At 45.6% G+C, this 246,993-nt stretch overlaps 9 protein-coding genes and 2 pseudogenes across 18 annotated transcripts; 6 read left to right on the top strand and 5 right to left on the bottom strand.

Annotated features, from left to right (window-relative positions):
* The first annotated feature begins 9,946 nt into the window (after positions 1-9,946).
* LOC121450999 (C2 calcium-dependent domain-containing protein 4D) lies at positions 9,947-12,259 on the top strand. Its single transcript, XM_041656431.1, has 3 exons — positions 9,947-10,020; positions 10,266-10,419; positions 10,835-12,259. The coding sequence occupies exon 3, from the start codon at positions 11,231-11,233 to the stop codon at positions 12,254-12,256; it is 1,026 nt and encodes a 341-aa protein (XP_041512365.1). The 5' UTR covers positions 9,947-10,020; positions 10,266-10,419; positions 10,835-11,230; the 3' UTR covers positions 12,257-12,259.
* An 8,626-nt stretch (positions 12,260-20,885) lies between these two features.
* Positions 20,886-46,719, top strand: LOC121450657 (nuclear receptor ROR-gamma). The gene is made up of 11 exons (XM_041655822.1): positions 20,886-20,975; positions 22,862-22,891; positions 35,362-35,447; positions 35,698-35,839; positions 36,971-37,477; positions 37,690-37,811; positions 38,673-38,805; positions 39,016-39,123; positions 39,275-39,385; positions 40,061-40,170; positions 45,273-46,719. Exons 1-11 carry the CDS (start codon positions 20,936-20,938, stop codon positions 45,423-45,425), a joined length of 1,542 nt encoding a protein of 513 aa, XP_041511756.1. The 5' UTR covers positions 20,886-20,935; the 3' UTR covers positions 45,426-46,719.
* An 893-nt stretch (positions 46,720-47,612) lies between these two features.
* On the top strand, positions 47,613-51,893 carry LOC121450395 (leucine-rich repeat and immunoglobulin-like domain containing-NOGO receptor-interacting protein 4). The gene is made up of 2 exons (XM_041655234.1): positions 47,613-47,677; positions 50,102-51,893. Exons 1-2 carry the CDS (start codon positions 47,613-47,615, stop codon positions 51,891-51,893), a joined length of 1,857 nt encoding a protein of 618 aa, XP_041511168.1.
* Positions 51,894-59,889: 7,996 nt separating this feature from the next.
* Positions 59,890-71,053, top strand: LOC121450880 (tudor and KH domain-containing protein-like). Of its 2 annotated transcripts, none has more exons than XM_041656236.1 (14): positions 59,890-59,956; positions 64,073-64,261; positions 64,944-65,050; positions 65,907-66,096; positions 66,886-67,025; positions 67,110-67,431; positions 67,773-67,927; positions 68,054-68,226; positions 68,381-68,445; positions 68,726-68,877; positions 69,000-69,101; positions 69,968-70,043; positions 70,358-70,451; positions 70,602-71,053. In XM_041656236.1, the coding sequence occupies exons 2-13, from the start codon at positions 64,138-64,140 to the stop codon at positions 70,408-70,410; spliced, it is 1,659 nt and encodes a 552-aa protein (XP_041512170.1). In that variant the 5' UTR covers positions 59,890-59,956; positions 64,073-64,137; the 3' UTR covers positions 70,411-70,451; positions 70,602-71,053. The 2 variants fall into 2 exon arrangements, with proteins under 2 accessions (XP_041512170.1, XP_041512171.1); XM_041656237.1 differs by having other exon boundaries at positions 59,894-59,956; positions 64,112-64,261.
* A 1,438-nt stretch (positions 71,054-72,491) lies between these two features.
* LOC121450373 (ornithine decarboxylase antizyme 3-like) lies at positions 72,492-81,665 on the bottom strand. The gene is given in 8 exon segments (XM_041655187.1): positions 72,492-72,622; positions 73,355-73,440; positions 73,830-74,005; positions 74,461-74,538; positions 74,540-74,600; positions 74,877-75,048; positions 79,292-79,368; positions 81,622-81,665. Coding segments are annotated over 8 exon segments (825 nt in total).
* Positions 81,631-86,034, top strand: LOC121450978 (39S ribosomal protein L9, mitochondrial). Its single transcript, XM_041656408.1, has 7 exons — positions 81,631-81,807; positions 81,942-82,098; positions 82,536-82,660; positions 82,809-82,859; positions 84,586-84,687; positions 85,370-85,453; positions 85,573-86,034. Exons 1-7 carry the CDS (start codon positions 81,664-81,666, stop codon positions 85,705-85,707), a joined length of 798 nt encoding a protein of 265 aa, XP_041512342.1. The 5' UTR covers positions 81,631-81,663; the 3' UTR covers positions 85,708-86,034.
* A 10,630-nt stretch (positions 86,035-96,664) lies between these two features.
* On the bottom strand, positions 96,665-105,093 carry LOC121451090 (RIIa domain-containing protein 1-like). Its single transcript, XM_041656593.1, has 5 exons — positions 105,007-105,093; positions 104,382-104,458; positions 98,886-98,932; positions 97,791-97,917; positions 96,665-97,125 (listed from the first exon to the last, which is right to left on the bottom strand). The coding sequence occupies exons 1-4, from the start codon at positions 105,091-105,093 to the stop codon at positions 97,847-97,849; spliced, it is 282 nt and encodes a 93-aa protein (XP_041512527.1). The 3' UTR covers positions 96,665-97,125; positions 97,791-97,846.
* Positions 105,094-111,404: 6,311 nt separating this feature from the next.
* LOC121450268 (CUGBP Elav-like family member 3) lies at positions 111,405-125,114 on the top strand. 8 transcript variants are annotated; one of them, XM_041655079.1, is made up of 14 exons: positions 111,405-111,476; positions 111,647-112,346; positions 113,418-113,500; positions 118,139-118,187; positions 118,595-118,723; positions 118,838-118,917; positions 119,784-119,927; positions 120,036-120,177; positions 120,385-120,534; positions 121,072-121,137; positions 121,444-121,590; positions 121,841-121,984; positions 122,647-122,783; positions 124,313-125,112. In XM_041655079.1, exons 2-13 carry the CDS (start codon positions 112,202-112,204, stop codon positions 122,772-122,774), a joined length of 1,407 nt encoding a protein of 468 aa, XP_041511013.1. In that variant the 5' UTR covers positions 111,405-111,476; positions 111,647-112,201; the 3' UTR covers positions 122,775-122,783; positions 124,313-125,112. The 8 variants fall into 8 exon arrangements, with proteins under 8 accessions (XP_041511013.1, XP_041511020.1, XP_041511017.1 ...); XM_041655086.1 differs by having other exon boundaries at positions 111,428-111,476; positions 112,241-112,346; XM_041655080.1 differs by lacking the exon at positions 111,405-111,476 and having other exon boundaries at positions 111,497-112,346; positions 121,447-121,590; positions 124,313-125,113.
* Positions 125,115-130,844: 5,730 nt separating this feature from the next.
* LOC121450518 (sorting nexin-27) lies at positions 130,845-235,127 on the bottom strand. 2 transcript variants are annotated; one of them, XM_041655478.1, is made up of 12 exons: positions 234,682-235,127; positions 207,361-207,592; positions 176,905-177,097; positions 174,147-174,211; positions 169,612-169,716; positions 152,351-152,429; positions 151,188-151,351; positions 145,413-145,502; positions 136,667-136,816; positions 135,978-136,106; positions 135,296-135,355; positions 130,845-134,435 (listed from the first exon to the last, which is right to left on the bottom strand). In XM_041655478.1, exons 1-12 carry the CDS (start codon positions 234,984-234,986, stop codon positions 134,388-134,390), a joined length of 1,620 nt encoding a protein of 539 aa, XP_041511412.1. In that variant the 5' UTR covers positions 234,987-235,127; the 3' UTR covers positions 130,845-134,387. The 2 variants fall into 2 exon arrangements, with proteins under 2 accessions (XP_041511412.1, XP_041511413.1); XM_041655479.1 differs by having other exon boundaries at positions 130,845-135,191.
* Positions 167,494-167,610, bottom strand: LOC121451168 (annotated as a pseudogene).
* Positions 193,247-194,235, bottom strand: LOC121450519 (annotated as a pseudogene).
* Positions 235,128-246,993: the final 11,866 nt, after the last annotated feature.

Genomic DNA, 246,993 nt, shown 5'->3' on the forward strand with positions numbered 1-246,993 from the left:
TTAGGAGGCAAACCTCTTCTATCAGTAGTCAATAGTCAGTCCTTGAAAACACAGATGTACACTGTAGTTTAAAGACTCTGATTTGTCTTCTGATGAAGTGTTTTTACATATTATATAACAGCAAAAGTTATCCTCCATAACAATAGGCTTCTTGTTTAGATTAACAAGAATACAAAGCTCTTGAAATAATTTGTAACAAAGTTATTAGTTTATGTAACTATTTCCAAGTACTATGGGAACCTAGCTTGGATTGTGATTTGAGTATTATAAAAGAGCACTGGTTTTGCAATAAAGGATGCAGTTGTATCTCCTACTCTGCATCCCCTGTGTCCTGATTTCTGTGGCACTACCCAGGGTCATCCATAACCGAGGAGGTTGGGGAAGGGTCCCCAACCACCCACCAATATATTATGAACTTGCCTTGATTTATGAATCTCTGTCCCATTAAACTATAAAAGTTCTTTGATATTGATTCCATGTGGCTTTGGAGCCTGTCCTGGAACTAGCTCTGTAGACCAGGCTGGTCTCGAACTCACAGAGATCCGCCTGCCTCTGCCTCCCGAGTGCTGGGATTAAAGGCGTGCGCCACCATCGCCCGGCTTGATTCCACATTGGAACATGGAATTTTGTGGGAGAGGGCTGCAAACTAAATCTGTGTTCCTAGACATAGTTACTCAACATGGCTCCAGAATAAACAATCTTTTATTCCCTTTAAGATGAGAGGTGTGTGTTTTACATCAACAACTCAAATCCTTACACCAGAGATCCAACTCGGGTCATCAGCCCTGGCAGCAGGCACTTTTATCCACTGAACTATCTTGCTAACCCATTTGTTCAGAGGGCTCAATGCCTTTCTTTCATGAGTTTATTCTTGTGAAAGTGGGTTGTTATAGCTCCCACTTGGGAAGGCTATTCCCAAGCCCTTCACAGAGGCCAGCTCCAAGCTCTGGGATTTTCCAGTCTCCAAAAACTTGAGCCAAAACAAATTATTCTCTGAATCAGCAAGTCTCCAGAACTTTGCTATGGCAGTGGAACTGGACAGAGACATTTTCAAGAACAGCAGGAGTGCCAAGTGCCTTTGCCTGTTGTGCCAGCTCACTGAATGTTTTCTGGTGGAGGTGCTTCAATAGGGGCACCAAGAAGGATTACTGAGGGGAAGGGATTTATTAGGAAGGTGGTCAACACCATGGATAGACAGAAGCGACAGCATGGCAGGGTCTCTGAAGAGAGGACTCAGAGCCCCCCTGGCAGGAGAGTGTTTCCATACCTTCTGTGGATGGGTACACACAAGAGCCTCCAGCCAGGCTCCCTGATTCCAGGCAGTTGGCAGGGAAGTGAATGACCAATATCCCCTTTCGTGTTAACTCACTTTGGGTTGAGGGATCATGGCACTCAGAAGTCTGTTAGCTAAGGGTTCACAGTGATTCAGTGTATTAGTCAAGGTTCTTGAGAGTCACAGAACTTATGAAACATATAGACACATGTGCATGTGTGTGTATATGTATGTATGTATGTATGTATGTATGCATAGGTTTTCTCCCTCCCCCCACATAGTAGGTTTCTCCACTAACACAGCAAGTCAAATTGAAAAAGTATAACAACAGGTTTATTTGAGTAAAGTAACTTCCAGACAGGTTCTCCAGTCCCAGAGAAGCTGTATCCACAAACAAAAGCAGAACTTTATAGGATGTGGGTGTAGACAAGCTGTGATGATGTGTCCACCACAGGCTGGGTTTGTGCCCAAGTATGACCAAAGGCTGAATGTTTTAGGTGGGGACTTGGGCAGTTGGCAACTTCAGAGGAGGAAGCTGCCTACCCTAGCCATCAAGAATGCAGAACGGGGCTTTTTGGTGCCCTCCCTTTAAAAGATTCTCCGAATGGGCGGGGTTTGGAAAGAGAGACAGGAATGGAGCTTTCTGGATCATACAGGAGTGAGCTGGAGGTTCCAACCAAATAAATAAATATATGTGTGTGTGTGTTTTATATATTTTATATATATATTTCGCCTCCATATGTATGTGTGTGTGTATCAAGAAAAGCTAAACACACACTAACATCGATAACAGAAGAATAGAAAGAAGGTTCTTAATTAAGAGCACTTGCTGCTCTTCCAAAAGACCCAAGTTTGAGTCCCAGCACCCACATCAAGCAGCTCTCAATAGCCTATAACTTTAGCTCCAGGGTATCAGATGTCCTCTCTTGACCTCCGTGAGTATTCTTGCCCCACTCCAAGACACACAATAAAAAATAAATCCTGGGCTGGAGAGATGGTTCAGCGGTTAAGAGCACTGGCTGTTCTTCCAGAGGTCCTGAGTTCAATTCCCAGCAACCACATGGTGGCTCACAACCATCTATGATGGAATCTGGTGCCCTCTTCTGGTGTGCAGGCATACATGGAGGCAGAATTCTGTATACATAATAAATAAATAAATATTTAAATAAATAAACAAATTCTTAAAACATATGTATATGGCTCAATTTGGATTACTTAACTTGCATGCAGAAGGCCGTAGGTTCCATCCCCACCACTGCATGAACTGGGTGTGAGAGTGCACTCTGGAATCCCAGCACTTGGGAGGTGAAGGCGGGAGGACCGAGAGTTCAAGATCATCTTCTACAAGGAGATTTCAAAATAATTCGAGGGCAGCCTGTCTCAAAACAACACATTCTCTCTTGATTCTCCTTTCCCCCTCCTGGCCATGCCCCATTTCCCTTTAGCCAACTCTCTTCAACAGAATTGCCTTTGCTTTCTTCTACCTTTTTCAAAAAGATTTGGTTTATTTTAATTGTGTGTGTGTGTGTGTGTGTGTGTGTGTGTGTGTGTGTGTGTGTAGTGGGAGGCTGTTTGTTGGTTCCCGGGCACCCTGCTATCTTAGACCCAAAATAATCACACAGAAACTGTATTAGTTAAATCACTGCTTGGCCCATTAGCTCAAGCTTCTTAATTTAACCCATTTCTAGTAATCTGCATATTGCCATGTGGCTGTGGCTTACCAGCTAAAGTTCCCAGAGTCTGTCTCCAGTGGGCTACATGGCTTCTCTCTGACTCTGCCTTCTTCCTCCCACCATTGCGTTTAGTTTTCCCCACCTAGCTTTGTTCCCTGCACAGGCCCAAGACAGTTTATTAACCAATGTAATCACAGCATACAGAGGGAAATCCCACATCATATGTCCATCTGTGTGTGTGTGTGTGTGTGTGTGTGTGTGTGTGTGTGTGTGTGTCCTGAAGGCTTGTACCCTGTAATTGGAAGTAGAACTCTATGCTGTTGGTTGTTTTTTTATTCTTTGTTCTTACTCTTTGGGTGGCCACCATCCAGCACCCAAATAAATCACACACAGAATCTTATTCTTTCTTATAAATGCCTGGCCTTAGCTTGGCTTGTTTCTTTCTGTTGGGGACCAAGAAGCCCCCTGATCCAAAGTACTGATCACTCTTCCCCATTCCCTCTGCAAAAATAGATTACTGCAGAACAGCCTATTGCACAATCAGCAATAGGTCTTGGGACAGAATTGACCACAGACCTTTTGATGAGACATTACACATATAGTTGTTGTCTTTTGACACGTCCCGTGGTCCAGAGACATTACTGATAGCACAAATTTAGCTGGAAGCGTCTTGTGGTTAGGGTATTTTATGAAAAATTACTACTTCCCCTTTGGCCTCGAGCATCCTAGTTTTCCTTCCCCTCCAACCTTACCCCTCCCTGCCAAAACTGCTCTATAAGAATAAATCACTGCTTGCAATAAACGGAACCTTGACGCATTTCAGATTGACTCTGTCATTCTTTGCTCGCGCTTGGTTCTCTTTCTCTTTCCCTCCCTTCCTACCCAGGTGATCCTGAACTCGAGGCCCACGAATAACCTGGCCTGCAGGACGGGTCATCTTTCCAGCTTTTCTTAAATTATCCTGACTACCATTTGCCTCTGGGTTTTTTTCCTCTTCTGTTATTCACGTCTGTGTATCCTACTTTCACTCTCACTCATGGCTGGCTGGGTGCCTGGGAAGCTGACCCCTGACACCCCTCTCGTTCTCTTCTTCCCCTTCTCCTCTCTGCCTGCCAGTCCCACCTATTTCCTTCTCCTGTCTCGCTATTGGTCATTCAGTTCTTTAGTAGATCATCGGGTGTTTCAGACAGGCACAGTAACACAGTTTCAGAGTTAAACAAATGCAACATAAACAAAAGTAACACATCTTAAAATAATATTTTACAACACTCTACTCTAAGAAATAAAGATTTTGCTGTTGGCATAAGAATCCTGAAGATTGGGGCTGGAAAGATGGCTCAGTGGTTAAGAGCACTGGCTGCTCTTCCAGAGGACCCGGGTTCAATTCCCAGCACCCACATGGCAGCTCACAACTGTCTGAAGATCCAGTTCCAGGGGATCTGACACTTCACACCAATGCACATAAAATAAAAAAAAGTTTAAAAAAAAAAGAATCCTGAAGATTAAACTTAAGATAATTGTTACACCTAGTCCAATGTGCTCCATGAGGAAGAGACAACACTTATGGGTTCCAAAGATTTTAATAATTCACCACATAAGCGGATCACTGAATGATTGATCAGAGCTGCAGGACTAGGACTTGGGAGCCTTTTTCCTCCTAACAGCCCTGAGCAGGGGCAGAAGCAGGGCTTATAAGCACAAAAATCACACACATTTTTGCCAAGTTTTTTACAGTTACAATTTTCACCAGTTAGGATTTATGTATGCAGAGATTGCTTGTTCACTTCCTGACCACCCAGACCCAAATAATCACACAGAAATTGCATTAATTACAACACTGCTTGGCCAATAACTTAAAGCATATTCCTGGCTAACTCTTATATCTTAAATTAACCCATTTCTATTAATCTGTGTATCGCCACAAGGCTGTGGCTTACTGGGTAAAGTTCCAGTGTCTGTTTCCTTCAGCAGTTACATGTTGTCTCCCTGACTCCACCTACTCTCTCTCTACATCTCTGTTTGGATTTTTCTCCTGGCTTTATTCTGTTAAGCCATTGGCCAAAAGCAATTTCTTTATAAACCAATGGCAATAAAACAGTCACAGCATACAGAGGGCATTCCCACATCAGATTTAGAGATTAGGGACTTCCTTGAATGTTCCATCATTGTCAACCAGTATACAATGCAAGCTTTTTAGTCCAACCAATCAGATTCATTTGTTCCTTCTGGTGTTGGGAACAGCCAAAATGATTCTAGAAAACTAAAGATGCATAACTACTATCTCTATGGTTTAGGGAGGAGGTTGGTCAGCCATTGGAGGTTCTCAGCTCTCCTAGGGCTTAGGAACCTGAACTTTATTTCACCCTTCTCTCTTCAATAATAACTGACCAGACAGACCAGAGCCTAAGATTACTACTCTTTGTTGAATGTGGGTGCTCTCCCACAGAGGCTAGAGGCATCAGACCCTGGAAATGAGTTATAGGCCATTGTGAGTTGCCTAATATGGGTGCTAGGAATCAAACTTCAGAAGAACAGTACATACTGTCACCCACAGGTCATCTCTCCAGTCCTTCATCCCTCTTGCTTGAGTCCACTCTGCTGAGGCATTTGCCCACTACTCTACCAAGACTACTCTTGGCATAGCCATCAACACTTCTGTTTGCTAATAATCCTCAGCTTCATCTCACCTCAGCATACTATAGCACAGCACACTCCTCCCCCACTAGGATCCAATGTGGGGGCACCCACAGTTCTTGGGTCCTTATGGTTGACATTTCACCAAGTCTCATGACTTTAGATTCCATCTTCATTTCTCCTGGTGCCTCTGAGGTAATCTGTGCCTCGTTTCTGGGCACAAGATTCATATATCCAAAAGTCAACTCCATATCCCCACTTAAATGTCTAACATTAAAGGGTCCAAACTTAATAGATACAAAACCAAGAACCTGATATTTCTCCTCTTAATAAAATGGTAACTCCATTATTTCAGATGCTCAGGCCAAAAATCTCTGGATGGGAATGAGTGCATCTGGAACTCCTCTTCAGAATACATCAGAAACAGATTACCACAGCCGTGGTTCATGCACCAGTCATCTCACGTGACATTATTGCAGTGGTGTCCCTTCTCTCTCTACAACCCTTATCCCCTTATTCCATCCTCAACAGACACCAGGTCCCTTTAACACAGGAGACGGAGACACGCCTCCTCACTGCTTAACCAATGCATTTGTCACCAATGCATTTGCCTGCCCTCCCCCAAGAAAGTATAAACTACATCTGGCCAAGGAAACTGGTGTTCTTGTTGCTCTTTTCTCAGAGTCTTGAACAGAGCAGATACTCAATAACTATGGATAAATGAAGCCCCCAAGATCAAGTTCCCACATATCCTACTCTATTTCATACTTATTTTACAAGTCAAAACTCAGGGCAGGAGAAATGGCTCAACAGTTTAGAGCACTCGCTGTTCTTGCAGAAGACCCTGGTTTGGTTTCCAGTACCCATATGGCAGCTCACAGCTACCTATAACTCTGGTTCCAGATGGTTCAATGCCCTCTTCTGGCCTCCTCTGGCATTGCAACTACTTTGTACATAAACATACATGAAGACAAAACATCTATTCACATAAAAATAAATCCTTTTTAACGTCCTCATCACTCTATATAAAGTTGGGTTTTGTGTGTGTGTGTGTGTGTGTGTGTGTGTGTGTGTGTGTGTGTAGCAGGAGGCAGCCTAACTAATGCCCATGTATAATCCTCACAACTCTGAGAGTCAGGGACATTCCTAACCTACGAAATGAGAGAAGTCATGAAGTTGACATCCCAAAGCCAGCACCCTCAGCCTGTCTGATTGTTGCCCAGACTGTGACAGCCCAACCCTCCCTAATAAACAGTAGTTTAGTTATGCTAGGCCTTAGCCAAAGTTGGTTGTCCCAACATTGCAAATGAGGCTTTGGGTGACTGCCCAGGTTGTCTCTGCCATTTCTTACACATTTTGGAAGTTGCTTGATTGCACTTCCTGTTTACTAAAGTAATATTATTTCCCTTCTCAGATCTTTGATGGGGTTGGGGACTAGATAGTCATAGTTACTTTCCTCTCATGACTTAGCCAAGCCATTTCTAATATCAGACTTAGACCCCTTAGGATAGGATAATTATTGAAACATTTAGCATATGTTTCTTGCTTGATGTTGTTCATGCTGGTTGTAATTCCAATTTTTATACTTGATATTTGTTCTTATTGTATATCATTTGTATTAGGCTTAGAACTCTCTTATTTAGACAAAAGGGGGAGGTGTTGTGGGAATTTCTTCAGTCAATAGCCTTTAAGATACTGACCCACTTTGGGTGTGGTCTCATATACCATATATGCAGACAAAAGTCATGCACAGGCCCCTCGGTAGCTGGATTCAGTTCTGGTTCCTCCTGCACACAGAGGACTGTGGATTGCTACCAGTTCTGGGAGTTTACCCCTAATAAAGAAACCTTTATTATACTCCATTCTGGGCTAGTGTGGAAATATTTCCTATTGCAACAAGGTCAGAGGTTACCAGGAGAACAAAAGAAACATGTGATCCTCAAGTATCATCAGATGACAAAATAATCACTGCTTTCCTGGTTTATTCCATGACCCTGCATTTCAGTTTGTCTTGGGGCAGCGCTTGCTGCAGCCTTGTTCTTTGTCTTTCTCTTAGCTCCCTGCTCTGTGTACTCAGAACGGCAACTGGTACAATTTAGATTTTCAGTGAACAGATGGACAATCTGTTTCAAGTATAATTCTGTTTTATAGCGTCCATTTACACCTTAAAATCCTGAGTGAAGACCTGGAGGGAATGATTCATCAGTTAAGGGCACTTGCTGTTCTTCTAGAGGGTCCAGGTTGGATACCCAGCACCCAAGTGGTGACTCACAGTTGTCTGTAACTCCAACTGCAGGAGATTTGATGCCCTCTTCTGGCTTCTGAGGACATCAGGCATACACATCATGCACAAATATACATGCAGACTAAATGTCCATACATATCAAATATTTTACATCCTAACATGGGGGCATGTAGCCGCCTCGGCGGGTCATTCAGTCTAGGGTTGTAACCCGCCTGGCAGGTCAGTAATTCCAGGGTCCCGGAGAGGCGCTATATCTGGAAGATATGGGCGGGAGACAGGAAGGAGGCCAAACAGATTTGTCAAAGCCTCCGTTTATTAGAGTCATGGTTACAGCTTATATAGGATGAGGAATTTGGGGGGCAGGGGCATGGGCAGGAAGGAATCTTGCAGTGGTGGTTCCAGCCGGTTGCAAGGTCCTTGGCCAGGAGGTTACGATAGGTCAGGTCACGATTCCTCGGTCAGGAAGTCGCAAGTTGACACTCCTAGTTCTCTAGATAGTTGGAGTGTGGGGCGGGTTCCACTAACAGATAGCTCTCTATTAACAGATAATTGGGTGTGGGGTAGGCTCTGCCAATAAAACAATTCTCAATACAATTGGGAAGTGGGGTTCTCTGCAAATTCCTTAGGACAATAGTTCCTGTAATGATTTTTAGGGGGAGATGGCTCCTGACAGGGGCAGACATTAAAAAATAACCACATAATGGTTTACACTTCTAGTCCTGCTTTGGGGTCCTGGATCAGGCAGATTAGCCTGGGCTATGCAGGAAATTCCAGGTCACTCACTCTGACCTACAAGAAAGAATAAATATATAAGTAGGGAAAAAAAACTAACTGTTAGAAATTTTCCTAACATGAACTCTCTGCCAATGCAAAAATCCGAATCAAGCCAAATCACAACAAGCCAAATTAAAAATATCCAGGTTTAATGGGATCCCTGCACTCTCCGGTGGCGCCAAGGGTAACCACAGGGAGGGGAGGGGAGGAAAGAGACCATGCAGGAACTTTCTGAGAAAACGGTTTAAATAGACTGAGGAGTGGTCAAGATTTTGGCAGGCTGTCTTCACACTCCTTCAGGGAGGAGTCAAGGCTATGCGGGCACAGGGACGGGGCCTACAAAGATGGAGGCCAGAGGCTGGGACTTGGGACTTACACTAACTAATGTCATAAAAGATGAAGTGCTGTGAAATAGGAAAGGAGGCATCTCTATTTAAGAAGAAAAGTTGTGGGGCTCATTGCCTGCTCTTCTAAAGGTCCTGAGTTTAATTCCCAGCAACCACATGGTGGCGCTCAGCCATCTGTAATGAGGTCTTGCGCCTCTTCTGGCCTGAAGACATACATGCAGATAGAATACTGAGACTACTGTATACATAATAAATAAATAATTTTTTTAGAAAAGAAGAAGAAGAAGAAGAAGAAGAAGAAGAAGAAGAAGAAGAAGAAGAAAGTTGTCGGTAAGGGAAAGTAAAGTGGGAACTAGCCCAGCTAAGGAAGAAGTGAGCTTCTGTCTTTGAGGGAATGAGGTGGGAGGTATGCCTGTACAACTGATAATCTCATCTTCCCAGTGGCCACCTGTGCTTCCTAGAGTCTGCCAAAGATGGAGGACATAAGTCTGCTGGTCCTCACTGTTGGAACCAGCTGTCCTCCGTGTCTTTACATCCAGAAATCCTGAGTCTAGCAGGATTTCTGCTGAGGGTGTGTGGATATAAATCGGAGAACTGGTCACTGAAGCCACAATGCTAAAGAGTTACTGGCTGGCTTCAGAGCCCATAGTTAGGGGCCACGACAGGATCCCAGCAAAGGGGGTTTTACAGAGGACAAGCTGTGTGTGAAGATGGCTAATGGCTTTGCATGAGAGGGCTGGGACAACAGCTAGCCACTGGCCACTGATGGCAGTGTCCCTCTTCCCTGCCATCCTCCCAACCTTGGCAGCACAGGCTCAGGTCTAGCAGGCCAGGTCTGCGGCTGGAAAGCTGGCTCTGACTAGAGGAAGGAGTTAAGAAAGTCCGGTTGAAGACCAGAGAGACAGACCTATGTTTATCCAGGAAAAGAAGACAGACGTAAGTAGGCAGCACAGGCCCCTGCCAGCTCCTCCCGGAACAACTTGGGCGGGAGCAAGCTAGAGAGAAAGTGGATCCCCTAAGGCTCTGCACAGTAGGGCCGGAAGCCAGAAGCTGGTATCCAGCCGCTGCCCACAGGTAAGGTCCACACTCGGGGCACACGACCGAGCCGGACATGGACTCAGAGTCCCTGGCAAACTACTGGTGCTTTCATAGCTTCTGGTGACTTGATGCAGGGGTGCACTGAGCCCGCCGCAAAGAAGTCTTCCTGGGCACGCACTGGGGGTGGCGGAGAATCAATGGTGCCTTTGTGCTCTGAGGTTCCTAAGGAGAAAGAGTGGACAGTGGGAGGGACCACTCAACTGCCCAACTCCGCCTTACAGCCTCGGGATGCAGCAGAACTGAGAAGCTGGGAGTAAACAGGAAGGGAGAGGGGTTCCGTGATTGACCGAAAGATGTGACTCTCCCTGGACTAGCCCTGGCCCTGCGTGTCTACGGATCAGCAACCAGACGTGCTCCCAGCTGCTAGGTACAGAAGTGAGTCTCTTTCAGAAGCAACTTGAGTAGGTGAAGGGTGGTTTGGGGGAGGAGACAAAAGTCAGATGGGGCTCGAGCTCAAGGATAGGTTAATCCAGAGAAGCAGGGAAGGAGCCTTGAGGAGCCATGACCAGATCGTGGGTGTAGGACTAGGGAGTCAGCCTATCGAGGGCCGCGGTGACCTTATGGAGCTAGAGTACACATGAGCAGGATGGATATCTGGGTCCGTGACTGTGACTACAAATCTTTGGGCGATATGGGTGTTAATGCCCCATAACTCCGAAGTGGGTAGAGTATACAAGGCCTCCATCTGAAACTCATTTTAAAAATTTGTGAAGATGTATTTATTTTTTTGTGTATGAGTGTTTTGCCTGCATGTACGTATGCGCACTACGTGTGTGCTTGATGCCTGCAGAGGTCAGAAGAGGATATTGGATCCCTTGATACTGCAGCTATGGATGACTGCGAATCACCATGTGGGTGCTGGGAACCAAAGCCAGATCCTCTCTGCAAGAGCAGCAAGTGCTCCTAACCACTGAACCATCTCCAGACCTTCCATCTGAAAATCTTCCTGATTTCTCCAGTGTCTAGACTTCACCCTTTCTTTTACCTTCTAAATACCCGCCTTGTGGTCCATGAGTTTGGGGACAAAGCCACGGTGGCAGACCGACCTCCAAGTGTTGGCTCTCAGCAGCATCACCGACCTTCGCACCCTTCTCTTCTCTCAGCGTGTCCTCTGTCCAGGGCTCCCAACCGGGAGGCTAGACTGGGGCCTTCTCCGCCTTGGTGCTTCATTATCCCCACCCACTGCATGTGGCTCTTGGAGAAAGCCGGCTATAGGGTGAGGACCGCAGAGACCGGGTCAAGGCAGGCGCACTCCAGCCTGGTCCCCAAGCGCCAGGCTGCAGGCTCGCCCTCGCGCTGCAACCCCAACGTCCTCACCCCTGACCGCATCCCGCCGTTCTTCATTCCGCCTCGGCTCCGGGACCCCGGCGGCGGCGAGGCCAGGGTGGACCGCAACCCGAGCGGCCGGAACCTCCCGGTCGTCTGCTCGCTGCCGCACCTGGCTGGCCGCGAGGGCTGGGCCTTCCTGCCCGAGAGCCCACACACGCGCCGCCGCGAGTCCCTCTTCCACGTGCCGCGCGGCCTGACTACAGGCCTGGCCCCGGCGCAGTCGCGGCTGCACGGCTCGGCCCCGGACCTCCGCCTCTGCCGGGCCCCGGACAGCGACACGGCCTCGTCTCCCGACTCGTCTCCCTGCGGCTCCCCGTGCGCGCCTAGGCCGCACTCCCTGTCCCCCGACGAGGCGGGCTCGGCCGACACCAGTCCGTTCTCGCCGCGCCGCGCGCCGCCGCTCTTCCACCTGGACTTCCTCTGCTGCCAGCTGCGGCCGACCAAGGACAGCGTCCTGCGCCTGGGGCCCCGCGGCGGGCAGCTGCGCCTGTCCACCGAGTACCAGGCAGGGCCCGGGCGGCTGCGGCTGCGCCTGGTGAGCGCCGAGGGGCTGCCTCGGCCGCGGGCCCGGCCCGGGAGCGGTGGTGGCGGCTGCTGCGTGGTGTTGCGGCTGCAGCCACGCGTTAGGCCGCGAGCTCAGAGGAGCCGTGTGGTCCAGGGCAGCTCCAACCCCATCTTCAATGAAGACTTCTTCTTCGAAGGGCTGGGCCCGCCAGATCTGGCCTCCCGCAGTCTGAGAGCCAAGGTGCTGGATAGGGGTGCGGGGTTGCGCAGGGATGTGCTGCTGGGGGAGTGTGAGACGCCCCTCATCGCCCTGCTGCCCCCCCTGGCTGGGGGTCTAGGCCCAGGGTCCTCCCTGGCACCTGGGCATCTCAGCCTGTAGACGGACACCACAGCTTCCTTGGGAGGTCTCCGCTGTGTCTGCAGCCCTTATTCTTGCTGCCATCTGCCCAACGTGGATTTATTTTTGTAATAAAGCATCAGTTTGTCTCTAGCTTCATGCTCCCTAGTGGCCACCAAAAACCCTAGGCTTTGCAGCAAATCTATTCCTTCCTTTAGGCCCAGTCCATTCCTCTGAGAAGGAATAGACCTTAAACAGTGGTTCAAGAGACCCACAATACACAGCCGTCAGAAACCCTGGAAGTGCTTGCTAAACACGCAGGACCTAGTATCTATCCCCGAGACATGCTACTTCAAGAGGGCTAGACGGAGTAGGCCCTGAGGTCCTGCCTTAGTTTTATTTCCATTGCTGGATTTACAATTCCAGGTGATAAACCATCACTGTGGAGAAATCAAGGCCAGGACTTGAAGCAGCTAGCCACATCCAAAGTCAGGAACAGAAAGAGAGCCAGCTGGAGAGGTTCAGTGGTTAAGAGCGCTGACTGTGAGACTGGTTCCAACGCCCTCTTCTGGCCTCTCAAGGCCAGACATGCACACACACATGAATAAACACACATACATATACATATAAAAAATAAAGCAGAGAATGATGGTTCACGCCTTTAATCGCAGCATTTGGAAGGCAGGGGCAGTTGGATCTCTGTAAGTTTGAAGCCAGCCTCATCTACAAAGCAAATTTCAAGCCAGCTAGGGCTACACAGTTGGATGCACAAGAAAAAGAGTACACACACATTCATATACGTGTGTGTGTGTGTGTGTGTGTGTGTGTGTGTGTGTGTGTGTTTATATAGGCTTTGGGGGATGCCAACCAGCTCCCAGATAAAGACATGGAGACCCACGAATGCTTGGCCCTGGCCCAGGCTTGTTTCCAGCTTGTTTTTTTTTTAACTTAAATTATCCCATTTCTATTAATCTGTGTGCTATCCCGAGGCTCACTGAGCTCATATACACTATCTGTCCAGTTTTTCTGTTTCCTCCGTTTCTGGCTGGCTTCCCTACCCCCATCCATCCTCTGCCTAGCTATTGGCTGTTCAGCGGTTTTGGTTTTGTTTGTTTGTTTGTTTTTCTGTAGCTTTGGAGCCTGTTCTGAAACTAGCTCATGTAGACCAGGCTGGCCTCAAACTCACAGAGATCCACCTGCCTCTGCCTCCCGAGGCCGGCTGACTGTTCAGCTTTTTTTAGACCCATCAGATACCTTAAGCAGGAAAGACGAAACAGAAACACATCTTTACATAGTTAAACAAATGCAGCATAAACAAATGTAACACATCTTTACATATTAAACAAATATCTTATTTCACAACATGGGTAGGTTGTCCACCCATGTTGTAATCAAGATAATCTTGATTACAATTATCTTGTAATCAAGATAATCCCCCACTGACCTACCCACAGGCCAGCATGAAGGAGACAGTTCTCTTCCCAGGAGATTCTAAACTGTCAAGCTGACAATTGAAACTAACTGTGGCAGGTTCCTAGAGTTCAACAAAATCCTGCACCCTCCGAGAGCCCCTGAGTCACCGAGTCACCCCAGCAAGAGCTCGAGGAACAAAACCAGAGTGCAAAGTCCCCCTCGCTTGATAAAAGTTCCTTGGGTCTGCACAAAGGAAGCTGGTCCTTCTACCCCTTAGACCAATGTGTATCCTAAATAACAAATGAAATCTGTGACCCCTAAGAGTGAGTCAGGGGAGCACAGACTAACACACAGTGCCCCTTAAACCTGCCTGCCTCCCTCTGGCCCGTCCCATCCACACTGTACACCTGCACTGCCTGCCTCCCTCTGGCCCGTCCCATCCACACTGTACACCTGCACTGCCTGCCTCCCTCTGGCCCGTCCCATCCACACTGTACACCTGCACTGCCTGCCTCCCTCTGGCCCGTCCCATCCACACTGTACACCTGCACTGCCTGCCTCCCTCTGGCCCGTCCCATCCACACTGTACACCTGCACTGCCTGCCTCCCTCTGGCCCGTCCCATCCACACTGTACACCTGCACTGCCTGCCTCCCTCTGGTCCGTCCCATCCACACTGTACACCTGCACTGCCTGCCTCCCTCTGGCCCGTCCCATCCACACTGTACACCTGTGCTGCAGGAGCTGGAGGAAGGGAAGGAGCCGAGAGCCAGAGTAAATCAGCTGGGCATAGTGGCAAACCCTTTTAATCCCAGCGCAGAGACAGGACAGTCGGGGCTACAGAGGAACCCTGTGTGGAGAGGAGGGACCTACAGAGTAGCACCTGGGTACCCAGCAGTACTTGGGGTAGTGGGGAATGGGATCTAGGAAGAGGGTGCTATCAGGGAGTGTGATCAGGGATGCCAGAAAGGGCTGCTCCAGCCAGGAGAAGAGGAGGGTGAAAGACAGTGGAATAAAAGTGGATGGAGGTGGGCGGTCCTTGGGCTTCCCACAGGGCAAGGAACCCTGATTGCTCTTCGAGCAGATGAGGGAGGGGGACTTGATCGGGGGAGGGGGAAGGAAATGGGAAGCGGTTGCGGGGAGGAGGCAGAAATCCTTAATAAATAAATAAATTTAAAAAAAAGTTTAAAAAAAAAAGTGGGTCAGGCCGCGTTTACCTCCTACCTGAAGCCCTTTGACGTCAGCAGTGACCTTCTCTCTCCCTCTCCATGGGAACTGGTTCCTCCTGGCTCAAGCAAGACTTGGAGGAGAGAGTGGGGGTGGGGTGGGAAGGAAGATAGATAACAGACCCTACAACGAACCAGCTTCTTCCTCCCCCCACCCCTGCCCCAGGGCCTTTTCTCACATTCCACGGTGCCAGTTGTGCCCCCCAACCCCCTCACCCCCCACTCCCGTACAGAGGCTAAACCTGCTGTTACCAACAAAAGTCTCAGCAGCAGCTGCACACAACACACACACACACACACACACACACACACACACACGGAGGGAGAGGGGGAAAGAGAGAGAGAGCGCACCCTTCCTTCCTAAGTCCCCAGCTCCTTCTCCCTCCACTGATTAGGTTCCCACCACCAATCCCTTGCTTGTGGTGTCCACCAGGTGGTGGCATTGACCAAACAATTCTCCCTGCTGACAGCAACCTGAACCCCCATAGGAGGAATTGTTCAACGGCTTCAAACACTTGTTCCTCCTGGCAACTGCCATAAAGTGAGCGTATGGTTGTGATTCAATGTGACCTTGGGCCTTAGTCAGATAATAAAGAATAAAACTAGTTGGCATGACTCAAGGTACTTGTCACCAAGCCTGAGTTTAATCCTAGAGACCCACGCGGTAGAAGGAGCGAGTCAACTCACATGCATGTAAGCAGATATAATTTTTAAACTGTGTACTGAAAGGCTGAAAGGTGGCTTTTCAACCGGTTCTCATCCTGGCCCTTTGGACGCACACCTATGAACTCTAGGAAGTTTTGTCTCTACTGGGCTGAACCGTACCTCTCCTAACAACCCTTAGTGAGCAGCCAGATCTGAAAGTCTCTGGAAAGATGTGTAGAGGTCAGATCACTTTCATTCATCCATTCCTCCGACAATGCTAGGGAGGGTCTAGGGGGTGCTAGGCACCGGAGACAGCCATGATCAAAACAAACACAGGAATGGACAAGAGTAAAGAATGAGTTGGTGGTGGGACACGGAGAGAAGTCAAGTAAGAGAAAGAGAGGCACGATTCCAGGACTGGAAGGGACAGCGAGGGACTGAAACTCTCCTTTTTTAGCTGCAGTACTTTGTACCAGGTCCTGTACTTTACCCATTGGTCTTATCTCCTCACCACTGGGTAAGGGAGGCATTATTATTCCTGGGTCACAAAGGCAGAAAGGAGATCAGCGAGGTTAAATAAACTTGCCTTTGGCTGTAAGGAAGATACCTGACAGCAACTGAACAAACATCCCCTGCCACAGCCCAGCCCAAGGGTTTGGGGAGTCTATGAGGTACAAAGTCCCCCAGAAGAAGTTCTAGCGCATTTCTTCATGGCTCATGATAGGAACATCCAGTCCCAACCACAGATGTATACCCTGGGGGCAAATGAACCCTAAGAACCTACCCAGTATTCAAGCAGCTCAGGCTCTGGAGTCCTTCATCAACACAGGCCAGTCAGTACCCATGGTACCCACCCATCCACCCTTTGGCTGAAGGCTGTGAACAGAACTCAGGGTTTGTGGCTGTTATCCAGTAGACCACATTGTTAAAATCTTCCTTGTCCCCAAAATCAGAGATTCCAATTTTGTTCTTTGTAATTGTTTTTAGGCAAGCTCCAATGTAACCCAGGCTAGCCTAAAGCTCCCTAGCAACCTAGGATGACAGTGAACTCCTGATCTTCCTGCCTCATCTCCCAAGAATTGGGAATACAGGTGAGCACTACCCTGACAGGTTATGAGGTGCTGGGGTTAAATCTAGGGCTCCATCTCCAGCCCCGGTTTCTGATTTTCAACCCTCCCTGTCTCCAAGCCCAACTCAGTGTGAACTGAGAAATGAGAGCTCAAGGTAGGGTCACCATATAGAGCTCCAGGCTCTCAGACTAGGGTCAACCCTTCCCACTCCTCCTCCACTAGTACTTTGGGAAGGTGAGGGACTGAGAGGCAGAAACCACAGATGTTCCAAAGATCTTGCATTGTCTTTTTTTGTTTGTTTGTTTGGTTTGGTTTGGGGTTTTTTTTGGGGGGGGGGTTGTTTGTTTGGTTGGTTTTCTTATGACCAAGACACCATCCTCTCTCCAAGTCGTTCTGGGGGGTAGAAGTCTCCCCAGGCATGAAGCCCCTAAGACTCAAAGAAAGGTGGTTCCTAAGCCCAGCATCAGGCTCCAGAGGGAGATGGCCCTCTCTGGGCCAAGCCAGGCTGAGAATGGCATCAGGCTGCCCAAACCCCACAGGTTTCCTCTCTACCTACTGCCTCAGGTCCTCCCTGGAAGGACAGGCCTGTGCTGAGCTTTAAGTGGTTTCTGCGGTTTAAGGGGTGGGGAGGAAGGGAAAGAAGAGTTGGTGGCTGCTCCCCATTTCCAGGCCACCACCACCCCCAGGTTGTTTGCCCCCTGCTTGAGATTCCTGGGCCTGATAAGGGCACTGGGCACGTGGGGGTAGGAGGATTCTCTGATCTCTATCAGCCTCCTTGCATAAGAATGTATTTGAGGAGGAAATAACTGCTGCCCCGCTTAGAAAACATGGATTCCTACAGAAGGGGGGGGGGGGGCGGCCATGGACATCTCAAAGAGGCTAATCCCAGAACCAACTCTGCTCGCTTCACCAGCTGAGTAAGGCCAGGCAGGTCACACCGGATAACAGTACATTCACTCCCCTATGGCTGCCGTGGGAGGAACAAATGGTTGAAGCTGTTGGGGCAGTTGCCCCTGTGGTCTCCATCTCCTAGTGGTTGTGAGCAGCATGGAGAATTATCTGGTCATGGTGTCAGTCTCGGTAGGAGAAGGAACGTAAGCATTACACACACACACACACACACACACACACACACTGGAGGTAGTGACCAAAAACTGGGCGTGGTGGCTCATGCCTGTAATCCCAGCACTCATAAAGCTGAGGGAATGCCTCTTCATGAATGTTCAAGGCCATCTCGAACTACAGAGGGAGACCCTGTCTCAACAACAACAAAGCAATGAATGCCAAGGAAGCATATGGCTCTCCAGACCTAGAGCCAGGACCCATCTTCCCAACCCACAGTGGCTTCCTGAGCCCCCACACAGGAGCATGAAGTGGTACCGTGGTAGAAGCAGCCATTCTGGCCGTGTCTGCCACTACCAGGCTGTGTGCCATCTGCAAGCATTCCTAGGGCCCTCCACCCTGTGCCTCTGACTTGAGGGAGGGGTCTTTTGGAAGGCCTTGACCCAGAATCCCCAAGAGGAATCAAAAGAGAAAAGGGTGTGGCCAGTGATGCAGGCCAGCAACCCCAACACACCCGATGCCAAGACAGGGTAATGAGTTGGAGGCTAGCCTAGAAGAGCACACTTAAAAAAAAGTGAAGGGGCTGATGAACCCAGGCAGTACCCTAGCCAGCCCAGGGTCCTATAGCTGCTGTCACTACACAGGTACAAAGGTCCCTTTAAGTTCCCGCTCTTTCTCGCTACTCTTCTGAAGAGGTAGTCTGGTCCTTGCCTCTTCTTCCTCTTTGTCCCTGTACTTCTCTTTCCCTCTTCCCTCTCTTTTGCCCTTCTCTCAATAAATTCTCACTTAAACTCTGCCTGCATGGCATATTTGTCTCACGCCGGCGGTGAGGCCTTTGGCTCTCTCCCACCACGTGGCCCCATTGCCCATCGGCCCATCAAGGTCTCTCTTGCACCATTTTACAGCAGCTGGAGAGATCACTCAGCAGTTAAGAGCACTGGCTGCTCTTCTAGAAGGACCCAGGTTCGATTCCCAGCATCCACATCACAACCAACTACGACATGGTTCCAGGGCATCTGACATCTTCTGTCCCCTGGAGTGTACCAGACAATCATGCAGGCAAAATACTCATGCACACAAAAAAAATTAAAATTAACTAAAAATAAGAAACAAGAACAAAAAGCAGGGGAGATGGGAGGGGTAAGGAGCGGGAAACTGAGGAGTAGACAGGGAAGGGCGATCCTGTGAGAGCACAGAGAAGAACAGGAGGGGAGAATTCTGGGGTAAGGGTGGGCAAGCAAGGTCCCCATCCCCTGAACACCCAGCCTTTCCTGCTGCCTCTTTCTGGCTCTGGTCATAGGTGGGGTCCTAGGTGGGGTCCCACCACCAGATCTTTGCCTCTTACCTAAGTTCTCCAGACTGACTTGATGTTCTGAGCAGAGAAGTATCCATGGGCCCATGTTTATCAAAGGCCGTGGAGTCTGGGGCGATGATCTAGTCAGTGAAGTATTGCCACAAGAGCATGAAACCTAAGTTCAATCCCCCAGAACCCACATAACAAAACAGGGGTACAGTGATAGGTAGGCACTCAACAATGGGGTGGTGCAGACAGCTCCGAAGGGCTCATCAGCCAGCTAGTCTAGCCAAAATGGTGAGCTCCAGGCTCCATGAGAGACCCTGTCTCAAAAAGAAAAAAAAGGTAGAGAGTAACTGAGGAAGACACGAGATGCCCAGATGTCAGCCTCTTGCCTCCACAGGCGTGCACACTCACACATGTACACAAACCCACGTATGTGCACACCCACGTGAACATGTACACATTCATGGAAATAGGCAGTGCCTCAAAGGCCCTCAAAAGTCATTTCATTCCCCAAGCCTTTATCCATCTCCCTAGGAGTCAGAAAAGCTCTTTATCCTAATCTTTGCTCCCGAGGCTTAGGACACCCAGCTCCAGCTCCGCAGAGACCTAGGTGCTGATGGTAGCAGACGCTCCCGGACAGGCAGGAGTGAAGAACAGGCTGCTGGGAGAGAGGGGCGGCTGCCTGCCCTTTCCACGCCAGGTGCCACGTGCACCAGGTGGAGGGAGCGGGCCAGTCACGAGGCCCTGGCGTGGCTGACTCCTGCCCCGCTGTTTACCAGCTGGAGAGAGCGGGAGGAGGGGCTGGGAGCCTCCTGATTGCAGCCTGGCCCCTCGCCAGTGGCTGTTGGGTAAGCAGAAAAGTCAGGCCCAGCTAATCAAACCCTGGGTGGAGGCCACGCCGAACTGTGGCATCCAATAGCCACAGAAGCCTCGACTCAGGCCCTCCTCAGACGTGAGCAGTCATAGTCCGGGAAGGGGGTGGGGGTGAGGGGTTCCCCTCCTCCCAGTTTGTCAGCTGGCTGCTATTCCTATCTTATGCTCTCCCTCCTCTCTCTTCCCGGGACTCTCCACTTTGCTCCTCCTCCCACACACACTCCCCCGCCCTCCACCCCTCCAGGAGTACGACAAGCACCTAGAAGCCAGGGAAATCAGAGGAGGGCAGCATGGGGTTAGAGACAAAGTAGGCACGTGCTCCAGGAATCCAACACGGAGAAAAGTACACCTGACCTAGCGTGGAGATTACAGTCCATCCCCCGCCGCCCCCCATACACATACACACATCATCACACACACACATCCACCGCACCACCACCACACACACACATACACATCACACACACATCCATCCCACCCCCACCACACACACATCCACCCAACACACACATCCACCCCACCCCCACAACACACACATACACACATCACACACACATTCACTCCACCCCCACAACACACACATACACACATTCTACACACACACATCCACCCCCACAGACACACACATGCTGCCCGTTCTCTTCACTCTTCCCCTTCTTGCTGTTCTGTTATCTGTTCTAGTCTGGTCAAAAGTCACGAAGACCTGGGTTCAAATCTCAGCTCAATCACGAATTGCCCTTGTGAAGTCCCTGGCAAGTCTTCTCTATTCTGAGCAACAATGGATTCATGATTCTGAATAATCACACTTTCCTGCAGAGGCTGTCATACGCATTTGTGAAAACCACAATCCCGATTTACCTACAAGGCCTGGCAAAAGACTCAGCACACAGTAGGGAATAAATAAATGCTAATTCCCTTTCACCTAGCCATTTCTCCTCAAGACGCCAGACCCTGGTGCACTGCTCTCTCCCTGAGTCCCCTCCTAGTGCCAGGACACTCTGCCAGCCACTCCTTTCCCCTGCCTGCTGACGGGCCAGGTGCTCCCTCCCTCTTCCCTCCTCCCTCCCCTGGGCCCTGCTCCCTGCCCTCCTGGGCAGCCAGGGCAGCAAGGACGGCACCAAGGGAGCTACCCCATGGACAGGGCCCCACAGAGACACCACCGAACATCTCGGGGTAAGAGACCCCAAAGTCCTGCGGGCAGGTGGAAGGGACCACCAGGAGGCTCAGAGCAGAGGAGGGATGGGAAGAGACTGGGAAGGAATTGGGGAAGAGAGTCGCATTGGCAGAGGAGAGCAGAAAGGTGGGATAGGACAAATCTTCATAGCAAAGGAAACAGGAAGAAGGGTTCAGGTTCCGGCAGGAGGAGACTTGGGAAGACAGAGAAGGCAAGAAGGAAGAGCCAGGTTGGAGTGGGGTCAGGAGGGAGGAGCTGTGTTAGGGAGGCTAGATTCAGAGGAAAGATGGGAATGAGGCTGGCTCCCAGGTATGAGCAGGCCCCTCCCTGTCACAGGACCCTGAGCAGTACTGACTCAGGGGGCAGCCGGCTCCAGTGAAGTACCCTGTCTGCTATAAGGGGGGGGGGGGGGGCAGAGGGCAGGGCAGGTGCGGAGGGGAGGGGGTGAGGTACGATTTCCAGCTGCTTCAGCCCGGCAGCCCCACACTTTCCTCCCAACCTGTTCGGGAGTTTTATCTCTGCAGAGTGTGAGGCACCTGTGGAGCACCGGAGGGAGGAACCCCACCATGCTTGTCAGCTGGCAGTCTAGGGAGAGTGAGTGACAGCTTCCAGCTTCCAGGGCCACCTAGAGAAGGTCCCTGTGGCCAACACAGGGAGTGCCCCATGCCTCCCTCCCCCTCCCCCATACAAGACTGTCCAGAAATGCAAAGCCTGAGGCTTGACAGGGGTGCAGACCTTCCCCTCCCCCACCCCAGGGAGCCAGGCCACTGGGCCCCATTGACCACTGGGGCAACAAAAAGTAGGAAGCCTGGCTGCAGGGGGCACCTCTTGGCAGAGAGACAGTCTTGGTCCACAGAAGGCAAAAAGTAACAGAACTGAGTCAAAGGTTAGGGACATTACAGGCAGGGCTAATGGGCTTTCTGGGACAAAAGACTGGCCGTGGGCACTGTGTGGATATAGGAATGGGATGGAGGTCTGGCAATATTTTTTAAAAAGCCTCTTTGCCAATGACTCCCTCTCTAGGTGTTTCCCAAATAATGGCTGCATGCATGAATGAACCTGTAACTCTGCAGTAGCCAAGGCTACCCCCCCCCCATCAGCTGTTCCCTGATTGTAGAAACAGCATTTCTACAAACCTCTATGAACCACCCTGGGTCTCCTACTGCCTGATTTCCACCCAGACCTGGATGCAAAGAAGAACAGCCAGGAAAGGGGCTCTTTCCTCTGCTGGCTTGTAGACCAGTGAAGCCCAGAGGTGGCCAGAGAGAGCCTGTTACTCTTCAACCACCCAGTCCCACACCTCTGCAACTCCTTCATGTTGTCTAGCACAGCCAAGCAACCAAAAGATTGCATTCCCACAGGCATTTAAGTCTGGGTGCAGAATATTTGTGTACTTCAACTGTGCCAGATGCTAGAGGTTTCTGGGTGTCCCCCAAATAGCAAGCTGATCAAGACAGATAGTGGCTCTGCTTCAAGACGGCCTTACAATGAAGAAGGGCCCATGGCACACCTAGGGCAGCTGGCTCTTACGTCAAGTGCCAGGAAACAACGCACGTTGCTGACTGAATAAACCCCAAGGCAGAAGAGGGCATGGCGGCTGCTCCAGAGGAAGAGAGACCCAGCTAGATGAAGGGGTGGGAGGAAGGCAGAGTGGCATGGGGAAGTCCTGGAGGCTGAGAGGAGCTGGGCACTTTCAGGACCTGGAAAAGAGCCAGCGTGGCCAAAGGGCAAAGACATGGCATTGCTAAGGGGGCCCAGCTTCTCCTCAAAGGCCAGGCAGTACTAGGGGAAAAAATGGGGCAGGGTGGGAACAAGAAACTGGGGAAGCCCGTGGCTCACTGCCTTGTCAACTGTTGACTGACCCTTCCTTTTCTTCTCTTTACAGAACTTCTGGCTGCAAAGAAGACTCATACTTGTGAGTAAGGGCTTGAGCCAAGAAGGTGGTACTGGGCATGGTGAAACAGTTCAGAGGGCGTGAGTGAGAGAAAGGCCCAGGTCTAAACAGAAGTGAAAGAGGCAGGCGAGACTACAAGACCCAAGAGACAAGGGCCGAAGGAAAAGACCTATGGGCCAAGATAGCAAGGAACAAAAAAAGAAGCCCAAAGAGTGTCAAGTAACAAGCAATGTAAAGAAAAGGGGAACCGTGAAAGAGGAGGGCAGTGTGCTGGACAGAGGCGCAGGTCGCTGGGCCAGGGCAGGGAGGAGGTTTAAGGTCGCCCCAGCCTCGGAACTTAGCAGCCACAATGGGAGGCCTAGGAGCGTGCCCAAGGCTTTGTGGTGGCAGAGCCAGGTTTGGTGTGTTCATCTCTGTGGTTAACACATTCTGAGGTGTGAGCAAGCCTGGATCGAGACTCTGCAGAACGAGAGAGCAGGCTGCCTGGCCTCTGTAAGAGAGAATGGTCAGGGGCACTGTTTCTTGGGTGTCCTGAAATCCTGAGACTGAAGTCTATGAGCAGGAGCCTGTCCAGAAGGACACCCCAATGGATACTGGCGAGTAAGCATCTTCTCTAGGGCCATTTCAGCACCCCAAGTCCAGCCACAGAGAGACAGGCTATTCCAACACCAAGGGCAGCCACTCCTCCAAATCCTGCCCAGCAACCTGGGAGCATTCTAGAAAAGACTTACACAAGTGTGGTCATTACACAAGTGTGATCGTTACAGAAGTGTGGTGTCCTCATCAGAGGAGGGACCCTCCACACCTCCAGAACATGCTCTTTGTTTGTCCCCCAGTTCCTCTCACTGCCAAAGCCATCTGCAGCCTTGTGTTCCAGCATCCCTCCTCCCTGACCTAGGATGCTCCATTTTCCTGGGGGGTCGGGGCTGCTTGGCTCAGCATAATCCTGATCAGCTTCCTGAGCCACTCACTAGCCACAGGGCCCCACGGAAACGCTGAGCAGCGCCCTGGGAGGAAAGTGAGTGAGAATGACTAAGGCTAGCTGGGGGAGGGGATCGGGGACCACACGGGGGTGGGGGGCTTTTGGAGCAGTGGGAACTAGGAAAAGCCAAGCCAAGCCTCCAGCCCTGCCTTCTGTCTTTGAGTCCCCACTATGAATGTCCGCATGAGGATCCAGGCTGTCCATCCTCACCAACCCAAAGCGCAGCTCCTAAGCCAGCAGAGAGAGGCTTGTATTAATTGAAGAGCTGGGGGTCCCAGCAAGATTGAAGCTCTCTCAAGGGGGTTGGTCCAGATGTTGAGATCTACTCCCCGACCCCAGGTCAAGAAAATAAAAATGATTCCCCCAATGAAATAACCTCAAAAAAAAAGGGTCTAGGATGAGAAACTTAGGGGGCACACACAGACCAAGAGGGAGTCTAGCAACTAAGGGGTCAGAAGAAGAACCTTCAAGGCTGAGGTACCCCACAGAGCAGACTGGAAAATGAAGGGACCCATCAGTAACAAACCTCACACCAACAAAACCTACAGAGAAACTCAAGTGCCAGAGCCAGGCCAGCCTGAGACATACTCAAAAGCAAACTTGAACCAGAAACACCCCCATGTTCCTCAGTGGATCTGAAGTCACTCTGCCTGACCACTCTACCACTCTCGACCTGCGTGGCCTTGAGTGGGTTATTTAACCTCTCTGTGTCCCCCCCCTCACTTGCCTTTGAAATGGTAGCCGTCACACAAAGTATGTTTGGGGATTACATAATCCACCCAGAACTGAGTCAATTCCCCCCACTCTGAGTTAAGCATATTGTTAAGAGGATGAAGATGGTGGCACTCTCTGTGTTCCAGTCTAGCAGTCTTGCTCCTAAAGGTCCTTTCTGAAGGGCCAACCCATCATACAGTCTTGGGTATTTGCCTAATGGTACTGCCACTGTCATATCCTCAGCCCGTCATGTGGAGGTGGCGGGTGGGTGTGCTGAGGGTCAGTAGTCTCCTGATTACACCGCACTGGGCATGGCTGTTGACAGTCCACAGGGTCTCAGTGCCACGTGACACTACCCAAGACAGATATTCTGTGACTTACCTCTGGGACATCCCTACCCCTGGTGTCACCTGGTGAAGAGGGCCTGGGGTACTCAGGAAGAGGGGATTTCGAGCCTGGCCTCAGCCCATGAGCTCCACGAAGCTCCCCAGCTAGAACTGCCCTGGCGAGTGGAAACAGCTTTTACCACCACTGTGGCTGTGGTTTTGGAATTTTCCAACGCCCCCTGTGATTGGCCGCCCCGCCCCTCACACCCTGTCCCAGACCCAGATTGGCCACGTGGCGTGCCTGTCATCATACACAGTGCACCTCTGGGGGCTGGGGGGCTGTCACTTGGCCACCTGTGTGGTTCAGAGCTTAAACACCCCCTGCCCAGAAACACTGCGGAGAGCTTTGTTGAGATCTGCGGGCTGAGGCACCTCTGAGAGGGCTTTACCCCGCCTCCACTGCCAGCTGTGTCTGTTCTGGTCTACTCTACTGAGGAGGACAGGGAGCCAAGACCGGAGAGCCTAGGCTCAGTCATGAGAAGTAAGTGAATGGGGCCACCTGGCCACGGGGAAGCCTGGGTCCTACTGAATAGGAGGGTTGTCTTGGAAACTGCCTCCTTGGCAGGGTGTGTCCCAGTCAAGGTCAGGATGTGCTGAGGGGTGGTTGGAGTCCCCAGGGAGTTTCTCTCCCTAGGCAGCTTCCTTGGCAGCAGTGGTAAATGAGTTGTTGAGGAGTTCCTGCCATAACTTCTGGGAAGACTGAGCATGCCCAGAGTGTCTGGGGCCCCTTGATTCACAAGAGAGACCAAGACCAAAGGAGGGAGTGCATCACCCAAGAGCTCAGTGTCGGAGCCTGGGAGCTGGTGGAGGTTGGTCGTCATTGAGACTCAACTTAATTCCTAGCTCTTCCTGGTGAAGAGTTTCTTTTTGTGCCTCCAAACACAGGCGCTGCTGTGCCCTGAAGCGGGAGTCACAGTAAACTGAGGTCAGCAGGCAGTGGGGAGTCAGAAATTATCATCAGGCCTCAGAAACGCCAATCTGCCTGACTGCCCACACACACACACACACACACACACACACACACACACACACACTGGACATGAAGGCTAAGTACAATTCAGCCAGGGAGTGTGTGCTCTGTGTGTGCTTGCGTGTGTTTGTATGCACTTGCATGTGCCTCCAGCTACAGTAGAGATGGAAGCAGAAAGCTCCTGGTCTCTCTCCCATCCCTGTTTGGAACCATGGGTTGACAGCTGCTGGGCAGATGTCTGGGGCCCATTTGTCTTACAGCCAAGCAGTCTGGGCAGTGAGACCACCCTCCACGTTCACGTAAGGGAAGCCAGAAGACCTCTCAGAGTCCAGGGTAAATGAGGAAAAGGGAAGCCAGTGGCCTTGAGGCCATAACCTGAGGACTCAGGCAGCCCCAACTTCAGCCTGGGGTCTTTCCACAAGCCACAGAAAGGAGGCCATTCTGGGTCCTGGAAAGACCCAGGGACTGAAAGTCTAGTGAGCAGGTTCCAGCACCAGGTCACCTGAGGCAAGCCACTGGGCTCCGGTCTCCAGCCACAAAACCAACTTCACAGTGAAGCCGAACGTAGAGAGTCTCCCAGTTCTAAGAGCTCAGGACCAAAGAGACCCCTTGTCCCCAAAAGAGGCACCCTAAGGGTAAAAGAGAATCTATCCGCCCCCCATGGTATACAAGGAAAACAGATCGAGTTGATATCACTACTTGCATGCGCAGGGTGGGATTACAGTTGGGGGCTGGAGCCTTGGTGAGACAGGAGGACTTGGAGAGTCCTAACAACAGGAGTAGAAGCTGCAGATTTCATTCTGGCTTCTTCCCCTCAACTGCAAAAGCTGGCAGACCGGACCTCAAAGAGATAGCCCCAACATGTCAGATCGGCCCTGGGATGTCATGTTTCTGCATACTTCATGCCCAAGCTGGGGACAGAAGTCCCCAACAGTGGCTGAGAGAGACACTTGGGCAACTCTGCATTACACACACACACGGACACACACACAGAGACACACACACGCATGTATAATCACACAAATATACCTAAGCTTTCTGACCCTATGGGAGTGCCAATTACCACCAGCTTGGGAAAGTCAGAGAAGACAGGCCTTGGGACCATCACACACCAAAGAGTAAGGTCAGAGAAACGAGGAGCAGAAGGAACCCAGGAAATGAGTGATGGATTAAAGATCAGGTTGGCTGATATCCAGGTGGAGGAATATCAGGATTGCCATAGAGTAAGATGTCCAGAGACCACTGGGCACAGGTTATAAGGTACAAACACGAGGGAGGTGGAAAAGAAACTGGAGGATGTCTCATAACCAAACAATCCACTGCCACCACCACCAGCCAGGGGTGAGTAGCCCAGCTCCTTACTGTTAGGAGCTGGTCACTGTGGAGTGAGTAATCAGGAGGTCTAAGCGGGAGGTCACATGTCTGTCACCTTGCTTGAATCCAGTCATGATAATGCAGAGCTGTGGGTCATAAAGAGCTCCAAGTCCCCAACGCACGTGCGTGCGTGCGTGCGTGCGTGTGTGTGTGTGTGTGTGTGGTGTGAATAACAGGTGCCACAGAGTGCGTGTGGTGGGCATAGGACAACGTTTGGTAGTTGATTCCTTCCCCTAAAGTTCTGGGGATCGAACTCACGTCGTCAGACTTTTGTGGCTAATGCTTTTACCCACTGAGCCATCTCATGGCTCTGTTTGGTTTTATGTGTTTGTGTGCTTGTTTGTGACCAAGTCTCATAGCTCAGGTTGGTCTTGGGATCAACACCATATAGCTGAGGATGACCGTGAACTTCTGACCTGCCTACCTCTGTTTTCCAAGTGCTAGGATTATAGGAGTATACTGTGAGCCTTGTTCCATCTGACCTTGCTCCTTCCTCAAACCGCTCCTGCACCCTTCTCCTTTCGTTTCTTCTCATTCCTAGCCCAAATCCCACCTGCCTCAGGCTCAAGACTGGAAAGAACTCCCATCTGCCCCATCACAATGAAAATGTGTATCAACTGTTGTCCCTACCTGGGGCTCACTCACTCCTCCCCTTTCTGTGCTGCTGACTCAAAGCAACAGGGCCAGGGACTTTCCCCCAGCTGAGTGCTCTCTAAGGAAGACAGCCTGGGGTCTCACTCCTGTCCCCATGAATATTTCCTGAGGTCTAATTTCCACTCCTGCTAGTGTGACAACAAGGCCTCTTCCCTGAGACTTCAAGGCTCAAAGAACGGAGATAGGAGATTTCTATTTGGGGGCAGAACAATAATAAAGAGGGGTGTGGGTGCCCCAGCCAAGTGCTTCTGGGTCTGCTGCCTCCCAGAGGCAGCAGAGGTGCCCAGGGGAAGAGCTACTGCCCAGGAGACAGGGGGAGATGCTGAGTATGGTTCCCAGTCCTCAGAGCTTCCCCCTGGTGATTCATCCCCTCCCCCATTCGCGGCTTGTTTTCTTTGAGTTCTTTTATTTCCCCTCCTTTCTCCTGTCCCAGACTGTGGGGGTGGCGGGGGCAGCAAGAAGGGGTTTCGAGTGGCTGGCTAGCTTTCATGGCTTTGCAAAAACCCGTCTCTCCCTCGCCCACCTGAGTCTTAGCGTCACTAGTTTTTCAGTTCTGGGATCAGGTATGTCAGTAAAAAATTCTCATGAGGGCTTGCCCGGGCTGGGGGTATGCCCACCAGGTAGATCAGTGGTTCCTGGCCTTGTGGTGGCAACCACCACCTTGGTTTCCAGCAGAAACTAGAGGAACTGAGAGCTAAGAAAGGAGGGAGGCTGATGACAGGCTGCGGTACACAGGGGACCGCTGGCTGGAGCTGTGGTCTCAGTGGAGAAAGAGAAGAGGCCTAAGCGAAGAGAAGCATTCCTCTTTCTCACCCAGCCATTCATTCATTTCTGCAAAGAAAGGTCCAACAAGAAATAACCTGATTCATACCCTAAATGAGCTGTGGACTTCCAGAGGCACTGGGCCATGAGCTCTGTCCGGCTGCACAAGCTCTCTGACTTTGGCTCTAAAGAAGCAGATAAAGGGTACAGGAGCCAGTCAAGACCACTGATAAAAGTTGGGCCCAGGGAATGGTCTCATCCATCCATCCATCCATCCATCAATCTATCCATCCATCCTCTATCTATCATCTATCTATCTATCTATCTATCTATCATCTATCTATCTACCTCTCTATTTTTATACTAGTCATGAGTCCTTGCTCCTCACCTAACCCATCATCACCCTCATTTCACACTTGTTCACCTTGCAGCCGGTGACCTTGGTCCATCCCCCTCTCCTGGTATACTTGGGCATCTCATCCTCCAAGCGGATACAGCTTAATGATTGAGGACTGTCTCCAGTTACCAAGACCCAACTGTAAACTCCTTGATTGCCCTTTGCCTGTATAGGCTTGGTCTAGTCACTCCTATTCCTTGTTTTTTTTTTTTTTTTTTTTTTTTTTTTTGGTTTTCCGAGACAGGGTTTCTCTGTGGCTTTGGTTCCTGTCCTGGAACTAGCTCTGTAGACCAGGCTGGTCTCGAACTCACAGAGATCTGCCTGCCTCTGCCTCCCGAGTGCTGGGATTAAAGGCGTGCACCACCATCGCCCGGCTATTCCTTGGTTTTTTGAGCTGTAGTTGGGGACACTATTAGTAGACCCTGCTTTACAGAATTGTTGTGACCACTAAAAGTATACATAAAGAATCCCAAGGACGGTGTGGTGGTTCAGCCACTAGAGAATCTTGCCGTGAGATCTTGGCAGCTGGAGTTAAGTCTCTAGAAGCCACGCGAAGGTGAAAGGAAAGAACCAACACCACAGAGCTGTCCTCTGACGGCCAGGTGTAAGTTGTAGCATGTGTGCCCACATGCATAGATAGCGTGCACGCATGCAGTGTAGTAATCCATGAAGACGTTTCGAAAAGAAAGTGAGTGTGATGGTTCGCATCTATAGCCCAGTACTCAGGAGGGTGGAAGGGGAACCCTGCATCCCAGGCCAGCCTGAGCACACAGTGAAACCCCGCCTAGATGGGAGAGGGAAGCAGTGAGGCTGCTCAAGGGATAAAGGGTCGTGCTGCCAAGTCTGATAACCTGAGTTCAGCCCCCAGGCTCCACATGGCAGAAGGAAAGCACCAACCCCTATAAGCTGTCCTCTGATCTCCACACATTCATTGTGGCGTGTGGCCCATGTACATGCACAACCGATAAATAAATGTAATAATCATTTTAAAAGGGAGACTGGAGAGATGGCTCAGAGTGTAAGAGCACAGGCTGCTCTTCCAGAGGTCCTGAGTTCAATCCCCATCACCCACATGGTGGCTCACAACCATCTGTAATTTAATCTGATTCCCTCTTCTGGTATGCAGACCAAACACTGTACAAATGATAAATAAATAATTTTTAAAAATAACTAAATAATTAAAAAAAAACAAGTCTGGGAAAATAGACCAGTTCATAAAGTGCTTGTTTTACATGCATGAGACCTTGGGTACTGTCCCCAGCACCGCACACACACACACACACAAGCACACACAAGCCTGGCATACACTAAGAATTCCGATAGTGCTTACGTCTTTCGTTATTATTCCTCCTTACTCAGTATCAATTGGACAACAGGAAGAGAAGAACAGAAAAGAGAACCATAGCATGCCTCTGCCTGAACCATTCCTTCCCTGCAACTGGGGCTTCTGGAGTGAGAACCCCCTGGGTTGCAGCCCCTCTCTGTTCCTACCACTTCCTCTCTGTGGCTAGGCACCTGGTCAGGACCCAGGGCCCAGCTCTGGATAAAGTCAGAAAGCACTATCAGTGAATCTTGCAGCTGTGAGCAGGGTGAGATTAGAGGAGGTGGGAGGCAGAGGTCCTTGCCTCTGCCTTGTTTCTCCTTATAAGAGGTTCTAAGATGCTCCCTGGGGGGGGGGGGTGCTCCCTGGGGGTGCTCCCAGGGCTGAAGCAGTCTAAAGGAGAGTCACCTTTGCTTTCCAGGGCTGCATCATAATTATAGTTCTCACATTACCTTAGTAGGGCAGACACAGGGGAAAACCTGGTGAATTGGCCTGTATAAAGAATGGGCTTGGGAAAATCATCAAACTGACCTTGACCCCTTGGGAAGAACAGCCTCCAGGGGAACCAAAATCTTGCTGTTTCAAGTATAGTATGAAGGCAAAGAAGCAACCACCCAGCAGCTTGTTAAAGTACAGACTCTCCTGAGCCCCGCCTCAGGCTGCTTGAACAAAGACGCACTTTTGTTTCGTGTATGGGCTATAGCACTCAGAACATCACGAATACGAGGCTAGTTCACTACAGAGTTCCGTCTGCAGCCCAGTCCCACATTTCAACAGGACCTCTAGGTTGCTCGGTCATCACTAGCCTGCACCAGCCATTTTCGCTTTTGTGAGAATGGAGCTCAGAGGGTTTTGTTGTCATTTTTGAAACAGGGTCCCAAACTAAACCCCAGGCTGGCCTAAAAGGCATGGTAACCCTCCTGCCCCAGCCTCTCTGACAGCAGAGGTTTCCCAACTTGAAGGTTTTCATTTGATAACCTTCAGGAGGAGGGTGCAATGAGAAGCAGCCGGTAAGACACAGAAAGCCTAAGAAAACAGCTAAGCGGTGTTTGGTTGCGGTGGGAGCCATGGTGCAGGAGCTGGCCTGCAGGTTCCTGACCTTTGATTGGCTCCAGTTCCTGGCACCACTGGGCCCTGAGATGGTAAGTTCCTGGCAGACTAGACTCCCAGGCAACAGTTTGAGTAATCTTGTGATTACTCAGCTCCCCCTCCCCAAACTGGGTTCCCATGGCTTGCTGTTCAGAGACTGGCTCACCCTGTGAGTCTTAAAGGGTTAGTTGTTAGTTGTGGAAGGTGTTTCTCAGCTCCTCCCACCAGCTCCCTACCAGCCCTTCCCCTCCTTCCTTCCCCAGATCACACACACACACACACACACACACACACACACACACCCCACGCACGCACACACAATGCTGGTACTTTTTTTGATAGTTAAGTGTTTAGGGTAGATGGTACTGAAAGGAGGGGAGGTATAGGGGAAGGAGTACCAGAGACAGACCAGAAGCCTGGTCGTGTGGAGGGTTTGGCACAGGGCTAGGACACAACAGGGGTTTCCCTCTCTTTCTGTTGTCTCCCCACTGCTATAACTATTTCCCCAGTCTTGAACCTCTCAGTCCTTCTAGCTCTTTTGGCTAGAGGGTCTCACACAGAGAGCTCTGACTCTATGTGCTTGTCTCATTGTGGACCACTGCCTTGAGGAAGACAGAAGAGGGGATGGGCTAGTAGCTGGGGTCCAGGACTCCCACAGCTCCCAAATCTCCCTTAACCATCCAAATCTCTGAAGACAGGCAGGGTCTTAGTCACACTGTGGTAAGTAAGGTTCCTGGGCTAGGACCAACAGTGGGTCAGGTGTGGGACAGGGAGGTGTGACTGGGGTCATCCATGTGGTCAGTGCACACACGCACACGGATGTGGCTCTTGGAGAAGGGAAGAGGTAGGGAGGACTGTGGTTGCCTGCTGGGCCAGGGCCTGAGTTCCCACTGTGGCTTGGCCTAATCTCCCTACCACTTGCTTTTCTAGGTGACCTATGTTGGTTTCCCCCCCGCTCTGGTCTTAGGGCCACTAAAGAAAGACATACCACAGTACATAGAGGAGAAGGTGTTAGGCGGGAGCAAAGCCTGTGGGCCAGAGTGCTTCGGCCAGCCTGCCATGCCCATGGACTTGCTTTATATCAGACAGCAATAACCAGCAACCGTTCTGCCCCTCCATGGTGTCCCCTAGAACTGTACGACCTACATGACAGGCAATGTTACTTTCGCCCTCACTTGCTGCCAAGGGAACCGAGTCTGAGAGTGCTATTAGTGACTGGAAGTGTGTGCCCCCACACTTTCCACCCCTCTTCCAGGCACCCAGGTTCCCTCCTGCTCTCTCTTTCCCCCCAAGCATTAAAACCAGCTTGTAACTTACAGGAAACAATCTGAAAAGTGTGCTTTGCTGTCTGGTGGCCGCAGCTTACTGTGCAGTTGGCGGGTGGCAAGTGTGTCTAGGGGTGGGACAAAGAACTGAGTCAGACACTCATGTGGCCCTTTCAGCTGCTTAATCTGACCCAGCTCTCAGCTGGTTTGAGAAGATCATGGTTTAAGGATGATGGAATAATTTGGTAGGTGGTCGGCACATCACGGTCTACCTCCTTCTCTCGCATCAGCAGGCCTATGTGTGGTTTTGTTTTTTGAAACGAGTCTTGCATAGTCCAGGCTACCCTGGAACTCACTGTCTATCCAAGGATAATTTAGAGCTCCTTATCCTCTGGGCCTCCATCTCTTAAGTGCTGGGATTACAGGGATGTGCAACCCCACCCGATTAGCAGGCTCACACGTGATCAGGCACCTGGCCCAGGCTATGAGTTCACATAGGGGTGTTTTGTTCCCTGTAAGGTCCTCCCTCTGTCCATAGAGTGGGGGATGTGTCACAGATGAGAAGGGGCTTTACTGTAGACCATTTTTCTGGCCTGCTCCAGCTCTAGCCTCTCCATTTGGGGAAAACCAGAGATCACCAACTCACCCACCCACTGAGTTCTTAGCTTCTGGAAATATCTGGAATGGCTGGGGCTCCAAGCTTCACCCAATTGCTGTCCCTTCTCTCCCCATCCCCCCCAAAAGTTGCAGATTGAATGTGGGCTTCATGTATGTTGCTATACCACAGAGTTAAGTCCCCAGCCTTTCTAGCTCTTTGGTTTGGTTTGGTCTGTTTTTGTTTGTTTGTTTGTTTTTCCAGACAGGGTTTCTCTGTGTAACAGCCCTGGAAGTCCTGGAACTCCCTTTGTAGACCAGGCTGGCCTTGAACTCACAAAGATCCCCTTGCCTCTGCCTCCCTAGTGCTGGTATTAAAGGTGTATGCCCCCACACTGGAAGACAGCCTCTTGATGTCCTTTAAAATGCTGCAGAAAACTGTAGACACTGGCAGTGACAGGACAAAGGAAATCTGCCTGGGAGGAGCAGCCACGCAGAGGGTGACCAACAGAGCTTAGAATGACTTGGGTGGGAGGGAAAACTTGGCTTTTTGGTTTGGTTTGGGTTTTGGGTTTTGTTTGTTTTTGGTTTCTCAAAACAGGGCCTCTCTCTCTCTCTCTCTCTCTCTCTCTCTCTCTCTCTCTCTCCTGATTTTTCAAAACAGTGTTTCTCTGTGTAGTCTTGGCTGTCCTGGAACTAGCTCTGTAGACCAGGTTGGCCTCAAACTCAAAAGATCTGTTTCCTCTGCCTCCCAAATGCCAGCATGCACCACCATCACCTGGGAAAAAACTTGGGTTTTAGTGTCCAGTAAGCAACATCTGCCTAACAAATGTGCACATGTGCACTGGTACAGAGTGTTTGGATCTACAGGTCACGTACACTTTCCTTTCCTTTCTTTTCTTTTCTTTTTTCTTTCTTTCTTTTTTTCTTGAGATAAGGTCTCACTATGTAGCCAAGGCTAGCCTGGATCTTGATATGTAGACCAGGCTGGCCTTGAACTCACAAAGATCCCCCTGCCTCTGCCTCCCTAGTGCTGGAATCTAAGGCATTTGCCATCACGACCAACAAGCCACATATGCTTTTCATCTGTGTACACACACAAGTGTGCCTTCAAACATGTCAACACATGTGAACAGTTCAGGAGGGTGGGATTGTAGACATGCCACTCAAGCAAACTAGCTGTGTGAGCCTGAGCAAACTAGTTGTTCATCTGTGAAGGAAACGGGTGGATGAGGTGCTTTTAATCTCAGCCAGTTTTAACAGTCATGGTCTGTGCTCACACAGATGGACACAGATGCATTCCTTCATCCTCTTACATGCTTGTATACCAAATACTACATCATGTTGGTTCTGGGGCCAACAGCCTGGAAACCTTATTTGGGCTCTTGGACAATCAGTAAAGCTGGGTTGAGCTTCTCCAGGCTCCATCCCTGCTTCTTCCTAGTCTCTCTGTACCCCCACTGCATTGGTCCCCCTCAGTTCCTGTTCCTGTGTGGCCTTCCCTCTCCCAAGAGTGACTGACATCTCTGTCTAGTGCCCAGTGACTGGTGTACCTCATCTTTCTGCTATGCCCCATCCTCTGTTCATGGGAGTGAAACCTCAGAAGAGGGAGTGGGCACAAAGGCAGCCCCTTGGGCGGGAAGCAGGTGTTACAAAGCTGTAAGGACTCCTCTGGCTCTTTACAGGATGGGGGTGGGGGACACTGGGGATATTCAACTTGAAGGGATAAGCAGGTGGCCTCTTTGCAGCTGCTTACCGCCTCAGTAAAAGCTGATACAACTCCCAGATGCTTTGTGAACAAAACCCAGCCTCCTCAGACCCTTTGCTTTTAGCACTTCGCTTCCCCTTCTCTAATGCAAGAGGGCATGGTGGGGCTCCCTGGAGAAATGGGGAAGCACCAGACACCTGCGTCAGTACCCCAGGCTCATGGTAGTGGAATCCAGAAAAATATCCCGGGCTAACATCTCTCTCCCTCTCTCCCAGCACAAATTGAAGTAATACCTTGCAAGATCTGTGGGGATAAGTCATCTGGGATCCACTACGGGGTCATCACCTGTGAGGGGTGCAAGGTGAGTCGCAGGCAGCGGTCTGCAGATGCACACTTGGTGAGGGTCCTGAACGTGAGGAAGCAGGAGGATCTTGTCTTGGTGTGAGAAAGTGACCACAGCGTCAATCACAACTCTACAGTCGGGGTTGTGGGACCTTTGGTGGGTTTCTAGATGTGGAAAGTCCTGAGGCTGAGGCTGGTGCACGGGAGTTAGAGGTCCCAGGACCACCTTGAACTTGACCTGGATGAGATAAGCAACCTCTGTTCCCCAGGGCTTCTTTCGCCGCAGCCAACAGTGCAATGTGGCCTACTCCTGCACCCGTCAGCAGAACTGCCCCATTGACCGCACCAGCCGCAACCGATGCCAACACTGCCGCCTGCAGAAGTGCCTGGCTCTGGGCATGTCCCGAGATGGTGAGGATGTGGGGGGGGGAGGGCAGGCCCCAAGAGTCCCTAAACTCTTCAGAGGCATCCTTGTCAGACAGAGTTGGCTTGCGAAAACATCCTGCATGGGGTCTCTCACTGTTCTTCCGCCCTTAGCCCTTTGTCCCATCTTTTTGAACGTCCTCGAGGCTCTTCAGAGTCTCAGCTCCAGGCTCTGCACCAGAAACCCTTTACCAGTGGCCTATCACTCGTGTCTCTTCTTCCTCTAATGAATTCTCTTCGTTCTGCCTTCTCCTAGCCTAGTTCCCATCCACTTTCCACGTTGTCATCTCTTGTCCTGTCACCTGAGTTTAGCTCCAGCTCCCTCCTGAACCCTGTGACTGGGAACACCATCAGAGTTAGCCTGAGAATGACCCAGAAGGTGGGGGTGGAGTGTGGTGTTCCTAGGGTCTTATCCACCCTCCTCACCCACCGTCCTCACCGCAGAAGGAGCCCTGGGTGGAGGGGGGGGTGGTGGCATGAGGTGAGGAGGAGCTAGAAGGAGCATGTCAGCACTTTTCAGTGCTCAAAATAACAAAGCGAAAGGAAACATGCAGGGGTGCAGAGGGGCAGGCGGGGCCAAGGGCTGTGCCCCCACACCTGGGAGGGGTTGGGGGAGCGAAAAGGCAGGAAAGAGAGAGAGAAGAGGATGTTCAGAAGAAGCCGCGGAGCCTGGGTTGGGCTGTGGTGAGTATCTAGGTCACCAGGGAGCCTGCAGGCCTGACCACAGGGAGACCTGTGTTCGCAGCCCTTCTCTTCCTCCAGCCCTCCCAGACAGGCACGCTGACCCCAATACAGCCTGAGGCCCCCTATTCAACCCCCACCTCAGCCCCAGTCTCCAGAGACCAGAATCCCAAGCCCAAGCTCATTGCTGGGTTTCTGTCACTATTAGCATTTAGTTTAGGGCTCAAATGATTTTCCTAGGGAAATGGAAATGCCAGTAGGGCAGATCCTAACTGGAACAGAACCAGTTGTGGGAGGAGCCTGGAGCCTAAGCTCCCAAAGAGAAAGTTCACAGACTAGCGGGAGAATTGACTTAGGGTCCAATTTGTGTGCCTGTTGACCCTGCTCTGTACTGTGTTCCCCTGCCTGCCACCTGTACTGATTCTGAACCTTCTTCAGCTGTTAAGTTTGGCCGAATGTCCAAGAAGCAGAGGGACAGTCTCCATGCAGAAGTGCAGAAACAGCTGCAGCAGCAACAGCAACAGGAACAAGTGGCCAAGACTCCTCCAGCAGAGGGCCATGGAGCAGATACCCTTACATATACTTTGGGGCTCCCAGATGGACAGCTACCACTGGGCGCCTCACCTGACCTGCCTGAGGCCTCTGCTTGTCCCCCTGGCCTCCTGAGAGCCTCAGGCTCTGGGCCCCCATATTCCAACAACTTGGCCAAAACAGAGGTCCAAGGAGCCTCCTGCCACCTTGAGTATAGCCCAGAGCAAGGCAAAGCTGAAGGCAGAAACAGCGTCTACAGCACAGACAGCCAGCTTACTTCTGGAAGACGTGGACTTCATTTCGAGGAAGCCAGGCATCCCGAGCTTGGGGAACCAGAACAGGGTCCAGACAGCCACTGCAGTCCCAGTTTCTGCAGCGCCCCAGAGGCACCATACGCCTCTCTGACAGACATAGGTGAGCATCGGGGAAGGGAAATGGGCGGTGAAGATGAGGGAAGAACTTCCACTAGCGCCCTTGTAACCAAATATTAGTCCTAAGGAACTGGGGGATTCTGGACCAAGAGTCAAGGGAGGAGCTAGAGCAGGTGGGCCAGGGAGAGCCTCTTCGTGAGAGTCGGGGTGGGAACTGGCTGAGATCTAGCCATGCCTTCCTCTTCCGGCCCCCAGAGTACCTGGTACAGAATGTCTGCAAGTCCTACCGAGAGACATGCCAGCTGCGGCTGGAGGACCTGCTACGGCAGCGCACCAACCTCTTCTCCAGGGAGGAGGTGACCAGCTACCAGAGGAAGGTGAGGGCAGGAGACACGAGGGAAGGGAGGGCATCACCCCCACCACCACTGGGAGAGCCCAGAGATGGCTACTTGCGCAGGTATGGGAGCAGTAGAGTATCACAGACAGGCTGGCCCACAGGTGTGTTCTCTATTCCCTAGCAGCTAAATGAGAGGGTTTCCCTAGCTCCTGCTTATGGAAAATTTACCCAGCTAGCAACCCGCCTCCTCTTCCATCCAGACCTTGCCACACCGCCTTTCATGCTCTACCAGCAACTGACACTAATCAGTACCTAAGGGCCATTTATTGAATAGCCTTCCTTCTAGTCAGTGTAACAGAAACTTTGATAAAGGACATCCAACCTGTAGCTATGAGCTGCATGTGTCCAAAGATAGTGATTAATGTGGCCCAATACACAATCATGAGGGGTTTTTGTTTGCTTTTTTTTTTTTGTCTTTGTTTTTGTTTTTTGTTTTTTTCTGAGTCAAGATTTTTCTGAGTAGCCCTGGCTGTCCTGGAACTCACTTTGTAGACCAGGCTGGTCTTGAACTCCGCCTGCTTCTACCTCCCGAGTGCTGGGACTAAAGGTGTGTGCCATACCTGGCTTTAAAAAAACATGAGATTTTTAAAAACTTGATTCCCAGGTGTGAACTTTGTAGCTAGCCACATCGTATCGCCGTGCCAAAGGTTAGACATACCTGGGAGATCATCCTCAGCCCTTCTGTCAGCTGGCCTCTGAGAATAGCGTTTACACTAAGGTAGAGGCACTCAGGGTCACAAAGAGATAGAACCAGTCAAGCTCCAATCCGAGGGCTCTCCAGTATCTGCTGTCCCTTCTGCACCACTCTGACAACACCAGGTCACCTCCTCTGTCCCTGCAGTCCATGTGGGAGATGTGGGAGCGTTGTGCCCACCACCTCACTGAGGCCATTCAGTATGTGGTGGAGTTTGCCAAGCGGCTCTCGGGCTTCATGGAGCTCTGCCAGAATGACCAGATCATACTACTGAAAGCAGGTGCCCAGGGATGGGTGGGCCCAGGGATGGGGGGAGAGTATGGGCTGGGGATGGAAGCAGAATGAGCCTGGGAGATGAAGCCAGGGGTGGCAAAAAAAAAAAAAAAAAACAAAAAACAAAAAACAAAAAAAAAAACAGATACTGGGGAGTCAGTTCCTGGCTTTCCTGGCTTTGCGTGACTCTGCCCTCCCACCCCCACCCCCCTTCCAGGAGCTATGGAAGTCGTGCTCGTGAGGATGTGCCGGGCCTACAACGCTGACAACCACACAGTCTTCTTTGAAGGCAAATATGGCGGCGTGGAGCTGTTCCGAGCCTTGGGTGAGGGGCAGGGAGAAATGAGAAGTTCCTGACGCCAGTCTTCTCTAAAGCCCCTCTATAGGGCTGAGGCTCCCTCTGCTCTAAATGCCCAAAGGGTGGTGCCCTTGAGAACCAGCTTCCATGCTTACTCTCTCCATCTCCACCCCGGCAGGCTGCAGCGAGCTCATCAGTTCCATATTCGACTTTTCCCACTTCCTCAGTGCCTTGCGTTTCTCTGAGGATGAGATCGCCCTCTACACGGCCCTGGTTCTCATCAATGCCAGTGAGTGTGGCTGGGCCCGGGGAAAAACACTCTGGTGGCTAGGACACAGCAATTAGTGGAAAGCCTAGGCCTTTGGGTGTGGCTATCCAGAAAACCTAGGAAAGTGGGCCTGCTGCTCTGTGCTTGTTAAATAGCAGTACAAGTCTTCCAGTTCTGCCAACGGCCTCAAACCAGAAGCAAAACTTTATAGATGACTTCAGGGTATTTGAGGAAACAAAGCCAGAGGTCTCTTAGGAGTTGAAAGAGAGCCACAGACAACTTTAGAGGCCTTGGTGGCCACCTGGACAAATTCAGGAGGTCAGCTGAGCCACTCTTGTAGGAATGGGAAAGCTCCCTTCCAACATTTTACCTCGTGACAGAAACCTAGTGCCTGACATTGAGCAGGTGAAAGAGCAGGTCACCAGGGAAGAGGTAGCTTGGAGTTGGAAGACTAACAGTCCCCACCCATTTCATCACCAAAGGTTCCCTAGTAGTTAACTAGACAGGCCCAGCGTCTCATCTCTGCTGCTATCAAACCAACACACACACACACAGGCACACGCACGCACACACACACACACGCACACACACGCACTCAGCTGGGAGGGCCTCTCCAAAAAGATACGTGACACCATTTTGCTGGGCAGGACTGTGTGTGATTTTTCTGTTTCACTCTGGTCCCATCCCTTCCTTCAGACCGGCCTGGGCTCCAAGAGAAAAGGAGAGTGGAGCATCTGCAATACAGTCTGGAGCTGGCCTTCCATCATCATCTCTGCAAGACCCATCGCCAAGGCCTCCTAGCCAAGGTAGGAAAGATCCCTAGGAGAGAAGAGACCAGACCCAGTGCCAGTTCTGTGCCCTCGGGGCCAGGGTCTTCAGGAGCAGAGGAGGGAGTGCCGAGGTGCTGTGTTAAGGCAGAGTTTGCAACAGCAGCGGGACTGTGGGAACAACTGGTTCCAGGTGCAAAGAGGCGGAAAGTTAGCGTGGAGTTGTGAGAGACCTCCAGGGAACAATTGGGTTTAATATAGCCCACATTTCCCCAGCACCTGCTTACACAGAGCCACAGAGCACTGTGGAAAGATACAGAGATGCCGCCTCACTAAGGTATTTCAGTCGGGTATAAAGAGATGCCATGCCTTCTGAAATAACTCTAATATGAAGTAGAATGTGTGGTATTTCATAATGAGATTAAAAAGTGCTTTTGATGATAGGTCTCTTACCCTTAAGGCAGCCCAGTTATAAATAGGCAGGTGTTAAGATCTTCCTGTAACAATAAAGTGATTTCAGTGGCTTATATTAATTGATAACACGAATCTTAACTGCAGTGCTTTTTCGACGATTTCCCTGGAGCCCCTAATTCAATATTATAAAAACTCTTGAAAGCACAGCATTGGTGGTGTGTGCCTGTAAAGCAGCACTCACGAGGACGAAGGAAGCAAGAGAAACAGGAATTCAAGGTCATCCTCAGTTATAAAGAGTTTGAGGCCCGCCTGGACTACATGAAACTCCCCTCTAAAAATGAGAGAACTTCTGGAAAAAATTATAGTGTGTACAGGAGTTTAAAACAATTCAAGAGACTGGTGAGATGGCCTGATGGATAAAGACACTTGCCACAAAGCCTATGATGGCCTGAGTTTGATCCCTGGGACCCACATGATGAAAACGAAATTCTTAACGCCTGCAAGTTGATCTCTGACACACACACACATAAATGAAAAATGTAAAACTTCTCCACAACGTGAGGGTAAAGCGAGTAGAACCTAAGTACTACCTTAAAAAGGCAAATCAAGCATGAAAGATACAGGTTTGAACAAACATCCATGAGGACAGAGCAGGTATCCAGGCTTAGGAACGGAGATGAATGGAACTCTAAGGAGGTCAAATAGTATGTAGAGGGAGGATGGGTCATGGCACGTATTTCCGTGCGTGTGTGTGTGTGTGTGTGTGTGTGTGTGTTTGTGTGACCATGTGTACGTGGTGCCCATGCAGAAGAGGATGTGTATGTATGCCTGTAGAGGCCAGATAACCTCGGCTAGCATTCCTCGCTGGTGCCATCTATAGTTTTCATTCATTCATTCATTCATTTACTTATTCAGTTACTCATTTTGAGGCAGGGTCTCTCACTGGCCTGCTCTGTGGTTGACCTAGGACTGCTGAGAGGCCCCAGAGATCTGCTGTCTCTTTCTCTCAAATGTGGAGATTACAAGCATGAACTACCTTGCCCATCTTTCTTTTCCCCCCTTTTTTTCTTTCTCTTTTCTTTTTTGTTTGTTTTTTTTTTAAGATTTATTTATTTACTATATGTACAGCACTCCTTCCATGTGTGCCCGCACGCCAGAAGGGGGCGCCAGGTCTCATTACAGATGGTTGTGAGCCACCATGTGGTTACTGGGAATTGAACTCAGGACATCTGAAAGAGCAGTTAGTGCTCTTAACCACTGAGCCATCTCTCCAGCCCTGTTTTTTTGTTTTTGTGTTTGTTTGTTTCACAACAAGTTTTTCTGCATTGCCCTGGCTGCCCTGGAACTTGCTTCATAGACCAGGCTGGCCTCAAACTCACAGATCAGCCCTCCTCAGCCTCCCCAGTACTGGGATTAAAGGAGTGTACCTCCACACCCAGCTTTCACCCGGTTTCCTTTCTGTGGGTTCTGGAAACTTTCAGGTCCTCATGCTCGAAGGCCTGCACTTTATTGACTGAGCTGTCTCCCCAGCTCTCATGGTACTTTTCGGTAAATGTGAGGCCAGAAGCTGGGGTAAACTGGAGAGAACAGAAGGTAGGCCTGAAAACTGTGAGGAACAGGAACTGCGAAGACTCTCGGTGCCATAGGAAGAGTGAAGGTTTTGCTTCTAGGCAATGGGGAGCCCCGACAACTACAGCCATGCATGGGGAGCCCCTACAACTAGAACCATGCAATGGGGGAGCCCCGACGACTAAAGCCATGCTATATTCAGATCTGTCATTAAGAAATTTACTTTGTAAAGGACCCACCTATGTAGTCATTCTCTTAGGCCCTTGTGGCACACAATCGTGCTAGTGCTGAGATACAGAAGTTATCCAAACAATCTCTCCCTAAGAAATGTAACCTCCAATCACAGCAAAATAGATCTAAAGAAGAGACTGGGCCTAGGAAAGCCATTGGAATGCAAATGTGGTTGAATCCACTTTGGTGTGTTTTGTATTTTTTTTTTTTTTTTTTTTTGGTTTTTCCAGACAGGGTTTCTCTGTGGTTTTGGAGCCTGTCCTGGAACTAGCTCTTGTAGACCAGACTGGTCTCAAACTCACAGAGATCCGCCTGCCTCTGCCCCCCAAGTGCTGGGATTAAAGACGTGCGCCACCACCACCCGGCTTTTGTATTATTTTTTGAGACAGGGTCTCACGTAGCCAAGGTTAGTCTTAAACTAATGATCCTCCTACGTCCACATTCACAAGTGCTAAGATCACAGGCATGTACCACCACGCCACCAACACATCATGGGCTGGAGAGATGGCTCAGCAGTTAAGAGCATTGCCTGCTCTTCCAAAGATCCTGAGTTCAGTTCCCAGCAACCACATGGTGGCTCACAACAATCTGTAATGAGGTCTTGTGCCCTCTTCTGGCCTGCAGGCATACACGCAGACAGAATAGTGTATGCATAATAAATAAATAAATATTGAATAAAAAAATAAAAACACATCACACAGCCGGGAAGTGGTGGCACACGCCTTTAATCCCAGTGCTCGGGAGGCAGAGGCAGGGGGATCTTCGTGAGTTTGAGGCCAGCAAGCTAGCTCCAGGACAGGCTCCAAAGATACAGAGAAACCCTGTCTTGAAAAACAAAACAAAACAACAACAACAAAAAAGCCAGGCGGTGGTGGTGCACATCTTTAATCCCAGCACTTGGGAGGCAGAGGCAGGTGGATCTCTCTGAGTTCGAAGCCAGCCTAGTCTACAAGAGCTAGTTCCAGGACAGGCACCAAAGCTACAGAGAAACCCTGTCTCAAAATACAAATAAATAAATAAATAAATAAATCACACATTCCAGCTATCAGCCACCACTAGACTATTAAACTCCTAACTCAACTTCCCACCCTACCTTTGTCTGCCATGTCAGAGCCACACACCACTCACTCAGTATCCATGCTGGCCCCTTTAAGGAGGTAAGACCATCACCGGCCTCTTTTGTTTCCTACCTCCCTGTGTTGCCAAAAATTCAACTCTAGAGTCTGTGTTATGGTCAAAGGGACCATCACGTCACCCCTACTTTCTTCCTACCTGACTTTGTACCACTCTTTGGGTTCCCATACTCTGACCACACTTTCTTTGCTAGTCCTTCAGCAGACCATGGCTGGTCCCATCTCTCGGGGCCTTCGTACCTGCCGCTGTCTCCTGTAGAATTCCCTCTGAGTTTCCAAATGTTTTTCTTCAAGCCTTCATTCAGGAAAGGTTTTTCCCTAAACGATTACCCAACAGGAGAAGGACTCCTTCCCTCATCCTGCTTCAGTACTAATAAATACAGCTGTATGCTGTAAATACAGCGGTATTCCTGTAGATACAGGAATATGCTCTAAGAACACAGCTTTACATTGTGGGGGACCACAGGATGAACTCACAAAAACACACAGCTACACTGCCTCTACCCCTGTAGCCCTACAGAACCACTGTAGTTAAAGGTTCATAACTCCTCAAAAAGTTGTTAGGCAGCATATAGCTGTATTTAGGGATCCCTGGATGCTGTATACAGCTAATAAAACTACAGTTTCTATTCACTGATGTTATATCGGAGCTCCTGACAGTGCTCCACCTAAATTTGTCAAGTTTCTCAACAAATATCTTTTGAATGAATAAAAGAAATTACTGTAGTAACCCAGGCAAACTCAAAAGCACTAAAACACAAAAAGATAATAAATTCGAGCTATGTGCGGGAGTCACCCGCTGCTTTCCTCTGGCAGGTACTTTTCTAGGGAGCTAAGCAAGAAGGGGAGACGGCAATAAAGAGGTGGTTTTAAGTCTCACGTGGTTGTGCTGGAAGTTGCATAGGAATGATGGTGTCTCGGCCTTTCTCGCTGCCTCTGTCCCAGGGGCTTCTGTGCCTTCCTGCGGGGGAGGACTGACTAGACTGATTTATGTTTGCTATGTTGGGTACCTGCTTCAAAACTCTGTTTAGTTCAAGCAAGCAGTTGTCGGGCATTTGTGCCAGCATTGTTATAGGAACGGAAGAGACCTAGTGGGGAAAGACAGATGGACCTAAGTAAATGTGAAGCAGAAGGCAGATTGATCCTTTCCCACAGTGTGGCAAGTACTACACAGAAGGAAGCCTAAGGAAGAAGGGCTTTATCCCAGCAAGGGATGGGCGGGGGGGGGGGGGGGGGGGGGGAAGCAAGGTGGTCTCAGAGGAGATAACACTTGAAGCAAAGGAGATTTAGGAAGGTATTCCAAATGAGAAAAATAAGCCGGGTGGTGGTGGCACACGCCTTTAATCCCAGCACTCGGGAGGCAGAGGCAGGCAGATCTCTGTGAGTTCAAGATCATCCTGGCCTACAAGAGGTAGTTCCAGGACAGGCTCCAAAGCTACAGAGAAAACCATCTCAAAAAACCAAAAAAAGAAAGAAAGAAAGAAAGAAAGAAAGAAAGAAAGAAAGAAAGAAAGAAAATAATATGAACCAAGGCAAAGAGCTGGTAAAGTCAGTTTGGGGGTAGGCAGAGCCATGTATGCCATCAGCCCAGCATGGCCTTGCTAAGCCAGGCACGGTGCTGAGGGTGCAGATGTGACTTTCAAAACCTAATCCAGATGCACGTACATCTAACCAGTGGGACCAGCTGCTGGGGTGGAAGGAGCAGCAGGGAGGGGTATCCCAGTTCAACAACAGCAGGAAGACATTTTTGCTCTGGCAAACTCTGACTCTCAATCCCTCCTAACCCATCTCCAGCTGCCACCCAAAGGGAAACTCCGGAGCCTGTGCAGCCAACACGTGGAGAAGCTGCAGCTCTTCCAGCGCCTCCACCCCATCGTAGTCCAAGCTGCCTTCCCTCCTCTCTACAAGGAGCTCTTCAGCGCTGACTTTGAGCCCCCGAGGGGCTAACCAAAAGACCCCAGGACAGACAACTGTCTGCTTCCTTCAGCTGACGGATGGCCCTGTCTCCCTGGACTCCGTTCCCTCAGCCTCCCCCTTCTTGTGCTCTCTGGGGGGTGGTCTCCCTAGGAGTGAGCAAATGCTAAGCCTGGTTTTCTGCCCCCAGGCTTGCCTGGCAGAAAAACAGTAGCAGATGACCGTGAAAAGGCTTGTTAGGTTTGATTTCCCATAAGTTCCACCCTGGCTTCCGGAAGGTGTGGGGTAGATGGGACATAAAGGCCTGTAGGATGACCAAGTCAAACGAACAGGAGGATAAATCCAGATACCCAGGGTGAAGAGAACTCAATTCTGAGCTTGAAAGCTAACAGAGTCCTTTGAATACCTCATTGTACTTCCCCTTGGACTCCAGCTGGGGGAGATGGATCTAGCTCAGACTGGTGGTGGCAAGCAGCCAGAAAGACGTGTATATAACAAGTATCCAGATCCTTGAGATTTTTCTGCTTTCCTCCTTCTTAGTCCAGTAAAGAAGTCGTTCGCCACCCTGCCCCTTTTCTGGGACCTGGATATGTAAAGAGTAATGATGGGGTAGAAATGAGGGGCCAGGATACCGGGTATGGAGGGAGGCCACAGTCAATGAGAGTCAGTCAATGAGAGTATCATTGACAGAATTAGAATGCGAACCTCTGTGTGCACTTTGAAAGTCGGCTTTGTTAGCACACTCTAACCAGACACACACACACACACACACACACACAGATGGAGCACAGAGCGACTCTGCCTGCAGTGACACACCTTTGTAGACACTTCTCCAATGGTACAATCTCTCCCTCGAGGTCACAGCTCAGAGAGGCTGGGAGGTGAGGGGTCTTAGGTCTACAGGATGTCAGAGCATACTTTCCCAGCTCCGGCTGTCTTCTGTCCCAAGAGCTATCCCTAAGAGAAGCAGAGGATTGGACGCTGATCAGCCAGAGACACCCAAGGACCTGCCGGCACTGGGAGGATGCCCTTGCCCTCAGCCTCTATCCTGCTCTCTCTATGAGGAAAGAGGGCAATGCTGTCCCCTGCTCTGTGCCTGTGGGCCGCTGACTCCAGCATGGGGGAATGACTAGGAACAGGGCAGGGACCTGTTTCTCTTCCATAATCTTGCTCAGAAGTTCTCTCAGCTTTGTAAAGCTGCCTACTCTCCTAGGAGGTGGAAGCAGCAGCAGAGAGGGAGGGAGATTTTTTTTTTTCCTCTCAGGGAAGGGTTTAACTAGATAAGCATAAAACCCTACTTGTGCATTCTTTATAAAATGATTTTAAAGGCTGGAATTTGTATGTGTGTTTGTGTGTGTGTGTGTGCACGCGCGCATGTGTGCACACTTGTGCAAAGGTGCAGGGCACATGAGTTGGGTGGTGGGAGACCTAAATGCTACTACCCAGGATACACGCTTGCTCTGAAGTCTTGTTGCCGTGTCAAGTCAGTAATCCATCTGTTTTATAGGAATTTTAGCCCCCTAGATTCTTCCCCAAACCAAGCAGTCCCTCGGGGAGACTTGGAAACTGATGCTCAGGTACCCAGCGCTGGAGGAATGACAAACTAAGCTGCAGGAAGATATTCTGGACTGAGAACTTCCGACAAACGATACCCACAGGCCCATTTAGATATAGAGATTGCACAGAATTGCCCTGCGTCTAAGAGACTAGAAACTGTGGAAGCGGCGTCCCGGGAGCTCTCTAGCTCCCCAGGAGGAATCAGGATGTCAGAACTCTTTCAAGCTTCCCAGGAAGTCTCAGTGGCAGACCCTGCCCCAGCCCGAGTCCCCTCTTCATTCCCCCCCCCCCTCCCCCGTCACCCCATTCCGTCATCCCGTAGAGGCGCTTGCTGCAGCCCTCCCTGGTCGCTTTATTTATTTATTTTGCACCAACAGGGTTGCTGCAGACTCATTCTCGCCTGGTTTAAAACGAGAGAAGAGGAGAGAGAGACTAGAGAGAGAGACAGAGAGTGAGAGACAGAGAGCGAGAGACAGAAAGAGAGAGAGAGAAGAAATGCTTTCTGGCTCCTTTCTCTCTCTTGGTCTTGGCGGCGCGGCCGCAGTAACAGTAGAGGCGGCGGCAGCAGCCACAGCAGTCCCGCCAGCGGGCTGATGCTGCAGGCTGCTGGGGAGTGGGGAGTCATACGCACAGGGGAGCTGGAGGGGCCAAGGTGCAACTCGGATGGGACAGGCCCCAGCCTCGGAGAGATACAGCGCCCAACTTGGTGCCACCCTCCAGCTTCTCCGGTAAGTGCCCCTGCCCTCTTTGCGGAAGTCTCAGCTGCCCTTTCCCACAGCATTCTCAAAGACAAGGCCAGGCTAACTGTGCCTGTAAAGGAAAGGGAGCTTGCACCCCCCACCCCCGGCCAACCATTCACCCTGCCCCACAGGACTGTGATTGGAAAACTAAAATGTCCCAGGCAACCCTGTTGGGGAGGACTCCAAGGAGACCACCCTTCCTTCTCCCTAGTGTTCCTTCTACCGCTACAAAGGGTTTTCCCCCTACATTCAGTGTGGGTGTTCCTCCTAAGTGACCCCTCTCCATGCAGGTCCCTACGCCTCAGCCAGGTGTACTTTAAAGTGGGTATGTGTCCATATGGGTCTGTAACGGTCACATAGAGACAAGAGACAAGCTCTGTGTCCCTGAGGGAACAATGCCCCAGACTCCAGAGGGAGAGACCGAGTGACCAGAGGCCAGTCCTGCAGCCACAGAGGATAAGAAAGGGAGACTATGGTTCAGTTAGCCACCTTATAAATAGATGATGTTGGCCAGAAGCCCCCAGCCACTGGGCCAGCAGGCTTTGGGGACCAGGAGGAGACGCATGGAGGCAGGAAGGAAGGGAGCTGGCACACATGCTTCACTGCACTTTTGCTGAATGCAGAGCAATGGATGAGCAAGAACTGCAGCAACAGAAATGACAAGCTAGCTGTCAGGTGGACTTCCCAGAACAGGCCCAGGGAGAGGAGAGGCCAGAGATAACTGTGAAAGGGTCGGGCGCAGATTTAGCAGGCGTTGCCCCTTGCCACTCTTTCCCCTCCCCAAATCACCCCACAACAGTTTCCCGCACCCCTCATCCCCTGCTAGCCTCCATACTGAGGACTGAACTTGGCATTGCCCAGTTGCTATGATCCTCTGAAGTGGCTGGAGGAGACTCTCCAGAGTATAGGAAGGAAAGGGAAGCCGCAGCTCCTCCTGTGTTCCATATGGAAGAAAGTAGGACATGCAGCAGAAAGCTGACTCCACAGGACCCAGAGAACCTGAAGCCCCAAAGTCTGGAGGTGCAGGACCTGCAGCCAGGGGAACACAGCAGGTGGCCTGCAGGAATGTCGGCTTGCCTCACTTCTGTCCCTTGGCCATGTCTTCCTAACTCTCATATTCCTCTCTCTGAGGTCCCTGTGCATCAGCAAGGCAAGCAGAAGCACGCAGCATTTAAGATGCCTTTGTCATCATGGTCACCACCTGCCGATACTGCCCAGGCTTCTGGTACCCAGAGACCCACTGTATACAGATGGGTGCTGTGCATTGCTTATATCCAGGTGTCTGCTATGCTAGCCAGTGGTTCCCTTCCTCCCATCCATGGCACCTGGTCATTGCTGTCTCTCCCTCTTTCTCCATGCTTCCTTGGGTCACATTTCTAGTGTCTTGTCAGGCAGCTCAGGCAGAAAGAGGTCTAAGCTCTCCTGCAGAGGCACAGATTCAAAACCCCAGTAAGGGAGGACAGAAGAGAAGCACAAAGCAAAACCTCAGTACCCTTTGGATAGTTTCCACATCCCAATCCCTCTATGAAGGAAGAGGTGCTCTTGTAAGGGATCCCCAATCTCATCGTCCAGTGCTGCTGCACTCTTTTCCGTAGCTAATACACAGCCAGGCTTGTCATCCACACACTTTCTGAGTACACCAGCTTGGCTAGTCCAGAGCTTGGGCCCGGGGCCAGGCTGGAAGAGGGCAGAGACTGGAGCAGAGCTGAAACTTGTATGTATGTCCCTTTGCTTCTGATGACTGTCAAGGTGAGGACTTCTTTCTGGTCTGGATGGGATCTCCCTGAGACTTAGGTAAAGTTGTGTGCACAAAATACAGGAGAACAAGAATGAGACACACACCTTTAATCCCAGTGCTCGGGAGGCAGAGTCTGGGGGATCTCTGTGAATTCAAGGCCAGACTGGTGCACAAATTAAGTTCTGGGACAGCCAGAGCTGTGACACAGAGAAACCCTGTCTCAAAAACAAAACAAACAAGCAAGCCAAAAGGGGTGGGTAGGGATGAGAGGAACAGAACAGAGTTCTGATTGCTGAGAACAGATGTCACAGCAACAGGACCTAAGGTATTCCTGGTCTCATGGATATAAGGGAGATGCAGGGAAAGTTCTTTCCCTACTACTCAGTCCCTTAAGCCTTCCACCACAGAAACCAGCTGGACTAGGGACTCATGCATGGGAAGTTCATGGCTGGTTATCCAGGGCTGCAAGGGAGACATTTCCCCATAGGAAGAACCTTAAGAAGCCCCAGGGAGGCAGTACAGGTTTCCCAGGTTTCCCTGGTTGTGTGACACACTTACTGGCAAGATGGAGTCAACAGGTCACTTTTCCTCCCCTTAAGGAGGCTCAGGAGAATGCAGGGTCATCGTCTTCTGAAGCCACTTTGCAAAAAAGGCCATGTCATCGTCTATTCCAGGCCTCGGGGGATGGACGCAGCCACAGCTCGGAAGCAAGCCTGGCTTCCGTGGCCCCCACTCCTTTTCCTGCTCCTCCTACCTGGAGGCAGCAACAGTAGCTGCCCTACTGTGTGTGACTGCACCTCCCAAACCCGGGCAGTACTCTGTGCCCACAGGCGACTGGACGCTGTCCCTGGAGGGCTTCCACTGGACACAGAGCTCCTGGACTTGAGCAGAAACCGCCTGTGGGGGCTTCAGCGGGGCATGCTCTCCCGACTGGGCCAACTCCAAGAACTGGACCTCAGCTACAACCAGCTCTCTACCCTTGAGCCTGGGGCCTTCCATGGCTTACAAAATCTACTCACCCTGAGGCTCCAGGGCAACCGACTGAGAATTGTGGGTCCTGGGATCTTCTCAGGGCTATCTACTCTGACACTGCTGGACCTCCGCCTCAATCAGATTGTGCTCTTCCTAGATGGAGCCTTTGGTGAGCTGGGCAGCCTCCAGCAACTGGAGGTAGGAGACAATCACCTGGTGTTTGTGGCTCCCGGGGCCTTTGCAGGGCTGGCCAAGCTAAGTACCCTCACCCTGGAACGCTGCAACCTCAGCACAGTGCCTGGCCTAGCCCTTGCCCAGCTCCCAGCACTAGTGACTCTCAGGCTTCGAGAACTGGATATTGAGAGACTGCCAGCGGGGGCGCTTCGAGGGTTAGGGCAGCTAAAGGAGCTGGAGATCCACCACTGGCCATCTCTGGAGGCCCTGGACCCAGGGAGCCTGCTTGGGCTCAATCTGAGCACCCTGGCCATCACCCGCTGCAATCTGAGCTCAGTACCCTTCCAGGCACTGCACCATCTGAGCTTCCTCAGGGTCTTGGATCTGTCTCAGAATCCTATCTCAGCCATCCCAGCCAGAAGGCTCAGCCCCCTGGTCAGGCTCCAGGAGCTCAGGCTGTCAGGGGCCTGCCTCACCTCCATCGCTGCGCATGCCTTCCACGGCCTGACCGCCTTCCACTTGCTGGATGTAGCAGACAACGCTCTTCAGACCCTAGAGGAAACAGCCTTTCCTTCTCCAGACAAACTGGTCACCCTGAGGCTTTCTGGTAACCCCCTAACCTGCGATTGCCGCCTCCTCTGGCTGCTCCGCCTCCGGCGCCGCCTGGACTTTGGCGCGTCCCCCCCTGCTTGTGCTGGCCCCCAACACGTCCAAGGGAAAAGCCTAAGGGAGTTTTCAGACATCCTCCCTCCAGGCCACTTCACTTGCAAACCAGCCCTGATCAGAAAGTCAGGGCCTCGGTGGGTCATTGCAGAGGAGGGGAGCCATGCTGTTTTCTCCTGCTCTGGAGATGGAGATCCAGCCCCCACGGTCTCCTGGATGAGGCCTCAGGGAGCTTGGCTGGGAAGGGCCGGGCGAGTAAGGGTCCTAGAGGATGGTACACTGGAGATTCGCTCCGTGCAGCTGCGGGACAGGGGAGCCTATGTCTGTGTAGTCAGCAATGTTGCTGGGAATGACTCCCTGAGGACCTGGCTGGAAGTTATCCAAGTCGAACCACCAAATGGCACTGTCTCTGACCCCAACATCACCATGCCAGGAATCCCAGGGCCTTTCTTTCTGGACAGCAGGGGTGTGGTTATGGTGCTGGCAGTGGGTTTTCTCCCCTTCCTCACCTCAGTTACCCTCTGCTTCGGTCTGATTGCCCTTTGGAGTAAAGGCAAGGGCCGGGTCAAGCACCACGTGACTTTTGATTTTGTGGCACCTCGGCCTTCTGGGGATAAGAACTCTGGGGGTAACCGGGTCACTGCCAAGTTATTCTGATCTTTTCTTCCATACTGAAAACTCCCCAAGTCCACTTAAGAAGCCAAAGGGAAAGGCAGACTAAAGTCTCTTGAACCATAGCTTCCTGTCAAACAACACAGCCTCCCACACCTGTGGCCTGCATTCCGAGAGCTGCTCTAGCTGAGGACAGCATGGTCACCTTTTCACCTTATGGCCAAGACAGCCCCCATCTGGCACCCCCACACCAGGCAGGAAAGGAACACAAGGCTCCAGTCTGCTCTTCACACACTCACACACTCACACACCAGTTTACACAGTCACACACACACACTTACACACTCACACACTTACAGGACCAGCTGCTAAACACAACCGTGAGATTATCTCAGACGTGGAGCTGGGAAGTACCACAAACGGCTTAGAGTCTGCTCATCATGCAGGCATTTTCCCTTTCTTTTCTGCTCCCCAGTGCCAAATTCAGTCAGCGCCCCTGGGTGCAATGAAGTAGAGTCAAGGATTCAGCAGATGCCTGGGACTGTGGCCTATTTCTGGCATTCTGCCTGCAGGAGCCTTGGCCACCTCCCTGACTGTCAAAAGCCACCACGGTGACATGATCTCTGGGACTTTATTTACTTCTATCTACTTCTTCCCCTCCCAGCTTCCCTCCCTGTTCAGTTAGCGGTCATCTGGCTCCACCTAACCAAGCCTGGCACAAAGGGTGAGGGGGCCCAAAGGCCTGCAGAGGTCAGTCCCCCTTGCTGCTCTCGGTTTGCTACCTTTCCCCTTTCCCCGTCTCTCTAGAGCCAAAGAAGTCAAGATTCCCCCACCTTTGAAGGGATCCCTATGCAGCAATCTCCTGTTTCACATCTTCAGTCTTCCTAGTGTTGCTGATCCCAAGCGTGCCTGGCAAGGGGAAAGCCAGAAGGGAGCTCCTAGGGGACGGCCAACAGACACAGAATGCATCTGGGAGCAAGGACGGGGAGCCCTGTAAGCCACAGTGAGAAGTGGAGGGAAGAGGGTAGCAGCTGCCTGGATGCATCCTTGGCTCCCTCGGCTGGATTTAGTGTGGCCCTGGTGGGAACCTGTCCCTGGATAAATGTGGATAAATGTCACCTCAAAGAGCAAGCGGAGTGAGAGGTAGAATTGCTGACTGCACACAGTGCGCTTCCAACAGAGGACAGAGCCCCAAAGCACAGAGATGCTGGGAGCTCTAGACAGTGACAGCATCAGGAAGGGAGGAGGAGAAAGGAGGCAGGGAGAAGGGGAGGAAAGACTGACAAATGGAGTCATGCAGCCCCAGGGAGCCTTTTTCTCTTGGCTGCAACATCTATCCAATGTCCTTAGTTTCCTTCCTCCTTGCTGAGTCCCTGCCCACCTCACAAAACACCACGTGCTTTCTAGTGGCTGCTGTTGCCCTTGCTAGGAGGAGCCACTTGCTGCAAGATTCCTATCTCAAACTGTCCCTGGCGGGGGAGTGCAGCTGGCGGCCCTGAGCCAGCAAAGCTGGACTGAGAGGACCCAAGCACACAAGCACTTGGGAGCGCCAGAAGTGGCTGTAAGAGTTTAGGTGTTTATAGAGCAAGGCTGGAGAAAAGGACATTCCTGAAACCCCAACCTCCTCCATGCCCTCGCGGTCCAAAGAGTAATTCTGCAACCTCCTTCTCTCTCTCATCTACCAGCAGCTCATCAGGTTGCCACCTGGGAGATGCCTGTGGATTGCTCCCCACTCCCCCTATTCCGAGATTTATCTTTTTTATTTTATGTGGATGTATGAGTGCCTGCATGCATGTATATGCACCATGTGTGTACTCGGTGCCCACAGAAGCCAGAAGAGGACATTAGATCCCTGGAACTGGAGTTACAAATGGTTGTGAGCCAACGTCTGGGTACTGAAAACCAAACCCAGGTCCTCTACAAAAGCAGCAAGTGCTCTTAACCATTGAGCCCTCTCTCCAGTCTCCCTCCCAACTCTCCCCCTCTTCCCCCACCATACACCCTTTTTCAAGACAAAGTCTTACTGGCTGGCCTGGAACTCGATATGTAGACCACATTGACTTTTTTGTTGTTGTTGTTTCATAGGAACACCACCAAAGTTCCTAGGCTGTAAGGACCAACAGAACCGGCAAAGCCCTCTGGGGCCATTTCAGCTCTCCCCCATATAGGTCCCTGAAAGATCGGTCCCTCTAAGTCCTGACTTCCGCCTTTCCTTTGCTGCTCTAGATCCTGTTCAAGGATGAAAATCCTGCAAAACAACACCCTCAGCTTAGAGTCACAGACTTGTCGTGAGACTGTCTGGTGTAAACTATGATGGTAAATGTTTCCCGTTATTCAGGCACCCAAAGCCATCCCAGACCTCACGAGTGCAGGTTCAGGTCTCGGGTCTTGGGAGCCTGTTTGCAGGGGTCAAGCTGAGGTGAGGGCTCAGGCTGCCTTTGCTCCCCACCCCCCACCCCCTCAAAACAAAGATAAAAGGTTTACAGTGTGACAGAAATGCTACAGCAGGTGCTCTGGTCGTCCCTGTCCCCTTCCTCTACCAGTACTCGTCTCTCAGGGTTAGGTGGGGACCTCTAGGTGGGACTAAGAAGGACAACTCAGGCTGGACAATAATGGCAGCCCACAAATCCTGTTCCTTCAAATCGCTTTGTAAAGGAAACCAAGATGGAAGCCTTAGAGTGTTGTGGTAGAGGAGACTGAGACTCTCCGGGGCCACCTGATCAATCTGATGTAAAGACAGGACCACAGCACCAGCGTCCTGGTAGCTATTACTAGTTTCTGGTGGCGATTTGACTGGCGCGGGAGGAAGCTGTAACTCCCGCAGGGGGGTGGGCGGGGGATACTGCTGTTTAGGCTTACACAACACAGCCTTAGTTGAAAGGCCATTTCACATGGGGGGCGGGAGGGGGCGCTGGAGCTCTGGAACCAGGTACCTTGTCTGAGAATCCCGTGCTATCTAAAGTTGGCTTCTTTTTTTTAATTATATTCATGTCACTGTGTGGGCATGTGCAACTGGAGTTACAGATGGTTGTGTGTGGCCCGGAATGGGTGCTGGGAACTGCTCAAGAATAGCAGTATAGACTCTTAACTGATGAGCCAACCCCCATGCCCTAAAGCCCGTTTTCTGCTTTGGCTTACTGAGTAGAAACACCTGTCCAATGAATCCTCCAGGCAGTGCCGGCTTGGGCTCATTGTACCTACAGCCTCCTGAAGCCGGTTTAGAAGCCCTTCAAGGAAAGAGCAGCCTTTTAGGAGCTAGAAAGGAAAGAAATGACAGTCTATCCCACCCAGCACCTGGCAACTTCAGTCCTGACTTGTGCACCTGAGGGAAAGGAGATGACAGACCCAAAAGTCAGTGACTTGGGAGAGTCTGAAGCCATTTCCTGTATTCCTTCTGCTCCCCAAACTCCCTACCAGACAGTCAGACAGAAACCCCTTGAAAAGTAATAACACCTGAATCTTTATTCCCCTGATTAAGGAATCTTCCCAGGGCTGGTGAGACAGCTCAGCAAGTGAAGCCTGATGTGACCTGAGTTCAATCTGCGGAGCCCACAAGGTGGAAGGAGAGAACCGGCTCCCTCCCTCCCACAGGTTGACCCCCGACACACATACCCTAGCACGAGCATGACCACACACACGCAGTTATTAAATAAATTTTAAAATATGTTTTAAAAATACTTCCTTTGTTGTGATTTTGGTTTTTAATCCCTCCTTTGAACGTCTATTTCATTTCTTTTCTTGATCTCCCCTCCCCGGCACTGGAGCTGCAAGAGGAGAGGCCTGTAAAGGAATCATGTGCTCTTGATAGCAATGCTGAGCATCGTTCCTTGGATTTAAATATTCCACCTTTTTAAATTAAAAAATAACTAACTAGATGATTTAGCAGATGACGGAGATTGCCGCCAACCGGAAACCTGATTTGATCCCCTGGGCCCATACGGCGGGAGGGAGAACATTCAAAAGTTCTTCTCTAGGCCGGGTGGTGGTGGCGCACGCCTTTAATCCCAGCACTCGGGAGGCAGAGGCAGGCGGATCTCTGTGAGTTCGAGACCAGCCTGGTCTACAGAGCTAGTTCCAGGACAGGCTCCAAAGCCACAGAGAAACCCTGTCTCGAAAAAACCAAAAAAAAAAAAAAAAAAAAAAAAAAAATTCTTCTCTAATGGCCACACAGTCATTCAAGAAAACACACTTTCTGACCGGCGTGGTCACACCATGGTGTGCACGTACACACAACTTCACTATAAACAAACCACTTAATTATTTAATCATGAAAATGTAAAAGGGAAACTAGAGAGACAGCCTGAAGTGTTTGCTGCACTTGCAGAGAAGCTGAATTCAGACCCTAGGACTCACGTCAGGCGGCTCACAACTGCCTGTAATTCCAGTTCAGGCCTCCACAGCTGCCCAAATTCATATGAGCATACCTACATACACATGAAAATATATAAAATACATTCAAACTGCTATAGTATATATCAGGCATTCAAATATCTAGGACACATGTAGATTCTGCACGATGAGAACTTTAGAATACAGCAATAGGGCAGGAAGATTCTCTATCATAAAGACAGCAATGCTCCTTTGCTCTAAAAGTAGGTAATTCTGCGGGGTGGTGCTGGCGGCACACGACTTTTATCCCCGCTATCGGGAGGCAGAGGCAGGTGGATCTCTGTGAGTTCGAGACCAGCCTGGTCTACAAGAGCTAGTTCCAGGACAGGCTCCAAAACCACAGAGAAACCCTGTCTCGAAAAACCAAAAAAAAAAAAAAAAAAAAAAATCAAACAAACAAAAAAGAAGTGAGAATGATGAATGGAGCCCCCCGTGACTTTCAATTTGTGCCAGTGCAGTCTTATGTTTTACTCCCACCTTTTGAGGCCAGCGGTATATTAACCAGTTGGAAATTAAACATGGGCGAATTTTCAGTACTCACTGGAAAATTCCCTCCCGATACTATCCTATATATTTCTGTGTTTTATTATTTTCGTTCACGTCTTCATATTCTTTACTATATTTCTATTCCCATGCCTCTACTCTGGAGAAAGGTATTTGTGTCGAGGCTGGCCCCTGACAGTGCTCTGAAAGCATTAGGCTCTAAGGTGGGGGTCCCCAGCACCCACAGAAAAAGCAGGATGTAGTAGTGAATCTGGGAAGCTAAGGGACAGCTTGGTCTCTGCACCTTGCTGACCAGCTAGCCTACCCTAAACACCAACTCCAGGTTCCGGGTGAAACAGGTGAAACACTGTCTTTAAAAAAAAAAAAGAAGAAAAGAGAAAGGCGGGAAATGGTCGAGGAAGATGTCTGGATTCTGTGTCTGACCTCTGCCCCACCCACAAAAGTGTGGTGCACCTGCGCATACACATATGCACCCCACACAAATATCACACCTACACACAAATAGCTATAGTACAGCAAAACCATAAACAGTTTGAATTACATAGATTAGGGGCTGGAGAGATTGCTTATCAGTTAGGAGCACTGGCTGTTCTTCCAGGGGACCCTGGTTCAGTTCCCAGCACCCACATGGCAGTTCACAACCACCTGTCACATCAGTTCTGGGGAATCCAAAACCTTCTTCTGGCCTTCATGGGCACCAGGCACACATGGTGCACAGACATGCATGCAGGCAAAACACTCATAATCATAAACATAAAAATGATTTAAATAAAAACAAAAGAGAATAAACTGGAGAAGGGGAAAGTATTTCAAATTTAATGGACAATGAACAAATATTAAGCTTCAATAACGAATAAAATATTAACAAGGCATGCAAACAATTTACAAAAAATACAGTGCATGTAAACATATTACATACAACCCTACTTACAATAAAGAAAATGAAAATACAGTGCATGTAAACATATTACATACAACCCAACTTACAATAAAGAAAATGAAAAATTGCAATGCAATGATAATTTCCAATGTCAGATTGTCTAAACAATTAAGGTGTGTGACCACATACAGCTTAAGTATGCTATCGAATAGGTCCTTTTCATAGATGCCTGATAGGTGCAAGAACTTTTTAACTTCTGTGGAAGGCACTCTGGCAATACTAAGTCAAATCCTTTTCAAAATTTGGAAAAATCTTGACAGAAAAATCTTTGCAAAACTTTGTACATCCAAATGAAATGACAAGGCACACTTCTTTAAGCTGGTATGTCCAGAGAGATGTAGTCCAAAACCAAAAAAAAAAAAAAGAAAGGAAAGAAAGAAAGAAAACTGGTCTACATAGGGAGTTCCAAGTCAGCAAGGACTGTATAGAGATACCTTGTCTTTTTTCATTGTTTTTGGTTTTTATTTTTTTGAGACAGGGTTTCCCAGTAGCTTTGGAGCCTGTCCTGGAACTAGATCTGTAGATCAGGTTGAACTTGAACTCACAGAGATCCACCTGCCTCTGCCTCCCTAGTGCTGGGATTAAAGGCGTGGCCCACCACCGCCTAAAAGATGCCTTGTCTTAAAAATAAAACATAGTAAAAGTACAAAGTGAAGTATGCTTGAAAAAAACGTGTTAAAGTTCTGGCTAAATACATGTTTTACATCCATGTCATATCTTGAGATTTAACTATGAGGCAGAGAGGTATGTTGCTATGAAAAGCTTTCTAAACCAGGCAGTGGTGGCTCATGTCTTTAATCCCAGCACTGGGGAGGCAGAGGCAGATGGATCTCTGTGAGTTCGAGGCCAGCCTGGTCTACAGAGCAAGTTCCAAGAGAGGCTCCAAAGCTACTGAGAAACCCTGTCTCAAAAAACAAAAACAAAAAAAAGACAACCCCCCAAAAAAAATTTACTAATTTATATGTGCAGCATGTTTTCAACATTTATATGTGTTTTAACTATGGCTTGTCTTATAAAAATTTTCCCAAGAAACTGGTTGCATTGGTTACCTCTGAAGAAACATTTTCTCCAATAACTGTTATTTGTGAATCTTCTAGGTGAAAGTATTATTTATCCAAATATATATTTTTTGTATGACTAGAGGTCGAGCACGTCTAAGCCCCAGTTACTCAAGAACCTGAACAAACAGAATTTGAGTACAGCCTGGGCAACATACCAAGCACGGATCTCTAAAATAACAGTGATAACAATAAAGGGGAAACTGACCCAACGACTTATGAATGACCAGACACCATTTTGTATCCACTCAGCTATTGTTTATTGAGTGCTCATCACGCTCCAGGCATGCCAGGTGATAGCGCAAACCATCTTTTGGTGACTCGGAGCAACTAAGCCCTCGCCACAGTGCGAAGGCGGTGGCAGGACCAACCGTTCCTAACGGTACGGGAACTACCCAGGCGGCCTCTGGAATTCAGTTTTCCAAGCAAACCGCTGCCTACCAAAGCCTCCCCTTCTGCGGGGCCGGGGCCGGGACCGGAGCCGGAGCCGGAGTCGGGGCAGGCGGGCCGCGCTCCACCCGCAGCCCCCTTCCCCGGGTGGTCACTTTCTGTCCACATGGAGTGTCCGGGGCTCGGACGCCGTGGTGAAGCATCCGCCCCATGTCACTCCTTTACCGTAGTTGCTTTAACAGATTAGCAGGCCAAGAAGGGGGTGGGGAACGATCCAGGGAGAAATTCTTAACAGATCGGTGCCACCGCACCGCCCATCGCGAGGCGGCTTGCCCCAAGGCCGCAGAGGTGATTCAGCAGGGCCGGGAATAGCCATGAGTGACTCCAGCCCCCGGAGCCGCGGAGCACTGCAGTCCCTCGCGGACTGAGGCCGCGCGATCTCCTCCTCTCGGAGAAGGACCCGGGACTGCAGGATCCTGCAAGTGGCTCGGGAACGCTCAGCAGGTGCACGCTCCATCACCAGCTTCTACTTCCCGCCGCTCCAACTGGCTAGCGAGGCGGGCGGGCTCGGACTTTCCATCCGGGTAATTGGACTGCAGCGCGCAGCGGCGCCCGTCACTCACGGCAGCCCGCGGCAGGATTGGCTACCACGGGGAAGCGCGATTGGTCGGACTCCAAGGCGAGCGTTGATTGGTGCGGGAGCGCCGCGGGTGGGGCAGAAGACTGCTGAAAAGCCGCGCGCTGGGCGACTTCGCCGACGGGAGCGACGAGGCGCCGGCGCGGGTGAGGTGCGAGGCGAAGCGTGCAACGCGCATCTTGGAGAAGCGGTAAAGGCGGGGCCCGGGAGAGGAGTTTGGGTCTTGGGAGAGGCTGGGCGGTGGGCAGCCCGGCATCTGGGGGGCAGAAGTGCCGGTCTGAGCGTCGGGAGGCGTGGGGCACGTGGGGCCGGGTCGCCGTTTGGGGTGGCTGTGCTGAGAGCTACTAACTGCAGGAAGCTCGCCACAGCTGTGCTTGCGCTCCTAGGCTGGCTCCTGGTGAAACGAGGGGCCTTTTGTTAATTTGCCTTTTACCTCCCCAAGTTAGTCCGGCAGCTAGTTGCAGCTGCGGGATGCTTCATTATTTATCTAGTGACAGGGCCTGTGTCAAGATGGCTTGGAACTCGAGCTCCTCCAGCCTTTGCCTCTAGAGAGTTGGAAATACGGGCAAGCGCCACAGCACTCTGCTTTGGATTGTTTTTCTGGTCGTCTTCCTTTCTCTCTTTGCTTTTGTTTCTTCTGTTTGTGTGTTTTTGAGACAGTCTCTTGTGGTCTACCCGGGCTGGCCGAGAACTTGCCCAGTAGCCAACCTTATCCTCCACCTTTCAGGTCCTGGTATTCTGGGGACTGGACACCTGGCTTCCTCACCACCACCTCTCTAGTTAGAGAGGATTTCACATCACCCAGGGTGGCCTTGAACTTGTTGTGGACGGCGGTGGTGGTGCACCCCTTTAATCCCAGCACTCAGGGAGGTAGAAGCAGGTGGATCTCTGAGTTTGAGGCCAGCCTAGCCTGGTCTACAAGAGCTAGTTCCAGGCCGGGCAGTGGTGGTGCACACCTTTAATCGCAGCACTTGGGAGGCAGAGGCAGGCAGATCTCTGTGTTCAAGGCCAGCCTGGCATGTGCTATGAAAATGTGTTTGGGATACTGTGAAAGTTTGTATGAACTTTAATTCCAGCACTCGGGAGGCAGAGGCAAGCGGATCTCTGAGTTCGAGGCCAGCCTGGTCTACAAGAGCAAGTTCCAGGACAGCCAGGGCTACATAGAAACCCTGTTTTTCTTTTTCTTTTTTTTTTAAGGTGTTTGTGTAATTGACCAGCCTGGGCAATTTAGGCCGTTCCAGAAACGGGACACAGGGAAAAAAGGTATAGGTCAGTAGTGAATGCTTCCATGGTTACCCATTCTTAAACTGAGTGTGGGTGGGTGGTATACAGAATCTACCAAGTAACTCTCCCAAATTGACAAGGCGCCTGAATGCCTAAGGCAATAAAAGGTTTTGGTTTTTTCCTCAGACTGTAATCTGGTCACGATTAAATTTATTTAAAACTACTGACTTGGATCAAGTGGTGGTAGCAGCACACATCTTTAATCCAAGGCAGAGGCAGGCAGTTATCTTGTAAGTTTAAGGCAGCCTGATCTACAGAGAGAATTCAAAAAAACACGACTGACTAGGGAAAAAGATTTGGTAAACCTCTGATAGATTCTTTAAGAATTTTACTCTGGGGGCTGGAGAGATGGCTCAGTGGTTAAGAGCACTGACTGCTCCTCCAGAGGACCCGGGTTCAATTCCCAGCACCCACATGGCAGCTCACAGCTGTCTGTAGCTCCAGTTCAAGAGAATCTGACATCGTTATACCAGTGTGCATGAAATAAATGAAGTTAAATAAAGTTTAAAAAAAAAGAATTTTACTCTGTCCTGGTCAGTAAAGCTTACCAGGGCCAGTGGTTATGCAAGCAAGCTTTTGTGGCTGTTTGGTGCTGTAGTTTTTTGGGACCTTTGAGACACAGGCATGGGAACTATACCATTAGGCTACACCCAGACTATATACCAGATGCAATTCTGATCTCTTTGCCAGGATACTGCTCCTGGGTGTGAGGCTTCCACACCAGTGTCTTAAATTTCCTTCTAGGCTTCCAGGGAGAGCATACTTAAAACAAGGTTTACTCCAAAGTAGGTTTTCTGTATGATATGTTTTTAGCTTCACTAGAATAAAACTAATGTTTTTGAGATAAAGATAATCTAATTTTATGTGTGCATACCTGTATGTTCATGGACTTGTGTGTACATGTAGATACTTGTGCATGTGGAAGCTTCAAGTTGACACCAAGTGTCTTCTTCAGTCGCTTTCTATTTTATTTACTGAGAAAAGGTTCCTCACCCGAGCTCCGCAGTTGGGCTAGTCTTGCTATCCAGTTAACCCCACGGATCCAGTGTCTGCCTCTCAAGTGCTAGAAATAAAAATAGCCACAGTGCCTGAGTTTACATGGGTCCTGGGGATCCAGATTCTGGGCCTTGGGCTTATTATACATCAAGCATGTAGCATTGCCCCAATCCAGCATTTTATTATCTGGTGCTACTATATCATAATGTAATAACATTGTATATGTTTTTATCATCTATGTTTTCTACCAGTGTTTATTTTTTAATTGAAGTTGATCAAAATAAAGAATTGTATAACATTGTTACCCTGAAAGTTTAAATAAGGAAAGTTAAGAGAAACTTGTAAAATCACTTAAGACTTTTCATAAGCAAATAATAATTCAAATTCTGAGTGATAGGGTGAACAAACTTTTCAGGTATATGTGTACCTCTATAAAATGAAATGGTTTCTTCCTACTTTACAGGGTTGTGTGAATATTGAATAATCAGTGCATATAAAGTGGCGAGATAGTAGCTTCTTGGCATTTTTTTTTATCTTTGTGTTTCCACTGCCACGGTTGTATCTAGCACATAGAAGTGTTTAATGTGCTTTAACTGCAGGAACAAAGCCAGTAGGTCAGAGGATGCAGGATAACAGACAAGTACTGTGGTAGAGTATCATGACCCACATCAGTCAGCATTAGGAATCCCTGAGGCTTCAGAAGAGATACTACTATAGATGAAACTTGAAAGAATAGAACTTGATAAAGACACAGGTGATGTGTGTCAGAGGAAGATCTTTAAATAGATCCTAGTCCCCTAGCAAATATAAAACAAAAATGAGGCTATGAAAATGGCAGGCAAAAATCAGACACAAAGTATCTTTCATCCTATTAAGGAATTTACATGTAAGCAGCTGAGAGCCTCATTTAAAAATATAAAGAGAAATTGTATTCATTCAACAAAGTACTATTGATCAGATGTTAAGTGTATGCTAAACACTGAAGAAAAAATAATAATTTGTACTCTTGAGGAATTTATATATTTTTTCAAACTACCTTCTTATTTTACGTACCAATCCCAGTTTCTACTCCCTTTCCTCTGGAATTTACGTTTTTGACCTTTATTATTTTGTCTCCCCCCCCCCCCCCCCCCCCGTCCAAGCTGAGGACTGAACCCAGGGCCTTGTGCTTGCTAGGCAAGTGCTCTACGACTGAGCTAAATCCCCAAACCCCAGAATTTACATGAGAGATTAAGTTGGCTTTTAATCATAGTGAAAAACCTGGGATGTTTTGAGAGAAAACATTACAAACAAACATTACTTGAAGTTTTCCAACTTTTTAGGATAAGCTGAGGGATGGCAAATGCAGGGATATTTAAAAGTTTCTGCACCCCCAATTCTCTCTGCCAATGCAGCAATCCAAATCAGACCAAGTCAAACTGAATTAGAAAAAGCCCAGGTTTAATGGATAAAACACTCCTGGATGATTTTCCAGCCCACCACCTAACCAAGAGAGGAAACAGGAAAGACCAGAAAACCACATGTCTGTTTACTGGGGGAGAGGAGGACAGTATAGATACCCTGTGGGAGTGGTCTTGCTGGGCAGTGGTGGTGCACACCTTTAATCCCAGCACTCGGGAGGCAGAGGCAGGCGGATCTCTTGAGTTCAAGGCCAGCCTGGTCTACAAGAGCTAGTTCCAGGCCAGGCTCCAAAACTACAGTGAAACCCTGTCTTGAAACAAAATAAATAAATCAAAATTAAAAACATGTGGAATAAGAATTACAATGAGGGAAATGTTATTTGCTTGACAGAAAAGTGAAGATACAATATCAGAGATTCATAGCAAAGCTAGTAAGGTTTTTTTGGAGACAGTTTTTCTGTGTACTCCTGGAACTTGCTCTGAAGACCAGACTGATTTTGAACTCAGAAATCCTCCTGCCTCTGCCTCCTGAATGCCAGATTTAAAGGCATGTATCAGCTGTCTGGCTGGATAGTGGGTTTTTGTGTTTTGAATACAGTGTTTTCTCACGCCTCTCTGCCAACCAGACAAGTGGTGGCAGAGAACCACTTGTTGATCTGTTTCAGGACGTTAAGTCGGAGTGCAGCAGAAAATGGCCACTGAACAAACTTCATGGACAAGCCTGTCCACTATTCAAAAAATAGCCTTGGGCCTTGGGATCCCAGCAAGTGCAACAGTCGCCTACATCCTATACCGCCGATATAGGGAAAGCAGAGGTGTGTGAACCCGTGTGCACTTGCAATAATATTTTATTGTTAAATTGAAAGCTGTCCTCACCACACCAATACTGTTAGAATACATTTTCTGTGAGAAGGGTTTGAGAATGTCACTTCATTTGTTCTTGGAAAGCTAATTTATGAAGGGACCTTATGTCATTGACTCTTCCCTTTAGCAAACCAACCGTGTGATTTGAAAATATATGTTCATTCTGCTGCTTCTCTCCAGCTGTCGAAAGTAGACACAGCTGGACCTGGAGTACAGATCCCAGAGGAATGTTTCATCTAATGAATGCCTCAGACAACTCTAGCCTTTATTGCTCTACGAGAATCATGTCTTAGAGTAGCATCCCAAAAACTCACAATTTCTAGAATCTGCCTTTCCCATTTTAGCATCTGAAATAGTATCCCACAGAAAATGCCAAGTGGTCCTTGGAGGAGGGCAGGTAGAGTGCTGGGGGTTAAACTTGCCCTTTTGTATACACGACACCCTTATCTCAGCTATAAACCCAGCCCCAGCTCTGGTATTCTGGGATCTTCTCATTTCTATTCAGGTTCTATGTATTGCATGTGGTTGAGATCCACATTTTGTCTCTTGGATTTATGTCTCTTATAGCCTGATTCAGGGGAGGGACAGTTGAGCTTTAGTGTATTTAATTCTGATCTGTCATGGTCTACATAGAAGAGCGATTTACATTTGTTGGAGAAGATGACATCGAGATAGAGATGCGAGTTCCCCAGGAGGCTGTGAAGCTCATCATTGGTCGACAAGGAGCCAATATTAAACAGGTAAGTGTGAGCAGGCATCGATTCTACTGACTCGTTTCCTTCCTCTAACCACATTACACAAAACACCCATGCCACACGTATTTTTAAAAGAAAAACTACAGGAACATTAAACTAACTGCACTGTTTTCCTTCCAAAATTTAGTACTTCTCCTCAGATGGTAGATGATTAAGCTTGAAATAGTATTTGATTGGGGTGGTTCTCAACTTGATAGCATGAATATTTTTATTGAGTAGTTAATGAGCTCCCATTAAATGACAAAGAATTGCTACCTGACTATTCCATCTTTCATCATTGTTTAGCTTAAATGTCCAGAAAGCAAAATCTTTGCTGGGGATGTGAGTATTGGTAAAGTTTACTAGCACTGGGAAGGATCTGGGTTTGCTCCCTAGCAGAAAAAGAATCTTTAGGGGGCTGGAGAGATGGCTCAGTGGTTAAGAGCATTGCCTGCTCTTCCAAAGGTCCTGAGTTCAATTCCCAGCAACCACATGGTGGCTCACAACCATCTGTAAAGAGGTCTGGCACCCTCTTCTGGCCTTCAGGCATACAGACAGAATATTGTATACACAATAAATAAATAAATTATACATAATAAATAAATATTAAAAGAAAAAAAAGAATCTTTAATTGTAAATCCAAACAAAGTCAAAGAACATGGGTTGTAACCACAGAGAAATGATTTTAAATTAGCTACTATGTGGATTACCTTTGTCATTGATTTTCTTGTATGAATATAAGTAAATGAGGGCTATTGGTAATTTCTTGATTTAACTGAGGCATATGACTCTACCTGCTTCCAGGGTTTGATAGAGGTCCTTAGCTAGGACCAAATTGAAGTGTTCTTCCTTCTCTCTGCAGCTGCGGAAGCAGACAGGTGCTCGGATTGATGTGGACACAGAGGATGTAGGTGATGAGCGAGTGCTGCTGATCAGCGGGTTTCCTGTGCAGGTGTGCAAGGCCAAGGCAGCAATCCATCAGATCCTGACAGAGAACACCCCAGTGTCTGAGCAACTCTCAGTGCCCCAGAGATCTGTGGGCAGAATCATAGGTACAACTGGACAGCTTCCTCTTCTTTATTCTCTGCCTGTCTTTCCCACATTCTCGAGGGTTTTCCTGCCTTCCCCTAGGGAAAACACACCTCATTCAGACTTTACTTTTTTTTCTTCAGAACTGCTGTTTTAAAAATAAGGATGCCTTTCAAATAGGTTTCTGTGAACCAGCAAGATGGCTCAGTGGATAAACTGCTGCCAAGCCTGACTACTTGAGTTCCATCCCAGGCCTCACATGGTGGAGGGAAAGAACCAAGCTGCCCTCTGACCTCCACAGGTGCTGTGGCACAGCCGGGTCCACACAGACCGCACATGTACACACACAATAAGTAAAGACTTACTTTTTTTAGAATAAAATTTTTTACAGGGATGCTAGAGATGTCCATAGTGTCCTAGAGCTTTGAAGAAGGCAGTAATCCAGAGATTACCTGTCAAGCTTTTCCCTAGATCGTTCCTTAGTGCTGCTACTAGAGGAGAGAAGTGTCCTGTTTTCAGCTTAGGGTTCTGACACACTCTGGACCATGAGTCTCACAGTGGAAATGTAAAGTACAGCTGCTGTGTAGCTGAAAAGTGGAAATGTCCTGAAGTTAATCCTCCAGATAAGTGGTTCAAATAAAGTTCTATATTCTTTCCTACAGTAGTCACTTCGGTAGCTCCTTATTTACTATCTTACATTCTATTCAAATTAATTACGAGAACTGATTTCTTTTTGTAACATGTAAAAAAAAATAGTGATTTCTCTATAGTGGATATTGGTCAGGACAGCTTTTTCTTCTGTATTAATGTAGGGAGAGGTGGCGAGACTATTCGCTCTATCTGTAAGGCCTCTGGAGCCAAAATCACTTGTGACAAAGAATCGGAGGGAACCTTACTACTTTCAAGACTTATAAAAATCTCAGGAACACAGAAGGAAGTGGCAGCAGCCAAGGCAAGTATACAAGAATGAGGGTGGCCCTTCTGCCCATCCTGTCATTATCTGGCTACGCAGAAATGACCCCTCTTATTCCCACAGCATCTGATACTGGAGAAAGTTTCAGAGGATGAAGAGCTTCGGAAAAGAATTGCCCATTCTGCAGAAACCAGAGTCCCACGAAAGCAGCCGATCAGTGTGCGAAGAGAGGAAGTGGCAGAGCCAGGTGGAGCTGGCGAAGCAGCTTTATGGAAGAATACCGACTCCAGCGTGGAGCCAGCGGCACCCCTGGAGGCTCCTCTCTGCAAAGGAGGTGGTGATATGGCTGTTACTGGACCAAAAGAAGCTTCCTGGGAGAAACCAAATGATGAAAACTTTCAGTATTCTGATGCCCTGAGCAATCCAGAGACGTCCATGTTTGAAAGTATGTAATGAAGAGGAGCCTATTAGATTAACCAACCTAAAATAGAAAAATTCTGTTTTTGTGATTTCCATCTCTGTCATACTGCCTTTTGGCTAATATTTTATTTACTTGGGGTAATACCAAACATTAATAATTTTCCAAGTACAGCTAATGAAGAAAAATAAGATAGAAATATGTTGACAAAAACAGATCTAAGTAATAATTACATTTTTATTATAGTTTCTTTACACATTTTGTGTATGAGTGCGTGCTTGTATGTATGTATTCATGCAGGGATGGGGTGGGGGTATTCACGTGAGTACACGCATACATGTGGTCACCATCCTTACCCCTGTGTTTAGTTCCTAGTACTGACTTCAGTTCTGATGAGTACCGTGAAGTATATGTTTCTGCTTCTGAACACCCCAACCACTTCTGGATCCAAATCATTGACTCCTACAGCCTCCAGTTGGATAAACTTATCAGCGAGATGACCCAGCATTATAACAGTACTCTGGTGAGTTGCTGGAGGGAAGGCTAGGCTGGGGCTTACCTTTCTCAATGTCAGATGTTCCTTTCTTTCCATACTCTTTTAGCTATCACTTGGAAATAACCTCTCCTGACTTTCCATCCCCACGTTTAGCCTGAAGACTTGATTCTGCATGTAGGAGACATTGTAGCAGCACATTTAAATCTAGATGGCTGCTGGTATCGAGCCCAGATTCTTGGTACCTTGGAAAGTGGGAATTTGGACCTCTACTTTGTTGACTTTGGAGATAATGGAGATTCCCCAGTGGAGTCTCTCAGAACTCTCAGGTGAGTACAGAGACCTGTTAGGATCCGAGCTGTTGGCTCATATCTGCCGATTAAAAAAAACTGGGGAGCTAGTGGCAGATATCATCAAGGAGATTTAGAAGGAAATGTGTATACCTGGGATTCTAATTTCATTAAAATTAATCTCTAATTTTAGGAGTGACTTTCTAAGCCTTCCGTTTCAAGCAATAGAGTGCAGTCTAGCACGGATTGCCCCCTCAGGTAAACCAGTTATACCACCTATTGACTTTACCTCCAAACAGTAACTTTCATACAACATGTAAGGAATTGCCCATTCCCAAGCTTTCTGAGTTTTAGAGACTCAGGTACCTTTTCCTTATTAGCACTAGAAAGCAAGACAGAAACTTACTTGGCAATCAGATCCAGACACACCAAATAAGAATATGAATAGTACATTCCTAGCATACATACTGGGGTAGAATGTATCCCACCTCTTACAGCTCCGAGGCTCACACCCTTGTTTTCCCTTATGATCTTCCAGGTGAGCAGTGGGAAGAGGCAGCGCTAGATGAGTTTGAAAGACTCACTCACTGTGCTGGCTGGAAGCCTCTTGTGGCCAAGCTCTCCAGCGATGCCCAGACTGGAATATCAACTTGGCCACAAATCTATTTATATGATACCAGCAATGGGAAGGTAAGGGTGAGGTTCATACATTGCTTGCAGTCACTCTGAAAGATCTGGCTGACCATCTCACCCCATTGCAAATTTGCTCTCCCTTAACAGAACATTATTGCTTTCTTGTTTTTCTTTTTTAGAAACTTGATATTGGGCTAGAATTAGTTCGTAAAGGATATGCAATAGAACTTCCTGAAGACAAAGAAGAAAACAGAACTGCCCCAGATATGTTGAAGGACATGGTGAGTCACTATAGTCATTTAAGGTGCTTCCAGGAAATTTGAGTGCTTAGAGGCACAATGAAGGCATCTAGTCATAAACACTTCTATCAATTTTATTAAGATTTTAATGATTTTTTTCATATGTGTGTTTTGCCTACATGTTTTATCTTTATACCATATGCATGTAGTACCTGATGAGGAAGCCAGAAGAGAGGGTGTTGGTGTCCCTGGAACTGGACTTAGAGACACTTGTGAGCTGCCATGTGCATGCTGGGCACAGAACCTGGGTCATCTGGAAGAACAGCCATTGCTCTTAACCTCTGCCATCTCTATAGCAGTTGTTTTTTTAATCTTGTGTTTGTATCTTTATAATGCATACTAAATGTGTGAATGCCCAAAAAGGAAAGAGACATTGGATCTGCTGAAGTAACAGGAAGTTGTGAGCCATCTAATAACGTGGGTGCTAGGAATCTGACTTGGGCCCTCCTCTAGCCCCACTTCAACTTAATGAGATGAAGCCTATGCCCTCATGAGAACCTTTAGACTATATTTTCCAGGATGAATGAAAATGCAATCAAAAACATTGTGTCTGGGGCTGGAGAGATGGCTCAGAGGTTAAGAGCATTGCCTGCTCTTCCAAAGGTCCTGAGTTCAATTCCCAGCAACCACATGGTGGCTCACAACCATCTGTAATGGGGTCTGGTGCCCTCTTCTGGCCTGCAGGCATACACACAGACAGAATATTGTATACATAATAAATAAATATTTAAAAAAAATTGTGTCTCTCTTAGTCAACTTGAGCAACTGCCTTAACCAAACCTGTGATCAAAATGACAGGCTTCTCCCTTTCCAATTGCCAAAGTACTTTCTTTTTCTTTTTCCATAAGGCCGCAGAAACAGATGATGAGACCAAAAGTAGCCCAGTAGAGATACCAGATACCCTGACCATCCTCAACGTAACAGGTACAGTTATACTTTCATGTCGCATCTGTGCGAGTCCAGATCAGGGAGGTTACTTGCAGCTTGATTTGGGACTGGTAGAGTACTTGACTGACATGCGCAAAGTCCTGGGTTAAATCCCCAGGACTGCATCAGACCAATTCTAGTATTGGTAAGTGGAGGGAGGAGCAGGGTCAACTCCAGTCTGCACTGCATGCAACCATGTCTAAAAACACATGGCTCTTAGGACATTGAACACCAACCACCTGTTTTTCTGCTGAGCTTCACTGGCCATGCCTGCTGGAAACAATCTCACGTTTCTCATTTCTCCTCACTAGAAGGCGAAGGCTCTATGTCGTCTGATATCCTTGATGACATAATCTGGTATTAAGTCTGGGCCGCAGCTGTTGGACCAGCCATCTGCTTTTTACTGTAAGTGGTACTGTAGCAGCAGGAAAGAAATGAGGGGGACACAAGGGCCTTCAATCCCTCCTCCCTATGTTCTCTGTATTTCTCTGGAACATCTTTGATGCAGCTTAACTTGCTTTCAAAGCCCTTTTTTTTTTTCTCTGTCTTTGGCAGGATTTGGTGCCAGGAGAGGAATCTATGACAGATCCATGAAGTCCTTTATTTCAAATGGTGTGGCTTGCTCTGGATCAAATACGTTTTCTGTTCCATTGGACCTACCACAAAGTGATAGATGGAGACAAATAGATTTCTCCTTCACTCCTGGCTCCTCTCCATCTTTCCGTGTGTGAATGCTGCTGTGAATTCCCAGCCTCATTTCTGACTCACCTTCCCAGGTGACTATAGTAGTAGGAAGTGTTTGGACTCAAGACCGGAGTCGTCAGGAAACAAATGGAAATTGGCATATGTTTAAAAGCCTCGCAGAGAGTACTATTCTCACTCTCAGTGCTGAGGTGACTGGAGATAGTTCTTTTGAAATAGTCCTTCAGCTATTTCTTTTTGAACTTTAAAATACAGGTAGAAGAAATGGAGAGGTAGCAGGAAATGCTGTAAATTTCTAGCATGTTTCTGTGTACAGCCACCTAGAGAAAGGTGTAGTTCTGCTTAAATAATTTGGGATTGTTTGCCAAATAAAGTTCTTTATAAAATTGTCTAAAACCATATACTCGTCACAACTTGTATGCCTCTGAGTAAAGTCTCTTCTGAGTAAATCTTGATAGTAATTGCCTGCTGCCTCATACAGAGGCCCATCTTGAAAGATGTATCCTTCCCATACAAACATTCATAATCCTTGCTGTTACTTCACAAGTCACACAAAGCCCACCTGCCCTGGATCAGGACTCTAGAAACCGGGGATCTAGGAATAGGTCTTCATTGTAAACTTGCTGAGCCCTGTCTCCTAGTGTCTCTTGTTGCTTCAAATTTTTTGGACCCAAGTAGCAGAAAGACATTAAGGATGGAGAAGTTTGAGCACGTTTTAGAGTCCTAGAGGAACCTAAACAGGTTCCGACTGGTAGAGCACTGATCTGACAGTGGGATTCCTATACAACAGGCTCTGACCCATTCACTTCTGTTTTCTGCAGTGCTGCTTTCCCTGAAGGTCGGAGGTCATGACTTGCAGTTCATATTAAAGCTCATCAAAACCAACTGGCTTTTCTTGCAGAAAACCCAGGTCCAGCTCCCAGCACCCACAAGGTGCCTCACAACCATCCTGTAATTCCAGTCCCAGGCGATCTAGTGATCTCTTCTAAACCCTGTGGGCACCAGGCATGCATACTGTATATATGTATACATGTAGACAAAACATTCAGGCACATAAAGAAAAATAAAACAACTGTGGCACACAGACACCTCAGCACTTGGAGAACTGAAAGGATCAACGTGAGGTACCACACTATATAGGCCAACCTAGGCTACATGAGACATTGTCTCAAAAAAAAAGTATATCCCCTTTCTTGTGCTCATTATGTCTTGAGTGTCCCCTGCCATTTTTGCAGTATATCACAGTACTTGCTGTCTAGAATGTTCTCTTATTATCTGTTGTAATAACTATTCCTTAGGATGTACATACTTTTCTCTGGTTTTCTCTACATCCAAAGAGGGAATTAGCACGTCTCCAGTTTGAACTGAAATATATGAAGCATCCTAGCAAGGCTTAGTCTTTCTGAACATTCTAGTTGACTGGTCATTGATCTTGGCAGGTGCTCGGTAAATGGGAACGGAAAAATGGTTGAGGGATAAGGAGAAAGCAAAAGGAGCCCTCCCCTGTCTGACTCAGGTCACTGATCTTTTTAGTCATTAAATATGTCCTACAATGAATATTTCTATCAGGTTCATATTCCATTACAGCATCCCCCCTCTCAAGAAACAGCGAACACTTTGATTGCACTACCCTTTATTTCCTAGGATGGAAGTGTCTCAAATCACATCCTGGGCCCCAGAGTCCCGTGTGTTGAGGTTTCCGGCCTCTCACAGAGATGGTATAAACATGTTTAGGGAGGCTCACTAGCCAGGCTGGCCAAGGTCCCTTTCAAGGGGATACACCATAAAGATGACATTATCCCAGGGAGGGAGGGCAGGATGATCTGGTCTGACCACCTCAAAGCCCATGTAGCTAAAGGCTCGCAGGAGGGCACCTGTAGAAGAGAAGAGAACAAGATATTAGAACATCCACTGAGGCTCAGCCCATGGAAAGTAGTGTAGTGCAGGCTTGGGTGTACTTGGGCATGATACAGATGCAGGCCTACCCTGCCTTAGTATTCACTTTAACATTTGAGTTGACCTTTCAGATCTCCAGTTTACCCATTTGTAAACTGGGAATGAGAACCTTCAAAGATTTAAAATGTGATTATCAAGCACTTAGTGCAATGATGGCATTCTAAGCTCTAAAATGGTGACTATTGTTGCTTGCAATCAGCGGCAAACAGCTTTTTTTGTTTTGTTTTTGGCTTTGTTTTAAGATCTCACCATTTAACCAATCTGACCTTGAATGTGGAATTCTCCTGCCCTAGATTTCCAAATACTAGGATCACAGGCTTGTTCCATCTTGTCTTATACCCAACAGAGTATAAATTCTCTGAAAGATGCGCAGTGATATATTACATCTGCTTAAATATGTTCCTGTCCTACTGTGAAGGCTCGATACATTTTCTTGACCTCCTTTGTCAGTTTACCGCATTCCTTAAATGGATTCTGTGTAATTTCTCCAGTGCTCCCAGGCTCGTGCCTGATACCACCTGCAGGGACTTCTTATTAGTCCAGTTGTGATGGGACAGAATAGAATGTTGTGTGCCTTAATTTCCTTTGCAATAGAAGTGGGGACAGGGGGTGCTGAAATGCCAGACTCATCCAAAGACGCCTAAACACACCTCTGTCCTTCCGATCATTGTGGAAGTTCACAAACACAGAGTCCACATTGGTCTTCTCCTCCACATACTCCAATGTTGCTGTCAAGCTAGAGGCCAGAAAGAAAGTTAATACTTGGCTAACTTTATCTAGGAAGTCAGCAGGAGAAATACCGGTGAGGATTTCTCTACCTACTGAAACTAGAAAAGGAAAAGTTGCTGAAGGAGCTTGGCTTTTCTCTGAAGCCAAGGGATTCCAATACAGAAGGGGGTCATGAAGGAAAGGACTGCTGAGTAGCAAAATTATTCAACTATTTGAATCCTACTTTAATGTTCCTGAGTCTGAGTCCAGCAACCATCCCTCAACCTAAAATTATTCCTTAAACCCCAAGATCTTATCTGTGTGCTGTGTGTCTGATCCAGCTCCTAAGTCACTGTGACATGATGAACGGTGGAACAGAGTACCCCATCCCTTCCCCACACCCATCCAGTTCCTCACCTTTCTCGGTTGCCTTGATCCAAAGCCTGATGTGGGATATCCAGGAAGAGTCGGTGGTCACACAGAAGGCCGTGCCAGTGAGCAGAAGAATGGGGGGTGAGGCGGAAGTGGAAGTCTAACTGAACTGGGTCTTGGTGAAGCAGGGGCTCAGTTGATAGCACTGTCAGGTTCCCAGCCTGGAAAAGAAATGAGACTGAAGTAGCAATCTGCTCATTGAGTCTTCAAGTCACATCTAGGGTGTTATCTTGCTCATGCTATATCTCCAGCCCCACTTTTATTTACTTACTTTTTTTGTAAGGTTGGGGAATAAGATCTTGCTGAGTCACTGAAGCTAGCCTCGTACTCACTCTGTGTCCTCTGCAGCCCTTTCAAGAAGCTGGGATTTTAGCTTTCACTGCCAGGCCTCTCTCTAAACTACTTCATGTCCCAAGACTCACTATAATCTGCTATACATTTGTTCCTGCTTCTTTTCCCATCCTGCTCTTGGCTCCCAGCTATAGGAATCCATCTAGAAAGAAGTAGATTTTACAGTGTGCTCAGGGGTCTACCTACGTCTAGTTTTCATGACTATCAGTGTTCCCTCCTCAACAAAGCCATTACAGCAATCACATCACCGGTGCAATGTACTTACTGAATACAGTTCTTTAAGCTGGCTGTGGTCTTTTTCCTGCTCAGCGCTTCTGCCCACCTGGAGGCCTCCTAAGGACTCAGGAGCACTGGAGGCAGCAATGGGGCCGAAGCGTCAGGTCCTCCTGTTCTTTGTAAGTGATGCTTGTTTGGGAAAGAGAGACCCAAATTAGTTTACCTCAGAGCCTGGGGTGAAGACATAAACTGAGAAGGTAACTTCCTGACTTCAGCTATACAGGACCAGCCTTCCACACTGTCTCGTGGATCACCTATGGAACATCTTATTTTTCCAGGCCAACCAAATAGAAAAATTGTACAAGTCCATTTGAGGCTTCTACCCTGCCTTTTATAAGAATCTCTCGACTTGTTTTCTTTTCCTTACACTGTATGTAAACCACAGTGACAGATGGAAACAAGTACCTTCTGTAACAACAAGGCAGCATCTTCTCCCGGAGGGTGATTCGGTATTTGTAGCAGTAGAGGTAATAGGCGTATGGTGACCAGAAGGGATAGAGGTAGTTCCGTGCTTTTCCCCTCTTGATATAAGAAAGGGAGTAGAGAGAGGGGCGGGACCTGTTACAAGGCAGTTTCACTGTTCAGTGCCTCCCTGCGGCAAAGTGAGGGTCAGAGGGCGAGGGGCAGGACTTCAGGCAGCCCTGTCATTGTGACCTGGCAGGCACTATGACATAGACAAGAGGCCGGTGCTTATGTCACCTCAGTTTCAGCCCGCCCTGTCCCATCAGCCAGGGCTCGTGTTCAGATGCTGGACACTTGACAGCTGTATAGGTAGTTAAAGAGCCTTTCAAACTTATGTCCTAATTGACACATAACCCTGCCTGAGCCCTGGTTCCCACCACCCTGACCCCCCCATGGACCATTTCTAAATTCAGCAACTACAGAGTTGGTGTCTGATGCCACAGTAAGCTTCCAAGACCCTGCTCCCACACTCGCCTCATTAGTAGTTGTTTTGAAATTCTTTTTCTTATTATCACTCTCTGTAGCACAGAAATACTACAAATTGCAGAACTTTCTCTGTTATCTTTATAGGTTAGAAATCCCAAATTAAATACCTCTACGGAACTGTAATGCTACATATCCTTTTGTTGTTGGTGGTGTTGGTGGTGGTGGTGGTTTTTTGAGAAGAGTTTCCCTGTGTAACAGCCCTGGCTGTCCTGGAACTGACTTTGTAGACCAGGCTGACCTCGAACTCAGAGATCTGCCTCTCCCTCCCTAGTTCTGGGATTAAAGGCATGTGCCACCACCCAGCAAATGCTTATCCTTAATCCTGGCAATCAAGAGGCAGAGATGGTAGGATTGCTCAACATCTGGGATCAGCCTGGCTTGCAGTAGCAACGTTCTGACTGGACAGAGCTACATAGCAACACCCTGTTTCAAACACACACACACAGAGACACAGCCGATGGAAACTGGTGAAGTTACAGAGCAGATATTAAAATGGTAGAAAGCTCACACCAACATAACAGCACTAAGTTACTGTGCCAGAACACAGATTAGGTGCTAATTCAAAACGTCAAGAGGATCAAGCCAGGTGTGCTGGCACACCTTTAGTGTCAGCATTTGGGAAGCAGAAGTGGGCAGGATCTTTTGAGTTCCCAATCACAGCTATGCTCTGAGACCCTATCCCAAAAAAAAAAAAATTGGGAGTTGGACTATGCAGCAACGTTTCAGAACAGGTGGTTCAAGTAGGCCTCACTAAAAAGATGATTAGGAGCTGGAGAGGTGGCTCAGCGGTTAAGAATACTGTACTGGCTGCTCTTCCAAAGGACCCAGGTTCAATTCCCAGCACCCATATGGCATCTTACAACTGTCTGTAACTCCAAGATCTGATACCCTCACACAAACATACATGCAGGCAAAACACCAATGCATATAAAATAAATAAATAAATACTTTTTTAAAAAGATGATTAATCAAAGATGGATGGAGTTAACATTGTTAAGCAATCAAACATGGTGGGGCACATCTTTAGTCCCAGAACTCAGGAGGCAGAGGCAGACAGATGACTCAGTGTGTAGGGACACTTGCTGCACATGTGTAAGGGCCTGAGTTTGAAAAGCTGGAGCTGGTCACATGCCTAGAACTGCAGTGCTGTGGAGTAGAGATAGAAGGTAGCGGGGCTTGCCAACACCAACCAGCTTCCGGTTCCCTGGGAGACCCTGCTTCCAGGGAATACAGCAGAGCAGGACGCCTGAACTCCTCTTTCGGCCTCTTCACACAGAAACAGACTCACAGTCAACCAAATCAATTCAGTATGTGCACAAGTGAGCTAGCGAGTGAGCTCTCTCCCTCCCTTTTTCTCTCCTCCTCCCCCCTCTCTCTCCTCTCTTCTCTCTCACCTTCCCACTCTCTCCTCCCTTTCCCTCTCTCTCCCCCTCCCTCCTCTCACATACATGCGTGCGCACACACACACACTTAAAAAAAAAAAAAAGTCCCTTTCCCTTTAATAACCAACTGCGCTTCCTCTTGAACCCATAAAAGAAAGCCCTAAACAGTCACTGGCACTCTTGAGCTGTCTTCTTGCTCAGGACCTAGCTCCTTGTAGTATTGCTAATCTGGGCTTTTACTTTACCTCTGAATAAGGTTTTTGTGCTTTTTTTTATTCTTTGAACAAAATGCAAAAAAAAAAAAAAACCTGGAAACACTGGGACTCTAGAGCAACCCCTCCCTAATAACATACTCGGTAACCCCAACCAGAAGGGAAGAGAATGAATCCTCGTCTGTCTCACTGATGCAAATCTCCCTCATACATGCTCCAGTCCCTTTCTGGTCTGCCTGTGGCTGTGCATGGTCGCTGGCAGAGAGCCATCACCCTTCGGCCTCCTCCCTTGTTGGGCTGGTGAGGAACAGGTAGCTGTGGCAGGAAGGCCTCAGCTGTTTCACCGGGACAGCAAAGGAGAGAAAGAAGTGGGTGTGATGGGCACCGTCCTAGCCAGGCTTGAAACAGGCTCACAGTCAACCAAACCAATTCAGTACGATTTTGAAGCAGAATACAGATATAAAGACATAGACTCTCCTACCTCATTCCAATACTTTTTGTTCCCTGAAGTGAAACCAAAATGTGTTACCACTTGAATTCTATTTATTTATTTATTATTTATTTATTTCAAATGGTTTCACTATATACTATGTAGCTCTGGCTTGGCTGCCCTGGGACTCACAGAGCTCCTCCTGCTCTGCCTTCCGAGTGTGGGATTAAAGGCGTGTGCCACCACATCTGGTCCACCACTTGGATTGTTTTCAATTATGTGTATGTCTGGGTGTGTGGAAGTCACAGGACAGCGTTTCCAGGAGTCTCTTCTTTCATCTTGCTTTTGAAACAATCTCTCTCGTGTTATTTCTGCCGCCACAATATGAACTTGAGCTTCTGGTCAGTTCTGTCTCTCTCTCTCATCTCAGCATAGGAATGCTGCGGCTGGGATTACAAACAGCCAACTTCCATCTGGCTCTCCTGGGTTTTGTGTGTTGTGGGACTCTAACCTGGGCTGTTAGGGTGGCACAGTGCTTTCCTACTAACTCGCCTTTCCAGCTCTGCCACTTAGATTTTTAAAACCTTTTCTTCTTTCCTTTTGCCTTTTTTTCCTCTCTCTTTTTCCGCTCACCTTTTCTTTGGTCTCATTTCTGTCTGGGTTTCAGAGTGGAACATTATTACAGGAGCTGACCAAGGTAGTGGTGGTGGGGCTTTGATAATTGCTCTCATGGATTGGGGGAGGAGATGGTTCTGCTACTCCTGGATTTCAATAACTGAAAACATAACTTCCTATCTGCCTTTAGCTTTTCATAGACAAACGATGTGCTTCTCTGCAGAGGTAAGCAGAGAAGACAAAGGAAAAGAAACACACTGACATGTCAGTGAGGCCATGGCTTGCGTGGTTCCAGCCATGACAGCCTCTCCTCCAGCTCAAGCAGGAAGCCAGCCTATGTGTCAGCACCTTTCCCAAGAAGCTCTCCGGCTAATAAAAGAAAAGGTAGAATACATGGGGTTTCCTGATGGCCTGTGAGATCAAAAAAGAAAAACCCTGTTCTCAGGACTCAGAGGACCAGAGGTGAATCTGAAATGAAAGCCTCCTCCTAGGTTTCATGGTATGGGAAGGTGCCACGCAAGCTTCCAAAGGAGGGAGGTAACTGATAATTCTACCCACTGTGATGCCTACAAATCATAACAGTGGCCAACATGTCATACATATGTTGAAGGTAACCAACAACTCTCTAATCATACTTAAAGTCTTCTCAACAAGAGGGAAATCATACCTGGTACTGAAACCCAGCCTTCCCAGGGCTAGTGAGGTCGTGAATCTTGGAGAACCTGTATCCTCCTCCTTACTAAATCAGCACAATCTCTAGCTATGTTCTAATTCTACTTTATTCTCACATCCACAGAGAAGTGTAATTCTTGGTTCTCATCAAGGATCTCTGTAACAGGTAGACATCATTCCAGAAAACCACAACCATCAAAATGTAAAGCCCAATTCCAACCGATCCATCTATAACATAACTTCACCTAAAGTTTAAGAAGTGCTGTAGAAGTTCTCAACCTGGAAGGAGCAGGGGTCACAACTCCTTCAGAGTCAAATGACCATTTCACAAGGGTCACATATCATATTTCCATAACAATTCATTACAGTAGTAAAGAAATAATTTTATGATTGGGGGTCACACAATATGAGGAACTGTATTAAAGGAGCGCAGCATTAGGAGGTTGAGAACCTCTGTTGTAGAAGAAGAAGCAGAAATCATAAGAGTCAAAGGAACAAGAAGTTTGCTATAAAATAGTGTCTCCTAGAAATGACAGGGAAGCTCCATCCGCGAAATCTCACTGATGGGACTGCCTAAACAAGACCTGAAGAAGGTTTCCGTGCCCATGAGAAAGGAGAAGGCTCGCAAGGCCTCAGCCCTAGGTGAAGAACAAGAAAGTCTTCCCCGGGGAAGGGCACACCAGTTGTTAGCCAGAACCAAATGGCCAGCTCTGAAAACATACACATACAAGTAACATTATACAGACTGAGCAGGCTGCACTTACATATATAAACACACACATATAAATAACAACAAACGAGGGGAAAGAAGCCTTGAATTTGAGAAAGCAAGAGCAAGGAAAGGTACATGGGAGGGGGTCAGAGGGAGGAAGAGAAGGGAGAAACAACATCGTCTCAAAACAATAAGGTGAATGTAACCGTTAGCACCAAATGTTATGAAAAAAATTAAAAATGCTGCAGGATCCCAGGCAGTAGCAGGCAGCAGAAATGCTGTAGGTCCCCAAATGGTGGTAGCGGGCCATGTGGCGGCAGGCAGGGGGCCCTGAGAGCAGCCAGTACCAGGCAGAGATGGCTGCCCGAGCAGTATCTGGTCCCAGGCAGGGAGACAACACAGCGGGTTGGCAGGAGACAGAGACATGAATAGGCACGATATGCAGAATGAGGTTGAATATTTATTAGGGGGGTTATGGTGGGAGAAGGGGAGAAGAGCTGAGAGAGAAAGACGAGAGAGGAGAGAGGGGAGGGGAGAAAGGGGAGGGGAGGGGAGAGAAGAGGGAAGGAGAGGGGAGAGGAGGGAAGAGGGAAGGAGAGGGGAGGGGAGGGAGGAAGGGGAGGGAGGTGGAGAGAGACAGAAAAGGGGGAAGGGAAGAAGTGGGAAGAGAGGCAGAAGCGAAGCTGCCTCTCCAAGAGGAAGACAGAAGAGAGCAAGCTCAGGCCGGAAGCTAAAGATCAGTCTGCCTCAGCGGATGGAGGAGAGAGTGGGCGTGGCTTGTCTCTTAAAGAGACAACACAATCATTACAGTAATAAAAAATATGTGTCGAAAAACAAAGCAAACAACAAAATGGCGTTATTGACTGAAATGGAAAGTCTGCCTGTAGAGTAGCTTGGGAAGAAAAGGGTATAAACTGCTTAACTTTAAAATGTCTGTTTGAGCCGGGTGGTGGTGGCGCACGCCTTTAATCCCAGCACTCGGGAGGCAGAGACAGGCAGATCTCTGTGAGTTCGAGATCAGCCTGGTCTACAAGAGCTAGTTCTAGAACAGGCTCCAAAGCCACAGAGAAACCTTGTCTCAAAAAACAAAAACAAAACAAAAGTCTGTTTGACATCTAAGAGAGTAAGAAGATGCTGGGTATCATTCCTATGTGAAATTTGTAGGCAGTCTAGGATAGAAATTTAAACTTCACTGATATATAATTAACAGCCATAAGATGAACCAGGGACGTCAAGAGAGCGGATACTTAGAAGAGTGCTACCATACACTTAGTGTGTGTGGAGGGGGGAGATTGTTGCCCTGGAAACCAAGGAGATGCATGTAGGTCAGTCTGCTTAAGGGCACATGCAATGAAGCATAGTGTCTCTTTCCACAGACTATAGACCCTCTTTCGTCCCGTTTTTATAATCTATCCAGAACAAAGACTCCACAGAAGGAATTGTGTGTGCCTTACAGTAGTTTCTTTTTCTCTGTAGTTTATGTCTCCTGCAATATTAGCTAAAATACTATAATGTAACAATATCAGGGAGAGTCAGCAGAGCTTTTAGATGATCCCACCCTTTAGATACTCAAAGGAAAATTGATAGGGGCATCCATATTTTTTTACTTATTTTTTTTTTCTTTTTCGAGACAGGGTTTCTCTGTGGCTTTGGAGCCTACCCTGGAACTAGCTCTGTAGACCAGGCTGGGGTCGAATTCACAGAGATCCGCCTGCCTCTGCCTCCCGAGTGCTGGGATTAAAGGCGTGCGCCACCATCACCCGGCTCATATTCTTTTAGTGTTCAGAAATTATAACGTCAAAATTACAAATGATCTCAGCAAGTAGAACTAAATCCATTTTTATTGTTATCATTAATTATTATTATTAAATTATTTTTGTTGATCTCGCTGGCCCAGAGTTCGGTGTAAATCAGGTTAGCCTGGAAACTATCCTGTAGGAAGATTACAGGCAGGCACCACCGCGCCCCCTATGCCTCCTTTTTAGGTGAAGCTCAAGAAAAGGTGCTTTCTTTTGTCAGTCCGCTTAATGCTCATTGCATTATCTGTGGAGAGAGGTGACGAAAATAAACAGCAGGTTTCCCGACTCTCCTGTCACCGTCCCATTCCGGGTTCCCGGGTCTCAGCAGAGCCTCCAGCCCTGCAGCTCAGGCGCGCCGCGGGCAGCCCAGAGGCCCCGACTGCGCCTGCGCGGGGCCCTTCCTCCGTCTCCGCGCCGGAGTCATGGCCGCCTCCGTGGCTATCCGGGGTCGGGCCCTGCTGTGGGCTGGCGCTGCTTGGCTGCGGCAGCGAGGCGTCGGGGAGCTACTCCGGGCGCGAATGGAAGGGGGCACCCCGGGACGTGACTTCAGTCTATCTCATTACCGGGTGAGGGCCGACTGGGGCTTGGGAACGGATTGAGAGCAGCAGGGGCCGCTCCGTGGGGTGGCTGGAGGGCTCTCCTTGGGATGCGGGTGGCGGGTGTTCCTGGACGCTCGCTCACCCCAGCCCTCGGCCGCCAGAGCACGGTCATCGTGGAGCGCTGGTGGAAGGTGCCGCTGGCCGGGGAGGGCCGGAAGCCGCTCCTGCACCGGCGGCACCGCGTGTATAAGCTGCTGGAGGACACCAAACACCGGCCCAAAGACCCCCTGGAGCTCATCCTCACGCAGTCCGTGGACGGTAAGCCTGGACCCGGGATTGCTGCAGTATAACGTTAGCTCTTCCCGCCTCTCGTTTGTTTGCCTTGTGTTTACTACTTAGTGGCTGGGGGGGGGGGGGGGGGGAGTAACGAAATTACTGTGATTTAAATAGTGACCTCCGGCACGGAAAATTAAAACGCGTGTCCAACACTGTTGGCTGTGAAGGGAGAACCCAACAGTTTGCATCACAAATAATGAAATCCTTTGATTGAACAACTCAGTCTACACCAGTTTTTAAACTAGACGTGTGGCAAGTGTAGTTCCTAATAAATGTATGGTGTGAGCGTGTGCGTAGGCCAGAGGCTAGAGCCATTGCCTCCCCTTGGTACTAAGGTTACGGACCATGTCCAAACTCAGGTCCTTTGTGTGACTAGGAACTCCTGCAGACTTTTTATCTGTTCCTGTTCTCATTGGCAGAAATTGGAGTGCGGGGTGATCTAGTCTTGGTGAAGAAGTCTGTGGGTCGCAATAAACTCCTTTCTCAGGGACTGGCTGTGTATGCATCCCCTGAAAACAAGAAGTTGTTTGAAGAGGAGAAATTGGTGAGCTCAAAGGATTTGGAGGAATAAAACTTGAAGGTTCTTGCTGGGGATGTCTTCTTCCAGTGGGGAACTGGAGTAAGCCCGGTGTAGTCGGACTGTTACTACTCAATGTGGGCTCATTTCTTCTACTTGGTTTTGTCTTTTGTAGCTGCGACAAGAAGGCAAACTGGAGAAGATCCAGACGAAGGCAGGAGAGGCAGTGAGTAGGGAGTTGTTACTGTCTCTTACAGCCGTCGCCAACCTCCTGAGAGCCTCTTCACTGTTCCACACGGGATGAAAGCAAGAGTGTCCTGGCCGTCCTGGAACTCACTCTATAGGCCAGGCTGGCCCCAAACTCATATCTGCCTGCCTCCCCCTCCTGAGTGCTGGGATTAAAGGCTTTTTTTCTTTTCTTTTTTTTTTAGAAAAAATGTGCCAAATTTTTAATTTGTTAATTTCTTGCATTAGAAGTACAACATTTGAAGACATCTTTGTCCTGGGATTTTTTTTTTTTTTTTTTTTTTGCCAAAAGTGCAGTAGCTTTTGAGGGAATCACCAGTCTGGGAATCAGGATCTGTGGGAAAGTATAAGGTGAGGACTCGGCCTTTTGGGAGCACATACAGACAAGAGAATATAGAGGCATGAGAAGGTAAACAGTAAACTACAGACATTAAAGCAGGCAGCAAGTGGATTCTAGGGGGACTGGAGTTACTGGGGGGAGGGAAACTTTTTTTCCATACATAATATTAAATTAGGCCTTTTCAAATTAGTAGGTTTGGACAAACTAGGAAATATGTGAATTTTTAAGGTACATTTGTTGGGGTGGGAGGCAAACTGGCCTTGAATTCTGTGTATGACCAAGGGCAGCCAGACCTAATCCTCCTTCCTCTTCCCTTCAGTTGGTAGGCTACAGATGTGTGCTTGTGATTGGCTGATAGCTAGGCAGGACTTTCAGGGCAGAGAGAATGCTGGGAATGAGGGTGGAGTTTTCGAGCCAGATAAAGAAGCAGCAGCATGGGAGGCTCACAGATGAGGTAAATGAGCCTGGGGCAGCACACAGGTTAATAGAGATGGTTTGTTTAAATTGTAAGAGCTCACCAGGGCTTACATTTATCATTAGTAATGTCTCTGAGTGGTTATTTGGGTAGCTGCTGGGACACAGAGAAACTCCACCTATACAGACGTGTACCACAAATGGATGCTGGGATCACACTCGTATGTATGTTAGGCACACATCTATCAACAGCTCTAGGGTGTATTTTTAAATGAGGATAGCACAGTCTGCCTGAAGTAGAAATATGTATAGTGTAGTATTAGAAAATATATAACTGGAAAGAGGGTTGGGACAAGATGTACAAAAATAGCTTGACTCTTGAAGTAGTTTATACAAATAATCATTTTATAATTAGGAAAAGCAGTGATGGAGTGTGAAAGACTTGAAATTCCATAAATGTCAAGTTAAAAGTCACTGCATCCCAAAATATACCAGGAGCCTTCCTAGATGACCCTAAGGTTATTATGTTCATGTGTGTGGGGTCAGGGCACATGTGCAGTCCAGGGGACAGCTCTCATGAGTCAGTTCTCTCTTTCCTCTGTGTGGACCCTGGGGTCAGACTCAGGTCATGGTCCCTGGCAGCAGGCACTTTTACCCTCCGAGCCATTTTTGCCAGCCCTAAGCCCTAGTTTAATGCAGACTATTTCTCTTTGCCTAAAAACAGCAAGGTATGGATGAAATCCCCTATGAAGTCTTGGAAAGTATCTTTTTTCTATATCAGAGTTGAGAAAAAAGGATGTTCTAGGTTTGTTTATTTGTTTTCCCCCATGGGTGTTTTGTTTTCACCTGTCCTAGCTGCAGGGCAGAAATGATGAGCTTTTCCTGAAGTCCCAGAGCTGTGACTCTGGCTCTGACTTCTGCTGACACAGCCCTGATTTATGATTCTTTTTAGACAGTGAAATTTCTGAGAAGCTGTCATCTAGAGGTGGGAATGAAGAACAACGTCAAATGGGAACTGAACCCTGAGATAGTTGCCCGCCATTTCTTCAAGAATGTGAGTGCTCCCAAACTTCAGTGTCCCCTTGGGTCAGAGCCACCCCTAGACAGACCCAGGATTGAACCCTTTCCTATAAAATGGTTTTCCCAGCTAGAGTTGGGAATTAATTACTCTTGGTTGATTTGCAGGGAGAAAAGAGGAATGTAGCTAGGAAGTAAAGTAGTTACAGATTTAAAGACTAATAGGAAAAAGCAATTTATTTTATCTCTAGCTAGGAGGAGCCTGGGGATATGTGACTTACTAGAGAATTGTTACTTTTGTGTAGAAAGCAGTGTTGGTCTCAAGACCTGTTCTGTTTGTAATGTTTATAAACTTGCCACCTTTGCTGAGAAAGACTGAGCCTGTCTGCTGTCATCTTCATCTGTGGGCTTTTGTTCCCTCCCAAGGTCAGCCAGAATCATTTCCCCAGATGTGGGGAACTGTGCAGGTTACCTGAAGGCTGAAGTTGAAGGGTTTATCTCAGCGGTTCTCAGCCTGAGAGTCGTGACCTCCAGAGGATACCCTGCATATCAAATATTTACATTACGATTCATAACAGTAGCAAAATTACAGCTATGAGTAGCAACAGAATAATGTTATGGTTGGGGGTCACCACAACGTGAGGGACTTTATTAGAGGGTCGCAGCATTAGGAAGGTTGAGAACCGCTGGTTTATCTGGTGGTTGGTTCTACTTTCCAGCTTGGTGTTGTGGTTGCCCCGCATGCTCTGAAGTTACCCGAGGAGCCTGTCACGCGGTGGGGCGAGTACTGGTGTGACGTGACCGTGAGTTTCAGGGATTCTCTTCTTTTGATTGGGAGAAGAGTCAGCATGAGAAGCTGATCGGGTGGTGTCGATTCTGCCTGACTGATCTCTGGCTATTCCTCTTTTTAATGTGTGTTCAGGTAAATGGACTCGACACTGTAAGAGTTCCTATGTCCGTAGTGCTCTTTCAGAAGCCCAAAACCAAAAGATACAAGCGGTGGTTAGCCCAGCAGGCTGCCAAGAGCGTGGCCACCACCAGCTCCCAGGCAGCCTGAATGTCCTCTGCCTCCAAGACGAAGCAGGCCAGCACATGAGGCTGTCCCAGCCCTGAGCAAGCATGGATCCTAGAGAACGTGGACTCAGCAGACTGGACATGTAAGGCTCGCTGTGCTTGTCACCTCTGCCGTCGGCGGTCACCACGGCCATCTCTGCAGGCAGTAGATGTCATAAATGAATATCAGCGAACTGCAACAGTCTTCTTAGCCCTTCCTTCCGTTGGAGAGTCTTTGGGAACCAGTGAAGGGCTGAGCCATTGTGCCGAAAATGGCTGTGTTCTCATCCAGACTGTGTCTCATGCAGAAATAAAGAGTCGTTTAACTGGACTTGAGTTGGTGTGAGCAGGATATCCAGGTAAGATGTCCTGCACCATGGAGGAAAGCGTGGTCACTGTATCCTGTGGTTGCCCTGAGCAGACTGCTGTAGCCAATCATGTTTGCTCTTAGAACTTTCTGTCTCCGTGTGAGTGAGGCAGTGAATTTCATGAAGATCTGAATCAGGCCTAAGGATGATTGGTGGGGAAAGTGGAGTTGGATTAAAGAAGCTTAAAAGAGGGGCTGGAGAGATGGCTCAGTGATTAAGAGTACTGCCTGCTCTTCCAGAGGTCCTGAGTTCAATTCCCAGCAACCACATGGTGGCTCACAACCATCTGTAATGAGATCTGGCGCCCTCTTCCGGAGTGTGGGCATACACGGAGGCAGAACGTTGTATATAATAAATAAATAAATCTTTAAGAAAAAAAAAAGAAGCTTAAAAGAAGAAAGAACTTCTGTATAAATTTCTTAACCAGCTTCTGACATTTCATAAAGAAGCCCTGACTTCCAGACCAAAGATAAGCCTAAGGTCACTCAATAATAGAGCCCACCTGCTTCTGCCCCCCCAAGTGCGCAATTAATGCCGTGTGCTACCTCCGACCAGCCCCGTACATGGTTTGGTTTGGTTTGGTTTGGTTTGGTTTGGTTTGGTTTGGACAGGGTTTCTCTGTGTAGAACTGTCTTAGAACTCATTGTCTAGACCAGGCTGGCCTTGAACTCACAGAGATCTGCCAGTCTCTGCCTCTTTCTCCCAGTGCTGGGATTAAAGGCCTGCGCCACCACCCAGCCCCACACACGTTTTTTCAAAGCACTTATCTTCAGTTACTAGTCTCTGCATTAACCTTTGCCCACGACAAAAAGTCTGCCTGGCCAAAGCTGAGAGCAGCATGAGTTTGAGGACTTAAACGTAACTGTGAGGGGCTGGAGAGATGGCTTGGCGATCTTAAGAGCACTGCTGCTCTTCCAGAGGTCCTGAGTTAATGCCCAGCAACCACATGGTGGCTCACAACAGTCTAACTCCAGCTCCAGGATATCTGACACCCTCACACAGACATGCATATAGGCAAAACACCAATGCACATAAAAATGAACAAATCATTTTTAAAAAATCAGACACCAAAAAAAAAAATACTTGTTTTAAGTGTGAAATGACTGTTGAATGCTCATCCCTGAATCAGGTATTCCTATCACTTCATGTAAGACTGGGGAATATCAAGGAGTAAGACAGGATGATTGTAAGACTGGGAGCAGGTGGGCGGGAGGAGTGCTAGAAACTACAGACATGGCATAGCTGTAGTGAATAGCAGTGACTCCTGTTACCTGCACAAAACCTGCACACACGTTTAACCCCAGCACTCGAGGCAGAGGCAGGAGATCTCGCTGACTTTGGAGCCAGCTTGGTCTACGGAAGCAGTTGCGGGTCAGCCAGGGCTATACAGTTAGACCATGTCTCAAAACAGCAAGAAAGTACGAAGGGCTGGAGAGGTGGCTCAGCAGCTGAGAGTGCTGCTCCTGCACTGCCCTTTTCTGCCTTCCAGGCACTGCAGGCGCCTGTAGGCACCTCTACATGTCAGCATTTTTTAAAAGACGGGGCTGGAGAGGTGGCTTACTGGTTAGAGCACTTGTTCTTGCAGAGGACCCAGGTTCAGTTCCCAGCACCCACATGGCAGCTCACAACCACCCATAGCTCCAGCTTCAGGGGATCCGATGCCCTCTTCTGTCTCTGGTCACACAAGGCATGCATATGATGCCCATACATACATGTAAGCAAAACACTTTGTATGGTTATTTTCTTAAGAATAAAAGACATGGAAGTAGACATGATTGGTTGGGGGAAATAAGGGGTTAGTAGTGGGAGAGAGACAAAATGGCAAGGGGGATTACAATCAAAATTTATGGTATCCGTGTATAAAATTGCCCAAAACTTTTAAAACATGTCTTCAAGTGACCTTGCCACAGAATTTCTGAAATTCTGAAGCAGAAACAGGCAACCCAGTAAAGCCAGTGTGGGAGGAGCAAAGTAAACCACCCCGCCTTCTACCCGCTGGTGGAAAAACTGACCTTAATAAAGCCGGCGGGAAAAGAAATGTTTTCCATTTGGCTTCCCACCTGCTTGAGCCGAGGCTTCCCTGTGTGTCTGTTGAACTGAGAGCTACACTGTCAGCTCTCCTGAGCCAAAGCCGAAGCCTCCCTGAATTACACACTATCTATCTTTCCAGGGTCTCCAGAAGGCAAATGGGTCCCACTTGGTGTTATTTTCTATGGGACGGCTCTGGGAAGCGTGGGAAAAGCCAGCACTCACATTAAGTGTCATGGAAATGGTAGGACTTCTGAGGGAAGTGGGCCGGCTGCGGTGGATGCCTGTAAGCTTAATATTCAGGAGACTAGGGCAGGAGGGTTGGAAGTTTGAGAATAGCCTAGGCTACATATTGAGGCTCTGTCTCCAAAAAAGAAAGGGCCAAGCATGGTGTCGTATGCCTCTGATCCTAGCACTCAGTAGGCAGAGGCAGGCAAATATCAGGTGGATCTCCAAGTTTGAGGCCAGCCTGGTCTACAAAGTGAGTTCCAGGACAGCCAGGGCTACACAGAGAAACCCTGCTCAATAACTAAACAAATAAATGTGGGCATATGTACTATTAGCTTTAATTGTCAACACAGCCTAGAGTCTTCTGAGAAGGGGATCTCAGTTGAGGGATTATTGGGTCAGCTTGGCCTGTGGGCATTGTCTTGGTTGCTAGTGGATGCAGGAGGATCTAGTCCTCTCTGGGCAGCACCATTCTCTGGGCAGGTGCTTCTGGGCTGTATGGGAAAACTATCTAAATGCAAACCTGTAGATTCCCAGGGTTACTGGCCAACCAGTCTCGCTGACAGGTGAATCCTAGATTCGGTCAGAAACCCTGATCAAAAAATAAGGTAGAGAATCAATGAGGCAAAGAACCACACTGACCTGTGGTTCTGCGTGTACACACACACACACGAACATGTACCCGCATGCACATATGCACACACAAAGGAAAACTATAGGATGTCAGTCAAAGGTCTCAAAACCTAAATGGAGAGACATTTATCACACCAGTAAAGATGTCTCTGCGGGGGCTGGAGAGAACGCTCATCTGTTAAGAACACTGGCTGCTCTTCCAGAGGACCTGGGTTCAATTCCCAGCACCCACATGGCAGCTCCAATTCCAGTGACTCTGGCACCTTCACACTGACGCATATGTGGGCAAAACAGCAATGCACACAAGAATAAAATCTATTTTTAAAAGATGTCTTAGGGGTTCCCTAAGGGAGTATAACCATTGGTGATGTTCTCTGGCATGCTCTTCTAGTTCCCTCCCTGTTGCCGACCAAAGGCAACCTCAGGGAGGAAATGGCTTATGCAGCGAACAGTCTATCTTTGAGGGAGGTCAGGAGTAACTCAAGCAGAAACCGTGGAGGAAGGCTACTTGCTGACTTACTAGTTACAGATGGTATAACCCTACTCTCCTCAGTCCTGTGTCCCCGGCTTCCACACCCAACTCTCTTTCCATTCCCAGCCTGCACATGGTACAGTGCTGGCTAAGCTCCCTGGTTTCCCTAAGGTGAGGCATTCAATCAATATCTGTTTCTCTATACCTATCTGTCTGTCTATCTGTCTATCTACCTACCTACATATCTATATCTATCTTATATTTCTCTATCTTATCTATCTATCTATCTCTCAGTTTTGGGGGACAGGATCTCTTTGTGTAGCCCTGGCTGTCCTGGAACTCATTCTGTAGACCAGACTGGCCTTGAACTCACAGAGATCTGCCTGCCTCTGCCTCCCAAGTGCTGAGATTTGAAAGATCCTCTGGACCCCCCCCCCCCCTTCAGAACCCACAGCTGGCCTGCTCCCATGAGAACATCCTGTTTGTTTGAAAGATTTTCAGGACCTGCAGTCAGCTGTTCCCATGAGAACAGCCTGTTTGCTTGAGACCCTCAGGACCCCCTCAGGACCTGCAGTCGGCTGTTCCCATGAGAACAGCCTGTTTGCTTGAGACCCTCAGGACCTGCAGCTAGCCGGTTCTCATGAGAACATCCCGTTTGCTTAGGAGAACAGGATACCTGTAGTCGGCACATGTGCCAAACTTAGAATGTCAGCAGTTCGCAAAAGGAACAGTCGCCCCTACAGATGTTTCCCTTATCATGTAGCTATTCTCCTGCCCTGGAAGAGATCAATCACTGATAATAACCCTTTGAATAAGCCAATCCAATAAGGTGGAAAACAACCTACAGGCCACCCCCCCCCTTGTGTCTGTGGCTTTTTGCTTTAAAAGATGGACTGTAACAGCTATCATTGTCCTGCATATCCCGAACCTGAAGGACCCTGTCATGACAGAATAAAATCCTCTTGCTTTTGCATCAATTTGTGGTTATGTGAATGGTGTCTGGAGCAACTCCTCCCTGACGTTTGGACTTCTAGTCCAACAGATTAAAGGCATGTGCCACCATACTCAGCCTGGCAAGGCCTTTTTTTTTTCTCTTAGGGGGCTCATAACTGGCTTTTGTTTATTTGGGGTTTGCCTTTTTGATTTTTTTATTACATTTATTTGTCCTGTGTGTGAGACAGCACTCAAAGTGCCACATCTGCAAATGTCAAGAGCAGCTTTTAGGAGTCCATTCTCTCCGTGGGGATCCCCAGTGTCCCACTCGGGTGTTCAACTTGGGATAAATTTTAAAAGGAGCATGTGAGGGGTTGGGGAGGCGGCTCAGTCAGTAAGGTCAGTGCACGTGTGAGGGCCTGAGTTTATACCCCCCAGCACCCAGGTAAAAAGCCATGCGCACAGGGTGGAGAAGCGATTACGGAAGACAACAATGTTGCCCTCTGGCCTCTGCACACATGCACACATGTGCATCTGCACACATGTATATTCCCACACAAAAACGGGGAGAGGGAAAGAAGAAAGAACTGTCTTTCCAGGGAGCAGTGGTACCATTACCAAGAACACTTTTGCAGGCCCAAAGGATGAGAGGGAATTTGATGGGAAGCATTGTCAAGTCTGGGCTTCAGGCTCAGTGTTTTGTGTCCTTTATAAGCAGGAGATCTGAGCACCTTTGTAAGGCTGGAGAGAGAGTTCCACAGAGCCCTGTCTTACAGATTTGCCTTTGTAACTTGAGGGCTTCAAACTCTTAGCTTTTAATTGGTGATCAATCACCCTTAGCTTTTATTGTCTTTCTCCAGTGTATTGATTACCTCTAGCCACATCCTTTATGAAACCTGATACATTAATTTCTCAATCTCTCCAGGAGCATTCCCTTTCCCAGGCCCCCATCACCACTCGGCACAGTGAAAGCTGTCACAACCAAAATAAAATGGCGTTGGCACTCACCAGTTCTGCTTCCCACGGCCATGGGATCCTGGTTGTGGGCAATCTACAGGTGATTCTGCTTTTAAAATTGGCCTGCATGCCTTTCTGTGTACCACATGCCTACCTACCCAGTCCAGGAGAGGGCATCAGATTTCCTGGAACTGGAGTTTCAGGTGGTTGTGAATCCCCATGTGGGTGCTGGGCAGTCCTGGAAAGGGCCCAGCTAGGAACAGTCAGGCACCAAAGGTTTAGCGGCACTTGGAGTTAGCACTTGAAGTTAGTACTGGGGGTAGGTTGTAAAAGGACACCAGGCCTCTACTCCTGATGTTTGGGATTTTTTGTTATTGTTTTTTGTTGTTGTTGTTGTTTGGGTTTTTTGTTTTTTTCGAGACAGGATTTCTTTGTGTAACAGTAGTAGGGATGAGGGTGGCCTCGAACTCACTGAAATCACTGAGATCTGCCTGACTGCCTCCCAAGTGCTGGGATTAAAGGCATGCATCACCACTACCCAGTCTTGTTTGCTTGTTTGTTTTTACTCCAGAGCTTCTAAATAGGATGGAATTCCTCCATCAGACATCTCACCCTAATTAGCACAGAGTCGCCAGTGAAGGGGACGTGCACACCACAGTGCACACCCAAACCTCTCTTGGTACAGCCAGCAGAACACTGTGACTGTTGTGTTTCATTTTGAAACTGTCCTTCTCTGTCTCCACTCACTGGACTGCGAGTGCCTCGAGGGAAGGGTGTGCCCAGGACTTTGCTGCAGGAGTAGCGGTAAACTTGGTGCTTGATAAATGAAGGGGAAAACAACTCTGCAGGGATGCTCTTCAGCCTTGGGGCTGGAGAGATCTTATTGGTTAAAAGCACTTGCTGCTCTCACAGAGGAGCTGGGTTCAGTGCCCAGCACCCACACAGTGCCTCACAGCCATCTGTGACTCCAGTCCCAGGAGACCTCACACAAAAATAGAACAATTTTTTCCAGACAGGGTTTCTTTGTGTAGTCTTGGCCGTCCTAGAACTTTCTCTGTAGATCAGGCTGGACTCGAACTCACAGAGATCCGCCTGCCCCTGCCTCCCTTGTGCTGGGATTAAAGGTGTACGTCACCAATGGTGCACATAAGAAGTTCCAGGACAGCCAGAACTACACAGAGAAACCCTGTCTCAAAAACAAATTTTAGAAAGAAACATGAAAAAGTATTTTTATTCCCCACTCTTACTGGATTCCTCCTCTGCTAGACTTCATTCTAGAATGGAATTCTCCTGGTTTCATGGCAATGCCCACAAGAGGGCAGTAGAAACCAGAGCATGAAGACAGGGTGCCCTGGTTTCTAGCTCCTGCCCTCCTTCCACCCCAGACTGTGAGTTCCTTGAGGGAAGAGTGTACCCAAGACTGCATCAGGCATATATAATGAGTCCTGGTCCTCGGTAACTGCATCATCACAGGGATGACAGATAGACTTAGGGAAAATCGTCCCCGAGGATTCTTCTTGCTGCAAATCCAAGTGAGAGCTATGGCCGACTTGGGTGGCTGAGACCCGCAGCACAGAAATCTCCTTAGGTCACTAGGTGACAGAGCTGGGATGCCTGGGCCCCGAATCAGCTCTCTGTTTGTTCCTATCAGATCCGGTCTTAACAGCACTTAGAAGCTCCTAATTCCATAAACCTAGAAGTAAAATAGAGCAGGGGAGATGAAAATAGCAAGGCTCTAGAAGATCCAAGTCTCCCGTTCCAAGAGCCTGCTCTAAATGCTGGCGGTCTTGACAGAGACTCCCTATCCTGGCTAGTTTTACATCCGCTTGACACTAGAGGCGTGTGGGAAGAGAAAATGCCCCACCAGACGACCTGCAGGTAAGGCTGACGTGCTTTTCTTGGTTGAAGATGGATATAAGAGGGTCCAGCTCTCTGTGGATGGTGCCAGGCCTGAGCTGGGGGTCCTGGGTTTTAGAAGCAAGCAGGCTGAGCTTCCCTCCATGGCCTCTGCCGTGAGCTCCCACCCTGACTTCCCTTGGTGACAGACTGTGATTGGGCCGTCTAAGCTAAGCAGCCCCTCTGCTCCCCAAGCTGCCTTTGGTTAGAATGTTTTATCGCAACAACAGGAAGTGAACTAAAATACCCTAAATCCTGCCTCCACTCTGGGGTCCAGGGAGTGCAGGCATACGGCCCAGCCCTCAGTTATCTCATGTTGGCTTGAGGGTCAAAAGGGGGGGATGTCTCCAGAAAGCCACCCACACGGGCCGTGTGGCACCCTCTCCACACACCCTCATGCTGCAGGGACTGCCAAGCCCACTGTTGACTTCTGCCTTCCCCACTGATGCTCTTCATATTAATTCCTCCCAGGACCCAACCACAAATCCATGCAAACCTGAGCGAGTTCATCCCTCCATTCTGATCGATGCCCCATTGCTTCCCTTCTGTATTTATGAATCAATCATTGCTTCTCCCAGGAAGCAACCCTGGAAGTCTTTATAATACACACTTTCCCTTACATCTAACCTCCATTCCAATCACAAGCCCCATCTCCTCCTCCTAGCCTGGAACTCTGTGTTTGCGCCACTGTGTGGACTAAGATACACCCTGTAGCCCAGTCTTCCATCTGTAAGATGTGTCCGACACTGTTGAGAGGCTGGCCATGGAGGGCTGAGCAGACGCCGCAGGGCTGCCATCACTGGAACCCACAGGTTTGCGTCACAGACATGAATAATCGAATAACAGCGGTGAGAAGCGCTGTGAAGGAAATACAGCAGGCAGTGTGACGAGTGCTGAGTGAGATGCTTTTGTTTCTGAACACTTGTGTGTTTTGCTTGCATGTGTGGACACCCCATGGATGGTGGTTTAAATGACAATGGCCCCCATAGGTCCACAGGGAGTGGCACTATCAGGAGGTGTGGGCTTGTTGGAGGAAGTGTGTCATGGAGGGTGAGCTTGAGGTCTCAGAAGCTCAAGCCAGGCCCAGTGTTGCGTTCTTCCCCCTGCCTTTGGATCTGGAACTCTCGGCTCCCTCTCCAGCATTGTGTCTGCCTGCCCATTGCCATGCTTCCCACCCTGACAATCACGAACTAAACCTTTGAAACTGTAAGCCAGCCCCAATTAAATGTCTTCCTTTATAAGCATTGCTGTGGTCACTGTGTCTCTTCGCAGCACTAGAAACGCTATACCATGTGTGCAGTGCCTGAGGAGGCCAGAAGAGGGCACCAGATCCCCTGGAACTGGAGTTACAGAGGGTTTGTGAGCCACCCTGTGGGTGCTGGGAACAGAACTTAGGTACTCTGCAAGAAGAGCAAGACCTCCCAATCACTGAGCCCTCTTTGTGGCCCCCTGGTTTGGAATGAGAGTAGTCTCATATGGACTGGCCTCTGTACTATCTGAAGAGGACCTTGAACCTTGAACACCTAATCCTCATATCTTTACCTCCCAAGTGATATGTAGATTTTTAATTATTTAAAAATATCTGGGGGCTGGAGAGATGGCTCAGAGGTTAAGAGCATTGCCTGCTCTTCCAAAGGTCCTGAGTTCAATTCCCAGCAACCACATGGTGGCTCACAACCATCTGTAATGATACAAATATCATGGTGAAACCTATTTCTTTGTACAACAACTTAAAAGTCACATAAAATAGGGTGGTTAAGAGCAGTGGCTGCTCTTCCAGAGGACCTGGGTTCAATTCTCAGCACCCACATGGCAGCTCCCAATGTTTGTAACTCCAGTTCCAGGGGATCTGACCCCTTCTTCTGGCATACTCAAGTATCAGGCACACATGTGATACACAGGCATACATGCAGGCAAAACACTTATCCATATAAAATAAAAATAAAATTTTAAAAATGTATTAAATAAAAAACAACAAAGGAGACATTGTCCTCATTTCTATCAGGGATTCCTCCCAAGACTGAGCCAGCATTATAGCAGGCATTCAAGGACATCAAGATCACCATGCTCCCCCATCTTTCCTTTCTTCTCACGGGAATGGGCCCAGGAACATCTAATATGTATGTTTTCTGACCAACGTTTGCTTTGTCTGTTTTTAAGATTTGCTTTTATTGTTTTGTTATTTGGGGGGAAGGGGGTATGTGCACATGAATGGATCAGAGGTGTCACATTGCCCTGACGCTGGACTTACAGACAGTTGTAAGATGCCAGATAAGGGAGCTGGGAATTAAACTCAGGTCCTTGGGACCAGCAGTATGTGCTCGTAACCAGTTTTGTTTGTTTGTTTGAGATGGGACCACATGCAATAGTCTGCGCTGGCCTGGAATTCATAGCAATTATCATGCTCCATCATTCTGAGTGCCGAGATTATAGAGGCGAGCCGCTGCACCAGACGGCACACATGAGGACCAGAGGACAGCTTCCGGTGTGAGCCGCCGCACCAGACGGCACACGCGAGGATCAGAGGACAGCTTCCGGTGTGAGCCGCCGCACCAGACGGCACACACGAGGACCAGAGGACAGCTTCCGGTGTGAGCCGCCACAGCAGATGGCACACGTGACACACGCGAGGACCAGAGGACAGCTTCCGGTGCTGTTCTTGAGCCACTGCCCACTGTTATTTACCTCACTTTGTTTTTGTTTTTGAAACAGGGTCTTTCATTGGCCTGGGACCCATCTACGGGGCCAGGCTGGCTCACCCAGGAACCCACAGCCTCTGCTTCCCCAGTTCTGAAATCACACACACACACCGCCACACCTGGACTCTTTGTTTAATGTGGGCTCTGGGGCTTGAACTCAGTTCCTCCACCTTAGAAAGCAAGCATTTTGCTTTCTCCCCAGGCCCCTTTTTTTGTACTTCCTAAGCAAGGACAGCTCTGTCCATGCCAGAGACGCTGAAGTCTAATTCTGAAGCACAGAAGGAACTCCTCTAAAGCCGGGGCAGTGAGCAGCAAGTGCCCACAGGCCCAGCACCTTCAGAGCCATGGCTGAGGCAGGAGAATCATGGAAAATTCGAGGACAGCCTAGGCTACAGAGTGGGACCCTACTTAAAACAAAAACGAATCAACCTCCTGAGGGTTCCAGTTCATAACTTATGTGGTTTCTGGGTCTTCCTGTTCTGTCGCCCTTTTTAACCAATGCAAGTGAGGACAGCTAGGAGCAAGGGATACAAATAACACTCAGCCTGTGTTTCTGTTGCCATGGTGATGTTGACACGTGAAACTCACGTGAGCTCCTTTATACAGTGAAGCCGGTTGATTGCAGAGGCCAAAGAGTGAGGTCACAAACCTGAAAGGTATACACACACACACACACACACACACACACAGAGAGGGAGAGAGAGAGAGAGAGAGAGACATACACACACACAGAGACACGGGGTGGGGGCTAACTGTGCAAAGGGCTTCATGCCACCACCTGAGCTGTCTTGCTGTCTCTTATCCAGATATCAAATAGATGACCAGCTTGCTCCTAGAGCTCCCAAGAACAAAGTCCTCCCCCTCCCCAGAGGCCTGTCAGGTGTATGTTTTACAATATTCATGGCCCCTCTTGAGTTCTCACCGTCTGTCCTTCTGGCTGGAGCGAACAGTTCCTGCCACTCCCAACCCCAGGCCACCTCAGGGAGAAAAGGAGAAAGGCAAGAACAGCAGGCCCCACACACTGCACCCTCCTCTCCATGGCGCCCTCCTCCTCTTCCTCCTCCTCCTCTGGCCAAATGAAGGTAAGAGAGAGAGCGGGCGGGTCTGGATTTAATGAGCATCTCTGAAAACCTCTGTGGGAGGAAGAGGCCCACACAACTTGGAGACCCAGACTGATGGCAACAGGGCTCCCAGGCCTCCAGATGACCCTGCAAGACAGAAGTGGTTACGCTAGATTAGGATTGCGGCCTTTCCCACCTCACAGTAAGAAAAAACAGCTGGGCGGTGGTGGCGCAGGCGTTTAATCCCAGCACTCAAGAGGCAGAAGCAGGCAGATCTCTGAGTTCAAGACCAGCCTGGTCTACAGAGCGAGTTCCAGGACAGGTTCCAAAGTTACAGAGAGAAAGCCTGTCTTGGAAAGCAAAAACAAACAAACAAAAAATAAAAAAAAAAGAAAGGAAGAAAAAACAAACTACTAAAAATAACTCCAGCTTTCAGAATGGTTTCAGGAATTATCCTGCCTGTGAGGGGCGGGAATAAAACATGAGGTGCTCTGTCATGTTGTATAAGTAGGAGGGAAGAAAGCAGGAGGGAAGCTGCTCCCAACCTGAAGCTGGGGAAAGGCCTAGGTGTCGACTCCCTCCATCCCCCACCCCCCAGGACACATCCCACACCCACCCTCTCAATCTGCCTCACTAGATCCTGCCGCTAACACAGAGACACTCGGGGCCTCGGCCTCTAATCCCCCTAAACTGTCAGGGAAATGGCACACCCGCCCCACACTGTTCTGCTCTGCCGTTTCCCGGCTTGCATTCCTTCACACCTAGACCCATAAGCCCGTGTTGCTTGTCACAAGAATAAGGCTAACACCCACCCGAGGCTGGATTCCTTCTGGCTTCTCCCAGCAGCTGAGCGTTGTGGCTTTGCTAATTAGACTCCTTTCTTGTCTTTAATTAGCTGCATGTGAATCTTGTGGGGAAGTCTTGGATCTGTGAAATAGTCTGGGACGGAAAATCAGAACGAAATTATCTCTACTGAGGGAGAAAGCCTGGGCAACAGCTTACTCTACTGACAAGTCGGAGGCTTTGTCCTAACCGCACTCACTGGTGGTCCCCACTTTACAATACCATCTCGGCGCTCACCGCCAGGCCCTGGCAGCTGCCGTGATGAATGCCAGGAAAGCAACCCAGGCAAGGCTCATGCAGGTTGCCCAGTCTGGGCTCTTTGGCCGACTTGATGCTCAGGGAGCCACCAAGGGCTCAGGATCTGAGTCCATCTTAGAACCCAAATGAGCACCAAGTATTATTCTGATCTCCACTCGGCTTGCCAGTTGGTATCTCTGAAATACAGACCTTTTCTAGGAACACGTCTCACGGCGAGACGGCAGAAGAGGATCCTTCCGCCAGGAAGAATGTGAGCCACAGCTCTGCTGTGGCAGCGAAAGCGAGCTTAGAGCGCTGTGGGCTCCCAGGGTTAACCGCACCCAAGACACCCGCCCAGCTCCCACTCTACACAGTTTGACCCGAAGTCAGCTCGGCAGCCAAGTCCATTAAAAACCACCTGGGGAGTCTTCAAAACCTTGGCTGCTGGGCCCCCGCCCCAGACTAATTAAATAAAAATCTCTAGAGGCGGGGCCTGAGCATCGGTATTTTTCAAATGCTCCCCACGGCGGTCCTAACGTGCAGCCTGGGGTCAGGAGCCACTGTAAGATCCCCCGCGGATTAGGGCTGCCCGCTCTCATTTTAGAATCTCAAAACTCATTTGCCCTCCAAGAGAAGTCCTGCCTCGGTGCCACTCTGGCCTCATTCTGAGGAAAAGTCAGGGGGAAGAAAGGGACTTCAAAGAACAGCTCCTGTTGGGGTGAAGAAGAACCCAGGCCCCACAGAAAGCCCTGGGCTTGCCCAACTCTAAATCCCCAATTCAGCTTCTTGCTCGGGCACATGTGACACCCCGGTGCCTCTGTACTCACGCGCAGCAAATTCAAGGATGTTGTCTGGTCTTTTCAGAAACATTTCTCTGAAAAACAGGAAAAAAATAAAAGGAAGGCGGGTAAGGGGGGGAGGGTCTGTGGGTGTGGCCACTGCCCCATCTGGCTCTTTGGGAAGCAGATTAATGACAGGCCTGCCCATTCTAGAAGTCATCAATAAATCAGAGGATCTTCAACAAAAAACAAACCAAACCAACAAACCAGAGGGTCTAAGGTAAGGAACAAAACCATGGAGTGGCCGGGTGTGGTGACCATGACCATGCCATTAATCTGGGCACTCAAGGGACTTAGGCAGGCAGAAACCTGGAGTCCCAGGCCAAGCATCGAGTACCAATGAACCTAGGCCGTTTTCCTGCCACAGAGGAGCTGTGGAGCGGCCAGCAGGCTTTGTCACCTGACACACTTACAAACCCTGGACCAAACATGGCAAAAAAGAGTATCTTCCAGGACCCCAAGGATCTCATGCTGAGTGGACAGAAACGTGACCCTGGAATGGGCTGAGGAATTTTACCATGGCTTTCTCAAGGCCAGGAGACAACAAAGCTAAAAAAAAAAAAAAATTATTTAACAACTTTAGATGCTATTAGCTCTACTACACAGCAGACAGACATGAAAATGTTATCACCAGGATGCTGGAAGTGTCTGACAGTCCAGAAAGTTCTAGGTTTCGTAAAACATTTACTAATACTATATTGCTTTATAACGTCCCTGTAAAATGGCAATTATGTCTCCATTTCCCATGTAAGAAAGCAAGCCTCAGCCGGGCAGTGGTGACACACGCCTTTAATCCCAGCACTCGGGAGGCAGAGACAGGAGGAACTCTGTAAACTGAAGGCCAGCCTGGTCTACAGAGCGAGTTCCAGACCAGCCAAGGCTGTTTGAGAGACCCTGATGTGGGGTGCCCTTCAGTATATGTGTTGCTTTTATCAGTTGATGAGTAAAGCTGTTTCAGCCAATGGCTTAGCAGAGTAAAGCCAGGCAGGAAATTTGAACAGAGATAGAAAGAGTAGGTGGAGTTGAGGAGATGCCATGTAGCCGCCAAAGGAGAAAGAGGTATGAACATTACCAGCAAGCCACGAGCCTCATGGTAAAATATAAACTTTTAGAAATGGGTTAACTTATAGCGAAGCCATTGATCAAACAATTATATTTAACATATTAGCCTCTGTGTGGTTATTTCATAAGCGGCTGTGGAAACTAGCAAGTGAGAGAGAAATTGATGAGGGGAGGAGCAGCAGGACAGAGAAAACCTCCAGCCACAAGACCCTGTCTTGAAAACAAACAAACAACAAACCAAAAAAGGTTAATCATTTGCCCAAGTTTATACAGACAATAAACACAGGAGAGGGCCAGGTCTTGGGTGCCCGAGGCCAGTGTTCCCTCCTTGTTTGCTTTGCCTCTGGCTGTGGTGGCCACCAGCCACCTCCATTTCCAGGTGCTCTCGTGGCCAAAGTCCAAGGTCCAATAATTTTGCTTCCCTCCTCCTTCAGTTCAATTAGACGATTACTGAGTCTAATTACATGCAACTATAATTTATGAGAATGATTTTAAAGTAAGAAACAAAAAATCGGGGCTAGGGAGATGAACTAAACCTCTGAAACTGAAGAACACTTGCTGCCCAAGCAAGAGGCCCTGAACCCAGAGCCCCAGTACCCAAGTCAAAAGCTGGGTCCTGACCCGGTGTCTATAACCCCAGCACTGAGGGAGCTGGAAGCCAGGGGATCACCTGAGCTCTCCAGTCATCAATCAGCCTCATGCCAGATTCAGGGAGACCCTGTGAATGAGACATAGAGCATTTGGCCTCCGCATGCTTGTACAAGTGCATACACGCGCGTACACACACACATACACACACACACACACACCACATAAACACATACACCATACACAAACACACACACCACACACACACACACTACACACACACATACCACACACATACGTACCACATACACATACACCATACACAAACACACACACACAAACACACCACACACAAACACACACCATACACACCACACACACACATACCACACACATACGTACCACATACACATACACCATACACAAACACACACACAAACACACCACACACAAACACACACCATACACACCACACACACACATACCACACACATACGTACCACATACACACACCATACACAAACACACACACATACATACACACAAGTGCGTGTACTCGGGTGAGTGAAAAATACAGGCCTTCCTGGAAGACCTGACAAACAAAAGGTAAGCTTCCTAAAAGGCCAAGGAGCCTCAAGTGGTTACTAAAAGACTATTAAACAGTGCTTTGAAAGAATGGTGTGGTGGTGTGAATAGAAACGGCTCCCATAGGCCCATAGGGAGTGGCACTATTAGCAGGTGTGGCCTTGAGGTTTTAGAAGCTCAAGCAAGGCCAAGTGAGTCTCAGTCTCTTCCTTCCCGCAGATCCAGAACTCTCAGCTTCTTCTCTAACACTATGTCTGTCTGCATGCTGTCAGGATTCCTGTCATGATAATGGACCGAACCTCTGAAACTGTGAGCCATCCCCAGTTAAATGTTTTCCTTTATAAGAGTTGTCATGGGGGGCTGGAGAGATGGCTCAGTGGTTAAGAGCATTGCCTGCTCTTCCAAAGGTCCTGAGTTCAATTCCCAGCAACCACATGGTGGCTCACAACCATCTGTAAAGAGGTCTGGCGCCCTCTTCTGGCCTTCAGGCATACAGACAGAATATTGTATACATAATAAATTAATTAATTAATTTAAAAAAAGAGTTGTCATGGTCGCCAGGTGGTGGTGGCGCACGCCTTTAATTCCAGCTCTTGGGAGGCAGAGGCAGGGGGATTTCTCTGAGTTCGAGGCCAGCCTGGTCTACAGAGTGAGTTCCAGAACAGGCTCCCAAAAAGCTACAGAAAGAAACTCTATCCTGAAAAAAGCAAAAAACAAAACAAAACAAAAAACCCCCACCGAAGCTGCCGTGGTCATAGTGTCTCTTCATAATAATAGAAAACCCTAAGACAAGACGTTCCTAGTCCAGGGAAACAGCAAGAACCAGAGATGCAAACAGCACTGTGGTGTGACTGCCCTGAGGTTGGCAGCTGGGTTGTATCTACTCTGTCTACTTCACAGTGCCAGGCAACCCACTGCCCAGCGTAGTGCAGAAGTGAAGGACTCCTGATGGAAGGTGGGGGCAGGGTGGGGGGGCATGCGCTTAGCACGAGGCAGTGGGTTGCTGGCACTGTGAAAAGGGGAACGGGAATATGTGTTGGACTCACACAATCACAGAATGGAGACAAGATCGAGTAGAAGGAGGAGGGCACAGAGTGGCAAGGATTTGTGCCATTAGAAACCAGCAGCATAACTCAGGCCACCACCTGGGAGACTGAGGCCAGCCTGGCCGGTGTTGTGAGACTTTGTGTGAAGTCATCATAGTAATAAGTAACGGGTCCCTTTAGAATAAAAATGTAAGTATGATCCCCACATCTGGCACTGGCAGATGACACACACACACACACACACACACACACACACATATATATATACATATATCAGGAGAGAGATAGAAATACAGATAGATATATAGATTTTTTAAAAGACAGATTCTAAGTATGTAGACATGGCTGATCTGGAACTCACAATGTAGACCAAATGGGCCTTGAACTCACAGAGATCTGCTTTCTCTGCCTTCTAAGTGTTGGAATAAAAAGTCTGCATTAGCACACCTGACTTGCATCATGATATTATCTGCCCTGGCCGCAATGGATCTGTTCTTCAAAGAGACGAGATCTCAGTGTTCACTAACTCCTTTCCTACCTGTTGTGTGACTCTGAAACTCCTCCGAGAAATGGCCAAAATATGAAGACTAGTGAGATCCAAGGAAAAGCAAAAGGGACTTGGAAAACCTGGTGGTTTCTGGGGCTTGAACCAGGGCTTCAGGCATGGCCAAGTGAGTGTTCTGCTGTGGGGGGTCCCGCGTGCACCCAAGCAGACAGCACCATATGGTGGAGAGAGCCAGGGGCTGGAACACTTGGCTCTTTGGTCGGAAGCCTGAGAAAGAAGTACACTTCCCGTCTCCGAGCTTAACTTGTCTCATTTGCAAAATGGAAACAACAATGTAAACTGTCTTTTATTTATTTTCAGATTCATTTTTATTTTATGTGTGCCTTTTTTGCATTTTTGTAAATGTACTACATGCATGCCTGATGCCTGTGGCATCCGAAGTTGTCAGATCCCCTAGAACTGGAGTTACAGGCCGTTAGCCGCCATGTGGGTACCGGGAACTGAACCGAGGTCCTCTGTAAGAGCAGCAGGTGGACTTAACTGAGTCATCTCTCCTGCCCCCATTAGATGGCTTAAAAAAATAATAATGGGCTGGGCATGATGGCACGCCTTTAATCCCAGCATTCGGGAGGCAGAGGCAGGCGGATCTCTGTGAGTTCGAGGCCAGCCTGGTCTACAGAGTGACAGCCAGGACTACAAAATTAAGCTCTGTCATAAATTTTCTTTTATAGAGTTGCTCCGGGGGTGGGAGGGCGGGTGAGCAAATGTTACCAAGACGCCCTCACAGTATGGATACTGTGGAGACACACAAGGTACCACTAGCTTCGAACACTGGGCTAATAACATAAATCAGAGACTGACGACACCGTTACAACAGTTTGACGGCTGCTGACATAGGGAAACAGCAGAGTCTAGAAATGGACACCAGGGTTATTTCAACCGCGCTGACCTGGCGGTAGCAAACAAAACTCGAGCTAGTGCTCTGGTCTCCATCCGTGTCGCGTTTCTCCAGTTCTTTTCCTGTTATCTCATTAGGAGATTATTTCAAGACAGGGTCTCACTATGTAGCCATGGTTGGAACTCTCTCCGTAGACCAGGCTAGCCTTGAACTCACAGAGACCCAGCTGACTCTGCCTCCCATGTGCTGTAGCTAAAGGTGTGTGCCGTATCCAGTGTCTTAGGTCCAGTGCCACCACCACTTGGCCATTTTGGTTCTGAGATTTTACTATTCTGATGGAGTGCACTGAAGAAACATGCCCTAGGACACACTGGGAAATGGGAGTTCTATTTGTTTCTCTATTAATTTTTAGCTTTTTAAAGAGAGGGTTTCACTCTGTCATCAGACTAGCCTTGAATTCCAAACTAGGCCGAACTGGTGCGTTTGTGTAATTCCAACACCTGGGAGGGTGCAGGTAGGAGGACCATCACAAGTTCAAGGCTAGCCTATGCTACATAAGGAATTTGAGTTCAAGACCACCCTTGGCTATATAAGACTCTGTTTTAAAAAAGTAGGAGGGGGGCAGTTTTGCTGTTTTGTTTTTCCTGAGTCTCACTATGCAACTCAGGCTGGCCTCGAACTGAAGATTCTCCCTGAGGGCAGCTGTTAGAATGTCTGACGGAAGACGAGAGCGCGCATTCCCGGCGAGATCTGGGAAAACCCTTACTAGCTCTCTCTGGACGACCTGTCAACCCGCCTACCTGAAGAAGCCGCTAATGAGCAGCGACACCTCTTTGTGGGTCCTCAAGTACTTTTCATTTGCGATGCGAGTCTGGATCTGAGGAGCAACAACCAAGAGTCAAAGGTCTGGGGAGAGAGATCCAGGTTTCAAGCCTAGAAAGAGGTATGAAGAGGGGGGACAAGCCAGGTCTTTTCCTGGAGTGTTTGAAACCCGGAGCAGTTTTCAGATTTTCCTTTGAGGCAGCCGCATTTCTTTTCTCTAAAGGCAGAGAGTTTCGTAGTGCCTGGGCTGTTCTGGACCGTGATGAAGCTGGCCTTGAAATTCTCTGCCTCTACCGCAGTGCTGGTGTGTGTGGTGGGTGTGGGGCGTCGGGTAGAGAGGATTGGGACCCAGAGGTTGGTGCAGGCTAGGCCAGCATGCTAGCTCCCACCAACTGAGCTACACTTCCTGTCAATTCTTTACTTGGCCAGACCCCTACTTGGTTCTTCCTGCGCTTTCATACCCGGTGGATTGGGCTCAGGGACACTCCATAGTCCTCGGGCGTTTATCTCCAGAAACAGACCCTGCTCTGCTCTTCCCGGGGTTCTCCTTCGAGGGACCTTTGTCCTGAGGAGCCTCACTTTGATCAAAACAGGTAGACGCACCTTGAAATCTCGCAACTGCTCTAATTGCTCTGGGCTCAGTGATACCGGCTCCGGCTCCCCAAAGAAGCGTTGTTGAAACGTCTCCATCTAGCCGCAGGAGGTTGTCTAGGCGACGGGCCGCGGAGAAACGAAGCCCCGCCCCGCTGTCAGCCCCGCCCCTGACCCCGCCCCTCTATAAGTCCTCTCCTTTCCTGGCTCTGAAGACAGAATCCTACTGACTGAAGCAAGGTGGAGGCTACTCTTCAGCAGAATGAACTTGGACTTGGGGTGCCCAAGGGATCACTTTTCCCAGACTTAAAGACTGATTTCTGAGTTGAATTGTATCTGAAATGCGCCTTTCTTCTTGACCCCACTCGACTTCAAATACTGCATTTACTTAGCTAGAACAAACCACAAAAGAGGTTCAGAGCAGTCTTTCAGAATCCAGCCCCCAGCTTGGGCAGACTGTGCTTGCGTAGAAAAATCTAGGCTTCTTCCCTTCCTACTGGCCCAGAAGCCAAGCACTCCATCTGTTCCATAGACAGACACTAGATATTGGAAGTCTGGGTTCCTAAAATACGAAAGCACCCCAGAGCGTGGAGGGAGCCAATCTCTGCAAAGACAAGAACATTTTCAAACTCAGAATGCTGGACCTAGCCAGCGCTCTGGCAGAATTTCCCTTTTTGTAATGACTTTCTCAGGTAGATCAATTTTCTCTTCACCCTAGGCTCCTCATAAATTGTAAATTATTTCTCTCTCGACTGAATAAGGGAAGGGAAAGGGAATGAACTGACTGCAAGATTTGTTCTTTTAGTATCTAATTAAGAAGGGTAAGCAAAGCCGGGCGGTGGTGGCGCACGCCTTTAATCCCAGCACTTGGGAGGCAGAGGCAGGCTACAAGAGCTAGTTCCAGGACAGGAACCAAAAAGCTACGGAGAAACCCTGTCTTGAAAAATCAAAAAAAAAAAAAAGGGTAAGTGAAACACAGAACCTCAGCTCTCAAAATAGCTGCCTGACAACATACACACACATACAGACCACACACACACACACCACACACACACATACAGACCACACACACACACACATACAGACCACACACACACACACACATGTGCACACCAGTTTCCCTTGCTCACAGAAATGGCACCCAGCAGAGACCTTCTGAGAGGCAGGAGACAGAATCCCAAAAGAGTCTGGGACTTGTGAACACTGCTCCCCAGAGCAAAGACATAGCGTGAGAAACAAGCTGAATGTCTGGCCATGGAGGGATCTCCCTGCGATCTGCTCACCTCTACATTTCCGAGAGAACAGCAGATGCAGGTGGGCCAGTCAGTGGCTGTAAGCGTTCTCCTAGGAGCCCATCTGGGTTAGCAATCATTTGAGTTGTTTATCCGTTTTTTTAGGAGAGAGAGTTAATGGTGAGAGGGAGATAAGCTGCCATCTGTCGGAAGTGATGTTTTCCCAGCAAGAGCAGAGGTTACCCAAGGGTGATAGTTTCTATAAGCTGAGGCCAACTTTCTCCTATCCCATAGAGGGAGCGGTCACAGTGAAATCCGCAGACTTGTAGGTAGTGTGGCCGTCACAGCCTCTCAGTTCTTGAATCTTTGAGATGTGGCTGTGTTAGATAAGCCAGAAATTTAAAATACACTTTGGATCTTGAAGGCTTTATGGAAGAAAATAATATAAACTATCATCTCAATAACTTTACATGTACTGCTTGTCAAAATGGTATTTTGAATAAAGTAGGTTAAATAAGCTGTCTTTGTGTATGTGTATGTCTGTTGTACACATGTGTGAAACCAAGTGGCCATTGCCCATTGTTAATCACTCACCATCTTCCTTTCACTGAACTTAGAGCTCACTGGCTGGCCAGGCCACCCACGACAGCCCAGAGAAGCAGGAATCCACATTCCCTGACTACCCAGTGAGGGGATTTGGACTCAACAATGCATCCAACATTTTATGTGGGTGCTAAGGACTTGGACTCAGGCCCTCATACTTCTGTAGCAAGTACTCTACCTCTGAGCCACCTCCCTAGCCCCATAAAATGATTTAAAAAACAAGACAGGGTCTCACTGTAGCCCTAGCTGACCTGGAACTCAACACGTAGACCAGGCTGGTCATAAACTCAGAGAGTTGCTTATATCTGCTTCCCAAATCCTGGGATTAAAGGCATAAACCACATCTCCTAGCTCCATTATTATTTATTTATTTTTCTTTTGCTTTTTCAAGGCAGGGTTTCTCTGTATAGTCCCAGCTACCTTGGACCTCGCTATGTAGACCAAGCTGGCCTTGAACTCAGAGATCTGCTTGCCTCTGCCTCCCAAGTGCTGGGATTAAAGGTGTGCACCACCACTGCCTGACTATTTATTTTCTGGTTTTTCAAGATAGGGTTTCTCTTTAGCTTTTTGGAGCCTGTCCTGGAATTCGCTCTGTAGCCAGGTTGGCCTCAGACTCACAGAGATCTGCCTGCCTCTGCCTCCTAAATGCTGGGATTAAAAGCATGTACCACCACTGCCCGGCAATAAAATTATTTTTACATGTAGTTTCCCGAAATGGATGCAATCTTGGGAAATGGAGGCTGGAAGATCAGAAATTCACTCTGTGCTACATAGCAAGGTTCGGGCCAGTTTGTGATACAGAAGACCCTGTCTCAAATAAATCGATAATTTGTAAAAAGTCAGTAAATGAGCCAGACATGGTGGTGCACACCTTTAATCCCAGCACTCCAGAGGCAGAGGCAAGACGGTCTCTGTGAGTTTGAGACTAGCTGGTCTATGTAGAGAGTTCTGTTGTAATAGGAGCGGCGGGGCTGCGTCCCCAGCACCCCGGCCGCCTGGCTAGCTTATGCCCCGAAATAACAACACACAAATTGTATTCTTTAAACACTACTTGCCCACTATATCTAGCCTCTTCTCGGCTAACTCTCACACCTGGATTAGCCCATTTCTAATAATCTGTGTAGCCCACGAGGTGGCTTACCAGGGAGATTCTAGCCTACGTCCATCCTGGGTCAGAGCTTCATCGCGTGTGCCTCAGAGAGCAGAGCTCTCATGTCCGCCCGGGAGAGGGGAGCATGGCGTCTCTCTCAGGCGTCTGCCCCTGAGAGGAGAGCTGTCGAGTCTGAGCTCACTTCCTCTTCCTCCCAGCATTCTGTTCTGTTTACTCCTCCCACCTATGTTTTAACCTATGAGGCCAAGCAGTTTCTTTATTACTTAACCAATGACCTTCCTCCATCAGAGTTCCAGGATAGCCAGGGCCACATAGAGAAAATCTGTCTCAAATCAATAAACAAACAGGTCAGCAATGTGATCAATGCTTAAAACACTTGCCACACAAACCTAAAGACCTGCGTTTGATTCCCCAGAACTCACATTAAGGTGGAAGTAGAGGCTCCACCCTTAAAAGCCGTTCTTTGCTCTTCACACATGTATTGTAACATGTGTGCATGTGTGTGCACCCACGAAGACAAATACAAATTGATAATGTAATTTAAAATGTTTAGAGGAGGAAAGGGGACTCCACAGAGTTGCCTTCTGACCTCTGCATGCAAGCCATGACACACACACCTCAATAATCAAATAATACAATAATAATAAATAGGAAGTAAATAAAATTTTAAAGTTAGCAGCTTTCTTGGGAGTAGTTGAGACAGGCTCTCTCGGTGTAACTCTGGCTGTCATGTAGCTTGCTATATAGACCAAGCTGGCCTTGATCTCACAAAGATCGGCCTGCCTCTGCCTCCCAGTGTGGGCTTATAGGCATGTGACACCACTTTTGTCCCCATTTAAAAAATTATTTTTATGTATATAGACGTTTTACTTGTATGTTTTACTTGTATGTTTGGGTACTATGTGCATGTATTGCTGCAGAGGCTAGAAGAGGGCATCAGATGGCCTGGAACTGGGGCTACAGATGGTTGTTAGTCATGATATAGGTGATGGGAACCGAACCTGGGGCTACAGACGGTTGTCAGTCATAATATAGGTGATGGGAATTGAGTCTGGGGCCTCAGAAAGAGCAGCCAGTGACCATCTCTCCAGCACCTTAAAGGCAGAAATCTTCTCATACATGGCAGCTTAGCTTTGACTGAGGAGGAGCTAGCTAGCTTGTGGATGGTGGGCAGAGAAAATCCTCTGCTCCTGGGGCTCCCCCTTAGTCTTTACCTCACAGAGCTCCCATCCCCCCAAGACTGAAAGAACTTCAGAGATTGTGCCCACAGCCACTCATCTTGGGGAGTCTGATTGACAGCACCAATCTGGACTGGACACTGAGCAAAGGATTGAGACCCTTTGCCGTCTGCAGCTGTCTCCCAGTTACTGCTCGGGAGGAGGAGCCAGAAGGGTTCATTGAAATTCATTTTTGTCGATGTTTAATATTTCAATTAAGATGATTAGGCCCAAGCCTGAATGAGCAGCAGGGAGGCAGACCAGCTGAGAAGACACACAGTAATGAGATCAGTGGGCCCATCCACTGGGTCCCCCATGTTAGCAGGGCGTGATCTGTTTAACATCTCCACAAATGCCAAGATCGGATTAGAAAGGCAAGAAAGGAGAAGTGGGGGTGGGGCCGGTGAATGGAAAGTTACTGTGGAGAAAGAGCTTCCCACTTCCTGGTCTGCTGGCACTGCCATGGCTTCTCCTGGCCACTCATCATAGAGTCCCCATTACCCTCACCTTCTTGTTTCATTTTAGGGCACCCTGTCAGGAGGACCTGCACATCTATCTATATGGTGAAGTGTGATCAAGTCTCCACACAGACACTCAACATACACACCTGCCGGAATGTAGTAGCTTCAGGCCATAGAAACCCAGGTTAAAGGAGGTGGACATGGTCACCAAGGAATGGGGGAGCAGGAGGAAGGTCACCAGGGACTCTCATGCAGTGCTTCAGGGGCACAGAGGGAAAGACAGCCAGCCAGGTTCACATCACCGCATTCCCACATGGAATTCTAGGTGTGGGACCCAGCCTACCCAGGCTGGAGTCTCAGCTGGATGTGTTTCCAGCTGTGTGACTTTGGGCAAGTTATTCAACCACTCTGTGCCTTGGTTTCTTCATCCATATCATATAGGGCGGTGTGTTTAACAAGTTAGGAACCTCACACGTTTGGAACAATGCCTAAGACATGGTTCTGCTATTTCAGATTCAGAAGAAGAATCTTCTTGTTGTGATAACTCAGGAACGGAAGCCTCCGGGGTGCATCTGGGAGTCTCAGAGACACCCACAGCACTCTAGAGACATCAGCTCCACCCTGGGTAGAGGAATAGAGTAAGAAGAGCAGGAAGCAGGGAGGTCTACAGAAGCTGCCAGTGAAGTGGGGATGGTGAGCCTGGACCGCTACCACTGAGAGCTGATGTCCCCAGACCCACCCTGTACTGAGCAGGCACCATGCTTGAACAGAGAGGGCCAACCTTCCTCTGGGTCATGGAACACATGATCAGGTTTTGAAGTATAATTGGTTTCCTTTGGGGGCGGAGGGGAATAATGGTCCCTAAATACGTTTTTTGGCTCCTCTCATCTGCCGCCAAGCAAAGGAAGGAGTAACTGGGTATTGGCCCCCAAGGGAGCCTGGCAGCTGTGCGTGTTCCCATAGAAGGAATCAGGACTCTCCACATCACAGGTTCTTTGCATGAAGTGTTTGTTAAGCACCTACTATGTATGAGCAAGACACCACACCAGACTCTGAGCAGTGGGATGCCGAATTAAAGGGAATCTTGGTCTTCAAGAGACTTCTTCCAAGTGAGGGCTGCCAGCAGCTGGGCTCCCTGCCCATACACTTATACACACAAACCCCCCAGAGAGAAGGGGCTGTCTCCAAATGCCAGACTGCTATAGTTCCCCTTGCTTTCTTTTCGGGGAAAATTATGCAGCCCTCTTTCTGCACTCACTTCCACTAGCTCTCTTTCCCCACACCCTTTGCATTTTCCTCTCTGCCTCACTTTTGCTCTTTCCCCCCTAACCCTGTGACTGCTTCTTCATCTACACCTCCCTTTCTGCCCCTCAACCTGCTGCCTGTTCTCCTCCGTTTCTCTTCCTTGATTCCTCATTCTCAGGCTCCCCAAACACCAGACTCCCCTCTGCTCCCCACCCCCAGCTTCCATCCCCTGGGTCTTCTCTTCCTCTTCCAGCACCGGGGACAGCTCCAGCCCCCGGAACAATGGACCCCACCTTAGGGCTCCTCTATAAATTCTCCATCGTAGTGTATTGCCCAATTCCTGATTGGGGAGTAAAATGGGGGAAGGGTTGTTAACAAGACCAGCTGCTCTTCTAGGGTGGAAAGGGAGTCAGGGAGGATAGAGATAGAAAGAGGGAGTGGCTCTTGCCTGGGTTGTGCGTCTCTCTCCAGAGTAGAGAATTTGTATTCTACCCCTGAGACTGACATCACTGATGTCAGGGGAAAGGAGGTGGGAGTGGGGAGGAGAGTGGGGAGGGGGGGGGAGGTTTTTGTTGAGGAGAGCACGGCCGGAGAGCAGAGCTCCGGGACCCAGGTGACTGGGAAAGAAGGCAGCCCTAGTGTCGGAAGTAGCCGGCAGCGGTCCAGGCTGGGGGACCATCCAGGGTGGGGGTGGGAGGGGGGTCGAGGGAGAACCTGAAGGGGGCAGGGCAGAAGGGACCCCCGGAACCCTGCCGCCATCAGAGATCAAGTATTTGGCATCAGGGATCTTCGGACCCAGCAGAAGGATCAGCCACAAGGGAGGTGTCCTCCCTAGGAAGCCAACGAGAGAGTCACCTCCCCCACATCAGGAGCAGGGACCCCTCATGACGCCGCTGGCAACCATATCAGGCCCCTAGCCTCTCAGCCTCCTTCCGATCGCCCTCCTCTTACTCTTTCCTCCTCTCTTGTGGCATTTGTGCCTTTACTCCTGCCCTCTGCGCTCCAGCGCTCCTGTTCCGACCCAAACGCCCCAGGGCTTAGCTGCCCTGACCCCCCATCCTGGGATATTTGCCAGATCTGGGAGGGAGATCATTTGTTTGGGCTATGCCCCCTGGTGGCCTGACAGTATCTGCCTAGACCCCTGACCCCTAGCCCTCAACTCCCCAGGCCTCCTTTGTGTGAAGAGCCCTCCTCTGATCAGCACTGTGGTTGGGGGCCAAAGGGAAAGCCGGCCCTGCTGGGCCCCTGGGCCCCACCACCTGCCTCCTTGTTGGGCAGCTTCCCTTGTCTTTGGGCCTCTCCCTGCTCCCCCCTGGCCCCTCCTCCTGGGCCGCCCCAATGAAGGAGCCGGATGCCATCAAGCTGTTTGTGGGGCAGATCCCGAGGCATCTGGAGGAAAAGGACCTGAAGCCCATCTTCGAGCAGTTTGGTCGGATCTTCGAGCTGACTGTCATCAAGGACAAGTACACCGGGCTGCACAAGGGTGAGGGGTCAGGCCAAGCTGGAGAGGAGGCAGCAAGGATGGAGGAAACCGGAGGGATGGAATGGCTGGGAAGGAATGATTTGGAAGCAGAGTTCAGGGGCTGGGGACTGGATGGAGGAGTTGAATGAGAACTCAGTTGAGTGACAGGGACTTTGGGGTGGAAAACTAAGGAGAACTGTACTTAGAGATGGAGAAGGGTGCTGATGGCATGGGAGAAACTCCAGAAGGACCAGAGGGACAAGTTTGAGGAGAGAGGACCAATATTGACAATGTGAGTAGCCCCAGATGATGTTGGAACGGCCGGCCAGGTGTTCAACCTAGAAAGAGTAGGGTACAGCCAAGCCAGGGCAGCCCAGGACGAAAGTGACGAGCAGAGGAGAGGGACGTGGGGAAGAGAGACTGGACAAGGTTTGTAGGACTTAGGAAGTTACTAGGAAAATGCTCCTCAGGGCTCTCCAAGAGGTGCACTGCTAAACTGGGCTGGCCTGGGATCAGCACTTGGAGAGCTCCAGATATGCTGGGAACCCTGGCCACACCACCTCCCCGCTCTGGGCTCAGAAAAAGCACTTCCGGCTGCTGCTTTTCCTCTTCCTTCTCCATGCACAGCCTGCACCTGCCTCTGGTGGAGTCTAGGAGACCTGAGAAGTAGGGGAAATGGAAGAGGAGAGGGTGATGATGACCAAGATGGAGGGAAGAAGGGGAGAGAGAGGAAAAAGGAGGAGAAAGGGGGAGAGGGAGAGAGAGGGGAGAGAGAGAGAGAGAGAGAGAGAGAGAGAGAGAGAGAGAGAGAGAGCGCCCCACATTGCCCTACCTGCTTGGAAATCACAGCTCTTCCTGTCCCAGTCCCATCTCTCAACACATCAAATGCTCTCCCTCCTGTGTCCCTCACCTCAGGTCTCTGCTCCAGAAAAAGGGTATAATTTTTATCCCTCTGGGATGCCTCCCCAACCCAGCTGGCAGAGATGGCAAGAAGGGGAAACGCCTTCCCCATCCTCAGTCTCCTGGGGAAACCCTAGGAAGGGGAAACTGGGGACTCACCCCAACCCTGCCTCTCCACCTGTGTCTCCTCAGGATGTGCCTTCCTGACATACTGTGCCCGCGATTCAGCCCTGAAGGCCCAGAGTGCCCTGCACGAACAGAAGACTCTCCCAGGGGTGAGTTCTGCGCTCTGCAGGGTCAGGGGGCTGAGAAGAGTCTCAGGAGTGGCAGGGGACCCACAGCCCTCCCAGGACACTGAGCTGTTTTCCACCTCTTGTCCTCAGTGGGACACCCTTCTAGCACCCTTCCCTTCTGTAGATGTGTGGAAAAGAAGGATTCCTGGAGTAGATGGGACCTTTTCTGAGGGGTGCGTGCCGCCCCTCCCCCACTCCTCATTCTGTCCCCAGGCCATGCTAGAGGGAGGACCTAGCTGAATGGGAGGCTTGCACAGTAGACTGGACACCTGTGTCAGAGGGAGCGCGAGATGCCCAGGCACTCTTTTGTGGTACTGGATAAGGCAGGCTGGGTGGCTGTGAGGGGGGGAGGGGTGCTTCCCTGAGAACAGGCAGCTGGGCTTCTGAGACCACGCAGGCTCCCTTCCTGTCTCCCAGGAAGAAATCCAAACAGAGCCTCAGGGCATCAAAGTGGAGCAGGGTCTGAGGCGGACAAATGAGTTTGGGGACAGCAGGCAAGGGGAGAGCTGCTGTGAGCTTGAAAGACCAAGTGCCCTGGGAGGACGGGGAAGCAGAGGTGACTCTGAGGTGGCTTCCCTCTTGCAAAGTTACATTTCTTTGTCTCTTGAGCCAGCCTCCTACCAGCCTGGGCTGGTAACCTCTAGAAGCTTCCCCTCCTCCCCAAGCCCCTTTGCCCGTCTCTCTGCTTCTCTTGGCTCTCAGACTGTACCAGGTAGCCTTTCCTGAAGCCTCATTGCCCACGGCAAACCTTGGCTCAGCACTGTCTGGGGGTTGGAGACATATCTGTCATAGCCTCCACGCCTTCCCCACGTGGGACAGAACATGGTACTGACTGACCATCCTGAAAGAAAACAAAACAGATGGGGTGGGGATATAGAAAATAGAACTACTCCTCCCCTGACTTCAAACTCTCTGGAGGTCACCTCTAGCCCTCCCCACCATTTTATCCCAACCAACAGGAACTGCCACTGCCCAGAGTGGAGGGTCGGTTCATGCTAGGTGCATGCTAGCCAGCAGGCCAAGGGATCCAGAGAGAGAGAGAGAGAGAGAGAGAGAGAGAGAGAGAGCATGTTCATACGCATGTGCAAATGAGCACCTTAAAGGCCAGGTGAGGGGTACATGCGAACTGCTGAGTTCCAACTTTCCCTTCTTTTCCTCTCTGGAGGGCCCCCACAAATCAGTTTTTACCTCCACTGCTGTGAGTTTCCTGTTCCTCATTTCAGAGCTCCTGCAGGAACTGGAGGGTCGCGGAAGGAGACCAAAAAGGCCAGAGAAGGGACTTGGATGAATGACACAGTTTGGGCCAGGCAGGTGCCCCAAAGGCAGAGTACCAGCTAGGGATAGCTCCCCTGTATCTGGTCCCCTCCCATTGTCTCTGAAGCTCAAGCAAAACTCTGTCTTGGATAAGACACCCCCTGCCTTTCCTGAAATCACAGTGGGCTGGGCATGGGAGTGGGTGAAGGCCCCTGCCAAGAATGCTCCTCTCGCTTTGCTCCAGACCTCCCAGGTGACACGAAGTTCCCACGGTGGCCTTTGCCACAGTTGACAGAATCCAGAGGGACTGATAGAGTTTCTAATAGGAAATGAGGGGTTCGGTTCTTCCAGGAGAATCACATGCTAAGGGGTTGAGAAAGCTGGCACGGGGCAGTCAAGGGAACAGACACCTGGAGAAAACTCATCCTGCCATTTGCCCCATCAGGGGTGTGTGTGTGTGTGTGTGTGTGTGTGTGTGTGTGTGTGTGTGTGTACACGGTGTCAGACAATACACAGTTCTGTTAGTAACTTTTTGTTCCTGTCTCCAAGTCCTCCTGCAAAGTCTATTTTAACGAGGACACTTTAACCTGCTTCCTGCTCCCCGTCTTCGTCGCCCAGAATCTAGAAGGCACTGCCATATTGAGATGTTTCAGGCACGTCTGTGGCTGTTGAGTCTTGTTCTCTCTTCTCTCCAGGAAGAGTTCCCAGGGTGGCTCTGTCCCAGGTTTCTGGATCCATTCTGAGCAGGGTGTGGCCTCTTGGAAGTTGCTTGTGGGTTGCCTCTGCCTGGCTGATTCTTTCCTGTCGGTTCTGGATCAAACTCCCACTCTGGAGATGTAGGCATTCCCATCAGCTTGAGGCCGGGAGGGTGGGCTCAGGGCACCAGGAACTGTGGAGCCCAGAGTGGCAGGGCTCCTGGTCTGCACCCTCAAGACAATTAGATTTTGAGGAAGAGCGAGCTCTTTTTGGAGGTGGGAACTTGACTGTTTATGAGAGGGATGGACTGAACAGTGCTTCTGTTAGGAAAAGCAGCTCAGAGCACCTTGGCTGGAGTGTCAATAGCCCCTTTTTCTTTGGGAGGCCCTTGGGAGGGCTTATCACCTGGTGGGTGGTAACTAGGGAAAGGCGCCTGCCTGGTTGCCGAGTAAACACAGCGCAGCTGGACTCAGGGGAGGGGGCAGGTGTGCCCAGGCAAGCTAACAAAACTGAGCTTCCCGAAGGAAGTGCCAGGCCAGGAAGGAGTGGGACTGGGAATGTGCATTGGGAGTGCTCTGTGAGGGTGTTGTGGGGGGGTTGTCCACACTGTGGTCTGCGGGGTAATCTCTGCGAGGATGGACACCAGCCATGGGTATTTACTGACGTGCTATTTTCGTGCTGGAAGCCTGGGCAGGCACGACATCATTCCTCTCCCAGGTTCTCAATCTCTGAGAGAACAGCAACTTCCCTGGAGACTTGTCGGAAAGGGCCTAGTACCAATCGTAAGAATGTCCATGCTGTGGCCCTGACTGGACTGTCTCCACATCTTGAGGGGGGATGTGAAGTAGCTGCTGTGGGGCCTGGGAGAGAATCTCCTGTTTTGGTTACAGTACAGAAGAGGTAACTGACCATAAGTCTCTAGCCCACAGACCTCCCCTATATGTGTTCTCTCTCTCTCTCTCTCTTCTCTCTCTCTCTCTCTCTCTCTCTCTCTCTCTCTCTCTCTCCCCTGAGGAGATTGAGTCTCAGATGGGATAATCCCAGATTGGTAGGAGGTAAAATCTGGGGGGGAGGGCAGATTGGCAGGAGGATTTATGAGATTGTGACCCTCCCACCCCCCACCAGCTGCTCATAGACCCAGAGATTTGGGGGAGGGAGGCTGGGACAGGAATATCATTGAAGATGAGTCTTAGGTTTGATCTGAACACCTGGCTGGCAGAGTCCAGCCAGGAGCTGTATTTTTGTATTTCTCCTTGTTAATTCCAATCACTCAAGGTCTCCAAATGCTAGAGGACCAAAGGTAAGGAGCACCTGGCTACAGAATGCCTGGTCTGTCTTCTTGAGGAAGTTGAAGCCCAGGGGAGAGAAATGACTTAGCCATGGCTCCTAGCGAAAGGCAAGCCTCCTAGGATCTAGGTCTCCTCGTTAAATGATTTTCATTAGCCTACCCTTAGCCTCACTCTTAGCAGACTGTCGGTCTCTGGAGTTAAGACTGTCCCACCACCACATGAGTGAGGGTACCGGGTGTGACCCTAGCAGTCAAAGTCCTCACTAGTGACAGAAATTCAGCGCTGAATCCTGAACGCTTTCGCTTCCCAGCAGCTACCACGCTCGCCACCTTGGTTAAGGAAATCAACCTGTGGGAGTTTCCCAAGTCCACTCACCAAACAAGACACGGGGAATAGAAGTAGGAATTTTTCTACTTGCACTGAACAAAGGGTGGTACTGTGGGTGTCGGGGAGAAGGTAGCGCTCTGGGGTACCAGGGAGCCAGGGAAGATTAAAGGGAGCACAGAGCCTCCGCTCCGTCAGCGCTTTCTCAGCTCTTCTGACCATGGATTGGTTCTGGAGGAGAAAGCAGGAGACCGAGCAGTGTGGCCCCTGCAGGGCTCACTCCACTCACCTCCCTCCCTCCAGGACCAGGAAGCTTTCCTGGGCCCCTCCCCCACCTCCCAACCCCTCCCCAATCCTCCACCCCCAGCATACCCTGTTCCCACCCCCCTCCAGTCCTTCTTTGGGTGTGTGTGGAGAAGCAGAAGTGATGACATCACCACGGTCGCTAGGGCGACGGGGACGGATAAATCAGGCTGAGTGGGCGGTTGCCATGGTGCGCATTCTCCCGTTGCCACGGAGACTGGGCATCTGCTCCCTTTGTGCTGCCCGAGGGCCTTCCCCCTGGGGTCAAGGGGTGTAGGGGAGCAGAAAGAGAGGCAGACACACCTCCAGTGGTTAGAAGGAATTCTAGGCCTCTGTGGGGGTCTCCCTCATCCTTCCTTGGGGGTTCTCCATGGGATAGCCCCTGTCTGCTCCACTTTGCAGATGGGGGCAGCTCTGGTTGACCAGGCCCTTGGCTGAGCTCTGACTTCAGAGCTGGGTCCTATGGACCGGTATTTCTCACCTAAGAGAGCAACACCTATGGGTGGTGGCCCAGGCCTCTGAGGCCAACCTGAGCCCAGAGCTGCGCCCTCTGAGCATCTTCCAACACATCCCCTCTCCTCAGTACCTTTAATCCTTTCAGGTCTGAATCCTAGACAAACCCTGCCCTTTCCTTCCCATCATCTTAGAGGGCTGAGGCAACTTTGTTCCTGTCAGTCTCTGGCCATCTCAGCTGGGGAGGGCTCTTGGATATTCCAAGGAGGTCCTGCCAGCTTCCTTCTTTTCTCTCCGATAGATGAACAGGCCGATCCAGGTCAAGCCGGCCGACAGCGAGAGTCGAGGAGGTAGGTTCTACAACTTTGGATTCAGCCCCTTTCCTCTTACCCCCAGGCCCAGGATTTGAGAGAGATGAAGGGTGGCCCTTCCTAAGGAAGGAAGGCTGATGGTACTGGAGAACTGTCTCAGGCTGGGGTTAGGGATGGGCGAGTGTGTGGTAGTAGGTGAAATCTGACCCCTTCGCAAAGATGACAAAAATGAGGCCAAGGTTCAAGTCCTTCTTTCTTGACCTGAGATGAGAGTACTGCTCATTACTAAATTCTAATTTTCAGCTATCACTCCTTTACACCTAGAGATATTGTCCCCCAAGACGGGGGAAGTCTTGTTAGGAGCAACAGGTACACATAGAAGGTGAAAGGCTAGGAGAGTGGTCAGGGGGTCTGAACATTACTCCCCTCCCATGCCCCGCCCCCAGAAGACCGGAAGCTCTTTGTGGGGATGCTAGGAAAGCAGCAGACAGATGAGGACGTCCGGAAGATGTTTGAACCATTTGGGACCATAGACGAGTGCACTGTGCTTCGGGGGCCAGATGGGACCAGCAAAGGTAGCCCTCCCACGGCTCCCCTTGTCCACGGAACCCCAGAGGACGCCCTCACGTGAGGTACGCCCAGAGGTAGGCATTTACCCTCTTCTTCACCCCAATGTTTGTTCACCCCAGGCTGTGCCTTCGTGAAGTTCCAGACTCATGCCGAGGCCCAGGCAGCCATCAACACCCTTCACAGCAGCCGGACCCTGCCGGTGAGCCCCACTCCCCACCCACCAGGCCCTAGCATAGAGCAAAATTCTATTTAAGATAGGACTTCTGATTTATTATTTTTAAGTTTTTGCAAAAGAATCAATGAATTAAATATTACCTCCTACACCTACTCATCTCCAGTCCAAATTCTCTTACTCTCCTCCAGCCTCCTCTGTTTCTCAGTCTTATCTCCCATCTCTTCTCTACCCTCCCCTGCCCCCCACCTCGCTCCCTGGGGTGTCAGCCTTGCTTAGAGGCCCCACCTGCCCAGCACACACTGATACTGCTGCTTCTGAATGTTAGCCTTGGGTCACTTGAGTGCTAGCCGGAACCTAACTAGGTGCTTCCAAAAGATGTGGGGCTTCCCACAACTCAAAGCTCTCTAGCAGAAGCAGGGTGGGCATCAGACAGGAAGAGGACTCAGCATCTGATAGAACTGAACCCTGGGCCCTTCAGCTCAGAGAGTCTAGGACTCTGTGACAATCCTTGCAAACATCCCAATTGAAATTCGATTTGGCTCAGGCTAGCATGAAAGTGTGGAGAGGCATCACCGAGCTCCACGAGACCTGGGGTGTGGGGCTGGAGTCTCGGCAGGGGATGGCACAGCTGGTAGAGTAACCCCCACCGCTGATCCACTGTGGGCGCTGTCCTCTTCATCCCCACAGACCCGTCCAGTCTGAGCATTTAACTTTACACTCCTCAATTCTATCTAGCCTTTTACAAACCCAGTGCAGGGAGACAGTGGGATTAGGATCCCATTTGGACTGGGCATTGTGACGGCTGTGCTCCCAAAGAGGCCTACGACCAGGTGCTGAGGCCCTAGGGAGCAGGCGTTGACTCTGCCTGTGACACATGGGCCCATGCCCAGGGTGCCTCATCCAGCCTGGTGGTAAAGTTTGCTGACACAGAGAAGGAGCGAGGTCTCCGCCGAATGCAGCAGGTGGCTACCCAACTGGGCATGTTCAGCCCTATTGCCCTCCAGTTTGGAGCCTACAGCGCCTACACCCAGGCCGTAAGCATGCCCCCCCCCCCCTCCATCCCCAAAACACCGAAGCAGGGCTCGGGAGGGAGGACAGCAGTGCTGGGGGCCTGGTCCTACTCTCCTCTCCCCATCCCACAGCTGATGCAGCAGCAGGCAGCGCTGGTAGCAGCTCACAGTGCCTACCTCAGCCCTATGGCCACCATGGCTGCCGTACAGATGCAGCACATGGCTGCCATCAATGGCAATGGCCTCATCGCCACCCCTATCACTCCATCCTCAGGTAAGGCCTATGCTGAGCAGCTAAGGCTAGGGAGAAACACAGCCAGGCACATAGCATGGTGGCTGTGAGCGGGGGGAAGCCACCAGGTCCAAGAGGTGCTGGGGTCAGAGAAGGGCCGCTTGCTCCACCCTGCCCCCAGTGTGCCAGCTCGTTCTCTGCATCTGTGTGCCTGTCTCTGCTCTGTCGCTATCATTTTCTCCTTCCTAGGAACCAGCACCCCTCCTGCCATTGCTGCCACGCCTGTCTCTGCCATCCCTGCTGCCTTGGGCGTCAACGGCTACAGCCCGGTGCCCACCCAGCCCGCAGGGCAGCCTGCCCCTGATGCTCTGTATCCCAACGGGGTTCACCCTTACCCAGGTGCGGCTCTTTGCCTGCCCACCTTGCTCCATCAGCCATCCTGGCCACCATTCCCATGCTGGCAGCCATGACACACCTTCCCTCTCCAACCTCAGGGCTTAAGGTGCTTTTCTTGCTCTCTTCCTGGGCAGGAGTGCCCCTTGGGTTCTTAGTGTTTTTGAGACAGGGTCTCTCTGTGCGGCCCAGGCTTTCCTAGAATTCATTATGTAGGCTAGGTTAGCTTGGAACTCACAAAGATCCGCCTGCCTCTGCCTTCCAAGTACTGGGATTAATATCATGTGCTACTCTACCTGGCATTCTTTGCGTTCTTGGCTAGGGCAGTTGAGACTGAGAGGTAGAGCGATTTGGCCGTAGTCAGTCATAGACCTGTCTGCGGACACTGGGCTCTTTCCCTTTTCCTACTGCCATAAGCATCTCCCCTTCTCATCTCACCCCTCACCCCTACCCTTCGAGGCTCTGTTGGCTGAGAGGAACGCTGGTGGGGTTCCCATCATGTCCCATCCCAGACCCACTCATGGCTTGTGGTGCTCCCTTCAGCTCAGAGCCCTGCTGCCCCCGTGGACCCTCTCCAGCAGGCCTATGCGGGAATGCAGCACTACACAGGTGAGGATGCAGGCCTGGGCCTGCGCATGAGCAGGGGGGTGGGACAGCGTGAGGAAAGCAGACCTAGAAACTATACACCTAAGCCTCCTTCGATGCTCTCTGCCAACCACGCCCTCAGGCTTTCCTGACAAGCTATGCCTGTGAGAGTGGATGCTTGAGGAAGCACCCCGGGACTTGATTCAAGGAAGCCCCTTCCCTGACACACTCAGTCCTGTGGAGTCCACTGGACTGGGCTGGAGAGGGAGACAAGGCTGGCTGTGAGAGGTCGGGGAACCCCATTTGCTTTTCCTGTTTTCACTACCCTAGCAGCCTATCCTGCAGCCTACAGCCTGGTTGCACCTGCGTTCCCGCAGCCTCCAGCCCTGGTCGCCCAGCAGCCCCCACCACCACCTCAGCAACAGCAGCAGCAGCAGCAGCAGCAACAACAACAACAGCAACAGCAACAACGGGAAGGTGCCAGCCAGGGGCAGGGTCCTGATAACTGTGAACCACCCATGTTGTGGGCTTGGGTACTCCCGATGGTTCTGCGCCAAACTCAGCTCTGGCCTTATGTGTGAGGATGGAAGGAATGGGGACCCCGGTCCCACACTGCCGGGGGCCTGGATCGGCAGCTATTCTCTGCAGCAGCCCGCCCCCACCTCTGATGGTCCAGTCTGCATTTCCCAGTCTCTGAGCTATCCCTTCTATCTCTGCTGCCACCCAGGCCCTGATGGCTGCAACATCTTCATCTACCACCTGCCCCAGGAGTTCACGGACTCAGAGATCCTCCAGATGTTTGTCCCTTTTGGTCACGTCATCTCAGCCAAAGTCTTTGTTGACCGGGCCACCAACCAGAGCAAATGTTTTGGTAAGAACATGATGATCCAAAAGACCCCATGGACATTTTTGTTTGAACTCTAACTTAGAACAAAGTTTGCCACATTCGGAGGCATTTAGGGTCTCAATGAGCTCAGCATTTGAAAGCCCGATTATACAAGACCACAAAAGAACCATCTCTGACACACCCACCAGCCCATACAGTTGCCACCCAAGCCCGGCTCTTGTAAAAACATCATAGCTTCATCTTCCTCCTTAAGAACCAACCTTGGGGCTAGAGAAGTAGCTCAGAACACTGAGCACATGTAGTGGCATGAGATCCTATGTCCACATCATACACACACGTGCAATGGCACAAGATCCTATGTCCACATCACACACATGTAGTAGCATGAGATCCTATGTTCACATCACACACATGTACGCACACATGCACACACACGTGTAGTAGCATGAGATCCTATGTTCACACACACAAACACATCCTAGATTGTGAATGGCTGGACTGGATTTACTCATTAAACCTATCATAAACCACTTCTCTCTGACTGCCTCCTGTATGTCAGGCAGGTCTCTAGGTTTTAGAGTTACTCGGAGGGAGCAGGGTGGTGCTGGGAAACAAACAAGTAGCCCTGGCGCTACGGCTGGACAGCGCTGTGGAGCCAGGCCGGCCTTATGCCCTTCTCACCCCAGGCTTTGTGAGTTTCGACAATCCGGCCAGTGCCCAGGCTGCCATCCAGGCTATGAATGGCTTCCAGATTGGCATGAAGCGCCTCAAAGTCCAGCTAAAGCGGCCTAAGGATGCAAACAGGCCCTACTAAGGGCTTCAGGTGGGTGCTGCTTTGTCCTGTGACCTCATCTCCAGACCCCTTAAGTGACCCCCCCCACACACCCTTCTTCCATTTACCGACCCACCATGATGCTGAGCAAAAGAAAGTGGGATCTGGGCCACTCCCTCAGCTACTAAGTCATTTGTGTCTCCTGCAAGCACGCATGCGCGCGCGTGCACGCGCGCACACACACACACACACCCATGCGTGAGCACGTGTGCACACAAACACACCACCCCAGGGAGAGCCAAGTCTACACCTGTGTCTGCTCCCAGAGTTTTCCACAGAATCTGGTCTTGTTTGTCTGGTCAGTGTCTGTGTGTCTGTGTCTTTCTCTTTTCTGGTTTTCCTTTGGGTTGGATGTAATTAGTGAAGTAGGTTTGGGGGGGCCAGGAGGCTGCTTTAGAGAACTGGAGGGTCACAGAGCCTCTTGGCTCGGAAGCCTTGTCTCCCAAGAAGTGGGGACACTCAGGTCCTGTTGCCTGTTGCCCTAACTGCAGGTGATTTTCCCAGGGCAGTGGACGCTGGGGCAGAACACAATACAGATGGGAGTGGGCGTGGCTTGGCTTAGTGAAGAAAGTGGGATAGCACCTACCTGGTACTGAGTAGGGCCCCTCCACCCCAGTGAGGCTGTCATTCAGACTTGGGGCACAGAGCTGTGAACCCTGGCTACTTTTGATTTGTTTAATCTCCTTTGGACCAAACCTTGAAAAAAATCACAACCCAAGAACAATACCCACATTTCTGTTTCTCCCCTTTCCCCCCAATCCTGGCTGCTTAACTCCCCCCACCCTGGGGGCCCCCAGCCCAGGGTCCGTGTCCATTGTCGGCTGAAGCCCCCATCCCGGACCCCTGCTCCGGGCCCCTGTAAGTTGCATGGAACGAGCGTGTTGTCTTTTGGAGCCAATTGTTTGTTATCTGGGGAGGGGCTGTGGAGGGAAGCGCCCCCCGAGCCCAGGCTCAGGGCCGGGGGCAGCTCGCGGGATGTGCTTGGTCAACAGTGGTTGGTGACTGTGGTTTGTGGTCTGTGCATTTTTCTCTTGCTTCCTTTGTTCCTTTCCAAAAAGGAATGAGAACAGTACCTTAGGGCTAGGAGTGGTGTCACTCCATCCCTAAGCCCCTCCTGGGTCACCCCAGTCTCTGCGGATGCTCCCCTCTCCAGGTGTCTGTCTTGTCCGTGCACCCTCTTCTCCTTCCTTCTAGTTATCTCTGCTTGCCTGTTTGTCTCATTCCTTTGCCGCTCTCACCTCTAGCTCTGTCTGGTGTTTCTTCCTAATAGCTTCAGCTTCTGTTTTGTTCCACCCTTTCTTCCCCATTTCTCTCTCCCTGCTCTATGCCCTCATAGCTGGAGGGATGGGGGAGGTGAGCGGATGGTTCTGTTGGGACATGGCCTTTCTGATGGCCTGCCTTTCTCAAGTAGCCCCATCATAGGTGCCATCCCTCCCTGCCACCACCCGCCCCCTTCCCGGAACCCATGACCAGTATCAGCCATCTTCCCTGTGTGTCACCCAGATTTCCTTTCTTCACAGGTCTGGAGATACCAGAGGAAGGGCACTCTCTTCCCATGACTGGCCCCGGCCTTCTCTGCACATCTGCCCTGGGCCTTGATTGGACTCTGGGGCAAAAGCTGCTTCATGGCCCTAAGGGTCCAGGACCTGGCTCACTCCCACCACCTTGCCTCTCTGAAGGGCCATGGTTTTGCTTCCCTGGCTCCAAGAGCCTATTTCCTCCCCAGTGCCCTTTTGGCCTTTGTGAGGAAGCGAGGAATAGGCTTGGAGGCCCAGGGGTATCTGCCTTCTGCTAGGGCTCCGGAGTCGGGCCTCTGCACCCACCATTCGTTCGCACTTCTCTCCCCTTAGTGGGCCTGGAGTAGCTGTGCCCCCCTGAGGGCAGCCAGGCATCCGCTCTCGCAAGCTTTCTCACCCCAGCCTCCTCCCCACTGTAGGGGCTTCTCAGAAGCTGGCTCTCACTTCTCCCTCCACCCTCAGCTAGAGGTAGGATATCTCCAAATCCCAGGCTCCTATCCCTAACACTCATTGCCTCCCCCAAGAGCCCCTCAAAGGAGGATGTGGGGGAGCCCTGAGGGCTGCCTCTCTGCCAGCCAGTCACAGAGACCCTCCTTTCATGAGGAAAAGACCTTCCCTGAATCCCTAAAATGTTTACAGTCTCTGCTGGCCTCCATGTGAGTACCAGGACCACCAGGGCCTCACCCAGCCCAACCAGCCAGGCGCTGCCACCCTCTTTCTGGGAGTTTAGATAATGTTGCCCTTGGACTTTTTTTCTCTCTCTTGATTTCTCCCTTTGCTTTGGGGGTAATTGGGTATTTGGGAGGAAGGGTGTGGGGAGGGGTTAAAGGGGTTTATTACCTGATCATTTTCTTTAGGAAGAAGTTTTAGGGAAAAGAACACGGGTGGGGGTGGGATGGTAGTGGGCGAGCAGGGGAGTCAATTTCTGACACTCTATGCTTTACTTATTTATTTATTCAGTTTTACTTTTGAAAAGTTGGTCTTTTCTGTCTAAATAAAGAAAGAAGTTTAAAAGCACCCAGTATGAGTCTTGGAAGGTTGAGAGTAGGGCGTTCACATTGGGGAGGGGGAGGGAGGGAGGGAAGGAGATTAGGGTTAGAGAGACAGAACTTTGAGGAAGGTCAAGCCTTGCTCATAACTTCACTCATCTTTGGGGGCTTGATTCTAGAATGCTGTTCAGAGTCAAGCACAGCGGAAGGACCTGCAGGAGTGTACTGGTCAGCAGGCCTCTCTGAAGGTTGGGGTCTTGTTTCCGGTGACACTAGGAGCTGGCTAACACTACCATTGCTGTGTGCGTGTGGTCCCGTGCTGACCCTTCGCGTTCATTCCTTATTCTCCAGCAGCCCTATGGGCAGGAGGTAATTAGCAATAGGCAGGGAAGATGCTTGGAAGGGTAGCTCCTTTCCCCAGAGTCACAATGCCAGAAAAGAGGAAGCTGTACACCTGTCCAGCCGCTGTCTTCTCACCTGTTCCTGAGGTGAAGAGCACCAGCAGTGTCAAACAGGGTGCTAGAGCGCTCCATCTGGCAGGTCTCAAAGTCAGTTCCTATGATTCTTTCCCAAGAATGCTTTCACTTGTCACACCAAGGGATCATGTGGTGTGGGCTCCCTTCACTGGGCACAGCCCACTGGTAGGCAGCAGCTCTCCCCAGGTTCTTACAGACTTGCCCTCATCCAGTTATGACCTGGCCTCAGGCCAGAGCTGTTCAGTGGAAGTGTGACTGCAGGCTGGGGATGTAGCTCAGTGGAAAAACACTTGCCAAGGGTGCCCAGGGCCCTCTACACCAACACAGAGATAATGAGAAAGAAAGCAAGGAAGAGAAGGAATCGTGGGGTGGGTGTAAATATCAGGGCAAAAGAGAAACTTACAGCCATGTGTAACTCCTCAGAGCTAACCCCACCTTTCCCTTCCCCTCCCCTCTTAGCAGGGTCCATAGTTTAGAAGAAGGCAGGCACAGCAGCACATGGCTGTAATTCCAGCACGTGGGAAGTTCTGAGGCCAGCCTGGGACAGACACACACAGACACACACACAGCACTATGGAGATACATTTGGGTGTGGCTTCAACGAAAAGCAAGTCTCAGTGTGGTAGAGATGAAGAATAGGGTGCTGTTTTCTATAGTCCTTCCTTTTGTGACAAGCAGTAACTCAAGGGCCGAGGCTTCCATGCACATGGCAGGAGAAGAGCCCATGTTGGTGGCAGCAGGACGTGGCTGGTTTATGCTGCTCGAGCAGATCACCTTTTTTCTTTTTTCATTGACTGTGGCCCATGGGATGGTGCCACCCACCCACCCACCCACACCAGGGTACCCTTTCTCGTTCATCCTCTCAAGACATGCTCTTAGGTCAGTTTTAAATCCAGTCAAACTGGCAATGAAGACCAACCACTTAGAGGAAGGATTCAGGCAGGACGCTCAGCTAATAACGCACCTGAAATCTTAGAGATGTGTGAGTGCATCTTAGGCCGTGTGAGTGCATGCACGTGGTGACAAGAAGTCAGGGTAAGGCCAACAGGAGCTGGCAGCTAGTATTTGGGAGTTTCCCCCACAGCTATCTCAGCTTTACAACAGTTTGTAGGTCAGAACCAAGATGAGAGGTGAGTTTCAGACCAAGAGAAATCTCCCAAGATGACTGTGTCCCCTCCCTCCTGCTCCTGGCCTGCTTGTAGGCGGATGTGGCGGCACCACCTCAGTTACTGTCTAGTGTGGCCTTCTAATAACTTGCTGAGGCAGAGGAGTGTAGGTGGCACATTAACAGATGAGATAGATGTCATTTTAACTGTACAACCAAAAACCCAACACTGAGGAAAACATCCTGTAGGGAAACCAGTGCTGACAAGGGCCCAGCAGGGAAAGCCCTGATGAGTTCATATTCTCTTCCCTTTCTATGCACACACACGTGAGCTGGCCCTACCCGACGTTGCTCCTTGCTGATTTAAAAGTCATGGTCTTTTTGAGTAAGCATTTTACTTCTTGGGTCTCAAGTATTTGTGACCCAAGAGTTCCCTTGAAGGCCAAGCTTCCCTTCAAGGAGAATCTGAAGAGATCTAACCCAATGTCTTGGTTCTAGAAAAGCTTTGCTTTCTCACCTTTCAGCCTCTATTTTTAAAATTTATGTATTTAGGTTTCTCAAGACAGGGTTTCTCTGTGTAGCCGTGGCTGTCCTGGAGCCCTCTGAAGATCAGGCTGCCTTCTAGTGCTGGGATTAATGGCATGCACCCCGCCCCCACCGGGCTCAGCCTCTATTTTAAGCATTTACTATTCAATGTGCACACACATGCATGCAGACAAGCATGCACCAAGGCACGTGGTGGGTAGAGGACAATTTCTGGGAAAAGCCGATTCTCTCTTTTCACCATGTGGGTCCTGAATGACCACAGAGTCATCTTGGTGGCCCACATGTAACTGAGAATGGTCTCCAGATCATTGCATAGTCAAAGAATGAACTTCAACTCCTGCTCCTCATCTCCACCTCCCAGTTCTAGGGTCACACATGTGTACGACCACATGGCTCATTGTCCATTTCTCCAATTTCCATCCAAAGGACTGCATCCCCTCTCCTGCTCAATAAAGAGTTCCTGCCACACACCCCTTGCTTTTCTCCTGCACTCATTTTGGCCTACCTTTCCCCCTAGTTTTCCTGTTAGTGAACATGACCACACTTACCCACTCATGTCCAAGTCTGGATTACAACCTTTCCATTTCTTTCCCCCCATTTCTGGGAGGGGTGGTTGAGACAGGGTGGCCTCAGTCTTCCCTCTTTAGCCTCTCAAGTCCTGAGACTACTGACAGAGGCCATTGCACTCAGCTTCTCCCACGTCTTCTAGTCAGCCCAACAACGACAGTGGCCCCACTACTATCATTATTGTCCATACCCACTGCCCCACTACAGAAGTCTGCAGGGTGCTCCTCTGCCTCTATTCCCCACCTACTCTCCAAGCAGCGTCAACTCCAGTTCACTAAGGTTTGCCGAGTGACTTTCATATGCTTTCTTCACTGCTACAGTCCTACTGCCCTAAACAGGTGCCCTGAACACCAGAAGCTATTTAGTAATCAGGAAGAAACGACTGCCGGGGCTGGACAGACGGCTTGATAGCTCAAAGTGCTTAGTGTTCTTGCAAAGGACTCAATTCTGGGTCCCAGCACCCACAGAGTGACTCCCAACTGTCTGTAACTCCAGTGCCAGCTAATCCCAACTCACACGATACACATAAAATACCTCTAAATGACTATTAGACATCTACACTGGATTTCCCACCTGTGCCCAAACTGAATAGTCTGATACTAAAATACATTCCCTTCACAGTCCAGGGCTTCTTGCTGTTGTTTTTAGAGATTACTGACTGACTGATTTTTGGTTTTTCAAGACAGGGTGTTTGTCTGTGTAGCCCTGGCTGGCCTAGAACGTGCTCTGTATACCAGGTAGCCTCGAACTCGGAACAGACCTTTCTTTGTTCCCCTGCATGCTGGATTAGAGGCATGTGCCATCTTGCCTGACTGTAGGGTTTTTATGTGAGGGCTCACATGTGTATCTCTGCACCACATCTTCCCGGTGCCCAAAGAAACCACAGAGAGGACTGGAGAGCCTGGAACTAGAGTTGCAAACGGTTGAGTCTCCATGTCCTGGGCACTGAGCCTGAGTCCTCTGAAGAACAGACAGTGCCCTTAACCAATGAGGCATCTCTCTAGGCCACCTGATTTTGAGATGGGAGCTCATGTAGTCACGATCTTGAACTTGCTATGTAGCCAAAGATGCTCTTGAATTCCTAATTCTCCTTCCTTCCTTTACTTCCCAAGAGCAGGCATTGCAGGTGTCTCTGCCTGGCCTGGCTCAACTCTTGCATCTCTAGTCACACTCCCCTATTATGTAAACTCAATGTTATTACACCACTGAAGATTTCATTGCTACAATTTTTCCTTATATCTATTCCTTCCTTTCAGTTATCATTGTGTCTGCTTCTTAATGGAATAATTAGAATAGTCTCCTAATTTATCCTGTCTTCTGAACAGTGGAAGGAGAATCACCTGCCACAAATTGCCCTCTGACCTCACACATGTGTACTGTGATTTGTGCATGTCAACACACACACACACACACACACACACACACACTCTGTAGAAACGGGCTGGGGGAACCCTTACCTCCAACTGCATTCTTGTACATACCCTCTGTTCCGCTGAAACAGTGTTCTCACTGTGCTCTGGACAAGTCTGGTCTTTCTTACCCAGGGTTTCTTCATCCTCCATTGCTGCAGTGTCTTATGCATAACAGCCCAATACTGTTTGAGACCTGCTTGATGAAATTCTACTCATGTTAAATAATTCAAATTAATTTCCGTTTGCCTTCATCTTTAAGTCCTAATATTTATTATATTTATTGCATATGTGCATGCAATACAACTCATGTGTACACAGAGAATCACTCGTGGAAATCAAGTTTTCTTTTTCCACGTGGGACACAGGGATCGAACTCAGGTTGTCAGGCTTGGCAGCAAGCATCTTTACTGAACCATCTTGGTCCTTCCCTCAATTTTGAGACAGGGTCTTATGTGGCCCAGGCTGGCCGTGAACTTGCTGTGTAGCTGAGTCTGGTCTTACATTCCTAATCCTCCTGTTTCCTGAGTCCTGAGGTTATAGACATGCACCACCATGTCTGGGCTTTTAACTGGAACGCTCATAGCCCTGAAATCTCCTCTTAAGGCTATGACCATACCTGTATCTACTGTAGTTTCTCACACAATGTCCCATACACATGGTATTTCTTAATGGAGCTGGCTTTAACCTCTGTAATTCTAATTCTATAATTCTACCTTTCTATGGATCTCTCCTAATTAAAGAAAAAAAAAGAGTTTTTAATGTCTAGTGGCCAGTGTCAGATTCCAAATACTAGACATTGGTGGCTGGGCGAATGAGACTGTGAATATCGGCTCTTCCCAAATCCAAATGTCAAACTTGGTCCTTGCTCTTAGGGTCAGCTAAGGAAGAAAAGCAAGTGGTAAAGGTTATGAAAATAACGAAAAAACGAAGATTCATAAAACAGATGTCTGACCCATTACAAATGCTGAGCTTCTGAGTAGGAGGTGGCCTGGTACCTCAGAGCAAGGAGAGCAGGATCACCCTTATTCTCAGCCCCCAGACCTGATGCTGCCTAGGCATTCACTAGGGGTGATCTAAAAATGTCTCCTTGTTTACTCAGGAGATCCACACATGCTGGGGGCGAGGTGGGGCCTAATACTATGTCCCAGAGGCTCTGCCAGGTTTTCTTTGTGCTTGGTGAAGGGGTCTGTGAATAGTCACAGATTCTGTGCAGGAGAGCTCAACAAACTGAGAGCTGAGGAAGCAGGTGGGATTTCTGAGGGAGCTACTGGGAAAAGAACTGTCCCTTCCTGCCTCTATTCCCTGCCTCTCCGGGTACCTGGGAAAACCAGTCAGATGGTCCCTCTCATTTTCAGACTAGTCGTTCCAACCAAACTCTCAAGGGCCCCTCCTTAGTTCTTCCCACATAACCCAAAGGATTTGTAGTCTAGGAAACCAAAGAATTGTTTCATCAATAAATCAATTTATTTAAAAGAATATGTTACAATTAATTACACTAAGTGACATTACCAAACAATCTTAGAGTGGTTAGCTCTAGAGCAGGGGCTGGAGAAACACTGGAGCCAGTGTGGTCTCTGCATTTTCTCTTCACATTTCATAGATCACAAATAAAAATACAAGATACTGCAGTGAAAATACAATTAGAGTTTCTCTCAAATAAATTAAAAGGATGCATGGCCTGGGAAAAACTGAAGCCCAGCTCACTGGCTTAAAAGGGGGCCTGATATCAAGTTGGCGCCCATGTTTAGCAGCTGGTCAGGTGCTCCTACCAGAGTCAGCCCCTCTTCAGTCTTGTTCCTCCCTAGAGCCCAGTTTCAGTACACCTCAGTTACTGCTGAAAAAGCTGCTGCTGTCTAGGTAGAGGGAGCCTGGCAGATGCACTCAGGTTGGATTAAGAGGAAACCAAGGTGGGGGGGTTATAGAAGCATTCTCCCTCTCACTAGTTCTGAGTATTCGGCCACGCTCTCCCTCCTCCAAAATGAAGTTAAAGTAACCCACGAAACTGGCGAAGGAGCAGCCATGTGCTGAGGCCATCTCCAGACATATTAATGGACAGGAGACAGGGAGACCCTCCAGTCCGGGAGACTTCAGGTCAACTCATATGCATGCAGGTCCCTTTAAGAAAGCGGCTTTCTAGGAGCTGGCCCATAAGCTGGAAATTCTGAGATGAAAGAGGTGTCCCCTCTTATCAGTGCCCTACTTTGCTGCTCCAAGCATGGGGTTGGAGCTATAAAAGGGGTAACTCAAAGCTACTGGCCCAGGTAACTAAAGGATAAAACTAAATGGGCCAGGCAAGAGGATGCTGGAATATTTATCTCGTTCCTCCCTGAGAGCTCTGTCCAGGCCTCGGAGCTGCCCTAAGCACTAAAGTATATGTAGCTGTGCTGAGCTTAGGCCTCAGCATGGGGAGGGCAGGAAAATGTGCACCAGGATAAAAATACAAAGAGCAGCAAGCTCAAAGCACTACCCAAACAAAGCTTCCTACGGGTCAGGTTTCTCAGGGTCCATAAAAATCTTTTGAATTTTTGTCTCATAGAAACTCAACATGGAGGAGACAATGGGAGAGCAGGAAGATCCTGCTGGTGTGAAGATGGGGAGGCGGATTCCCTTTCTCAGAGACAAACTGCAAAAGAAGACTGGGAGACAGATGCCACCCTGGGCAGAAGCCAGGACTACAAAACATAGTAGGGACTGAAGAAAAAGTGCAGGGGAAATGGGCAGATGGAGTAGAGTTACATCTAACACTGCTTCATGCAAAGGGGCTGGATGCTGTGGGTCTCTGGCCATGGTGGCCTCTGCCTCCATGACTGGAGCCCCACTCTGAGCCCTCTGGGTCTCCCCCTTCCTGTCTCCTTGCTGCAGCTATGAGACTGCCTCAAGTAGGCTGCTCCTACACAGATTCTGTTAACAGGCCAACACCTTTGGGGCTCATACTTAGAGACCTCCAAAAAGCCCTGTCTCTTCTCTAGAAGGCTGTTAAGTAGACTCCTTCATGCCTCTCTCACTGAGGGAACAGGAGCACACTGTTGCTATTTTTACAGTTTGAACAAAGATGACCTCCAAAGTACCTTGGAGTAGAAATCAATGCATCTACTTTTAAGGTACTCAGACTCAGGATTAAAGCCAGAAGGAAGAGTTGATCCTGGATCAAAGCCTTCAAATCAAGTACCACCCTCTCCAACTTTAAACACTCACCACTCTTATATTTTATACTCCGTGGTTCCAGATTTGTAGAGGGAAGGAATAGGCTGTCCTAAAAGGTTCACACCTTCCTGAGACAAGTGGCTGCCAGAATAATAGAGACAGAAAAGTGGTCTCCTAGTAATCTGCCAAAACCAGTACAAAAGCAGTATGAAGTTTTAAACCAAACCCAACACTGCCAACACCACCCAATTCCGGCAGCTGTATAAAGCCCAGATGCCAGCCGATGGAGGCTTCTATTTGCAAGGTACAGGGGGGAAGCAGGAACTCAAGGTCTGAGAATATTACCCTAGTGCCAGCCCTGGCCTATGCCCCTAATGTAGTTCTTAGGCCCTAGAAGTCCAAATGCAAGGGCAGACAAGGACCTCTTCTACTTCTGAGACAGGGTCTCATGGAATCAAGGATAACCCTGAACTCAGGATGGGCTTGAACTTCTGACTAAGTGCTGAGATTATAGGTGTGCACCACCACACCCAGATTTATGCTGTGCTGGGATGGAACCTAGGGCTTTGTGCACACCAGGCACACTCTGTACACACTCTGCCCACTGAGGCCCAATCCAGCCCCAGATGAAGAACTCTGAGAGACTTCTCTCCAGTCCCCTTTGAAGTAAAGAGTGGAGACCCACTGAAATCAAGCATATTCCACTTCTTCCTGGCCCTGAGCTGGCATGAACAGGGCTATGATTTGGTTGACAGAGACCCAGACTCTAAGTTTCCCCAAGTCACTCCCTCCCCACAAAACTGTTTAAGGAAGTCATGGAGGGTGTAAAATAAAGGTAGTTACTCGACAGGAACGGAGGAGGTAAACCCTTATAAACATGAGGCACTGCTTCCTTCCTTCCCTCCGTATGTTCCTAATACTGTCCCTGTCGCAGAAGAGAAGTTTCCTATGGTGACAGCTCCCTGACACTACCCTCACCTCTGTTTTGGGCCAGTTGAAAGGAAGCATATAAAAGGCCCGAAAGAAACAGGAAGGAGATGCAGAATGGACTAGTCAGTCACAATGACTTGGAATGGAGACCATAGGTCTTTAGACTCCCTGTAGACCTGCAGTCTAGTTGCTCTTGAGAAACAGCCTTTCTCCTCCTCAGCACCCTCTTGAAGATAAAGACATACATTCCTTGCTCCTCGGACTCTATGGCAAACCAATAGCCAGAAACTGTACTCAACACAAAAAAAGGGGGGACCAAGCAGGTTGTAAACTTTCCGAGTCCTGCATGAGGAGAGGTATTTTCCCTGTGATTTTTTTTTTTTCCTTTTTAAAGTTTGTTTCAAAATAAAGAGAGCAAGAGAGAGGTCATGAATTCAGTGAAAGGTGTGTAAAAACACAAGCTAAAAAAGGTACTGCCAGCAATAGGAAATTTAAAAAGAAATATATATGTATATACGTGCAGCTAATTTGTGTATATATAATTTTTTACATACATACATATATATGCTTGAACAGTGCAAACGGATGGAGTTCATAGTTCCAGTTTTAAAAATATAGTACAGGAGAGTTTGTTGGTACGAGGCCTGGGGAAACGACAAGGGTGCCTTTGGTGAGTTGGTGGGCTTACTTCTGTCTCATCTCAGTGGACTTCTGGCACTATCAACCTGCTGTTCTCTACCAGCTCAGTTCCAGAGACGTGAAGTTCACAGGGAGTTATTAATATTTAGCTTAGGATTTTGGGATATAACGACCTTTTTTTCTTCTTTTGTGTTAATGGTTACTGTCTGACATGGGAGACAAGAGGGCCAAGAGAATGAGGGCAAGGAGAAGGGATGGAATGAGGAAAGGCTAGGTGGCCACATCCCTCTGCTGTGACCTCGCCATCTGGAAAATATTCTGAAAGGAAAAAAAAAAGAAGAGTTATTGAGGAGCAGCGTGGACTCCGATCTGGAGACAATCCTCAGACAGAGCTGGAGCAGCAAGCCTAGTGGACAGCTTGACCAGCTTTCCATCCAGAACCACAGCCTCCTTGAGCACAGAGAACTCTCTCTCACTACCACCACCTGGCTCAGTCTTCCTGTTTTACAGGAGACAATTCAGATCTAAGGAAGTTGCTTTGCCCAAAATCACAGACCAAAGAAGCAGGAGAAATCCCAGGTGACTTTCAGAGCCCAGTGTTCTTTCTACTATAGCAAGAACATCAACTTCCACATGACTGACTGGACCTTTTGATTTCCTGATTTTCTCTGAGGATTTAAGTAGCTAAGTATTTAGAGTCTAAATTCTGCTCCAGCATGGATGCTATAAACAACAGTGCAACAAATTTCCCCCACATGTATGTTCTTGGTTAGTGAAGAAAGACCCTACTGTGACTTATCCAGGCAGACGGCTAAAACTCAGGGCAGGTGCTCTCCTGGGTCAGGAACAGCATGGAGGGTTATTTGATTAAAACAACAACAACAATAAAAATCAAACAAACAGGCAGAAGAGGGTCCATGAAGCCATGAGAGGTGGAAGAGCCTGCAGCCAGTGTCCACCCCTACACAAGGGGAGAAGCAGGGCTTTGTGCATAGCCCATTCACCATCCAGAGGCCAACCTTGCTGGGAGAATGTCCTGGCTCACATAGGACAATCAGTCTCTAACTAATATTCCTAGAAAGACAGAAATGGAGGTGAGGGTCCCAGTATTTGGTCATGGACCTATAAATTTTAAATAAGAAGATGAGGAAATTAATTCAAGAATTCTTTACAATTACCTCTTTTCTCCACTTGAGCTCGCAGAATACCCTCTCAAAGCATTCATGCATGTAATTGAACTGGAAAAAAAAAAGGTAGCAATACTCACTGACTTCCCAAGAGCAAACACAAGACCTTGTCTTTGAACTTCAGTTCTATCACCCCATCTTCCAAACCCACCCAGGACAGAAAAAGATCCTGCTGTGAACCCTAAACACAGACCTGGCAATCTATTGTTCTCGAGCTCCTCCTAGTGGTAACTATGATATATGGATGCAAATTTCACAATCCCAGCTGGACAAAACATCAAACTATTCCTTTTGATCTTATGGCTATCAACAAAGGAATAAAGTACGTGTTTAGGGCTATAGAAATACTCCAGAGAAACCAGGCTGTAATGGCATTCATCTTTAATCCCAGCACTCAGAAGGCAGAAGCAGGTGGATTTGAGCTCAAAGCCAGCCTGGTCTACATTTGCAAGTCCCAGGCCAACCATGGCTTCATTGTGAGATCTTGTCACAAACAAACAAACAAACACCCAACAAACAATAACTACAGCAAGACAATGGAGAGAAAGAATTTTCTGAGATCATAACTTCAATGCTTCCTAGAGCCCCAGATTCATGCGTTTTTCCCTTTAGTTCCCACTAGGATTTACTGAAAGCCCACTCTCTCTCCCCTGTGCCCCCATCTCCCACTCACATATGGTGTGAAGATTTTAACCCATCGAGGCTTCTTCTCTCCTCGTGCATATTCAAAACAGAAGGCCATCCCCTCTTCATCTGTGTCCCATCGCTGCATTTCATCCCATTCAAATGCTATGACCTGGTTCTAGACAGCCAAGAACACCAGAGTAAGGACTACAGACTAGCTGAGGCAAAGGCATTCTGACAGAGAAACACTAGTGCTTCAGGGAAAGGCTGGGACAAGAGAAACTGAGGCTGGGACAGTGGCTCCGTTGGTAAGTGCTTGCTGGGCAAGGTGACCTGAGTTTGAGCCCCAGAACCCGAACAAAGGTGGAAAAAGAGAAAAAGACTCTAGCACAAAGTCATCTTAAAACCTCCACAAATGCACCATGACATGCATGTGTGTGCATGCACACATACAACACGCACACATACATACACATGCATGCCCACTCACATACATGAATGAAAGCATACACACACATGTACACTCACATGCACGCACACACACACATGCATGTGTACACACACCCCCACCATACAATAATCAAAATGAATAATTTGGTGTAAGGAGTCAATGAAGTAAGGATCAATATGGATTCACTGATTATCAACACAGTTTTGATTTCAATTGTCCCACAAAGAGGATCTAAAACAAAGAAAGTATCACAGAGCTCCTGGCCCAGCCTCAGGGAAACAACCTACCTCCAGTTGCCCTTCTTCAGTGCAGGCATGAAGCTTAAAGTGCGTGATGCTGATGGCTGTGATAACGTGCCCCTTCCTCCTGGAGTCACAGGCACAGTGTGGGAAGATGATTTCATTGTAGCCCTCACAAGTCCTTAGCATGTTGAGGTACTAAATAAACAAAAGTGAAAACCATGTCACAAAGACACTGAAGCACAATGCAGAGTTACTGGTGGACAAGAGTATTTCACCAAAACTGCCCAAAGCCCTTGCTTCTGACTCGCATTTGTCCCTGCGCTGGGTCAGGCCTCTGTGCACTCCTTTATCCCATTCTTAGCTTCTACTGCCACCCTCCTAACACCAGTTCTTCACTTAAAGAGACAGGAAAGACGCTGATGTCAAGACCACCAGTTTCAGCCAGTGTGGTCCTCTCCCTCCACTGCACTTCAGGCATGGGAATCTAGTCTATCTTCATAATTGTTTCTACCCATCTTTGCTAATCAAGTTACACCGATCCTAATGATGGAGACTAAACTACTACACAGCTCACACCCATGGCCAACTCGTCCTCTTGTCACTCTACAGAACCCAGAGTGAGGTTATCTGTCAGAAATGGAACAATTAGACCAGATCCCTAGACTTCCCTTTCTTCAGCATCAAAGAATTCCTAAGTGACTCTGTTGTTACAAGTCTCAAGTATGTAAGTGTGGTAGTTAGTTTCAATTGCCAACTCAACATATTCTAAAGCCGACTGAGACAGGGGCTCCATGAGGAACTGTCTAGACTGAGCTGTCCATGGGCACGTCTGTGGTGGAGGTGGGGTTACATGTTCAAACTGATGTGGGAGGCCCAGCCTAAACGCGAGTGGCACAACTGCCGGGCTTTGGAGTTAGACTGTCTAAAGGGGAAAGGTGAGCTGAGCAGGCATGAGTGCTATGGACTGTGCCGGTGTACTGGGATGAGCTGTTTCAAGTCCCACAGCCTGAACTACGAACTCAAATAAACCTTCCGCTGATTGTCAGGGCATTTCATCACAGCAGCACAGAGAAAACTAAGACCGTGCGCCTCCTCGTACAGCATCTGGACCCAAATACACAAATACATGATCCTCTCAAGGTTAATCCAGAGATGCCTGTGAACTCTGAAGCTCACTCGGCCTTGCTCCTGATCTACTGTTACCCCTGGTCTCTGATTCAACTCCCAATTCCAAGGTGAGAAGACACATGGATGGAACACGAAAGCGCGTAGAAAAAGGGAGATGAAGGAGGAAATAAAAAGATTCACAATCTCTGAGCTGGTGTCCTTCCAAGGGTTACCTCAGAAATAAGCACACGGGATTACTCCCACACGCACACAGGAAGTCACAGAAGACCAGGGCACCACCCTAGGTGACTTCAGCACATGAGAGCCAGACAGCTGCCTTCTCTCTTACCAAGAGATGACTCGAGCACAACAAAGGACACCAGGCCATCTGCGGCTCTGCTGCTGCTATTAGGGGCTCAGGGTCCAGGGAGAAAGGGATCACTTTTTTTTTTTTTTTGCCTACTTTTTTGTTTATTTGTTTGTTTTTCGAGACAGGGTTTCTCTGTGTAGCTTTGGAGCCTATCCTAGAACTCTGTAAACCAGGCTGGCCTCAAACTCACAGAGATCAGCCTACCTCTGCCTCCCGAGTGCTGGGATTAAAGGCATGCGCCACCACCGCCCGGCTTCACCCTGCCTACTTTATATTCTTCTTCAGTAAAGTAAGTGAAAAGATGGGAAATTACAATGAAGAACAGAGGAAAAAAAACAAAAACGGAGGCAGGTGAGTTCAGAAGAGCCTGTTTCCCCTCATCCTCCCACCATCCCACTCCACCCACCTCTGCCCTTTCTACTGTCCTTCCTGTACCCATGGACACAGATGTTAGTTGCTGCTCTAGCACTATGAGAAGAAGAGCAAAGCCTGCTACATACAGGCAAATATGACAAGAGGCAGGTGCTCTGGAGTGGGCAGAAACTCTTCTGAGCTATAACCAGTAACAGGCCTGGGATAGACAGCAGAGAGGAGTGACGGGGTCACTGGGCTGGCTCAGATGACCTTGCGCTGGAACTCAAATTGCATTATTTCCTAGTTATAGAACCTTAGACAAGTTACTCAATCCAGCCCCTTACTCTCTTACTCGATAAAGTGGAAAGAATGATAGCAACTATGCCATATTATTTGTTAGCATCAAATATAAAATATTTATGCACAGAATTTAATGCATAATTATATAATTGATAAATGATAATTTAAATTTTTTTTGTTTTTGTTTTCCTTTTCAAGACAAATTTCTCTGTGTAGCCCTGGCTGCAACCAGGTTGTCCTTGAACTCAGAGAGATCTGCCTGCCTCTGCCTCCCAAGTGCTGGGATGAAAGGTATGCACCACTACCACCCAACAAAGTTTCTCTGTGTAGCCATGGCTGTCTTGGAACTCACTCTGTAGACCAGGCTAGCCTCGAACTCACAAGAGATCTGCCTGCCTCTGCCTCCTGAATGATGGAATTAAAGGTGTGGGCCACCACTGCTCAGTAGTTAAAAATCTTTTTAAGCCGGGTGCACGCCTTTAATCCCAGCACTTGGGAGGCAGAGGCAGGTGGATCTCTGTGAGTTCGAGACCAGCCTGGTCTACAAGAGCTAGTGCCAGGACAGGCTCCAAAACCACAAAGAAACCCTGTCTCGAAAAACAAAAAAAAAAAAAGGTCTTAAGAGCTGAAGGAGTGACAGTACACCCACTTGGAGTACAAAAAGGAATGGTTATGAAATGACAGATCTGGAAATTACTTTTAAAAACTCTAGAGCAGGGTGCTAGCTGAAGAGATAGCTCAGCATTTAAGAACAGTTGCTGCGCAGGCAGAGGATCAAAGTCCGGTCTCCAGCACCCACACTGCAGGGCTCACAACTGTCTATTACTCTAGCTCCAAAAGATGACAACCTCTTCCAGATTCTTTGGGCACTGCATGCACATGGTACACATACAGACAAGCAGACAAACACACATTAAAAACAAAAACAACTTCCAGTGTAGGGACTGGGAGAAAGAATACCTGCCAAACACGTGTGAAGTCCTGGTTCCAACCTTCAGCATTACGGAGAGGGAAGCAAATAAAAAAAACAAAAACTCCAGTACAAGACAGAGCCAAACAAAGCATGAAGGTTATAAGGTGAAGACAGCCAGCCAGTGTAGCAGGTGGTACATGTGCCATCCTTTCAGCTTCTCTGTGTGCTTAAAAACTTAGGATAGCCGGGAAGTGGTGGCGCACGCCTTTAATCCCAGCACTCGGGAAGCAGAGGCAGGCGGATCTCTGTGAGTTCGAGACCAGCCTGGTCTACAAGAACTAGTTCCAGGACAGGCTCCAAAACCACAGAGAAACCTTGTCTCGAAAAACCAAAAAACCAAAAAACAAAAAAAAAACCTTAGGATAAAATGGTAAAGGAAAAAGAATGCCCTGAACCCAGGCTCCCAACATCCAATCCAAGCCATACTCCTAACACAGTCATTAGAAATGCTGACAGGTGGGGGCTGGAGAGATGGCTCAGAGGTTAAGAGCACTGGCTGCTCTTCCAGAGGACCCGAGTTCAATTCCCAGCAACCACATCGTGGCTCACAACCATCTGTAATGAGATCTGGTGCCCTCCTCTGGCCTGCAGGCATACATGGAGGCAGAATACTGTATACATAATAAGTAAATAAATCTTTAAAAAGACAGGCTGACAAGCTCACACACAGCTATTCTGCTCAAGGGTGCTTCAGAACCTGTAATGCAGGTGGGTGTCACAGAACCTGAAGATGAGTTCTGCATGTTCTTTCACAAAAAAAAGTTGACACTGGTGCAGGACAATTGTCTATATTCTATCAACTATGTTTTAAATAAACGCTGATTGGTCAGTAGCCAGGCAGGAAGGGACAACAGTCAGGTGGGACAACAGTCAGGTGGGACAACAGACAGGAAGTAGAGGCAGGTCTATGAGAACATGGGAATTCTGAGAAGGAGGAAGCCCAGTCCTGTCCCAACCACAGAAGAAGGATGATGTGATTGCTCCGCTAAAAAAGGTACTGAGCCATTTGGCTAACATAGATAAGAATAATGGGTTAATATAAGTTATAAGAGTTAATAAGAAGAAGTTAATGGACCAATCAGTTTATAACTAATGTAGACTTCTGTGTGATTCTTTGGGACCTAACGACTGTGAGAACCAGGCAGGACAGAAACCTCAGACAACACGACATAAAAGAAATTCACTGAGAATTGTCTTCTGCTGTTCTGACAAACATATCTGTACATTCCTAATAGGGCATTTTACTGTACAGATTTTTTGCCTTTCAGATAGGGTCTTATTATGTGGTCAGGTAGGATAACCTGGAGCAGGTTAAGTACACCAGACTAGCCTTAAACTTGTTTCTGTCTCTGTCATGAGTACTAGAATCACAAGCTTGGTCCACCATACCCAGGCCCTCTTTCTTTTCTTTTCTTTTTTTTTAAAGCAGCACAGATAAAGGCAAAGATTAAGAAAAAGCCACCAGAAGAGACATGAACCTCTGCATATTCTGAAAGCTCTGTGATATTAAGAAAATATTATTCCTGGGGCCTCTCCCACTGGAAAAACGTCGCCTGGAAGTAAAGGGTACCATCTCTCCCTTGACTCCGGGGAAACATGCAACATGAGCAGCAGTTCTAACCCCAGCTCTACTCTGACGAGTCACAGATCCTACAAACTGGATTGAATGTAAATGACTCAGATAGGCCCATGGGTTTGAACACTTGGTCCCCAGCTGGCTGTGGAAGGAAGCTGCAGGAGGCAGACCTTGCTGGAAGAAGTGGGTCCTTAAGGGAGTCTCTCACTCCTGTCACCATGATGGAGGGACTGAATCCTCTCTAACCATAAGTCAGGGTAACTTCTTCCTCCCTTACATCACTTCTTGTCTAGTATTTGGTCACAATAAGCAAGAAAAGTAACTAGGACACTGGGTAAGGACTGCACTCTGAGTACACTTTGTAAAATGAGGCTAATACTTCATAACCAGTCTAGAATGGACCAGTACAGACTGGATCTCCTCTTCTTATCCTTGGATTCAACAATGTCACTCCTGAAAGCAAAAGACCTTCAAAGACAGTCCTTATTGGCCTAAATTCTAAAGATAATCTGAATGGAAACGAAGGGCACTCATATCCTTGACAGGAAGTCAGATACAGTCTTACAGGGACCCGGTCTTTGGAGATTCTTGGGTTGGTATTATTTCTTAGGTACACAATCTTAGGTACACAATCCCAATATTGCTGCATTTGTAGCAAACTTGAAAAGAAGAAACACTGACACTTTACATGAATTTAAAATTAGAAAAGGTAAATTTTTATTTTCTAACATATTGACAATATATATCTAAAAAAACAAACGTTAAAGCTAGGCACAGTGTCTGCATCTCTGATACTAGAACCTGGGAGATAGAAGTGGGAAGATGTTCAAGACCAGCTTTGGCTAGATAGCAAGTGAAACCCCAGCCTGGGTAGGAGGCCTCGCCTAAAAACAAAGCAAGCACACAGAATTATTCTGTCCATTCTCTATTCTGAATAGCTAAATATTACATATGACTTAGGTAAGTGACCACTTGGGTGAAAGAGGAAAAGTATAGTAAAGGACATTTTATTAAAGTTCAGTAGTTAATGAGAGAGAGGTATAGTACCTAACAGCAGTACAGTTCAGGTGAATGGGTGAAGGGTCCATTCTAAAGAATTCTGTGCTCTCCCAGCTCACCTGTCTAAGGTCAAACCAAAGGTCTAATGGAAATATGGAGGAACCCTGGGAGCCAAGTCTCCCCAAGCTCGAATTGAGATTCTGAAGCTCTTCAGGTTTCACAATCTTAAGTATGCTTTTTTCTTTCTTTCCTTTTTTGTTTTTTTTTTTTTTGAGATAGGGTTTCTCTGTGTAACAGCCCTGGCTGTCCTGGAACTCGCTCTGTGGACTAAAATGGCCTAGAACTCACTGAGATCCACCTGCCTCTGCCTCCTGAGTGCTGGGATTAAAGGTGTGCACCACTGCCCAGCTTCCAAGTATGCTTTTTAAAATGTATTTTCTACTTTTATTGTATGTATGCTTATATACCACATGTGTGCCTGGTGCTGTGGGGGCAGAAGAAGGCATCAGATCCCCTGACCTGCAGTTAGATAGTTGTGAGCTGCTGATGTGGGCGCTGGAACCTGACCCTCAGTCCTCTTCAAGAGTAGCCAGAGCTTTTCACCACTGAGCCATCTCTCCAACTCCCAGGACAATGGATTTTTGTTTATTTTTTGAAAGAAGACCTCAATAAGTAGCTCTGGCTGGCCTGGAGTTCCTATGCAGGCTGGCCTCACACTCACAGTGATCTGTGGGTGTGTGCCATCACACGTGGTCCCAGTGCTAATATTTTTTTTTAAGATTTATTTATTTATTACGAATACAATACTCTGCCTGCATGTGTATCTGCACCCCTGAAGAGGGCACCAGATCTCATTATAAATGGTTGTGAGCCACCATGTGGTTACTGGGAATTGAACTCAGGACCTCTGGAAGAAGAGTCAATGCTCTTAACCTCTGAGCCATCTCTCCAGCCCCCCAGTGCTAGTATCTTAAAGAACAGTTGTGTTTTAAAATATTATTTCATAGACAAAAAAATTCCCTTAGCCAAAATCATGCCAATATTTAATTATAAGATTTTTGATTTTCTATTTTAGTTTGCTTGTATGTATTGGTAAAATGGTTCCTGTATTTCTAGTGATTTTCTATGGAAAAGAGATTATTTTTTATCATGTAAGTGATAAAATAGCTATCTTTTCTAGATATAAGGCTATGAGCTAAGATTAATGCTGACTGTATTTACCTTCTAACTTAATGGTTCTCTGTGTATGTATCTGGGGGCGATGAATGAAGTCAAGACATGGTCTTTGTGATTAGGCTGATCTCAAACTGAAACTCGTTAGATAGCCCAGTTGGTTCTAAATAACAATCCTTTTGCCTTAGCTTCCTGAGGACTGACATTATAGGTGTATACCACCACACCTGGCCCAATTAAATTAATAAATTAACTTAAATGGATAAGTACACAGAAGATAAAAAAATAATTCACGTAATGTATCAGAATCATTACTAATGCACCTACTGTCCTGTGTGACACACATGGAATACTGCAAAAATTACAGTTATAAGTGATCTGCCAAGAGAGAAATTGATAAATTTATATATTTATAACTATATTATATATAATTATATAATGATATTATAAATATATAACTATAAATTTAAAAAGACTGAAATTTTTATATTCTTTACATTTTATTTTTATTTTTACTAGTTTTTTTTAAACATTCACTGTATTTACAGCAGATACAAAATAAAAATTAACTTTAAAACATTTAAAGAACATGCAAGGTAGTGCTATCCAACAGAACTTCCTGCAATGCTGAAAATGATCTATACATGTACTGTTCAACATGGCAGCCACTGGCCACATCTAATTACTTAACACTTAAAATGTGGCCAGTATAACCAAAGGAATGAATTTTAAATAATCAAGTTTAGGGACTGGAGAGATGGCTCAGTGGTTAAGAGCACTGACTGCTCTTTCAGAGGACCCAGATTCAATTCCCAGTACCCACATGGCAGCTCACAACTGTCTGTAACTCCAGTTTCAAGGGATCTGTCACTTTCAGATCAATGCATATAAGATAAATTTAAATAAATTTTTTAAATTTCAAATTTAGATTTAAATAGTTACACAAAGCCAGTAGTGTCTAAATCAAATACAATTCTAGGAAATGACACATTAAAAAAGCTCTAATGAGCATAACTGTCTAAACAAATGGAAAAAATAAGTTGTAAAAGTAATGACCTTGCTAACTCATGACTAAACTAAATGTTAATGTTAAAAACCTAACTGTAGTCTCACCATATGGAAGGCTGAAATAGGAAATTCAAGATAAGCTCAAGGCTAACCTGGTCTACACTGACAGTCTGAGGCCAGCCTGGACTACATACCAAGCTCTAGGCTAATCTGGACTAAGACATGCTCTAGAATAGATAAATACTAAAAGCTTTAAAAAAAAATACAAATACTAGGTTCTTACAGAATATTTATATTATAATGTTAAGGATTTTTTTAGATTTATTTATTTCATGTGTATGAGTGTTTTGCCTGCATGGATATAAGTACAGCATGTGTGTGCCTACCGCCCAAGAAGGTCAGAAGAGGGCATCAGATTCTCTAGAACTGAAACTACAGACGGTTGTGAGCAGCCATGTGCATGTTAGGAATCAAACTCAGATCCTCTGCAACATCACCAAGGGCTCTTACCCACAGAGCCAACTCTCCAGCCCATATTGTTTTAGACATCACTCTGGTGCTGGTCCGAGACAGGACTCATGTGACCCTTAAACTCACTAGGCAGCTAAGACAACCTTGTCTTCCCGTCCCCACTTCCAGAGTGCTAGGATTATAGAGTGGATCACTATTCCCAGCTTTGTCTTATGACATCTCCATACAAAAGAATACTGTTTGATTATTATTAACAACATTATGTATTGAATTATAATAATCTAAGTTTCTGATGTAATCAATGAGGAGATACAAAGGGATTTTGCATCAAAGTCTATAGGCTCCCTCTTTTAATTAATCAAGCCTCTGAACAGGTTGTGGTACCTTTCAAAACTGACTAGGACAAGAAATTTAAGAGGTAATGAAGGTATTTTATCAAAATATTTGGACGCAGACTTACCATGACCATTTTCCTTTGTTCAAACAGCTTCTGTAACTGGTAAGACTTCTCCTCTGCTTTAATGTAACCTTTCTTCACATCATCAACAGCCTATCACAAAGCAAAGGCCAAGAAAGAAAATTATGCAGGTGCATTTTCAGAAAAGCTTGCATTCACCTGGAGCCCCCCATCATCGCTGCAGAGTGAATGCCATCACACAGGTGTATTTAATATTAGAGTAACTAGTACTTAAGGAGGGTGCATGTGAGAACTCTCTTGTCAAGAGCAAACTTAAACACATGGAGGAAGAGAGAGTACACATTATCTATTAAAGGTAACAATGACACAACCAAGTGCAAGTGTGCAATGTGCAGTCAGAACAGGAGCAGCTGTAACCATGGTTACGGGGAAGCCAGAGGCAGACACTCCTTGGCGCGCTGAGTAAGAAAGTCTCTCAGATGAAGTCAGGAACAGGAATAGGTGTGGCCTAAATACATTTAGGACATAGACCTGCTGAACTTAAGGCAATGGGGCTAAAATAAGCATGTTTGTTCTCTCTCTCCAAATAGGTGCACACACATATGTGTATAGATATATTTGCATACATATAGAGATAGATAGATATGGATCTGTAAATGCGCACACACACAGAAATGAGGAAGGAATAGAATAATAGCGGTAATCAAGGATGTTGTAATACTAAGATAAAAATAATTTCTAATAGTTTTACTTCTTTTTTTCTTGAGAAAGTTTCTCACTCAGGCCTGTTTGGAGATCACCATGTAGACTAGACTGGTCTTTAACTCATATTTCTCCTGCCTCAAACCTGAGTTCTGGGAATACAGAAGTGTGTCACCACACCTGGCTTACTAGAATCTCTGAAAAGAGAATGAGCTCAAGATTGAAGTCAAGAGACTGGATCAACTCCTGGCTCTATTCCCAGCTGTTGTGGAACATTACTTTAACTGTGTAAGGATGTGTTACATTTGTTTATGTTACAAAATAATACTTTACCTATGTAAAGGTCTTTGCACTCGTTTATGCTGCATCTATTTAACTATGTAAAGATGTGTTACATTTGTTTAATTATGTAAAGATGTGTTGCCAGTTCACCTTGCCTAATTAGTCTAATAAATAGCCAAATGGCCAATAGCTACGCAGGAGAGAGACAGGTGGGGCTGGCAGGCAGAAAGAATAAGTAGGAGGATTCTAGGCGGGAGGAGAGAGAAGAGAGAATGAGGGAGAGAAAAGGGGAGATGCCCCTGGACAGCCAGTCAGGCAACTGCCAGTCAGTCAGACACAGAGGAAGCAGGAAAGTAGGGCATACAGAATGAAAGAAAGGTAAGAACCTCGAGGCAAAACACAGATGAAAAGAAACAGGTTAAATTAAGTTGTAAGCGCTAGTGGAACAAGTGTAAGCTAAGGCTGAGCATTCATAACTAGTAATAGGTCTCCGTGTCTTTATTTGGGAGCTGGTTGGTGGTCCATTACACCCTGCCAATGTCCACTTCAAGGTCACCAAAGGCAAAGTAGTGGTAGTTACCATAATGGGTAGCCCAGGCAAAGAAAGGTCCATAATGGTCCTGTAATGGTCAGCACAGGCAAAATGGTTTTTATGGTGACACGACTTGAATGGACTTTGGTACTAACTAATCAGCCATAGTGTTTCCAGGCTTGAAATAGATAAGAAGCCTACTGCATTTTTGCTCAATTTGTATAAGCAGAAAAATTCTCAAACAAATGTAAGAAAGGGTACACTGGCAGAAGGAAATCTCAGTCTGTGACCCAATACCAGACTTGAACCAGTTTGCAGACCCAGAACCCCTTGAATGAAGGGGTAGCCTGGTTCCCTTGAGGAAGGAACTTGATAAAATACCTTAAAGGTTTACAGTTAGCCATTCTCCAGTCCTTCTCCAGACAGACATAAGGCCTTTTACAAGGGTAACTGTACACTGGGAGAAAGGAAACATTCGGCTATTCCAGGGTCTATTAGATCCTCATTCTAAATGAACACCAATTCCTGGAGATAACAAGAATACTGTGGCCCTCCAGCTACAGTAGGGGCTTATGGAGGTCAGGTGATTAATGGAGTTTTGGCTAAAGTCCAACTCACAGTGGGTTCAGTGGGTTTCAGAACTCAGTCTGTGGTTATTTCTTCAGTTCTATATTGTATAATTGGGATAGATAGAAGTTGGCGGAATTCCCCATTGGTTCCCTGACCTGTGGAGTAAGGGCTATTATGGTTGGAAAGGCCAAATGAAAGCCTCTGAAATCGCCTACCAGGGAAATGGTGAACCCAAACCAGTACTGCGTACCAGGAGGAATTGCAGAAATTTGTGCCACCATCCAGGACTTGAAAGTTGTAGGGGAGGTGGTTCCCGCATCTCATTCAGAAGGCAGGTGGATGACGGAGAATGGCAGTTGACTTGCCAACTCAAGCCAATGTGACTCTGACTGCAGGAGCTGTACCAGATGTGGTGTCCTTACTTGAACAGATTAACACATCTTTTGGCACATGGTATGCCGCTACTGATCTAGCAAATGCCGTAAGGACCACCAGAAGTACTTTGCTTTCAGTAGGCAAAGCCAGTAGTAGACCTTTAGAGTTTCACCTCAAAGGTATCTTAACTATCCGGTCCTATGTCATAACTTAGGTTTGACAAGATCTTGATCATCTGTCTCTTCCACAAAATATCACATTGGTGGGCTGGAGATATGGCTCAGTGGTTAAGAGTAGTGGCTGTTCTTCTAGAGGTCCTGAGTTCAATTCCCAGTACCCACATCTGGTGTCCCCTTCTGGCCTTCAGGCATACATGCGGGCAGAGAAGTAAATAAATCAGCTGGGTGGTGCTGCTGTACCCTTTAATCCCAGCACTTGAAAGGCAGAGATAGGTGAATCTCTGTGAGTTTAAGGCCAGCCTGGGTCTACAAGAGCTACTTCCAGGACAGCCAGGACTGTTACAAACAGAAACCCTGTCTCGAAAAACTTAAAAAAAAAATGTGGATGCATATGTGTCTGGGAGAGAGAGGGGGAGATATGCACATGGGTGCAGGTGTTTAAAGAGGCCAATGGTGTCAGATTCCCTGAAGCTGGAATTATAGGTGGTTGTGAGCTATTTGACAAGGGTTCTGGGAATCAAACTCAGGTCCTCTGGAAGAACAGTACGTGCTTTTAACTACTGAGCCATCTCTCCAGTCCCCATCTGGTTGGTTTTTTTTCTATTTTTTTTAAATATTTATTTATTTACTCATTATGTATACAATATTCTGTTTGTGTGTATGCCTGCAGGCCAGAAGAGAGCACCAGACCTCATTACAGATGGTTGTGAGCCACCATGTGGTTGCTGGGAATTGAACTCAGGACCTCTGGAAGAGCAGGCAATGCTCTTAACCACTGAGCCATCTCTCCAGCCCCTGGTTGGTTTTTTTTGAGACAGGATTTTATTATTTAGCCTTGGCTGGCCTGGAACTCACTATGTGTACCAGGCTGTCCTGGAATTCTGAGACCTGCCTTTGCCTCCAGAGTGATAGGATTAAAGTTGTATGCCACCATGCCCAGCTATGCTCATACTTTTCTTTTATTAAAAATAGATTTCTTTAGCTGGGTGGTGGTAGCACACATCTTTAATTCCAGGCTCCAAAGCTACACAGAGAAACCCTGTCTTGAAAAACAAAAACAAACAAACAAAATAAAGATATTTTTTCTCACATAATATATCCTGACTACAGTTTCCCCTCCCTCTATTCCTCCCTTTCCCTCCCCTCTGGATCCACTCCCTTTCTGTCTCTCATTAGAAAACAAACAGGCTTCTAAGGGATACTAATAAATTATGTAAGAAAAACAAAAGCTGCTAATACATCGGAATTGGTAAAAACAAACAGAAGGAAAAAAGCCCAAAAAATCTAACTGTTGATACATTCAGGAATCCCATAAAAACACTAAACTGGAAGCCATAATATATACACAGAGGCCCTGGTACAGACCCAAGCAGGCCCTGTATATGCTACCTCAGTCTGTGAGTTCATAAGCATGTTCACCTTTTTAATGTCAGTGTTTATGACTCAAGAGCCACTGCTCTTACACACCAGCCATTTCCCAGGCCCTGAATGTCCTTAGAGGGGCTGTGCTAATTTTCCCTTGTCTATCTTTGAGTTGGCTATAAAGAGACCCTCTGAAGGTCCTAGGGAGAGAGTTCAGTTGGTAAACTGCTTGCTGTGTGAGCATAGAGACCATACAAATAAATAGCTTCATACAGGACTGGAGAGATGGCTCACCGTTTAGGAGCACTTGCTACTCTTACAGAGGAGTCACATTTGGTTCCCAGCACCCAAATGGTAACATAACTATCTGTAACATTAAAGCCCGGCGGTGGTGGCACATGCCTTTAATCCCAGCACTTGGGAGGCAGAGGCAGGTGGATCTCTGTGAGTTCGAGGCCAGCCTGGTCTACAAGAGCTAGCTCCAGGACAGGCTCCAAAGCTACAGAGAAACCCTGTCTCAAAAAGCCAAAGAAAGGCCGGGTGGTGGTGGCACACGCCTTTAATCCCAGCACTCGGGAGGCAGAGGCAGGTGGATCTCTGTGAGTTCGAGACCAGCCTGGCTAGTTCCAGGACAGGCTCCAAAACCACAGAGAAACCCTGTCTCGAAAAACCAAAAAAAAAAAAAAAAAAAAAAAAAAAAAAAAAAAAAAAGCCAAAGAAAGAAAAAGAAAAACAAAAAGAAGAAGCTTGTCTCAAGACAACAACACAGAGAATGACATAGGAAGGAACTTGTGTGCTGCCTTGGCCTCAGCATATTTGTGTACGGGCATTTGAACCACAGTATCTGTACTACATTTGAGTGTATGTATCACGTACCTCTCTCTCTCTCACACACACACACAGACCCAAAAGATGGAGCTCTGGATTACTTAACATGACCAGTTTGCAGGACAGGGAACATGAGAATTCATCCATCTGCCAGGAGGGCAGTGTACTTCCAGGTCTCCCAAGATGGAAGTTCCTATGCTCTAGACCATTTTAGGGTTTTTTTTTTTTTTTTCAAAACAGGGTTTCTCTGTAGCTTTGGAGTCTGTCCCGGAACTAGCTCTTGTAGACAAGGCTGGCCTCGAACTCACAGAAATCTGCCTGCCTCTGCCTCCCAAGTGCTGGGATTAAAGGTGTGCGCCACCACCACCCAGCCTTATGTTCTTTAAAATATCCTCTGTAATACAGTGGTAAATACTAAGTTATTTGAGGTCTGGGAGCAGTTTAAGCAAATTGTTCAAAGCAGAAGCAGTGTGTGTGGTGGGGGAGGGGTCATGGGAACCTCAATTTGTAGCCAGGGGTTGAGTAGTTTAAGAGCGCTTGTAACGAGGTCGAAAATGGGGGCTGTTTGAGGACTTTAGATTTGATATTTTCAGGAAGACAGTGTCAGAACTAAATTAGACTTAATGATGCCTCGGGTGGTATCCACTGAAGAATCACACACTTGCTGGGGGGGAGAAATCCCTATACCCTCTAACATCACAGAAGTCTTTTGTGCTGACTATATGAGAATACAGAAGAAAAAAAAAAACAGATATTTTGCTTTTCCCAGACACACAGCATATATAATACTGCTTTAAAAACCCTGAACTCATTTTATTGATTAAAAACTGTGAACTTTTTAAACACTCTGGCACAGCTCTAGCCTTTATCTCCTATGAAACAGGATACACTGTATTTTAAATGTTACTCAGACTCAAGGATTCACGCTGAATTGTCAAATTACCAGCTATCTACCAAGAGACAAAGGAGGAAGCCATATTTACCCACCTGATGAAAGAAGTATGTAACAGCAAGGTCATTGTCATTTAAGAGGACCTCTTCCTCTGTGGTAAAGAGCCACTTGCGGACAGTCAGGCAGGTGCCGGGCACCGCTGATGTGTAATTCTGGACGTAGAGTTTATGAGGAAATTCATTAGGTGCCAGCTTACGTACTGAAGAAGACAAAATAAAGCAAGCTCAAGTAGAGAGATATTTAGGAGCTTCCCAAGTAGAGATGTACAAGGCAGACTAACATAGTAGCTGCCATTATTTTCAGCGTCAGCTCAAACTCATCAAGAAACTCTACCTCAGGAACACATAACTGCATATCCAGCCAAATCTATCCTTCCTAACTAAGACTCTGGCCAGTGAAGCAAATGACTGAAATCTATTGCTTGAATGACAAGTCTTCCAGCTAACATGATTGCAATGGACGCCAACTCCAAATTCAGTTAAAATGCTTGATCTATGAACTGCTCAGTTACAAACATCAAAGTGGACATGCTAAGTCCACCAAACATCTTCAGAGCAGCCTCTACTCCTACCTAGTTATTGGGCATCTGGATTCTCTCCAATGGCCATTCTCAATGTACTGCATTTATTTATGCAGAACGGAAAATTACTTCTTTCTCATCCACTCCCAAGCCCCAAGGCATTTACACAGTCTAGCCATCCTCTGAGTAGCATCCAAAGAGCCTGGCTCCCCCACACCCCGGGTGGGACCACGGGTGGCGTGTTCCACCACCCTCAGTTTACTACTCCTAATCCCTACACTTGCTTGCTAAGTCCTTTCTTGGCTTTCTAACACTGCAAAAGACGGTTCTTGCTGTATCTCTCCTTTATAGAGAGTGAGGCTAAAGCTTAGAAAGGATAAAATTAGAATCTAAGCATACTGATATCTTACCAATTCTTTATATCTGTGTATTAGGCCACTGAGAGTTAGTAAGAAAAATAATAAGAAGATGGCTGCTCCTTTGGAATCAAAGTTGCTGTCTACTGACAAAAGATTGTAGATGGACAGTGATCAGAAATCCTTTACAAGATCTGCCGAGTCTGCTTGCTGAAGGCAAGCTATGAGTCCTAAAGCTCTTCTTTGGCAAAGCAGTTTCTGTCCACGAGTATTAGAATAAAACACCCCCAAACAAAATATAGTAACAGCCATTAGCACTTACCAAAGGAATGATTGATCACTTCAAATAAGGCAAAGTAATTCACTGTTGTACTGTCCATGCCAACCTTTGCTGCAATAGCCTGAAGTTTAAACATGAGAGAGTTGTTTCAGAAAAAGTAAGTTCAGACAATGCTATGGGGCAGGTATAAGCATGAGAAGGGGAAAGGGAAACACTCTGCATCCTGGCTTCATAAAAACTACAAGACCCACAGCTCTCCTTAAGCTGCTCATGGATACATACACGTGAACCCAAATATAGCTGTCCTCTATGAACATCTCCCAACACAAGCTGACAATATTTTGTCCGTGGTGCCAAAGTTCCTTTTTCAAATATGAATTAATCGCACAAAGGTATTTTTTGAACTTCTTTGTACTAATGTGTATGTATGTGTGTCTGTGTGAATGAATGCCACATATATTAGGATGCCCACAGAAACCAGAAAAGACAATGGATAGCTTAGAACTGAGTTACCTCTCAAGTCCCAACACAGGTGTTTTATATCACTTTAAAAAAGTATACTTGCCAGGCAGTGGTGGCGCACACCTCTAATCCCAGCACTTGGGAGGCAGAGGCACGCGGATCTCTTTGAGTTCAAGGCCAGCTAGTTCCAGGACAGGCTCCAAAGCTACAGAGAAACCCTGTCTCGAAAACACAAAAACAAAAACAAAAAAAGTATACTTGATAAGACAGATCATAAAATGAAAGCAATTTTTAAAAAAATACTTAAAATATTTACTGTTTGTGTGTGTGTCTCTGTGTATGGGGATGGAGGAGATGAGACATGTGGAGGTCAGAGAATCAGTTCTCTTCTAAGGATTAGACTCAGGCTGTCAGGCTTAGAGGAAAAAGACTTTACCCACTGAGTCATCTCACCATACCTGATACCTAGGTTCACAGACTCAGCTTACTTTACTATACACACAAGATCTCAGCCTTTGATTAATTATTTTTATTTTATTTTATGTGTATGAGTGTTTTGCCTGCATGTGTATCTGTGTGACTGGTGCCCATGGAAGCCAGAAGATGTAGATCCACAACGAATGTAGTGATAGGCGGTTATCAGCAGCCATGTGGATGATAGGAACCAAACCTGAGCCCTCTCAGCAAGTGCTGGCTGCTAGGCCATCTCTCTGGATCTGCCAACCTCTGACTCTTATTTGTTTTGGAGACAGGATCTACAATGGCCTTGAACTCCTAGACTCAGTCTCCTAAGTATTTGGATCTATATATGTGTATTTCTGTGCTTAATTCTTGGGCTTAAAACATTGTCAATTCTATTCAGAATTCACAAATTATTTCTATTTTTCAGATGATCTATGTTATAAACTGGGGACACCTCTTTCCTAAGAATTACAGTCCCCAATATCCATGAAAGTCAGAAAACGTTGACAAGCAGCATATTCACAAGAACCAATCCTCTCTGAAAACTAAGAGCCTAACATGACAAATGAGAAGCTGAAAGATTTCATGTGCAAATAAATCACAGTGAAATTACATATATATATATTTTTTTGTGATGTACACATACATCACAAAAAAAGCACACAGCAGCAAACAGTAGTAACAAAATCAGGTTTTAAGAGCATTTCCCATATAGGCAAGGTGTTCATAAAACAGCTAGAAGATGTTGGAAGACTGAACCAAATAAGACTGTATCTTTTCTTCCTGTATCTGCTCACACACCCAGACTAGCTTCATCTGATATTGTGTAGGAACCAGAAATTACAGGTATTCAAAATCAACCTTCTATACTGCATTGATCAAAACTAGAATACTCTCAACTAGGGTTTACAAAATGGCTTCTATCTACAAGATTCAGTATGATGGAGAAGGGAGAGTATTAAAAGAATACCCTAGGTCCAGGCTGGGGAGATGGTCCAGCAGGTAAGAACACTTGCTGCACTTAGAAAGAAGGCACCCACACTGGAACTCCAGTTCCAGGGTACCCAATGCTCTCTGCTGGCCTTTCCAGATAACCACACACAATATTTACATACATATTCACAGATATACAAACATATAAAAATTAAACAACAAAATACCCTAAGTTTTTCTAAAGAAACACTGAAAAAAGTAGAGAACAAGCCAGGTGGTGGTGCACACCTTTAATCCCAGCACTCAGGAGGCAGAGGCAGGTGGATCTCTGTGAGTTCGAGGCCAGCCTGGTCTACAGAGTGAGTTCCAGGACAGTCAAGGCCGTTGCACAGAGAAACCCTGTCTTGAAAAACCAAAAAAGAAAAAGAAAAAAAGGTAAAAACAAACTTTTTTCAGTTATTCCAGTACTATAAAATTTCAAAGATGGCTGGAGTCCTACAGTCAGTTGCTAAAGTATATTGCAGTAGATTAAATGAAGGATAGAGTTTTTTGTTTGATAAAAGGAGTGCTTTGTATAATCACTGATAACCAGAAATCTGTCTGTCTCCCTGAAAATCTTGATCAAGTTCAGGCAAATAAATGGGCCTGCAAGCAGTGCTGACACCTGTCACCCAGACTGTGATCTTGATTGCTATTTCTCACTGGAGAACCAAGACTGGTAGAGCAAGGCAGGGCATGTCTACATAAGAGACCAAGATATCTTGTTTTAATGAAATGCCCCATAAGCTAATGGATGGTACCAAAAGTACATAGGAACAGACATGAAGGAACTTCCTTTGGTCAAACATGCAATCATTTGAGCACTGAAGAAATAGTAACATGTTTTTTTTTAATCACATTTAATTAGAAATTTACCTGTAATTAAAAATAAACTATTAACAATTGTTGTACCGGACAACACTGGAAACAACTAAGGCATCAATTCTTTAATTTGAAAATTGTTAATAAAGGAAAGAATTAAATTTCTAACATTTCGCTCCCACAAACAGCCTTTCAGACTAAATTAACAGCCTTAATTGAGAAGGAAAAGTTACTTACAGAAGAATTTTAGTTACATGAAAAAAATTTCAGTTTAAAAATGCCGGCTTTCTGGGCTGTCCTGCCAGGGCAAACTCTGACTCTCTTTTTTTTATATATATATATTTATTTATTATGTATACAATATTCTGTCTGTATGCCTGAAGGCCAGTTGAGGGCGCCAGATGTCTTTACAGATGGTTGTGAGCCACCATGTGGTTGCTGGGAATTGAACTCAGGACCTTTGGAAGAGCAGGCAATGCTCTTAACCACTGAGCCATCTCTCCAGCCCCCAAACTCTGACTCTTTTACGCAGGTGGTTCGTGCAGTTTGCAAGCACAGGCTGCTGAAGCTCGCTTGCTGGCAGGGACCTTGAAATGCCATAGAGTTGTGGCAGTAAACATGGCTACAGCCAGTACCTCAGCCATGGGCTGAGGAATGGGCTACATCTAGCAGGCAAAGCCACGCCTTTAATCCTACTGATATTGCTTGGTAAATTAAAGACTCATGTGGTCAGAAAAAGAGAGATATACAGTAAAGAGAGATTCAAAGACAAAGAAAATTTTTAAATGGTTTACAGTGTGTTAAAAATATATGTAGACTAAAAGTTCTTAAAGTTTAAGACTGAAGTTCTTAAAGTAAAAAGCAAAAAAAAAAAGGAAGAGAGTTGTTGTGTGTGGTAGTACACACCTTTAATCCCAACACTTGAAAGGCAGAGGGAGATTGACCTCTGTGACTTCAAGGTGTGGTAGCACACACCTTTAATCCCAGTGTCTGGAAGGCAGAGACAAACAGTTCTCTGTGAGTTCAAGGTGTAGTAGTGTACACCTTTAATCCCGAATGCCTGGGAGGCAGAGACAGGTGGATCTCTGAGAGTTCAAAGACAGCCTGGTCTACAGAGTTACTTCAGGTCAAAGATACAGAGAACCTGTCTCAAAAAGCAAAGAGTTAAAAGTAAAAAAAAACAAAATAGAGGTTAAAACAAAGCTGCACAAAGATGGAAAATACACAGAGAATTTTGATACTGTATGCTATTATGCTCTCTTTGAATTGTTTGAATGCTGAGGAAGGAGCAACAGATGCCAAAAGATATTTGTTTATAAATGCTGCTGAACTAATCCAACACAGATACTTTGAAAATGCCTTGACTTTGAAATTTGGATCTAAGGACATGATGATTTGGAAAGGAGTTTCTTATTTTGTTTTCACAGAAGATGAGACCCTGTTCATTTCTTCTATTCCGATTTGGTATGATGAACCACGCCCTCCTGAAGGGTTGGTGTGAACATCTTCAGAAAATTGCTTCGCTCAACTGCCAACTGAGATGAAACTAGCACACAGGTTATACCATGAAAGACCTAATTAATGACGCCCCCATTCAGCAGGAAGCAGTTTGGAGAGAAAAAAACTGCGCCCATGTTCCCAAATATGGTTTATAAACGTTCTTTTACATTTAAAGGGGGAAATGATATAGGTATGAATAATTTGCATAAGTATAGATTTTGCTTTATTGATAGAGATTTAAGGTCAATTTTGTTATATGTATATGTATTTCTGATATTGATTAAGGTATTGTGATTGTGTAGTTCATTATTAAAATGTAATGTAAAATTAGGAAATATAGGTTCTTGATGGATAATCATAAATAATAGTCAAGTTTGTAGTCATGTTAGTTAATATTTTCTAGATGTGCGTAGATATATTTTAGATAGGCATTCTTCATATTTTTCAAAGATTATAGAATATGGCATTTTAAATGTTTTAATAACTTAGGACTTTTAATGACAATGAGACACTCTGCTCCTGGCAGCACCAATCTACTTCAAGAGGAAGATGGGCATCGAAGAGGCTCGTTATGGAGTTTGATAGCCATTTCGGCAAGAAACTGCTCTTGCCTGGACTATTGCATAAACTGGACACAGAGAACCCACAGAGAGAGGACTACTGAACTTGCCTAAGGTGAGATGATCTTTCGGGGTGCCTGATTCATGAAAGAGTCTGCGAGACATTCTGCAGGACACAACAGATAGTGACTGAACTGACTTTGAAATTTCCTGCTTTGTGGAAATGAAATGTCTGCTGGAAACTATGGGCCTGTAGGCCGAAGATGGATGCCCCAACGGTACAGAGGAACTTTGGGTGACTGTCCAGGCAGCGAGATGTCTCTGTCGTTTCTAGAGTTTTAAAAGTTGCTTTTTTCTTGTTTGCTTAGGTAGTATTGTATCTTTCTGGAGTCTTTGATGGAGTTAAGAATAGTTAGTTATAGTTATAGTTTTCCTTAGTTATGATAAAGATTATTGTAACTTTTACTTGATAACTGTTTCGTTATATGTAATTTTGCTATGTTAAAGCCTTTTTTTTTGTTTAAACAGAAAAAGGGGAAATGATGGAGGAAGGTCATTGGCTAATAAGGAACTGCCTTGGCCCATTTTATTGGTTAGAAGATAGGTGGGAGGAGTAAACAGAACATAACGCTGGGAGGAAGAGGAAGTGAGCTCAGACTCGACAGCTCTCCTCTTGGGAGCAGACGCCTCAGAGAGACGCCATGCTCCTGGCTCCTGGACAGACGCACGCTATGAAGCTCCGACCCAGGATGGATATAGGCTAGAATCTTCCCGGTAAGCGCACCTAGGGGCGCAACACAGATGATTAGAAATTGGCTAAATTAATATGTGAGAATTAGCCTAGAAGAGGCTAGATAGAAATGGGCCAAGCAGTGTTTAAATGAATACAGTTTGTGTGTTGCTATTTCGGGGCATAAGCTAGCCGAGCAGGCGGCCGGGGTGCCGGGGAGGCAGCCCCGCCACTCTAATTTCAACAGATTGGCACCCAACGTTTGGTTTTAGAACCTCTCCTTTCCCCGCTCAGCTGCCAGCCGTGCGTTCGGCTTGGCGGGAGCCCTCCCTTCCTCAGCCGCCGCCTGTGCCTTGCAGCGGCGGCCTTGGTCTCCCCATGTGGATTTAAACTCCACAGGCCCGCGTAGTCTCTGCCGCATGGTTTGCTCTTTTCTGAGTCGTTTTTAAATCTCCCTTGCAAGCACAGCTCTTAAGTGGTGCGAACCAGAGAACACGGTTGCTGAAAGCTGCAACCCCTCAGGGTGACTCTGTCACGTGGAGGCATAAGCGGCTTCCAGGTTGCTCTTCTCTACCCCTGGATTCTGGGTTTCTGGTTCCGTCTCTGGAATTGATTTACTTACATTTACTTTGTTGAGCAACTTACATTTTCCAGTTTTTAACAAATACTAGGCAGACTCTGAAACAGGACCCTGTTTTCGTTGCAACTTGGGAACAGCGCCACCTGCTGGATAATAGGTAATATGGCAGTTTTCGTTTCCAAGGCGAATTTTACTGTTCTGGTTACCAATACAATGGGTTATATCATGCAAGGTTTATATGACTATGGGGATAACTTAATTTACTGGTTACTAGGTTTCAGTATTCTTTTGCATATTCTATCATTTAGGAAGATCATGGCACTCCTAAGAACCATACAATCTTTACTAGAAACTCATGCAGGTCAGGAGATTCAGGATTCAAAAGAGACAATAATAAAGACAATAATAAAAAGACTTGAAATGACTGAAGAAATGACTGGAGCTGGTGAACAGAGTAATAAGGCACAAGGACAGGATACAATGCCAAAACCAGCTATTAGAACTGGCTTACCCAAGGTTTTAGCGGCATACCCTATACGTAATTCTGACAAAGCGTCAACTTCTAAAGGCTCAAAGGGAGTCAGAGAAGCTAGACGGACGCCAATAGCAATAAATGATCTAAAAGAAATTAAGCAAGCTATTGTTAATTTTGGCTTGCACTCTGCATAGGTAAACAAAATGGTAAGGACTTGGGCTTCTAATGCTAGAGCTACCCCCCATGATTTCCATCAGTTAGTGTCTGCAGTTTTAGATAATGGACTTCCTTGATGCTTGGAATTTATTTCAGAGAAGAATTCAAACATATGGAACAGCAAGGAAGAGCAAAAGGTGTCGAGGTTTCCCAAGATCAAATTCTTTTTTTTTTTTTTTTTTTGGAAGATCAAATTCTTGGTGCAGGAGAATACGCTGATCCACAGGTCCAAGCTCTTTATGATAATGAAGTACTGTGTCTATGTCACCAAGCAGCTTTAAATGCTTGGAATAGGATACAAGATCCAGCAAAAAGGGTTGAATCATTTACCAGAATTAGGCAGGGACAGAGAGAACCCTTTACTGACTTTTTGCAAAGATTAATTAAGGCTCTGGACATAGGGGTAACAGACCCAGAAGCTAGACGAATACTTCTTGAATCTCTAGCTTTTGAGAATGCAAACATAGAATGCAAAAAGATAATTGGGCCTTTAAAGTCTACATCAGCACCTATGGATGAATGGATTCAGCATACGATGAATGTTGAGACGTTTAGCTATAACGATGAATCTTGGGTAGAAGCAATTTCCACAGCAATGAGGAGACATCAAACTGCCAGGTGTTTTAATTGTGGTAAATTAGGACATCTGAAAAGGGATTGCAGGCACAGAATTTCTAGGAATATTATCTCCTCTGGGAATGACAAAAATAGGAGACCTAGGCCTTCAGGTATATGTAGGAGATGCGGTAAAGGCAGACATTGGTCCAACGAATGCAGGTCAACAACAGACAAACAAGGCAACCCGATACCATCAGGAAACTCCTTGAGGGGCCTCTCGCAGGTCCCCAAGCCAACAGTGGCCCAGTCATTCCCAGTCACAGTGGAGAACGTGCCTCACCAAGAAAATTAAAAGCTCCAATTTCTGCTGTAAAAAGTAATACTGGTCTAAATGATGAAATACGTGTGGAGGATGAGTCAAAAAACCCAGTAGGACAGAGTAAACGTATATTTTGGCAGACTTCTATTAATGATCAAAGACCAAAGCTAAAAGTCTGTATAAATGGCACTTTTATTGAAGGCTTATTAGACACAGGTGCGGATGTAAGTATCATTACCCCAGAATCTTGGCATCCGAATTGGCCTCTTCAAGAGGTAGATGTTCAGTTCCTGGGAATTGGAACCCTATATCGTGTAAAACAAAGCACAAGATGGGTTGAATGCATAGGGCCCGAAGGGCAAATAGGAAGACTAAGGCCATATATAGCCAATATTGCCATAAATTTATGGGGCCGTGACCTGTTACAGCAATGGAATACCCAGATTAACATTCCTGTAGTTCCAGGAACTCATAATTCTGGGAAGGATATGATGAGGTATTATGGGAAAAGGTCACCAGCCATTCAGGCTGTACAAGAACATACAGCAAATATCAAACCTTTAGAGGTACCAACAGCCTTACCTTTAAAATGGCTAACTGAGAAGCCAATATGGATCAAACAGTGGCCTCTAGCTGAAGATAAACTACAGGCATTGGAACAGCTGGTACAGGAGCAACTAGATGCTCACCACATTGAAGAATCAACCAGCCCTTGGAATTCTCCTGTGTTTGTTGTAAAAAAGAAATCTGGTAAATGGAGAATGGTGACAGATCTAAGAGCTGTCAACAAAGTAATTCAACCTATGGGCTCACTACAATCTGGAATTCCTTTGCCTTCTCTGTTACCAAAAGGATGGCCTCTTATAGTTATTGATTTGAAAGATTGTTTTTCACTATACCGTTACAAGAAAAGGATAGAGAAAAATTTGCCTTCACAGTGCCTACTTATAATAATTCTCAGCCTAATAGGAGATATCAATGGACTGTCCTCCCACAGGGTATGCTCAATAGTTCTACACAGTGCCAATATTTTGTAAGTAGGCGATTGGAAATAATTCGTAAACAATTCCCCAAGTCCATAATTTATCATTACATGGATGACATCTTGTTATCTGATTCAAATAAAGATACTTTAGAAAGGATGTTTGAAGAAGTAAAGAAAGTCTTGCCTAGGTGGGGATTACAAATTGCCCCTGAAAAGATTCAAAGAGGAAATTCTATTAATTACCTAGGTTATAGAATAAGGTTAGAGAAAATTAAAACGCAAAAGGCACAAATTAGGAGAGACCGGTTAAAGACCCTTAATGACTTCCAAAGATTGTTAGGAGACATTTCCAGTCTACGACCAGCTGTTGGGATAACACCTGATCTAATAGTTCATTTAAACAAAACCTTAGATGGTGATAAAGATTTGAATAGTACAAGAAAACTGACAGCTGAAGCAGAAAAGGAACTGACAATGATTGAGGAAAAATTACAGGAGGCACATGTGGATAGGGTGAACCCAAATCTTAGCTGCATCCTAGTCATATTGCCTTCCAGAATTTCTCCTACAGGGATTCTAATGCAGAGGGTAGATATTATTTTAGAGTGGATATTTATACCTAATAAACAAGGTAAAAAATTAAAAACTTATGTGGAAAAAGTCTCTGAATTAATTATAAAAGGTAAGCTGAGACTTCGTCAACTAGCAGGTATAGACCCAGCAGAAATTATAGTGCCTTTTACTACTGAAGAAATAAAAAAGTTATGGGAAGACAATGAACCGTGGCAAAGAGCTTGTGCTAATTTTTTGGGAGAAATTAATAGCAACTATCCCAAAAGTGGTAGACTTAACCTCATAAAAAGAACTTCTTGGATTCTTCCTAGAATTGTACGTGATGCTCCAATAACTGGAGCCCGTACGTTCTATACTGATGCAAATAAATCAGGGAAAGCAGCATACAAGTCAGATGAATTGAGTAAGGTGGAACAAAGCCCCTATAATTCTGTCCAGAAGGCAGAATTATATGCCATTCTTATGGTGCTAAGGGATTTTAAAGAACCTCTTAATATAGTTACAGATTCACAATATGCAGAAAGAGTTATCTTGCATATTGAAACCGCTGAATTTATACCAGATGACACAGAGTTGACTTCATTGTTTATCCAGGTACAAGACATAATCAGGAACAGGCTTTGTCCGATGTACATAACACACATCCGGTCCCATACAGGTCTGCCTGGTCCTCTAGCCCAAGGCAACGCTGAGATCGATCAATTATTGATTGGAAGTATGTTGCAGGCCTCAGAATTTCATAAGAAGCATCATGTCAATAGTAAAGGCCTAAAGAAAGAATTTTCCATTACTTGGCAACAAGCTAAGGACATTATAAAGAGATGTCCTACTTGTTCTTTCTATAATCAAACACTGTTGCCTGAAGGGAGTAACCCAAAGGGCACTAAGAGAAATGAAATCTGGCAGATGGATGTGTTCCACTTTATGGAATTTGGTAAATTAAAATATGTACACCACACCATAGACACGTATTCAGGTTTTCAATGGGCTACTGCCCTGAGCTCAGAAAAGGCTGATTCAGTAATCACACATTTATTGGAAGTTATGGCCATCATGGGTATACCCGCGCAAATAAAGACAGATAATGGTCCAGCATATGTATCTAAGAAAATGAAATGCTTTTTTGATTATTATAATATAAAACACATTACAGGTATACCAAATAATCCTACAGGTCAGGCAGTTATAGAAAGATCAAATCGTACTATAAAGGATATGCTGAACAAACAGAAAGGGACCGAAAATACTCCCAGAAATAGATTACATAATGCTTTATTAACCTTGAATTTTTTCTTAACGCTAATGAGAAAGGAACGACAGCAGCAGAAAGACATTGGATAATGGAAATGTCTGCTGAACTAAATCAACCGATTTATTTCAAAGATGTGCTGACCTCTCAGTGGAAGCCAGGAGATGTGCTACGTTGGGGAAGGGGTTTTGCTCTTGTTTCCACAGGAGAAGAAAAATTGTGGATACCATCAAAATTAATAAAGTTTCGATTTGAAGAGGAGAAACCTCTTGGAAAGGAGAAATGACAACTCATCCACAATGATGATATTCATACAGTTGGTAAGAAAAACATATAGAATGGGGGCAGGGTTCTGTTCCTATCTCCACAGGAAAACACTCATCTTTGATAAATTCACGGGACCCTGGATGTTTGGATACTGACAGATGGAAAAATACCTGCCCAATAGGAAATATCAAGAAAACTGGATGGGTTGTATAAGTAATATTAAACCATATTTCTAAATTTATAAAGCTGGTTTTGAAGTTGGACTCTGGCTCAGTCCCTCTCCAATTCCAAGCCTGTTAGTAAGAGAAAAACCCAGAGTTTCTGGAGTTTCTGTCTCATGTCAAGAGCCATGATGTGGGACAGAAAGAAATATGAGTTTAGAAAACATCTTTGCTTTTCTTCATATCTATCATACTTTTCATTGAATATATCTATCATGTCTTTCATTGACTATATATATATATGTCTATATATGTCTATATGATTAATGTTTAAGTTTTTCATAATGAACAATGAGTTTTTCCTGAAGTGACATTTGAAGTTTCCAGGAAGAAGATGGGGCCCCATAACAACAACTCCACCTGGTTGATATGACGTCATGATACTGATAGCGCTACTACAAGACCTGCTTTGGGTACCAGCTGCACAAGACAGTTCCAACTTGGTTAGCTGAAATGGTGCACATCTTATACAACATTTTGGCCAGACCTGCACAAAATACTCAGAGACTATTGGCAATTCTAAAAGACATTGATCTTGAAATTTAACCATCATTTTACTTTCACAGGATCCCCAGAAAGAACGTCGCCCCCATGACAGCTGGAAGTAATTCTAGAGGACGACCTCCCCTCTCCCAGTAAAGTTTGCCCTTGGGTTTAGGGACATCATTTAGGGGTTGATTATAGTTAGTATACGATTGGGGGTTGGGGGAAGAATTTTATAAGCTCAGGGATCATTTTGAAAAAAAAGAGGGATGATGGGATAATAGATTTGTAATTGTGAGTTACTGTTTTTAGACAAATATATTGGTATAGATTCTTGTATATTGATACAAAGTTAAATTATATTGAATATTGTATGCATGCATGTTTCTACCTCCGTTTAAAACATTTTTATGTATTGACATATATTGTATTGATATATATAGTATATATTTACCATATTGCAGTGTACATTTCTACCTCTGATTAAGATACTTATATAATGTTTGTGTATTGATATATATTTAGCTACTGCAATGTATATTTGTACATTGTTTATATCGTTTATTGTCTTAGTCTTTAAGTTAGATAGATATTGAGAATTATATAGACTAATAGTCATCTAAGTTTGTCATTTATAATTAGACTAATCAGGTTCTTTAGATATATAGAGATTATACTCAGTATGGATAGATAGTCTTCAACTTCTTCAAAGAGCTGTAGAAAATGGCCTTTAATCTAACTCAGAGTTTTGTGGTAGTGAGACACAATTGCTCCTGGCAACACAGCTCTATTCCCGAGAAAATGTTGAGCACCAAAGACATTCCACCTGGAGCCTTTCTTTTTGGCAGAACTGGCCTTTGGGCAAAGAAATGCCCATACCTCAACCACTGACAAAGATACAGAGCGTGTATCAATGGATAAAACAGGACTGTCATATCCTGCCAAGACAGGGTAAGATAGTTTTGAAAAGTTGCTTGCCTTTGAAAATGGTATGTCAGTTATGTTAGGCCTTAGTCAAAGTTGGTTGCTTCAACGCTGCTAACGTGACTTTGGGTGATTGCCCAGGTAGCTAGTTGTCTCTGTGATTTGTTGCATGTTTTGGAAGTTGTTTTACTGAACTTCCTAATTACCCAGGTAACATTATTTCCCTTCTCAGATCTTAGATGGGGTTGAAGACTATATAGATGTAGTTACTTTTCTCTCATGACTTGGCCAAGTTATTTATTATACAAGACCTAAGCTAGTTAGAATAGGATATTTGTACTTATTGTATATAATTTCATAGTAGGTTTAGAACTCTCTTATTTAAACAAAAGGGGGAGGTGTTACGGGAGGTCCTCCCACTCCTCCAGCCTATCGCCGCTGAGATACCAGCCCATTGGGGCGTGGTCTCTCTCCCTTTAAAAAAGCGGCCACTTCCCTCTCCTCTCTCTCTTCACTTCCTGCTCCGCCGGCGACTAGACTCCCTTCCTGGTTGCGCAGAGGGCTGACGGTGATCTGTAAGTTTTTTCCCCTTTAAATAAATACCACCCTATTAATCATAATTTAAAACTTTGAACTGAAAACCAGCACTTAGCAACTTTTGTGGAATTATTGATTAAGGCAATGATTATCAATGAACAAAAGAAACTTTGCAGTGAAAAGTCTAGGTAAACTCTCAAGTTACTGACTAAGCACGTTAACACTGAATGGACAACTCGAGACCGAGAGTGCCTACTGAGAAGCAACACATTGTATTACTATGTATTTATAGTATTTAAAAACAAAACTTAAATATAATCAAGCCTCTAGAGTAAATTTCTATTTATAGAAAATACAGGGAACTGCAAGGACATGGTAAATGACCTACAAGGAAACAAGCAGATAAATTCGGAATGACCCACTTCTGCGAACACACAAAAGCAGGAAAGGGAGACTGCTTTATATTGAGTCAAAATTAAGACCAAATGTGATAAAAAGACCTATTTTCAACCAGATTTTTTTTTGCATGACATTCCATTGTTTATTTCACTTTTTTCTTTTTTTATTGATATCTATTGAGCTGTACATTTTTCTCTGCTCCCTTCTCTGCCTCTCCCCTCCCCCTTTCAATCCTCCCCCCAAGGTCCCCATGCTCCCAATTTACTCAGGAGGTCTTGTCTTTTTCTACTTTCTACTTCCCATGTAGATTAGATCTATGTAAGTCTCTCTTAGTGTCCGCATTGTTGTCTAAGTTCTCTGGGATTGTGGTTTGTAGGCTGGCTTTCTTTATGTTTAAAAACCACCTATGAGTGAGTACATGTGATAATTGTCTTTATGTGTCTGGGTTACCTCACTCAAAATGATGTTTTCTAGCTCCATCCATTTTCCTGCAAAATTCAAGATGTCATTTTTTTCTGCTGTGTAGTACTCCACTGTGTAAATGTACCACATTTTCCTTATCCATTCTTCGGTTGAGGGGCATTTAGGTTGTTTCCAGCTTCGACAAACAAAGCTGCTATGAGCATAGTTGAGCACATGTCCTTCTGGCACGATTGAGCATCCTTTGGATATATACCCAAAAGTGGTATTACTGGGTCTTGAGGAAGGTTGTTTCCTAATTTTCTGAGAAATCGCCACACAAACATCCAAAGGGGTTGTACCAGCTTGCATTCCCACCAGCAATGCAGAAGTGTTCCCTTTTCCCCACAACCTCTCCAGCATAAGTTGTCATCAGTGTTTTTGTTCTTGGCCATTCTTACAGGTGTAAGATGGAATCTCAGAGTTGTTTTGATTTGCATTTCTCTGATGACTAAGGATGCTGAACATTTCCTTAAGTGTCTTTCAGCCATTTTAGATTCTTCTGTTGAGAGTTCTCTGTTTAGGTCTGTATTCCATTTTTTATTGGATTATTTGATCTTTTGGTGTCCAATTTCTTGAGTTCTTTGTATATTTTGGAGATCAGACCTCTGTCTGATGTGTAGTTAGTGAAGATCTTTTCTCATTTTGTAGGTTGTTGTCTTGTCTTGTTGACTGTGTCCTTTGCTTTACAGAAGCTTCTCAGTTTCAGGGGGTCCCACTTATTAATTGTTTCTCTCAATGTCTGTGCTGATGGGGTTATGTTTAGGAAGTGGTTCCCTGTGCCAATGCGTTTAAGTGTACTTCCCACTTTCTATTCTATAAGGTTCAGTGTGGCTGGCTTTATGTTGAGGTCTTTGATCCATTTTGACTTGAGTTTTGTGCATGGTGATAGATATGGGTCTATTTTCATTCTTCTACATGTTGATACCCAGTTATGCCAGCACCATTTGTTAAATATGCTTTCTTTTTTTCCATTTGATATTTTTTGCTTCTTTATCAAAGATCAGGTGTTCGAAGATGTGTGGATTGATATCCGGGTCTTCTGTTTGGTTCCATTGTCCTCCTTTCTATTCTTATGCCAATACCAGGCTGTTTTCAGTACTGTAGCTCTGTAATAGAGTTTGAAGCCAGGGATTGTGATGCCTCTAGACGATCCTGGATTTTTTGCTTTTCCAAATGAAGTTGAGAACCGTTCATTCGAGGTCATTGAAGAATTTTGCTGGGATTTTGTTGGGCTTTCAACCAGATTTCTTACAAATGAACTATAAAAAATTTATTTATTAATTATACAGTGTTCAGTCTGCATGCCAGAAAAGGGAACCAGATCAAATTACAGATGGTTGTGAGCCACCATATGGTTGCTGGGAATTGAACTCAGGACTTCTGAAAGAGCAGTTTGTGCTCTTAACCTCTGAGCCATCTCTCCAGCCCCAGCCTACAGCACTTGGTATTCCCAGGTGGTCTCCCATCCAAGTACTAACCAGGCCCGACTGCTTAGCTTCCGAGATCAGACGAGATTGGGCACACTCAGGGTCTTATGGCCGTAGACAAAATTTATTTTGATAATTGAAAAATTCTAACTATGGAGTTAATTAATAGTAAGAAATGGTACCCTTTTTATTTTTTTTAATAATTTATTTTATTTAATTACGTACATTGGTACTTTGCCTGCATCTATCTCTATGTGAGAATGGCAGATATTGGAGTTATAGACAGCTGTTAACTGCCATGTGGGTGCTGGGAATTGAATCCAAGTTCTCTGGAAGAACAGTCAGTGCTCTTAACCACTGAGCCATCTCTCCAGCCCCATGGTGCCCTCTTTAAAATCTGATAATGACATTGGTTATGTATAAAGAATGTGCATGTTTTAGATGTATGCTGGAGTAGACACAGGTCTGTATGGACTTTGCAAAAAAAAAAAGAAGAAGAAGAAGAGGAAGAGGAAGGAGAAGGAGAAAGAGAAGAAAGAAGGAGAAGGAGGAGACCTTCAGAGGAAAGGGAAAGGGGTACATGGTGTAAATGTGGCAAGATCTTGATGTTGATAATTACTAAACATAACTAATGAAGGAACGGGAGAGTAGTTCAGTGGTAGAATACTTGCCCAAGGCCCGAGCACCATAAAAAGAAGTGTATAGAGAAATGTATGATATATTAAACAAGTGTTTTGCAAGGCTGGAAAGATGGCTCTGTGGGTAAAGGAGTAGTCGCTGTGCAAGTGTGAGAAGCACAGTTCAGTCTCTCACACCCATAGAAATGCAGGGCCTACTTTTAACCATGTCCCTAGGAGGCGGAGACAAGGAATCCCAAAATCAAGTTGGCTAGAAAGACTTGCTAAATCATTTAGCAAGAGACCCTGCCTTAGTCTGTAAAATAGGGGCAACCTAAGAAGGCACCTCTGGCTTCCACAAGCATACATACATGTACATTACAACATACATGTGCATCTCTACAAGCACATGTATGAGCATATAACACACACATACAAGCTTCAAGGGGACTAGGGAGATGGCTTCGTGGGTAAGAGCACTTGCTGGACAAGCATGAGGGTCTGAGTCTGAATCCCTAGCACTCACATAAAAGGGTGAGATGACCTATATGCACTCAAGATTGTAACCCAGCACTGTCAGGGGTGAAGTCAGGAGGGCTGCTTGAGCTTGCTGGTCAACAGCCTAGAGATTCTGTCTCAAAGGAATAAGACAGAGAGTGATACCTAATATTTAGGAAGAAGACAATGTCAACCTCTGATCTCCATAATTACAAGAATGCACAAGCCAACACATGCACAAACACACATGCATACATGCAAACCTGCTCATAAACCTGAACATACCACATACGTACACATTTTTCTTTTAATTTTTGTTTTCTGGAGACAGGGTTTCTCAGTTCAGCTCTGGCTATCCTGGAACTTGCTCTGTAGACCAGGCTAGCCTCAAATTCAAGAGATCTGCCTGCCTCTGCCTCCCGAGTGCTGGGATTAAAGGTGTGTGTGACCACTGCCTGGCTACATATAGCATTTTTTTTTCTTTTTTCTTTCTTTTTTTTTTTTTTTAGGTTTTTCAAGACCAGGTTTCTCTGTAGCTTTAGAGTATGTCCCGGAACTAGTTCTTGTAGACCAGGCTGGTCTCGAACTCACAGAGACCTGCCTGCCTCTGCTGGGATTAAAGGCGTGTGCCATCACCACCTAGCACACACAGCATTTTTTAAAAAGGGTTGTTTTGTTTTTACAACAACAGAGAATTATAACCACTGCACTCTGGGATATTTACTGTACTTTTTTTTTTTTTAAATACAAGGTTTTGTTATACAGTCCTGGCTACCTTAGTACTTGCAACATTCTTGCCTTAGCCTCCCAAGTGCTAGGATTACAAGCATGCATCAATACACCCAGCTCTCATATACCTTTCTTTTAAGAAGGGCAAAAATACTTCACATTAGCAATATGTATTAGCAAATGTACCCTGAACATTTTGTACATAGTAACTCATTTAATTTTTTACTCATCATCACATCTTCCAATGTCAAGCTGACTTGCTCAGGTTTAACTTACCTGGTACACTTGGTCTGTAGTGCTGTTCTTTTTAACTCTGACGGTGACTGTTGTTCCATCCGGTAAAGCTACTCTCAGCTCTACATCAGACACACCATTGTAATTCTAAAGGAAAAGAAAACATTTGCAGCCCAGTAAATTTTCACTCCTTGCTACAATGCTAGCAAAACAATAATCTAATGTAAGAAATAGGAAATAAATTCTATTAAAATGAGGAAAAATAAAGTCTTAAAAGTTAATATATTTACAACTCGTACAGCATAAGTTTAACTCATGTTCCCATTTCAAAACAAAATACTGTTGAGAAAGTCTAGATGGAGTCCAGATGAGATTTTGGGTCACTCTTTGTCACTCCATTCAGAACCCACAGAGGAGAGAAACAATAGATAGGCACGGTCTCAACACCTGTTGAGTAACTAGGCAGTAGATCTGCTTAAGGGATATGCTGGTGTCCTTTCTGAACCTTGATAAAAAGGAAAAATGGATGAGACTTAGGGATCTAAACTAGTGTCATGCCCAATTTTCTAGCAAAGACTATACAATTCTTATTTTACTTAATTAAAAACAAACAGAGTTAGGGATATGGCTCAGTACAAGAATGCTTGCCTACAATGCTTAGGGCTCTAGCACCACACATACAAAAAACCTCATGGCTTTTGATAATAACACATTTTTCTTTTTTGTATTTTTTTAGATTAATTTTATGTGTATGGTGTTGCCTACATGTATGTATGTGCACCATGTGCATGTCCAGTGCTTACAGAGATCAGGAAGATCTTTGCATCCTCTGGAACCAGAGGACAGATTAGCTGGGAGCCACCATTCAGTTGCTGGTAAATGAAACCACGTTCTCTGCAAGAGCAACAAAGGCTCCTAACTGCTAACTATTTCTCTAGCCTCAATATATTTTTCTAATACAGTTTGTCTTTCTGTTTTGCTTTTTTTTTAAATAGTTCTACCTTGTAGCCCAGGCTCACCATGAACTCAAAGCCATCTTCCTGCCTTGGTCTCTAGAATGCTGGGATCTTATAGACATGAACCACCATTGCCAAGCTTCTAACAAATTTTTGATCTTGTCATTTTTTCCTCTTCATATATATATATATATATATATATATATATATATATATCATATGTAAACACATATATATGTTTATTTTTATTTTATGTGCATTGGTGTTTTGCCTGGAACTGGAGTTACACAGTCACGAGCTGTCATGTAGGTGCTGGGAATTGAACTCTTCAGAAAGAGCAGTCAGTACTTTCAACCGCCAAGCCTTCTCTCCAGCCCGAAATTGTTTAATTTTTATTACTGAGAAATAATCACCTAGGAATGAGTTCATTTTCATTGACTATTAAAAAAATTACTATTCTTTGTCTAAAAGTACACTAAATAGCTTCCTCCTTACCCACAGGGCTATGTTTCAAGATCCACAATGGATGCCAGGAACTGTGGTTGGTACTGAAACACACAATTATCATGCACTATAGCTGTAACTTTTATAGCTTAAGGTGCTCCCAGCAAACAAGCATAAATTTACTTTTTTTTTCAATTTAACTTTATTTTACATACATTGACATAAAGATGTCAGATCCCAGATCCCAGGGAACTGGAGTTACAGACAGCTGTGAGCTGAAATGTGGTTGCTGGGAATTGAACCCAGGTCCTCTGGAAGAGCAGCCAGTGCTCTTAACCAACGAGCCATCTCTCCAGCCCCAAATTTACTTTTTCTTGTCCATAATTTCATAGATAGAAGGGACAATCCTACTAAAGACCCTGGAAATCTCACCAGGATTCTTTTTCCTACTGTTGTGAGGGAAGTACTCTAGGGCTTCCTTTAGGTCTATGTGATTGGCATTGAGGTCATCAGTAAGGATTATTTGAATATAGCAAGCACTGTGTGTGATACTAGAGAAGGCACTCTGATAACTGACCAGACTACTAGGTGACTACTAGGAAGGTGGTCTATGAGGAGTAGATATACTGGACAGCACAGATGACATAAAGCTTTATCATGGTACTCAGAATGCCACACAATTTGAAGCTTACAAAGTGTTTATTTCTGAAATATTGTATTTAATATTTTTAGACTATGGCTGACCACAGATAACAAAGTAAAACCATGGACAACGGGAGGATACTATTATTCTTTATACCCTTATTCTATAAGAAGCCTATAATCTAGTCAGAAAAACAAGATACGTACACATTAAAGAACTGATGGACAAGACATTAGTATTACATATTCATCCCTCTATCCAATTAACACTTATTAAGCACCTCCAACATGCGTGATACTGTGGTAAGGCACTGGGGATATAAAGATAATCAAGATTTAGCTCTTACCTACTGGTAGCTCACACACTCTTGTAAGCTAAAAATATAAAGTGACAAACTGATTATATGTATAAAAATTAGAAAATGAGATGGCAATAACATGATGACTGAGTGGTATTAACTGCAGAAGTTCTTGGTAGGATGAAAAATTGATGACTTGTGTTATCGGAGAAAAAAGACTTCAAAGACAAGTCTGGAAGACGGCAGACTAGAAACTGCCTCTGCAGAGCGCAGGGAATGAGGAGAGTTAGAGTGACAAAGAACAGACTCCATCCCACAGACGGACAGAGCAGCTCGTGGGATGGCGCAAACAACTGAAAAGGACGGAGACCCAGCAGGGCAGTCAGGGAGGAGTGACTTTGATCTGCTCGAAAGGATTAGCAGTACAAAGTGAGGGAAGGTGGAAGAGAACATAAACTCTAGGGAATGCCATGGATTAAAGAAATAAAAAGTACTCCAGAGCAATGAGAGAGTCAGTAGATTTGCTCAGCTGATAAAGGCACCTGCCACCATGCCTGATGACCTTGACAAATTCAGTCCCCAAAACCCACATGACGGAAAGAAAGAACTAATTGCTCCCCAAGGTGTCTACCATGTTGTATGTGCCACACTGCATGTACAGGCATATACACACAATAAATAAACAAATGTTAAAAGTGTATTTCATAGGTTTCATAGCATCATAAAGGAAAAAGTACCAAAGTACTGGAATAACAATGTATCAGACAGGGGTATGGATGAGATGAGGCGGGGGGCAGATCACAATGGGCCTTGTGAGTGTCTTATAGGAGTTCAAACTAAATCCTGAAAACTGTGGGAAAGTTTCAAATTTGGAATTAGCTAGTGTAGCCAGGTTGGCCTGAACTCAGAGATTCACCTGTCTCTGCCTCCTAAGTGCTGGATTAAAAGCATACACCACCACCTGGCTCAAGTTTCAAACTTTTAAGTAGGAAAGTGGTGCAAAATAGAACAGTCCTCTAGAAACTTAGCTGTGAACAAAGAAAAATGGTTACTACAAAGAATAAAATTTTGTTTTTTTCTTTAACATGAAAGAGCCAAGCTTTTATTCAGGGGGCAGAGAAGCAGGGACGGAGTAACAGAGGGGAGGGGAGAAGACAGGAGAGGAGGGGAGAAAAGAGAGGAGCATTTTCTCACAGCAGCAGAATTATGGCAGTGAATTCTCAGTTAGTTCTGCCACACACACACCATTAAAACAGTTCCCCACCATAAGAGACCTAAACCCAGTGCCTTGGGAGCTTTGGGATCAGCAGGCCACTATGTCACTTCTACATAACCTTACAGCATTCTAAAGGAAGCAAATCATCATATTTGATATTTGTTGATGCATCAGTGTCCACCAGACAACAAACAAATAATCAAAACATTACCTCAGAAATACAGAAAGAAACTTGTATCTCAAGAAGAAATAATTTACTAACATAACATGCAGGTCCAGAATAACCACTGTGGCTCCCGTTTGTCATCAGAATGAAAAAAATTACCTTTAAAATAACTTCAAAAACAGCAAACAAAGAGAGAAACAGACAGGTAGGCATGCAGAGGAACAGTACAGTGAAAAGAAGCAAGCATCTTCTAGCTCCAACTGAGAGGAAAACAGAAGACTCACAGGAAAATGGGTAGAGCTGGAGACCTTCCTGTGCAAAGTCAACCAGACTCAGAAGACAAGCACTGCATGCTCTCTCTCACAGCGTAACATTTGTGCAGGACATGGATGTGGAGGAAAGAGGAAGGGGAAGAAAAGACAACAATGCAGTGGGGAAAAAAGACTGTGTCACATTTTTCTCTCATCTGCAGACTCAAATGCATAAATATAAATAAAAAACAAAGGCAGGAGGGGACTATCTGGAGGAGGAAAAGACAAGGAAACACAATGAGGGTGAACCTGGACAGAATACAAAGGTGTGTGCATGTGCAACTGCACATATACATGTGTGTAACTGAATATACCATGATGGAATTTATTATTTTATAGAATAACTAAAAAAAAACAATTAAAACAAAAATAAGAGAAGGTAAACCTGGCTCTAGGTCTTAAATGGTAGATATATATGAAAAAGAAATGGAAGAAATACAGCTGTTTAGAGAGTCAATTACAACTTACCCCACTAACAGTATCTACATTTTTGCCCTCGAGGAGCTAAGCAGAAAATTATTAGTGCAATGGGTGTTCACCTACCTCATCAGATTCTGACAGGAACTCCTGCATGATGTCACTCTCACCAATGACTCGGATTGAACACACTGAAGAAAACAAAAACAGTATCTAACATCAGGCCTTAAATCAAGAATATTAAAGAATATATCACGGTTTACATTTAAATTGTCAGAGCTAAGCATGGTCTCACACATCTACAATTCTAGTACTTGGGAGGCTGAAGCAAAAGGTTCACTGCAAGTTCAAGGTCAACTGAACCACAGCAAGACCTTCTATCAAAAGGTATATAGAAAATGTTTAAATCATCGGTAACAGGCAACTATAACCTAGTATATGTATATTTAGCATATGTAACCCTAAGGCATGACAATTAGCCTAAATGATATAAAACAGTACAATAAAAGGAAATATAAAGATGTAGTTAGCTAAAAATGTTAAATACAAAAAAACATAGCACATTTAAATATTAAGTCCTGTGGGATCAATTATCAAGTCAGAACATAGAGAAAAAGGCAATGGAAGAAAGAAAAAGGTCAGGTAAGAATAAACCAAATATTAAATTGAAATGCAAAGGAAAAACATTTATTTGTCCAAGTCAGAGAACATCTAACATCACTTTGGAAACAGGACAGGTAAACCAAGTACTTGAGCACAACAGTGATCTAAGGAAGACAGACAGAAAGACAGAGAGGCACACAGAGCAAGACAATGGGGAGAGGGGGCTGGAGAGATGGCTCAGTGGTTAAGAGGAATGCGTGCTCTTCCAAAGGTCCTGAGTTCAATTCCGGGCAACCACATGGTGGCTCACAACCATCTGTAATTAGGTCTGGTGCCCTCTTCTGGCCTGCAGACATACACACAGACAGAATATTGTATACATAATAAATAAATAAATATTTAAAAAAAAAAAAGACAATGGGGAGAGGAAGTAAGAAGAAAGGAAGGAAGGAGAGAAGCAGGTAATAAGTACCTAGTTGTCTAATCAAAGAAAGGTACCCACCACCCCAGGATGATGAATGAAGAAAGGTACCCACCACCCCAGGATAATAAACAACACTGAGGACTTTATGGCACAGTTTAAAGTACCCTCTCTAACGTGCCCATGGCGTGTTCAGAGGCCAGGCTACTGTAGGAAAACATCACTTCAATGTGGGAAATAGTTCTTCAGGAATAAGGTTCACTGTCAGAGTTAATTTTGTCAGAGTGTTCTGTTTTGTTTTAATTTCAAACTGAACTAGGTCAGTTAGTCTTTACACATTATTCCTGCAAACTAATATTCTAAAGAACCCACTGCAAAATGTGGTGGTCTGAATGAGAATGGCCCCCATAGGCTCATGCGTTCAAATGCTTCATTCTCAGTTGTTGGAACTGTTTGGTGGGAACTGGGAAAAGTAGCCTTGCTGGAGGAAGTGTCACACTGGGGATGGGCTTTGAGGTTTCTATAGCTTATGCCTATCTTGTGGATGAAATGGAAGCTCTCAACTATGTCTCTGGCTCCAGTGCCATGCCTGACAGCCTGTTTGCCTGATACTATGCTCCGGCCATGATGACGGCCGTGCTTACCCTCTGATACGGTAAGCAAACCCCCAATTCAATGCTTTCTTCTATAAGCTGTCTTGGTCACAGTGTCTGAACAAAGCAGTAGAACAGTGACTAAGACACACAGCTAGCAATAATAATCAGCTGTGATAAAACAGCCAGGCGAGTCTCTCCTCACGACCACAGGATTATCTTACTCAGATCTGTGTTGTTTCTTTGCCTTTCTAGACAAACACAGATTCTAGTACCTACATCCACAGAAACCCACATTATCATTTCAAAGTTTCATTAATTCTACCTATAGGCTGCTGAGAACAAGGAGACTTTAGATGGTCAACAGCTGAGTAAACCTTTACAGCTATAAAATGAATTTTTATATACAACAGTGCTATGAGCCAAGAATCAATCACCAATGCAGCATAATATGTATTTATAGGTAAATATAACCCTTTAAATAAAAGTCCACCAAGGACTACCAAAAGCATTCATTTTTCTGTTAGGAAGTCTCTGCAAGCTAGCAAAGTAGAGCACTATTACCGTAGAGCACATTTTGGCCTTGCCTTCAGAGCGTAGGTCATTTACTACTTCTCATCTAAAACATAACTTCCTTACACTACTGGTTTTTATGAAACACAGGCATGCAATTTAGGGATAAGAAGTAATGCCCACTTAGCATAGTAAAGTTTAATGGACTAGTTTACTTTTTTTTTGGTCTTTTGGTTCTTTGAAACAGGGCTTCACTGTGTAGCCCTGGCTGTCCTGGAACTCACTCTGTAGAGCAGGCTGGCCTCGAACTCACAGAAATCCACCTGCCTCTGCCTCCTGAGTGCTGGGATTAAAGGCGTGTGCTATCCCCTTACCCTTTTAAACATTTTTTTAAAATATTTATTTATTATGTATACAATATTCTGTCTGTGTGTATCCCTGCAGGCCAGAAGAGGGCACCAGACCCCATTATAGATGGTTGTGCGCCACCATGTTGTTGCTGGGAATTGAACTCAGGACCTTTGGAAGAGCAGGCAATGCTCTTAACCTCTGAGCCATCTCTCCAGCCCCCTTTTAAACATTTTTAAAACTTACATTTATTTATTTGGGTGGGGCACACACCTACCACTGCAAAGGAGTGACAGGGTCAGAGGAGGACGACCTGTGTGAACTGGTTCTCTCCTTCTACCACGTGGGTCTTGGAGACTGAACTCAGGTCATTAGATTTGATGACAAGAAATCAAGTCTGGCTTACCCTTCTCTAGATATTCTTCCAGTCCACGACGGCGGGCATCGAGCTGTTGCTCTGATAATGAGAACGGCCACTTTCCTGGGAGTCGAGGAAATGTAAAGTTGGCAAACTCCCTTTTCAGGTTTTGGTGCAGGATGGCAAATTCCCGGTACCGCTTAGAACACAGCTGCCGCCCTGCCATGTAAACGTTGTACACCTGATGAGAAAGAAGAACAAGAAAGTCACAGTCATCTACAGTCACGTGGGTCCCAGGCAAAGTCATCAGGTTTTCAAGCTAGGTGGCCTTTACCTGCTTGGCCACCTCACCAATCATGGTCCTTTCTGTTTTATTTCTTCTCTCACAGATGGCACTTGAGTTGTCTGAAAGTTTAGCTAGCAATGTGAACAATACTGCTATAAATGTCTATATACAAGTCTTCTGTTGTACACACAGAAATGGGAACTGAACCAAGGCTTCAAAGATATGTACATTTAACCTCAGGAGACAGTGTCCAACTAAGCCGCAGGATTTTTAACAACTTACACTCCCTTCCTTAGCATCTAGGAAAAAAATCCTTGTAAGGGCTGGGAAGGAAGTATAATTTGTAGAATGCTTGCTGAATGCAGGAAATCTGAGTTCCTAGCAGGAGGAGCCCAGCACCAGAGAAACCAGGCACTGTGGAGCATAATATAATCCCAATACTCAGGAGGTATAGACAGAAGTTCAGGGTCACCCTCAGCTATACAGCAAATTCAAGGCCAGTCTGAGATATGCGAAAAGAAATGTTATTTCTGCCAATGGAAAGAATATGAAAAAACTTCAGAATGATTCTAATTTATTTTTCCCCAGTTACTAGCCAGGATAGTCTGTCAACATGACACACAAGTTTATCACTTACTAAGGCCTTTCTTCATCATTTCCAAAATCTCATATTAATATCAGCATTGCAATCTGAAACAGTCCAACTTTTCAAAGTTCACAGTTGGCCAGGCACACTTTTCTCAGCACTCAGAAGCCAGAGGCAGTCTGGTTTACAGAGGGAGTTCCAGGACAGCCAGGGCTACACAGAGAAGCCGTGTCTCAGGAATAAAACATAAAAAAGTACTACAGTCTTTAAGAATTCAGTCTCTTTAAAACATCCAAAGTGTCTTTCAACATTTGAAACGTCTCTGTGTTGAGCATTTCTTCCTATATTCATTGTTAGAGTACCCTTTTTTTGGTAAAATACCAGTTCTTGTGGCTCACCTACTGTCACCTTAAATCCGTGTGCATTTCTAACAGATTGGTAGGACTCCTGGAGTCCTTTGTTTTGAGATGTTTCTTTGCTTCACTATGTTGCCCAGTTGGCCCCAAACTCCTGAGCTCAAGTAATTCTCCTGTTAGCAACAAAGGAACAAGCCACCACTCCAAGCTCTGGATGGTTTTTCCACTGGGATTTTTGTTGGGTTGTTTTTGAGACAAGGACTCAATGTGTAGCACAGGCTGAACTCAAACTTGAGATTCTCTAGCCTCTGCCTCCCAAATGTAATGATTACAGGTGTGCACCACCGTGTCCAGCTGGTGTTGTTGTTCTTGCCGATCCTTTTCACTTGTGCAATGTGACTATCTTCTCCCATTTCTCATAATTTTTGAATAATAAAAGCTCTTAATTGTATTTATTTATTTGGTTTTGGTTTGGGGGTGTCTTTGTTTTGTGATGGTCTCCCTATGTAGCTAGCTGAAGCTGGCTCTCAGCTCCTGATCCTACCGTTTCTACTTCTCTGGGCTAGGCCACCAGACTTGGCCAGATAGCAACCCTTTCTTTCTTGCTATCAGTTCCACCAAGAAGAGCAAAAAGCTCTAAAGTCTAAGAGTATAGTTTATTATTCTGCTTCATAGAGAACACTTTTGTGCCTAAACAAACTTTTTTCTATCCACAGATTCAAACCTTAAGTAGAGTGTGGTAATGTATGCACTCAAGAAACAGAGGCAGGGGGATCACTGCAAATTCAATCGAGGCCACCCTGATCTACACAGCAAATTCATGGCCAGTCTGGTCTAACACCAGGAAAGTCCAGTCTAAGGCCAATCTGGTCTACAGATTGCTCTTGCAAGGTCAGTCTGGTCTACACAGCAAGGTCAAGGCCAGCCAGGAATGCTAGTAAGAACCCATATCTACAAAGTGGGGGAAAGATCTAAAAACTATTTGCCAATATTTACTACTAAGAACTTGTAATTTTTTTCTATAATATGGAGTTCTACTGGCAATTTTTTCTCATTGTCTTCTTTTTTAACTTTTGATATTTCTTTTGAAGTCAGAAATATTCATATTCATTTTTAACTGTTTTCCCTAAATATAAATATAAGCCGCCCAAGCTGGATGTCTTTAGGTGGTCTGTAATCAACTTCTTACTATAAATAATAGAAAGCTGGACATAAGACAGGAAGCAACTCTTTTCCAGTCATGGGACAACAGGCAGTGTGAGGATCTATGATCCCTAAGAAAAGGAAAAACGTAAGATGAGCACTACAGCTCCGCGGCTCTCTGCCTGGGTAACTTCTTAAAATAAGGCTCAAGGAGGTCACATGAACAAAGTGCAGACAGGCCCAAGTAGCTCAATTGGTAAGGCTAAGCACACAAGAAGATGCTAAAAACACGCAGGATCCAGAAATCCCCTCCAGGTCACTTGAATTCTGATTGAATAGCAATCCAAAGAAAAAACTCTCACCTAGGGGAGCTGTAAATGAACAACTCTGAGTTCACACTGGGTTTAGAACAATTCAACTTTCTTCCAATCAGAAAAAAAAAAAAAAAACAGAATTCCCTGAATTTTTTGGCATTTAGAAGACAGCTCAAAAGGCTACTCTAGGAAGGAGTCTAAACTAGCTCTAGACCAAGAGCTCCTCTAGCTGGGATGTTCTCACGCATCCCGCACTTGTCCAGCATACTCTAGGACCTCAGGTTGATCCTTAACACTTACTTTATAATTTTTTTTATGTTTTTTAAAAAAGCTATACAATGCCAGGTATGTTAGTGCATGCCTTTAATCCCAACACTCGGGAAGCAGAGGCAGGTGCATCTCCGAGTCTGAGGCCAGCTTGGTCTACAGAGCAAGCTCCAGGACAAACATGGCTACATAACACAATGAAACCCTGTCTTGGGGGTGCAGTGGGTGGGAATCTGACAAAATCTAGTGTCTAATAGCATTAAATTCAGCATCTAGTATCCAACAAAAAATTTAACAGACATATAAAGAAGCATGAAAATTTTATAGACAGCCAGAAGGAAGGGCCTCAGGAGAGACAGAAACAAGAATGCGGTAGGCAGGAACTATTACACATGGCTTTAGCTTCTATTTGGGATTTAGGAAGCACTATGAAAACTTTCACCACTTGAGGTAGAAGAGCACCGAGGTCTGACAGACCAAATCAAAAGCTGAAAATGAGCACAGAAAAGAAACCAGTTGGCAGAGAGAGACTGGACATACTGCAGTGTCTGAAGGTGGAGTCTAAGATATCTATCAGATGTGTGATGCAGTAAGTCTCCAGAAAGCCATCCTTGTGCAGCGACCCTGGTGAGGTATTAAACTCTCCGCTCTAGCCTGCATCCCCTTCTTCAAAGTGTGCCATCTCTAAATAAATGTCTTTGCTTCTGCCAGTATCTACATCTCTGTCCAACTCCTCACCCTACCAAACAAGCGCCTGGCACCTCTCTGGACACTGGCACAATACATCCCACTTGCTTGCAAGCCTTTTCCATGGGTCTCTAACAACAAAAACTGGGTACACTGTAGGAGACTGAAGAGAGTTTCCCCTGGTGGCTCAAGCATGCAAGAGGTGAGTTAGCAATGGTTGAGTCAGACACAATGTCCACCCACTACCCAGTTCCTCTTTGTCTACTAAGAAAAGACAGCAGCAAACCCCGTGATGTAGAGGGCATGGGCAAAGACTTTGGAAAAAGTAAAAGAGAGTCACTTCCTATTCCTGGGAGTGAAGGGAAGCCAGCCCACGTTCCTACTGTGACATTAACACCAAGAGGTCTGATGAAGGGAAAACACTGCAGAGGTGGTTTGACTTCAATAAGGAGAAAAGGCAGAAGAATTAAAAAACCAGAGACAAAGACTAACCTAAAACAAAAGGTAGACCAAACAATATCTACCTCTGCCATGACAGAGAGCAGGTGAACAGGGTCTGGTGAGATGGTCCAGTGGTAAAGGTACTTACAAAAACCTAACAGTCTGAGATAACTGCCTCAACATCCACATGGTGGAAACTCTGAGACATCCTCTGACCCCCATATACACCTACAGCAAATAAATAAACTAAAAAATAAATAAATGCAGAGAGAGAAAGAACTTGCCTGTTGTACAGACACTCAGGAGACAGAAGAACTCTGAGAACCCCTGAATGCCTTCCCAGCAGCCAAACACCAGGAACAGCAGGCATTCGAGAGGAGCTGCACCCAGTCAATAAGGATAGCTCCAACAAAACCCAAACACATTTGACTACTTGCTCAGCTCCTTAACAGAAAAGGCCCAGCCACTTCGAGGTTCAAATATTTATTTCAGTGCTGACAGTTTTCCCACACATGATGGTTTGGAGTCAAATACTAAAAAACAAAATACAAAGTTGAGTATCCCTTCCCCTTCCCCTTCCTTAGGAGATAATGCATCTACATGAGAACACAGATGCTCTGGTGCCTTGAGTAAGAATGGTACCACAGGCTCAAATATTTAAATGCTTAGTCATTAGGGATTGGCACTGCTTGAGAAGGACTAGGAGGTGTGGCCTTGTTAGAGGAAGTGTGTCACTGGGGGTTTGAGCTTTCAAATGCCCAAGCAGGCCCAGTGGCTCTCTTTCTTCTTGTGGATCCAGAGGCAGAACTCTCAGGTACTCTCCAGCATCATGCCTGCCAGCATGCTACCATGCTACCCAACATGACAATGGACTAAACCTCTGAAACTGTAAACAAGCTCCAATTACATGCTTTCTCTTCTAAGAGTTGTAGGGGCCATAGTGTCTCTTTACAGCAATAGGACAGTGACCAAGACAGACGCTGAAACTAGCAAGGGTATTAGAGCAGGTATGGTTAACATGCTGACAGAGCTAATGTTTAAAGGGGAAGTGTAAAACAGGCATGAACACATCAACAATAGGAAAGAAATATGAAAACCAGGTGCAAACATCAAGTGGAAATGGCAGAAATAGAAAGCACAGCGAGACAGTGCAATGATGACAAACAGTGACTTAAAAGACAGATCAGTGGGCTGGAGAGATGGCTCAGCGGTTAGAGCATTGCCTGCTCTTCCAAAGGTCCTGAGTTCAATTCCCAGCAACCACATGGTGGTTCACAACCATCTGTAATGAGGTCTGGTGCCCTCTTCTGGCCTGCAGACATACATGTAGAAAGAATATTGTATACATAATAAATAAATATTAAAAAAGACAGACCAGTTAAGACCATCTAGAAACAAGAGAAAGAAGACATAAAACAGAGCATCCGAAAGCTCTAGCACAAAACCAGTATAACAAACATAGAACTGGACTCTCAGAAACATGAGAGGATCAGAGAGAAATATATTAGTGTTAAGAGCACTAGCTGATATTCCAGATGACCCAGAATCAGTTCCCAGTACCCACATGGTAACTCACAATCCTCTGTAACCAGTTCCAAGGAATTCTACACCTCCTTGTGGCCACTGAGAGTACTAGGCATGAATGTAGTGCACAAATATACACCATACATGCAGGCAAACCACCCATATACAATATTTTAAACTTTTTCTTTCTTTTTCTTTTTTTTTTTCCTTTTCTTTTGTTTTGTTTTTCGAGACAGGGTTTCTCTGTAGCTTTGGAGCCTGTCCTGGAACTAGCTCTTATATACCAGGCTGGTCTCAAACTCACAGAGATCCGCCTGCCTCTGCCTTCCAAGTGCTGGGATTAAAGGCATGCACCACCACCACCTGGCTAAAAATTTTCTTAAAGAAAGAAAAGAGAAAAAGAATGGAGAGCGGAAGAAATACAGACACACCAGCTGAAAAATTTCTAAAACCCACTTAAGACTTAGATAAATCAGTCTGGAGGGATGGCTTAGCGGTTGAGAGCACTGGCTGCTCTCCCAGAGGACCCAGGTTTGATCCCCAGCACCCACATGGCAGCTCACACTTGTCTGTAACTCCAATTCGAGGGCTTCTGACACCCTCACACAGATGTACATGCAGGTAGAACACCAATGAACATAAAATAAAAATAAATTATTTTTTAAGAAGACTTAGATAAATCAAAGATAAAGAAAAACTTTGAAGGCAGCCAGAGGGAACTAAAATATTATATAAAAAGACTAAAAAAGTAAAATAAACAAGATTGTCATCACAAATTATGCAAACCAGAAGCCTACAGTGTGTGTGTGTGTTGCACACGAGCCTTGCAACCATATCTCAGGGCTTGGTTCTCTTCTACCATGTGGATACTCAGGTTGTCAGGCTTGGCAGCAGGCACATTTTTGCCCTCTGAGCCAATCTCCCTTGCCCATGGAGTGGCTTTTTTATAGTAAAAGAAAACATTAGTAAAAACATTAACCCATAATTCTGTGTCCTATAAAAATATCTTCCAAGCTGGGTGGTGGTGGCGCATACCTTTAATTCCTGCACTTAGGAGGCAGAGGAAATCATATCTCTGAGTTTGAGGCCAGTCTGGTGCACAGAACAAGTTTCAGGATAGCCAGGTCTATAGAGAAATCCTGTCTCAAAAAACTAAAGCAAGTAAAGAAAAAATCTTTAAGCTGGGAAAGGTTTTTCATGCTTTTTATCCTAGCACTTGGGAGGCAGAAGCAAGCAGATCTTTATGAGTCTGAAGCCAGCCAACTGGCTTGGAACTTGCTATATAGACCAGACTGACCCCAAACTCAGATTTACCTGTTTCTGCCTCCCAAGTACTGGATAAAGGTATGTATCACCATATTCAATATGCAATCAAAACTTTTGTTGCTTCTGTTTTTCCTTTTTGGGACAGGGTCTCACACTATATCCTACGCTGGCCTGGAACTCCCTATGTATTATTATAGGCTTACAGAAACTGGCTCTCAACACTTTTTCAACCAGACAGTTTAGCCGCCCTGTGAGTCTCTGGATCACTCCCTAGTATCACACAAACTGAGAATGGTGGCACACCCCTGTAATCCCAGCACTCAAGAGCTTCCAGCAGGAGGGCCACAAGTCCAAGGGCATCCTTGGAGGCCAGCCTGTGAAATAGAAGATACTGTTGTTTTTAAACTTCAGACCCACAAAAATTGAAGAAGACACATCGTCTATAACAGATTTGCAGGCAATGTTAACTGAAGTTATTCGGGCAGAGGGAATATGATACCAGATGAAAACTAGATTTATACAAAGTAATAAATCACACCAGATATGGTTTGACGGTAAATAGACCTTTTTTTTTTTCTTTTTTACTAAAGTCCCTTTAAAAGTAATGGTAGAGCCAGGTATAGTTCTGTACGCCTTTAATTCCAGCACTTGAAGCAGAGGCAGGCAGATCACTGTGAGTTCAAGGCGAGCCTGGTCTGTACAGAAAGTTCCAGGCCTGTTTCTTTTTTTAAAATTTATTTATTATGTATACAACATTCTGCCTCCATGTGTGCCCACACACCAGAAGAGGGCGCCAGATCTTATTCAGATGGTTGTGAGCCACGGTGTGGTTGCTGGGAATTGAACTCAGGACCTCTGGAAGAGCAGCCAGTACTCTTAACCACTGAGTCACCTCTCCAGCCCTCCAGGCCTGTTTCTAAACAAACAAACAAACAACAACAAAAGTAATTGAGTTTGGTTCAGCAGATAAAAAGTGCTGAGGCAGCCTGACAACTGGGGTTTGCTCCTCAAAGCCCATGGTAGGAGGTGAAATCAGCTCCAAAACTTGTCTTCTGAGCTCTACAAGCACACAGCAATATGAACACGACCTCCATATACACACAATTATTATTATTATTATTATTATTATTATTATACACACTAATAATAATAAGTAAAATAAGCGGTAAAATAGTAAAAAATAAAATATTTGACGGTTGATGCTTATAAATTAAAATGTATACTGTGTACAGAACAAACACTAAGATAATAGAATAGGCAAAAGCAATCTACAGATTCAACGCAATGCCCAGCAAAATCCCAGCAAAATTCTTCAAAGACCTCGAATGAACGGTACTCAACTTCATTTGGAAAGGCAAAAAACCCAGGATAACCAAAACAATCCTGTACAATAAAAGAACTTCTGGAGGTATCACAATCCCTGACTTCAAACTCTACTACAGAGCTACAGTACTGAAAACAGCCTGGTATTGGCATAAGAACATACAGGAGAACCAGGTCAAAACAACTCTGAGATTTTATCTTATACCTGTAAGAATGGCCAAGAACAAAAACACTGATGACAACTTATGCTGGAGAGGTTGTGGGGAAAAGGGAACACTTCTGCATTGCTGGTGGGAATGCAAGCTGGTACAACCCCTTTGGATGTTTGTGTGGCAATTTCTCAGAAAATTAGGAAACAACCTTCCTCAAGACCCAGTAATACCACTTTTGGCTACATATCCAAAGGACGCTCAGTCGTGCCAAGGACATGTGCTCAGCTATGCTCATAGCAGCTTTGTTTGTCATAGCCAGAACCCAAAAACAACCTAAATGTCCTTCGACCGAAGAATGGATAAGGAAAATGTGGTACATTTACACAATGGAGTACTACACAGCAGAAAAAAATAATAACATCTTGAATTCTGCAGGAAAATGGATGGAGCTAGAAAACATTATTTTGAGTGAGGTAACCCAGACACAAAAAGACAATTATCACATGTACTCACTCATAGGTGGTTTTTAAACATAAAGCAAGAAAGCCAGCCTACAAACCATAATCCCAGAGAATTTAGACAACAATGCGGACATTAAGAGAGACTTACATAGATCTAATCTACATGGGAAGTAGAAAGTAGAAAAAGACAAGATCTCCAGAGTAAATTAGGAGCATGGGAACCTTGGTGGAGGATTGAAAGGGGGAGGGGAAAGACGGAGGGGAGCAGAGAAAAATGTAGAGCTCAACAAATATCAATAAAATAAAATTTAAAAAAAGAAAATAGGATAAATTACACCTAGTAAAACAATAGTAGGGACAAATATTCTATTAAATCAAAAAGAGGTAGAAGAGTTATTTAAAAAAGAAAGAATGGCCAGGTGGCGCACGCCTTTAATCCCAGCACTCGGGAGGCAGAGGCAGGCGAATCTCTGTGAGTTCAAGACCAGCTTGGTCTACAAAGAGCTAGCTCCAGGACAGGCTCCAAAGCTACAGAGAAACCCTGTCACGAAAAACCAGAATCTACACATGTAACATTTAACATTCACAGTATCCAGGATACTATTCAAAATTACTATCAAAATTAGGACATGGTCCATTCTCGAGGGAAAACCACTTAGTCGAGAACAACCCTAAAATAATATAAAAGTTTTAATGTCCAAATATAAACAGCCAATGGAACAGAAACAAGTCCAGAAAAAGAACTGCATTCTCAACAATAATGCTGGGATACTTCAACGTGGGAAAGCATATTCTCTTCTAAACAAGTTGCAGAAACAACTGGCTATCTGCTTAAAAATAGATAAAAGAACCTTGGTGCTGTTTGAAGCACAGCTACTGCGTCCTGCCCCAGGAAGCAGCTGGACAACTGACTGGAGAGCAGCGCACTTGACAGAGACGCTGGACAGCACAGACACATACAATAGACTTGAAATGAAGGGGCTGGGAGCTGGTTCCCAGGATTTGCTCAAAACTGCCTGTAACTCCAGGTGCAGAGGATTCAATGCCTTCTTCTGGCCTCCATGAGCTCTCATACACACACAAACAAAAATTATATATTTATATATTTACAGGGCAGGATATTTTATATTTATATGTACTTTATATATACATATATATATATGTATACACACACACACATATATATTTAAAAGGGGCAGAATATGGATGGCACATGTCTTTAATCCCAGCACTCAGAAGGCAAAAGGATAGGGATCTCTAACTTCAAGGCCATCCTGGTCTACAAACCTATTCCCAAGCCAGCTGGGGCTACACAGTGAGACCCTATCTCCAAAACAAATAAATAAATGAACAAATAAATTTTCAAAAGAGAACTAAGAACACAGCATTTATTTATTTTTGTATATTTACTTATGTAACTAGTGTTCTGCTTGCATGTATACCTTCATACCAGAAAAGATCTCATTATAGATGGTTGTGAGCCACCATGTGGTTGCTGGGAATTGAACTTATGACCTCTGGAAGAGCAAGCAATGCTCTTAACCTCTGAGCCATCTCTCTAGCTCCCAGTATTTATCATCTTATCTCACAAGATTAACCCTGAGCCAAAAGGGTCTGTGTAGAAAAAAAAAAAAAAGAAAAAGAAAAAGAAAAAAAAAGGTAAGTAGGAGGTCCCTAGCTATCTCCATGGATACCTGAAACATTTTCTGGTAAACAGATTGCAACCAACACAGGCCCTGGGCCCAGTTATAATTATCCCTGTTCATTAGACTGTAATTACATTTGCACTCACCCATTCCTACCCAGCTCCTACTGCCATCCTGAGACTTCTATACCTGGGCCTTATGAAGCAGCAAAGTAGTTGCCCTTAGGCAGCTCGATGGGTCCAGCCCTGTGAACATGATTTCATTCACCTTGCACAGGCCCTGGGTACCCACCTTCCCTCTGCCCCAGGAAGTAGCTATGAAAATGAGCCCTTGAGAAGCCCTGCAAAGGCACTCATGCAGCCCTCAGACATTGACGGGTACCTCATCTGGACTCACTGGTACCACCTGGTGCCCATGTAGAACTAGATATTGGTACATTTTCTACTCTGTTAACAGTCATGTTGTGGGTATGCATACTTATCAACACGCGTGGGAACCCACAGAAGGGGATCCATTCCACCTTGACTGAAGGTCAGAGAGTTCAGACCTGTTCTTGCTCCTAGGTGTGGCTACTAGCAGGATGTTTTAACCTAGGCGGTGGTTACTTGATGTTTGGGTACTGTTTGTATCTTGGTAAAGAAGACTTTTGCCTTCCCCCTCCATCATGGATTGGGGTTTAAAAAGGCTATGAGAAATAAACTTGAGGTCGATCTCAGTAGTCACTAGATGCCCTCCCGACTCTATCTGTTGTCTCTTATCTACTTCCTCACTCTTTTCCCCCAAGCATGGACAAGTATGTTGGGCGGGACCCGGCAAACATGATGGTACCCCAGTAAGGCCCTTAAAACATGATGATAACACACCTCTGCTGATGTACCAGCTACACCTCACCTATATTCTACAGTCCTTCTAAGATAAAGCCACCTCTATGCAACCCACAGAAAATGATAGGTACACTCTACACCCAAACCTACCTGCCCCAAAAAGCTGTATTCTGGCTTGCATTACAATCATTTAACTTATGCAACACTAAAACATTCAGACAGCACCAAAGCTGATTACACCTGTAGAAGCTACACAGACATTACGGTAAAACACTTACCCCTTAACCAATCAAGGCAACCTACTCAAATGACAGTGTAGGACACAATGCCAGGAAAATTCTTCTCAATTTCTTAATGAAAGCCACCCTGTAAAATTGATACAGGCAGGGCTGACAAGATGACTCTGTGGGTAAAAAGCATTGGCCAAACAAGCCTGATAACTTAAGTTTGATTCCCAACCCTATAGTGAAAAGAGAGAATGGACTCCTCAAAGTTGTCTTCTGACCACTACAAGCACACTGTGGTACATACCCACACTCACATATATCATACACACAATATTTTTTTTAATTTAAATTGGAATAAGCAATGACATGCCAGACAGATAAACAGCACAGAAAAACAAAAAGCATGAAAAAAATAGGGCACCATGACATTATATCTCCAAAAGAACACAGCTACTCTCAGCATAAACCTCAAATGAGAAATTAGCAAAACGTCTGAGAGGAGATTCAAAGGATTAATTCTTTTCCTTAACTAATACTTTAAACAGGCAGGCATGCACGTGTGCAAACGTATGCATGGTCAGAAGACAAGTTGGAGTAGATCCTCTCTTACCATGTGAGTTCTGGGGACTAACCTCAGGACATTATTAGCCTTGGCAGCACGTGCCTTTTCCTGCTGAGCTATCTATCTCACCAACCCCAGCCTCAATTCATTTTAAGATAACAATTACAGGGCTACAAAGATGGTTCAGCAGTTAAGAGCCCCTGTTTTTGAAGAAGACTCAGGTTCAATTCCTAGTACCCACATGGAGACTCACAATCATCTGTAACTCCCATTCCAGGAAATCTGATGCCCTCTTCTGTCATCTTTGGGCACCGGGCATCCATGTGGTACACATACACCCATGTAGGCTAAAGACTCATGCACACATAATTGAAAAAAAGAAACCCTATTCAATAAAAGAACTGATGAAAAACTTCCAAATCTTAAGGAAGATAATTAAAATTTAGTAGATAAAAGGCACCTTATGGACAACTGTCAAATGAACAAGATAGAGAAGGGAAATCCTAGAAATAAGAGCCAGACATGGTGGAGTATTCCTGTAATCCCAGCATTCTGGAAATGGGAGGAGAGCAGGGAGTCCAGCACCACTCTCAGCTACACAGTGAGCTGAAGCCAGCCTGAGCTACATAGTGAATTCGAGGACAGCCAAGGCCACACAGAGAAACTCTATCTAGAAAAAAAAAAAAAAAAAAAAAGGATACAGGTTGAGTATATTAAAACGGGGGAAAACGGGGCCAACATTATGCTACCTAAAAGAAACTCACTTTACCAGGACCACACAGAGAAATCTTTTTTTTTTTTGTTAGTAAACATGTCTCATGTTTTATTTCTGTTACTTTAAAAAAAGAAATGATCATACAATTATCCAGACCCACATGTCTCTAGGCCAGCTCCCAGCTGTTTTATCATTAGACAGCACTCTGATATCACACTCTGATGCATAGTACTTCACATTTGAAAAATAATTCATGAACAGGTTATTAGACAGCAGTGATGAGAAAGTTGAAGATGCATTGATAGCCACAGGAGCAGGAAGAGTGAGGGTGAGTGGCGGTCACGCCTGGCCTGTACTGGGCACTTCATAGGTAAAGTGTCCAGTATAGAACTGGAAACAGCAGGTCCATGCTGGCCTGCCCTGGCTGGGCCTCTCATACAGCTCAGCCTCTGCCCTTGTTCTTCCCCTCATCTTCCTCTGTTCCCTCTGCTTTCTGTGACAGGATCATGACCTCCTCACCTCCTCACCATGGTTTTGGTATAAAAAGTTTCTTTAAATTTGCCTCGGTTGCATGTTGATTTGACTGAACAGTTAACAAGAGCCAGGAAGTCCTAAAAATTAAAAATCTGCTCTCCCCCGGGGATGGGGCTGAGAGAGAATGGTTCTTCAGCTGCCCTGATGAGGGGACACAGCAGAGGTCTCTCCAGTGACTAATGATACACGCACTCAAGTGAAGGGCTGTTACCAGACTCTGAACGGCCTCTCCAGTGACTGAGCACGTTATTTCCAAGACTGAAGGGCGCACTTGTGAACTGGGTATGTTAACCCTTTGACTCGGATGCAAAGGCTCACCCTGTCAGAGTGTTGTGTGATGTTTTATTCTTTTGGCTTTTTTTTTGTGGGGGGGGGGCGCCACCCAGCTCCAAGTAAATCACACATATGGAGGCTTATTAGCTGTGAATGCCCAGCCTTGGCTGGTTTCTTGCCAGCTTTTTTTATCTTAAATTGTCCCAACAACCTTTTACCTCTGGGCTTTTATCTTTCTCACTTCTTATGTGAGAAAGTATGTCTTACTTTCCTTCTTACTCCGCGACTGGCTGGGTGGCTGGCCCCTGATGACCTCCTCTCCTTGTTTTCTTCTCCTCTCAGATTTGGCCTTCCATCAATACTCTGCCTGCTAGCCCTGCCTGTCCTTGCTCCTACTTTGCTATTGGCCCTTCATCTCTTTATTAGGATCATCAGGTTTTTTAGGTAGGCAAAGAACCACAGCTTTACAGAGTTAAACAAATGCAACATAAAGAAAAGTCACACACCTTCAAATAATATTCTCCAACACGAGAGTGCTTAGAACCACATTCCTTATTCAGGAGATTTTGAATATGAAGTATGGATGTGTAATTGAAAATATGGTTTAAAAAGCCTTTAAATAATTGGAAAACTTTGTGGATAAAGTTATTAGTCCCATTCATTTACCAGTCTACCTCTCTCTGTTTTGAGTGAATTTAGATCATGCCATTAGAGTGAAGACAAGTAGGATGTGTATTTGTGTGGATTTCAGTGGTGTGCTGAGTGCTTTAGACACATCTAATGGCTGCAAGATGACTCCGTGCTTAAGCTCTTTCCTGCTCTTCCAGAAGACCTGAGTGTGGTTCTCAGCACTCAGGTTGGGCAGCTCACAACAACTTGTGACTCTAGCTTTGTGGGGTCCTCTACCCTCTTTTGCCCTCCATACACTGCACTCAGTGCACACACACACATATGTTCATATAGTTAAAAATAAATCAAAAAGAAAAAGTATCTAGCACTTAAAAAACAAAATCACAAGTAAGTTACATTATGGAACTTAGAAATACTTTGGTTTTGTGTGGATGTGTGTCTGGTGATTGTATGCCGTGTGTGCAGGCACCAGCAGAGACCAGAGGAGAGGCGCTCGGATTCCCTCAAACTGGAATTAGTCGTTGTGAGTGGCTGGACAGCAGTGCTAATAATTGAACACAGGTCCTTTAGAAGAACAGCAAATGCTCTTAACTGGTGAGCCATCTCTCCAGTCCCCACGATATTTTTAAGGTGGTCTGTATTATAAATTATACATAATAGTGGGTCCCATTGTGACATTTTCGTTGTGTATGTTATGTATTTTGATCATAATGCCCCCCCCCACACACACACTCCTATCTCTTGCTCTTCCTGTTTACCAGCCTCTTAGCTTCTACTTTCATTTCTTTTTTTGTGACTCAGTTTTATTAGGGTCGTTTACAGGGACATGAGCAAGGGTTTGTTCACACAAACATGGGCAGCTTAACAGTGGCTACTACACCATTCAAGAAAATGTCTCTCTCTTGCAGCAACCATACACTACATACCAGAGTACTTCTCTCTCTATGACAGGATGCTGGCAGGCCCAGTCTTGCGCCAGCAATGGCAAGGGTTGTGAGATAAACAGTGTAAGAGCGATGGGGTCCAGATGTCTGCGCCAACCACTCCCTCTCCCCCTCCCCTCAGCTTTCAGGTTCTTTGCCCTTCCATGCTGCCTGAGCCTTCAAGGGGGTGCTGTAGGTGAGCCATCATTCTTATCGCTAACCAGGTGTGACTTTCCGCATTTATTATGGCCACTGCAAGAAGTTTCTCTGAGTAAAGCTGACAGCAGCTCTAATCTACAGACAGGCATACTTTCTTAGAAAACTGTAGCACGAGGGCCTATGGCTTCCCCAGCCCCAGGCTTCTGAATAAGTTTGTAGTAATTAGGGGCGGCAGAGCTGCGTCCCCAGCACCCCGGCTGCCTGGTTAGCTTATGCCCGAAATAACAACACACAAACCACACAGAGAAATCTTGTCTCAACCCCACCACTACAATGGCATATTATCTGTGTTTTAATAAATAAAGATTGCCTGAAGGTCAGTGCAAAGCAGCAAGACTAGTCAGCTGTACAGGTAAGGAAGTGGTGGCACACACCTTTAATCCCAGCATCCACACTAGTTAGCCACAGACGTCAGATGGTGGCGGTGCACACCTTTAATCTGAGCCCTTAGAAAGAAATGTAAAACAGGAGGTGACAGCTCTCAACTCAGTTTCCATCTGAGGATTGATTCGAGGAGACATGATTGCCCATTTATGGTCTGAGGTAAAGTTAAGAGCCAGTGGCTGGCTGCTTTGCTTTTGCTTTTCTGATCTTCAGATTGAACCCCAATGTCTGTCTCTGGGATTTTATGATTTGTGCTACATTTGGCGCCAACATTTGGGGTACAAATTCATGAAAAAGCCTTCTGCCCTGTGGCTTTACAGCCACTGGCATAGGCCAGAACTACACGCTGTTGAAGTCATTACCCTAATGGCTAGGTTTTTCTTTTTTGTCACCTGGCAGGCTCTCCCTGAACTCCCTTCTCGGCATCCTGTCAAACTAGGTGGCTGCCTTGAAATCCAGTCAGGCTTGTACTGTTCTACACAAGCCTCATATCTTCAACAACATTGTTGGCAGATTTCCTAAAACAATTGGGAATTCTTAAAGGGAGGAATTTTTTTTTTTTGACAGATGAGTCTTTTAATAGGAAAAAAAAATACACGTGCAACAGTAGCAACACACATTTCTTCGAATCCAGACAGCTCCGAGTTTCAGTTCTTCACCTTGGGAGGTGGCCTGTACACACCTACAACCACAGCGAGGTCCCCTTCGTAGGGCTCAAGTGTCAGCTGCTCCTGGGGCTTCATATTCTCCTGTTGCATCTTCTTCACTTCAGATGCAAACACAGCTTCTGCCGAGGATGTGGAGTCAATGCAGTTCGCCTTAATGGAAATCACAAAGTGTCCTCCATTCCTCAGGAAGGTGTGGGCATTCAGGGCCACAATCCGGGTTTGGTCTGGCTGTGCCACATCGGCAAAGTTCACATCCAGCATGGCGATAAGCATGTGGTATTTGTGTGGGTGTCGGGCATCTTCAATCACAGGAATAATGTTGGTCCTCTTCTTGGCCAAGTTGATGAGGTCCCCGCCAGAACGGTGGGAGAACTCAACTGCATAGACCAGACCATCGGGGCCAACGATGTCAGAGACGTGAGAGACGGTGGTGCCTGAGGCTGACCCGAGGTAGAGCACCTTGGCCCCTGGCTTGATGTGGATCTGGTCTACACCGCCCAGGATTGCTGCTGCCAGCTTGGAACGGAAAGGGTTCCAGGCTCGGTATTCAATTTTGTCATCTCCTTCTGAAATAGAGACTCTCTTCTCCCCATACACAGACTCTCCAGGGACCAGATTCTTTGTGACAAGGGCATCCTCCTTTCCGCGACAGATAAAGACTCCTTCATGACGATGTGGTTCCACCATCACATTCTTCCGACTGGTTTCCTCTCTTGCCTCCCTGGCCACCACCTCGACCCCGGCCGCCCCCAGACTGGAAGCCTCCACCTCGTCCACCACCTCCTCCTCCACCTCCTCGTCCCCTGAAGCCTCCACGTCCACCTCCACCTCGACCTCGGCCTCCACCAAAGCCTCCTCGACCTCCGCCAAACCCTCCTCATCCGCCACGTCCTCCTCGACCACCTGTCACCACCAAAGCCTCCTCTGCCACCAAAGCCACCCCCACGGGGGCTGAAACCTGGCTTCATCACTGCGTTCTGGTCGCGCGGCTCCGGCAATCAGCAGCGTCCCTCACTCCACGAGTCTCAGGCTTTCGCACGTCAGGGAGGAATTATTTAAAAGGGAGAGTTTTTTCCCCCACATAAAAAATGGGAAACACTGTTACAACGAAGGGATTTGGGTCTTTGTATGATAATACACTGGACAGTTTGAAAATTGAATGATTAAATGAGATGATATATAATTAAATGGGATTTATATAACGCCAATTTTAAACATTATCAACTTTATCATTTTTGTTTTATTACTAGAAAGTTGGTTAATCTGAGTGCTAAGATACAGGCCTTACAAAAACCTAATAATAGATCACAGAGATATTCAAATCCAGAGAGAGAAATTTAATGGAGAATCAATTTCAGTGTTGCATTATAATAATAGAGAGGAGCAGCTAAGGTTTTCAGACAACCAGCCTGTTACAGCTAGCTGGACCCCTGTTAGATTTAAATGTTAGATTTAAGGAGATTCAAGGAAGCAACAGTCTCAGATGGCACACATTCACCTTTTGTGAAACAAATGTTAAACTTGTGGACAGTTTGTAATAGAATTATCCCTAAAGACTGCAAAAAATTGGTTAAAGGTGTTTTAGAGCCAGGTACACAATTACAATGGAGTACCTAGATAAAAGAAGAGGATAAGATTATTGAACAACAGAGTGAAACTAGAGGTAGGGAAATCTACCAAGATCAAATTCTTGGAAAAAGAAATTATGCTACTATAGAAAGTTAGGCTGTATATGGTGACCACACCCTGGATTTATGCCGTGCATCAGCATTGAATGCTTGGGACAGAACTGGAGAAATGGGGGGGGGGGGGGGGATGAGTCATTTATTAAAGTTATACAGGGCCCAAAGGAAGCCTTTACTGATTTCTTACAAAGAGTGACTTCAGCAGTAATTAGAATGATACCACATTCAGAAGCTAGATGAATAATAATTAAATCTCTGATTTTTGAAAATGCCAACTCTCGAGGTCTGGAGAGATGGCTCAGTGATTAAGAACACTGGCTGCTCTTCCAAGATGACCTGAGTTCAATTCCCAGCAATACATGGTGGCTCACAACCATCTATAATAAGATCTAGTAGCCTCTTCTGGCCTGCAGAGCACTCATACAGAAAATATAAATAAATTTAAAAAAAAAACAAAGAAAATGCCAACTCTCTATGCAAAAAGATAATTAGGCCATTAAAGGCAAGATCAACACCTTTGGAAGAATGGATTCAAGATATAATTAATACTGACTCTCCTGACCATGAAAATGCATGAATAGAAAATTTCCAGGGGTCTGAGGAAAAACAGAAATGTCGTGTTATAATTGTGGGAAACAAGGTCACCTTAAAAGGGACTGTAGACATGGTATTCCTAGAAACAATGCTTTTTCCAAGAATAATCCATTCAGAATGCTCCTCCCTTCTGTATTATGCAGAAGGTAAGGCAAAGGTGGGCACTGGACTAATGAATGTAGGTCAAAGAGAAATATTCAAGGTAACCCTTTGCCATTGGGAAACTGTGAGGAGCCTCTCACAGGCCCCTATGCCAAATCCAGTTCAGTCCTTTCCTGTCAGCATAAAGGAAACACCTTCTTAGAAAAATTAAGGAACATAATGCCTATTTTAAGAATCATACTGCTCTGTATAGTAGAACAACTGTAGAAGAAAGAACAAAAAATTCAGAAGAAACCATGAAATGAGTATTTTGGCAAACTTCTATAAATGCACAAAGACCAAAATTAAAATACAAATAAGTGAATTTGTCATTGAAGGTCTGATAGACACAGGTGCAGATGTAACAGTAATTTCATCAGAATCTTGGCATCCAAGTTGCCACTTAAGAGACATAAATGTTCAGTTCAGGGACAGCAGAGCACGAGATGGGTCGAATGTATAGGGCCAAAGGACAGAGAGGAATATTAAAACTGTATGTGGCTAACACAGCAATGAATTTGTAGGGACATGATTTGTTACAGCAATGGAATACTCAGATCCAACATTCCCCCAATCTTAGAAACAAACCATAAATTAATTTGTTTCTGAAAAAAAATATTACAAGATATTACAAAGAACAGTCACTGACCATTCAGGTTGTAAAAGAACAGGGCACACAGCTGCTGATTCAAAGACACTAACAGTCCTACCTTTAAAATGGTTGACAGACAAACCTGTATGGGTTAAGCAATGGTCTTTAACAATAGAGAAACTGCAGGCTTTAGGACAACTGGTACAAGAACAACTAGATGTTCAGCATATCAAAGAATCAACCAGCCCTTGGCATTCTCCTGTATTTGTTGTTAAAAAGAAATCTGGAAAATGGAGAATGGTAACAGATTTAAGAGCTGTTAATAAGGTGATTCAGCCAATAGGCTCTCTACAGTCTGGAATTCCTTTGCCTTCTCTATTGCCTAAAGGATGGCCTCTTATAGTTATTGATTTAAAAGATTGTTTCTTCACTATACCTTTACAAGAAAAAGACAAGAGAAAAATTTGCTTTCACAGGGCCTACTTATAATTCTCAGCCTGCTAAAAGATAGCAATAGAAGGTTCTTCCACGAGGGATGTTAAACAGTCCCTCCCTGTGCCAATAGTTTACAAGTCAACCACTGAAAATGATATGGAAGCAATTTCCTCAATCTATAGCTTTCAATTACATGGATGACATTGTGTTATCTGATTCAAATGTAGAACCTTTAGAAATAATGTTTGAAGAAGAAATTTTGCCTTGTTGGGGATTACAACTTGCTCCTGAAAAAAATACAAAGAGGAGATTATATTAATTATTTAGGTTATACAATAGGTTTATAAAAAATTAGACCCACCTTTAATCTCAGTACTTGGAAGGCAGAGACAGGAGGATTTCTGTGGGTTCAAGGCCAGCCTAGTCTACAGAGTGAGTTCCAGAACAGCCAGGGCTACACAGAGAAAACAAAACAAAACAAAAAAAGGACACCAAAAGGTGCAAATTAGGAGCCAGGCAATGGTGGCACATGCCTTCAATCCCAGCACTCGGGAGGCAGAGGCAGGCAGCTCTCTGTGAGTACAAGAGCTAGTTCCAGGACAGGCACCAAAGCTACAAAGAAATCTTGTCTCAAAAAAAAAAAAAAATTAGGAGAGACTGAATGCAGACTATTAATGATTTCCTTAGATAGTGACAAGGACTTGAATAACCCCAGGGAATCATCAGCTGAAGCTGAGAAAGAATTAGCTTTGGTTGAAGAGAAAGTATAGAAGGTACATGTGGATCATGTGGGTCCAAATCTTAACTGCATTCTGGTATTATTATATTACCCTCCAAACATTCCCCTACAGGAATTTTAATGCAGAGGGAAGATATTATCTTAGAATAGATATTTTTATCACATAAACCGAGTAAAAAAATTAAAATTTATGTAGAAAAGATCTCCAAGTTAATTAAAAGGAAAACTGAGACTTCATCAATTAGCAGGAATAGACCTAGCAGAAATTATAGTACCTTTCAATAATGATGAAATTGACAAATTATGGGAAGAAAATGAACCCTGGCAAAGAGCTTGTAGTAATTCCTTGAGAGAGATTAAAAATAACTATCCCAAAAGCAAGAGAATTCAACTTATGAAGAGAACAAACTGGATCCTTCTTTACGTTGTATGAGACAAACCAATAACTAGAGCCCCTACATTCTATACTGATGCAAATAAATCAGGAAAGGCAGGTTGCAAATCAGAAAATATGAGTAAAGTAGATCAAAGTCCTTATGATTCTGTCCAAAAGTCAGAATTATATGCTATTCTCATGGTACTAAGGAATTTTAAAGAATCTCTCAACATAGTTACTGATTTACAATATGCAGAAAGAGATGCTAAATTTATACCAGCTGATACAGAATTGACTTTATTATTTATTCAGTTACAAGATAAAATCAGGGGGGCTGGAGAAATGGCTCAGAGGTTAAGAGCACTGCCTGCTCTTCCAAAGGTACTGAGTTCAATTCCCAGCAACCACATGGTGGCTCACAACCATCTGTAATAAGTTCTGGTGCCCTCTTCTGGCCTGCAGGCATACATGCAGGCAGAATACTGTATACTTAATAAATAAATAAATAAATAAATAAAAAGTGTCAGGAATATTAAAAAAAAACAAGATAAAATCAGGAATAGGAATCATCCCATATACATAGCATACATCCGATTCCATACGGGTCTACCAGGTCCTGTAGCACATGGTAATACAGAAATCAATCAATTATTGATTGGAAATGTGCTGAAGGCCTCAGAATTTCATAAAAAAAATCATGTCAATAGCAAAGGTTTATAAAAAGACTTTTCCATTATGTGGCAACAAGCCCAAGAAATTATAAGGAAATGTCCAACTAGTTCTCTGTATAACCAAACACGACTACCTTCAGAAAGAAACCTAAATGGTACTCAAAAGAATGAAATCTGGCAGATGGGTGTGTTCATTTTGCAGAATTTGGAAAGCTAAAATATGTATACCACACCATTAGTACTTATTCAGGTTTTTAATGGGTAACTGCTTTGAGTTTGGAAAAGGCTGATTCAGTAATTACACATTTGCTAGAAATTATGACCATCATGGCCATAAATAAAGACAGACAATGCTCCAGCATATGTCTCTTAAAAAGTGTAACATATTTTATACTAATTATAATATAAAGCACATTACAAGTATACCACACAATCCTACAGGGCAGGCAGTTAATAGAAAGATCAAATCCAACTCTGAAGGATATGTTAAATAAATAGAAAGGGATGATAAATACTCCCAGAAACAGATTGCACAAAGCTTTCTTAACTTTGAATTTTCTAAATGCTAATAAGAAAGGAACAACAGCTGTGGAGAAACATTGGATGATAGAAAAACTACAGAATTAGATCCGCCAATATACTTTTTCAAGATGTACTGACCTCAGAATGGATAACAGGACATATGTTATGTTGATGAAGAGGTTTTGCTTTGTTTCCACAGGAAAAGGAAAGCTATGGATACCATCAAAATTGATAAAAATTCAGTTTGAACATGACACCTCTTAATTAGAAGAGATGATAGATCATTAAGCACCATGGCCATTTAATCTAAACTAACCTATAAAACTAGCAAATGTTCTTCATTTGATCAGATATAAACTGCCAAAAGAGAATCTCCCCAAAACTAGGATTGGGGAGGGGTTTTGTTTCTGTCTTTTCAGGAGAATAAAGAGAGCCAGCCAAGGAATCTGAAGGCCAACGGACAAACGAGACATCTAAAGAAAAAGAACAAATCATCTAGAAAAAATGTCTCAAGAAAAAGGATAAATTGGCCTATTGGTATATCACATTTCCAACAGGATAAAATTTTTATTTTTTTTATTTTTTTATTTTTTGGTTTTTTCGAGACAGGGTTTCTCTGTAGCTTTGGAGCCTGTCCTGGAACTAGCTCTGTAGACTAGGCTGTTTTTTTTTTAATATTTATTTATTTACTTATTATGTATAAAATATTCTGTCTGCATGTGTGCCTGTAGGCCAGAAGAGGGCACCAGATCTCATTACAGATGGTTGTGAGCCACCATGTGGTTGCTGGGAATTGAACTCAGGACCTTTGGAAGAGCAGGCAATGCTCTTAACAGCTGAGCCATCTCTCCAGCCCCCCAACAGGATAAAATTTTATAAATCTTCCTAAATGTGTGTTTCTGTTGTTCTCTACAGACTATGCAAATGGTCTTTATGGTCCCAACCAATTAAAGATTAAAGCTGACTTTGGAGTTGGAGTGCTGCTCTCTCCTTCTCTAACCCCAAGCATGCTTATTAAAGTGAAATCCAAAATCTCTGTCTCATGTCAGAAGAGCCACCTGATATGGGACAGAAGAAAAAAAATTTAAGGACTATTTTATTGTCACTAATCTCATAATTCTTTGGCTTTATATTGGCTCTTTAACAGCTTTTCTTAAGGGATGAAGTGTGTGTGTGTGTGTGTGTGTGTGTGTGTGTGTGTGTGTGTGTGTACTTTTTAATCATGATATTAATGGTCAAACAGAGTACTAACTAATTCTAGAAAAAGGTTTCATCTACCTTCCTGTACATGATTTCGAGTTTGAGTCTCTTATCAGTTTTCTGCAGTGAACCATGAGCAAACCTAACAGAGACTTTTAAAGTCTCTAAAAGGAGAATAAGGCCCCACAATGACAATCCCTCCAGGACTATGATAATACCACTAAGCTGAAAAACACCACCTAAAGATCAACTTTGGATTATAAACTGCTCAGAACAATTTCAAGGTGACTAACTGAGATGATTCAGCCTAACAGACTACTCTAGCCAGGACTTGAGATAAGCCCTGTACTTTCCCATTATGCAGAGAATGGACAACAAATGATACCTCTCCAAGGACTTGATAATTTACCCAAATTTTTCTTTTCAGGATCCCCTAAACATACCATCACTCCCCATACCCAACAGCAGGAAGTAAATTTAAGATTATGACGTCCACATTCTCAAGAGGTGGGATGGGTGGTTTTTAATCATTCAACAGGTTATAGATATTTGTCATTGGTTAGGGGGGTTGGTTACCAGCTGTTACTGGTTTCAGCCAGGAGGAAAGTTGAGAAAAGAGATTAGATTCAGAGTTCTTGTATTAAAAAGAAAAAAGGGATATAGATATGATAGGATAAAAGGGTAGATTACTGAATCTACTCTGAAAATGGGGAAATATAGAGACAAGGTAAAAAGGTAGATTACTTTTAGAAAGCAACTACTAGTTTTAAATGTTTTACATTGGACTGGACTTTTGTATATTGTATACAAATTGTGTATACAGATACAAATTTGAGATTAATTTTGTTAGAACATACTGTATATATATTTCTACTCTCGTTCAAGGTATTGTACCTATACAACTCATTTAACAATATAATGCAAGTTCTGAGTCCTTGAAAATTATTATTATCCACTGTTTAGAATAATAAGAAATTGCAGGCTAGTTATTAATTACCTATTATAATTGAACTTGTAGTTATATTAGGTTTTTGTATTTTTTTTGTTTTGTTTTTTGTTTTTTGCTTTTTGGATTGTTTTGTTTGTTTTTCGAGACAGGGTTTCTCTGTAGCTTTAGAGCCTGTCCTGGAACTAGTTCTGTAGACCAGGATGGCCTCGAACTCACAGAAATCCACCTACCTCTGCCTCCGAGTACCGGGATTAGGTATGTTTTCAAGGTCAAACAAAAATATATTTTAGACAGACAGGTCACCTTCAAACACTTCAGAGATCTACAGAATATTGCATTTAAAATGTTTTAATAACACAAGTTCTTTTTTTTTCTCCTAGCAGCACCAATCTACTTTAGAGAAGATAATAGGCATCGAAGAAACTCCACATGGAGTTTACTTTCTTTGTAGCAAAATGGGCAAAATACCCTTGCCTCGACTGCTGACAGTATGCTGCCCTGATTAAACAAGCAGAACACAAAAGAAAATGTCTGCCAAATATTGTTGAGACAAAGGTGGAACAGTCCTTCAGAATAACCTGCTTCACAGAAAAATCTATCAAATATTCTAGGCCTGTAGGCCAAAGAAAGATGCCACAACATTGCAGAGGAACTCTGGGTGACTGTCAAGGCAGCCAGCGCTTTCTATCATTTCTCAGATTTTTTGGAAGTCACTTGCTCACACTTCTTGCTTACTCAGTTAATATTATTTCCTTCTTGGGTCTCTGAGGGAGTTGACTGAAGACTAGATAGTTATAGTTTTCCTTATTTATCAGACACAGAAAGCAAGTTATGATAGAAAGCAAATTAGGCACAAGATTTTGGACGCATCAAGATAGGATTGATAATGGAGTGTTTTCTCTCCATTTGTCAAATGCAAATGGACTAGACACTGTTGATGTATTTACTGCCTGTACATATTGTATAGTTATTGTACTTATTGTATATAGTTTTTCTTATATTAGTTATAGCCTTCTTTTTTATTTTAGACAAAAAAGGGAAATATAGGGGTATATTATTTGTGTTTTAATAAATAAAGTTTGCCTGAAGATCAGTGCAAAGCAGCCAAACTAGTCAGCCATACAGGCCAGGCAGTGTTGGCACACACCTTTAATCCCAGCAGCCACACTAGTTAGCCACAGAGGTCGGGCAGTGGCAGTTGCAGTGCATGCCTTTAGTCCCAGCACTAAAGAGGAATATAAAACAGGAGGAAGACAGCTGTCAACTCAGTTTCAATCTGAGGATTGATTCAAGGAGACATGATTGCCTATTTATGGTTCAAGGTAAAGTTAAAAGCCAGTGGCTGGCTGCTTTGCTTTTCTGATCTTCAGGTTGAACCCCAATGTCTGTCTCTGGGTTTTTATTATTCATACTACACACTACCACCAAAAACAGACATGGAAGAAGATAGTGTTGTCTTCTGCAAATGTAGACTGAAGACTAGCAGCTCTCCAGGAATCCTCAGGGCTCCTGCACCAAACTGGGACTGCAGAGACATCAGCCTCATGAACAAAATAGCTACTGGATTTTCGGCCTTTCCATTGTGAGACAGCCACTGTTGACAACCCAGACTACATCCTGTAAGCCAGTCTAATAAATCACACACACACACACACACACACACACACACACACACACGCACGCACACGCACGCACACTCAAGGACGTGTATACATATATACATACACGTGTATAAATATATAGTATACATACTATATAAAATAATATAGTTCTGTTCATTCAGAAAACCCTGACTAATAAGTACACGAAGCCATGGAATGCTAATGGAAGGTAAAATAAAATATAGGTTAACAATACAATACAGGTAAGCCTTGAAAACAGCTAAATGAAAGAAGCAAGTCAAACACAAAAATCCCATACGATTCCATGCATATGAAATGTTTAGTATATGTCAATTTATAGGACAGGAAGTAGACTAGCAAGACCTGGAGCTGGAGGAAGATGAAGGCTCAGAGGGATGACGGCTATAGGGTGTAACGTATCAAAGTAGTAAAAATGTAAAACTGATCACAGCAGCACAATCTGTAAACACTCAAATACCACCAAACCAAATAAAATTTATAAAAACAATTATAGTAATGGATTATACATTATTAAAAATAGTTAAAATAATGATAAAACTTTTTTCTTTTTTGAGACAGGTTTCTCTGTAGCTTTGGAGCCTGTCCTGAAACTAGCTCTTGTAGACCAGGCTGGCATCGAACTCATAGAGATCCACCTGCCTCTGCCTCCTAAATGCTGGGATTAAAGGTGTGCGCCACCACCGCCCGGCCTAAAACTTTTATAAGATAGCAGGGTAATAAAGCCAAGTGTGGTAGTACATAGCTGCAGCCTCAGCTCTCAGAAAACTAAGGCAAGAGGATCATGAGTTCAAGGCCAAACTAGCTCTGTAGTAAGACCCTGCTGAAGAGAGCTGTGGGGTGGAGGGCTGGCATTCTGGAGTTAAGACGTTTTATTAAAACATGAATTGCATTACCAATAATTAAAACGTGGCAGAGTGGGCTTCATTAAAATTTCTAACTTTTGTTCTTTAAAACACTCTTAAAAAAATAAAATAAAATGGCAAGCCACAGACGGGAGAAATACAAAACATCTAGAGAATTTACATCCATTACAGATAATAAATTCTTATTAACAAAATAATAAAACAAATCAAAATTTTAAGTGGACAGAAAATTAACAGAATCTTCATACCAATGAAACAGATGAATGTCAATTAGTCATAAATAAATCAATTTGAGATTACCACTGTACCTACATGAATGCCCATAGTGGGGGCTGGGAAATGGCTCAGAGGTTAAGTCTACTTGCTGCTCTTGCAAAGGGCCATACCAGGCAGCTCACAACCTCCTATAAATCCAGCTCCAGGGATCTAACACCCTCCTCTCACCTCTGCAGGCATGACAGCTACTAACAGATGGCATAAACACACAGACACATACAACCAGAATGGCCAGTAATAGGAACTGATAAGACAGCTCCATGGCTAAAAGAATGTACTGCTCTTGAAGAGGACCCATGTTTGGTTCCATCCAGAAGCTCACAACCAACTCTCGGGGGATCTGACACCTCTGGCCTCAACACTGGCACACAGACACAACATACACACATTCTCTCTCTTCCTTCTGGCCCCCATCTCAAAACAACAAAAATAAATCTTTCAAAAAGCTGCATAAGAGTAAAAAAAAATTAAGTTCAAGGATGTAACTCAGGGGACAAACTATGCTTAGCACATACAACACTCTGGGTTCAGTCCCCAGCATGAGTAAAAAAAAAAAAAGGACAAAAAAGGGGGACAGGGACGGGTCAGGTAGCACTTGGGAGACTAAGGCAAAACCACCACAAATTAAATGCTATCCAAGGATACATGGGCAGTCCCTACCTAGGGAAAAAAATATTAAAATACTACATATTGAGGTTATAGAAAAACTACAATTCTTTACTGCAAATGAGAATGAAAATATGACAAAAGTATTTTGAAAAGCAGTTTGTCAGTTTCTCTTGAGTTTTTGAAAAAAGGTCTCAAACTTAGTGTATAGCTGAGAGAGACCTTGAACTACTGATCCTCCTCCTCCTGCTCCTGGCTCCTGTGCGCCAAGATCACAGGCATTTTCTACTACACTGGGTTTCTGTGGTACTAGGGACTAAACTCAGAGCTTCATTTAAGCTCAGCATAGTTCCCCCCACTGAACCACACCTCCAATCCAAGTCTGACAAGAATTTGTGTGTGTGTGTGTGCAGTGGATGCCAGAGTGAGTGTCCCTGCCTGCGTGCGTGTGGACCTGTGTAATGTGGGTGTACAGACAATAGATGTCATCCTCCATCACTTTCTGTCTTGTTAGTCAGGGGCAACGAATTTCTTAGAGAGCCAATAAGTTCTAGTAATAGTCCTGTCTGCCTTCTACTGTGTTAGACTTACAGGTGAACAAGAAACCATATATGGTTTGTTCCATAGGTGCTGGGCTCTAAACTCAGGGCTTCATGGTTGTGCAGCAAGCACTCTTGATCACTGGGCTATCTTGTCAGCTCTGCCAGTTTCTTATAAGGTAGAAGGTTAGTGAGATGGCTCAGCTGATAAGGTTGCTTGCCACAAAGCCTGATGACCTGAGTTCAATCCCTGAAACTCACACGGTAGAAGGAGAGAACTAATTCCCACTAATTGTTCTGACCTCCACACACCCACGCATACCCTCATCCATACTTCACCCCTAACACATAAATAATGTAAAAATTAATAATAACAGAAGTGGAAAGTAACTGAGAAAGGGATGATTACCTCAGGCCTCTACATGCACATGCTCACATGCTTGCACGTGTGTGTGCTCACACATACATACACACACACACGCACACACAGACCTCTAGTAATTAATCTTTATTGCTAACCTGAATGGATACAAAATTACCTTAGAGATAACCTTCCATTTCCAATGAAGTTTAACTGGAGGAAAGGACTACCCTGAATGTGGGCACCATTCCTAGGCTAAATAAAAAGCAAGTTAAGGACCAGCATTCATCTCTTCTGGCTTCCTGAGTATGGGTGCAATGTGACTAACTGCTTAATGCTCCCAATCACCACAACTAGAACAACTCCAGCCACCACGCCTTCCCTAACACGACGGCACTCTCAAACTAAACCTTCAATTCCTCAGCTTATTTCTGTCAGTTATTTTGTAGCAGCAACAAAAACAGCAGCTAACACAAGTACATATTATATGTTTCCATGTGTCTGACAGTCAATACAAAGAACAAAATATAGAAACAGAAAATAGATCAGTGGTAACAAGGAAAAATAACTGCAAAACAGAGTAGGGAAATTTGGGGAGTGATGAAAATATTCTCTCCTTACTGTGGTAGTAGATAAAAGACTGACACCATAAAACTGGACATCTAGCTAGATGAATAGTTAAACATACAGAAATTTGGCTAATAAAGCTGATCTTTTACAAAAGAACAATTAGTAGTTTCATTCCTTGTCCCAAGGCTACAGAAGTTGCTAAAACCTTAGATAATTCTCAAAAGGTTCCACAACCAATCAGGTCTCATTTCTAAACTTTGTGTGTAGCTCTAAGAATACAGAAACCATGCTAATACAAAACTCATGTGCAATTATCCCCAGTTAACTTCCATGTTTGGTTCACCTCCCCACTGGGAAGAACTCCATAAGCATTTAGTGGTTCATTCCAACAGAAGAGATGAATCCTAGTTTCAGAGATGATAACTTTAATCAGCAGATCAGCATTTTATTTTATAGAGTACTGAACCAAGAATATTGACATATTAGTTAAGCACTCTACCCCTGAGCTCTACTCCCAGCCCTACAGCTCTAAACACCTGTGGTCTGTTTGCCAATATCTAACAGAACCCACTGCATTTCCACAAAGAATAAAAGAATTAATGCTTCCTATGTCAACGTTTCTGAAACAGTCAAAGGCAAATAAAACATAGTACAACCAAGAGAAAAATAAACAGTCTGAAGTATCAATAGCAACTATGTTTTGAAGACCAAACAGCATCAGGAAACAAGCTGTTACATATCATCTAAAATTCAAGATGAGTTCTACTTATTTATAATAGCTACAAAATAGAAATGTGTAGAACAGCTCACGGAAATTGCAGTCAAGAGTATGTTAGGACCATGAGGGAAAAACTAAAGAGTTATTCATGCACACAGACATCACCAAGAAATGAAAGAAACAAGATGTGGAAAGGAATGAGTGTAGAGATACATAGGTTTCAAAATGACAAACCTCTGTTTATCCAAATATTTCCGAAGATACCTTTCAAAATTAATCTCAGTCTATAACTCCAGACTCAACAGTAAATCAGACTACAATTAGCAAAGACATATGGCAAAAGAAACTCAAGTGTTTTCATAAAAGAACAGAATACAAACTTGAAACTGTGAGGAAATAGATGAAACCATATTTAAGCAGAAATAGAACTCTTCATTCCTGAAGATTATCCCTGCACAAATCAATCAGTGCCAAGACCATCTCGAAGTGAATTTAACTTCCTGACAGACAAACTAACCTAAGTTGCAGTCTTTTATTTTAGTGCTTGAAGTCCATTCATGAGAGTAAAGGAAATAAAAGCTAATTTTGAGGATCAAGCTGGGCTGACACTCACCACAAACTTCTCACCATTCTGCTCCACATGTTTGTATGTGGGGACCGATATGGGCACTGCTTGCTTTTCTGTGTAATCATAAAATGATTGTCCCAAGGAGTCGTCACTGGGATCTAGGTTATCAGCCTCATGAGGAGGTACAGACAACACTGTCAAGATCAATTCCTTCTCTCCTGCTCGGATCAGGTCCACCACCTGCTTGTGTGTCGCCCCCTCAACATTCACGCCGTTCCTAAGGGGAAAAGGAAAAAAACAATCCCATAAACCAGAAGGGTCCAAACACTTTGTAACTCCACCCTCCTGTCCCCACCCCAGCGTCACAGTATGAACCACAAAAATCAAAAGATTCATCTGGCTCCAGAAAGTCGTTAATGTCTTTTTAGACTCTAACGTGAAAAGCTGTTGATGAACTTACGACAGGGAGAGGAAATGCAAACAGCAAGAGACCTACTCTTCCTCTAGTCTAGAATCCGACACATTGCTTGAGTCAGGAAAGCACGGAGCAAAGACAGTGCTGCTGGGAAGCAGCCAACTTTCAGCTCAGCAGTCTACTTTCCTCATCCTACCCAGTCGTGGACAACACAAAAGTGCTGTGGGCAATTCTCCCATTTTTATTAGTCTGTTCACCTACACCTCGTGGAAATTTCTAAGATCTATTTTTATTATTTTTAATTATGTGTATGTGTAGGTGTGTGCATGGAAGTGCAGGTACCTGCAGAGCCAGAGGCCAGGAGCTAAAGTTACAGGCAGTTATGAATCATCCAGTATGGGTGCTGGGAACCAAACTTGGGTCCTCTGCAAGAGCAGTACATACTCTCTACCACTAAGTCTTATCTCCAACCCCAGGACTTTTCTTAAAAAAAGAAAAAAAAATTCCCTCAGTCAGGTGGTGGTTCATGCCTTTAATCCCAGCACTCAGGAGGCAAGGCAGGTGGATCTCTGTGACTTTGAGGCCAGCCAGGTCTACAGAGTAAGTTAAGAGACAGCCAGGGCTACAGGGAGAAACCTTGTCCTGAAAAACCAAAACCAAAAACTTCCCTTTACAAAACTAAAGTGTGTGCGCGTGCGTGTGTGTGCATGTACACGTGTGTCCATCCCCAAGACAGTTCTTTTACATTATATTTTCATTTTCCCCATATCGTCAAATTAATCAATCTTTCTTCTCTTTTCCTTTCTTCCTTCTTTTCTTTCTTTCTTTCTTCGGTTTTTTGAGACAGGGTTTCTCTGTAGCTTATGAGGCTGTCCTGGAACTAGCTCTTGTAGACCAGGCTGGCCTCGAACTCACAGGAGATCTGCCTGCCTCTGCCTCCGGAGTGCTAGGATTAAAGGCGTGCGCCACCACAGCCCAGATAAGTTAATCTAATCTCTCTTTATAGCAAGTTATTATCATGATATTTAAAAAGTATTAATCTTGGTTATTGATCTCTTGGGTTGTTTTTTTTTTTTTTTTTTTTTTTTTGGTTTTTCGAGACAGGGTTTCTCTGTGGTTTTGGTGCCTGTCCTGGAACTAGCTCTGTAGACCAGGCTGGTCTTGAACTCACAGAGATCCGCCTGCCTCTGCCTCCCGAGTGCTCTTGGTTTTTAAAGGAGCAATACTTCTCTATAACCCAACTTCTTCTGCTCTTCCAGTCAGTCTGGATATTCTCTCTTTTTTTTTTTTTCTCTTTTTTGTGGTCTGGATAATCTCTCAGGGTTCAATCTACACATTTTCTGCTCCATACATTTGCCTTAAAACTATGTATAATCTACCCAAACCAAGAAACACACACCTACAGTTATAAAGTAAATCAACCTACTCATTTTCCTTCCTGTTCACTTGTACTTAAGACTGAAATAAGGAAAAGTGTAAGATTGAAAGAACAATAATTTTGTCAAGAAAGATGCTGAGTCTCACAGCACTCAAAAACTGAACAACCTTCCCAGCATGCTGACCTAATGAGCTACCTCAGCAAAAACCACCGGGCAGCTGGCCTGAAGGGCCCTACCATGGCTCTCACAAGAGACAGGAAAAATACACCTGGCCTCTACTACTTTCATATTTGAAGCTTATCTGCCCTTTAGAGTTAGGTTATTGTTCTCAGTTATGTTCCAAACCTTTAGGGTTTTCCCTTCCTGAAAAGGAAGAATGCTAAGTTTAGCAACAAGCCTTCCGCAGTTCCCAGTCACGGCTTCACCTCAGTCGGAGTCTGGTATCTAAAACATCCATGTGTATAAACAACAGACAGGACAGGAGAGGCCTCGGCTATCTTCCTCCCTTATTTTCAGTTTAACAAACTAGCAAGTTCAACACAATAACCATCAAAATCCCAGCAAAATTCTTCAAAGACCTCAAAAGAACGGTACTCAACTTCATATGGAAAAGCAAAAAACCCAGAACAGCCAAAACAATCCTGTACAATAAAAGAACTTCTGGAGGTATCACAATCCCTAACTTCAAACTCTACTACAGAGCTACAGTACTGAAAACAGCCTGGTGTTGGTATAAAAACAGACAGGAGGACAATGGAACCAAACAGAAGACCCGGATATCAATCCACACATCTTCGAACACCTGATCTTTGATAAAGAAGCAAATAATATCAAATGGAAAAAAGAAAGTATATTTAACAAATGGTGCTGAAAAAAAAGATTAAAAAAAAAATAAATGGTGCTGACATAACTGGATATCAACATGTAGAAGAATGAAAATAGACCCATATCTATCACCATGCGCAAAACTCAAGTCAAAATGAATCAAAGACCTCAACATAAAGCCAGACACACTGAACCTCATAAAAAAGAAAGTGGAAAGTACACTTAAACGCACTGGCACAGGGAATCACTTCCTAAACATAACCCCATCAGCACAGACATTGAGAGAAACAATTAATAAGTGGGACCCCCTGAAACTGAGAAGCTTCTGTAAAGCAAAGGACACGGTCAACAAGACAAAACGACAGCCTACAGAATGAGAAAAGATCTTCATAACCCCACATCGGACAGAGGTCTGATCTCCAAAATATACAAAGAACTCAAGAAATTGGACACCAAAAGATCAAATAATCCAAATTAAAAAATTGGAGTACAGACCTAAACAGAGAACTCTCAACAGAAAAATCTAAAATGGCTGAAAGACTCTTAAGGAAATGTTCAACATCCTTAGTCATCAGAAAATGCAAATCAAAACAACTCTGAGATTCCATCTTACACCTGTAAGAATGGCCAAGATCAAAAACACTGATGACAACTTATGCTGGAGAGGTTGTGGGGAAAAGGGAACATTTCTGCGTTGCTGGTGGGAATGCAAGCTGGTACAACCCCTTTGGATGTCAGTGTGGTGATTTCTCAGAAAATTAGGAAACAACCTTCCTCAAGACCCAGTAATACCACTTTTGGGTATACCCAAAGGATGCTCAGTCGTGCAACAAGGACATGTGCTAACTATGTTCATAGCAGCTTTGTTTGTCATAGCCAGAACCTGGAAACAATCTAAATGTCCCTCGACCGAAGAATAGATAAAGAAAATGTGGTACATTTACACAGTGGAGTACTACACAGCAGAAAAAAAAAATAACGACATCTTGAATTTTGCAGGAAAATGGATGGAGCTAGAAAACATTATTTTGAGTGAGGTAACCTAGACACAGAAAGACAATTATCACATGTACTCACTCATAGGTGGTTTTTAAACATAAAGCAAAGAAAGCCACAATCCCAGAGAACTTAAGACAACAATGCGGACACTAAGAGAGACTCATATAGATATAATCTACATGGGAAGTAGAAAGTAGAAAAAGACAAGATCTCCTGAGTAAATTGGGAGCATGGGGACCTTGGGGGAGGACTGAAGGGTGAGGGGAGAGGCAGGGAGGAGAGCAGAGAAAAATGTAGAACTCAATAAGTATCAATAAAAAATGTATAAAAAATTTTTAAGTAAGAGTGAAAAAAACAATCTAGCAAGTAAATTCAGCTGTGTATGGTAGGGCACATTTGTAACACTCAGGAGGCTGAAAGAGGAGAATTGCCTCAATTCTGAGACCAGGCTATAAGGCAAGACTCTATCAAAAGAAATGAAAAGTCTGTAATCCTCAAACTCTTGACATTTCTCAAACTAAAATCCTAGTTACAATCAAACCCTTAAAAGTAGAATTTAACCAAAAACAGTCAGTCCTTTTGCTGATGGAAGTCCCAACTTGCAGAATCTGAAGAGAAACCAGAATATGACATTCCCACTTTCCAAATAACCTCGGTTCCGGAGGCAGAGGCAAGAGTCTCTACTTCCAGGGCAACAGGAGCTATGCCACCATTTGAAAAGCAACAAGAAGATGCAAACAAGGAGGAAAGAAAACTGAGCAGGGTCCAGCTCAGCAGTGGAGAGCCTGCTGGGTTCAATCAGAGTTGGGGGCTGGCATCACACTGTGCTTGAACATATTTGGGGTAAAGAAAAAAAAAAATGAAACCTAAACTTAGGGGTTGGGAAAGGAGTTCATCTATTTTTTTTTTAAGAATTTTTTTAAAATATTTATTTATTTGTTATGTATACAATATTCTATCTGTGTGTATGACTGCAGGTCAGAAGAGGGCACCAGACCTTATTACAGATGGTTGTGAGTCACCATGTGGTTGCTGGGAATTGAACTCATGATGTTTGGAAGAGCAGGCAATGCTCTTAACCGCTGAACCATCTCTCCAGCCCGAGTTCATCTATTCTTTAGCTAGCACTTCAGATAAAACCAAATTGAAAAGGTTAGTAATCAGCATAAAATCCCTAAGAACCTTAGCTTTTTCACAAATATCCATTTTAATGTTTCAATAAAATAGGAGACACAAGACATCTCAGGGACTGAACAACATAATATTCTACATGTTAACAAATTTTTTCTAAGTTTATACTCAAATCTTACCCTTTTTTTTAAATCTTTTTTTTGATTTTTTTTAAAAATATTTATTTATTCATTTATTTTTATGTATACAATATTCTTTCTGCATGTATACCTGCAGGCCAGAAGAGGGCACCAGACCTCATTACAGATGGTTGTGAGCCACCATGTGGTTGCTGGGAATTGAACTCAGGACCTTTGGAAGAGCAGGCAATGCTCTTAACCACTGAGCCATCTCTCACCAGCCCTTTTTTTGATTTTTTTTTTTTTTTTTTTTTTTTTTGGTTTTTCGAGACAGGGTTTCTCTGTGGTTTTGGAGCCTGTCCTGGAACTAGCTCTTGTAGACCAGGCTGGTCTCGAACTCACAGAGATCCGCCTGCCTCTGCCTCCCGAGTGCTGGGATTAAAGGCGTGCGCCACCACCGCCCGGCCTTTTTTTGATTTTTTAAGACAGTTTCTCTGTATCTTTTTTTTTAGTCTCCAATTTTTTCTTTCTTTTTTCTTTTTTTCTTTTTTTGTTTTTGTTTTTTAAGACAGTGTCTCTCTCCAAAGCCTCGTTGTGTTTTTTTTAACCTTTAAAGAGCTTCTTTTGTTTGTTTTTTTAGCAGAACAAACACAGATTTATTAAAGAAGAAACCAAGAGTAGGAGGGCCTCCAAGGGAGAAATGAACACATTTCCCCAGCTTTCCCAGACAGGATCTGACAATCTGCCACACCCTGACTTGAGTTCTGCTATTACAACTTCCCTCGTGTGGGCATTACCGGCACGTGTCACCCACTCAGTCTTGGAGTACTTTGTATAGGCTTGGGAGTTAGTGACCCTACAAAATTTATCGATAAAAGTGTATTTGTATCATGTATCTTGTGTGTGTGGGGGGGGGGTCCATAGCTTTCATTGGTTTCAAAAAGGAATATGTGGGTCTCCAAAAAAATTAAAAACTACTGATTTGAATCAGGCATTGATGACGCACACCTTTAATCCTGAAACCCAGGAGGCAAAGGCAGGCAAATCTCAGTGAGTTCGATGCCAGCCTGGTCTACAAGAGCTAGTTAAAAACCCTGTCTCGAAAAACCAAAAGAGGAAAAAAAACCTACTGATTTCGAAACACAACTTTACCAAGTTGTCAACAGAAATGAACTGCCCCTTGAGTCACTCACAAAAATTCTCCCTGAAACTGGCCACACAGTGACACACGCATGTTTTTTGGGAGGAGGGGTTGTTTTTATTTCATTATTGTTATTATTTTGGGGGGAGGTTCCAGCAGGGTTTCTCTGTAGCTTTGCAGCCTGTCCTGGAACTAGCTCTTGTAGACCAGGCTGGCCTAGAACTCACAGAGATCCACCTGCCTCTTTCTCCAGAGTGCTGGGTTTAAAGGCGTGAGCCACCACTGCCCAGCAGTGACACACACTTTTAATCCCAGCACTCCAGAAGCAAAGGCAAGCAGACAGATCTTTGTGAGTTCAAGGCCAATCTGCTCTATATAGTAAGTTCCAGGTCAGTGAGACTGTGTCAAAAATAAATAAATCCAGGAAAGACTCCAGGGAAAATTTAGTGAGTGTTATAACCAGCAGAGAGCAAAGGGAGAAGCTTCAGTTCCCTGTCTTTGTTATCAAGAATGGACTTCCAACTGGCTAACATCCTAAAAGCTTCAGTAAGAAATAAACGCAGTCAAAGGGCGGGGATATGGTTCAGTGGCAGAACACTGCCCAGCTTGTGTGAGCCCTAGATTCAACCCCCAACATCACAAAAAGAAAGCGACAACAAAAAACAGGAAAGAACTTCTAGTGTTTAGTGTCACACACTAAACACAGGTACCTGGCTCCACTACAGAAGAAATGCTATATACGCCTCAACTTAATACAAAGAAAGAAATTCTTTCATTCTCCAGAGAATAAAGTCGGCAAAAAACTCCAGGACTTCTGATCTGAAACAGGGTCCTCCCTCCTCAGGAATTTCAAGGACTTCACAATCATAAAAGTTCCGGGCTGGAGGGACAGCTCAGCTAAGTGCTTGTGTATACTGCTCTTGTAGAAAACCAAGTTCAATCCCAACACCCACATCAAGTGGCTCACAACCACCTGTAACTCTAGCTCCAGAGGCACATGACCTCTGGTCTCTGAGAACAGTGGCCATCACATGCATGTACCCAAACTCATACACATGCACACACTCACACTTAAAAACAATAAATATTTTAAAGTATTAGTCATAACACTGTTTTCCACAAGAATACTAAACCAGATTCAAGTTGTACAAGCATGAGACATAAAAACTGAAAGGAGAAAAGGGAAGTTTCAGTGAAGACATCTGATTCAAAGCATGTGCTCTGGGGAATTAGACATGCTTGGGACTTGAATACCAATGACACCATTGAACAAATACTTAGTATTAGGAAACTTATTTGGTCTCACTATGCCTCAGTTCCCCCAACTCATATAAATAGCTGCCACTAACACCTACGGCTAATGAACTGGCTGTGAGAACTAAAGTGAGCTATGGCTCTAGAGCAAGGCCACTTGATAAAGTTATCAGAAGTGATAGCCACACCAGCAAAGGGGCGGGCAGAACTGAGTTTTCCATCATGATAAAACCTCTTCCACCAATTTTGCTTGCCTTCTTTCTTTGTAACACAATCTATCAGAAATTCATCTGAAAATAAATGATCATAAAATAAGCAAAAGAGAATCACACAAGTTCCACAAACAACACAAAAGGATCTGAGGCTGGATAAGATATACTAATCTATGATTTCCCATATCTTCAAAATGAACTATTAAAATTATTCAATCAATATGTGGTGATTAGATAAAGAAAACAAAGAGAATAAAGAGGGTAGGTATAGGGGCTGGAGAGATGGCTCAGCAGTCAAGAACTCTCACTGCTTTTGCAGAGGACCCAGGTTCAGAACCCAGCACCCACATCCAGCAGCTTACAGTTGCCTATAACTCTAGCTCCTTGGAAATCCAAAACCCTTTTTTGGTTTCCCTGGACACTTACATGCATGGACATAATTATACATATGTTTACACACAGACACACACACTTTCAAATAATTAAGAATAAATAAGCCGGGCAGTAGTGGTGCACACTTTTAATCCCAGCACTCAGGAGGCAGAGGCAGGCGGATCTCTGTGAGTTTGAGGTCAGCCTGGTCTACAAGAGCTAGTTCCAGGACAGGCTCCAAAGCTACAGAGAAACCCTGTCTCTAAAAACCAAACAAACAAACAATAAACAAATACATTTTATTAAAAGCTACTAAGCATACCGGTACCCTTTAAAATTCAACTTTCTGGTGTTTGAAATTTTTCATAAGAAAATGCTTTATAATGAAATTCATAAATAAGACCAGAATTTTGTTTCCTTGGGAATCTAAGTGGTACTCAAATTAATTGTGTGTTTTCAGCATTGTAAAGATACACTTGATAATTTTAATGAAAATTCTCATTTTTTACTTTGAGTTCATCATCTGACTCCAATGGAGAAGCTTTTAGCTAGCTAAGGGAAGTGGCTTCAGCTACTACTTAAGTCAACCAAAGTTAGCCAGCTGAGGAAATTACAGAGCTAATGTTAACACTTCCAGAAGGAGAAAAGTTCTAAATAGAGTCTGTACCCTGCTACTGAAGGGAGCACAACGTAATGAAACATAATGGGTAGAAATATAACAAAGCAACTGCTATACATACCTGGGAAAGGCGCCATCCCCACACAATAAGCACAATAGATTTTGAACCCCTGTTACATGCAAGAGTAATTTAATGAGGCTGGTCCGAAGGTAGTGAGTTATCTCAATTGATTGTCCACAGTCAGTTACAGATTGAACTCCTATTCTACACTTTCCTCCCTTCTCACTACTGCACTTGACTAGTCTTAAAAAAAAAAAGAGTAATTTAATGAGAATTAGCCCCTCAGAAGCAGTCCTTTAAAAACAGACAATAAATTCATGTAATTGTAAGCAATCAGATGCTTTTCAACTTTATACATTAAAACACAATGGCAATGTGCCCACAAGAGCTAAACTTTTAAGTGACAAAAATACTGAGGAGATGGCGCAGTGGGTAAAGCACTTGCTATATAAGAATTAGGACCTGAGTTCAAATCTCAGCACCCACATAAAAAGCAAGGCATGGCTGCAAATGCCTGTAATTCCAGTAGTGGAGGATGGAGACAGGCAGACCCCAGGAAGCCTCCTGACCAGTCTGGCTCAGTGAGAGACCCTGACTCAAAAGAACAAGTAACACATATAGCAATACAGTAAGATTTCAACCTCTTTCCCATGGCCTCTTCAAGCCATTAATGGACAGGCTTGCACATTGTAGTCTACATGCAACAAACATACCAACAAAAGACACCAAGTTTTACCAAAGATGTAGGACAACTAGAATTCTCACACACTGCTAATAAGAACATAAAACAATGGGGGCTGGAGAAATGGCTCTGCGGTTAAGAGCATTGTCTGCTCTTCCAAAGGTGCTGAGTTCAATTCCCAGCAACCACATGGTGGCTCACAACCATCTGTAATGAGGTCTGGTGCCCTCTTCTGGCCTGCAGGCATACACATAGACAAAACACTGTATACACAATAAATAAATATTTAAAAAAAAAAAGAACATAAAACAACATACTCATTTCTTGTGCCATTACAACACAATCTATCAATTCCACTCTTCTGTTTACCCATGAGAAATGAAAATACGCTATACAAGTAACTATAGCTCAACAGTTCATTGTGGCTTTATTTACAATATTCCAAAATTAAAAACAGCCTAAATTTCTAACAAAAAGTTGAAGGTAGGGGCTGGAGAAGTAGCTCAGCAGTTAAAAGGACTTGATGCTCTTGCAGAGGACCCAGGTCAATTCCCAGCCACCCACATGGAGGCTCACAAACATATGTAACTCCAGTTCCAAGGAATCTGATGCCTTCTGGATTCCATGGCAGAAGGCATGTACATGGTAAACATACATATATGCAGAATACTCAAACACATAAATAAGAGTAAGTTAATTTTTAAAAAATATTTAAGATGATATGTAAACATGGGAAAAACTTATTATAAATGCAAAAAAAATAGATCTTTGTTTCTTATACCATTTAAAATTAAAAATACTATTCACCATGATTATAAACATCAAATTTTTTGCCATAAAAAGGCATAACTAACAAGTTGGGCATGGTAGCACACACCTTTAATTCCAGCACTCAGGAGGCAGAGGCAGGTGGATCTCTGTGGGTTGTGTAGTGATCTATCTATACAGAGAGTTACAGGTCAGCCAGGGATAAGAGACCCTGTCTCAAAACAAACAAACAAACAAACAATGGCAGAATAGGAAGCTGGAGAGATGACTTAGTAATTAAGAGCACTGGTTGATCGTCCAAAGGACCCAGGTTCAATCCCTAGCAAAAACACAGCAGCTCACAGCTCTCTGTAACTCCAGTTGTAAGGGATCCAACACCCTCATACAGACATACACATAGGTAAAACACCAATGCCTATGAAATAAAATAATTTATATATGTGAAATAAAGTAGTTTTTGTTTAAAAGACAGAATAAGCAAAATATAAACAGAACTCAGTTCTTTCTCTAACACCATGTCTGCCTGCATGCTGCCTTGCTTCCCACCATGACAATCAAAATGGACTAAACCTCTGAACCTTAGGTAAGCAAGTCACCACAACTAAATGTTTTCCTTTATAAGAGTTGCCGTGGCAGGGCAGTGGTGGCGCACGCCTTTAATCCCAGCACTCAGAAGGCAGAGACAGGCGGATCTCTGTGAGTTCGAGGCCAGCCTGGTCTACAAGAGCTAGTTCCAGAACAGGCACCAAAAACTACAGAGAAACCCTGTCTCAAAAATCCAAAATAATAATAATAACAGTTGCCGTGGTCATGCTATCTCTTCACAGCAATAGAAAACCCTAACTAAGACACAACTTGGTACCAGGGATAGGCCTGACCATGCTTTTTTTTTTTTTTTAAGAAATATGGCCCTCGGGGCTGGAGAGATGGCTCAGTGGTTAAGAGCATTGCCTGCTCTTCCAAAGGTCCTGAGTTCAATTCCTGGCAACCACATGGTGGCTCACAACCATCTGTAATGAGTTCTGGTGCCCTCTTCTGGCCTGCAGACATACACACAGACAGAATATTGTATCCATAATGAATAAATAAATAAATATTAAAAAAAAAAGAAATATGGCCCTTGGGACTATGGATTAGAAAAACAGTTGAATGCTTTAAGTGCTGCTTAATGGGCCATCCTAGTAGGAGCATGGAAGACACTGGTGCTGAGTGTGATTTGAACTGTGTGCCTAGATCAAGAGCTTCCAGGGGAAAATATTAATATGTGGCCTAGAGATCATTTTTGTGATATATTAGTGAAGAATATGGCTTCTGCTTGCCCTGGTCCGAAGAGTCTGCCTGAGGCTGAAGTGAAGAGTTTTAGATTAATTCCCTTGGAAAAAGAAATTTTATAACAGCCTAGTATAGACTCTGTCTATACTACTAGGTTATTAGTAGTCACTCTAATGAAGATTTATAATGAAAAGGAGCAAGCTGAGCAAGGTAAATAACAAAATGTAAAATCTGAGAAAAAAGGCCTACCAGGAAGTAGAATGGAGCTAAAACCCTGTGTTCAAGGTGATAAACAGAATAAGAAATGGAATAAAGGGTATGGTGACCTCAGGACAAGATCCCACCCAGCTAAATTTCTAAATAAAAAGAAATTAAAGAAAAGCTTAGAGTTGAGTGTGGTGTTGCATGTACGCCAGCACTCTGAAGCAAAGGTGAGCAGTTCTCTGAATTTGTGGCCAGCCTTGACTACAGATTCAGTTTCAGGACAGCCAAGCTTAGGAAGTGAAGGAAACCATGAAAACAGAAAGCTGGTGAAGATGTAATTGAACAAGAGGGTCATGTTCTAGCTTTGGTAAGCAGCAGAACTCGGCAGCTTCAGTTAACTGGTTCTGGCTTTAGAGTAAGGATAGAAGAAAGGAGCTATGGAATTTGCTTCCGAGGCTAAAGAGAGTTGCTAAGACCAGGCACATATCAGAAGTATCCCGAATGGAAGCTTAGAGAGGTCCTTGCATGAAGCTGAAAAGTTGAAGCTGGATTGCCCTGAAGACACCAAGATGCTGGAGAGGAGTGGGATACCTGCCAAGGAGGGCTGCTAACAGGAAGTAGAACCATGTCGAGAGAGAAATGTATGTTGCAGTCAACAAGCTGAAAGGAGTTGGAGATCTGAAGAGCATTTAGACATCAGACATGGAGATACAGAGTGTGGAGTTGCCCAGCTGGTTTTCAGTCTTGCTTTGGTTCAGCATTTCCTTACTACTTCCCTTCCCCACATTTTGGAATGGCAATGCATATCCTGAGCCATTATATGTTGGAGTATGTGATCTGCTTTTTTATTTTGATTTTACAGGGGATTACAGTTAGGAGATTATATGAATCTCAGGAGAGACTTTGAGCTTTAGACTCTTGAATAAGTTTGAGACTGGTACAAACTATGAAGACTTTTGAAGTTGGACTGAATGCATTTTTGCATTATGAGATGGCTGTAAGCCTTTGGGGACCAGGGAGTGTAATGTGGTGGTTTGAAAGAAAATGGTCCCCAAAGAAAGTGGCACTATTAGGAGGTATGTTTTTTCTGGAGTAGGTATGGCCTTGTTGGAGGAAGTGTGTCACTGTGGAGGCGGGCTTTGAGATCTCGTATATGCCCAAGACATGCCCAGTGTCTCAGACCACTTCCTATTGCCTATTGAGTCAAGATATAAGAACTCTTGTAGGCAGAAGTTTCCTGTCTCAAAATTGCTCAGCCCCAAATATCCAGCAGCCACTTCCCAAATTACCACACAGAGGCTTAATATTACTTATAAATGCTCAACCAATAATTCAAGCTTATTATTAACTAGCTCTTACATTTTAAGTTAACCCATATTCCTTCCTTATTTATACTCGCCCACCTGGCAGTATCTTTTCTCAGTACACTCAGGCAAGTGTGCCCATCCTGCTCTCTGCATCTGGCTGGTGTCCCGACTCCTCCCTGCTCCTTCCTATCAACCTTAGTTTGGTCACCCTGCCTATACTTCCCGCCTGGCTACTGGTCAATGAGTGTTTTGCTAAACCAATTCAAGTGACAAATCTTTAGAGTGTATAAGAGGATTATTCTACAGCAAACTCTCAGTCTTCTCTAGCACCATGTCTACCCTGCATGATGCCTTGCTTCTCACCATGACAACAATGGACCAAACCTCTGAACTGTAAGCCAGCCACTACAATTAAATGTTTTCCTTTATAAGAGTTGCTGTGGTCATGGTGTCTCTTCACAGCAACAGAAACCCTAACTAAGAAAACCAGCCTCAGATACATAGTGAGGCCGTCTCCAAAAATTATAAAACTTCTTGAAAAAAAAAGTAGAAAAATCTATGTGATTTGGTATTTGAAAATGAGACTTCAGATCTAACACTAAAGACATGATCCACAAATGAAAAAAAAAAAATGTAACAAGCTAAACTTACCTAAAATTAAAAACGCATCTATAAAAGACAACTTAGAGAATGAGCCAGGTAGTGCATGCCTTTAATCCCAGCACTTGGGAGGCAGAACCAGAAGGATCTCTGTGAGTTTGAGGCCAGCCCTGACTTGATGAGATATATATATGACATATGACATTGTGTGCATATAGAAGTCAGTCAATTCTCTCCTTCTACCATATTGGCCCCAGGATCAAACTAAGGTTAGGGTTTGGTGGCAAGTGCCTTTATCAGCTGAGCCTTCTTATTGGTCCCACAACTCTAATTAAAAAAGAGCAAAATATCTGGACAGACATCTACTAAAGATATTCAACATTCTAATGAATGGAATCCCAAATCAAAACAATAGTATGGCATTAAATACAGCTAAAAGCCCAAATTGATTATGTCAAATACCAAGTACTAGTGAGGACGTGGAACAAATACAATTCTCCTTGCTGCAAAAATATAAAACGGTATAGTCACTTTGTGTGGTGGTTTGAATGAGAACAGCTCCTACAGGCTCGTATATTTACATGCTTAGTCCCTAGTTAATAAACTGTTGGGGAGAATTAAGAAGTATGGCCTTGCCAGGCAGTGGTGGCGCACACCTTTAATCCCAGCACTCAGGAGGCAGAGGCAGGCGGGTCTCTGTGAGTTAAGGCCAGCCTCGTCTACAAGAGCTAGTTCCAGGACAGGCTCCAAAGCTACAGAGAAACCTTCTGTGGAACCCCCCCCCACACACACACACACAAAAAGAAAGAGGCATGGCCTTGCTGAAGGAGGTGTACCACTACAAGTGGACTTTGAGGGTTCAAAAGCCCATGCCAAGACCAGCACGTCTCGTCCGTCTGTCTGTCTGTCTGTCTCTCTCTCTCTCTCTCTCTCTCTCTCTGACTGTTGCCTGAGGATCATGATGTAAAGCTCTCAGCTACCTCTCCAGCACCATGTCTGCCTGTCTGCTACCATGCTCCCTGTCATCATGATGATGATGGACTATAACTTTCTGAAACTGTAAACAAGCCCCCAGTTGAATGCTTTCTTTTATAAGAGTTGCCTTGGTCATGGTATCTTTTCAGAGCAATAAAAACAATCATGCTCGTCTTTAATCCCAGCACTCGGGAGGCAGAGGCAGGCGGATCTCTGTGAGTTCGAGGCCAGCCAGGTCTACAAGAGCTAGTTCCAGGACAGGCTCCAAGCTACAGAGAAACCCTGTCTCGAAAAAGCCAAAAAAAAAAAAGAAAAAAGAATCATGTTCCTATGTGTTGATCCAAGTGTACAGAAAAATTCATATCCAACACAAAAGACTCTACACAGATGCTTAGAGCACCTTTCCTCATAACTGCCCCAAACTAGAAGTAATTAGGATGTCCTTCAAGGGGGTGGATGAATTAGCAAACTGTAGGACATCCACACAATTAACTATTGATTGCTGAAATAAAGAAATATGCTACTGGAGCTGGAGTACTGACTGCTCTGCTCCTGCAGAGAACACAGGTTCAGTTCCCACCACCCACATGGAAGCTTATGTCAACTGCACACACGACACAAAGCTATTTAATAGAATAAATCTTAACATACATAATTTTTGAAAACCAGAAGAACCCCAGACAATGACAAAATAACCTACTTTTATCTCAGAATATTTTATACAAACCCAGGGTCTTCAAACAGGGTGGAGAAAAAGACATGGAACTAAATAAGCAGAAATGAAGTCTATAAGCCTAAAATCAAAAGAAGCACAGGAAAGTTGCTTGCTTCTTCAAGGGGTGCGAGTCAACAATTCAGCTACTGCTATATCTAAATACTGTAATGTATCTATATACTTGAATAGAATGATTTTTTAAAAAAAAAAATTGTTGGCAAAAACAAAGAGGACAAGAAAGCAGGTAAGAGAAACCAAGTTTCTCACTGTTCGAAGAGGCAAGCCAGCCTGAGCTATACAGTGACCCTGCCTCAAAAAAGAAAAGGTACCTTGATTCAAACTACAACCACCAAAAATAAATACAACATAACCAGTACAAATACAAAACACCCATTTTAATCTAATTAGGTGTCATCTTTGATAAAGGAGGACAAAACAAATGCTATCTGCATACAGATCAAGTTGTACACTCTCAGCCTTTTACAGATCCTCTGCTGCTTTGCTTTGATGAGGCTGGCTTCAAACTGGAGACCCTGATCCTCACTGGGCTGCACTGGCTCTCCCAGGTCTTTTAAGTATCAAAAGAAAAGTTTCCCTTTTGTTCCTGAGTTTCACCACATAACCCAGACTGGCCTCATGACAATCCTTAGTCTCCTATGTGCTGAGTATCCCACTACGCCTGGCTTAAAAATATTTTTATTTGTAAATGTATACGTGTATTTGTAGAGACATATCCAAAGACATCGAATCCCTAGAGGCTGGAGTTACAGCTTTTACAGGACACCTTGCTTAAGAAAAACCCTGTCTAGAAATAACAAAAGAAAAAGAAAAAAAGATCTAAACTCTGGTTCTCTTGGTTGCAAATCAAGTGCTCTTAACCACTGAGTCATCTCTCCAGTCCTTACCAATATTTTTAAAGCATTTCCAGCCAGGTGTAGTGACACACACCTTTAATAGCAGCACTCCAGGGGCCAAAGGCAGGTAGACCTCTGAGTTCGAGGCCAACATGGTCTGTATAGTGAGTTCCAGGACAGCCAAGGACTACATAGAGAGGCCCTATCTCTAAACACAAAACAAAACAAAAACAACAAAAAGTATTTCCATGCAGAAAATTGACACTGGGCAAAAAGAATCTTAGCAACAGTAAAAATTGGCCCTGGCAAAGCCAATGAACTGTGTGGGTCAGCACCTGACGCTCCCAAGCTGGAGAAGAATGTGCTACACAAGGACTTTGCCTTTGGCTACCTGCTCTCCCACAGCACCTGCCTGAGGCAAGGGAAGGACAGAAAGCTCACCAGCTCTCCAGCTGAACACCTCCAGCAGAACAAACCAGGGTTTATTGCTTAGGAAAGAATAAAAAGTTCCTTAAATTTGTAATTACAAGGCAATCAATTTGCAAATACAATCTACTGAAGCATATAAATTTCTGAAAAATGAATCTATTTGTCATTCAGGAAAATAAGTATAAGGCTCTAAGATTTTTTTTACTATATAAATATAATCAAGTTATTCAGAAAGAAAAAGTTTGGCAATTACCTGTGAAACCAAAATTTGTTATCAATAGTAAAACCAAACTGATTCAATTCACTCCCACTAGAACGTAAAATTCCAGGCTTATTCTTTTTTGTTTGTTTGTTTGTTTGTTTGTTTTGAGACAGGGTCTGTCTATATAAAAACTGTAGATGTCCTAGAACTTGCTATGCAGACCAGGCTGGTCTCAAAGTTGAAGATCCACTTGCCTCTGCCTACTGAGTGCCAAAATTCAAGCCTCACCCGGCTTGAAGATTTATGTATATGCATGTTGAGTATGTGTGTCCACAAGGTATAGAAGAGAGCAATGGATGCCCTGGAATCTGAGCCATTGCAATGTGAGTGCTGGAAACTCACCTGTATCCTCAAGAGTAGCAAGTGTTTTTAATCATTGAATCATCTCTCCAGCCCCCAGGGCTTATGGCTCTTGCAATTAATAGCATCTTTTAATATACATACATACATACATACATACAATAACCCTCATAGTATGTTCAATAGACAAACACCTTGCACATTTTGTAGATGAGAAAACTAGCAAAAGAAGAGCATTTCCAAACTTCCCAAGGTTATCACATCTTCCACAAGCTCCAAATACTCAGTCCATTTCCCAATTTTAAAATATACTAACTAAAACCTAGACAGACTTAAGAAACTTCTGCTGGATCAAAGAGCAATTTCCTTATTTTCATTGAACGGTTCTGTAATAACCAGCCTAAAAGCAACTGAAGAGTATCCACACAAGCAGTCAACAAGCAGATGGCTCCACTCTTTTCAAAACGAAATAAGCAAATCACTTGTGTATGGAGTCCATAGACTACAAAGATCTATTAGTTCAGTCTTGATCTGTGGTCTAGCATTCAAATCTATCACATTTTGGATAAAGTTGGGGGTACAGTTCAATAGAATGAGTGTTTTGCAGTAGAGCTGATCTTGTTGGAAGAGATCTAAGCGAGACAGCCCTGAGGGTGTGAGAGTGGAAGAGCTGGCCACATCCCTTGTCTGCCATGTGGTGGTGAGGGCAAGGAAAGATGCACCCCCTACTCTGCCGCCTGACCTCCTCACCAGCTGCAACACTCACCTGGGCAGCAAGCACGGTAGAGCCGACCCTGCTGGCAGAGGTGTGAGCGAGCCAGCCCTGACGTTGTGAGCATGAAAGAGCTGTTTCCCACTATTCATCTGTCATGTGGAGGCATGGGCATGGGAGTGGGGGTGGGGGTGTCCCCTTCATCAACACCTGGGGCAGGTGAAAGAGTTGGCCCTGACACCAAGAGTAAATAAAAAGAAAGTTTAAAAAAAAAAAAATGAGGGGCTAGAGAGATGGCTCAGTGGGTTAAGAGGACTGACTTTTCTTCCAAAGGATCGGGTTCAATTCCCAGCACCTATGGCAGCTAATAACTGTCTGTAAACTTGTTCCAAGGGATCCAACACCCTCACCCAGACATACATGCAGGAAATACACTAATATACATAAAATAAAATAAATTATTAAGAAAAACAATCTTGACTTAAAAAAAAGAGTGTTTTGGCATACATAGACCCTAGGTTTAACTCCAACACACACACACACACACACACACACACACACACACACACACACCAAAACAAGTTTTTGATAGCTTAAGTAAAAACAAAACATTTTTTTAAAAGATGTTTCTTGCTGAGTGGTGGTAGCCTATGCCTTTAATCCCAGCACTTGGGAGGCAGAGGCAGGCTGATCTCTGAGTTAGAGACCAGCCTAGTCTACAGAGCATGTTTAAAGAGAGACAGGACTATACAAAGAAACCCTATCTCGAAAAACCAAAAACCAACCAAACAAACAAAAATCACCATACATGTTTCTCCATTGGGTGTGATGGCTCAACAGGTAGATGGAAGAACATCGAGGGCAGGCTGCCTGGCTACACAGCAAGTCTGAGCAACCTCACATGTTGCCTCAAAGTTGTATGTGGTAATATGCAAGTGAGAAGATCAAGAGTTCTAGACCAGCTTCTACTAAGTAGTTTCACAATAAGAGAAGTTCACTGGAGGATGAACATAAGGATGCTCAAACACAAGGCCTCATTTAGCAACTCAAATACCCAGTGTTGGGAACAGCTCCAGGGAGAACCTTCCTGGGCCGGCAGAGGCAGTAGTAAGAAATGACTCGCAGCAGAGTGCCTGACATTTAACTAAGAGCATTTCACAAAACACATTCCTGACCCGGCAGAAATTCACCTGAAGACAGACTTTAGGTATATATTTTAATATCATATCAACTTCTCATCTTTAGTCACCTCAACTCCCAACAGGCTACGGCAAAACAAAAGATTTAAGATTTATTTTTATGTAGGTCTCTGTGTGCTCACACAAATGAGGGTCAACAAAGGTGCCCAGAAACCAAACGTAGGTATCAGACCCCTGGAGCTGGAGGGGATGGCTGTAGTTGCCCTCTGGGTGCTGGGGACTGTAGGAAAGAAGTGACTGCTGTTAACCCCTGAGCCATCTCCCCAGCCCATCAATGGAAAGGATTTAAACCCAGGTAGCATCTTGCAGTAAGAGACAGAGAAAAGCACAGCTACAACAAGGTATGAGAGGCAGGGCCCCGCAGCATGTGAGGATGAAGATGCTGTCAATGCAGTGATAAATATAGGCGCAGTCACTTACAACATAAGGTGACAGGAAACAGACATTTCAGAAGCTGGGCGGACTAGGCAGGAAAGTGGAATCAAATGAAAGGCAGCCTCTCATCAGCTGCTCCTAGCACTGGGTTTCAGAGCTTCCTTCTTCTCAGCTACCATCCTTATACAGTCCTAGGCAGTCCAAGAGGGGAAAATGGTCTGAAATTCTTTTAATTCTAATAGCAATTTTTCCTCTCCAGCCATGGAAATGTATTCAACCAAATAAAAACAAAATGTGCAGAAAACTATGGGTACAAATATATACACAACTGTATTCTCAGTACATAAGAACAAAATCCAAACTTATAGCCAGGCATGATTGCTCACGCCTTTAATCCCAGCAGAGGCAGGCAGACCCCTGAGTCTATAGATTGAGTTCCAGGCCTGCCAGGGCTACATAGAGAAACTGTCTGGTGGGGGAGAGAGGGAAGCAACTTGTTGGCACTGCTTTCAAGACCTTTTTTGTATTTCATTTTAACCTTCCTTTCCAGTTTCTATGGCACCAGCCTGCAAACAGCAGCTTGAGGACCTTTGCTATCTTAAGAACTTCTTGCATCTTCCTCCCATAGACCCTCAACCTATGAAACCCTTCCTCTTTCTCTACTACTGAGATCACACTTGTCCCTCAGTTTCCCTTTAAAAGCCTTCAGTAGGAGCCAATGGGAGGAAGACTTAATGGGAAAAAGCGCTTGCCTCAGAAGTTCAACCCCAGGAAGCCATGGTGGGAGGAGAGAACTTACTCCTGATAAAGCTGTCCTCTGACCTACACACAGCACTGTGTCTGCCACATGCTCACAACACACAATTTTAACTGTATAAAAGCCTTCTATGAACCATCTAACCCCTTATCAATCTTATGCGTATCCACTCTTTCCTCTGAATTCCCACTCCGTTCCTCATTCACCTCCATTACTTTCTTTTGCTTTTCACAGAGTAAACTATTTCTAGTACCTCCCCCACTGTAAAGCAAGCTTCTCAAGGGCAGAGAGCCAGACTACTGACTCACAAGCCTAGTGATACTTGACACACAGTTTGTGCCTAACAGTGGAACCAGCTGACCTGAAGTGGGCCGACATGAGAAAAAAAAAATACACTTACAGTGGTGGACCACCTGGCTAGCATGCATATGGCCTAGCAGCCTCAGGATGAACTAGTCAGTTTTGTCAGAGGGTGGACATGACCCAACAAGCACTCAAACAAACAAAACCCAAACAGCGATGGCAAGATGATGGTTCACTGGGAAATGCTCTTGCCTGGAAGGCTTGTCCCGAGTTCTCTTCCCTGCACCCACATAAAGGTGAAAGGAAAGGAAGTGGACTCCAAAGTTACCTTCTAACCATCATAACATATGTTGCTGCACACATGAATACCCATACATGTGTGCGTGTATTCACTATTTACACATATGCACACTACTAATACACCTTTTGTTAGTAATGCCATAATCCATTGGATAATTTTTATTTATTTATTTTGGTTTTTGGGACAGAGTTTCTCTTGTAACAGCCCTGGCTGTCCTGGAACTCACTTTGTAGACCAGGCTGGCCTCGAACTCACAGAGATCACCTACCTCTGCCTTCAGATTGCTGGGATAAAGGCGTGAATGAAAGGTCCACCGCCTAAAGGACCAATGAATAATCTTACCACAGATTATGTTCTTAAAGCACTTTGCTGTGATCATAAATTAAAATGTTTGCTTGCCAGTTAACTCTCTCTGTTTATCTACCATTTCATAAGAATTATTCCCAATGAGGCTCAGCTTCTAAAATACTTATCCAAGACAGCATGGTAATAAAGCCCTCACCTAAAACAAACCAAAATTAACTATTAGTGGTTAATAGTGGTGGCTGAAAAGTCCACCACAAATTAAAAACTAGCCCTTATGCTACTAATCAAAGACTCACTTTTCAAGGGTGGGGTAGAAGGGTAGAGGGGTTTAGATGGGGTTTCTCTATGTAGCCCTGGTTGGCCTCAAACTCACTATTAGACCAGGCTGGCCTCGAACTCATAGAGACCCACCCGCCTCTCCCTCCTGAGTTCTGGGATTAAAGGCGAGCGCCACCATGGCCTGAAAGTCCTTGTCTTGGTCACAGCAATTGACACAAGTGATTTCCAAGGGAAGGTAAGAGCATTCTCAATTACTATTGCTTGTTTGCAGCCTCACTCAGGAGACAAGACGTATTTTTGAAGTAACAAGTATGGCTGTCATGGTTCCTTTGCTAGGAACAGAGAAAAGCAGCAATAGCAAGGGCAAGGAAAGCTTGCTTTAGACCCCGATCTTATCCAAATTAACAACATGACATAAAGGATAAATAAAAACATAAGTCACATTTCACAAATAGAAACAAAGTTCAACTGCTATCCATTTTTACAGGAAAGTAACTTGATTTTAAGTGGCTAGTTGCCATCAAGAATAGTGTACTATCCAAAGCCCCCACCCCCAGCTATGGAGCTACAGGCAGCTGATGACTGGAGGAGGAACTTTCTTTAAGAATACAGCCAGGAATACTACCACTGGGAGAGTCCCTGGTGCCCCAGTGCGTGACCTACATCCATGCCCATATGCACAGCACTAATTGGACTGAGTGGGTTAAAAATAATTAGAGGGGGGCAGGCGGTAGTGGCGCAAACCTTTAACCCCAGTACTCGGGAGGCACAAGCAGGCAGATCTCTGTGAGTACGAGGCCAGCCTGGTCTACAGAGTGAGCTCCAGGACAGGCTCCAAAGCTACACAGAGAAACCCTGTCTCCAGAAAAAATAAAAAATTTTAAAAAAAATTTAAAAAATTAGAGGGTTGGAGAGATGGCTCAGTGGTTAAGAACTCTGACTCTTCTTCCAAAGGACCCAGGCTCAATCCCTAGCATCCAAATGGGCAGCTCAAAACTGTTTGTAAGCCAGGCGGTGGTGGTGCACGCCTTTAATCCCAGCCCTCGGGAGGCAGAGGCAGGCGGATCTCTGTGAGTTCAAGACCAGCCTGGTCTACAAGAGCTAGTTCCAGGACAGGCTCCAAACCACAGAGAAACCCTGTCTCGAAAAACAAAAAAAAAAAAACAAACAAACAAAAAAAACTGTTTGTAACTCCAGTTCCAGGGGAATCAACACCCTCACAGACATACATGCAGGTGAAACACTAATGCATATAAAAAATAAATTTTTTTAAATTATATAATTAATTAATTATAGAAGGACATGAAGTTGGGAAGGAGATGTCATGAGAGGTTCCTTTTTTTTTTTTTTTTTTTTTTTTTTTTGATTTTTCGAGACACGGTTTCTCCGTAGCTTTTGGTTCCTGTCCTGGAACTAGCTCTTGTAGACCAGGTTGGCCTCGAACTCACAGAGATCCGCCTGCCTCTGCCTCTGGGATTAAAGGCGTGTGCCACCACCACCCAGCTCATGAGAGGTTCCTAAGTAGAGTTGGGAAAAGTTGAGATAGATGTGATCAAGATACACCGTATAGATCTGTGTAACTTCTAAAAAATAAAAATTAAGGAACTTGACTATTAACAGTCAATAACCAAAACATATTTTAAAAATGGGAAGGAAACTTAAGAGCTGGATTTAATTCTGGCTGTCACTCAAAGCAGTACCCTTTCTCCTCACAAAACAGGGCTAATTTACTCCTATCCATTCAGCAAATACTCACAGAAGAAAGGCAAGGTACCACTGCACTTTTGGCTAGGGATTCAATACACACAACAGTCAACATAGTCCCTGCCCTGAGGAGCTCTGAAGCTCCCTACAAGAGGCTGAAGTTCCAATGCATAGGCACCGCACTGCAAACTAACACAGCAGACACTGCAAGCTGGCACAGCGATCGGCATCCTTTGTTCTGTCTCTTAACTGTGCACCGCTGTGGCAGGCCAACAGCAAGTTCCACGGAAGTAAGCACAACTGTACAGACCACTTGCTGAGGAACTGGCTTCCCTTTACTCTGGAGTTCCGCGCTTCATAAGTCACTATTTGTTAGCCAAGTCCTAGGTACTGACTTCCAGTATAACCATAATGATAAAGCACAATGAGCTGAGAACAGTCTACAACAGTCCATAACTACCGTGTTGTTCTGAGAATGTGGCTTAGCATGTGAGCTCCATTCCCTATACCAGGCGAAGGAGTGTCCCTGCAAACCTGTGCTTACGACTGCCCCCGGTGATTCTTGTGCATACCAAAGTGTGAGAACTTTGCCATCATCATTCCCTTTGCTCGACAATCATTTCAAGCATTTTTACCCAAGTCTACCTGGAATATCTGAGCCAAAAAGAAATCAATTTTTTAAAAGGGTCTTAAGATACTTAACAGTCAATGTTTCATGACTCACTCAACTGTAAAAATACTTATTGCATCAAACTCTTTGTTCACTGATTTTCAAACCTTCACATGGAACAGGAAAAAATCCCTGAATAAACAAACCGTCACATACAACATAATTCATCTTATGCTTTACCTTAACAAGGAAAGGCTGATGGTACATTACCAGGTAGCTATTAAGGAGGAAGGCACATACTCTCTGACATTTTCTCACCTGCATCATGACTTTGAATGCCTACAAGCCAACCCTAAGGGTCCGTGCTTGAAATGCACACTCCCCAGATCAGGTTTGGCAGTGTGCATGCTGTGCAAGTCTGACCACCTGAGTTCAATTCCTGGAACCCACCTCAAGGTTGGATGCACTGTGAAAATGTCTGTAACCCCAGTCACCCCATGAGGGGATAGGAAGTAGAGACATGAAAATTTGCCCCAACATTTAGAAGCCCTCAAAGTGTGCCTTGTGCATTTGTATGCACACACACACAAAGATCCCAGTACCTGGCCAAAAACATACAAACATAATCTCAAATGCAGCCCTGAGTACATAATAGGCAGCTCCAAATCCACTACATACGGCAACACTCCAAAAGGAAACTGTCAAGAAATCAATCAAGTGTCTTTATACCTATTCTAACCTTACAGAAATTAACCTGAAGCCAGTTACTTCACATACTATATAATTAGTGCAAAGATTTTGGTTCTGCTTTTGAAAGCATCTTTCACACACTGGCCTCAAGGTATGTGCACATCAAAGGGAAGACATTTAGTACACATTAGACTGGGAAAACTATAAGGTGGAGACTAACATTGTTAGTTCAAGAAAAACTCCCATCTGTAATAAAATCTAGAGCCCAGCAGGCTTCTTCACACTGCAGTACCGAGTCCTGGAACATGATTCTCTCTTAAACCAGTCACAATCTAGTCAGCCTCCAAAGGAAAAAGCAGGAAGTGAGCCAATACTGGCTCCAGCTGACAACTACCCCAGGACTCGAACCTTGGTAAGCAGACTAGGAGCAGCACAAAGAAACGGGTGCTCTTACTAACGTTCAGGTCTGTGCCCACTTCAATCTCAGGCACTGTTCTCTCACACCTCTACCACCTGTCCAAACTGCAACACGAAGGCTGGAATAAAAGCTGTGCATCGGGAAGAGTTTAAAAATAGGGAGAACTCTCCAAGCTCCGTTATCAAGGTCCAGACACCCGCCTGTGATTTGGTGTATAATCCTAAAGGTACACAGTAATAACCCAGCTATGCCTAACTCAGACTCCACCGCTTTCCCAAGACAACGGAGAGGTTAAGAACTTGAGTAAGAAGACAAATTAAAGAGCTCAGGCTGGGAATATAGCTGAGTTGGTAGAGTGCTTGCCTACCAAGCTGGAAGCCCTGCATCCCTAGGTTCCATCCCAGCACCACATGAAGCCAACAAAATGGCACACACTGGTGGAGGCAGGGCGACCAAAAGTTCAAGGTCATTCTAAGCTACTTAGTGAGTGTGAGGTCTGCCTGGGCTACGTGAGACCCTGCCTCAAATAGATAAACAAGTCTCTAAAGCTAAATTAGTACCTGATTTCTCTCCTCTGACTTGAAAACCTAAGGGAAGGGAGGGAGAGACAAACTGAGGTCCCAGAAGTTATCGACCAGTTTAGAATCATCACTACTACTACTTCTACAACAGTACCATAGAAGTTTCAAAGGCTCTGGAGATCAGAACACCAGCAGCTGGAAGGGGACAAAGCAATACCATGAAGATTTTCTATCACCATCGGCCTTTCAGAGAGAATTTCTCCAGGCAGTGTTTCTTTCCCCTGCGACCTAAAATGACAAAAACTACTCTCACCCAAGGACAGTACCAAAACATTAGCTTCTACTTCCAGGCTCCTGGCCTGTATTGCGGGCCAAGGCAAAGCCCTCTCCCAGGGGTCCACAGGATCACTCATAACTTTGCTGCAATGACTCCTTTACAGCTGGGCTCTTTGCTGCCGGCTGCAATAAAGGCAAATAGCCACCAACTGTATCTCTTGACTTATGCACTCATGGTAGATGACATTAGCTGCAAATGACCTACAACTTTAATACACTTAAACTTTTATATATTGCAAATCTAAAAATAAAAGGCTGAATCAGAGTTAATTTCCAAAGGGAAAGCAAAATAACTCTAAAAGTTTCTAACAAAAGAAATCATCAGTCGCAGATTTGAGGTTGTCTAGAAGATAAATACCTGGGTACTCAGGTACAGAGCATCAAAAGTCATTATTGCATTCAGTATCTTAAAGCTCCCACAAAGACTAAGAACACACTGCCAGAGAATATTAGAAAATAGTCTGTAATACCATAATAAAAAAAAGCAAGCATCTATTTCCAGAAAGGTCAAAGGAAATGTACAAAAGCTCCAAACGCAGGCGTCAGCGCGTCAGTGAGCTACTCCTTCTCGGAGTGGAAAGATGAGGAAGCAGAAGGAATGATTTCACAGAGCAAGAGTAATGGGCACAAAAGTGAAAAGAAGGGAACCGACTCCTCTGGAAGATACAGTCAGTACAGACCTTAGGCGAATCGGCTTTGCAAAATGAAAACAGGCAGCTGTGAAACTTGTAATTAAAATGAAATGTTTAAAAAGATTTGTGTGGGAAAATCCTATCATGGAAGGGGTGAGCCCATGTGTCATGGGGATACAATATAGATGCAGTAGAGGAATTCTGGGTTGAAGGAGGATGGAGACGATGAATGCGTACAGCACCTACAAGCCAACCAACAACCACTATACAATTTTAGTACAAAGTACAAACTCATAAGCACAACACAGCTTAGAGCAGTGGAGGTCTGGGTTGAAACTGCCAAGACAAGGCAATATCCTGGGAGCTTTAAGGGCTGTGGTGGTGACGGTGAGCCACCTAAAGGAGTATGGTGAAGGAAGCCGCTGCAGCAGAAGGTAGTTGCGAGAGCAGAAGAGGCCTTACAAAGAGAAGGGAAAGCTATCTGGAGGAACAAGTAAGATAAAGTGTAGGATTGCAACAGCACAGAGCAGGAGGAAAATGGAGAAGGCAAAGACCTAAGGCGATTGCAGTGGGGGGGGGGGGGGGAGTAGGAGCTAGGAAAGCACTACCGAAGTGTAAGGAGTGTGCACGTGGGAAGACAGGAAGCCAGAAAAGGGACGCACTCAGAGAAATGTGGTCATGGAGATATCAGATTGGAAATTAGGTTGCAATATCAGGATAGGAAGAAAAACTAGTGTCAACCCCTCCCCCAAAAAACGCATGCGATAATACGGTATACTCGAGATGGCATGACTACAAAGGGGGAAGAAAAGGCCAAGCGGTGGATACAAAAATGTCGGTTTGCTTTACCATAATGGGGGAGTAACTAAGAAAAGAAAGGGGAGCTTAAGGTAGGGGAAGAGATGATGCCTCCAGAGGAAAAGCAGCTGATCACAGGTCCTACCGGGTCTAGAGGGCAGAAGGGACAGTCCACAGGGTCTGAGGGGAGTGGCAGAGACCAGGAAACTGTGATGTTAAAGATGAGAACTTGGGGAGGATACAGTACTGGCTGGGTCAGTACAGAGCAGAAAGCAGCATGCCACAGGAGAAGGCAAAGGGTTTGCGAGCAGCCAAAGGCATGGGGACAGCGGGGAGAGCACTGGGATGGTGGGGCAAGGGCACAAACTGGAGACGCCAGGAAGAAGGCTCCAAGCCGAGCAGCGAAGGCCCGCCGGGGGCGAGGGTCGCGGCAGGCTCGCGAGCTGGGGGAGGTGCGGCCTGAGTGACAGGGTGGGGGGTCAGGACAGGCGAAGGGTAAGGGGACGGGGCGTGGCGGCCGCGATACTCACACCTCCAGGATGCGGTCCCCCTTGCGCACCCCGGCCCGGTCGGCCGCCCCCCCGGGCAGCACGGCGCTCACATGCTGCAGCGGCGCGTACAGCTCCCCGTTGATGCTCCGCAGTTGCCCGCCCTCGCTCACTTGGCCCCGCACGTTGAAGCCGTAGCCGGACTCGGACTTGACGATGCGCACGACCCGCGGGCCGCCGCCTCCCCCGCCACCGTTCCCGGCGCAGTGGAGCCCAGACCCGCCGCCGCCGCCTCCATTCCTGTGAGGGGCTGAGGGGTGAATCCCTTCCCCGTCCTCGTCCGCCATCTTGCGAGCGAGCAAGCGAGCCGTCCCCCGCCCCCCCCTACGCCTCTACTCCTGCGCGTGCCCGCCCCCTTCGGCAGCCGCGCGACCCCGGCGCGCGCCCGCTCCGCCGACCGCTGGAGCTAGCCGGCCACCGCGCTGCGGGGGAAAGGGGAGCAGGGGCGGGGGAAGTGGACGGTTGGGTGCTGTGGGGCTTCCTGGGAGATGTAGTTCGGGGGAGGGGGGTGCATGACGCATCCGGGAACAAAGCCTTCTGGGAGTTGTGGTTTATTGGGCTTTGGATTCTGGTAGGTGTTTTCTTGGCTGGATGGTGAACATCTTTTGCTTTGTTTTGTTTTTTTTGTTTTTAGAGACAGGGCTTCCATGTGTAGCCCTGACTGTGTAGACCAGGCTGGCCTCAAATTTGGAGATCCTCCTGCATTTACCTCCCAAGTGCTGGAATTAAAAGCATGTGCAACCACCGCCTGGCTTACTTTATTCCTTTCTGTAGAATGCAACATTTCCAAGTAAGAGTGTCTTAGTCCCTGATCCTTTAAGGAAATAGCACTCATCAGAGCTGTTACATGATGCTTTGGTGGGTCAGAACTAACATGCTGAAGCTAATTGTGTTCCCTTTGTCTTTGATTTGTAGACTCTTAGATGTTCTACAACATCTACTAAACAGTAGCAGATTAACTTAGGAACTTATCAGTCGGGTAAAATCAGACACCAGACTGGAGTTGCTCAGATTTCTATTTTCGTTATTTCTGTTCTTACTCCCCTTGCTGTGACCAAGCACTCTACACAGTATGAGTTTATATTTTGGTAGGTAGCCAAAAACGTCCATTGTTGTGTTTTCAAAGAATTCTCTGGTGCTATTGGGAGAAAGAAATGAGATAAAGACAACTTCAAAACTATTGCTAAATTGAAATTATTGACCACTCTAATATCCAGTTCTAAATCATGGAGACTGTTGTTTTCTTCCACACATGCTTTCTGTATGTCTGTATTCAGCTTACGTAAAGTTGCAATACATGAAAAAAGTGCAAAAATAACTGAGCTTTAGATTGTGTTACATAATTGCTGACTTTTGCCATGCTAAGGTTCCGTTTCCCAATACATGAAATAAGGAACTGAATTCTCGATTGCTGGGTCATCGCCCAAGATGAATATACAAATGAATGAACAATTTAAGGCTGCAGTGAGTCACGAACATCAACTAGTGGCCTGCCCCAGCACACAGAAGGCAGGGGCAGGCGGATTTCTGAGTTCAAGGCCAGTCTGCACCACAGAGAGAGTTCCAGGCCAGCCAGGGCTACACGCGGAAACCCAGTCTCGACAAACAAACAAAATAAGAAAAAAAAGGAAGGAGGGAAGGAAGGAAGGAAGGGAACTTTCTTGTTCTTCGTGTTCTTTGTCCTAAGGGGATACATTTCTTCATCTTTCAAAGCCACATGCTAGCACAACTCCACAACCCGGAGCAATAACCCTGCTGGAGTAACCAGCCAGGAGTCTGCACTCTTGGCACACAGCAGACGATGAGTGCAAGAACTCTCTTTCTCCACGTTACCATGTGCCAAACACATCTACAGCTCGTCAGCCACCTCCAGCACTATCTCAGTCCCTGTGTGGAGGAAAAAGGGGACTTGAGAGGCTACACAACTGAGACAATGAACACAAAAGAGACGGATGATTTCTGAAAGCAGCAAACACCCTCCTGAGAGCGTTTATGGGCTATGCCGAGTTCTTAGGATCGCAGGTTAGGTAGGGGAAATAATGAAGGGATTAAGAGATTGTGAAAAATACTGGAGACACAAAGTCATTACAGTTAGAGCCTGCATATGAAGGTAAAAAAATGATTTGAATTATAAACAAAAGGAATAAAGGTGATCTTATTTTACAACAAACAAAGCTAATTGATTAGTTTTCAAATACTGAAATAAAAAAGGGGCAATGAGTTTTGCTCCAATATATTGTTGGAATTTGGTTTGAACATGAATCATTTGGCTTGAATTGAACACTGCATGGAAAGAACATGTTGCTAGAAGAACTAGTTGTTTCTGCCAAGCACATGCCTTTAAGCGCAGCATTCAGGAGGTAGAGGCTAGCTGATCTTTGTGAGTTGAGGCCAGCCAGGTATACATAGAGAGTTCCAAGACAGCCAGGGGCCTACATGGTGAGATCATCTTTTAAAAAAAACAAAAAACAAAAATCTAGTAGTCTTTTAGTCTTTGTTTATTTATTAAAAATATATGCTGGGTGGTGGTGGTGCACACCTTTAACCCCAGAACTCAGGAGGCAGAGGCAAGAGGATCTCTGTGAGTTTGAGGCCAACCTGGTCTACAGAGCAAGTTCCAGAGCATGTATATATGTATATATGTATGTGTTTGTATTGTGCGTGTGTGTGTGTGTGTGTGTGTGTGTTTATACTGAGTGGGGGCTTAGTGGTTAAGAGACTGGCTGCTCTTCCAGAGGTCCTGAGCTCAATTCCCAGCAATCACATGGTGGCTCACAACCATCTTATAATAAGCTCTGATACCCTCTTCTGTCATGCAGGCTTATATGCAAATAGATCACTCATATACATAAATAAATAAATCTTTTAAAAATATATATACCAAATGGGACTAAGGATGTCAACCAGTGGGTAGACCACCTGCCTAGCATGCAGGAAGCCTCTGCTTAAATCCCTAGTAACATATAAACAAGATATGATACACTCCCAGCACTCAGAACACAGAGGCCTTGGGAAAATCAAAAGTTCAAGGTCGTCACCCTCAGCTATGCAGCAAGTTCAAGGCTAGCCAGTTCTGTAGGAGACCCTTTCTCAATGTGTGTGTGTGTGTGTGTGTATACACACTGAGTGTACATTCTGTTCTAGGCTTTATAACAGTGATGAGGGATGCATAGATAAACGAGATATCTACAGACTCCAAGAAAACCAATAGTGTATAGTCAAACATAAAACTGCACCTGCCCCTCACGCAGCTGTTCCGTTTCCACTCGCACACCTGGGAAATAACACTTTTATGAAGAAAGTCATTTCAGTATTGTTTGTAGTAAGTGTAGTTTGGAAACAGCCTAATAACAGTCGCTGATTAGATTACGATACTCGCAATGGAAAACTGAATCGCTTTAAACAAAAGGAACAAGGAAGCTCTTTATGGCATGAAATGCGCTCACAGAGACTGTGCAGTTACGTGAGAACGAGACAAAACACAGACTGTAGAACATAATATCATTCGTGTATAAAAGGGCAGCCATATAACTGTATCTTTAGAAATATTTACAAGAAGTTGATAGCATGGATTGCTGCTAGGAAGGGAGACTAGTGGGCGGGGCTGGGGACAGAAGTAGGAGTGAGACTTTACACATTTCACCTTCCCATTAGCTCGTCTCTAACTTCCAGATTTTCAGTACAATGAATGTGTCACCTACTCAGAAAACCAGTGAGGGGTTGTAGCTTAGTTGGCACAGGGCTCGTTTAGCATCCAAGAAGCCCTGGTTCTAGCTTCACACCTCCAATCATCCCAGCACTGGGCATGTAGAGGCAGGGAATCTGAGGCTCAAGGGGATCTAGGCTGCAAAGCAAATTTAAGGCAGTCTGGCATAAAGACCCTGTCTTATAAAAGCTAATTCATTAATTAAATGAGCTGGAGTTGATGTAGGAAGGTCATTTGTCTATCTGTTGCTTTCATTGGTTAATTAATAAAGAAACTGCTTGGCCTGATAGGTCAGAACATAGGTAGGTGGAGTAAACAGAACAGAATGCTAGGAAGAAGGGAAGTTAGGCAGATGCCATGAAGGCGTAAGTCACAAACAATGCCACACCAATTCGGGGTTATGATTATTAGGGTGGTATTTATTTAAAGGGGAAAAAACTTACAGATCACTGTCCCAGGCAACAGCCCTCTTCGCAACCAGGAAAGGAGTCTAGTCGCAGGCGGAGCAGGAAGTGAAGAGAGCTGTTGCCTGGGACAGTGATCTGTAAGTTTTTTCCCCTTTAAATAAATACCACCCTAATAATCATAACCCCGAATTGGTGTGGCATTGTTTGTGACTTACGCCTTCATTTTGGCGCCCAACTAGGTTTTAGAACCTCTCCTTTCCCCACTCGCAGCCGCGAGTTCGGCTTGGCGGCTGCGGGCTTGGCGGGCGCAAGTTCAGCTTGGCGGCCGCGGGCTTGGCGGGCTCTAGTTCGGCTTGGCGGGAGCCCTCCCCTTCCTCAGCCGCCAGCGGCCTTGGACTCCCCACGTGGATTTAAACTCCACAGGCCCTCATAGTCTCTGGCCGCATGGTTTGCTCTTTTCTGAGTCATTTTTAAATCTCCCTTGCAAGTACAGCTCTTAAGTGGCACGAACCAGAGCACGTGGTTGCTGAAAGCTGCAACCCCTCAGGGTGACTTGTTCCGTCTCAGGAATTGATTTAATTAGATTTATTTTGTTGAGAAACTTGAATTTTCCAGTTTTTAACATCTACTAAGGCACTGAAACAGGACCATGTTTTCACCGCGACTCTGCAACAGCGCCACCTGCTGGATAATAGGTAATATTGCAGTTTTTGTTTCTAACGCAAATTTTACTGCTTTGTTTTCACTAATACAATGGATTAGTAAATTTATATTTACTAATACAATGAATTACATCATACAAGGTTTATATGATTATGGGGATACCTTAATTTGCTTGTTACTAGCCTTCAGTTTTCTTTTCCATATTCTATCATTAAGGAAGAATATGGCACTCCTAAGAACGATTGAATCTTTACGTACTAATAATGAACAGAAGAATATGGCACTCCTAAGAATGATAGAATCTTTACGAACTAATAATGAACAACTAATTGACAGGATTAAAATTATTGAAAATCAGAGGTTATCTGAACAAGTGGATACTATGACAGACAAAATTGATTCCATATCCAAGGGTATTAGAAAGTTACCTGAAAGGGTTCAGGCTGTTGAATTTGACGTTCAGACTTTATCACAAAGTTTTGATAAGGTAACAGACAGAATGTACCTCCAAGATGGGAATCTACATGATATACAAGAAAAGTTTAAGGAGGACATGTTATCTTTGAAGGAAAAAATTAAAGCTTTGGAATCACAGGTGCAGAATGGGGACCAAAAAATTGATACCTCAGTGAAATCACTGGAAATATATACAGGTCAGGAGATTCAGGATTTAAGAGAGACAATGATAAAAAGATTTGAAAAGATTGGGGAAATTATTGCAGCTGGTGAACAGAGTAAGGAGGCACAAGGACAGGATACAAGGCCTCCACCAGTTATTAGAACTGGCTTACCCAGGGTTCTAGCGACATACCCTATACTTAATTCTGAAAAAGCATCAACTTCTAAAGGCTCAAAGGGAGTCAGAGAAGCTAGATGGACGCCAATAGCAATGAATGATCTGAAAGAAATTAAGCAAGCTGTTGTTAATTTTGGCTTGCACAATGCATATGTAAAGGAAATGATAAGGACTTGGGCTTCTAATGCTAGAGCTACTCCCCATGATTTCCATCAGTTAGTGTCTGCAGTTTTAGATAATGGACCTTCCTTGATGTTTGGAATTTATTTCAGAGAAGAATCCAAACATATGGAACAGCAAGGAAGAGCAAAAGGTATTGAGGTTTCCCAAGATCAAATTCTTGGTGCAGGAGAATATGCTGATCCACAGGTCCAAGCTCTTTATGACGATGAAGTACTGTGTCTATGTCACCAAGCAGCTTTAAATGCTTGGAATAGGATACAAGATCCAGCAAAAAGGGTTGAATCATATACCAGAATTAGGCAGGGACAGAGAGAACCCTTTATTGACTTTTTGCAAAGATTAATTAAGGCTCTGGACATAGGGGTAACAGACCCAGAAGCTAGACGAATACTTCTTGAATCTCTAGCTTTTGAGAATGCAAACATAGAATGCAAAAAGATAATTGGGCCTTTAAAGTCTAGATCAGCACCTATGGATGAATGGATTCAGCATACGATGAATGTTGAGACGTTTAGCTATAATGATGAATCTTGGGTAGGAGAAGCGATTTCCAAAGCAATGAGGAGACATCAAACTGCCAGGTGTTTTAATTGTGGTAAATTAGGACATTTGCAAAGGAATTGCAGGCAAAGAATTTCTAGGAATAATATCTCTTCTGGGAATGACAAAAATAGGAGACCTCGGCCTTCAGGTATATGTAGGAGATGCGGTAAAGGCAGGCATTGGTCCAACGAATGTAGGTCAACAACAGACAGACGGGGCAATCCGATATCATCGGGAAACTCCTTGGGGGGCCTCTCGCAGGCCCCCAAGCCAACAGTGGCCCAGTCATTCCCAGTCACAGTGGAGAACGTGCCTCACCAAGAAAATTAAAAGCTCCAATTTCTGCTGTAAAAAGTAATACTGGTCTAAATGAAGAATTACGTGTGGAGGATGAGTCAAAAAACCCAATAGGACAGAGTAAACGTATATTTTGGCAGACTTCTATTAATGATCAAAGACCAAAGCTAAGAGTCTGTATAAATGGCACTTTTATTGAAGGCTTATTAGACACAGGTGCGGATGTAAGTATCATTACCCCAGAATCTTGGCATCCGAATTGGCCTCTTCAAGAGGTAGATGTTCAATTCCTGGGAATTGGAACCCTATCTCGTGTAAAACAAAGCACAAGATGGGTTGAATGCATAGGGCCCGAAGGGCAAATAGGAAGACTAAGGCCATATATAGCCAATATTGCCATAAATTTATGGGGCCGTGACCTGCTACAGCAATGGAATACCCAGATTAACATTCCTGTATTTCCAGGAACTCATAATTCTGGGAAGGATATGATGAGGTATTATGGGAAAAGGTCACCAGCCATTCAGGCTGTACAAGAACATACAGCAAATACCAAACCTTTAGAGGTACCAACGGCCCTACCTTTAAAATGGCTAACTGAGAAGCCAATATGGACCAAACAATGGCCTCTAGCTGAAGATAAACTACAGGCATTGGAACAGCTGGTGCAAGAGCAACTAGATGCTCACCATATTGAAGAATCAACCAGCCCTTGGAATTCTCCTGTGTTTGTTGTAAAAAAGAAATCTGGTAAATGGAGAATGGTGACAGATCTAAGAGCTGTCAACAAAGTAATTCAACCTATGGGCCCACTACAATCTGGAATTCCTTTGCCTTCTCTGTTACCAAAAGGATGGCCTCTTATAGTTATTGATTTGAAAGATTGTTTTTTCACTATACCGTTACAAGAAAAGGATAGAGAAAAATTTGCCTTCACAGTGCCTACTTATAATAATTCTCAGCCTAATAGGAGATATCAGTGGACTGTCCTCCCACAGGGTATGCTCAATAGTCCTACACTGTGCCAATATTTTGTAAGTAAGCCATTGGAAATAATTCGTAAACAATTCCCCAAGTCCATCATTTATCATTACATGGATGACATCTTATTTCTGATTCAAATAAAGATACTTTAGAAAGGATGTTTGAAGAAGTAAAGAAAGTCTTGCCTAGGTGGGGATTACAAATTGCCCCTGAAAAGATTCAAAGAGGAAATTCTATTAATTACCTAGGTTACAGAATAGGGTTAGAGAAAATTAAAACGCAAAAGGCACAAATTAGGAGAGACCGGTTAAAGACTCTTAATGACTTCCAAAGATTGTTAGGAGACATTTCCAGTCTACGACCAGCTGTTGGGATAACACCTGATTTAATAGTTCATTTAAACAAAACCTTAGATGGTGATAAAGATTTGAATAGTCCAAGAGAACTGACAGCTGAAGCAGAAAAGGAACTGACAATGATTGAGGAAAAATTACAGGAGGCACATGTGGATAGGGTGAACCCAAATCTTAGCTGCATCCTAGTCATATTGCCTTCCAGAATTTCTCCTACAGGGATTCTAATGCAGAGGGAAGATATTATTTTAGAGTGGATATTTATACCTAATAAACCAAGTAAAAAATTAAAAACTTATGTGGAAAAGGTCTCTGAATTAATTATAAAAGGTAAGCTGAGACTTCGTCAACTAGCAGGTATAGACCCAGCAGAAATTATAGTGCCTTTTACTACTGAAGAAATAAAAAAGTTATGGGAAGACAATGAACCGTGGCAAAGAGCTTGTGCTAACTTTTTGGGAGAAATTAATAGCAACTATCCCAAAAGTGATAGACTTAATCTCATAAAAAGAACTTCTTGGATTCTTCCTAGAATTGTACGTGATGCTCCAATAACTGGAGCCCGTACGTTCTATACTGATGCAAATAAATCAGGGAAAGCAGGTTACAAGTCAGATGAATTGAGTAAGGTGGAACAAAGCCCTTATAATTCTGTCCAGAAGGCAGAATTATATGCCATTCTTATGGTGCTAAGGGATTTTAAAGAACCTCTTAATATAGTTACAGATTCACAATATGCAGAAAGAGTTATCTTGCATATTGAAACCGCTGAATTTATACCAGATGACACAGAGTTGACTTCACTGTTTATCCAGGTACAAGACATAATCAGGAACAGGCTTTGTCCGATGTACATAACACACATCCGGTCCCATACAGGTCTGCCTGGTCCTCTAGCCCAAGGCAATGCTGAGATTGATCAATTATTGATTGGAAGTGTGTTGCAGGCCTCAGAATTTCATAAGAAGCATCATGTCAATAGTAAAGGCCTAAAGAAAGAATTTTCCATTACTTGGCAACAAGCTAAGGACATTATAAAGAGATGCCCTACTTGTTCTTTCTATAATCAAACACCGTTGCCTGCAGGGAGTAACCCAAAGGGTACTAAGAGAAATGAAATCTGGCAGATGGATGTGTTCCACTTTATGGAATTTGGTAAATTAAAATATGTACACCACACCATAGACACGTATTCAGGTTTTCAATGGGCTACTGCCCTGAGCTCAGAAAAGGCTGATTCAGTAATCACACATTTATTGGAAGTTATGGCCATCATGGGTATACCTGCGCAAATAAAGACAGATAATGGTCCAGCATATGTATCTAAGAAAATGAAACGCTTTTTTGATTATTATAATATAAAACACATTACAGGTATACCAAATAATCCTACAGGTCAGGCAGTTATAGAAAGATCAAATCGTACTATAAAGGATATGCTGAACAAACAGAAAGGGACTGAAAATACCCCCAGAAATAGATTACATAATGCTTTATTAACCTTGAATTTTCTTAACGCTAATGAGAAAGGAACGACAGCAGCAGAAAGACATTGGATAATGGAAAAGTCTGCTGAACTAAATCAACCGATTTATTTCAAAGATGTGCTGACCTCTCAGTGGAAGCCAGGAGATGTGCTACGTTGGGGAAGGGGTTTTGCTCTTGTTTCCACAGGAGAAGAAAAATTGTGGATACCATCAAAATTAATAAAGTTTCGATTTGAAGAGGAGAAACCTCTTGGAAAGGAGAAATGACAACTCATCCACAACGATGATATTCATACAGATGGTAAGAAAAACATATAGAATGGGGGCAGGGTTCTGTTCTTATCTCCACAGGAAAACACTCATCTTTGAGAAATTCAAGGGACCCTGGATGTTTGGATACTGACAAATGGAAAAATACCTTCCCAATAGGAAATATGAAGACAACTGAATGGATTGTGTAAGTAATATTAAACCATATTTCTAAATTTTTATAAAGCTGGTTTTGAAGTTGGACTTTGGCTCAGTCCCTCTCCAATTCCAAGCCTGTTAGTAAGAGAAAAACCCAGAGTTTCTGGAGTTTCTGTCTCATGTCAAGAGCCATGATATGGGACAGAAAGAAATATGAGTTTAGAAAACATCTTTGCTTTTCTTCATATCTATCATACTTTTCATTGAATATATCTATCATGTCTTTCATTGAATATATATATATGTTTATATATGTCTATATGATTAATGTTTAAGTTTTTCATAATGAACAATGAGTTTTTCCTGAAGTGACATTTGAAGTTTCCAGGAAGAAGATGGGGCCCCATAACAACAACTCCACCTGGTTGATATGACGTCATGATACTGATAGCGCTACTATAAGACCTGCTTTTGGTACCAGCTGCACAAGACAGTTCCAACTTGGTTAGCTGAAATGGTGCACATCTTATACAACATTTTGGCCAGACCTGCACAAAATACTCAGAGACTATTGGCAATTTTAAAAGACATTGATCTTGAAATTTAACCATCATTTCACTTTCACAGGATCCCCCAGAAAGAACGTCGCCCCCATGACAGCTGGAAGTAATTCTAGAGGACGACGTCCCCTTTCCCAGTAAAACTTGCCCTTGGGTTTAGGGACATCATTTAGGGGTTGATTATAATTAGTACACGATTGAGGGTTGGGGGAGGAATTTTATACGCTCAGGGATCATTTTGAAAAAAAAAAAAAAAAAAGAGGGATGATGGGATAATAGATTTGTAATTGTGAGTTACTGTTTTTAGACAAATACATTGGTATAGATTCTTGTATATTGATACAAAGTTAAATTATATTGACTATTGTACGCATGCATGTTTCTACCTCTGTTTAAAACATTTTTTTATGTATTGACATATATTGTATTGATATATATATATATATATTGTATATATTTACCATATTGCAGTGTACATTTCTACCTCTGATTAAGATACTTATATAATGATTGTGTATTGATATATATTTGCCTACTGCAATGTATATTTGTACATTGTTTATATTTGGAGGTCATTGTCCTCATTTGTTTCACAGTCGTTTATTGTCTTAGTCTTTAAGTTAGATAGATATTGAGAATTATATAGACTAATAGTCATCTAAGTTTGTCATTTATAATAGACTAATCAGGTTCTTTAGATATATAGAGATTATACTCAGTATAGATAGATAATCTTCAACTTCTTCAAAGAGCTGTAGAAAATGGCCTTTAATCTAACTCAGAGTTTTGTGGTAGTGAGACACAATTGCTCCTGGCAACACCACTCTATTCCCGAGAGAATGTTGAGCACCAAAGACACTCCACCTGGAGCCTTTCTTTTTGGCAGAACTGGCGTTTGGGCAAAGAAATGCCCATACCTCAACAACTGACAAAGATACAGAGCATGCATCAATGGATAAAACAGGACTGTCATATCCTGCCAAGACAGGGTAAGATAGTTTTGAAAAGTTGCTTGCCTTAGAAAATGGTATGTCAGTTATGTTAGGCCTTAGCCAAAGTTGGTTGCTTCAACGCTGCTAATGTGACTTTGGGTGATTGCCCAGGTAGCTAGTTGTCTCTGTAATTTGTTGCATGTTTTGGAAGTTGTTCTACTGAACTTCCTAATTACCCAGGTAACATTATTTCCCTTCTCAGATCTTCGATGGGGTTGAAGACTATATAAATGTAGTTACTTTCTCTCATGACTTGGCCAAGTTATTTATTATACAAGACCTAAGCTAGTTAGAATAGGATATTTGTACTTATTGTATATAATTTCATAGTAGGTTTAGAACTCTCTTATTTAAACAAAAGGGGGAGGTGTTGCGGGAGGTCCTCCCACTCCTCCAGCCTATCACCGCTGAGGTACCAGCCCACTGGGGCGTGGTTTCTCTCCCTTTAAAAAAGCGGCCACTTCCCTCTTCTCGCTCTCTTCACTTCCTGCTCCGCCTGCGACTAGACTCCTTTCCTGGTTGCGAAGAGGGCTGTTGCCTGGGACAGTGATCTGTAAGTTTTTTCCCCTTTAAATAAATACCACCCTAATAATCATAACCCCGAATTGGTGTGGCATTGTTTGTGACTTACGCCTTCAATGCCATACCTCTCCTCTCCAGGTCAGCTGCCATGGAGCCAGCCGCCAGGTCAGACATGCTGAATCTTTCCCGGTAAGACACCACCTCATGGTGCTACACAGATTATTAGAAATGGGTTAATCAAGATGTGAGAATTAGCCAGTAAGAGGCTAGAGCTAATGGGCCAGGCAGTGTTTAAATGAATACAATTTATGTGTTGTTATTCCCGGGGCTAAGCTAGCCATGTGGGAGCCGGGCCCGATGAAAAGCAGGCTTGCCCGCTCTCATCATTACAAG

This window comes from Microtus oregoni, unplaced genomic scaffold (assembly GCF_018167655.1).
Source record: "Microtus oregoni isolate MIOR12 unplaced genomic scaffold, Mior012 000007F_ref0000211, whole genome shotgun sequence".
Lineage (NCBI taxonomy): Eukaryota > Metazoa > Chordata > Mammalia > Rodentia > Cricetidae > Microtus > Microtus oregoni.

Excerpts from the sequence above, each read along its gene's own strand:
- LOC121450880 (XM_041656236.1), top strand. The coding sequence starts at position 64,138 with ATGGCCACTGAACAAACTTCATGGACAAGCCTGTCCACTATTCAAAAA. Across the intron at positions 67,026-67,109 it reads AGGAAGTGGCAGCAGCCAAG|CATCTGATACTGGAGAAAGT; the intron begins GCAAGTATACAA and ends TTATTCCCACAG. Across the intron at positions 67,928-68,053 it reads AGCATTATAACAGTACTCTG|CCTGAAGACTTGATTCTGCA; the intron begins GTGAGTTGCTGG and ends CCCCACGTTTAG.
- LOC121450978 (XM_041656408.1), top strand. The coding sequence starts at position 81,664 with ATGGCCGCCTCCGTGGCTATCCGGGGTCGGGCCCTGCTGTGGGCTGGC. Across the intron at positions 84,688-85,369 it reads CCCGCCATTTCTTCAAGAAT|CTTGGTGTTGTGGTTGCCCC; the intron begins GTGAGTGCTCCC and ends TCTACTTTCCAG. Across the intron at positions 85,454-85,572 it reads AGTACTGGTGTGACGTGACC|GTAAATGGACTCGACACTGT; the intron begins GTGAGTTTCAGG and ends ATGTGTGTTCAG.
- LOC121450518 (XM_041655478.1), bottom strand. The coding sequence starts at position 234,986 with ATGGCGGACGAGGACGGGGAAGGGATTCACCCCTCAGCCCCTCACAGG. Across the intron at positions 136,817-145,412 it reads AACAAAGGAAAATGGTCATG|TACCTCAACATGCTAAGGAC; the intron begins GTAAGTCTGCGT and ends TTGTTTATTTAG. Across the intron at positions 135,356-135,977 it reads TTAAAATCTTCACACCATAT|TTCAATTACATGCATGAATG; the intron begins GTGAGTGGGAGA and ends TTTTTTTTCCAG.
- LOC121450999 (XM_041656431.1), top strand. The coding sequence starts at position 11,231 with ATGTGGCTCTTGGAGAAAGCCGGCTATAGGGTGAGGACCGCAGAGACC.
- LOC121451090 (XM_041656593.1), bottom strand. The coding sequence starts at position 105,093 with ATGGAGACGTTTCAACAACGCTTCTTTGGGGAGCCGGAGCCGGTATCA. Across the intron at positions 104,459-105,006 it reads AGCAGTTGCGAGATTTCAAG|ATCCAGACTCGCATCGCAAA; the intron begins GTGCGTCTACCT and ends GTTGCTCCTCAG. Across the intron at positions 97,918-98,885 it reads CATCCTTGAATTTGCTGCGC|ACTATTTCACAGATCCAAGA; the intron begins GTGAGTACAGAG and ends TTTCCGTCCCAG.
- LOC121450395 (XM_041655234.1), top strand. The coding sequence starts at position 47,613 with ATGGGACAGGCCCCAGCCTCGGAGAGATACAGCGCCCAACTTGGTGCC. Across the intron at positions 47,678-50,101 it reads GCCACCCTCCAGCTTCTCCG|GCCTCGGGGGATGGACGCAG; the intron begins GTAAGTGCCCCT and ends CGTCTATTCCAG.
- LOC121450657 (XM_041655822.1), top strand. The coding sequence starts at position 20,936 with ATGGACAGGGCCCCACAGAGACACCACCGAACATCTCGGG. Across the intron at positions 38,806-39,015 it reads GATCATACTACTGAAAGCAG|GAGCTATGGAAGTCGTGCTC; the intron begins GTGCCCAGGGAT and ends CCCCCCTTCCAG. Across the intron at positions 40,171-45,272 it reads GCCAAGGCCTCCTAGCCAAG|CTGCCACCCAAAGGGAAACT; the intron begins GTAGGAAAGATC and ends ACCCATCTCCAG.
- LOC121450268 (XM_041655079.1), top strand. The coding sequence starts at position 112,202 with ATGAAGGAGCCGGATGCCATCAAGCTGTTTGTGGGGCAGATCCCGAGG. Across the intron at positions 120,535-121,071 it reads CGGGGTTCACCCTTACCCAG|CTCAGAGCCCTGCTGCCCCC; the intron begins GTGCGGCTCTTT and ends TGCTCCCTTCAG. Across the intron at positions 121,591-121,840 it reads GCAACAGCAACAACGGGAAG|GCCCTGATGGCTGCAACATC; the intron begins GTGCCAGCCAGG and ends GCTGCCACCCAG.